This window comes from Hyaena hyaena, unplaced genomic scaffold (assembly GCF_003009895.1).
Source record: "Hyaena hyaena isolate Hyena2069 unplaced genomic scaffold, ASM300989v1 scaffold_43, whole genome shotgun sequence".
In the NCBI taxonomy this organism is placed as follows: Eukaryota; Metazoa; Chordata; class Mammalia; order Carnivora; family Hyaenidae; genus Hyaena; species Hyaena hyaena.
Window position 1 is genome coordinate 521,447 of NW_024080675.1, and position 253,371 is coordinate 774,817.

Consider the following 253,371-nt stretch of genomic DNA (forward strand, 5'->3'; position numbering starts at 1 on the left):
GCTAATTTTTAAGTTAAACTTTATCACAGGCATGTCTATATAGAAAAAACACATAGGGTGTATGGGATTTGGTACTCGCCATGGTTTCAGGCATCCACTGGGCGCCTTGGAACCTATCCCCTGAGGGTAAGGGGGAACCTCTCTATGTCCTCTTGGCTGTCAGTTGCTTGGGAAATAGAAATCATTACGGCCAACCATCCCTTCATTGTAGGAAGTTAACCATCGTGGCTGTTTAGAATTACAGTTATAAGAAATTCTGAACCGGCAAACTGTGACTTAATAAGGTTTTAAAGCAACTTTTAGACAGCTGGGTTGTCGAGTGTTTTTGGAAAATTCTGTGCCACACTTTAATTCGTTGCCCTATCTCTGCAGTGACATATTTGTGAGATTCATTTGAATTCTAAAAGAAATAATTTTAGTTGAGAGCTGCTTGAAATTGTCTTCCAAATTTCTGTACTGTCTGTGACAAGGAGATTTTGGAAACACTGACCTGACTTATTTTTGTTTCCCCAGTTTCCTGTTCTTTCCTCCTGTCCTTCCACGTGTAAGGCAGAGCCCTTCGGCTCACTGCCCCTCAGTAATGAGGTGGGAGACATGGGCCCTGCTTGGAAGAAAGGGCTGTGGGACAACTGGACATCAAGGCAAGTCCTGAAAGTCTGATTCTCTTTATATATAGACAGAAGGATTTTCTAAATTCCATTACCCGCCATGTAACACATTAAGAGCCAGGGCTCGTAGACTAGCTCTAAGCACAGTCTGGGAGAGGAAGGAGACCTTTCCCCTCTGGCCCCAATGGACTGTAAGAAGATGAAAAGGATGAAGCTGGTCGGCTCAGAGCCCCACCTCCCATCTCTGGGGCGTGGCCTCAGACTCCGCCTTGAAGCACATTGTCCCTGTGCCCCTCACCTAACCACAGTCAGACAGGAGGGTAAAATCAATGCCTTGCGGTGTTCCGCAGCTCAGCCCCTGACCCTGCCCTAGCTCTGTTGTTTCACAGAAGGCATTTGAAGATCCCCATATGCTGGGTGGAGGGATGTGGGAGCAGCCAGTGGAGGTGGCTGGCACCCTATGAGAGGGACACTGGGGAGAGTAACTGAATCATCCTACATCGGTCTGGACACTAAAGGGGAGTCACAGCCATCCTTGCGGGTAACACAGTGCCACTGGGGGCTGAGGTGAGCCATGTCCGGGAGGGCCACAAGCCTGGACCAAATCCCCTAAATCACAATGTCAGATGCTCCCAGATACAGGTGCGCGGGAGCATCGCCATGGAACCTGGAGGGACCAAAGAAGGTACAAGGGCCTGCACAGATGGCCCTAGAAACTCTTCTCCCCTCTACGCCCCACAAGCGGTCTTCGCGACAAACAAGGAAATCTAAGATACTAAGTCATCCAAAAGAGCCAGAGTTACCACTTTAAAAGTGTCTAAATGATAGGATTGAGTTGGATTTTCTAAGCTGGACTAATGCTAGTGTTTGTTTATTTTTTTCTCCTATCATCCGACAGAGTAGTAGTTTACAGGGAAGATCTGATCTCCTCAGGTGGCTAACCACCTACCCTGACACCATTTATTTAAGAGTACCTCTTTCTGATAGTGCCTACTGATTTCAGATGCCACATTTGACATTTGATAGAATCTAATATATATTTGGAGTCTATTTGTATTCTGTTCTATTCATATGCCCATACCAAACTGCTTTAATTTTTATAGTTTTAAGTCTCTTAAGGCTATTCCTTTTCTGCTTGTTATCATTCTTTTTTTCAGAAAGTTCCTGGCTACTTTTGCTTATCCCCACAGAAACTTTAGCATCATCGGCCAAAAAAAAAAAAAAAAAAATCCTGTCAGTAAGTTTTGGGATTGCACTAATTTTATAGTGTATTTTTGTTTGTTTATAATTTATTTATTTTTTATTTAAATCCTAGTTAACATATAGTGTAATGATTTCAGGAATAGAACTTAGTGATTCATCACTTCCATGTAACACCCAGTGCTCATCCCAACAAATATTCTTCTTAATGCCCCTCTCCCCTTTTAGCCCATCCCTCCATCCAACACCCCTCCAGCAACCCTCAATTTATTCTCTGTATTTAAGAGTCTCTTATGGTTTGTCTACCTCTCTGTTTTTATCTTATTTTTGCTTCCCTTCCCCTGTGTTTGCCTGTTTTGTTTTAAATTCCACATATGAGTGAAATCATCTGATACTTGTCTTTCTCTGACTGACTTATTTTGCTTAGCATAATACACTCTAGTTCCATCCAAGTTGTTGAAAATGGCAAGATTTCATTCTTTTTGATTGCCAAGTAATATTCCAGTATGTGTGTGTGTGTGTGTGTGTGTGTGTGTGTGTGTGTGTACCACATCTTCTTTATCTATTCACCCATCAATGGACATTTGGGCTTTTTCCATACTTTGGCTATTGTCACTAATGCTGTATAGCTTATTTTTTTAAGGACAATGGATATGTCAACTCTTATCCAAGAATTTGGTATAAGCTACTTTTGGGGGTTTTTTTTAAGGCCTATTGCTACCATAATTCTACTTGATTATTAAATCAAGTAAGCATTTGTAAGCATTTGATCTAACAAACATATCTTGAGGCCACTTTGGAACATCATATATTCCCCTCCTATTTTTAGGAAAGATAGGTGTTCTTGGTTTTTGTTTTTTGTTTTGTTTGGGTTATCCATTCCTGTATAACAGATCATCCCCAAAAAGTGCTTAAACCAATAACTAAATGGTTAATTGCTCATAGTTCTGCAATCTGAGCTGGGCTCACCTGAGCAGTTCTTCTGCTCACAGTCGCTCATGAGGCTGCATCCAGCTGGCAGATTGGCTGAAGGCTGAGTTCAGCAGGGACTCAGGATGGCTGAGACTCTCTCTCTTGCCTTGTATTCTCAGGGCCTCTTCCCTGCCAAGTGGCCTGTCCCCATGATTTCTCCAGCAGAGAAGCTGGACTTCTTACATGGTAGCTCAGGGCTCCCCCAGTTCACAAAAACAGAAATTGGCAGGTCTTCTTGGGCTTAAGCCTGGACTTGGCACATTACTTCTACACTCAATTTAGAACGATTCATAGATACACTCAGATTCAAGAAGAGGTGGGCGTGGGCACTACATAAAGGCCTGGAAACTGAGAGGCATGGTTCGGTATGGGCCACCACAATAGTCTTAAATTTTTCCAGTATGCACTACTACATCTTCAGTAGCTAACACAATGCTAGGCTCACAGTAGATTCTCAGCAAACACCTGTTGAATGGCTATTACTGAAGCATCTGGCTAATAACGTTGCATATGTAAGCAGCACCACTGGAAATGTAGAAGTTCAGTTTCTGAAGACAAGGTCTGAGAAACTACCTGCAAAGTCACACCTCTAGCAGTACTTGCCTGCTGCTCTTACATGTTGAGGTCATTTATATTTTCAGTTAGACACCATTCTACTTCTTGGAAGGCATCCTACTTCTTGGAAGGCATCCTACTTCTTGGAAGTCATCACCTATGATTATGCCTCAGGAAGGCATCCTTCCTGAGAATCTATTCAAAATACACATTAAACTAATAAATAAGTTGCAGCATTTGTGTTCTGTGGAAACAAAGGGGAAGTTCTTTGGGGAGAGTGGTTAATGTGGAGGGAGGCCAGGAGGTTTCATTGTTCTAATGAGTCAGGGAAGACTTCCTGGAAGAGGTGGTTTCAGAAACCCTTTGAAATGATGGGAGAAGATAGAGGTTGATTGGGGATATTCTGGGCAAGTGTTGTGACCTAAAAAGGAATACCCAAGACACAAGAGTTATATAATATATTGCTTGGCAATCTGTATTACTCTTGTGTTGGTGAAGAGCTGCAAAGAATGGGGGGGGCCATTTGGGGAAGGTGTTTGACAAGATTGTCCAGGCACTTTCTGCAAAAGCTTTCCAGTGCTTGGAATGCTTTTGCAAAGGGGAACATTTATTGAGTCTTAGAATCCAGAAGGAGATAACTTTGGCGTTGTCACTTCACTGCTCGGGCTCCTATTCACTTCTGGAAGGGTTCATATCGAGGCACAGGATGAGCATGACTGTATCTCAGGTTCACAGGTGCCAGAGTGCAGCAATGCACAGCCTCAACAGCACCAGTTTTAAAAGCGGCTTCCCTGTGGTGCCTGGGTGGCTCAGTCATTTGAGTGTCCAACTCTTGATTTTTGGCTCAGGTCGTGATCCCAGGATCGTGGGAATCAAGCCCTGCATTGGGCTGCATGTCTAGAGTGGACCCTGCTTGGGATGCTTTCTCTCTCTCTGACCCTCCCCTGCTCACTCACTCACTCATGTGTGTGTGTGTTTGTGTGTGTGTGTGTGTGTGTGTGTGCTCACACATGCTCTTTCAAATAAGGGAAATAAAAATAAAAATGGATTCCTTGAAAAGAAATACTGATACTAGAAGGAGGCATCCTGGGTGAGCCCCAGCTACCTAGAGCTCTATTCCATATTGAGTAAAACTGCCCGTAAGAAGCCTGAGCTCCCTGAAGAACATAATACACAGGGCATGTCCCCTGCCAGGGAGCACCCTGCAAGGGTGATCTCTGCCCATTCTTTGTGACCACCTATTTCACAGTGAGTGTGGGGAGAAGTGGCTGGGAAATGGGCAGGAAAGGCACTGTTTTTCCTGCTTGATCCAACACTGCTGAGTAACCAGCGAATTCCTGGAACTGCCTTTACCATCTGTGGCTCTTATTCGGAACCATACTCTTGAGTCAGACAGCCAGGAAGGTTACTAAATATTTGCCACATGTAGAATCCTCAGCCAATCTCCATAAAGATGCATGAGGTCACAAGTGAAAGTAAGTCCCAAAAGTCATCTATCTAGTTCCCCTGTTATCGGGAAAAGAGAACGCCAGATAACCAAGATAATTAGCTCTTAGGAAAAATAAGCTTTGGTCTCAGCCCTTATAAGGTTCTGGGAATACATCAATGTGATAAAATAATTGGAAAATGAGACTCAAACACCATGGAGAAAGAGGATTGATTCACCCTGGGGAAAAGCAGGTTGAAGGGACAGTGCTTTAGTTCTATGGAAGATTCTGAGGCGGAAGAGAGAGGTCAACACTTCTCTTCCTCTGCAGGGGAGAGAGCAAGAGGAAATGGGTCTAAAGAACAGCATGTGGAACTGAAAATAAACACGAAGCACTGCCAAACATCAGCATTATTACATCCTATGACACCAAGGGTAGGTATAGACTCTTCATTAAAAAAAAAAATCTGTCAGTTATAGTCTTGTCTAAACACAGACCAAAACTGATCTAGAACAACCTCTACAAAGTCATTCTATGTTATGGTTGGTAAAAACAATTATTTATTAATTAAATACCTAATAGTTTATTAATTATCCATAGTAATTATCATTATTCTTTCTAATTCTCCATAATAAATGGGTTTCATTTTTATGGTAAGATAAGAATTTAAACATTTTTTTTTCTTCTAATCTTCTAGGACTTAAAAAATTATAGTTAGATTTTTAATAAAGACTGGAAATGCCTGGTATATGAAAATATGAGACATAAAATTTCACTACTTTTATGTAGATAAGTTGTATGAACCTTTCCTGGAATTTCTTACTTTAAAAATAACATAAGATATTCTCTAAACTTACTTCTTTTAAGTCCTGTTATATTACACAGTCTACTGAAACTATCACCTGGCTTAAAGAAACAAAAGTCCAAAACTCAGTGGGGTGTTGCACACTTCCATAAAACAAATCAGATTTTTAAAAATACATTTTTCAGTTCTTTTGCTAGTTCACATCCCACATTCAACTGACATGTATTTGGAAATCACAGCATGAGTTTATCAGTATTCTAAATTATTTATTCTTTTAATCTGTTCTCAACAAATTGGGGTTTGCCTAACATACTATTTTTGGTGAGTTTGGTCATTTGAGATAGAATTTTAATAATGTTCACCATGTGAGCTAGAATATCAATAAAAGAGAGGCACTTTACCTGCAAGCCAAGAAATAGATGTAAAATAACAACAACAACCCAGTCCTGGTCTGAATCATAGCCATGAAGCCACACAATGGCTTACCAGACATGTGCATTATGATACCAAGCTACGCACCAAAATAGGGTAGATGTTATTGAACACTGGAAAAGGGCAATCACTTCTAGCTCAAATGATCAAGATAGTCTCCATAGTGGGAGCATTTGAGCCACATTTAGAGCATAAGTAGGATTTTGATTGACCAGAAAAGGCATTCTAGGCAGAGGGAATGACAAGGGCAGAAGTGTGGAGGCAGGGGCCAACTTATTAGGGAACAGAGGCGTTGACATAGCTGGATTAGTTAAATCAGAAGTACTTCACATGGGCTTTAAATGCTATTCTAAGGTTTAGGACTGCATTTTTCAAAAAATGGGGGGTCATTGGAGGTTTTAGGCCCAAGTGTGTGTCTCATTGCTTGTGGCACTATGCCAGATGGAGATACACAAGAATTACCCAAAGACATATTCCTGACTTTTCTATTCAAATGCATCACCAGGGTTACTACATATGTAAGAATGAAAACAAGAAACATAAAAACAAAAACAAACAAAAATACAGAAATAGGAGGGGAAAAAAACAAGTTTGAAAGTTGGTAAAGAAAGTCTCAACTACATGTTTTAAAAAGTACAATTAGGGAGGAAGGAAAATATTTAATTTGACCCTCAATTTTAATAGAACTCAGGGAAATGCAAATCAAGACCACAAACTAACATTTTCCACCTATCAGACAGACAAAAATTAAGATATCTGACAATGACTGGTAGAATAATTAGACAAAAATCAACACGGATATAGAAGAACTCAACAACGCCATCAGCCAACACAATCAAGTAGACATTTGTGGAACACCACCCAACAACAGCAGAATACACATTTATTTCAAGTGTTCATGAAACATATAGCAAGATGGACTACATCCTGGACCATGAAACCAGACTCAATAAATTAAAAAGAATTGCAATCAGGCAGAGAAGGACAAATATCATATGTTTGCACATACAGGAGGATTAGGAGGAACTTGACGGAGGAACAAGGGGGAGAAGAAGGGCGGAAATGGTGGGGGAAAGGGAGAGAGGCAAACCATGAGAGACTCTTGAATGCTGACAAAAACTGAGGACTGATGGATGTGGGGGGAGGGGGGGGATGGGCATAGAGGAGGACACTTATGGGGATGAGCACTGAGTGTTATGTGGAAACTAATCTGACAATAAACTATTTGTAAAAAAAAAAAATAAAAAAAAAATTGCAATCATACAGAATGTATTTTCTGACTGCATGGAATCAACTAGAAATCAATAACAGAAAGATAACAAGAAATCTTCAAATACTTGGACTAAACACTCTTCTAAACAACCCTGTTTAGGAACCCTGTTTAGGAAACAGGAAATTTCAAGGGAAATTTTAAAAATACCTGAACTGAATGAAAATGAAAATAGAATGTATCAAAATTTTCATGACACAGCTAAAGCAGCACTAAGAGGGAAATTCATAGCATTAAGTGTATCAAGCTTTCACCTTAAGAACCTAGAAAAAGAAGAGAAAAGGCCAAAAGCAAGCAGAAAGGACATAATAAAAATCAATGAAATTAAAAACCGAAAACAACAAAGTAAATCATTGAAACAAAGAGATGATTCATTGAAAAGATAAACAAAATTGACAAACCTCTAGCAAGACTGACAAAGAATAGAGAGAAGACACAGATGACCAATATCAGGAATGAAACAGAATATACAAGAGAATCTCCAGGTATCAAAAGAATAATAAAGGAATGCCATGAGCAATTATACACACATAGACGTGGCAACTGAGATGAAATGGACCAATTTCTAGAAAAATATGACCTATAGCAACAACTCACTCAATATGAAACAGACAATTTTAATGGCCTTATAAGGCTATTTACTAAAGGAATTGACTAAAGTCCCCCACTCCCCTAATCTCCAGTTCCCAATGGTCTCACTGGAGAATTCTAAACTTTTAAAGCAGAATCAACACCAATTTTATACAATCTCTCCCAGAAAATTGAAGAGGGAGCATTTACTATTTCATTTTGTGAAACTGGTATTATCCCGATACCAAAACTAGACAAGGTCAGTACTTCATGAATATAGAAAAAAGAACTTAACAAAATATTAGCAAATTGAATTTAGCAATATATCAAAGGAATTATACATCATGACCAAATGGTGCTCATTCCAGAGATACAAGTCAGTTTCAGTATTTGAAAATCAATCAATATAATCCACAGACTAAAAATGAAAAATCACACTTATCAATTGATGAGGAAAAGCTATTTGAAAAAATTCAACAATGATTCATGATAGAAACTCCCAGAAAAACAGGAATAAAGGGGAACTTTATTTCCTTCGGTCTGATAAAGAGCATCTACAAAAACACTACAGCTAACATTATACTTAATAGTGAAAATCTGAATGCTTTTGCCTCTAAGATCTGGAACAAGGTTAGAAAGTTTGCTCATATTCAACATAGTGCTGAATATTCTAGTCAGTGCAGTGGGCAAGAAAATAAAGTAAAAAGTATCCTTTTTGATACAGATCAAAAAGGAAGAAATGAAACTGTCCATATTGGCAGATGACATGGTTGTTTACATAGAAAATCCCAAGGAGTCTACAAAAAATTCCTAAAACTAATAGGTGAGTTCAGCGAGTTCACAAGACACAAGATAAACCTACAAAAATAAAATCAACACATGGACGGGGCGCCTGGGTAGCTTAGTCGGTTAAGCATCCGACTTTCGCTTAGGTCATGATCTTAAGGATCGTGGGTTCGAGCCCCGCGTCGGGCTCTGTGCTGACTGCCAGCTCAGAGCCTGGAGCCTGTTTCAGAGTCTGTCACTCCCTCTCTCTCTGACCCTCCCCTGCTCCCGCTGTCTCTCTCTGTCTCCTAGAAATAAATAAAATTAAAAAAAAAAATCAACACATGGACACTAAAATTTAAAATTTTAAAAGAATAACTCAAAAAAGAACTATTTAGGTGTTAATCTAACAAAACACACATAAGACTTATTTGCTAAAAGCTACAAAATGTTGATGAGAGAAATAAAAAAGTAAATAAGTGGAGAGGTGTGGATTGGAAGACTCAACCTAACAAAGATGCCTATTTTCCCCAAATTTATGTATAGGCTAAATGCAATTCCTATGAAAATCCCAGAAAGGGTTTTTTTTTTTTGTAGACACACACAAGATTATTCTAAAATTTATATGGAAAGACAAAGAAACTAGAATAGCTGAAACAATCTTGAAAAAGAGGAAGAAACTTGCAGGAATCAGTCTATCAAATTTCAAGACATTATATAGCTGTGGTAATCAAGACTATCTGGTACAGGCAGAGACACAGACACATATATAAATAAAACAGAATAAAAAACCCAGAAATAGACCCACACAAACATGCTCAGTTTATTTTTGACAGTGATGCCAAAGTAATTCAATGAAGAAAAGATGGACTTTTGGAGAAATGATGCTGGAGCAATTGGATATCCAGGGACCAGGAAAAAAAAATGACCCTAATTAAAACTCACATCTTATGGAAAAATTAAGTGCAGGGACACTTAAATATAAAATTCAGGGACATCAGGATGGCTCAGTCAGTTGAGCTCAGGGCATGATCTCATGTTCTGGAGTTCCAGCTCCACATGAGGCTCCAGCTGACAGTGAACAGCCTGCTTGAGAGTCTCCCTCTCTGCCCCTCCCCCATTCACATGTGCACACACTCTTTCTCTCTCAAAATAAATAAATACACTTAAAAAATTTAAAATATGTAAAACACAATGCAAAAACTATGAAAGATTTAGGAAAAAAGTGAGAGACAATCTTTAGGCTCTAGGGCAAGTCAAAGAGTTCTTAGACTGTATCAAAAGCATGATCAGTAAAAAGAAAGCTTAGTAAATGGGACTTCATCAAAATTGAAAATTGTACTCTCCAAAAGCCCTTGTTGTTAAAAGGATGAAAAGACAAATTACAGAGTGGAGAAAATATTTGCAAGCCATACATCCAAATAGAGACTCGTATCTAGAATATATCAAGAGCTCTCACAACTTAATAGCAAAACAACAACCCAGTTATAAATAGATAACTAGAGACATATATATAAAATAGACACAAAGAGACATATTACTGAAGAGCACACACAGATGGCAAACACATGAAAAAATATTTAGCATCCTTAGCCGTTAGGGAAATGCATATTTAAGCCACAATGAGATATACTACTCACCTATCAGAAGGGCTAAAATAAAAAATAGTGACAAAACAAAATGCTGGAGAGCATGCTGAGAAACAGTATCATTCATACATTGCTGATGGGAATTTCAAATGGTTCAGTCACTCTGGAAAGCACTTTGACAGTTCTTGAAAAACTAAATACTCAACTACTCTAAGACCTTGCAATTGTACACCGGGGCATTTCCCCAGAAAAACGATAACTTATGTTCACGCACAATCCTGAACACAAATGTTTATAGCAGCTTTATTCATAATAGCTAAGAACTGGCGCCTCTCAATGGGTGAATGATTAAATGAACTGTGGTATATCCATACCATAGGATACTACTCACCAATAACAACAAAAATGAACTGTTGATAAAGGCAACGACCTGGATGAACTCCAGAGAACTATCTGAACGAGGAAAAGTCAATCTCAAAAGATCATATATTGTATGACTACATTTATACAACGTTTTTGAAATGACAAAATTATAGAAATACAGCACAGATTAGTGGCTGCCAGGGATTAACCATGGGGTGGACCAAGTATGAGACAGCGGTGGTGGTGACTACAGATAGTATTGCCAACACTCATGATCTTTGTGGTGAGGGGAACGTTCTATATCTTGACTGCATCAATGTTAGTATCTGCTGCGAAACTGTACCAAATCTTAAAAGATTTTACCACTGGAGGAGACTGGGCACACAGGATCTCACTATGAGTGAATCTCAAACATCTCCAAATAAAAAATTTAATTGAAAAAGCCAAAAATGACAAACACAAAATTTAGGATAGTGAAAGGGGAAGGAGATAGAATAGGGAGGAGCATAAAAGCTAATGAAAGATATTGCCAGTGTACTGGTTCTTGGATTTGATCGTGGATTTAGAGATGCTTGTTATATTATTAATGAGTAAAAAAGTGATAAATAATTAAAAGAACCAATGATGACAGAGTAGAAGGAATCAAGAATAAAGATTAATTCAATTTTGTGTACCTGAGCTATGGGAGGTAAATGACAAACTAGCCCAGCTCCTTTTGAGAGGCAGACTTTGGGCTGCTTTTTTTTTTTTTTTTTTAATGATTTGCCTTTTATTTATTTATTTATTTAATATTTTATTTATTTCTGAGAGAGAGAGACAGACACAGCATGAGCAGGGGAGGGTCAGAGAGAGAGGGAGGCACAGAATCTGAAACAGGCTCCAGGCTCTGAGCTGGCTGTCAGCACAGAGCCCGATGTGAGGCTCGAACCCACGAACTGTGAGATCATGACCTGAGCTGAAGTCAGACGCTTAACTGACTGAGCCACCCAGGCGCCCCTGGGCTGCTTTTTCACACAAACCTAAGGCTCTTTTAGCCCTAAAGATGCCAAGAGCATGGACGATTGTTAAGAGAGAAAAGAGATTTCTTGAAACAACCCCAGTCACCCATATTGAGTGTCTGAGGGAATATGAAAGCTATTGCTCTCTTTCTAATGAAATCTATGGCACTATCAGTGGACATCACTCACAGTTTATTCAAGTAGCAGATGTGTGACCAGTGCTCTGAGCCCAGCTCTGTGCTAGACACAACAAGCAGTTGGAGCTGTCCCCAGGGAAATTACAAATTAGTTGTAGATAGTAGTAAGTTGTATAGGAAATGAGTGAAATTATTTTAAAAAGTGAGTCACAAATGTCTCATTCATTGTTTTAAAGAGAATAATGAGTAATCTCTTCAAATACTAGGTTATTATAATTCTGATGGTATGCTATAACTTAGGGCTGCATTCGATACTAGCATTGCATAACTAGTGAAAACACTTTTACTAGATGTCGTTCTATAGGAAACAGACTTCGAGGGGGACAAAAGAAAAAGCAATCAAGTATTGTGTAACGTAGGCTACCATGGCGCTTTTGTAAGTCATTAATGTGCTTTGGTGCTAGGTGCTGGACCTTCTCTGGGGGCCGCTCTTCTCATCCAAAGGCTACTTGCCCCAATGTGGGTATTTATTATTTATTAATTATACATTGATCATTAATATTAATCACGTTAGTGAGTACATGTTCTACTTGAGTTTGAATGCCAACCCTGACACTTATTTGGGTAACCAGGGCAAATTCCTTAAGCTCTCCGTGCTTGGATGATTTCATTTCTAGTGCTAGTTATTCCTACATCCAGGCACTGGGCTGGGTAGTGGGGCTAGAGTGATGAATAAGACATTGCCTTTGTCTTTGTAGGTTTTCTAATCTAGTAGGGAAATAAAGAAGTGTAAATAAGGAATGAGGCGTTAATATATATAAGAACTGGAAAGATACACACCCAACTAACAGCTAGAATTGTGGATGGTGATCACTCTTAATTTATCCGTAATGGTTGAGTCTCCCTTTTTTTAAAAAAATCTTTTTAATGTTTATTTATTTTTGAGAGAGAGAGAGTGAGTAGGGGAGGGACCGAGACAGAGTGAGAGACACAGAATCTGAAGCAGGCTCCAGGCTCTGACCTGATGCAGGGCTTGAACCCATGAACTATCGGATCATGACCTGAGCAGAAGTTGAACGCTCAACCAATCAACCTCCCCTTTTACAATGGGAGTGTATTCATACATTTGTTATGCAAATGTAACAATTTTAACTTCATAAAGAAGTAAAAAGATATGTAGTTAATTCTGATTGTCAAGGAAAGTCTTTGTGGAGGGAGAGATGCTTAAGCTATTTTGTGAAAGAGCAGATGTTCATCAAGTCAACTGAGCGAGGTGTAGGAAGGGTATATATGTGGAAAAAAGATGAAAGCAGAAAGACAAAAGCCACATGGTCTGGAGGATCGCAAGCAGTCATCCTACATGAGCATAAGGGGTGGTGTGGCTCTTGAAGCAAGAGAAGGTCAGAGAGATGGAGGGAGCCATGGATGCCAAGAAGAGTAGTGCTTCATCTGGTGACAAAGGACATCTTGGTGACAAGGAAAGGTCTTAAATACAAGAGTCATGTGGTAAACTTGCACTTTTAGATGGTCTGGAGACAGAAGAGGGAAGGTCTATTATAGGGCTGTTCCATGGTCCAGGTGAAAGAGGATGTGGGGGAGGGGAAAATGAAAGGAGGGAGGAATTCCAGAGAAGGTTGGAATTCGGAGCAGAGATGGGGGCACCTGGGTGGTTCAGTTGGTTAAGCGTCCAACTCTATATTTTGGCTCAGGTCATGACCTCATGCTTCATGAGTTTGAGCCTTAATTGGCTGCTGGTGTGCTGACAGTGTGAAACCTGCTTGGGATTCTCTCTCTCTGTCTCTCTCTGCCCCTCCCCTGCTCACATGACAGCACACTCTCTCTCTTTCTCTCCCTCTCTCTCTCAAAGTAAATAAATAAACACTTAGAAGAAAAAAAAAGAAGCAGGGATGGATTTACTCTGAAGCCATTGAAGTGTGAGCCCATCACACTTCCAAGGACTGGGAAGGGGTCATAGCACTATGTTCACTTGGTTATATGTTTTTATAAAATTAGCAAAAGAAAGATATTTTAACTGCAATGAATTAAGGCGTTGGTTTCTTTCCACTCTGGCTTTCTCTCTCACATATTTCCCCTCCTGTCAGGTGGCACTGAGATGATGGTGTGCATTTTTTGAGAGACAGCAAAGGGGAGTTGGGTTGGTATACATTTAGTTTGGAAGTAGAGCTGTTACTGATAGGAGACTGGTATAGGAATGGTTTCCAGGATACTCTCAACACCCATTGTGCTCACTCACGTGACGTGGCCATTTGAAAGTGCAGGGCAGAGGCGATTCTGGTATGAATGTATCCGACGCACTTGGCACCAGAAGTAAGCAGGTAGTAGAGGTTTGACATACACTCAGCCAAAGCTAGTTGGTGGCTGGGTCTTCCAGTTATTAGCTATGTAATAGTGGAAGATTCGGTTCTCATGGATGCCGAGTCAAAGAGGAAGTCCTCACTGTCCTGGGTTTTGCCTGATGATGCAGCTGACACAATTATATATACACAAACTTTTTGATGAGGATCATAGGAAATAGAATTGACCAGCGCTCCTGTATTTTGAGGATGTGAGCAGCAAGTATACCACACTATAGAATCACATGATTTGTGTATCTCAGCTATCAATAACATAGTGCCCATCAAAGAAAAGATTGAATGATCTTTCTAGTCTCTTCTATAAAAGTAACTTCCGAAAGCATTGTTATGTAGTGTTATAAGAAGAGGTGGTCAAAGAGTACATGGCCAAAAAATATCTGTAGTAAAAGCATTAGGAGTGTGTTCACTATAAATGAGAGAGACTCAGAATGAGAGAAGTAGGGCCAAGGATGGAGGATAGAGCTCGGGGCAGCACTGGCTAGGAGGCAGGCAGAGCCGCAGAGACGAGAGAGAGACAGAGGGACAGAACAAGGATGATGAACCGGTCATTTAAATTTCCCAGCCTCTTTTCCAGAATCTTCTAGGGTCACTCACTATCATCCCACATAAGTACCTCCTTCTTTTCCTATCTCCCTTTTCCTCCTTTTTCCCTTTTGGCCTTTTTCTTTTTCCCTCTCTCCTTTCTCAGGGCCAATTCTACACATAGGCGTAAGAGGCTAATAACCTAACACCATGTGATTAAATCACCCTCTCCAAATCTCTTCCCGCTCCTAAAGCCAGGGAGCCTAAAATTCCACTATTTGAGACTTGTCCTTTGTGTGAATGCATTATCAACACTTCTTCCTTTTAAAATGTAAACATCTTCAGTAACATTGAACTTCATAACATGTTCGGTAACATGAACACCCAGGTTTGACTGGCTCTCTTCGTCTTTTTCCTCTCTGAGAGCTGTGGGGGAGAAAAGCCTGCAAGGGGCGGGGGGGGGGGGGGGGGGGGGGGGGGGGGGGGGGGGGGGGGGGGTGGAGTTTGGCTGGAGGAAATGTCGGGAAATGTTGTGGCATGTTTTGGACTCTACTGAGTCCAGAACTTTGCCTTGGGTTGCATGCCTCTTGGGCAGTCCCAGGCACCTGGGAGACCGCGGAGTGGATGTTTCTAGAAGGGGCTATGGAAGGAAAGTTGCTAAATATAACCCTTGAGCTGTTGTTTTGGGCATGTCTTCATCTTATATATATATCAGTTCCTGTTTTTCTTTTTCTTCTTTACCAAAAGTCCAACAAGTTCAACTGTAGTCCACCTAAAAGAGTTCCCTAATTAGCTAGTAGGATTTTCATACATAGCTGGCAGTACTATTGACTGTAAGGCCATTTTGCAATACCTGTCAAATACCTTGAAAATAGATATATTCCTTTTAATTAGCAATCCTATTCCTACAAATTAAACCTAAGGCCATAATCAGTGAGGTCCAAGAATATGTGAGTACAAGGATTGATATGGACTGTATTGTGTCCCTCTCTAAATTCATAGGTCTAAGTCCTAGCCCCAAATGTGACTGTAGCTGGAGATTGGGTCTTTAAGAGGGAGTTAAGGTTAAATGAAGTCATAATGGTGGGGCCCTCATCTAATAAGCCCATGGCCTTATAAGAAGACGAAGAAAGAGGGGTGGCCTGGGTGGCTCACTGAGTTAAGCGTCAGACTTCAGCTCAGGTCATGATCTCATGGTGGGTTCAAGCCCCACATCGGGCTTTGCACTGACAACTCAGAGACTGGAGGCTGCTTCAGATTCTGTGTCTCCCTCTCTCTCTGACCCTCCCCTGCTCACGCTGCCTCTCTTTCTCTCTCTCAAATAAACATTAAAAAAATTCAAAAATAAATAAGTGTTGAAAAAGATTAGAAAAGTAAAAAAAGAAGAGGAAGAGAGAGACATTTCTCTTTTCTCTCCCTGCCATGGGAGGACACAGTGAGAAAGCAGCCGTCTACAAGCCAGGAAGAGGGCCTTCACCAGAAACCCAACTGACCAGCACCTGTTGTTGGATTTTCTAGGCTCTAGAACTGTGGAGAAATACATTTCTGTTGTTTAAATCACCCAGTCTGTGGTATTTTGTTATGGCAGCCCAGGCTGACTAAGCAATGATTTTTATAACAATGTTGTTGCAACAAACAAAAAATTGAAGACAACAGGGTCGCCTGGGTGGCTCAATCAATTAAGTGTCTGACTTCGGCTCAGGTCATGATCTCACGGTTCATGGGTTCAGAGCCGTATCGGGCTCTGTGCTGATAGCTAGCTCAGAGCCTTGAGCCTGCTTCACATTCTGTGTCTCCCTCTCTCTCTGACACTCCCCTGCTTCGCTTCTCTCTCTCTCAGAATCTCTCAGAAATTAAAAAAAAAAAAACATAGAACATTAAAAAAAAAAAAGAAAAATTGAAGACAACAGAGTAATAGATATCTAGAGCAGCTATGTTATATCTCTACAAAGGAGTTTTATGCATGTTTAAAATGATATTAGATGCATATTTATTGTCACAGAAAGAGGTATAATAAGATAGGATTTATTATAAGGATTGGCTCAGATTTTCATAGAGGCTGAGAAGTCCAATAATCTGTTATCTTCAAGCTGGCAGGACCAGGAAAGCTGGTGGTATAAGGCCTGAGAACCGGGGTTGAGGGGTGGTGTGGGAAGTTGCTAGTGTAAGTGGTCCCAGAGTCAGAAGGACCAAAACCACAGAGCTCAGGAGCTCTGATGTCCAATGGCAGGAGAAGGTGGATGGACATCCCAGCTCAAGGAGAGGAAGGGAATTCACCTTTCTGTTCCATTTGGGCCCTCAGTGGTTTGGACAAACCCCATATTGTTGAAGGAGGATCTTCTTTTCTCAGTCCACTGACTCAAATGCCAAACTCTTCCAGAAACACCCAGAAATAATGTTTTACCAGCTATCTGGGTATACTTTTGCCCAGTAAAGTTGACACATAAAATTAACCATCACACCTTGCCAAAATACTAACGAAGTCATCTCTGTATGGGTGCTTGGATCACAGGAAGCGTGTTTCTTCTGTATGGTTTTCAATCAATTCTAGATGTTACTATCATGTATGGCCTAGAATCATAAAAATATCAAAGGTTATAAAGTCAGCTAGCTGCCTCTTGGCCAGTTGCATTACTGGGTTTTGCAAGAAATTGGCTGGCATTAGGAAATAATTTTCTCATCCTAAAAAAATGTACAACAAATTACAAACTAAAAAAAAAATCTGACAAATACCAAAAGCAGTGGGAAAATACTATCTTTTTATTAAGTACCTCCCTGACATACCTCCCTAATGCTTTCTTCTTACAATTTTAAGCTGTATAATCTTTTTTCTCCTCTTCATGAGACAATGATTCTGTAATGTCATTTTTCTATAACTAGAATAGAAACATAATCCAGTGTTTCCGGGGGGGGGGGGGGCGATGAAAATTTGACTTAAAAAACATTCAGATCACTTCTTTCACAACACATTATTACTAATGTCGTTTTGTAAAAAATTTTTCATATTTGGAAAAACCTCTACAGTTTTTAATGTGTGAGTTGTAATATTTCAGGGCAGTTCCTTTTCTCTTCTACTGATTCATCCTAAATATTCTTGGAACTGATGACACTTGTTAACCAATCATCACCCCTGAAGTGGCACCGTATCCTCATCAATGCCAGTATTTCAGATGAGAACAGCAACAATTGTAAACGTTTTTCCATTGTGTGTTTGGTCCACTCTACTCCATTATTGCATAATCAGACCATGCAAGAGTCTGTTTATTACTTCCAACTGCTACTGTTCTTCTGATGTCTTCGCTTCTAGTATAATCTGAAATTTGTTTTTACAGTTTGCTTTTTTGATGTCAGAACGTTTTCTATTGATCTTAATTGCTTACCTTTTCCCCTTTATCTTACATTTCATTAATTTTATATATTCTTTCTCTCAGTTCTTTAATACGTAAATAAATTTAGAAATGATAAAGGATGGTGCCCTTCATATATAAACAAATTAGGAGTCTGGACTTTCTAACTTTTATTGAAAATATTCCGGAACATATTTCCAAACAGCAATTAAACTTATAATCAAGCTTTATCAAATACACTACCTAGCAAAGAAACAAAACCTATTTTTAATCATACAGGCTATATTGTTGGTTTCATTCCTAACAGGAGAGGATGCTGTTTTGACTAGACATACAAGAATTCAGTCCCCTGCTTACAATTTTGCATGTGTGATGAGCTGAAGAATTTTCCTAGATTCGCTTCTGAGGCCATACGTTTCAAATATTTCTCCACTGTCCACATTGGTTTGGTGCTGGGCAGTGCGAAAATGTTCATTTCTCGGTACAAAGAAACTTCTCAGGTGAGTTAGCATGCTAGGCAGTAGGGACACTCCTGGAAGCCATCCAGCTAGCGATAGTGTGACTCTACACAGAAATGACTGCAGGCCACATACATATATCTCAATATAGAATTACAGCTCTGGTGAACCTTTCTAGGCAAAGTCCCCCAGATGCCCACAGCTAGTTCAGCATCACCAGACACAAAGGGAGTGAAGGGAAGTTGGAGTGAAAAGAGACAGTGGTCTTAACCATTTGTAGTTAAAATATCTCACTTTTGCAAATTTTACTGCAGCCTATTACCATATGAACACATTTCTAGGGCCCCTTCTGGGTCTGGAAAGAGGCCTGTCCAAATGAGGAACCTTAGAGCCTGCGCACATTGACTTCCTGGCAAATGTGCCTTGGCCTCCATTGCTCTCACCATCTTCCAAGCCCTCATCCCTTCTCTCCTGGATTATTACCATCACCTCCTGTTTCTTCCCTACCCCTTTTGGACTATTCTTTTTTTTTTTTTTCTTTTTAATTTTTTTTTTTAATGTTTTATTTATCTCCAGGAGAGAGAGACAGCGTGAGCAGGGGAGGGTCAGAGAGAGAGAGAGCCACAGACTGAAACAGGCTCCAGGCTCTGAGCTGGCAGTCAGCACAGAGCCCGACGCGGGGCTCGAACCCACGAACCGCGAGACCATGACCTAAGCGAAAGTCGGACGCTTAACCGACTAAGCCACCCAGGCGCCCCTGGACTATTCTTAAGCCATGCTCAAGGAGAGCCTTAAGTCAGATCATATCACACCTCTGTTAATAGTCCAATGTTTTCTTATCTCACTTCAAGTAAAAGCCAACAGTGCAGAGAGCCCTGCAACAGCAGGCCCTTTGCCTTTCTGACCTCCCCTCCTGGTAAGGCAGTCCTTCCCACTGCACTCCAGCTTCCTAGTTTCTGGAATGGCTAGGCATGCTCCCAAGGGGCTCTTGCATTTGCTGTTCATGCAGGCAGAACCATCCCACCCGCATATTCACATGGCCCCCTCTCTCACCTCCTTCAGGAAAACCTTGCTTGGCCTTTCTTCACAACTCTCTACTTCTCATCCCTCCCTTATATGTCTCTGTAGGACATACCACACTTGGTTTATTGTTTGTCTCCCGCCTCTAGAACGTGAGCTCCCTGAGTTTGCCTTGTCCACCGCCATATCCCAGTGCCTAGAACACAGCCTGGCACAATGACTGATTTCTGGTAAACACAGGGGGCTCTGCCTTAAACTTTCCTTTCTCTAGCCCCACCGGAAGCCCACAGGACCACCTGCTGAGAAAGAGCAGGGAAAACACAGTAACTGGAAAGCCAGTTTCCCTAAAAGAGAAGAACCGAGATGAAGCAGCGACAGGGTTTTCTAGCATTTGAGCAACTTGTTTCTGTAAAGAACTGTCATCCTGTGAAGTGAATCACCAGAGGATTTGATCAGTGAGCTATAAATCTCCTGCACCTCGTCCCTCTGTCCCTAAAGATGTAATCCAGGGTCGTTGTGGTAGTAACAGGAGAATGCGAAACCGTATCATCGCTTTTCCCAGTTCACAGGAAAAAGTACAAGGGAAAAGGAAAGGCAGAAGAAGAAAAGGAGACACTTGAAATGTCTATTCTTGTTTACCTTTCCTTCATGTTCCTTGTTCTTTCTCCTGACCTCGAATAAAATGAACCAGAAAATAGGCTGTTACTAGAGCATCCCATTTAGCCAAAGAGGTGTTGGCATTCTGATGTGACCAATGAGCTTAGTGCCAGTAGTTATCGCTTTAAATATAAAATATTTTAAGATGTTAACATAATAAAATGTTCTCCAAAAAATTAAATAAAGGAAAAAGAAAAGGAAAAGTACTTATAATCCCACCACCACAGCAGCAAAGTTAGCAGTTTGGTATATTGTCCTCCAATTGTTTTCTCATAGGTATACGCTTTGTCATTGTGGTATAAAAACCCACAGAATGAAATTTACCATCTGAACCATTTTTAAGTGTACAGCTGTATACTCACATTTTTATATAATGATATACTTGCACTTTTTGTAATCTTTTTTTCTTACTTTACCTTATATCCAATAAATCTTCCACGTGGCAAATTTGTCCTCATGCTTGTAATTTTAAAGATGCACACTGTTCTGTCCCAAGATTAAAACATCTTTTAGTCAGCCATTCTCCAATAATTGGACATTTATGTTACTTACAATTGTTTGCTTTAAAAACATTACGAGCTTTCAGGAAACCTTGCATTCTCTAAGGAAAATGAAGTCACAGGTGATTATTATTGCAAAGTTTCTTTAAAAACGACAATAAATCTGTTTTGCCAATGAAATATGAGGGCACCAATTTCAGCACACTCTCACCAATATTTGATACTTTTCATTTTGCTAACTTAATATTCTAAAATGTTTCTTTTTCTAATATATATGTTTTCCTATATCTGTTTTCCTTTAGTATTTCCTCTTTTTGGAAATGCCAGTTCGTGTCTCTTGTGTAGTTCGGTTTTGAGAGGCTGTCTCAGTATTTTTCTTATTCCTTTTCGAGGGTTGTGTATATAGTAGAGATTTTAACCCTTTATCATAACTATAGTGAATATTTTCCCCCCAACTGTAATTTCTGGTCATGCTCTCATCTACAGCAATTTAGCATTCTTGTATAATTCAGATCTTTTCAGTGTGATTTCTCCTGTCACATAGTGTCTTAGAAATTCTCTCCATGTCGTCTAATCCCAGGGCTTTAATAAAGAATTTAGTTCTGTCAAACTGATCTGTTCCTTAAATGCTCACTGATTAACCGAGACCCCTCCTCTAACTGTAGTTGAGTAAGGTCGGCTAGTAGGCCTATGCCTATATGGAAAGTTCTCTTGTGCTGGGACCCGGATCCAGGCTGCTTGCGGAGCGAGGTGGAGGGCACAACTGCAGCGCACTTACGGTGTGGTGTGGCTCCGCGGTAACAGAAAAGTGGCAATACCCAGAACTAAAGATGGGACTGCACCTAAATGTCCGCCGTGCTTTCGCCTTACCCTTTCCCTTCCTAAACAACACTGAGGACTGAAAGCACTTCTGAAAATTAACGATCACATGGCCGGTAGGTTTTCCTATCTTGTTAGAGTCCTTATGCTTCCAGGAATGAGGGCTCTCAGTCGACCTGTGCAATGAATTTCCTGCGCCTTTGTTGTGCGGAGCGCTGTCCTGGGTACATTGTGTGTATCCGTGTCGTTTGCAAAAGTAATAGCTCCGGGGCAACTATGAGTTACGTAGCACGGTGGAAACGATTAAACGGGAGATGAGAAGATAAATCTAGGCGGATAACCGAATGTGGAGACGGCTCCGTTGTCCAGCCTTGACGGTGATATTAGGGATATGGCACAGTCCCATTGCGCCCACCCTCCCTCCCCGCTGCCTTGCCCCTCAGCCCTGTGTTCAGCTGGTCGAAGCCCCTGATCCCACAGGCAAGATCGTCCACTTATATTCCCGTCCCCAGCCAGGCAGTCAGGTTCACTCAAGGTGCTTCTCAGTGCTGTTGCCAGGGTCTTAAATCCTGGCGGAGAGCCACGTGCGCTGGACTGAGAGTCAGAGGTGCCCGTCCCCCATCCCTGCTGCCGCCTGCTGAAGACAGGCGACCGCAGTGGGAAGGCACGTCTGACCTCTTGGTCCTGGTTCCCACCCGCCCACCTAGGTTCGCAATTATCTTTCTTTCTCAGTGCAGACCACAAACCCGAAACCGCTTGTGTGTGTGTGTGTGTGTGTGTGTGTGTGTGTGTGTGTGTGTGTTTTCTTTGCTGGGACCAAGTACAACACTACTTCCCTGGCAGGCAGGTGGAGGGGAACGCGCCACACCTCCACCCTGTTCCCAGTTTGGCATTAATCCACGCATCTTAACTTGTAGGCAGAGCATCTGCTACTTTACTCTTGAAAAACAAAGCATCTGAGGTTCAGATCCCTGAACCTGCCAATAGCGAGGTCCACCGCGTCAGATTCGCTCTCAGGACAGCCTCCTCCTCCTCCCCACCCCCACGCCGAGGGAATTCACCCTCGGGGCCGCCCGGCCTCGCTTACTCTCCCACAGCCCGGCGGCGCGGCTGAAAAGGGGAGCAAATGCCCCCGCAGACAGGCCTTGGGGTGCGCCGGGACCCGGCAAAGCCGGCTGTCCCTCCCCTAGGCTGCGCCTCGCAGGCGGGTGAGCCGTGGGTCGAGGAAGGAGTGAGAGTGGCGCCCGGGTGACCCGTCGCCGCGAAGAAAGTCCCGGGAGACCGTGACTCCTGCGCGAGGGGGAGGCGGGGCCGGTGCCCAGGAAGGTGCCGAGATGGGACCGGGAAATAACCCCGCGCAAAGCCACCCACTCGTGTTGCTCAGCCTGAGGTTCCCGGGAGCGGCCGGAGGACTCCAGAGGCTGCTCTGCGTCTCCCTGAGCCCTGGCCGCCGCAGCGTCGCCCCCCGCGGGTGGGCTTCGCGTTCCCTCCCGGGTTTCCAAGCCACCACGTGACTTCCACGAAGCGCCGGGGCCCAGCGGAAAGCCGCCGCCGCAGGGGTGGGATTTGGGACCCCGAGGTGCGGCGAGAGGGCGGGGAGAGGAGGAAACGGGGCGGGGGTGGGAGCAGGAGGGGCGGGCAGACTCGGGAACGCGCGGGCCGGGGGCGGGGAAACCCTGGCGGCGCGCTGGGGCCGCACGCGCCGGGAGCGCGGGAAGCCCGAGGGGGCGGGGCGGAGGGCGGCGGCCGGCAGGTGCGGGGGCGCGCGGATGCGGGCCGCGGGAGAGTGCCGGTAGGCAGCGCCCCGCGTGCAGGGCGCGGCGGGCCGCGCGGCCGCTCCTCCGCGAGGCTGCGCGGCGGGGCGGGGCGGGCCGGAGGAGCGCCCGGCATGTCGCAAGTGCTCCCGGCGGCCGGCAGCGTCCTGCAGAGGAGCGTCGCGGCGCCCGGGCACCAGCCGCAGCCGCAGGTAGTTGAAGGGGGCTCAGGGAGGTCCGCGGGAATGCGAGGACGGGGGGCGCCGAGGGGCACCAGGGGGTGGGTGGGTCTGGGGTTCCGGAGTGGTGGCCGCTGAGTGCGGGGGTGGATGGAGGGCGCTGCGGGAGCCAGCGACCAGCAGGGAGTGGGGCCGCGGGGTGGGTCCAGGGCCCCCGGCGTGCGCCTCTGTCTGGCGGTCCCCAGCTCACGCACAGTGCCCGCGGCGTCCGGAATGGTGACCCGTCTCCTGTGCCCCGGGAAGCGGAGAGACCGGAGGGCGCAGACGCCCGGCTGGGCCAGGCACGGTCCACACTTCCCCGCACGTGGGATCCGCGCTGTCCCGGTGTCGCCATCCTTGCGCTGGCGGCCGCTGCCACCCCACCGCCGGCGCTCGTGGCCCTTCCCGGGCGCCAGGGTGCGCAGAGGGGAAATTCGGCCCGAAGGGGCGGCTCGTGTCCAGGCACTCCCAACATCTACGGCCGAATGGGGAACTCGAGACCCTTCCGCCTGAGGGTGCGGGGTGGGGTCCCGCTGTGGGCGGACTCCAGCCCCCGTGCTGGTGGAATCCCCTCGGCCCCCATCCAGCCCTCTGCTCTGTCCTCGGCCACATTTACAACTTTGTGCTCAGGAAACTGAGATAAAGTTGCCCGCGGGATTGGCCATCAGAGAACTTCTCCCTCAGCTGCTTTGGACGGAGTCGTCATTGTTATGCTCCCCTTCCCAATTCGATACCTGGTGCATAGTGTCATCAGGTGACGCTGAAGAGTCACACATTTCTGAGTTTGGACCTCCGTTTTACCACACACAGGCTGAATAGCTTTGGGCATTTTGCTTAACATCTTCGAGCCTCAGTTTCCCCACCTGTAAAATGAATATAATAATAACCTCTCGTGATTTTTATGAGGACTAATTAGGATATGGTTAATAATTTATGACTATCTCAACACTTTGTTCCCCTCTTTCTGTTTTGATTAAATGTTACTGCTGAGTTGTCAGGTGTGACCTGATGGATAGGTTTAGAGTGTCCGCTCCCAGAGGGCAGCACGCAGGCTGCTTACTTGTGCCCTGTGACTTTTTGATTGCGGACAACAAGGCATGATTTGGTGACAAGCACTATGGGAGATTCAAAAAATAGCAGCAACCCCTACAGAGGTTACTGCGGGCATACCATGTGCTGGGAGCTTTAGGATAAAAATCTCATTTTGTGGTATGCTCGTCGCAGGCATTAGGCTGTTAGAGTGGGTGCTGCAGGATTACCCATCAGTTGTTCAGGGCATGTATCTCCAGTGCCCAAGACTGCCTGGCACATGGCAGGTACTCATTTAATACTTATTGAAAGGATGAATGACTCACACTTACAATAAATGAGAAAATTAAACATTCAGAGAATGTAAGCCATTTCCCCCAGGCTATACTGACAGCAAGAGACAAAACGAGGAGCCCTGTATTTCTCAAGCTAAAGGTCTGTCCTGTTCACCACATTTTGCCCATGTGGTGTTCTGGTTATATTTACCAAGACTGCTTTTCCTCTAAAAAGCTATGTTTTGACACCTTGTGCCTGTTCCCTTAAGCACTATCTCCAGACCATGTCCATTTGTTTTATTACTTATGTATGTTATTTATTTGTCTCCTTCTGTAGACTTAGAGTCTTCCAAACACTGCAAATTCTTTACCCACTGGAACGTGGGGGAAAAGATATGTCTCTCATACTTGGAATACAACACCAGATAAAATGATAACTGCAGTTATCCATGACTTTATATTATCAATATTTGCTTTCTGTTAATAATTGAGTACCTTTCCTAGGTTTGTATCCTACTAACCTCTTAGCTTTTAAACTGTTTAAACTGTACCCTACCCCCTCGGTACCTTTTCACAGGGTTCTGGAAGGCAAATAGCCTCTACTTCTCCATGTTTTTTCTATAACCGAGATGTTTTTACCTTGGTAGGTGCATTTTTTTTAGCCTGCCTGTTTCAGGACAACTCTTTTTTTAATTTTTTTAAATGTTTTTATTTATTTGTGTGTGAAAGAGAGAGAATACAGAGTGAGCAGGGGAGGGTCAGAGAGAGAGGGAAACACAGAATCCGAAGCAGGCTCCAGGCTCTGAGCTGGCTGTCAGCACAGAGCCTGATGCGGGGCTCGAACCCACAAACGGTGAGATCATGACTTGAGCCGAAGTCGGACGCCCAACCAACTGAGCCACCCAGGCACCCCTGTTTCAGGATAAGTCTTGAAGAATTTGACTAGGTTTGGTTAAATCTCATACAGAGCTACGAGCTCTCCAGACACATCATCAGTTTGCTTTCTGATTCACTCTGACCCGTGAAACAAAATGCCCCTCAAGCATTGTTCGTCTGTGGCATTTAAGATCATTTGGTGTGTAAAGTAGTTACAAGTGTGATATGATTTCCACGCAGCATCAAAAGTACCTGCTTGTGCGTGGTGGTGTCAGACCTGGCACACGGCAAGTTCCAGATAGCAGATGCCTTCTGCCTTTCCCATTCTCAGATGGACGACGTTGACACCACACCTCTCCCAGGCACACACCCTGTGGGGTAGAGGTTTATGAACGTTGGTTTGGAGTCCAACAGACCTGAGTTCCACTTCCCACTTAACCCACTTACTAGCTGTTATACCTGGAGCAAGTTCCTTAACCTCTCTGAGTTTCTTATTCCTCATCTGTTAAATGACAGTCACACCACACATTTGTCAGGGTAGTCATGGGGATGGGCAGCGGAGCTCAGCCATGGGACACGGTGGGCGCTCCTGAGTCTGGGGCGCCTGCTGTCCCCTTCCCCCCTGCCTCCCCTTGAGCAGCCCAGTCCTCTGCTGTGACTGCAGATAAAACGGTGAAGCTCCAGGAGCCATGCCGAGAAAAGAGGCAAGGCAGAGGAGGGTGAGGCAAGGAGCCTGGACAGCACACCTGACCAGACGTTTCCCCCCCAGAGCCCGGAGGATGATGACCGGAAGGTCCGAAGGAGAGAAAAAAACCGAGTTGCTGCTCAGAGAAGTCGGAAGAAGCAGACCCAGAAGGCTGACAAACTCCACGAGGTGAGCCTGTGGTTGGGGGAGAGCCACACATTAAGGCCACGGAGAGGAGCCCCCTTCTGCCCTTGCACTGTGGTGGTGGCCCCAAGGTCATTTCCTGGTGATCACCAATTTGGCCACACACGTCTAATGTCACTGTGTCCTTCAGCCCAGTGTTCTGATTCTTCACTCGCTGACATCTTTCTTTCTCCCTCGTCCACTGGTTGTTCCTCACTCTTGATCTCTTTGATTATAAATCAAAACAAAATAAAACAAAACTTCCTCCTGATCCCAATTTCTTTTCAAACTACCACCCCACTTATTTTCTTTCCTTCCTCACTTCCCTGCTCCTTAAAGAGAGACCTGCTATCTCCATGTCTTGAGTTGCATTTATTCTCCAGTACCCCGTGATGCTGTTTCTGCTGCACCCGCCGTACCCAAGGTGTATGTGCACATGCATACACACACACACACACACACACACACACACACACACACACACACACACACACACACCCTTCCTACAGAAGCTGCTCCCACTGAGGCCACTAGTGCCCTGGCACCACCTGATCTAGAGGCCTCTTTCTAGTCTCATCAACCATGACCTTGCTGGAACATTTGACAGCATTGACTGAGTCCTATTTTTAAATAGATTTTTAAATGTTTATTTTTGAGAGAGAGAGAGAGAGAGAGAAGGCATGCATGCAGGAATGGGGGAGGGGCAGACAGAGAGGGAGACACAGAATCCAAAGCCTGCTGCAGGCTTCGAGCTGACAGCAGAGAGCCCAATGCGGGGCTTGAACTCATGAACTGTGAGATCATGACCTGAGCCGAAGTCGGACATTTAACCAACTAAGCCACCCCGGTGCCTCAACCCTTTCCTCCCTGAGACATTCTCTCAAGGTCTTTAGCTTCTAAAAGACCACATTTCCCACTTGACCCTCTTAACCGCCTTTCTTCTCAGTTTCTTTGGTACCTTTTCTCCCTCTGTTTTCTTAACTGTTGGTATAGACGGAGCTTTCACACTCTTCCCTTTCTCCTTCCCATCCTGGAAGATTTGATCTCTTAATCTGTTTTCTCAGCGTCAGTTGCCCACGTTGATTATTCCAGGCAAGACCTCAGTCCCGGGCCCTTGACCCCATATCTCAAATGTCTGCTTAGATGTCTCTCAATGGGTCTGCCGCAGGCTGCGTGGATGCGACGTGGCTGTGACAGGGTGTGTTTACCCTGAGACTCTCTCCTTGCAGTCTTCAAGTTGCAGTTAACAGAACTAACCACCTTTCTCATCACCCACGTCAGGACGCTGGGGCTTATCCTAAACTCTTCCATTGCCCTCCACCCTCCATTCCACATAACCTCACAGCTGGGGCTAGGGACTGCCCCATATCAGGAACTGACCTCGAAGGCATCCGAGGTCCTGTGCAAAGAATTGGTGACAGTTCTGAACTCTCGTCTCTACACAGAGTTGGTGTGAATAATTGAAGATTTCAGTTTAGCGTTTCCCGGCCTGCTCTCTTGTCACAGCTCGTCTCCACAAGGCGAGTCTGGGGGCACTAACAGCATAGCCGATGGAGGCGAGATGAGGGGGGCAGCAGCAATCTCTGAAAACCCTTTCACAGTGAACTGAGAACAGATTGAGGATGCACATACTCCAGGGAGAGGTGACTTACTGGTATAAACTCACAGTGGGCATAAATGATGCATGGGAGACTCCTGGGAGCAGGAAGGCTGGGTCCTAAAAAGAGGGTCTTCAGATGAGGGTCAGGGAAGGTCCTTCCCAGCCTGTATTCGTCCTGGAACTTTTGCACAGAACAGCTAGAATGTCCTCTGACTGCTTTCCTCCTTCCCCTTTGCTGCCGAGCCAGTCTTGGGTCTAGCGTCAGGTTACCAGGTAACCCCAGAGGGCACTTCCGGCTCAGTTAGTGCATGGCCCTGTGTTCAGACCCCATGCGCCAGCCAAACAGTCTGGGCTCTTCTCCTCAATAATCTTCTTGTCCAAGCCAGGTGCGTTCACTTAAGAAAACACTAGGGGACACTCCATTGTAAGTCCTACGTGACTATGTGTGTGGTGGTGACTGAGTGACTTGGACAGGAGCTTCCCCAAATATTTGTGAAGCACTACTGTGACTGAGGCCTTGCTGTTAGGTCACAAAGCAAGGAGGGCAATCTCATTCCTGTTTTGGGAAGTGTAGTTTTCAGGGAAAATAGTTTCCTGTGGCCTCTGTAACAAATTATGAGAAATTTGGTGGTCTTAGCACAACACAGATTTATCATCTTACAATTTTGGAGGTCAGGTGTCTGGAATGGGTCACACGGAATGAAAATCTAGATGTCAAGAGGTGCTGCATTCCTTCCACAGCCTCCAGAGGAGAATCCATTTCCTTGCCTTGCTGGCTTCTAGAGGCTTTTGTGTTCCCTGGCTTGTGGTCCCCTTCCATCTTCAAAGCCAGCACTGGCTAGTTAAGCTTTTTTCGTGGTGTATTACTCTGACACTGTTTCCATTGTCACATCTCCTCTGACTCATGACTTCTTTCACTTATAAGGACCCTTATGATTACATTGGGTCCACCTGCATATTCCAAGATAATGTCCTCATGTTCAGATTCTTTTTTTAAATGTTTATTTATTTATTTTGAGAGAATGAGCACGAGTTGGGGAGGGGCAGAGAGCGAGGGAGACAGTGAATCCCAAGCAGGCTCCATGCTGTCCACGTAGAGCCTGACACAGGGCTTGAATTCATGAACCATGAGATCATGACCTGAGCGGAAATCAAGAGTCAGATGCTTAACCACCTGAGCCACCCAGATGCCCCTCCCCACATTCAGATTCTTAATCACATCTGCAAAGTCCTTTTTGTCACGGAAGGTAACATATTCACAGGCTCCAGAGGATGGATGTAGACCTCTTTGGGAGGCCTTTATACTGTCTAAGTCAGAAGGTAACATAAATACTCCAGTGTCAAGAAAAACAGGTTTCTCTCGGTATCTGTCAGTGCTGGATTTGATACCCAAATAAGCTGGGTGCCTGGGAAAGTTAGGGGTGGTACCACATTTACTCCTGCCTGATCCCTCTTAGAACCATGCTGGAGGGCCTTTCAGTAGGGTTCCTAGCGAATTGGTCCATGACCAATTGTGCCAGGTGCTCTTCTGGGAACGGGGACTAACTGACCTGAAGCCCAGACCTTCCTTCCATGGGGGAACACTCCCTTCTCGGTCTCTGTGGAGCCAAAAGAGTATATCTGGTGTACCCACCACTAGCGGATTACCTCATCAAGGACAGTCTTTCTGAGAAACAGCATCGAGGAGGCCAGGACGGTGGCTCCATTTGTATGTAGCCCACACCTCTACTGTCACTAGCCACACACAAGGGTTCTTGGTCACAGGAGAGTGTGGGGGCGCAGGTGTCTGGCTTAGGAAAATGGAAATACATCCCAGCCCTGCTGTAGAAGAGGAATGTCCTCTTTGGCCCACAGGGCAGCACATGAGTTCTCTCTCCACTGTTAATTCCTTGTGTCCTTCCAGGGAGGGCAGCGCAGCTGTGAGGATCTAATGCTCTGTAGGGCCAACATAGCAAAACGCAACAAAAAACAACAGTAAAGATAGTAAAAAAAACTTTGAAAAAATCTACATATTGGGGTGGGGGTGGGGTATCTGATTAAACACCACGGTAAAGCAGAGCTCTCTTGTGCTCCAGTGAGTGAGTTGAGGGCAGAGCAAGTGGCATGCTGCCCTGGGTCATGGCAGGAAAGCCCTTCAGGCCCCGTCAGGCTCTAGGCCACGTCCAGGATGGGGAAAGTGAGAGCCAGACACAGTTCTCAGAAACGTCTTCAAACCAGGGACAAGGCCCACTCTCCAGGAGGCGCTAAGGGGTGCAGAAAGCGGCACCCGGTAGCCATGGCTGCCCGCACTCCCTGGGGCGATTAGCCCGTGAAAAGGGCTTTGCTCAGTCCTTCCATCTGCCCCATCCTGTGGAGGGCATGGCTGTGTATCTCACAGTCACTCAGGATCTTTATTTGCCTTTCTTGAATACCACAAAGGGGAATATTTAGAGCTTGTTTAAAATTCCCACCTTTCTCTCCTGCCCATCTTGTTCACTCACTCTTACCTCTGACACCCTGAGAAACCTCCTCCAGTCCCAACTCCCAGAAGCCTCTGGGCCACCTCCTGCCTCTCCCAATTCTCCATCTGCAAAGCTGGAGGACAGCCCACCAAGGCCAGGCCTTCCTGGAGGGCAGGGCCGGGGGAGCCAGAGCAGGCCATGCCAGGGACAGGCTCGAGTCACTCTTGAGTCTGAATTTTCCCCTCAGCGAGGTGGTTGCTGGAAGCCCGACTGTGATGATGAGAAGCTGTTCCTAATGGGTGTCTGTGTGCCTCAGCGCTCACTGTGGCTTTTCAAATCATCTCGTCAAGGCACTTACGCCTCTCATGGGGATTTCAGCCCCTATTCATCTCTGAACATTGGGCACACGCCTGAGTCCACATTCACAAATAGGGACCCAAGTGAACAGTCCGGCTTTCTGCGACGAGCCAGAAGGTGTCTCAGAAGTGGGTCAGACTGGTTCGAGCCAGGCATCCGAAGGTGTAAGACTGAGAAAGAACGTTGAGTCAGAAAAGGAAGGCAGACGATGCCATCCTCAGGAACCCCAAATGTCACCAACTGACGGATTTCTTAGGCAATTTGGTTGTGGTCTATGTTGCCACGGTTTTTTCAGATATTGCATGTTCTAAGAGAATGCTTCATGTCAGTCCCCCCCCCCCCCCCCCGGTTTAGAAACTGATGATGACACTAATTTGTACAGCCCTCCCTGATGGGGAGGGTAGTTTTCTGCTGGGAAAGAGATCAGCTTAGGGCTTGGGAATAGGCTTATTGTAAAATCCTGAGCCCTTACAGCCCTTTACTGCCAGTAACCACCCCAGGGAAATTTGGGGCCAGGCACTGCCAAGTGAAAGCAGAATTGCTATCTTGCTCAAGGAGTGCAGTTGACCTTGAAGTCAGGTTCCAAGTTTGCATGACCTTGGGAAAGTCACTGCGCCTCTCAGAGTTTCACTTTCTTCACTTGTGAAATGGGGTCTGTGCATGGCTGTGCCCTCCTGATGGCCTTCTCATCCCCCATCGTTTACTTCCTGCTTTTGTTATCATTTCTGGTGGCTTGTTTGTCAGGGTTTTTTAGTCCTAGCCCCTGGGTCCCCCAGACATCCCCGCATTCCCCAGTCAGCCTCTCTTAGATGCCCAGACCAGGGTTTCTCAGCCTCGGAACTACCGACACTTGGGGCCAGATAAGTCTTTGTTTGGGGGGTGCTGTCCTGGACGCTGTAGGCTGTTGAGCAGCACCCCTGGCCTCTACCCACTGGATGCACTAGCGCCCTCTGCCCCACTTGTGACAACCCAGCTGTCTCCAGACACGCCACATGTCCCCTGAGGACCACCAGAATTGCTCCCGGTGAGAATTGCTGCCCCAGACAACTTAATTTCTGAGGCGGAACTGGGATTTGCAGAGACTTCACTGCCTGGAATGTTTAGGTCTCTGCTTTGCGACTGTGTCCTGCCAAACACCAGGGAAGGCAGCGCCATGGCCTCTGGCCCTCCTGCAGCGGAAGACTTGAACGTCAGCAAGATTTGAGCTAAACTGATCCTCTCTTTGGAAATAGCAAAGGGGCTGATGTTCTTGCTTATTTTTCATGTATGTCAAGTCCAAGTACTTCCTTCTCGGTGTAAAGTGGGTGTTACTCTTTCCCCTTTGTTCCCTGTGTTCTTGCACCTCCTCTCCACCTGCTCAAGCTCTGCCTTTTATTCTTCTTGAACTGGCCTCACCTGGAGATGGTGACGACTTCTCTTTTTATTCTCTCAGCTCCATGAAAGTCCCTTAGGGGGTTTGGAAGTAAAAGTCAAATCCCAGGGGCGCCTGGGTGGCTTAGTCGGTTGGGCATCCGACTTTCGCTTGGGTCATGATCTCGCAATTCGTGGGTTCGAGCCCCACATCAGGCTCTGTGCTGACTGCCGGCTCGGAGCCTGGAGCCTGTTTCAGTCTGTGACTCCCTCTCTCTCTGACCCTCCCCTGTTCACGCTGTCTCTCTCTCTTTCTCCTAGAAATAAAAAAAAAAAAAAAAAAAAAAGTCAAATCCCAGAAGAGAAAGTCCCTGCAGAGAAGGCGGAAGAGGAGGCTGCTGGGCTGGGGTTTGGGGGAGGCAGCTGTACATCAGGAAGACTTTAGGCAGCATGGCCCTTCATGGCTTCTGGAGATAAAACTCAGAAGCTCACAGAGTCCTGCCAAAATATAGAAGGGCAGTCTGGAATGTTCTGCCATGGCAAATGACTTTTTTATTTTTTGGAATCTACGTAGCTCATTAGGGGCGCCTGGGTGGCTCAGTGAAGCGTCTGACTTCGGCTCAGATGATGATCTCATGATCCGTGGGTTTGAGCCCCGCGTCGGGCTCTGTGCTGACAGCTCAGAGCCTGGAGCCTGCTTCAGATTCTGTGTGTCCCTCTCTCTCTGCCCCTCCACCTCTCACACTCTCTCTCTCTCTCTCTCTCTCTCAAAAATAAATAAACATTAAAAAATTTCCTTTTCATGTTAGCTCATGGGAACCATTCACATCTATTCTCCATTTTACTTGAAGGTGAAGATCATTTCTAGTTGCAGGGTGGAGTGTGTGCTTGTACGTGTGTGTGTGTGCGTGCACGTGCACGTGTGTACACGTGCCTCACAGAGCTGCAGCCTGTCACCCTGCTGCTGCAGGCAGGCTCCCTGCAATGACTGTCCGTGTCTTCCCTCCCCTTGCCCGTAGAGGGCTTGTTGCTGCTTTGTAGATGGAATTGGGGCCCCAGGACTAGAGTCTGTCAGAGGCCAGAAGGGAGCTGGCAGGCAGGGAGGAGGGCTGACGCAGAACGGGGCCCGTGCACTAGTGAAACCAGACTGACCCAGGACAGCCTGCAGAAGGAACGGGTGCAGCTTACTGCCTTAGAGAGGATTCCAGACTATCCTGAGGGCTTGCCTGGGGAAGGTTCAGATGGCCTGTGGGTGTGCAGCCCCTCTGGCACCTAGGGGCGGGGGGAGGAAGCAGGTGAGAGAAGGAGGCTGAGGACTGGGGCTGAGGCGTCCCTGGGCACTGTGGCCCATCAAGCAGGGCTACCATAGAGGGTATCAGAGGCTCTTAGGTACAGTACATTTCTGATCTTTGGGGAGAAACCTTATTTAGCATAAGTAAGATTGAATATGATACAAGATTGACCAGAACACATAATGAGGGATGTGGTTCCACTAGGCCCTGTGCTCAGGGAAGCCTTCCTGGAGGTGGTAGGCTTGAGCTGAGCCCACACAGAAAAGGAGGTGGGTAGTCCAGTGGAGAACAGCATTAGCAAAGGGCCAGAGTTGAGAATTTGTATGGGCTTTAGGGAACTGTAAGAAGAACAGACTTTTTTAGTGATATTTCTTAAAAATTACTAGTAAGAGAAAAGATGTGATGGGTAAAAAGGTTGGGTCCCCACTCCAGGAAATGCATGGTACACAGCACTGCAACAAGATTTCAATAATATTGTCAACCTTGAGAGAGTCTCTGTCGGCATGTCATAGGGCTCTGCTGTTGGTGGAGTATTTATTATAGAACTTACTGATGACTTGGATGAAGACAAGGAAGACCTGCTCATCAAGCTAGTGACCAGCTTATATCTGTGTAGCATCGTGATCCATGAGCTGACACGTTAAGATTCAGAAAGACTTTGCTAAGCTGGAAGATGCCCAAGAGAACAGGGTGAAAGTCAGGAGAAGTGGACGTAGAGCCCACCTCGAATCTCCAGAACACCAGTTGTCATCTGGATGTAGACAGAGAAGCAGCTGATACAGACAGAGCTTGCACCTCTCTCAAGCCCAGTGAGGTGGCTGCCGGCTTGGGTCTAGCCCCATAGCGGGCCACGTCTAACCGCCTGCCCTCTGCATGGTCAGGCCATCCCAGAATCATGCACTGTGTTTTGGGAATGGCATTCTTCTCAGAGATCCTGGCAAATTGGAGTGTATGTTGGGATGACCTCCAGGAGGGCAGAAGGACCACGAGCTCTAACACCCAAGGAGCTCAGGGGACCCGAGACAGTTGAGCTGAGAGAATACCTAAGGGGAAGTGGTATGGGGCTGTCTCCTAATATTTCAAGAACTGTGATGTTGAAAAAGTATTGAATTTACTATGTGTGGTTCCATAACGTGGAACCAAGCCCAATAGGTGGGTTTGAAGGAGAGAGAGAGATTTGGAATCAGCACAAAGATGAGCTTTCTAATAGAGCAGCAGGGAAATGGCAGGGATGCCCTCTGAAGAAGAGAGGGCCCAGCGCAAGTTGGATGTCTGGTTTCTGCATTGTGTGGGTTGGGCCGAGGGGTCACTAGGGCCCCCTCCAGGCCTAAGCCTCTGAAAACTCTGGTATAGTGGAAACTTCACAGATGAGTGTCGGGGCAAAGCCAAGGCAAGGGGTATTTTCATTCATTCACCCATGCAGCCAGCAAACATCCGTCATGTTCCGGGCACTGTTCCAGATGCTGGGACCATCGCAGTGACCCCAACAGAGATCTTCAGAAAGCAGGTCAACAGTTGGGGGAAGAGAGGCTGGCTGCAGCCGGGGGGCCTGAGGGAACTTTTAGGAGTGATGGAAACGTTCTCTCGACCAACGTTTACATTTGCCAGAACCCATTGAATTATATAGCCTTAAGACAGGTGTATGTTATTTGATGTAAATCGTATCCCAATAAAGCTGATTCAAAAAGCAAAGCCCTGCCCTCACGCACCTTGCATCCTGGCGAGAGGACAGAAACATGAAACTAACGGCCAAGAGTAGGAGCGGTGGAAGGGGCGCAGTTAGCGAGGAGGCGTTCCCAGGGAGGAGCGGAGAGAGCATCACTCGAAGGGACTGTGCTCGCAGAAACCATTTCCCCCGTTCTGTGTGTCTGTGCAGGAGTATGAGTGCCTGGAGCAGGAGAACACTGCGCTGCGGAGAGAGATCGGGAAGCTGACCGCGGAGCTGCAGCAGCTGAGTGAGGCACTGAAGGAGCACGAGAAGATGTGCCCACTGCTGCTGTGCCCCATGAACTTTGTGCCGGTGCCGCGGCCGGACCCCGTGGCCGGCTGCCTGCCCCGATGAAGCCCGAGGATCCTCCTCCTCTGCCGAGGGAGGAGCCTTGGTCGTTTTCACACCTGGGAGGAGGGTTCCCTCCGCATCTGGGTACAGGGGGCCCTGTGGCCGGGTCCCCTCCTCGGAGCTCCTGGCCGCATCCTCAGCAGACGGGTCAGCATGACGCTCCCGCTGGCACCTCTCAGAGCCGTGAGCAGATCCTGGCAGGGAGGCCACCCTCAGGAGTCACCTTCAATCCACTTTGGCAGCTAATAGATTCCATGTTGTGCAGAATCATTGCCTCTAGAATTTGGATAATAAAGATGGTTATGATGTCTTTTTTTGGCCAAGTTCTTGGAATTTAGAAATACAATAGGTTTCCTTATCCCGGAGAGGTCATCTTCAGTCTCCTCACTCTGCTTTGTGGCTCCTGGGTCTTGCTGTCCCCTCCTGGTCATCTTCCCCATGGCCATATCTGTGCTCAATGCAGGAGACACATTTGGAGGCCTGGAACTTGCTGGCCACCCCACCTGGGTCATGTAGAGGTAGTCGCGCTGGGCGTGCCTCCCGCCTGCTTTGGGTAGCTCTCCATCTTGGTCAGCACCCCCACCCGCACAGCACTGCCCTGGGAGATGTTCTCTTCCAAGCTGGTTTTCCTGACTGCTCCGGACACTCCCGGGGCCCCACCCCGTCCCAGAAGTAGGCATAGGATCAGAGGACAGTTTTACTCTGTGTTAGTCTGGATCAACAATGGGATGGGGAAATCTGTTCCCTAGTTTAAAAACACAAATATTTTGGCAGATGAGGAGAGCAATTTCCTTTCAAAAGTCCTGTCTAATTATTATCTCAGGAAAAGCAGAACCAAGACAAGTTGAAGGTGGGCCTGGCAAGGAAAGCAACTTGGGAGAGGCTCCCACTCCTCTTCTAATTCTCTCTTTCCCTGGACCCGGGGAGCTGCGGGGGGCAGAGCCATCCCATCGTAAAGGGCACAGGAAATGGGAACAGAAATGAAAGTGCTCTGTTGTAAATGCAGATGGTTGAAAAAGAAGAAAGTAAGGAAAGAGAATGCAAGCCCCTCCCAAGGGTGACGGGCTTGCTGACTTCATGCAAGTATTCATATTGGCTACTCTTTGCAAGCTTCCTCTTTCCTACCAAGGGTCCCCTGTCCTCCAGGCCTTTTGGAGGTCTGCAGGTCCCTTGTCACTCACACAGGTATAAGACCGCAAGGCCTCCCTGGTCAGGGGCATGGGAAGTCTGCTGTTAGAGACTGGGGCTGCTGCTGGCTGCCAGAACCAGGCCAAATCTTCCTGAATGCAGCTGTTTCAGGGGAATGGTAGAACTTTTTAGTACCAGAGATTCTATAAATCAACCAGCCAGATACATTCACTCTGCAGACAAGGGGCTCAGATGCAGTGAGGGAAAGGCCTTGCTCAAGGTCAGCCATGGGAGGTGAGTAGCAGAACCAGGTTGGAACCCCAGATGGCCTGACTCTTGACCCACTGTAGAGTGATGGAGTGAGGCTGAAGCCATGCCGCAGGAGGTGGCAGGAGGTGACTCGGGGCTAGGGGCTACACGCGGCATGGCCTTCTGTCAGCATCTCACAAGGCTGGCCAGGACTGCGTAGTCCAGGTGAGTGGCCTGTCCATGAGGGGCAGGCTCAGAGCCAGGGGGCCCAGGTGCCTATGTGGCTGTGAGTACAGACACAAAGTGTGTGCCTCGTACCTGCAGGCATTTTGCTGCTGCAGTCTTTCAACTCCAGCACTCTCTGTCCCTGCAGGGAGCACTTTACACTCTGGCTGGGTCTTAGCTGGATCCTGCAGAACTTCCGCGTTCTCCTGGCTTGCACATCCCTTTAGCAGTTCCGCTGATCTGCTCTGACCCCTACTGGCACTGCTGTTCAGCTGGCTGCTCCCCCCACGGAACTGCTAACCCCAGGGTATCTGTGCCTGCTGGCCTCCCTGGCCTGAGTGACCCTGGTTCCACATGATAATTCAGAGACCCATCTTCTTCCATTAAGTTGCTCTGTGACCCCAAGGCATAGCCTGGCTCCTTGACTCTGGCTGGGAGACTCAGGATGAGGGACCCAGGGAGGATGGTGGGGAGCGGGTTCTATCTCGGAGGTGGATAGCATACCACCTCCGCCCACGGTCCAGAGCCAGACCTCAGTCACACAGCCTCACTGAGCTATAAGGGACTTGGGGGATTGAAATTCAGCCAGGTGCTCAGGGGGTGGACAAACTGGATTTGGGGAACATCTGTCAGTCTCTGCCATAGATCTAGCGTTTGCTCCCGCCCTCTCACTGGAACTGCCCACTCGGAGGTCCCCAGTAGGTTCTGGCTACCAAATCAAATGGACAGATCTCAGGGCTTACCTCCCTGTAGTCCACCAAAGTGAAGACGCTAGCTTCTGCATTTCTGTCTGTCTCTCTGCCTGCTGCTTCACTGTAGAAAGGGGCTCCTCTTCTTGGGGTCTCCATCTCCATCTATCCCTAAACTGATAGCCCTCTCATACCTGTACCCAGAGCCCAGCTTTCTCTCACGAGGGCAGAGCTGCCCATCACATGTCTGCGAGAGAACATCGCACAAGCATATCCCTCTCAACGTGTTCACAGCAGGACTCACAATCTCACTGTCTTCCTTTCAAAGAGGTTTTTCAATCTGTTTTTACCTGTTCAATAAAGCGCTCTGTCACCCAGTTGGCATCATAATTGAAACCTCTGTGTCCCCAGGGTATTCACCAAGTCCTTCAGTTGTGCCTCTGAAATCCCCCCAGGTCCAATCAATCGATTTATCTGTGAACAAGGCCTTGATTCAAATTAGCTGCCAAACACGGGGGGGGGGGGGGGGGGGGGGGGGGGGGGGGGGGGGAGGCTGGAGGAGGGGCCTTCCTCCCTGAGCTGTGTAATCATAGAGGGGGAGCTGCCCAAAAGCCAGAGCAGTAAATTTGGAGTCAGTGAGCCCAAACTAGGGAAGCCCAGGGTCGTGAGTCATGGTGCCAGGGTCTAAGTCCCCTCCAAGATAACTGGCAATGTGCCAAGAGTTCTGAAACCCAAATGTTCACTGAGCTTGGCTGCTAAGAATGTCTCTATCCCTCGCCTGGAAATGCCAGGGGTTCTCGGCTCCTACTCTGAAGAAGCAAATTCTCTATAAACTTGAACAACTATAGTATTATTCCAGGAGGGACAAGGGAAGTAGAGAAGTTGCTGGAAACTGGATTTACTGGACTGCATTCACACTTCTGCTGTGTGTGCTGTCTGGCTGGCGCCCCACATCTGAATTCGGTCTCCAAGTGGCTGTTTGTTGGGCTGGGGGGAAGGGAGGCAGGCTGAGAAAGGCCCCTTCAGCATAGAAAGTGTCGAAGGGAGGAAACCCTTCCTTCACACCCACGCAGCCACACCACTTCCTGTCCGCAATCCCTCCCTGTATTGCACCAGCCCAGCCTTGAAGCTTGGGGTTTCCATCACTGAATCAGGCCCCAATTTTGGCCCCAAACCTTGGTTGAGAATAATGACTCTAACAGACAGGAAAGCGAGAGACCCAAAAGCCCCTCTCTTCTTTCCCATCAATGCTAGGGTTTCCACAGTCCGGGTGTACTCACATGGGCCGTGGCTCTGTCCCAGCAGGAGCTAGAAGCAAAGAGGCCGCCCTGAACCTCACTGACAAGGCTTCCCTCCCACGATACCCAGGAAGTCCAGGCAGGGCCATCAGTGCCACAGCAAGAGGGCTTGCTGATGAAAGCCAGGGAGCAGAAAGAAGGGAGAAATGGAGAGAGGCAGGGAGAAAAAGAGGGAAAGAAGGAAGGTGGGTGGGAAGAGGGGGGTGGGGATCCTTGAGCTCTGGACCTAAAGCATCCCTGCCCCTGGGGAAGATACGCTGAATCCCCAAGGGAGATGGCCTGCTGGACACCCCCTAATCATGACCTGTAACTCCGAGAGTGGAACTAGCCAAGGCCAGAGTGTCTGCAAACCATGCTTGGAGTCAAGGGAACTCTCCTGGATTGCCCATCTGGAAACTGACCACCTTGATGAGATTGCCCCCACTTACCTATTTGGGAACAAAGGAGATTAACGTATTCACTTCCGCTGCCTCGGGCTTCATCACCGTTAGCATGACCCACACTGAAAGTCTGTATTTAGCAGGTGCCGATGCACTTGGTGTGGCATGCTTGAAGAACTCGTGTCCTAAATCTGGAGTTGTGTGCAGGGCAGACTCTGGCCCTGGAGGCAGCTCACCTGCTCTTTTGGGTGTTCTAGCATGACCTTTTCTGGTCCCATATTCTTAAGAAGACAGAAATGTCATCGCAGATCAGACCAAAGGCCACTAACCCAGAATTCCGACCACGATGCTGAGGAACGTGTGAGGGAGAGTCCAGTGTTTACGTTCTAAGACACCATGCTAAAAGGCCAGAGGTGTACTTGGAACTTCCCTGATTTCCCTTAATAACCCACTTCGTATCCATCCATTATCAAGACTCTTCCTGAACTGGTTTAAGTTCTCAGTCACCTTGCATGGGGCATAAGCTTCTGTTCTGCTTTGAAACCACGCTCTGCTCTGTCTGAATCTAGGGTCACTGGTTCATGGATAGAACAGGTGCCTTTACCCAAGGCCTGGAATGCGGTACTGTTTCCCGAGCATCCAGGTATTCATGGAGCTTCCTTGCAGTCTTTCCTCTAGACCAGTAGCAAGGCAAAAAAAGTACCTCCCCAAATGTCACAAACCCACAGAAGAGCTCAATCTGCCAAGCTGTGCTTTCTGAAATTGAGAAAGTAAGAGAGTTGGAGAAATAACAGGGGGGGCCAGCATCCTCAGGTAAAACGATGGAAAGAACCAGTGGATGTATCTTGGAGTACTTCTCGAATGATTGCAGTAAATTTGCTAATCATTAACGATTACTGAACTTTATTAATAATTCGTTACTTACTCTAATAATTAATTTGTTGTTCTAAACCAAAACATTTATTTATAAAAGTAATAATAAAATGACTTAAAAATAAAACTATCAGTGATTACTTGTTACTGATTTATGAATTAGCTGTTGTTTAAACAATCAGTAGTTAAGTGCCCATTGTGTGTGGGGCAGGGCGTGGGGGGCCAGGACCAGCAAGGGACAGACACCCCCCAACACGTGTACATATCTTAGAGGGCCACCTTATCATATAACTTCTGAAATCTCACCTCTAGACCTGTCTCAGTTCGAGGAGGGGAGATCTAATGATGTTCTCCATCTGGTCCAAACAGGGAACACTCTTATTTAGATTGTAAACGACCACAGGACAGGGATCATGTCCCTGGTTGCTTAACTCGGCCTAGGACATGGGAAACACTAAAAATATCTGCCTGAGTGACTGATGTAATGAATGGCTACTCCTTCGTTGGTCTTCATTCCATTTAAGCCCTCACTCCCATTCCACACCCCCCATCACTTACTATTACTTCATTTGTAATGTAAATTTCTCGGTGTTGTTTCCCCATTTAAGGGCATGGACCTAACCTACTTCCTTTGTTCCTATAATTCTTTATCTGGGTCAGTTTGCCCGGTCTCAATTAGGGATTCCTGTAAGTCAGGAGTGAAGTTGCTTCACAAACATCTTGTAAGAATAATGTCGAAAGCACGATAGGTTGATGACGATGAAGGTGGATGTGTGGGACAGAAAACACCCAGGAAACAAGTCTCCAGGTTTTCTTCAATTTTATTTAAATGTTATAAGTAGTTACTATATTTTTATTTGTTCTACAACATTATTATTCAAGTGTTTAATATTTACTTAGGGGTACTTACCATGTGTACACAGAGGAGCTGGTACACAAATCGCCAGTGGCTCTGGCCTGGAGGAGAAAAAGAATGAAATTTACTCCATCGGTCTTGTCGGGAGAAAGTTCAAGGGAAAACTACGTATTGTCTACAGGACACTCCTTAGGTTATCTAATCATAGTACTGTCAGTGTCTTTGAGCGATTTTACAACTCTGTAAGTTATAGCTAATTGGTAGCAATGCAAAATAATTCTCACCTCTAGACATGCAAATTATGGTGTCCATAGAAGTCAGTTTACTTTTCTCCCTCCCTCCCTCCCTCCTCCTTGAGAAGCCAGTCTGTCTCCAGTGGCACATTCACGTCAATATTCCAAACCTGTAAATATGCCTGCTCTTTGGACTCTCTTTTGAGCTGTTTATAATTGCTCGGCTTCCCCATTGATTAATGACTTTTCATATTTATGATCTTATTTAATCTTTCTTAAGTAGAAATGTGTACACCTGTTTTTTTCATTTCTGAACAAGAGCCACGATTTTGCCTTCTTTTGAACTTTATTTGTAAGCACGGCCAATGACCCTAGTGTGGTTGGATGATGTTCATCCTACGTGGACAGAGACTCCAAGAAAAGCCAGACAGTGTGTATTGCTATTGAGTGTCATCTCCAAGGAGCCAAGTGCCTGGGATCGTTTCTCCTGTTTTGCTGTCTGGAGCTCTATTATCCTGAGTCAGGTCCTCAGATTTCCTGTTTCTCCTCCTTATGTTTTCTTCTCACTAGAGCATCCTTTCCACCACACGCTAAGTGTCACTTTCTCCAACAGTCTTCTGTGATCTGACAAAGCGCTCCCCTTGGCTGTGTCTGGAGGTCACAGCACACACCCCATTCTATTGTTATTGCTTGTTTAAATAAGTGAATACCCAAATGAATGGATCCTGATGTGAAAGATTCCACAGTATCTTGTATCTGCCTGTTCTGTTGTCTAACTTCGGCGACAAAACTTCTTGGTCCTAAACAGACTCTTTGTGGAAACATTCTCCTGTCTTCGCTTCCACTGGACACATCACCTTTTTTTCTTTATTGTGTATTTTCACATGCTTGGAAACCCTTGCTAACACCTGTTCCACCATTTCTTTTTCATATTTCCTTCTTTTTCTTTCTTTTCTTCCCCCTCCTCTGTCCTCTTTCATAAACCACAGAGCCCACAAAGCTACCACATAACTCAACGTGTATTCTCAAACGCCTAGAAGGCAGCAAGACTCCAATACATCGCACCTGGGGCTGCTCTCCAGCAGCCTGGCATATTTTGTGGTACATCAAAGGAGTGGGCGTCTCCCTGAGGCCACTCTTGGAGTGAACTGGCTCCAGGGTGCACAGATCTTCCCACCTCCAAGAGAAAATGATGAGTCATCTGCCCCCCTCTGCAGGAAGCTAGGAAAGTAAAAGCATTAGAAGCACACTGGGCCCCAGGTCAGCCTGAGCAAATCTGTGCACTTACCCAGACCACTTCTTCATAGTAATAAGGAGAAAGATGATGATGCATATCACAAATACGCAGACCTCTTTTCAAAGCCTTCCAATTTCACACACACACACCCCCTCCCGGGGCCATATAAATGTGGTTGGTGGTCACTGAACATTCTTGGCCTTCCAGCATAGTGGCTGAGAAAATATGGAATCCTGTGTCTTTAAGAACTGAAACTGTGTAGAAACAGGATTTGATACCCTGTAGGAGACGGGAGACTTCCCTTTTGCTGCTCAAGTTTCAACTTCAATTATCAGGAACTGAGCAGGGGGGGATAGGACCTGGAGCTCAGCAGCACAGGTCTGTGAGCCTGCTTCTTTCTGGAGATGAATACACTCTTCTTTCTTTTTGAATGTCACAGTGAAAAATACGTTTAAGAAAGTCCCTGGTTGACTCTGCACGTCCCAAGGGTTCACTGGAAGAGAGAACACCGTCTAGTTCCAGATGCTGGCTGGTCCCAGGATTCCCCGGCGCTGCCCTGGGTCAGGCTGGGTGCGCTGTGGGCATGAGGTGCAGCCAGACCCCGGGAGCAGGCCCCCCAGCATCCAGCCCAGTGTGCTGGCCAGAGAGCGTGCTGGCTAACAGCAGAGTCAAGGGGCCCTGCGTTGGAAGGCTTTGAAAGTCGCATGGTCCAGCCTGCTCTTTTCACAGCTAAGGCAGTCAGAGCCCAGGGTGCCAGCAGTGTGGCGCTGAGGACAGTCTGTGTGTGGCGTGGTAGGGCCTGTCAGGAATCCAAGTATCTTGACTTCTATTGTGTGGTTTTCCTGCCCTTCCATGGTTACCCGAGCCACTGCCTCACACAGGCTGCGTTGGGGGATGTGGTCGTACTGGCGTATCTCGTTGGCCCCTAAACCCATACACCTGATCCACTGCCCACCCTTCCCTGCCTCCTCTGTCTGTGGGCCGATTCCTACATCCTTCACCCCGTGCTCCCCTGATGGCCAGTTTCCAACAGGCGTTCACCCAGGAGAGGCACCAGGAAGAGGCCGGAGAGTGAAAGCAGGGAGAGATGGGCAAGCTATTTCTTCCTTGTCCTTCCTGATTTGGAGCCTTCATTCGGGCAGTGGCTGCTTCCTCAGTGACTATTCCTTCTCCTGAACCGGCAACCCCTCCTCCACAGCTCGTTTCCCCTGGGCTTTAGTAGGACCATCCTCTCCCTCTGCCCCTCCAGGCCTAGATGTGGTAACAGCCTCCCACTGATGAAATCCTTTGGCTCTCTCAAACTCCCTTATTGGTTCCCCCAAGTCCAGCCCACATCCCTGCAAATTGTCCCTTCATTCAAGTCTCTTCAGAAGAATCTTCAGAGTGGGATCCCGGAACCTGACAGACACGATGGTGAAATTCTAAACCAAGGGGCTAATGAGGTCCATGCTAAATAAATAACACTGCCACCACAGGCAGCAAAGCCAGGGAGAAAATCGCTTCGTCTTGCCCAGGGCCTAAGACTCAGTGTCCGTCCAACTAATTAATGCCCCGAGAGCACGTTTCTCACCAGGAGGGCCCACCCCCTGCAGCTGAAAGGGTGGCTGGAGTTGGCCCATCTCTGGCACTGCCTCCTGGGCACGGTCAGTGTGTCTGACTTCCTGGGCTCTCTCTGCGGGATGTGCAGAAATTACTCTCTCAACTTCTCTCACCTCCAGTCCCATGTATACACCTCATCTGCTCTTTATTTCTCAAGGCCTGGAAAATGAAGCCGTCATCCACGCAGCCTCCTCAACTACAAACTGCAGTCACTGGATTCTTGTTCCACCAAATCCAGTGGTCCTCGAATCCATCCCTGTCTTCCCTCTGCCTTCACTCTGCCCCTATAAATGCGGCTTTGTCTGGACCAGTATCAACTGGGGAGTCTTTGCAAATGCAGATGCTTTAACTCTCCTTCCCTCTGTTTCCTAAAGAGTTATAAAAATTTTTGACCAGAACAGGATGTATCTTACTACTACCCAGACCCCCATATTCACTGAGTTTCATTGATTTTGAGCTTCATTTTCTCTTACTTGGAATCCCTTCTTCCTTGGTCTTCTGCCTCTGAAAGGCTTTTCACACACCAATGGAATTATCCACCAAAAGGCCGAATCTGAGCAGTGCTCTCCCTTGTTTAAGAAGCTTCAGTGGCTGGAATGATAAAAACCAACTGCCTGGCCAAACAAAGCCTTTTGCCATCTGGTTCTAATCTATCCTTCTAGCTTCATATCTGGAGATACAGAGAGAAAACAGCAGATGACAGAGGAACCAAGAGAGGATGAAGACACACAGGAGGCTCTGGCTGCTGCGACCAGGAGAGGAGCCTTGGATCTAGGAACTACCCTTCAAGCTCAGAGTTCATGAGGTCTTTCTAAGGATTCCATGAGAGTTTATCTTCTGGATAGTTTCACAGGCAATGCCTTCATTTAACTAAATGGGATGAATTTTAGTTCCTTATGATCAGGAAAACCTAAGCAAATCAATGCCATTCATGAATGTCCCCACCTGTTAAGTATGTAGTCACCTCTCAACCCACAGTTCAAATGATATCTCCCTTTAGGAACTTCTTCTGAATTACCTAATTGGAGCAATTCTTCCCTCCTCTCTGCTGTCTCTGTTAAAGCACTGGTTTTGTTTTATTATTATTTTTTTGATGTTTACTTATTCTTGAGAGAGAGAGAGACAGAGCATGAGCAGGGGAGGGGCAGAGAGAGAGGGAGACACAGAATCCAAAGCAGGCTCCTGGCTCTGAACTGTCAGCTGTCATGACCTGAGCTGAAGTCGGATGCTTAACCGACTGAGCCACCCAGGCACCCCTCTTCTATTTGAGATTCATTGTATTACTTTTAAAATTCCATGTAAATTTACAATCACCTGGTCAATGTCTAAAAACCACAGCTGTGTGCAAACGGGATTGCACTGAATCTATGGATCTATTTGGAGAGATTAACATCTTGATAATATTGAGTCTTCCAATCCATGAATATGGTACATCTATTCATTTATTTAAGCATTCTTTAATTGCTCTCAGCTTATATATAATGTTTTTTTTATATATTCAGTGTTTTATAATATTCAATGTAGAGGTCTTACACAACTTACATTAAATTTACTCCTAAGTTGTATGCTTTCTGACGTTTTTATAAATGGGATTTATAAGATTTTAATTTCCCAATTGTTTGTTGCTAGTGTCCTGGTTTTTGTATATTGACCCTGTATCCTTTAACCTTGTTAAGTTTACTTATTAAGTCTAGTTGGATTGGGTTATTTTTAAGATTCCTTGGAGTTTTCTATGTAGACCATCATGTTGCCTATAAATAAAGTTTTGCTTTTTGCTTTCCAAATTTTGTGCCTTAATTCTTTTTCTTGTTTTATGCATTGGCTAAGGAATCCAGCACAATATTTAATAGGTGTCTTAAAAGCAGTTATACTTTCATTGTTCCCTACAATAGGGGGATAGGGGAAAGCATTCAGTCTTTCACCACTAAGTACCTTATTAGCTGTAGGGTTTTTTTTTTTGTTGTTTGTTTTTTGTTTTGTTTTGTTTTTCAGAATTACCCTTTATCAAGTTGAGAAGTTCACTTCCATTTTTAGTTTGCTGAGAGTTTGTAGTCATGAGGGAATATTGAATTTTTTCAAATGTTTTTGCTGCATCTGTGGAGATGATTGTTTGATTTTTAAAATCTTTTATTCTGTTAATATGGTCAATTGCATTGATTTATTTCTTTTTTCCTTTTTTTAAATGTAAATTCAAGTTACTTAACATACATATTGATTTATTTTTGAATGCTGAATTAAACTTTCATTCCTGGGATATACCCCATTTGGTCACGGTACATTTTTCTTTTTGTATATTGCTAGATTCAATTTGTCAACATTTTGTTAAGAATTTTTGCATCCATATTCATGAGGAATAGTGGCCTGTGGTGTTTTTACTGAGCTTTTTTGTCAGATTTTGGCAGAAAGCTTTATTTTTTTAATTAAAATTAAATTTTTAATCCAACATATGCATAATTTTTTTAAAAAAATCAACTTGTGCTAAAAGGCTTATGGAATAATTAGAATTAGTTTCAACTACAAATTTAGCAGAAAAGCCCAAATTTCTTGTTCTTAAACAAGAAACGCATTTTTTTTTTCTCATATAAAAACTGTTTAAGGGGAAAAGAGTCAAGCTGGTATGGCAGCGCCATGTGTCATCAAAAACCCAGGCTCATTTTCTTTTTCTGCTTATCCTTGGGGTCACTTCATATCCCAAGATGGCTGCTGGAGCGCCACTCATCAGGTGCAGCTTCCAGGCCAACAGCAAGACAAAGGGGAAGAAAAGAAAAAGGGTATCTGTCTCTCACTTTTACAGAGACTTTCCAAAGACCCTTTTAAATTATGTTTCTTTGACCATAATTTTATCATATGGGCACATCTATCTAGTTGCAAGGAGGGTTGGGAGGTATAATCTTTTAGCTGGGTGGGGTTGTTGAGGATATGGTCACTAAGGAGGAAGGGGGGGATGGATACAAGCCATATGCTGAGCAAAAGAAAATCCAGGACACAAAAAGAGTACATACTATATGATTCCATTTATATGAAACTGTAGAAAAGCCAAATCTAATTTATAGTGACAGAAAACACATCACTGAGCGTGGTATTGATCCCAGGATTGAAGAGAATGGGTACAAGGAAACTTTTTGGGATGATGCAAATGTTCTGTAACTCAATTGTAGTGATGTGCGCTTATAGATTATATTTATTATACTGTAAATAAATTATACCTCAACTTCATTGTTGACTTTTGTAAGTATGGAAGATCCCAGCACTGTAATAAAATTGCTCTTAAATTTTGTTCATCTCTTTATCTTTATATGACTGAAATCAGAATGCACATAATGACTTTGAATCATGCCTTTTTCACTTAACATTATGTCATAAAATTTTCCATGTTGCTATATTAATCTTCATAATCACCATTTTAAATGATTCTATAATTCTTTGGGAGTTGAAAGTCTTATATTTATATACATATATATGGCATATACATCTATAAATTACATATTCATATATATACTCAGAAAAATATATATACACACACAAAAATATTCAGAAATACCAAATAGTGCACAGTAAAAACCAGGTTTTCCCCCTCCAGCTCTGACCTTCAAGGCCCCTTACTTAGAAGCAGTGGATAATCCAGTTTCTAATATGGACATCCAGAAATATTCTATGCACATAAAGACATATATATGAACGTTTCCCCCTCTCCTTTTAGACATAAATAAGACAATACAACATACCTGCTGTTTCATATAATACATCGTGGATACCATGTCATGTTCACACATTGAGACGGACCTCATTCTTTTGAACCACTGCATAATATTCCAAGGATGGATGTTCTACAATTTACTAAAGTAATATTGATAAACACCGAGGTTGTTCACAGGGTTGCTTTTTTCCTATTACACATACCACAAGATGTAACGTTGAGGTTTTGACTCTGCTGCCGAGTTAGAGTGGAGAATATATTCCAAAGGAATTGCTAGACTGTATGTAAAATTTACCACCGAAGTAGCTTGAAGCTGGTGAGCTGGTGACGTGCTCAATGAGACCTCTTGGCCACCCCAAGGATATAAAAGGATGGAGAGAGAGGAGACTGTGAAGGGCTTTGTGAAGGCCACCTCCATGCCCTAAAGGTAGGAAAGAGAAACTTAACAGAGTAGCTCAAAGAGCTTGATATATGTCTCTGCAGCCTGGGGGACTCAGAAAGCGGGTGTCGCCTTCTGCCTGGAAAGTGCTGAGGGGAAGGAATGCTGCCTCATTAGGGGAGAGAGGGGGTGCGGCCGCCGCCTGAGCTCATCTCATGGGCTCAGGGTTTTCCCAAGAAAATGACACATGTTTTCCCGTGCAGCAGTTGGCGTGGGTTGTCTTAAGTCAGTGCCAGCCCGATCTGCCCTTGTCTTTCTCTGCTCTGTCAGCTGCAGGCTCAGAAGCCCCGTCTTTAGCTCCTTGCTCACGGAACGCAGCCTGTTCCCCTAATATTCTTAGCACGAGTCAGGAGCAGATGCCCCAGGAGCCAGGAAATGAACCTGGACACAGCCCTCAGCCTGGCTCCTAGCCTTCGACCCTTCTTTAGCCCTTAGCCTACCCACCCTGCGGGCTGGGCTGAAACAGAGACCTCGGGGACCACTGTGCTGATCCTGAAGGGGCTTTTCCCTTCCCTTCCTACCACCTGTACCGAAGACAGGCTTTTCCCGTCCACAGGGTGCATGCACCCCCACCCTCAGCCGCACGCTGTCCTCTGGGAGAATCTGCCTTCTGGGCTTCTTCCCCTCCTTGCCCTCCCTGCCTCCAGGCCAGCGGCCAGGGTCATGGTGCACACACCCCAGCACGTGATCTGTCCTTCCGGGCCTCGAGTTGTTCTCTCCCTGCTGCCCCCATCCTCCGCAGGGCCCAGAGCCGGCTGTGTCCAGAGCAGAGTACAGGTTAGAGATACCAGCCGCTGGCAGCATCGATGGAGCAAAGCAAAGCTCTGCAAGGAGCTTCACTGTCCGTGAAGATAATACCCGACTCAATGCTGCTTTTGGAACTTGAACAGACACTGGAAGGAGCCGGACGTCTTGCTAACCTGCAGCTCTTGACCCAGGAGATCTGAGGGCTGCAGAGTCTGTGTGTCTAACAAGCTCCCAGGCGACGCCATTGCTGCCGGTCTGTGGACAAGACCGAGTGGTAGGTGCTTAATACATTCCGAAGTCGCTGTGTTTTGTAAAAACATCGTTCTTTATGATCGTGTCAGTAATTCAGAATAATTGAGGTAGGGAGCATAGTCTGAGTTTTTAGAAAGTAAATTATTTAAATATTGTAAAGTACAAGGGCTTTTGCTTCTTTCAAAGAGATGAATGTTCACTGGATGGGGTGACAGAGGGTTAAAAAAAAAAAAAGAGGGTCCTGTGGATCTGCTCCAATAAAGAGGGAAACAGAGTCACAATTCTGTTTTCCTGCTGAATTCAGGGCCTTGAAACAGCTTGCAAATGCCCGATTCTCTCTCATTGGCTAGGATGCTCCAACTGATCATCTTACCCATTATTTTCTTGGCACCCAGGGCCATTTTTAGTTTCTTTCGCCCTGGTCTTTATGGAGTGTGCTTTCATATATGCATTGAATACATGAACAAATAACTGAATTTGTTTGCTTAGAAATCAGTGTCTTCATAGCTGGTAGAAAAGTAAAGTTTGGCGGCGCCTGGGTGGCTCATTTGGTTGGGCATCCAACTTTGGCTCAGCTCATGATCTCACAGCTGCTGGGTTGGAGCCCCACATCAGGCTCTGCAATGACAGCTCCGTGCCTGGGGCCTGCTTAGGACTCTCTGTCTCTTCTGTGCTCCTCCCCCGCTAGCACACTCTCTATCAAAATAAATAAATAAACATTAAAAAAAGAAAAGAGAAGTAAACATTGGTGCCATCCCTACATTGTTACAAAGCCTGTGCACGATGCAGATTAATGACGCTTTCCCAAGACCTAAGCCCAGGGCCTGGCACCCATTTCCTTCCTGTGCCCCGGCATGCCCAGGGATTACTCAGAGGTAGGTGAGTATGTTTTCCCAAATGAGGCTGAGCAATCACCTTCACAGCAGTAACAGCTGGTAACAGCCCATTTATTATCACCTCTCCCTGCCTATGCCACCCAGTTGGGTGGGGGGCGTGCTGGTGTGGGAGGGTTGACAGGCAAGTCAAGAGGCTGCTCTTAGAGGCTGTTCAGTAAGTCGTTGCAGGGTTTCTCCCTGACTCATTAGGGCAGGGAAGAACTTGGAGCAGCGGGGTTGTCCTACTAGCATCTGAGTTCTCTCTAGGTGTGAGCAGACGCAGATGGCTCTGGAGGCCACCCCACCAGCTGCCACCTCATTTGCATGATGATTTACATGGCCGGGTCTCGGACACTCACCTGTAGGTATCTGTCTGGGGTGTTTGAGTAGATACATGCCTCATGCCTATCTGCGCAAGTGAGGAGTTTTGGGAAGGGATTAAAGGATCAGGAAACCAGATTTCTGACTGTTTCCTTAATTCTTCATTTCTACCAGAGATGCCCACTGCTGATGCAGGCATAGCCATGAACTTGGGGCTTCTGACTAGAGTCTTCCTTACAAAGAACTTCATGTGGGGCCCTTGGCATTGGAGAGGGCATACATGAAGAGAGCTGGTGAACATAACCCTGGCTTTTGAGGAACCAACAATCTGAGCAGGATCAGAAACAAAAAAAGATCCCGAGAACATTCGTGGAGGAACTTCTATATAAATGGGCTCAGGGGGCATAAGGGCACCAGGGTGGTGACCACGCAGGGGTCAGAGGTACTATGGCCTAGCAGAAGGCAGGGGTGAGCTAGCTGTGCCCTCTGGAGAGTTACTCAACCTATCCAAGATTTCCATTTCCCCTGTATAGTGAGACTAATAATACTGCCCACTCAGCTGCTTTGAGGATTAAACAATATCATGGATGTGAAAGATCTAGGCCAGCAACTAGCTCTAAATGGCATTGGTCACAGTCATTATTAGTGTTAGTAAGAGAGGTCTATGGACCAGTCGTGGCGCCATCTTACGTATTCAGCCTGCCTGCTGCCATTTCCACTGTGAGGTAGGGCTGCCCTGGTTTCTTGCGGTGCCCCCAGCCTTGGGTGTTCTTTGGGATCTATAGTATCAATGCTGGACAGAGCACAAGGTGCCACCTGCAGCCACTAAACAGGACGGGCCACATTGAGGCTGACAGGCCCACTTGAGGGCCGAACTCAGGACCTCAGCCTCGGGACCACCCCCGGCCAGCGGGCTGTAACGTGTCAGCGGACCAGGAGGCTGCACAGCAAGTGGGTAAAAGCACAGAGCCAAACTGGATTCAAATCCTGCACTATCACCAGTTGTAGGACTTTGGCAAGTTATTTAACCTCTTTGTGCCTCTATCTCTTGATCCGTCCAATGGGGGTAATAACAGTACCTACCACATAGGGTTGTTGAGAGAATCAAGGAGCCAATGCACAGGAAGTGCTTGGAACAGTGCCTGGCACAGAGTAAATGTGTAGCTATTCCTATTTAGCAGAGGCCCTTGGATGTGCAAACCTGGGTTTTGTCACCATCTGATCGTTTTTGCGGGTGACTGGTGTATGTAGGGTAGTATTAGGAGGGGGTTGTGGCCAGAGGACTGAGGACAGCCAGGTGGGTGGGCAGAGCCCTCTGACAGGTCTGTGGGTCTCCAGGGAAGGAAATGATAAGGATGGTGGCCAGGAGAGAGGCGGGCACAAGCCTGTCCAAGGTCAAGCACTTCCTCTCCATCATATTCCGGGAGCATCCACAGGGAGTTCAGGGCCGTGCCCAGGATGACATCTTCTTGTTCTGCAGACAGAAAATGGCTGTCTCCATGACCCTTTGGGGAACCACATTGGCCAGTGGCAGCCTGCACTTCCTAACCCATGGGGACAGCCCGTCAGTTTCAGCACTGGGGCCTGAACCTTACCATGGTGACGTCTGAATTTTCCTGGAACAATTTTACTTCCTTCCATTTCCTTCTTTACTCAAAAAAAACCTCGCTATGTCATATCTATTTTCGTAAGTCACCTTGGGGTATTCTTGGAATAGGCAAAGAATAAACAAACTAGTTCCTGGAGTTCTTATTTATCTTTCTTGAAGTTTTTACAGTCTCTATCTCTATCTATCTACCTACCTATCTATCTATCTATCTGTCTAATATTCAGGTTAAAGCAGTGAGAAAGACCCCAAGCCCCCAGTTCTGGGCATCTTTACCAAGCTCTCGCTCTGGGGAGCCCTGTTCATAAACCACCAGTCCGCTCCATAGAAACTCTGCAATGCCCTGTATGACACTCTGAAGCAAAAATAAGGAAGTGAGATGGTTTCTTATTTAGGACAATTTGCTAACTACTGGTGGACACTAACTGCTAAAGAATGAATATGGGTTAATATCTAATAGGAAAGAACTATGAACAAAAACAAAAGTCCTACTTACCCTTCTATTCTATAAGATAATCATTTGTGAGTTTAAGTAACAATTAGGCCTTAAGTACTACTGATGGAGTTTAATAATTAAATATGAGTCCTGGATGTGAAATGTATACGAAAACATTCGAAAGTAGCTTCAGAACTGAATTTTAACTGATAATCATCACAACCTGTCTATCTGCTGCCTCAGCTTCCCCATACAAGTGAATTCCTCGTTCCTCCAAATGCTCCCATTTTCCCATTTTTTCCCTTTCATGTTTAACCCTCTTTCCTCAGAACCCAGCCCCTTCTGATCCATCCCGTGCAAACCCTGTAGCATTTTGTCAGACTTAGGCTTCTGTGTGTTTGGATATGGATGCGGCTCCCCCGGTGAGGGGATAAGGTAGTGTCTGAGTCGCTTTGTACCCAGTGATCAGCCCACACTAGGGCAGTTCACCAGTAACTGCTACTGTTCTTTCCTAACTCTGCCTGGTACCTAACTCAGTGTCTGCTTCTCAAATAATTACAACCTATATGATGATGCTGGTATAAAGACAAATATCTTAACATGATGTATAGAAACATTTTTCTGGGGCACCTGAGCAGCTCAGTCGGTTAAGCGTCCGACTTCAGCTCAGGCCATGATCTCGCGGGTTTGTGAGTTCAACCCCCCGTGTCAAGGTCTGTGCTGACAGCTCAGAGCCTGGAGCCTGCTTCCGATTCTGTGTCTCTCTGTCCTTCCCTCACTCATGCTCTGTCTCTCTCTGTCTCAAAAAGAAGTAAACACTAAAAAAAAAATTCTTTTTTAAACATTTTCTTTAGAGGTGCCTGGCTGGCTTAGTCAGTACAGTATGTGAGTCTCAATCTCAGGGTCGTGAGTTCAAGCCCCACGTTGGGCATGGAGCCTACTTAAAAAAAAAGAAAAATAAAATATAAAACGTTTTCTTTACACCCCCCCAATTCATTTTTTTCTTCGGATTTTTAAAGAAATTAAAACAGTTTTGTAAGTCCCCCCTGAAGTGTTGTGGGTCCTTGGCACCAGGCAGGTGTAGAAGGCCACCATTTCCTGGTTCGGTGGACTTGGGCAATTCATTTGACTCTTCTGGATTTAGTTTTCTTGTTTGTAGATTGGGGATGATAATAATATGACCCGGTTTGCAATATGAAATGTTAACTATTACTTATTTAGTATTGCACAGTCAAAAATAGAGAAACAGAAGACAAAAAATAATAAATTTCTTCTTATGCTCTGATCCGACCTCAAATCTAGTTTTTCATTTTATTCTTGGCAAAGACAGACTTCTTATTTCAAAGGAAAAGCACTACAAAAACAAACAAAACAAAACCAAAAGCTCTTTCTGAAACATCCAAGGACTCTCGCCAAACAGCAACTGGGTGAGTTCACAGTAATGAATCAGAAACATGGTTGAGGTTTTCCTCTCAAAGTCCAAGCAGAGAGCAGGAAGGTGAGGACTTCAGACCACAGCTGGCCCCACTCTGCCAGCTGAGAGAGAGATGGGGACGTCTGAGAACCCCCCAGACACTCCCTCCCCTGCCGGGCTCAGCTCACATTTGTCCTGTGTTCTCTCCCAGAGAGCAGGTGCCAGCCAGCAAGAGGCCCTGACCGGAAACCAGATTACTATTACCGGGGTGCCCCAAACCCAGTATTAGGTTATTGCTTAATCCTTGACCTCTGATCCATTCATTCCTAGCTGCAGGTAGGATTTCCAAGAAAGATTTGTGGGGGAAGAGGTGGTAGATCTCTGTGGGTGATGTTTTCTAGGAAACTCAGTGAGCTTCCCGAGAGATGTCATGCCCTGGAAGCTTCCCAGTGGCTGGCAGGGGAACTCTGGAATGCCTCAAGTGAGGACACGAACCAGGAAAGGATGGGGTACAGCCTAAAACCACACCTTTCTCTCATTTTGCCAAACTGCATCCGTTTCAATTACAGCTTCAACAGCACCGCCCCCTCCTCCTGCCAACCAGGAAGCTTTCCTAAATGAACCAGAAGCCCTTTCACCCCAGGTTACCCCACACACACACCACCCCACACCTCCAACACCGTCATTTGCATTTGCATATGCAGTTAGCTTTTTAGTGACAAGGAGCGATCTCTGAATAGCTTCCCCAGGGCCCTCTGATGGAATCTAATGAGCCAATGGCTTGTTTAAAGATCTTGATTGAGTCTCAGAGCCTGTTTGTCAAATAATCAGTCAACCCACGCGGAGGGCCTGTGCATGGCCAGCACAGCCTTGTTTTTTGCAGGCACTGGTTTGTGCAAGACAGAGGGATGGCAAGGGAGCACCTAGCTCTTAGAAATGGAGAAGTCAAGAAGGACAGAAATAGAAGCCCCAAAGAACTCCAGACATAAACATCTACACACTGACTCGTTCACTTGTGTGACCATGCACAGCAGAGGCAACAGTGCCACGCTCCCTTAATCGGCTGAGACTCTAGAGCAAAGGTCCTCCCCCTGCCCTAGCAGACCTTCATATGGAACACATGGGCTCTCCAGTACTGAGTGGAAGCAAAACAAGCTTTGGCGCCATTCCCTACCCAACCTAGACATTCCTCCTGGCCCGAGAAGCAGAAGGGGCTCCCTGGCCTAGCGGTGAGTAAAAAGCTATAGCTCTTATCACTCAAAACTGGGCACCCCACTTGCCCCCCAGCAGAGAAGGGGGGAGCACTCAGCACTTGCAATGGCAGGTCTCTGCAAGCACAGACCCCCTGGAGAAGACATCATGGAGGAAGAATTGTAGTCAGAGGCTGTGGTTTGTGGTGACCCACCATGACCCACTTTAATTACTGTGTATCAGGCCCGGGGCCAGTGCTGGCGCTTCTGAACACAGAGATATCGAAGACCGCCCTCTGGCCATACGATGGCCTCGGGGCGCCTGGGTGGCTCAGTCAGTTAAGCATCCGACTTCAGCTCAGGTTATGATCTTGCGGTTGGTGAGTTTGAGCCCCGCATCGGACTCTGTGCTGACAGCTCGGAGCCAGGAGCCTGCTTCAATTCTGTGTCTTCCTCACTCTGCCCCTCCCCCGGCCATGCTCTCACGCTCTCTCTCAAAAATAAATAAACATTTAAAAATTTAAGAAAATAAAATATATCCTAAATGAAGTCAGTCCAAAACACAAAGCTGCCTGTACTGAATATGAAATGACTGGTGCACGCCACCAATAAGAAGATCAATGGAACAGAAATACTAATGGTAACATTTATTGAGCACTTACTACATGTCAAGTGCTATTCTAAATGGCTCACATATATTTAATTTTTCCAGCAGTGCATGAGGTGGGTACTACAATTACTCCCATTTCATCGATGAGGAAAGTGAGGCTCCGTAGATGAGAGAGCTCCGCCTGGCGGCACACAATGCTTAATGGCAGATACAGGATTCGAACTCAGAATTCTGCCTCATCAAGTGCGCATGTGCACAAACCTACGTCTGCATGCTTAAGTGACGGGAAAAGACTTTGCGAAAGCAGGCGCCGGACTCTGACCCCTATTTGTAACTTATTTTTGACATAAAGAAAAAAAAAAAAAAACTTCGATGGCTGAAGTTTAAAGTGGAAGCGTGCCTTAGGGTGAAGAGATCATTTTAATTGAACTTAATTTTTTTTCTTACTATTGAAGTATAGTTGGTATACAACGTTGTATTCGTTTCAGGCGTACAACCTCGTGACTGGACAATTTCATACATTACGCAGTGCTCACCACGGTAAGTGGAGTCACCATCTGCCACCATGTAGCGATATTGCAATAGCATTGCGTTGCAAAGAGGTCATTTTTGAGGCTTAGTTTTGCAATATTTAAAATCCTCACCTTGGGAGCGGGCTGAATGACGTGTAACGTGGGAGGGCAGTGGGCTGGTCCCGGCCGCCGGCGGCGGGGTGGCGCTCGGGGACGGAGGGAGGGAGCGAGAAGCCGCTCGGCCTGCCTGGGGTGCTGCTTGGGAGTCCCGGCGGAGTTCCAGCCCCGAGGGGTCTAGCCTCCCGAACGCGGCCGGGAGCGGGAGGGAGCGGGGAGCCTCCTCCACGACCGTTTTTCCGCGACCTGGGGGTCCCTCCCTTGGGGCCGGCCTGATCGGGTGGGTGCTGGTCCCCGGTCCTCTGAGACGCTGTCAGGCCAGCCCCGGGGTCTCCAGAACCACAGCGCCATCTTGTGGCCTCGGACGGGGCGCGCCTGGGCTCCTCTGGCTAGGGTACCTGGCGCTCTGCATCTGCGCTGCTGGGCTCCCATTGGCTTCCTGTTGGAGCAGGGAGCCCGCGGGGCAAGTGGGCCTGGGTGCCAAGATTTGCCTGTCTCTGCGAACTACCTTATCATGATGGAAGGAAGGATCCTTAGATCCGGGCAGACCAGACCCCTGCCCCCTTGACCGTGAGCTTTTGTCCCCAAACCTCTCTAGACCTCCATTTTCTCACCTGGAGAAGGGCGTACTAACGCTGGGTGGAGATTAAATTACAAATCCTCCAGAGCAGTGCCGTCAAGCATCAGGAGCTCAATACACTATTGATGGTGTCATCATCCTCCGGCACAGCAACAGGTCTCCATGCTGCTGAAATGCATGATTGGCAGGCAGCAGGTGCTCTGGGCCATGGCGGACTAGCAGTGATGCCTTCTGAATGCCAGCTCAATAGTAGGACCGTCCTAGCACTAGACATGTGCCTGTTTTCATAGCAGATAACAGTCCGGCTGGTTTTGCACACCATGTAGAAGTATCTGGTTGTCCTCGCCATCAGCCCAGGAGAACGTTCCATCTTCACGTTACTCCTGCCTTCCACACCTGCCCATAGGAAGCCTTCTTGGAACAAAACTGTCCCCCTCCTGGGTGGCATTGAGTAGTGAGGAAAAGGGGCAATAGTGTGGACCTGGCTCAAGGCACTAACTTCGCCAAACCTTGTTTGTCATCTGTAAATCAGAGATAGTAATTCCTACCTCCTAGGGCTTTTTTTTTTTGGAATTAAATGAGATAGATACTCATGTAAAACATGTAGGACAGTGGATTTAGCACGCATTAGTATCAGCAGAGAACTTACTGAAGTACTAGTCACTGGACCCCACCCGGAGTTTCTGAATCAGGTTTTCTGGGATGAGGCTCAAGAATTTGCATTTCTAATTTGCATCTCTTGAGATGTTGGTGCGATCTGTCCAGGGAGCAAACTCTGAGAAAGACTAATCTAGCATACAGTAAGACCCTCAATTAATATTCACCATCACTCCCCAATCACCCAAGTATGAATTAAAGGGAAGAATGAGGAAATATGGGAGAGTATTAACCCAACTCCAACTAAGTAAGAACTGCAAACTCTGCATCTAGCTGGTAATAGGAAGAGCTCCATTTAACAAAGGTGAATTGAATGTCTTCTCTTCTGTCCATTTCTTTCACGTGCTTTGCTGGGCGGTGCTTCATTCACACTCACCATCTCATTTGATGCTCCTGATAGTCTTCCGAAGTGTATGATGATCAAAGGGAAGGGAGTCTCACAGAGGCGAGGTGACTTGCTCAAGGGCACAGAGCTCTGGGAGGCAAGGCACGGGTTCGGCTGGAGTTGGGCTCTGCCCGGGGCCCTTTCAAGCTGCCTCTAAGACACATGAGCACGCTTGTAGAGGCTGGGTCAGCCGGCCATTGTGCTCGCCCTGCTTTGGGGTCAAGGACCAAATGGTCTCCCCTTGCGAGGCTCTTTGACTCTGTCTCTCTTCTCACCAATGGGACGCTGGGTACTTCCAGATCATGGGTTATGTCCTGACCTCTGGCTGTTTGCTCTGGGCCCCCAGGCCCCAGCAAGAGGAAGAGGCCTTTGGGGTTTGGGGTAGAATCAGCAGGCCCACCTTGACATTCAGACCCAGAGGAGACCCCTTTCCCCATCCTGGCATCTGAGAGGCCACAGAGACCCAGCCTTCGCAACATGTCAGCGAGCCACCTTGAGGTCTAAAAGGAGCTGCTGCCCTCCCCCACTCAGCCTGGATGGGGGAGGGGGAGCACTGATTGCCTGGACTCCAGGACACCAGGGTTCCCAGATGCATTTTGTGCTCTTACGCTGGTAGAGAGAACATAGCCTTTAGAACAAAAGAGCTGATTTCAACCAACCCCAGGTCTCTGCTACCAAAATAGCTATGCAGGCTTTAAAAAGTCTCTTAATTTCTTTGCCTGGGTTTATTTCCTTATCTGCAAAAATGGACTGAGGCAGACCTGCATCCCAGAGCTGCTGTGTGGCCTGAATGCCAGCTGTGTGTTCAAGATACGTTTTTCCCCTTTGACATCTGTCCCTATGGTGAGCCTGTCCCTGGGGGTACACAGGTGGTGAGCCCAAGTCCCTGCCTTCTGGGAGCTTCCACCCCACAGTCTCGCCCAAGTAAGACTATACCAGAAGGTCTGAGACTGGATCTGGCTGGGGGCATTGGGTACCGGAGGCGAGGCCGCTGGTCCAAGGGACGGGCCCCCAGTGTGATCTCTGCAGCTGGGTGACTAAAGCTGGGCTTGAGTCAGAGCGAGGGGCTCGCTAATGGTTTTCGAGCTTTGCCTTGGAGGTGTGGAGAGCCATGTGACTCACTGCTGTGCCAGCCGGGGAGACTGGAGGCTCCTCCAACCAGCGGTCTCTGTCCTTGGCTCCGTTCATTTCATGTTTGTTCATTCATCCATCTATCCCACAAATACTTGTCAGAAACCCCAGGGGGGGCTGGGCCCTGGGAACACAGGTCTGGGTGATGAAGACAGACAGAGCAGGAAGGACTGAGGGGGTGTCAACTCCCATCACCCCACTTCTCGCCAGACCACGAATGAGGCTGAAGGCATGCAAGTAGGAGTTTTCCTTCAGGTGCCCAAGATTCACCCCTTTCCTCACGGGGTCACAGGGAAGGCCTGATGAAGAAGTTTCTGAGGCGAAATGGTCTGCTCTTGACACCTGCAGAGGTGTGGATGGGAAAGGAGAAGGCACTGAAGGCCGTGCCTGGGGGACGTGGCCATGAGATTGGCTTTGAGAGAAAGGGGGTCAGTTTGGTTCCAGTTCAAGTGTTTTCTTAAGTTTCTTTTCTTTTAGGAGATAAAAAGGAGTCCAGAAGTCCAGGGTGGGGATGTTGGGGGGTAAAAGCAAAGACTGGGAGAGGCCAATGCTCCTGTGGTCCCAGCTCCCTCAAGCCTTCCTTCCCTGTTTCTCTGTCTCTGTCTCCCCTTCTTCTCTGGCCATCATCTCTGCTCTCTTGTCTCCTTGATGGCTCCCCCTCCCAGACTATCTCTGAAGCCCCAGGGAATCACTGAAAACTACAGTGACCCCGAAACCTGCTTCCCACCTGTGTCTGCTGTCCAGATTTTGCTTCAAAGTTTTGTCCCTGACTCACAACTAGAAAAGAACTCCTGGTTAGAAAAAAACAAAACAAAACGGGCACCTGGATGGCTCAGTCCGTTGAGAGTCCGACTCGGCTCAGGTCATGATCTCATGGTTCGTGGGTTCGAGCCCTGTGTCAGGCTCTGTGCTGACAGCTAGCTCAGAGCCTGGAGGCTGATTCAGATTCTGTACCTCCCTCTCTCTCTAACCCTCCCCTGCTCACGCTGTCTCTCTCTCTCTTTCTCCCTCTCTCTCAAAAATAAATAAAAACATTTTTAAAAATTAAAAAAAATAGAAGATGGGGATTTGGGTTGGAAAGTGGCAGGAGCCTCCTTCATGCTCAGGTGACAGCGACTCTGCACTGTGGCTAGTGAGCTGTTAGTGGGAGATCACCATCGACCCCAGACCCCACCCCACTCCTGCTAAATGGGGAAATTGGCTCTCTGAGGTCTGATTAAAGGCTAACTGACGGGGGGTGATAGTTAAGTGACTTGTCTATGGGTATTCAATAAATATTAGTTCTCCTGTCCATTTCCTCCTCCAAATTTCCTGGGAGGTCCCAGATACTCCTAAGATCCCTCTTGTCATCCCTGTGGCCATGGGCCAGCTTCTGACCGCTTGCCCGAGGGCCAGAGCTTAGAGGTGGTTAGGAGCTTTGCTGTAAGAAACCTGGGCTCTTACTAGCTGTGGGAACTTGGCAAGTACTTAACTTCTCAGAGCCTTAGTTTTTTCATCTGTAAAAACTCATCCACCTTGAGGACTATTATGGGACATTTTATCTCCCAGGAATATTTCTGTCTCTGATGGTGGAATTTTAGCACTGATTTCCCAGGCAAAGGAAGCATGATTTGGGGTAGCAGCTGGGGGAGGGGGGGTCTTCCTGAGGCCTCTGGAGAAATCACAGCATGCTGGCATCTCTGCTAGCTGGCGGCTTTCTATAACCAGTATCCCCAGTAGGTCTGATTCACTATTTTGCAGCTTGGCAGAGTACAAAAGTTAATTTCTAGCCTCTCTTCAAGCTGACTTTGGCCCAAGCACAGTGGCAAGAAAAATTGTGAAGTAGAGCAAAATACAGGGCATTGACCAACCAAAACCACAAAAGGCACTCAGCCGTGAGAGGAAGAGAACCCTCGATCCTAGAGGCTCAAGAGGCTGGGAAGTGGAGCCAGGGTGAAAGTGTGTACTCGGTTGGGGGGGGGGGCGTTGCCTATGTGTGCATGTGTGTGTGAGCCCTGACAGAAAGAGCTGGAAACATCTCGCCCTGATGTCTCAGGTGCCTGTGGCCACAGACCTGTCCCAGCCCAGTGCACTCTGCCCTTCTTTTTTTGCCCCTTGGCCCACAACTGTCAGATGCCAGGATTCAGGATCCGTTGGCATTGGTGTCAGCCAGTGCCCCTGCCTTAGGTGCTCAAGGGATTGGGGAATCGCCATGGGGAAGGACTAAGGCGGCCCACGTTCTTCTTCTGGTTCTGCCTTCACATCTGCTTCAGCATCTTCTGTTAAAAAGTGACTCCAAGCTAGCTGAGTCTAGCTCTAGAAGAGTCCCAGGTCTCTTCTAGGACACATAATAATGTGTGATTAATTATTTGGGAAAACAGTGATATTCAGTGAATCAGAATATATAAATGTTTCAGCTGCAAATAATGCAATACTTGGAATAAAGAACTAAATGACAGGGGCTGATTCATTAGCAAACCCACAGGACAGAGGGAGGTGGTTCTGGGATTGGTGTGGTATCTCCAGGAGGTCATGAAGGGCTCAGGCTCTTCCCATCCTCTCTTTCCATGCCTTCTGCAGGGCTGCTGCTATGTCCCCTCATGGTGGCAAGATGGCTGCAGGGGCTCCAAGCTTTCCTTCTCATGTAACAGCTTCTCAAGAAGGAGGAGATGGGGGAGGGGCACAGTCTTTCCCAGCAGGGAAATCTTTCCCAAAAGCTTCCATCTAGCAGCTTCCTCTTGGGTCTCTTTGGCCAGAACTGGGTCATAGGTCTAGACCAATCACTGGACACGAGACTGGGATTGACCAGCCATGGTCCAACCACTTGGACCAGGTGGATGTATGAGCAAATGAAACCTTGGGTCTCTATCAGCAAGAAAGGGGTGGAGCAGCTATTGGGTGGGCTACTGATAGTGCCTGCCATCCCAGGAGAATGATTTTAGGAGCAAGAAACAGAAACAGTGTCCAGTTGTGATAACCAGAAAGGGAATTTATTGGAAAGATGTATGGGGTGACTCTGCAGGAAAGAAGCAGGAAGCACAATAAATGCTTTTTAGCCAGAATGGTCTATGATGGACCCCTCATCACTATGAAAGAATTCTAGTGCCTCTGTCCTTTGTGCCACTCATTCAACATTGAGATCTTGGGACATGAACTATACTGAATCAGGCCGATGACCTGGATGCCTGGGTGCAGAGAGAGGCATCTGGCCTTTTTAGTCTCTGACATAGCCACCTGCCAAGACCTTATACACTGGGAGATTCTCCTTCAACAGGGAAGAAGTGTGAGGTGGTGTACAGCCAACACAAAGCTAGACAGCCCAGCTAATAACTAAGAATTGGAAAAGCAGTACATGGGAAGGCAGGGTTGGGCTTATTTATGTCCACCAGTCCTAATTACCAGGAGGCAAAGTAATACCTAGATGTTTCCTATCATTTTGTGAGTCTTACTGACTGTTGGGTAAGTTTAATTTAATTGCAACACTAACACTTGTTTATGTCAGCCAACTTGGCAGTGTGGTTAGCTATTCACACCTTCAATGAAATAGAAAGATATGGTTAAAAACAAACAGCAAACATTGGAAGGAACAGTATCAGTAAAAAGCTGGAGGGGGGAGCATTGTGGTATCAGAGTCATCCCTAGAGCTGTTTCTCCACCAGGGTCTCCTCTCACAGGCCACCAAGGGAGGGGAGTGATGGAGCAGAGGCTCCAATTACATCTGGTTCAACTGGCTAGGCAGAGAGAAGCAAGTGGTCTTGGTTCTGTTATATTGAGGCACAACTTCTCGTCCTCCACATGACCTCCAATGGTACCTGGGTGGCTCAGGCAGTGAAGTGTCCTACTCTTGATTTTGGCTCAGGTCTCGATCTCAGGTTTGTGAGTTCAAGCCCCATGTTGGGCTCTGTGCTGGGCAGGAAGCCTGCTTAAAAAATGAAATAAAATGAGTCAAACACAAGCTCACACAGCATCGGTTTCACCATCCCTGAACACAAGGATCCAGGTCTGGGATGAATGGAAGTTTGGGGCAAGAGAGCTCCAAGGCAGTGATGTGCACGTGCACACACACACACACACACACACACGTGTGTGCACACATACACACAGCACAAACACATACATGTACTCAATGCCCCTAGTCAGGGATGACCTCCTTCAGTGTGCATTGCAGTGACATTGGATCCTGATGCCACACCAGTGAGCCTTGAGAGCCCTGGGCAGGCTGCTCCTGGCTCTGGAGAGGGCAAAGCTATAGGATCTGTTGAGGTGATGGCCTGGATTTTAATTGGTACTAAGTGACCTCTTTGCTGGAGGCTTCAGGGTAGGATTTATCCTTATGCTTCCTATTCTCAGCTTTGACTGTGCTGTTGAAATTGCAGTGGCTGGAATCATACTGGAACATGTAGACCATGTAATTGAGGTCTACTAAGTAGTTACTGATGGTGACAATATCCACTTTGCCGGAGTTAAAAGCAGCCCCGGTGACCAGGTGTCCAATACGGCCAAATCCATTTACTCTGACCTTCACTATTGTGTCTTGGGGACATGGCTGGCGCTGCACCAGAAGATGCAGCTGTCTGTCGAACAAGGAGGAACAGAGAGCCCAATTTTAATCATCTTTAACACAACTTATTCCCTCAATAATCAGGTCCATTAAATAGTCTCCCAAGAGACCATCACAAAGTCTCTTACCAGGAGCTCTGGGGGAGGTGTTCAGATCACCAGGCCTGAGGAAGCTCTGGACCCTGGGCACAGCCAATGGGGATTGAGAGAAGGGGGAGATGGGGAGCCCACCCTCCTGCCATCTGGATTCCTCTGTGACTCAGTCTCCTTCAGCTGAAACTCCCCCACTGCCCACAAACCTCACACTCAGCCAATTTGTCTGTGAGCACAGGCTTGTAAGCAATGAGCACTAAATCAAAGCAATTTTCCTGATTCAGGAAAATGATGAGCACATTCCAAACCTTGAGACGCTTTTCTTGCTTCATTTCTGGAGAATTTAAAAATAGATCTGGAGATGACTCTTCGCAGCTGAATTCCACAGGCGTGATATCCTCTTTCCACAGTAGAGATGTAAGGAAAACAGCTGACTGGAAAGGCCTCTTCTTGATGTCATTAATTGTCCTCTAGGTCCAAGGTCAGGATCTCAACTACTAAGAGACAGGCACCAGTGTTTGGATAGGGCCAGCCGTGGCCAACAGTACAGAAGGCCCCTTCCATCCTCTTCTCCCTTGACGTCCCCGCTCAACTTACCCTCTGGTCTTTCCCACTGCAAGGCACGGTGGAGTGTATCCCCTGTTTGGCTCATCTTAACCTGTACCTGGGGTGTGTGAAAACACAGATTGCTGAGCCCTGCCCCTGGAGAGTAATTCAGGAAGCTGTATTTTAGGACCAGAAATCTGTATTTTTAACTATTCCCTTGGTGATTCTGAAGATCAGCCCAGTTTAAGAAACACTGGCATAGTGCCATGAGCAAGGACTTCGGAATCAAAGACAAAATTGAGTTCGAACATAACTTCTGCGACTGTGGCCAGGGACCATTACGAAGATTCTCTGAGTCTCAATTTGCCCATCTGTAAAATATAAAACTTGAGTAAAGTAATATATTTAAAGTTTTTTCAGATTGAAAATTTTTGTTCTTCTTCCCAAATATAAAATCAGATTCTCCCCAAACAGCTCATGAAGCCAGGGGGAGGATCAAGAAAAAGAATCATGTTGCTAAAAAGAAAAGGACCATACCTGCCGACCACTCTATCCTCCATCTCCAACCTATTCCATCTGGAAGAGCAAAGGACAGAGGTCATGACTTGGAGGCCTGATGCTGGGGCCCTAAGTGAGTTGGGGGCAATCCTGGGTGGATGAAGCCCTGGCGGGCTGGGCAGGCAGCAGGATTCTGAGGTCTGTCAGTGCCTATTGGTGGGACATAGGTTCACGGACTCCAGGTGTGTTGGGCCATGTGAGTGCTGGTGGCTAGCCATCGCTGTGCCAGGAATGACTGGTCATAGGCAGGTACCTGCCATTCCCTGGTTCACAGCTGCAGGCACCATCCCCATGTTATAGGAGGAACTCATAATTTTTAAGATCCTGGAACCATAATGGGCATATGATAAGGACTCAGTAAATATCAGTTCTCACCAACTCCTGCATTACAAAGAGATATAATTGCCTAATAGGACAATTGTGAGTTATAATCTATCTCTAGAGAGATCATCATTTTAAGGGGGAGAGACAGAGTGTTAAGACTGAGGACAAATTCCTGAATGTAGAGAATAGAGAGAGGGAAATACTGGAGATGGGTAGCAGGGGAGGTCTTTTAGCCCCTGAAAATTATACTAGCAGGATTTCTTATCTCAATAGAAAATTTAAAAACCTTTTACTCCTTCCTTGCCAATAATCCTTCTTGTCAATAATCCTTTGTCGCCCTCTCTTTTTTTTTTTTTAAATTTTTAATGTTTATTTTTGAGAGAGAGAGAGAGAGCACGAGCAGGAAAGGGGCAAAGAGAGAGAGACACGGAATCTGAAGCAGGCTCCAGGCTCTGATCTGTCAGCACAGAACTCGACGTGGGGCTCGAACCCATGAGCCATGAGATCATGACCTGAGCTGAAGTCGGATGCTCAACTGACTGAACCACCCAAGTGCCCCAAGTCTCCCTCTCTTTTAAGAATCAGATTGTGCTGATTCTATCATGTCCAAACTACTGATCAGTCTTAACTGGCATTTGGTAGACTGACTGCCTGTGGAGGAAAGGTTGTTTGATTACATACATTTCTTCTTGCCATGATAGTGTCATCTTTGTATGATATTGACTCACCTCTCTTTGGCTTGGCATAGGGATGGCAGGATGCAGTGGTGAGCTGCAAATCATGATGGCTTTTGCATGCTTTCATGATTGCCATGGCTGTACTCAATGTCCTCCAAATTCATAGCCCCTACAGCCATGGAATGAAGCCTCAGGTGAGCTTCATGTCATCCTTCTTGGCATGAAAGATAAAAGGGTTTCTCCTTGCTCAGCAGATAGTAAACAGTCAACAAATATTGGTCAATTGCTTCCTTGATTTTGTTGTAAATCTTTACATTTCTTGTAAAATCTTTAGGATTCTAGTTTTTGGTTGTGGGAGAAGATGGATGGGGAAGAGATGAACTGTGAGATTAGCTAATATTTTATAATTCAACTTTTATATTTCTGCCCTGTTGGTGTAGCAAGATGGCTTAACAAGAGAGGATGGTCTTTGGAGTTTGAGGACTTGGTTTCAGATCTTGCCTTCACCATGTGGTTAGTCCAGATAAGCTAAAATCTCAGTGGCTTAAAATGGTGAAGATTTATTCACCCAAGTCAGAGCCCAGTGCAGGTGGCAGAGGGCAGGGTGAAGGGTGTTTTGTTCCACCGAGTCATTTAGGGACCAAGCAACTCCTATCTTAATCATGTGGCTTTGTGGTGCCCTGGGCCATCCAGAGAGTGATGGGAAAGGGGATGAAAGACCCCCTGCAAGATTTTTATGGGCCAAACCTGGAAGTGTCAAAAAAAAATCTCTGTCCCCATTTCATTGGCCAGAACTCAGTCACTGAGCCAGCCTGTAACAAGAGAACTGGGAAATGTAGGTGAACATGTGCTTAGAAAGAAAAGGAGAATATGGGTATTATTCTGCCACAGGTGTGTGAACTTGGGCAAATGACATTAACTCTCTTGGCCTTAATTTCCTCATCTGTACAGTGGGAACGTTCTGCATCTAGTGAAGCTGTTATAAGACTTGAAGGATATAATAATATACAAAACATGCTTGATACACAAGTATGCCCTTCTCTATTAAGTGTGCAGGTTAGCACTTTTTTCTTCCTCTGAGTAACCCCAAATACAGACTAGTTGGCAGTTGGCCCTCAGTAAGCTTTCTATCTAGTTAGGAGAACACGGATGAATACCCACTGCTCCTTTTCACCTGGGGATGAAGGGTTTAGTCTGAGTGATCTCCTCTCCAGGAATTGGTGAGTGGTCCCTAAATCTTGGGGAAGTTGTCTTCAGGTCTTTCCATGGTGTGTGCTAAGGGTTTGCTGGAGTATTACCTTAATAACTAGGAGCTATTGACTTGGAGGAAAAGAACCAGAAAAAAATTGCTTCCATAGTAGCATCAGACATTTATGTTAATACAGGTAAAAACTTTTGGATGAAACTGAGTAGCCTATTGGAAGTATTTTGGAAAAATCTTTTCTTCTCTTGAAATCTTTAAGAAAAGGGCAGCATCTGCCTTTTGAAGTTATTCAGAACATCTCAGTTTAGGGTCAGAAGAATGGACTGTTGCTTCTGGGGCCACCTTCCTCTCCCCTGTCATTTCTCAGAATGGTCCTTTTCTCCCTCCTAAGGGTTTGTGCCTGGGTTGACCTATCCAAGAGATGTCCTCTGAGGTCTTCTTTATGTGAACATCCAGACTCCCTAACCTGGTTAGGTTCCAGAACATTCTTTCAGTTTACCAGCCAGACCCAATGAGGAACAAGCAGAAGAAGGTCAATGTAGGAGATGCAAGGGGAGAAGAGAACAGTGTGGTGTTGTCATGGGAAGTGGGGATATAAATAAAATGCCTATTTCCAAAGATGCCATAATTCCCTGGTTCTCTGCTCTCCAAGATGTACACTGTAGGGTGGTTTTGGCAGGGCAAGGAGCTGAACGCCAAGCTCGGCGCCAAGAGAGGAGAAAGGGGAAAGGTTTGGTGGCCAGATGCTTTTCCTTCCTCTGACTTTTGCTGGGTCACTTAGAAACAACTAGGAAACCCAGACTGTGTTCCTTCCTCTAAATGCCTTCAAGCTAAGCCCCTCCCCAACCCCCAACTAGAGGCCACACTACTTTTACATTTCTCTTGGGAAGTAGATTCCAAAATTTCTGTAAGTCTTCCCGTCAGGGGAGCCTCTGATTTCCAGTAAATTCAGGGTCGCCTAGTTTTCTATAGTCATTTGCATTCAGTTTGCATAAAATCAGCATGCTTCTGAGTCCCAGACTCTGAGTCAAAGCAACTCAGGTAATTAATGCAAAATGGGCTCCAGCTTTTGTGCCCCATAGAGTGGCAGAAGGAGGCAGCCTCAGCCTCAAAGAGAGCAAGAGTGGCGGCCTTGACTTGTAGGCAAGAGGTCTTGTCATCCACTTGACCTGCAGATCCTCACTCCACTGAGTGATCCACTGAGAAGTCTGTCAGGAGGCCTCTGTTTTCCAGGCCCTGAACCTTCATCCTCGATGTGGTGGAGTCTAGGAGAGGGAATTTGAGTCGTGAAGTGGGTGTTGGGGAGTTAGTTTTGGTGGGACAGGAGCTGGGTGAGGAGGGATCCTCAGATCTGAGTAAAAGTCAGAAGGCAGCAGTAAAGTCAGGGGTGGGGAAGCTCTGTGTGGCTAGTTATATTGGAGAGTGGACACCTGCTATCTAGGAAGTTAGTGGTCAAAGGTAGCGGGGGAGTGGCCGGGCAGATTCCCTGGAGCCCATTCCTTCCCTTTCTCTTAGACGAGGGTTTCTTACTGGGCCTGTAAAATCATCCCTCGGATCTGCCCAGGGGTGGTCTGAGGTATCCCAGCCTGAAGGTGCCCATGACGGATTTTTTAGTGATTCAAGGTAAGACAGATGTCAGCAGCGTGGAACTAGAAGGAACAAACACTCTGCCCACATATGCACCTCATTCCTCCACAGGCCCAGACACTGGAGGTCTGAGTGAGAGGCACTGTCTAAAGCAAAGGAGTGGAGGGAGATGGAGGGACCCGCAGAGCCAGCAGAGATATGGTGCCCACTATTCTAAGCCATGGAGTTTATGGCTACCTGCTGGCTAAAAAGTCTGGCTCCTCACCACGGTGGAGGGCCAGATACCTTCTAAGGCCACAGAGTCAGTCCACGCTGGGGCCTGGAGGGTGAGCTCTAGTATGAGATGTCTTGGGATTTAATCCTGGCTCTACCACCAGAGGTCTTGGGTAAGTTGTTTGAAGTTGTCTGTGCCTCAGTTCCTTCATCTGTAAAATGGGAATAACAATGCTGATTTTGTAGAGCTGTGGGAAAAGAACTAAACACATAGCCCCTGTAGAGTTTTTAGAACAGTGGCCGCCAGAGAGGAAGTACTCAATAGATACTACGGAGATGATACGTGGCAGCCCCAAGTAAGATGCAAGGAACAGACTGCAGCACTTGGAAGGAAACACGGGGTGGGCTCCCAGAGTCTTGGCTTCATGCCCAGTGTGGCAGCTGCTCGTGCGCTTTCAGCCCAAGCTGATGCAGCGTCAGTAGCAGGCTGTGCGGACGAGGGCCAGGCGTGGGCTCTGGCTAACCACAGGCTGGGAAATGACACGGGTAGGGATGTGGTTTGTTTTTTTCCCTCTCTCTCCAGGAGGGGAGTATGCAGGAAAAAGAAATTGCTCCTTTACTTGTTTGGCAGGAAGGAGCACATGAGCTGGAAGGAGGGACCCCACCAGGAATCAAGGCAGGGGACCCTGTGCGACTTGTCTGGACCACTCCCAACAAAGGGCCGCTGGGGAGGGTCTTCGGCCATGGCCTCTGTGGGCAAGGAGGGACTAAGCATCATTAGTGATGGCTCTCCGTGTCCTGGGCCTCCTGTCAGTCAGGGCTACAGAGGGGCTGCCAGAAGGAGGGAAGGAAGGGATGTAGGGAAGGATAGAAGGCCCTGGACGCACTGTGCCTGGATGCAGAAGTGATTGGTGAATCCTTTCTTGTCAACAGAGGCCTCAACAGATGCCATTTCTCCCCTGTCTCTCACGCACAGACAGCCTCCAGGACTTGCTCTTGGCCCAAGGTGGCTTCCCTGACAGCGTGCCCACACCACACTCTCAGCTTGTCACTGATTTGCACAGCTGCTATCTTATGGCCCAAAGCACTGAGCTGGTGGGTCACACAAGGTTCTGAGAGGCTTCTTAGCAGAATGTTCTCTGTGCCAACATACCAACCCCACCCCCAATCCTTGCTCTTCCCTTGAGGTCCAGCCCCTGATGCTATGGGATGTCTGGTGGCCCAGCCTGGGATCCACCCTCTGGACCCTCACGTCCTTCCGAGCGGAGTTATCAGACGAAACAGGTTCTAACATAACAGAGTGTCTGTCTCTTGGGCCTGGACATAGAGTTGTGTCTCCTGACCCTGTGTCGCTTCAGATTTATCCTTAGCCTGACTTCTGTCATCATCAGCTTAAGTTAAATTCATCACCCCTGGATGCCCAGAAAAGTCCAAAACTGGTTGCTAATTGACACTCAAGTTTAGAGGATTCTTGGATTTCGGCATCAGAAAGGAGTGATTGTGTCTGGTTGCAGTCAGTGGGTTGGAGGGAGACTGGCTGAGCTAATCCCACTTTGCTCCATCCACAAAACCCCACCTGTCTCTGAGGGCCAGGACCCAGGCCAGGGCTGCCTGGGAACAGAGGCCTGCCACCACTGGTGTCGCTCCTTGACCAAGAGGCCAAAAAGACCTCGTAATATTGAGCCGATAAATGTGAAACAGAAACAAATGGTTCTAGTTCCAGGAAGTCAGAAATGGAAGGAAAAGTCGTTGGTATTCTTTGGGACCCACTGCGGGCTAGGTTTTGGGCTGTGCTCACCAGAACTCTGCTGCTTACTTGAAGTAAGACCTTGGGAAAGCCCCTGTCCTCTCTAGGCCTCAACTTCCTCATATGTAAAGTGCATCTGGGATTAGTCAAGACCCTTCCGGGCCTGACATGCTATGGTTCTAGGTGTCCCAGGATTCTATCACCTGGGGGTCAAAAGAGCTTGGGGCTATGTAGGGACGGGTGGAGAGAAGAGGACTAAGAAATGCCCAGTGGGATTCCTTGTGAGTTTAGTTCATTGAAAGGGGAGGAAAATAAGAAAGTAAAGTGAACAGAGGTGAGAACATAAGAGCCGGAGATCGGGAGAGGGAAAGTATGAAAGATGGAGGTGGCCACATTTACCTCAGAGCTCCTCAGGTACATCCTGGCCAGGCTGATTTTGTTAGAATGGGAGTGGGGGGTGGCAAATTGTATTTTCCAAAGAAGGCCACAACAGTATCGCCACCCCCATGCCCTTTTACGATGTGATCTTGCCATTTCCCTATGAAGTGGTGGACTTTAATTTCTCTCCCTTTAAATCTGGGCTGCCCTTATGACTTGCTTGTAACCAACAGAATGTGGTAGCAGTTATGCTGGGTGACTTCTGAGGCTCAACCAGAAGTCGCTTCCACTTGGTTATCTTGGGGTATTTGCTCTGAGGGAAGCCGATCTGAATACCTGTGACCATCATGCCAGAAGGCCACATAGAAGCATGCCTCTTGATAATCCCACTTTACGGCCATTTTCTTCAAGGTGCCAGACATGGGACTGGAGCTTTCTTTGACTCTCTGGACCAGACTACTGAACCACCTCACTTGATACCATGAGCAGAAGAAACCACTGGTCCCAGGTAAGCCCTGTCCAAATTCCTGGTATAGAAGAATCTACGAGATTTTTTTTTTTTTTTTTTGCATCACAAAGTTTTGGGGGGTAGTTTGTTATAAAGCAAAATGTCGCCAGAACAGGATGGTATATAAACACATAAGTTATAAACACATAAGTTTCCTTGAAGTGAGAAACCCTTGAAAATGTATGAACAAAACTTTTAAGATCTCAGAGATGTGTGAGATTTCAAAACTAATTTGGAAGCCAACCTCTAACTTTGCCTATTCAGGACATTATAATACAATTAGCATTTTCCACAGGTCATCATATATGTTTTTGAAAAGTATGTTTTTAGGGGCGCCTGCGTGGCTCAGTCAGTTAAACATCTGACTATTGGTTTCAACTCAGGTCATGATCTCATGGTTCATGAGTTCAAGCCTCACCTCAGGCTCTGCACTGTGCAGAATTCTTTCTCGCTCCTTCTCTCTCTGCCCCTCTCCCCCGCGTGTGCGTGCACTCTCTTTCTCTCAAAAATAAATAAATAAACTTATTTTTAAAAAGTGTATTTTTGCGAGAAAGGGAGAAAAGGCACTTCACCCCATCAGAATGGTTTTCAAAGGAAAGAGACGAGCAACATCAAATATTGGCAAGGATGTGATAACCAAAAGTCTCATGCGTCCCTGGCAGGAGTGCGTAATGGCGCAGTCACTTTGGAACATCATCTAAAACTGAACATATGCATAAATTCAACTCCATTTCAAAGTATATGCCTGACAGAAATTTATGTATATTTTTACCCAAAAATCTGCATACGAATGTTCATAGCAGCACTATTCTTAATAGTCCCAAACTGAAAATAACCCAAACACTCACCAGCAGCTGAAGGAATAATAGGCGGGAGTATATTTATGCCACGAAATACTGTATGGCAATGAGAATGAATGAATTGTTGCCAGAAAAACTCCTGGGCAAATCCATGAATAGGAGCTTGAGGGAAAGAAACCAGAGTCAAAGAATGCATACGATGGGATTCCATTTACAATAAAGTCGAAAAACAAGCAAAATTAATCTATGGTGTTAGAAGTTAGGATAATGGTTACCTTTGGCGGTAGTGACTGAAAGAGAACGTGAGGGGGGCTTCTAGAGTTGTGGTGATGTTCTTTTTTTTTAATGCTTATTTTTGAGAAAGAGAGAGAGAAAGCAGGGGTAGAGAGAGGGGGAGACACAGAATCTGAAGCAGGCTCCAGGCTCCGAGCTGTCAGCACAGAACCCAACACAGGGCTCAAACCCATGAACGGCAAGATCATGACCTGAGCCGAAGTCAGATGCTTAGCCGACTGAGCCACCCAGGCACCTCTCGGATGATGTTCTGATTCATCACCGGTGCTAGTCATGTGGGGATTTTCTGTACGTATGTTATACTTCAAACTAAACTGTTAAAAACAGGAGGAAGGACAGACTCTCAAAACAAAGGATGGGTCTTTAAAAAATGCATTTTGCTTTATAAAACGTTTTTTATGAAAAACTTTCCAAAACCAGTGTAAATTGCATTGTGGCAAGGTGCTGGGGCTGTGACAATGTCCGCGGGAGAAGAAAACCAGGGTGACATGGCCAGCCGCAAGTGGAACTGTGGGGAACAGTCCAGCCCTCCGAGGAAGGTGCTTCTCAATGGCTCTTTGCTGCCAACCGGATTGTGTGCACGTGACATGCATATCTAGGAGGGTCTTTCCCAGCCTTTTGAAGGCCATGCACATGTAGAAAATGGCAACACTGGAATGGTATTCTGGGGTATCAGATGGGGCTCCTGGCAGCCAAGATCGGCTGGCTAGGTTGTCCAGGTGCCCCAACGATGAGGGGTTTCACCACCTCAGCACACCTGTGGGAAGATACACACTTAGAGAGTGTGGGAAGACATGAGCCTCTATAACACATTTTTAGTTCTCTTGCTCTTCTCTGGGAAAATCCAGCTCTACATCCCCCTCACCTCTGCATTTACGGGTCCCATCTGCAGTAGTGAAGATCAGGGGGTTCAGGGGGGGTCAGGGGTTTATGTGGCATTCTGGATCTCTCCTCTATGTCGTGGCCTCCTCTCCCCTTCCAGCCTCATTTTCCACCACACTCTCGCCCCCTCCCCACACACCCCCCCCATCCCCTAAGCAAATTACATCCTGGGCACACTGCACTTGTCTGTCATCTAGAAACATCTCCGAAGACCCCAAAACGCCCAAGTCTTTCTTTTTCTCCATCATCTCTCTGCTCAGACCTTCTCTCCTCTATGATGCCACACTTTGAATAGTGTTACTGGTGTGTGTGTGTGTGTGTGTGTGTGTGTGTGTGTGAACATCTTCATGGGCCCTGATTTCCTATCTTGCCCATAGTAGGTGCTCAACAATTGTTTCTCGAATGACTTTTAGGCTGCAGAGGGACCCTGATCATAACCCCACCCTACCTCTATTCTTGAGGGTCACTCATTGTCCCTTTGAGTCAGAGTCCCCAACCTCCCAGGGCACCTGTCTTGTGGTCCCTCCACATCCAACCAGAGGCTTGGAGCCCTGCAGCCTGGATGAGGTACAGCCTTATTACTCAGACCCCTCCCTGCTCACACCTCTGGGGTTGGTGTTATGCTAATTGTGCTGTGACAAAGGGAAGGGGTGACTGCCACTCAGCCTCAGCCCTGGCTCCTCTCTTTCAAGCAGCAGCCTGCATTACCAGGGTGTGGCCACAAGGGGCTCTACCGGGCGATTCTTGGGCGCAGTGGAGGAGGGTTCTGTGGCAATACCTCCTGTCCGCATGGACAAGGAACCGCTCAGGCAGTCTCTCCTCTCCTCTCCAGTTTCCTTTGGCTGCCTTATCCTGACGTTTTACCCCTTAGCCACCTAGCAGCTGTTTTATATCTTAACACGCTCCTCCTTGCTGTCCACAGAGCGAGGGCCTTCCACTTAAGTCAGTTCCACCTCCCTTAGCGGAGCCTACACCATGAGCTCCCTGCCTTTCAGGACATGGGGTGGAAGATGGTCCTGTTCCATCTTTTCAACATCTCCTGACTCTGCCTCCCTTCTGTTCCCCCCGCTGCCACCCAGGGTCAGGGTTGCCCTCTGTGGCCAGGATTAATGCGATGGCTTCCTGGAGGATCCTGTCTCCAGACAGCCCCCTGTCCATCAGCTATCCACCTTGGAGCCAGAAAGAACTTACTCTGCTCAGGTGCTAGCCTTCAATGGGTCCCCAAGTCCCGGACATTCACACAGCGCCTCAGGTTGCCTGAAGATCCAGCTGCCTGATTCTCCAGCCTCATGTCCCTCTTCTCCCCTTGTGCTCCAACGAGCAATACTGAAATACCTGCAGTTGCCCAACACATCGTGATATTTCAAGCCTTTGTACTTTGCACACATCCCTTTCTGTGACCTGCACCTCCTCCGCCTTTGCCCTTGCTCCCCAGACGTCCCCACCTGGCAGAGACCTATTCATTCTTAAAACCGCAAATTCCTCTGTGAACCCTTCCCTGACCCAAGACTCCTTCCCCTGCCCCAGAACGCCTCGTCTGAATGGATCCTGTTCCCCGAACATCCGTCTCTCATTGTATCTGTCACTCAGAGTTGTGATAATTACTCAAGCCTGCTCTGTTTCCTCCACTGTCTCTGTACCTCCCTGTGGGACGCGGAGCTGGCACTCAGTAGGTGATACATGAAAGGAGTTGCATCATCCCCTCCCTGCACCCTCACCTGCACCTTGAGCAAGTCTTTCAAATGCTCTGAACTCCCATTTGCTTACCTGCACAGTGGAGACATGTGAGAAGCAGAAGGAGGCACGTACATTAAAGAACCTAAGTGTTACTAAACAACTAAGTTCTATGCAGAAGTCCTTATTGCATTTTCTTCTTCCAGACTAGTGTTTACCTGCACTTGCCTGGGTGCAGTCATAGGATCAGAAGAATGTGATGTGACCTTTTTGTAATTTCCCCGCCTTGAATCCAGGGAAAAGCTGGTTAAGAGTAAACCATTAATTCTGTCCCCCTCCAGCTCTCAGTCTTCTCTGAGGCTCTGGGTTAATGATTCTAGGTTGTTTTCCTCACAGGGCATGTTCTATTCTTTATGAATAACTTGACTCACTCCAATAATTCTCCATCCTGGGGTTGCGAACTTTGTTTTGCTGGAGGCAACGGTGGATGTGTGTAGGTCTCTGGCTGTCTTCCTTCCTCACCAGTGCCCCAGGCCCTACCCCATGGCCACCATTCCCTTTACCAACAAGAAGAGATCCCAGCATCCATGTTGCTTGGACCTAACAACTAATCTCCCTCACAGAGAGATTTAAGGATTTGTTTTCTGAAGCCCAGAAGGAGAGATCTGGTAAGGAGAAACCCTCTTAAGCTTTTGAAAACCGAGTTCAGAATGGTTTCTCCATACCAGCGATTAATTAGTGGCTGCCAGAGGAATGGGTCGTAGGGAGAGGCAGCCCCAGCAGGGATTGGTCCCTGGAATCCCAGGCAGAGGGTCTGTTCATGGGTGCAGTGCAGGTCACGCAGAGGCTGGGGATAGAAGCCTGGGAGCCAGATGCAGCCCAAGGGTGGTCTGGACACTGTTGAGATAAGACCAGCTGAGGACTGTGAGGTCATTGAAATTCAAAAACCTGCTCACAGTGCCTCACTACCAGGAGTCTCCCTAGATCTCATCCTTCCCTCCCCGTAATCCAGTCCATTTGGTGCAGAGTGTTTTAGAACGTAGTGTCAAGAATGCTTTGCATAATGAAGCGGGCTGGTGGTTCACTGTTCTACAAAGGTTCCAACTTTTCTGAGCTGAAGTGCTCCTATCTGTAAAATACATATATTATTCTTTTTTAACAGTGATATTCCTCTTTAATAACCAACCAGGGATTAAATTATCTCTTCAAACTAGGTTCTTGTAATAAGGTCATAACACTATAGTGCATACGTAAGAGTGAAAACATAAGGGATAAGGCGTTTAGGGATTTCCAAGGCAACAACTTCACTATTGCCATGGTGATTCTAGGACCATTCTGGCACCCATGCACCCACCACCTTGCTTAGGAGGTAGAACATTTCCAACACCACTGAAAGCCCTGCATTCACCTCGGGATCCTCTCTTGGCCTTCCACCCTGGGGGAAACCACTGTCCTGAATTTTGTGTTTGTATCTACCGTTTCAAACATTTACTTCTGATCGTAGTTTTTGATCTTGTTTTTGAACTGTTCTGTAAGTAGAATAGGCTATAGTCAGAGAATGGGTTTTTTCCTCTGCCAATGGGTGTAGCCAATGCATGTAGCTGCCCTTCATTTTCACGGCTGTATGTATATCTCTACACATTTCCTACTGTATTCTCAATTGTATTGGTGGGAATTTGGGCTGCTTACAGAGTTTTATTATTTTGCTATAAACATAGTGTCTTAGAACCAATTCCTTCCCTGGAATTGGAATAGACCCTGGAGACACACATGTTCTAAGGAAGAATTTGCGAAGTCCAAGCGAGAATCCTCCTTGAAGCCAACGAATGCTGCTGTACCCTCTTCCCTACACGACTGGCCTGAGTGTATGGCAGTCCTGTTCTTGCTGAGTCTATGGGCCCACAGAGGGAATTTCTAGAGAAATGGTGGAAGAAGAGCTTTCCAGGCCATAGTTTGATTTTAGCTGTGACCCTCAGGAGCAAGCCAGACAGGCCTTGAGGGAAGGTGAAGCCCTCCTTTGACTCTGAGCAGGAGTGTGAGGTGGGGGCTGCCCTTGACCAACCTTGGGTCTCAGGGTCTCAGGGTCTCAGGGTCTCAGGGTCTCAGGGCGGCAGCCCTGCTGACCTCACAAAATCCACCGTGAGGTCACTACTGGGCTGCAGGACCTAGAAATTCAAACAGAACACAACCGTTCTCAGATTATATGGTTTTTTATTTAAACGGCTATGAGGAAAGCCCTACTAATGGGCGTCGAAGGTCACTGTCTCCATAATGTCAGACGTCCCGCTCCCTGCGCTCTGCAGGCCCTGGCGGTTCTCCGTGCCGCTCCGGTCCACTGTCTTACTCAGCATGTCCACGTCTCTGCCGCATGGGGAGGCCGTGGTCCTGGTAAGGTTGGCTTTGACGTTCCTTAGGAACAAGCCGATCCTGCCCAGCCTCTTGGTGGCCGACCCCGAGCCGCCGGTGGAGAAGCCCCGCCCGGATTTGTGGGAGGCCCTGGACTCCTTGGGGATGGGCGAGTGGCTGATGCCTTTGCGGGGGGCGCGCTTGCCGCCCCCGGGGCTGCCGCGGGCCTTGTCCTTGTCCTCCCTCGCGGCTCTGTGGCCGGCTAAGGACCGGATGGAGGATTTCCGGTTGGTCTTGTCTTCCCCGGCCACGTGACCGGCATCAGCTGCCCTGCGGCGACGGGAGCCCGCCGGGAAGCTTCGCTCCTTGGGCCTGCGCTCCCCGCGCTCTCCGCGCTCCCCGCGCTCCCGCCCGCGCCTGCGCGGCTGCCTTCCCGCCTGCTCAGCCGCACCTTCGCTCTGCGAGTCCGAGAGCAGCGCGCCCTCCACGTTTCCTGCCACAGTCTTGCGGGAGCCCTCTGTCCCTGTGAACGTCGCGGTCCTGCCGCCCCCCCTGGGGAGGCTGGTGGACGAGTCGGAAGTAAACCTGGGGGTCTTCGCGGCCCCTGCCAAGGCCATGTTCCTGCTCTGAGGGGACAGGCTGGCGGTGCCCGCAATGGCTAGGTTGGCTCTGCTTCCTCCGGGCCCCATGGAGGCTGCACCTGCCCCGGCCATGCCTAGCTGATCAGGCGCGGCTGACCTGGTGATGGCCACGCTCAAAGCGCCTGCCGCGGTGCCAGCTGCGATGCCTGCTGCGAAGCCCGCGGCGGTCCCTCCCGTCGCCACGGCCGCCGCCGCCGCCGCCGCCAGCTCCCTGTTGAGCCCTGCAGGTTTGGGGTTGGCGGAGGCTACACCGGGTTTACGGGAGAACTGACGGGTCCCCTCCCCTCCTGCAAAAGCTGCAGAGTTGGCCTCGGACACCTCGGAGACCGCGTGGAGGCTCCTGATGCTGACCTGGTCCTGATCCCCCCTTGCTTGGAAATCTGCTCCTACCGGGCTCCTCCTGTCGTCTCCCTCAAACACAGGCATGCCGAGTATGTCCTCCGCCGGGATGGCGTAGGTACTGCTGTTGCTGTCCACGGGTGGCCGCAGGAGGTAAATGAGCTTTTCCCAGTAGGCGAAGAGGTCTTCGCGCGCATCCAGAGGGGGACACAGCTGCAGGTAGCACGAGCGGCCGGTGGCGAACTTCAGGCGCAGCTGTTGTTTCTCGCGGTTGTGAACCGAGATCCTCACAAACTTCAAGGGAAGGAGCCTGGTGAGCTCTAAGGTCTTCGGAGCCTTGCGGCCTTTCCCCTTGGTGGCCTGGCCGCGCCCGCCGGGCTCGTCGTGGCCGGCGGCCGGTCGGGCCAGCAGCATGACGTCGGGGAGCGGGAGCATGGGGCTGGTGGACGCGATGCCCACAGTCACCATCCTGACCCGGTTGTGCACATCGATTACTTCTCCCCTTTTGGTGATCTGGATAAAGTCACTCTCAAATATAGGCGCGTACTTGAAGATGTCATACTCGCCCTTGTACAGCTGTCGCTGTAGCTTCCCCATGGCGGTGTTGAACATGCCCACTCCGGCGCCGCTGTGGGCTGTGTAGTATGGTGGCAGAGCCTCGGGGCTCATGTCCGGGGGCAGTGCGGGCAAGGCCGGTGCCTGGGTCTTCCTGGGTACAGCAGCGGATGGCTGTATGTGTCACACGGATGGCTCTATGGCAGGTGTCTCAAACCCCCAGGCCCAGGGGGCCACCACCCTTTGCCTCAGAGCCTCCCAGAGACAGGAGTGAGGGTGGGAGCTCAGAGGATGACAGAGCGGGTGCTGTAGGGCTGCCTGGACCCCAGACTGAAACTCTGCAAGGGGATAGAGATGTACGCCGGACTCCTTCCTCCTCCACCTCACTTCTGCACCTGAAATTTTATCTTCCTGACGGACTGCGAGCTGCAGTGTTGGTGAGAGACCTGACTACTTTCTCAGCCTAAGCCCCTGCGCAGCCATATTTATCCTCTGCTGCCCTTTGTGACCTGTCACTGTCACATACCCCATTGTTCTCATCCCCCAGACCTCCCCCTCAGGGCAGGGCCGCCTCCTCCTCCCCAAACACCCCCACTGCCCCCACAGAGGACAGGCCCACCCTGCCAGGGACTTAGGTAGGTATCAAAATAAAAATGTCTTCAAATGGGAACATTTTGTGTGGGGACTTTTTTTTTTTTTTCTCTTCCCCCAAATGCAAAAGATTCCGCAACTGGACAAAATCTATAGGAATAGAAGGTGATAGGATGCACTGGAGTCATTTGAGCTCACGGTTTCATTTTATCCAATAACCTCCAACTGGCAGTCTTGGCCCTTAGTCTGCTCTTTCATAAAATCTCAGTAAACCACTAATAATAACATTAAAAACTGTGTCCCCAAGGTGCCCTGCTACGTTCTTCACGTATGACTGTTAAGAATCCATTGAGTTTGATGGGGCGCCTGGGTGGCTTAGTCGGTTAAGCGTCCAACTTTCGCTTGGGTCATGATCTCGCGATTCGTGGGTTTGAGCCCCGCGTTGGGCTCTGTGCTGACAGCTCAGAGCCTGGAGCCTGTTTCAGAGTCTGTGACTCCCTCTCTCTCTGACCCTCCCCTGCTCATGCTGTCTCTCTCTCTCTCTCCTAGAAATAAATAAAACATTTTTAAAAAATTAAAAAAAAAAAGAATCCATTGAGTTTGGTACTGTTGCTAGCGTCCCGTTTCACAGGTGAAGAAACTGAGGTATCATTTGGCTACTTCACAGAACTAATGGTGGTAGAGGTAGTATTTGAATGCAGATCTAGCTGATTCTGAAGCCTTTGATCTGAACCGCTCCAGTACTTCGCCTTCACAAAGAAGGCTCGCACCAGCCACACATTTGTTCAAACCAGACTGACTTAATTACCTTTAAAAAGATCTGTTTGATGCACTGGTGGAAGTTGTGTAATTCCACAGGTGTATATATGTTATGGAGAGAACCCAAGACAACTACTTCAGGCAGTGGCTGGGCTGAATCGAGATTAAATTATTCAGGCGGCCATCTTAGTTCCTTCCCTCCATTATGTTTCTGCAAACAGCCTGTGTGTGGAAACCTAGTTATTTTCTCTGAAGACCCCTGGCTTTCTTCCCTTCTTCACCAGTGAAATGAAGGGGGCGGGGGCCCGAGATGTAATCTTCAATTCTAAGAGCCTGCCGAACACACTCCTGTAGCGACCTCCCTACCACGCACAAGTAGTTTGAAAGCAGTGACACCCATGGGGATGTGTACCACCATACTTCTTGCCTTATTGCCATCCCCACAGAGCTAGCCACAGAATGTGTAATTTCTTTTTTTTTTAAGTTTATGTATTTATTTATTTTGAGACAGAGACAGTGTGAGTGAGGGTGGGGCACAGAGAGAGAGAGAGAGAGAGAATCCCAAGCAGGCTATGCACCACCAGCCCAGAGCCCGATGTGAGGCCCAAACCTATGAAACTGTGAGATCATGACCTGAGCCAAAACCAAGAGCAGGATGCTTAACCGACTGAGCCACCCAGGTGCCCCAGAATGTGTCATTTCTAAAGACTTTTTAAAAATCCATTTATTTGAGAGAGATAGTGTGAGAGGGGGAGGGGTAGAGAGAAAGGGAGACAGAGAATCCCAAGTTGGCTCTGCATTGTCAAAGTGGTACCTGATGTGGGGCTTGAACCCATGAAACCACGAGATCATGACCTGAGCCGATACCAATAGTCAGATACTTAACGGACTGAGCCACCCAGGCACCTCCATAATTTCTAAATTATTACTTGAAAGTTCTGAGAAAGAAACCTACTCCCAACTCTCATCCTCCAGTTTGATGAAATCCTTCCTGAAATCCTACCTTAGAGATTCGGTCCTTGAAAATAAATTCTACATTAGAGATTTCCATTAAAATACACACACCTGTTCACTAGGTGAATAGACAAACAAAATGTGGTCTATCCATACAGTGGAATGTTACTCAGCCATAAAATGGAATGCAATGCTGATCGTGCTACAAGGGGGAATGAATCCTGAAAACTTTATGCTAAGTGAAAGAAGCCAGACACAAAAGGCCACATGCTGTGTGAATCCATTTATATGAAATATCCAGAAGAGGCGAATCCATAAAGATGGAGATTAGATTAGCAGTTGTCTGGGGCTGGAGGGAGGGAGAATGGGGAGTGACTGCTTAATAGGCCCAGGATTTACTTTGTTGGGGATGTAAATTCTGAAACTAGATGGTAGTGATGGTTACCCAGTATCGTGAATGTACTGAGTTAGATGCTCTAAATGGGTACAATGGTAGATTTTATGTTGTGTATATTCTCTCTCTCTCTCTCCATCCCTCTTTCTCTCTCTCTCTCTCTCTCTCACACACACACACACACATACACTGAGCTACTCAGCTTTCCATTTCATCTGTAAAACGGGGACAACAGTCACTGAGGATTAAATGAGATACAGCATGTAAAGTGTTGCACATATTATCTAACTCAATACATGGTAGCTCTTGTTGGCATTCATCTTCAACTGGCCCTTTAAGCCTGGGGGGAATTCCTTCAAGAGAGCAGTGTTTGAGAAGACAAATAGAGAAGCTTCTGGAGTTCGAGCCACTATGAGAACACAGAAGGATGCTCTATGGGCAAAATTGACCTCTGAGGTTTTACCTCAGGCGGATCCATGAAAACACTGTCCACTCCATGCAGATACTAAACACAGCCAGAGAGTATGGGATGGGAAGAGAGAAAAGGCTTGATAGAGGTTTGGGTTTCAAGGGTTTATTCAAAGCCCATGGGGAGAAATTAGGATAAAGATGGAAAACAGCATTTTAGCTCTTGGCATAAAGTGAAAGTTTTAATTCCAGAATCCCCCTGGGCCAGAACCCTTAAAACTCTTTATTCTGAAAGAGGTGTCAGGCCAGATCTCCAGGAAAGGCAAGGGGACAAAGATGAGGTCAGAAGGGAGGCTGGGTCCTCCAGGCCCTGCCAATGTGACATCACCACCGCAGCAGGGGGCAGCCCCTTGGAAAGGCACCTTCGCTCAGGTGTCTGACTCTGGCAGACGTCCCATCTAAGTTTATTTTCTCAGACTCTCCCAACCTTCCCTCCCAGTCAAATGTGAAACAAGAGGAACTAAACAACTTGATGGTAAATACATATTCATCTTTTTTTTTTTATTAAAGTATCAAAACATAAACTTGGCTGCAGAAAACAAAACTGTTTTAACACATTTGGTAAAGAGCTCTCAGTTCCTGTAACCATATAACCATATCCAGTAACTGTATTTTTCAGATCAATTTTTCTGGCCATAGCCACCACCCACTTCCTTCCTCTCCAATCCATTGTTGTCCGTGGCAGCTTTAAAACTGTCTTGAGTTTCCTAACAGCTGATTGGTGGCACCTTTATCTACAACCAGAGGATAAATGCAAAGAATTACCACCCCCTTCCCCTTATCTTAAAGAAAATAGATGATCTCCTAAAAGAAGTGGTGAATGGTACTTCAAGCAGAGGGCTCCTTATAGACTGGGAACTATCCCTGATGTGCAAAAAGGCAGCAAAATCAGGACACCTGTGTCACAGGTGAGAGTTTAAAGGAACCATACATGAGTTCAAAGGCTCCCCATTCATGTGCATGAATCTTAACATTTAAGGAGGCTCATATCTCTCTGAAGAATGACATTAGTAGCAGAGTAGCCAGTTTTGATTTCTAGCCTGTGAGGGATACCAATGTGCACAGGCAAAGAGCAAGGGAACATGGTTCCAGACCTAAGGAATCATATGCCCTGCAAATTCCAGAAAGTTAGATGGAATACCTTTCCTTGAAGTATCACACCTGTGCCATCAAAAACTATTCTCTCCCTCTCTTCCTCCCTCCATTCTTTCCTTGTATTTGAAATACATATTTGCAACAATAATACATATTTGGACACAATAGCTGTAATCAAGTAAATACTTTAAGAGGTGTTCTGTGGCAGAATGTACAGTGTCCAGGGCTCAAGCTGGAAAACAGGTGTATGTTTTTGGCATCTGTACATTCAGAGAAACATAGTAGAGGTACTTAGCAATTCAGGTTGTATATCATCACATCAGACAGTTGGTCTAAAGGATATACCTGGTTGGCACTGTGTTCTAGGGTTTGCTAATGAGAAATTGAGTGTCACATGCTACGGACTGAGAAGCAGGATTGAAAGTCAACTGTCCCACCTAGTGGCATGCCAAAGAGCAAAGGATGACACTCGGAGAATTTTTAAGCTCAATGCCCTTCACCCTCAATGGAGAGAGAGGGTGCCAGGAATGAGTAGATCTTGACAACCAACCCATTTAAAAAAAAAAAAAAAAAAAACAGAAACCAGCACAACACTTAAGTTTACCACTTCTTGGTTCCAATATTTATTATATCGACAGGTTTAGGAATACTAGGATAAATAAGTAATATTTTCTCTTACAGAAAAATTGTAATGATACTGCTGAGTAGGATTAAACACTCTGAGGATTTCACAGAAACATCAGAATTTAAACAGACAGTAGCCAGAGTCCTGTGGCCAGTGTGAATGACGTCTCACAGTTCTAAACGCTCTGGGCCAGATTTCTACCAACACTTGCATGACAAACAATGCCAGTAACATCCAATAATGCTACAGCCCAGGCATCACCTGGCTTCAAACCTGTCTCCACTGAATGTGGCTTTGAACTGCAAGAAAAGGAAAGTGGAATAGTCTTTGGCTCCTCTGGCCTCGAAAGAACTCCTGACCTAAGTCACCGAGGGGAGAGTCCTAACCCTTCGGAAGTTGGACTTTCTTTCTGCTTTCTTCCTGTGACATTATAACTGAGTTTGCAACAGAGGGCCTGTAGTCATGCCCACGAATTCTGCATTAATGGCTGGGTGCCGAGGGAAAGGTGGCTTTCTCTGTTGGCACAAAACTACACTGCTCACCAGCAGCATTCTGTTCTCTCAGGGCCTCTGAGGTCTTCTGGCCACCTCAACATTTTGTAAGACACGGCGTGTGCTGATAGCCACTGCCCTTCCCCCCCACAAACTCTCAGAAGTCAGATCTGAGGAAAATCTCACCAGTATTGTGCAAAACAAACATCAGAAGAACACAATGCCTAGCTTTGAAGCAAATGCCTCGCACACAGTAATTCCTGTACATAACAGCATGTTTGCTAGAAAGCACAACCTTGGCCATTGTACAACTTCGCTAAATGCCATCCTCACGCTGTGTCCCCTATAAGTGATGGTAGCCGTGGCAGCTTAGGCGGTGGCCCCACTCCACCCACCCAAGGTACGGACACTTCTTCAGCATGAGTCATATTGGTGAGAGTCCCGTTTTGTTTTGTTTTGTTTTTGTAGAATCCAGGCAAAAGATGAGCAGGACCCTAACCTGGGGCCATTTGCGGCATCCAAGAATAGCCAGGATGGTTAAGGCCTAAATCCTGGAGTTAAGACAAAAGATGCCCTTGCCCCGGTCCATAGTCTGCTCTGGTGCAGAGAGGAAAGGCCCAGTTGAGTCAACAAGGGCTCTTCTACCTCGAAGGTTCTTCACTGCTGGGATGCGAGAGGTGCACAGGAAGTCAGATCTCCAATGGCTTCAGGGTTTGGGATGTAGAAGGTTTTGATGAGGACTCCCCAGTTGCCCCCATACCATGACTGCTTAGCTTTGCAATGTTCCTTCTTTAATCTGTTGGATAAAAAGGTTTCTTTCATCTTCTGGAGTCCGCCCATTCTGAGCCCGGACAATACATGTGGGCCGATGAAGGTTGAGCATGTATATCAAATGCTGCTTCTCGTTCTTGAGCTCCTCGATCTGGGCCTTCAGTTCGGCATTCACGCTCTCCAGCTTCTCTGACTCCTGGGGGCCAAGCAACAGGATTATTAGGAGTGCGGCCAAGGTTCCAGTGAAGAGAGGCGTGGCTCGGGGTGGCAGTGAGTTGCATGTCATCGGGGTTCATCAAGCTGGGAATGGTCTGCAGAGGGAGTGCTGTGGGCTCCCTGGGACAGCGTCCCCGCAAAGCTGGGACAACAGCATTAGGTTTGGGAGAATCCAGACCCTGGAGAAGCCTTTGAACTTGGAGGCTTCTTCAGAGATGCCCTTGAGTTTCCACTCAAGGTTGAGGGCAGGCTGTGACTCCCATGGTGATGATACTGCAGTAGAGCCAATGGCTCAGAGATTTCCTTCATATGAGCCCAACAGCCCCCGTGTAGCTCTCCTGGACCTGCATGGGCCTTGAGGGCCGGGAAGAAATGCAGACCCACCGTGCTTAGTCTTTTGTGAGTCACTGTTTTCACTGAGAAAAATGTACATGGAAACACATACAGTGTCTCGATTTTGCCTCCCGGAAGCCATCAACAGACTCCTTGGGGGCCTGTGGGACCCGGGCGAAGACTGGCCTGGCCTGTCCACACTCGGGGGATGGGACACAGCCTGGAAGGACGGCGCCGCAGCCCGCCCTGCCTGCCCCGAGATGCGTTCCCACCCATGCTTCTCCCTTCGGGAAGGGGAGCGGGCTGAACACAGCCAGGAGCTCAGACCATGGGATGAACCAAGAAGGGCCGCAGAGTTAAGAACACACAAGAATGCAAGGAAAAAAAAAAAAAAAATATATATATATATATTTAACCACTGCTTGCGGATTAAGGAAGTAAACTTGTTTGAAGAGATTAATTAAAGGCTTTTCATTCTGAGCCAATTGAGAGCAGGCAGCTTCCTTTCCTTGGTAAAACGAGTGAGTGAAGCTTCTTTAACTGGGCTCACATATCCTGCAGCCTGGAAGCTGCTGGGCGTGTATGGACGGGCCAGGGCTGCTGGGTATGTGGGCATCAGAGAACCTGCGGTTTCTAACACACGCACCTGCTGCTTATGCGTCCAGAGTCTGGGTCTTTGTGCTAATAGTTTGTTACCTCCTCATTTAGCACGTGGCCTTTCTGCTACGGCTACACGTCCTTCTCGAGAAAACACTCTGGGTAGGGGGCTTTCTGACTCCCTTTGTGATGGCAACATGAGGCTGGGGGGGGGGACAGGCATGAGCAAGAGGAGGGGGTGAGGTGGGGAGGGCTCACCTTCTGCAGGCACTCTGTCTTCTCCTTCTTCTTGTTGCGGCACTTGGCAGCTGCAATCTTATTTCTTTCCCGTCGCCTCTTTTTCCTTTCATCTTCTTCAGGGGCTACCTATATGATTCAAGACACCACACAGTTCATGGGAGGCAAGAGATCAAGAGACGCAACCCACCTTGAATTGCCAGCACAGAGTGGCAAACCAGGGCAGCCCCAGCAGGAAAAGCCTCTGCGTGAAACCTCTCCACACGCTTGCGAACAGATCATGAATACCAAAGAGCTGTTACAATTACGCTGGCAATATTAATAAATGAAGACTCAGCTTATTTAAAAAGTTTTGATTTTGAAATGAGTGGTATATTCAAACTGATAACTATTGGTAACAACTGTAATCATTGAGAGCAGGAAATGAATTCTGTTTGGTCAATATGTCCTTTCCCCTAGATACAGGCATGGCTTCGGGAATATCACCTAACCACCCTCTCCCTGCTGCTCAGGGCATTAAAGCACCTCCTTCATGAATTCAAAAGAAGCCCATCGAGCTCCTGGAAAAGAGGAGCCCAAGAGCAATGCCCGAACAAAGAGGCATTATCAGCCCATGGCTCGGTGCCACCTGTGGGTGGTAAACATGAACCAACCATTGATTCATCCAGCAAGTAAATACTGACCTCTTCCTCTGTGCCCCACTCGGAGTCTGCTGTAAGGGCCCTCAAAGAATAAAACCCTGTCCTGCTTTAGGATCTGGTCCTCTATGAAAGTTGGCTCTGAACCCAACTCTGTCTCAAAACTGATGGGGAGCCCACAAAGCCCAGCCACCGGGCTTAGCTTAGAGGCCAGAGGCCAACTGGGATGAAGTACCTATGGTGGGCTGAGCAGGTAATGGTCTAGGCTGCTAATGTCAGACCTTGTCTTGTCACTTGTCACAGCCCCAGACACCAGGAGAGAGCATGGGAGCCACACCTCAAACCAAAGAAATCCTGGGTCGCAATGATCACCACAGATCTGTCTTATTAGAAGTTGGATGGACAACACGGCCTTGGCTTTGCCCTGATAATGAAGGCCAGGCGATTTAGGGAAACAAAGCCCCAGGGGAAAGCAGGCCAAAAGGCAGTTTCGCCTTTTATATCCTGGATCCCAGAACCACACAGGCACACATTTGAGTTTGAACAAAACTGGGCTGAATCATCAGCTATTAGCTGTGAGACTTCGGGCTCATTACCATACTCTTGCGACCCTCAGTTTCCTCACTTGTAAGATGGGACCAATAATCTTAGCTATCTAATAGGGTGGTGAGGAGGGTCAAATTAGTTAAATTAGTTATATATACATAAATTAAAATCAGCAATGCCTGGGTGGCTCAGTCGGTTGAGTGTCCGACTTCAGCTCACGTCATGATCTCACGGTTCATGAGTTCGAGCTCCCCGGTCGGGCTCTGTGCTGGCAGCTCAAAGCCTGAGGCCTGCTTCAGATTCTGTGTCTCCTCTCTGCCCCTCCCCTGCTCATGCTCTCTCTCTCTCAAAAATAAATAAACAGTAAACAAGTTTTTCTTAAATTAAAATTCATTGCACAGTGTTTAGTCAGTGCTATGTAAGCTTCAGTTAGCATCATTATTAACCTCATCATCAATATCTTCACCCAGGACTCTGCAACTGTCGTTTTTCCTATGCAGCCCTACAGACATTTTTGGAGAGATGGGCGAGGATTCTGGGTTTTCTCATATGAGGAAGGAAAGTAGAGCAAATCTCAGAGCCATATACTGTCAGAGGCTTTCAAAAACCATTTAGCTCAGTCCCCTCACCGTATTGATGTGGAAACGAGGCAGAGTGGCCAGCAGCAATGTGTCCAGGGAAATCATGGTCACCAGCATAGTAGGCTACAAAGCCCGGGTGTAAACCCGGGCCTTTGGCTCCTCATGCTGTGTCCCCTCCTGGACACACTGCCTCATTCCACCTTATTGCCTCCCCAGAGGGGACTAGGGCCTGGGGAAATGGGCTCACAGTGCCGCACACACAGGATGCTTATGGGTTTCGTGGGCGTGGCATCTTATTTTAAGATGAGAATTACATAACCAAAGGGACCTGAATGTTGAACTAGCCCAGCTGGTGCATCCTCTTCCCAGGAGGAGAACCTAAGATCAGAAGGTGACTTGGTAAACACAGAATCAGTGGATGAGCTGGGTGGCTCTAAGGAATACTTCCCAGGAGCAGGAAATATTCTGTCACTGGATATCCTCTGCAATGGACATCTCCTGCTTCTTCCTCTGAAGAGCCCTCCAAGTATCTTTCCAAAATGCTTTTCTTTTGTCTATGGGGATCCTACTACTTCCCATCACATCCTGTTATCTCAAGATATTTAATTACAAAGTTAAAAAAAAATTCCTTGTGTGTCCCATGGCTCGCCTTGTACTGCCCAGTACTGAACGAGGCACTGATGACCTCCCGAGGTTCACTGAGGCACAGCCATTGCGTCTAACGATGCCTTATGTATACAGCATCATATGGTAGCCCCGCTGCCAGTCATTGAATGCGGACTCTCAGCCAGACCCTTACCACATGCCATCTCCTTCAACCCTTAGGTCAATCCTATGAAGGAGTCGTCATTAGCCCCACCTCCTTTTATAGAATCATAAAGATTCATAACCATCTTCCTTTTAAACTCAGTTCTTTTTTGGCCACTTCCACTACCCCATGACCAAAGACAGTGATCATGCCAATGAAGTAAGCTTGATACACTCCCATCTTTTATCCATGAGGAAAAGGCTTGCAAAATAGTCAAGACCTCAGGTCGTTGGGCCACCACAGCATCGCCAGCAGCCACCTGTCTGACTTCTCGCCATGTCAGTTACTCCAGGTGTCTTATAAAAGGCTGCTCAAGGGGGAATAGTGCAAGCATCAGATGCGGCCTTGGAGTGGCGGGCACAGCAGGCTGGTCCTTGCTCCACAGTCTGGCTGCCTGGTGGTGATGAACGCAGGCACCGCACCCTGTGCAGCCCCCAGCCTGGGGCATGCCTGGCCTGGTGGGGATATGATGAAGAAGCATCGAAAGCACAGGCACCTGGAGAAGAACCTACCTCGGTTTTCGTGACTGCCATCTCCAAGGGTCTGCCGCTGACAGTGACCGACTCCAGTGCAGAGGACATCCGGTGACAGAGGTGCTTGTTCTGGATGGCGAACCTCAGCTCTTCCTTGACAAAGGGTGTCAGGTTAGCAAAATCCTCAAACACCAGTGACCCAGGAGGGGACAGGCAGGGGACGATGGCAGAGGCACTGACTTCCGAGGCAGAGACCTGGCCTGGGTGTTGAAGCATCATTTTGCTGAAAGAAATATTGAAACCCAAGCTACTTCAGGGATTTAGGGGCATGGGATCAAATCTCCCCGCACCTGCAGCCTCCAACATCAGAGCCACACCCCCAAAGGAAAGTCCCATAAGCCCTCAGGCTTCTGTTTTGTTTTCATTTCATGCCATCCGCATCTTGAGTAAAACAGGTTCTTAAAATACACAGCTCAGTGATGTGCCTAATTGAAATTTATAAGGGGTGGCATTTCAGACTATTCTGAGTTCACAAAGATAGTAGTTTTGGCTGGTATGCATGTATGCAAATGTAGCCTCAAACAGTCCTGAAAGAGGAAGAGCACTGAAAGAAAAAAAAAATCAGTGAGACTCTTATGTAACCCCACTTTCAGTCTCTGTTTCGAAAAGAAACTTGGAAGGTATCTGAAATCAAGGTGAATGTGTCAACCAGTGAATGGAAGTAGAAGCAAAGACTAGGGGCTCCTTGCATTTAGCAACTAAATCTCCGAAGCCTCTCCCTCCAGAAACTGGATCCAAGCCAATGAGGATAAGGATGGTAACTGTAGCTAGCAGGTGTGTTACTTCAGCCCAGTTTGGCAGGAGCTGGGGTTGGGGCAGAGGGGGGCGGGATTCATGCCTCAAGGGACATGCAGCCCCTTCTTAAGGTTAAGGCTGCTGAAGCAAAAGACCTCAGAGAAAAAAAAAGCCAGGAACTAAGAACTCGGACCTCTCCTGGGGGTGTTGTTTAGCCCTGTGGTGGCTGGGAAAGCTGGGGTTGGGCGCCGCAGGGAACCTGGGATTGGCTCTGGCACTGAGGGACAATGTGACCTAGGGTCTAGGAGTCTCAGTCTTCATCTGGCCGATGGCTGAGAGCTCCTGCAGCATGGGGACTGAGTCTCCACCTTTCCTGTACCCATAGCCTGGCCCAGCCCTGGGCACCAGCTGCTCCCAATGGCCGCTGACCACGGCAGACGGCCCCACCGAATACATGAAATGAGGAAGGAGCCATCTAATCAAAGGGTCTCTGAGGTCTCATCTACCTCCCTCATTCTATAGCCCAGGGACCCAAAGGGACAGTGAAAGGAAAGTGAAGGGTAGAAACAGTAATAGTTTCATGGTTCCAATTTGGAAGAGTCCCCCATAAATCTCTTCCTGTCATACACTCCCTCCAGCAGCGGCCGCTCCCCCCCCATCCTTGCAGCCAGTTCTCCAGGTATAATGACTCGGTATAATGAAGACTGTCTGGGCGGACTGTCCCCTGGAGCATCCTTCTTAATCTGGGGACCTGCTGTCATAGCCAGGTCTAGAAGCCCTTTGGCAAGTCACAAACACTTAACGAGCGCCTCCTTCACACCAGAACCCTTCTGTGCATTACCTCCTTTGACCCTCATGAGAACCCAGTGAGCTGGGTCCTCGTCCCATTTCACAGATGAGGTAACTGAGGTTTAGACTAGCTAAATAACTTCCCCAAAGTCACAGAGTTAGCATGAGGCAGCATCGGGACTTGGAACTAAGTCTGACTCCAGAACTCACACCCTGAATTTACAGAATATAAAATATTATTCTACACTGCAAAAAATAAATAAATAAATAAATAAACCATAAAAAACCAGCGCAAATCCTTCTTGGGTAGTGGGGGCAGGCATGGGGTGAGTGGGGGTCCAAGAACTGAAGCAGTGGGGAGGAGACTAAGCAAAGAACCATGGGGGAAAGATGAATTCTGTGCAATGAACCGCTGATCTCTCTCTGTCAGTGTGCACACTCTGGCTGCTGCCTGCGCTTCAGGAGTAATAAGTGGGTTTTTGAGTCACAAAACTCCTAGACTGGGGTCCGACGATCGAGATTTGAGGCCACTTACTCACATATCATTACACCTCCCAGTGCCTGCTTTCTCCTCTGTAAAAGAAGGCTAATAACAATAGCCCTGTTTTTCCAGAGTTGTGCAAGGAGTTTGAGGAAATAATACACAAGCGTGTCCTGAAAAGCATAAGGCAGCTGGGAGAGATATTCTCACCGGGCCTCCCAGGGATGCCTCCAGCCCAGAGCTGGCTCTGTGACAGACACTCTGTGGGGTCCCAGGGGGAGGGTGGCTGGCTACTGTCTGATCTCAAACACTTGTGAATAGATCCCCCTGACCTATAACTAACTCCCCCTTAAGATATGAAATACACGGATGGAGGCAAGAATTCCAGGCCTACAAATGCCACCACTGATTGTTTATAAAGAAATCCAGGAAACGTATGTAATTCTCTTCCCAGAGCCCCGTGTCATAAGCCAGAACTGATGTTCCTCTATCACTGTAATCGAATAATCTCAGGAGGCTGGGAGGATACCTCTCTGGCAGGTGATAAACTCTGAAAAACTGGCCTTCTAAAGCCAGAGGCTTAAGATTCTCCCATGCATGCATGTTTTCCCTCCCTTAACCAACTTTATTAAAAACCCAGTAGTTCAGGGATGGAATTCAGAGCTACCACTGGGCTGGCCTTTGTCTGGAGGACTGGATGGCTCTCCTCTACATGGGCAGTTTGAATTCCACTGAGGTTGAGTGTAGTTCTGTCTCACCACCCGGCTAAGTTTATTAATGGGCTCTCAGGGCTTGGGGTCTGCTGTTTGGGACTCTTTTTTCCTCCTTAGTGTAAAGTCAGCAGTCCCGATGAAAGAAACTGAAGAATGTCAGTGGTATGGAGTGTTTTTATATGAAAAGCTTTGGGTGGGCTTACTTGGGGATGGAAACGGGCTATAAAAATGCTAAAAAGCCTTTCAGAAAGTAAAGCAGTTGTATCTGCAGAGGTTTGAACGTTCTCTGCATTCTGCTAAAGCTTAATTTCTGGAGGTGCTTTCTGGTGACTCCTTTACTCCTTTAAAGTCAGATTCAGCCCAGACTCAGGCTTGTGTCCCGACAAGGAAAATGAAGTTAAATCTTCAGACGGTTTTTCTCAAAGTCGAGGCCTGCCAACACTCCCCCTCACTGAAGAAAAAAAAAATGTTTGGGGATTTTCTGAGTTGACTTTCTACGTTGATCTTAAAATTGTCCAGACTTGCTACAAAGAACCTGCATTTTGCTTTTGCTTCATTATCTCCAATCAGAAACCATGTCATATCTTTGGTAGTTTCATCATTTTCAAGAAAGTGAAACTTTACTCATATATTTCTTTAACTGGAAATTTAACTCCCAGATATTTCCTAGTAGCTACAGCTACACTGAATTTCACTTTTAATTTTCATCTCTTCACACTAAATGCTGCTCATAATGCTGCTCATCTTACTTATGGTGTAGGAAGCTGATGCTGGTCTTTCACTAACTTCCTATCTTGGTCTTTCTCCCAGCTTACCTAGAAATCATTGGTGTAAGGCTGGAGCTTCAGGAATAGCCTATCACTACCACTCACAAGCTGAGCACTTGACAAGCCACTCAAGCTTTCTGGGCCTCAGTCTCCTCATGTGTAAAATGAGACCAAACCCCCCTGCCCCTATTTCCTCACACGGCAGTTGAGAAGATTATATAAACAGCACGAAGGTGGATTCATACAGGTACTGAGTAGCCATCGTTACTGTGATTCCACTTTCCCCATTTCAGGGGGAGCTCAAAATGTTGTTGGCAATTCAAGTTAGGCCCTATCAATCAGGAATTAAATAGAACCCAGGTCATTCACAGATTCTTTTCCACTTTGATTGACCCTGGGCTCCCAACACACCAGGTCAATTCTACCCCACTATTTATTTGCTGGCAAAACCTTGTCTCCCCTGCTCTTACATACTTGAGAAATAACCAGTTCTCAAGTACAAAACCACTTCTGGTTTCTGTGGTGTCCTGACTATGTACTTCCTCCTCCCCGTGCCGGGTAACACTTGGAGCCATTGACCCTATTCCATGCCCAGCCAATTTGAAATAAGAGGAAATCAAGGGCTCTAGATAATGGGATAAAACACCCAATATTAGAGTCATCTAGGTCAGATCTTCATTTTGTAATTGAGTAAAATGAGATGCAGGAAGGTAGTGACTTGCAGAAGGCCATAAAGCTGGTGAGTGGCCCACCTTGGCCAAGCTGCTGACCACTCACCCACTGCTTATTTTGCTTTATCACCAACAAAGATTCAACACCAAGAAGACCGACCAATAAGGTAAATGGAGAATAGAGTCAATGGCCAGGTAGATGAGGGGTCAGCGGTCTTAGTAACCTGGAATCCACCATAGAAGACGCTTTGACAGGGCTGAGACAAGGAGGGAGTACAAAAGAAAGAGAACAATGGAAAGAAAGGGCCAAAAGGGAGACAGGGAGGGGTGGGGTTAAGACAGAAGAATGGGAAGGCTTCCATAGTTGCCGCAGGTGCTGTGTGCTGTATCTTATTCACACCATCAGCCTGGAGTGTTACCTGCCACATCGTCTCTGGAACCAGCCACACAATACAATTACAAACCCTTCTGCCACTTCAATCTTTGTCCAGAACATCCTCAAGGCAAGAGTCTGAATGTGGTAGCATCATTCTACACTAAATACTAAATAGAAAACAAAGATAGTAATAACAATCTGTTCTTCATTTAAAGTCGGGGAGGTCCCCAACAGATGGACTGTCACTCACACTGAAATATGTGCATTGGGAGACCACCCAGATTTTCTAGCACTTATTTTCTTTTTTCTGGCTCCATCGAGAATATAGCAACACCTTTATTTGTAAGGAAGTGTATGTGATCTAAGTAACAAAATTAGGAAAAAGAAAATGGTTAGGAGGAAAGAGCTTATAAAAGTAGATGAAATGAAAGGAGAGAACCAATTCAACGGAAAGAAAGGAAGGGAAGACATGCCCCCAGAGGTAAGTCCCCTCCCCACCGAAGCTGGTCACAAGACCCCCACCCCCAACAAATCATTCAGGTCTCCTCAAAGGCCCCCTTTCTTCCAGTAATACCACTCCGGAATCTGAAGTGATTCTGCCAGAAAGAACTTTAGTGGTTATCTGGTCAACCACCACTTGGTGCTTGAAAACAAACAGAAGGAGGACCCACTTCTCACAGCTGGCGATACTGAGGCTCAAAGACACGAGGCGTAGCGTAAGCTCTCAGGGTCCTGACCACTAGGCCACAAAGGCATGCTCTCAATGATCTGAGGGGGCTCCGCACCCTCGCCTCCTCCGAGGTGGGTGTCCATGGACTTAAAGCAGAGAAATCCGCGAGCCCGCCAGAGGAAGAGTCACAGGTACGGGAAAGCGTGTAAGAGAGCTTTGGGACAGGAAGTCTCGGGCCCGGGCGCTGGCCGCTCGCGTGCGCCGGGAGCCCTCTCCGCCTTCCGCCCCGGGACAGCAACACGAGCGCTCGCCACCTCTAAACTTATCCCAAGGAACTTTCGCTCTGGCTCCGGCGCGGTCCCGCGGCCCGGCGCTCCAGGACGCGCAGGGCGACCCCCAGCGGCCGCGCCCGGGACCCAGGCTCGCTGGTCCCCTTCCCATTCATTCGCTCCGGCCCCCGGGGCAGCCCTTCCGCCCGCGACCGGCCTCGGTGCCTCTCAGCGGGCCCCGGGAAGGCGGGACTCGGGAGCGGCGGTGCCCGGCGCGGAGCGAGGGATGAGCGGGGGCCAGCGACGCGGAGAGCCTCGGCCACCCCGACGCACCCACCTCCCCACGCCCGCTCCGGGAGAGGTAAGCAAGGGCCGCGGGGCCCAGGGGAGCAGTGCTCCGAAGCCGGTGGAGGAACGGGACGTCTCCGTCACCGGGAACCTTTGGCGCCCCAAGTCAAAAGAGAAAGTTCTTTGCGAGAAACTTCCCGGAGCGCTGAGGAGCAGCCTCGGCTGGGAGAAGTTCGGCCAGAGTTCCTTCGCAGCCGGAGGCTGGGCGCGCGGCTCGGGGGGCGGGCGCAGGGGTCACGGGACTGGTTACTAGAGGGGCGCCAAGGGAATGAAAGCCAGCCACCCTCGCCGCGCTCACTCACTCGGCTCCAGCGCTCACCTCCGGTCTCCACTCGGGGCGGCCAGGGTCCAGAGGGCGGGCAGGGTCGGGCTGTCTGTCTGCGGGGCGGGCGGGCGAGCCCCGAGGACTCACGGCCGGCGCGCGGGCTGGCGGGTCGGCTCGGGCTCGGGCTCGGGGTCGGGCGGCGGCGCCAGGAGAGCGCTGTGCACTGCGCGCCTCGCTGCGTGCGACTGTGGCTTGGAGAGCGTTGCATCACCCCTTTTATAGACCTCCGGCTGGCGGCGTGCCCGTTTACTCCGGGTTACCAGTCCCAGGCTGACGTAATGCTATTAATAGCTTCCCCCGAGAACCAGCCGAACTAGGCTGGGCACGGGGGAGGGATGGAGGAGGGGCCAAAGAGGGGGAAGGAAGGGGGGGCACCGGTGATGCAAGCTCGGGGAGGAGCCTGTCCGGCCGCGCTCTCCCGGCCTCGCGCGCTCGGACACACACCCGCCCGCCCTCTCTCTCCATATCAGGACCGGAGCCGTGCGGGCTGACCGCCAGATGTGCGTACTCGCCGCTGCGTGTCCCAGGCATGAGCCAATGGTGCCCAAGCCAGCGGCATGACTCCACTGCGCTGGCATCTCTCCCTCCGCTAAGTTGGGGGATGGGTGGAAGGGGGGAGATGGAGGGGCGGGGCCTGGCCGCAGCCCAGACTAGGTGAGGCTGGGAAGCGGGCACGACCTTTCTCTAAAATGCGTGGTCATTTTCTGGAGGCTCTGGAAAATACCCCTTCCCCCGCCAAAAGCCTCCTTCTCAAATGGAGGGCAGGGTAGGGTCAGAAGTGGTAGTCCCCGCTGTGGGAGAGGTGCCCAAAGGACCCCTGCCGTGAACGCACAGTTCCCCGCCGGGGGTGACCGCCAGGGCCAGAGAAGTCCGCCCGTTAACCCAGCTGCGGAGGGCAGCGCTCAGCGGGCACCGTGCGCCCGCAGCCCGGGTGAACCCCGCACGAGCACGCACGCGGAACCGCCTCCGGGCCGGTGGAGAACCAGACTCCGAGGCCAGGGCCGGTGCTAGAACTGGGCGATTTGGGTTTTTTTAAACGACTGCAAGGAGTTTGAAATTGATAGTCTCTCAGTGAAACGAACACAACATGGAAAGATGAGAGAGCTGTAAGATCAGAGGCAATTTAGGGACTAAGAGGGGCTGAAAGCGAGCGGCCAGGGCTGGAGGAAAGAGAAGGTGCTTTGTCGACGCGAGCCGGGCGGAGGACGGCGGTGGGGGTGGGGGTCTCCTCTCTCCTGGGCTGCGTTTAGGGAAAACCCATCTTCGCCTTTCACTTGTTTTTCTGCGCCGAGAGCGGAATTGGCTGGGACAGGACCGCCGGCACTGGGGGCGCACTGACCGAAGCCGAAATGAGGTCCCGTAAAGGAAATCCCTTCTACCCTCAAGCCTAGTTGTCGGGAAAGGTTGGGTTCCGTGGTCTCAGATTAGCGCTGGGGCTTCGGCAGAACTGGATATGAACCTTAAAAACAATTTCCGCGTTCGGATTCCCCGACCCCAACTGTCTCGGCTTCGAGAGCGGCAGAACCAGAGACCTTCTCAACTGCCCAAGGACGCATATATGTGGACGCGCATATGGCCGGCGAAGTGTCGAACCTGCCTGGGAAGGGGGGACCCGCGTGTGCGCGTGGGGTGTAGGAGGCACGGTCAGGGGCAGAAACCCCTGCTTCCACCTGCCTCTTGGGAGACAGGGGATCGCAGATCATAGTTTGGCGGTAATTTGAGGTAAGAACTAGAAGGGTCTTGGAACCCGGGCCTCGTCGGCAGCCCCACTCCCGCACCTGCTCCCCTAAAGCTGCTACAGTCGGCAGGGCCCGAGGGGTCTCTCCCACCTCCCCCACTTCCGCTTACACACACGCAGTCCTGCACCCGCGGAGGATATCTGTCCGTCTCCCCAGCCCCTCTGATTGCGCAGCCGCCTGAGGCAGAGACCCTTAGAGCTGCAGGTCAAACTGCGGAACCCCCACAGCCGTGTTCCTCTCCCCCAAGCCCAAACCTCATCCAGAACACACCCTCGCCAAAATTCCGGTCGGCCAAGGCAAGCCCGAGGCCGGCCTCGGAAGTTCCCCCCGCCCCCAGCCGGTCTGGGAGCCCAGGGTTTCCACGTAGGATCCTGGAGGATGGAGCCCTGACCGGGTTTCCAGCTACGTACGTAGCGCGGGAAGCGTGCGGCGGTTGTTTTGCTTTGCTTTTCGCCCAGGTAACGGCTCTCCCGGCCCCACCCTCCCTCTCAGCCAGCCCCACGCCCCCGCACTCCACCCTCCCGCAGGTAAACCCGGGCGTGTCGGCACAGTCCCTAGAACGCTGCAAGACCGGAAGGAAGATCAATTGTAACTTTAAATGAAAATTATTTGGGATTGTCTACGTATCTATTGTATCTACTTACCTATTGCCCTGGCATAAATTGCACCATGATAAAGTGAAACAGGGAGATGGAGGAGATCAGGTGAAACCCGCCCCTTTTTTTCTTTCTTTTCGTGAAATGCCTACAGAAATCTTGAACCAGTTTACATTTTATTTTTTTAATTGTTTTTATTTATTTCTAGGAGAGAGAGAGAGACAGCGTGAGCAGGGGAGGGTCAGAGAGAGAGGGAGTCACAGACTGAAACAGGCTCCAGGCTCTGAGCTGGCAGTGAGCACAGAGCCCGACGCGGGGCTCGAACCCACGAGCCGCGAGATCATGACCTAAGCGAAAGTCGGACGCTTAACCGACTAAGCCACTCAGGCGCCCCCCAGTTTACATTTAAATACGCCCAAGCCAGATGTGTGTTTTAATCCCGTCCTTGCGGGGAAATTCAGTTTAGGGCGTAGGGTAAATAAACAGCCAGTCCATCTTCTTGGTTCCTACGAGAGAAGGGGAATTAGGACACGGAAGTCCACAGCCCCTCCTCATTTCCTCATTTTTATTATCATCGTGCCTTCCGATCCTTTTATGGGTCTCGTTTCATTCAAATAATTCTTGGTTTTGAATCTCCAAATCACACCTGGATAGAAAATGCCGTCAGCTGGACACCGAAGTGTGATCCTGGCGTCCTCTGCCTCGCTCTCCCATGGAAACTCTAAAAGTGATAAGCATCTTGACAGAGAAGTCAGTCCACCCCTTGTGAATGAAACGCTTATCCAGGGAAAACAAAAACTACTGCTGCCTGACTCCCAGCCCCCAGCCCCCAGGAGAACTGTGAAATGCCCGCCCAATTGCAGGGAGACTAGGAAAGAGCGGCGCAAGGGAAGAACCCCAAGGTGTGTGCCGCCGGAGGAGTGATCAATATCTCAGACCTGTGTGTCCTCAGGTTACCCTGACTGTAGTTAACGCCACCAACTTCTAGCATGTACACCACGTACCATCCAGAAGAGGGACCAGAAAAGCTCCCGGACCGAACCGCTTCTCTACACAAACGCAAAGAATGCCTCTCCCCTTAAGAAGGAAGCGCCGGGCGGCGGGGGGTTATTTGGGGGATGGGGGTGGGGTTAATCCTCAATGGAAGAAGGTTAAACAGAGACTTAAATACTGCTGAATTTCCCCGCCTGGAGAACCGTGGAGGGAATCCACATTCAGACCCCCCTTAGTATGTTTTGCTGAGTGAGATAAGAATTGGAAACTTCATGCTGGGGCATGTGCAAAAGGAAGGGGAAAAAGTTAAAATGGGAGGGGAGGGAACTAGGCAGCTAAAAACAGCCCACACGTGGCAACAGAATCTAAACACCCAAACATTGCAGGAAGCCAAAAGAAAAAAAAAGTAGTTCAAGGGATATTTAAAGGTTTTAGCAGTTTCTTAATCCAGGGAACAGTCCCTTCCTACGCCCCGGCCCCCACATTATTCTTCTTCAAACCCCCAGATTGTATATCTGCTTACAGAGCTCTGGACGGGTAAGTTAAAGGCACTAGCAACCAACCCTGTCCTGGCTCGTGGCACTTCTTTGCCACAGACAGGGAGTGGGGTGGATTTTCTTCTTCTCTCCTCTGCTTTCCAAATCCCACACTTTCTATAAAGGCCGTTAGGATGTGGGGATTACTAATTTAAGGTTCTCCAAAATGGGCCTCCCCAGGAGAATAGGGAAACATCCTCCTAGTGGGCTCTGAAGCGTGGAAAGTGGGACTCTGATGCTAGATTCCATACTTAGCAGCTGTGTTACCTTGGAGGAGTCCTTTCTGTCTCTGGGCTGAGCTGGAAAATGGTGGCAGTAACAGCAAACACATAAACTTGTTGGGAGGATTCACTGAGAATGGGATACACAGCCAGTCCTCAGTAAGGGTATCATTATGAATCAAGAAGGGCTTTCTGGGGGAAACCCCTGAATCTTGGCTAGAGCCCATTGTGTCCCTTGAGTCAGTAGCAACAGTGGTGGATGAGGTAGAGCTATATACAGAAATGCTCATCTTCAAGGGAGCAGGGATAAGACTCCATACAGAAAAGGAGAGCGGATCCCTGTTCTCCACCCACACAACTCTGGTACAGACCACCACTCTCCTCAGCACAGGGTGCACCAGTGCTTTAAGCTCCCAGTGAGTGGTCCAGTGCTAAGTGCCCCAGGCTGGGAGTGGGAGGTTGGGTTCTGGTCTCTTTCTGCCTTTGGTATTCTTTTTTTTTAAATTTTTATAATTTTTTGAGAGGCAGAGAGAGAGAGAGTGCAAATGGGGGAGAGGCAGAGTGAGAGGGAGACACAGAATCCAAAGCAGGCTCTAAGCTCTGAGCTTTCAGTCCAGAGCCCAGTGCAGGGCTTGAACCCATGAACCGTGAGATCATGACCTGAACTGAAGGTGAACACTTAACCAACTGAGCTACCCAGACTCCCCTGCCTTTGGTAATCTTGGGCAAGGTACCACCTCTCTCTAAGGCCCTACCTTCTCTGAAATAAAGGACCCTGGGCTGAGCTCTGAAGCTCTTGAATGGACACCTCTGAAGCCATCCAGCAAGCCCCTGACAACCCATCCTAAGAGAGCTGGAGGGAAAGAAGTGGCAAGAGGAAGGCATTGAATAGCACAATGACAGACCCATTTCGCTAATCACCGTTCTCTCTAAAAACTAGAGTTGAGAAATGTTGTCCAACTTGATTCTCAAACACAGCCTGTGGTCCCAACAACTGATCTTTCTCTCTCTCTTTCTCACCATTTCCAAGGAATTTTACTCATGGACTTGCTAGAAAGGAAGGAGTATGAGAATGCCCTGGGTGGGGATTGCATCTTCGGGGACATTCTTGTATGTAGTCTATCTTCTACTGCCATAGACACCCACCTTGGACCATGTGACCAAAGCCCAGGTAGCAGCTTATTCCCATTTAAGTGTGGGGACCCTGGAGCTCTGAGTGTCCAAACTGAAGTCCCAGCTTCCAGGTGCTTGCAGGACTCAGGAGACCTGGGACCCACGCAGAAGTTTCCTTCCAGCCAACTGAGTGACTTGTGCAGGTCATGAGCACCTCACCTGTGTTGCAGCCTATAAAATGGAACTATTTAGCACTGACTGCCCCAAAGGTTTGTTGTAAGAATCAATGAGGTAACAGATGTGAGAGTGACTTGAAAATAATGAAAAGATTTATACTTTTAAAGATTCCTTTGGGAGAGCTTTTATACATTTCGTGTGTGTGTGTGTGTGTGTGTGTGTGTGTGTAGAGAGAGAGAGACATATACAGACATATGGAAATGGGCAAGAGAAAAAAAGTACCCGTAGTTTCAAACGCTATTTTGATGTATTTGCCTCTAGTTTTGCCTCATACGTGATTTTTAAGAGCATGGTTGTGACTGAGATTGCATGCAACTTTGAAATTTGTTCCTTTGCTTATTACTGTGAATTGTATGAGGTCTTTATTACTATATTTTTTCTTCTCAAAAATAAGATGTTCGTTCTATTGTGAAATGTAGGATGCGTCAGACTATGATATAGAACATACACGCACATTTTAATAATAAAACAAACATCAAGAACCTACCACACAAGGGGCAGCTGTCTAGCTTAGTTGGTAGAGCATGCAACTCTTGATCTCGGGGTTGTAAGTTTGAGCCCCGTGTTGGGTGTAGACATTACTTAAAATGTTTAAAAAAAAAAAAAAAAGTACCACACAAGTCAGGAAGTAGACCACCACCTCAAGTACTGAGAAGCCCCCAGGTGACCAGTCCAGATCACATCTGCCTCTCTTTACCTCCCAGAAGGAAGGACTGTCCTGACTTTTGTTACCATAATTTTCCATGGCCATGGATGTAGTATGATATACTTAGTCATTTCCTACTTTTAACCTTTAGAGTGTTGCCAATATTTTTGCTAGAGTGCTATTACAGATTTAAATGTATTTTTAAAATGTTTAATATTTATTTTTTTTTTTTTTCGAGAAAGAGAGAGAGTGAATGTGAGCAAGGTAGGGGCAGAGAAAGGGAGATACAGAATCCCAAACAGGCTCCAGGCTCCGAGCTGTCAGCACAGAGCCTGATGCGGGGTTTGAACTCACGAGCCAGGAGATCATGACCTGAGCTGAAGGTGGATGCTTAATTGACTGACCCACCCCAGATTAAAATCTTTATAATGGGGAAGGGGGCATCAAATTCCTTCACTGCCCCTGTTGCTTAAATGGAGTTCAGGAAGGGGTCTTGATTTCTACCCTCAAGGGCTGCATAGGGCATTGTGGAAGCTGGAAGTAATTATGACTTCCTGCACAGTTTCCTTGCTTCCTAACATCCAAACAAACAAATCCTGCAGGTAAAGTACCCCATGGAGCACCTGCTTTAATCTTCCTGCTTTTCACCTACGCATCTCCTTTTATTTCCCATTTGTCTATCTTAGAACAGAAAATCCAGTCGGCAGCATGGATGGGTGGGTGGTACAGAGGTAGACCAGCCAGAACAATGCTTCTGCCTGTGCCTTCTGGGCAATTTGGTCACTGCAGCTTAAGTAGCACCTCAGCTCTGGTATCTCTGTGTCAGCTTAGCAGCAAGGGTGGCATGGGTAACGCCAGGCAGGTGGCCATGGAGCAGGTTCCTGGAGTCTGGGGGGTGCTGATTCCCTAAAGTATAAGACACTAGAGCCATAGAGACCCTGGGCGTCATCAGCTTCCACCAAACAGGGCATGAGACGCACATGGGTACACACCATTGTGCGCCAGAGCCGGGACGTAAACAGAAGAGATCTTGCTGAAGTGTCTGTCTTAGTAAGTGCTTTATTATTTTATATTAAACAAATATGGAAATGTTGAATTTAAATATACGTCACACAAGAATTTTTAAGGAAGGGAGAAGATATCAAATACATTTTGGGCTTGGGATGGACCATGGAAGATTATATTCCATAAGAACCTGGAGGTGGGGGGAGAGATTAGTACCCTCTCTTCAGCCTTTTAAGAGAGAGAATGTGTGAGTGAGGGGAGAGAGGTGGGGGGAGAGAGAGAGTCCCAGGAAAGGCAAGAGAAAGAGAGAGGAGCCTGATTAGATGCTTGAGCTCTCAACGATGTGGGGCTCGAAGTCACGAACCATGAGATCATGACCTGAGCTGAAGTCAGATGCTTAACCAACTGAGCCACCCACAGTAACCCGCCTGCCTTTTTTTTTTTAAGCTTATTTATTTATTTATTTATTTATTTATTGAGAGAGAGAGCACAAGTGGGGCAGGGGCAGAGAGAGGAAGGGAGAGAGAATCCCGAGCAGGCTCCACACTCTCAGCACAGAGCCTGATGTGGGCTCAAACTCACCAACCATGAGATCATGCCCTGAGCTGAAACCAAGAATCAGATGCTTAACCAACTGAACCACCCAGGCGCCCCCTCTCTTCTGCCTTGAAGTATAAAATAATATCAGCCATTGTTGTTATGTGGCACTCAATGTGTTCCATACTGCAGGCTAAGCCCTTTACATATACTTAATGCTTTTAATCCTCATAACAACCCTATGATGTAAGTACTGTGAACCTCTCCATTTTCTAGATGAGGAAACCGAGGCACAAAGAGGGTAAATAATTGCCCAAGTCTGGTTGCTCACCCACAACACCTACTACCTCTCAACAAGTTCATGGGAAATCCTGGGAAACTCTGGTGTGGTTGACTGTGCTCATTTGATGGTGGGGAAGTGGAGCTAAAAGAAAACAAGTGACTCTATGTGGTCTCAGGATCATAAATCTTAAACTGAAAGGAACCTTAGCAGCCAAATTTCTGAGTTCCCTTCATGCCCTATTTGCCAAGATTGGGGCCAAGATGAAGAGTGCTGATTCTAAGAGCAACAGACAACATTCCAGGGGCATCCTGTGCTAGTGGGGGCCACGCGTAGCATCCCTGAAGCTGAAGAGGTGAGCAGCGGAGGGGTAGGAGCCAGAGATGGCAGAAAGAACCTTGGACAGGCAGGCAGAACTGGGTTCAAATCTCTACACTGCCATCTCCTGTTTGGCTTTGGGTGGGTCCTGAAACCTCAGTTTCTCCTGCAAAATGAGGATAATATCAAATTTACAAAGTGATACAGAGGATTAAAGAACAACGTGTCCTCTAGGCTTCCATGTAGGAGGTATTCAAAAAATGTTACGTTTTTTCCTTTCTCCTGCCTTACACCTGAAGCTAACAAGTCACCAAGAACTCTGATGCATAAGAAATGTCTAGGGGCACCCGGGTGGCTCAGTCAGTTAAGCATCTGACTTCGGCTCAGGTCATGATCTCACAGTTTGTGGGTTCAAGCCCCACGTCAGGCTCTGTGCTGAAGGCTATCTCAGAGCCTGGAACCTGTTTTGGATTTTGTGTCTCCCTCTCTCTCTGACCCTCCCCTGTTCACACTGTCTCTCTCTCTCTCTCTCTCAGAAATAAATGAAACATTTAAGAAAAAAAAAAGTCTAGACTCCAAAGGAAATCTCTCTCTCTCTCAGGGTGACTTACTGACTGATTTTAAAACAGGTTTTTTTTTAAATCAGTTTGGGGTGTCTAGGTGGCTCAGGAGGTTAAGCATCTGACTTTGGCTCAGGTCATGATCTTACAGTCTGTGGGTTCAAGCCCCACATCGGGCTCTGTACTGACAGCTCAGAGCCTGGAGCCTGCTTCAGATTCTGTGGTCTCCCTCTCTCTCTGCCCCTCCCCTGCTCTCTCTATCTCTCTCTCTCTCTCAAAAATAAATAGACATTAAAAAATTTTTTTTAATTAGTCTGTGGCCAGGTCATATTTAGTAATTACTATTTACTGAGCACATACTACATGCCAGACACAATGGTAAGAACTTTTAAAAATACCTAGTATCTTATTTCACCCTTATAATAAATAACCCTGTGAGGTAGGTATTATTTCAGTTTTACAGATGAGGAAACCAAAGCTCAGAAATGTTAAGAAAATTGCTCATAGGCACTTGACTCAAACACTGACTTACTTGAAAACTTCTATTAATCTGTACCATCCCCTAAATATTAGAGAGCTTTACACATGTACTTTTTTGGGGTTTTTTTTAAGCTTTGCCTCCCTTTTTGAAAATGGGCACCCTTCCTTTTATCAAAGTCTTAGTGAATGCGTGGAAACTTCTAGAGACCTTACTCAAAGTCCCAGAAGATTCTCACTTGACAAATTCCACATCCCTGTGCCCTCTGTGATACTATCCCGCCTGCCAAATTTGCAATTATTCCATAATTTGCTTTAACCACAAACATAAGCCCTGCTATTGACTGAGTAAACTGAGTAGGGCTTTTTGGACTTTTATTCTGTTTCCCAAAATATGATGAACTGAAATCATCTGATGATGAACTTGTACTTGAAACTGGAGTGGCTGAGGGCAGAGTGAGTCACTCCGGTGAGTTTATACCTACCAGTCAATTCTTCAAATGTGTCCTATTGCCAGATCCTGTTCTCAGCAGTATGTGTAGACACGCCAGGGTTACAAGGGCAATAGAAGAGCATTCCTTGCCCTTGAGGAGTTTTAAATCTTGTTTAGGTGGCAAATGACCGTGCATGCAACAGTATCCAGCAATAGCAGGTGCCATATGTATGTTATCGTATATATACCATTCCACAAACATGTAATGTGCATCTAGTGTGTGCTAGGTGCTGCGTCGGAAGCTACAGATAGGTACACAGTGATGCTTCCTTGCCCTGCGTGTGCTCACAGCACGTGGGGAGACAGACTTTGACAACAGGTAGTTACAGGCTGATATAATAAGGGCTAAAGTGGGGCAGGACGGCTCTGCCCAGGAGAGCTGGCAAAGGCTGATGGATAAAGTGACGTTTGAGCTGGATGTTGAAGGCTGAGCATTTTCTGGGCAGAAGAGGAGGGAAGCCATTCCAGGCACAAAGAGAAGCAAATGCAGAGGCCCTGGGTGCCAGGAAGATGGGGGGTGTGCCCTGCTCATCTCTATGCTCGTCCCCAACTCCTTGCACCGGTCCAGGCACATGCTGGCCCCACCATCAGTGTGTTTGCAATGAATGAAAATATAGAATTGTGAAACCTGTAGCGTATCCAGCTAATGGTGAGGTAGCTGCCGAGCAGAAGTATGTGGGAGGAGAGGGGGAGTTGGGGACGAGGCAGGGAGGACACATTGTAATAGGTCCCAAAGGTTGTGATAGTCAGGTTGGCTTGTGTCCCAGGGACAAAGGGGAGGGGTGGGTCACAGGGTCATTCAGCAGCAGGTGGACACAAGCACATGTCGTTGAGGAAGATCGCTGGCGCAGGGTGGAAGGCAGCCTGGATGAAAGAGGAGGATGCTGGTGGAGGTGTCAGGAAGCGGCGACACTGGTCATGTGACACCATGCAAGGCCCCATGAGCTGGAAAGTTGGTGGTGTCCTCACCCTCATGTGCTATTCGTTCAAAATAAAAGTGATTCACAAAACACAATACTGTAAGTAAAATAGATCTTTTCATTGCAAAACTCAAGATTCTTTAAAGCTGAGCTTCTCACATTTTGGGGGCTGTGTGGAGCAGTAGTGCCTGAGCTGAGGTGGGGGTCAGGGAGGTGAACAGGAGAGGATGATTTGGGGAAACTTCCAGGCAGCCGCCTTTGGATTTTGGCACCAGCTTGGTGTTAGGACAGACAGAGAGGGGAGGAGTCCCGTATCTCAGTGGAGAGTTGGGAGGGCTTGGGGAGAGGTTTGATTGGTATTGTAGGGACTAGGGGTGGGGAAGAGGCTCTTGTTCATTTGGGGACAGTTTTTGCAGTAGGGTGTCTAAGAAGGGAGGGCTCTGGCATCAGCATGTTGGGGACATCAAAATGACAGAAAGACTGGATGGGGTTGGGGGAGAGAAGGAGGAAGGTAGCCAGGCTGGGCCCTAGGGCTCAATGTAGGGGTTAATGTAGCCTATTCTGGGTTATTGGCAACTTACTGATAATTACCCAGTACCCAGCAAATCTGCCCCCAGTGCATCCACAGCTCCCAGTTGTGTTTTCCCTCCAGCTTTTGCCAATGATATTGACACCAACTCAACAATAAGAAAATAAACAACTCACTTTTAAAAATAGGAGAAAGACTCTAGCAGACACCTCACGAAAGAAGCTATACAGATAGCAAATAAGTATATGAAAAGATTTTCCATGTCGTATGTCATCAGGGAGATGCAAATTAAAACAATAAGGTACAACTACATAGCCATTAGAATGGCCCAGACCCAGAACACTGCCGACACCAAATGCTGGTGAAGATGTGGGTCAACAGCAACTCTCATCCATTGCTGATGGAAATCAAAATGGTACGGCCACTTTGGAAGATAGTTTGGTGGTTTCTAATAAAACTAAACATACTCTTCCCATACAATCTGGCAATCACACTCCTTGGTATTTATCCTTATAAGTTGAAAGCATGTCCACATAAAAACCTGCCCATGGATGTTTATAGGATATTCATAGCTACCAAAACTTGGGAGCGACCGAGATGTCCTTCAGTGGGTGAATGGATAAATCAGCTGTGATACATCCAGACAACAGACTATTATTCAGCAGTAAAAAGAAGTGAGCTCTCAAGCCCTGAAAAGACATGAAGGACCTTACATACATATTGCTAAGAGAAAGAAGCCAATCTGAAATGACTACATACTGTATGATTCTAACTATATGCCATTCTGGAAATGACAAAACTATGGAGACAGTAAAAAGATCGGTAGTAGGTAGAGAGGCGAGGTGTGTGTGTGTGTGTGTGTGTGTATAGGAAGTGGAGGGAATGGATGGGCAGAGGATGTTTAGGGCAGTGAAAATACTGTATACAATACTATAATGAAGGATACATGTCATCATACATTTGTCTGAATCCATAGAAATGTATGACACCAAGAATGAACCGTGATGTACACTATAGACCTTGGGTGATTATGATGTGTCCGTGTGAATTCCTCAGTTATAACCAGTGTACCACTCTGATGGGGAATGTAGATAATGGGTGCATATTTGGGGCTGATGGGAAAATTGTGTATCTTCCTCTCCACTTTCTTCTGAACTTATAATTGCTAAAATTAAGTCTTCATACAAAAATAATAATGTTCACCCCAGCTAGGTTTCTGATGAAGTGGTTACTTAGCAATGGAGTAGCCAGTGACCAAGGAACCGGGAGAAGTCAGTGATTCTCAGCCAAGCATAACTGAGAAGTGACAAAAATAGATGCTCATTTAAGTAAGAGTCAATTTTTTTCAATGATATGCCCCTATTTACAAAGAGCTTATAACTTAAAGAATGCTATAAAGAGAATGTAAATTTTAAAACGCAAGATACATCTATTGTAAATACTGAACAATCACAACTCAATAAAAACCATAAATAAATAATAAAATACATGAATACATGTATTTTACATGAAATTGCCATAAAATATTGAAGGTGCTTTATTTGGGTTGGTGAGGCTTTCCCCTCCTTCTCTTCATATATATCTGAATTTTTAAACTTTCCTATAATGGAGCATGTTAAGTCTTAAAAGATGAAAGCATAAATGTAATATTATAATGAAGGTAAAAGCTAGTATCATACTGTGCCTTTCAGAGGGTATAGTTTCCTCCTTTTTTCTAGTGCTGCCACTGAAGAATATTAAGGACTGAGATTCCACCCAAATCAAATCCTGGCTTAATTAAGTGTAGCAAGCACTTATGGAATGCCTACCGTGTGCCAGGAACTGAGACGGGATACAGGAAAAAAATCAAATAGTTCTAAGGTGGGAAATGGAATGACTAATCAATTCTCAATAAACTCCGATAGTTTTTGTCCTGCTAACCCTAGCATTGACTGACATCAACAAAACAATTCCACAAGGTATTCATCTCGAATTGAGAACGTTGGGTAAGTGGAAATGACATAGATCTGGGGTTCAGCTTGGTTCTCTACTAACTGAATAGCCTTGGGGTCCCCTCCTGAGGGTCAGATTCCTGTGTTGATCAAGGAATCTCTGCTGGGGCGCCTGGGTGGCTCAGTCAGTTAAGCGTCTGACTCTTGGTTTCAGCTCAAGTCATGATCTCATGGTTTTGTGAGTTCGAGCCCTGTGTCTGGCTCTACACTGGTAGCGTGGAGCCTGCTTGGGATTCTCTCTCTTTCTCCTTCTCTCTCTGCCCCTCTCCTGCTCATGCTATCTCTGTCTCCCTCAAAATAAATAACTAAGCTTAAAAAAGAATCTGTACTAAGGGATGGCTCTAGGAGGTGACAAGAGTCCCAGCTTTGATACTTGTTGGCCTGGGACATTGAAAATGGAGCTAGTAATGGCTGATAAGGGGATGGTGGTGGTTTCATATATATATAAAATTATCCAGAGGTGTAACACACACATATATATATAGGGCACCTGGGTGGCTCAGTCAGTTAAACATCTGACTCAGGTCATGATCTCATGGTTTGTGGGATTAAGTCCTGCATCGGGCTCTGTGCTGACAGCATGGAGTCTGCTTGGGATTCTCTCTCTCTCTTTCTCTGCCCCTTCTAGTGCTCTAGCTCTCTCTGTCTCTCAAAATATAAAAATAAACATTAAAAAATATTTTAAAAATTATTCATAAATTGGAGTTTCTAGTATTTTAAATAAATTCTGAAATTCCTTATAGTTCTTCAATCCTATATGTTAAACTCTGTGTCTACAGTCAATAATGATGATGAAGATGATGATCAGGAAGGGAATGTTGCACTTTAAGAGCCCCTTTTCCCCTGCCATCATTCTCCATTGACCAGGGATTCTATAGAAGAGTCACACACTTGGTCACAAAGAAGCCTTATGTTGTCTCTGCCTTGTACATGCCTGCCTGGACATACCATCTCCTTCCCTCAATTTCTAGCACATAGTCTCTGTGTTCTTTTTTTTTTAAAGACACATTTTATTTTATTTTTGTATTTTTAAATGTTTATTTTTGAGAGAGAGAGAGAAAGTGAGTGGAGGAGAGGCAGAGGGAGGGGGAAACAGAATCCAAGGCAGGCTCCAGGCTCCAAGCTGTCAGCAAAGAGCTGGATGCGGGGCTCGAACTCATGAACTGTGAGATCATAACGTGAGCCAAAGTCAGACGCTTAACCAACTGAGCTGCCCAGGTGCCCTAGTCTCTGTGTTCTGATCTGAAAAGTTGTCCCAGCCACCCCACATAGGATTACTGTGAGGAATAAATTTATTCCCTTATTTATTAGCTGTTTATTGAGTGCCTGCTACAAGCCAGGTATTGTTCAAGTGCTAGGAATACAAGAATGAACAAGGCAGACGAAGGCTCTACACTCAGCAAATTACCTAGCAAATACCTGAACATCACTTTCTTCTCTTAAGTTTCATTTAACTTGGAATAAGCCTGTGGCAGAAACTCAAAAAGATTCTCAATTCAGAGGAACCAGTGTTGTCTCTTTAGCATTAAAAAAAAAAAGTTTATTTATTTATTTAGAGAGACAGAGAGACAGCATACAAGCATGAGTGGGGGAAGGGCAGAGAGAGGGAGAGACAAAATCTCAAGCAGGCTCTGAGTTGTCAGTGCTGAGCCTGATGTGGGGCTCGATCTTACAAACCATGAGATCATAATCTGAGCCAAAATCAAGAGTCAGACTCTTAATTGACTGAGCCTCCTAGGTAACTCTTTAGCATTTTTAAAAAATAATTTGGGAGCGAAATATTGGTCATTACCAGCTCACAATCATGTGCTGGAGGGAAGCCATCATCTCCCTTTCATGTTAACCTTGGGAAGGGAACGCTGTACTTTCCTTCTCACACATAGAGCCTTAGTTTTAACTTTCAGGTTCCCCACAACATACTTCTCCATGGGTTTTCTAACATGCCCTGACATGTAGAAGCAAAGGAAACACAAAATGAAAATGAAACAGTGTTCTACCTGAGTCACCGTCTGTGTTTCTTCTTTATCACCAAAGCAATGAACTCCCACACAATTGAGGCTTGTTCTATTTAGGTTTTAGAACGTCATCTTTGTAATTAAAGCACACTATTATTGTTACAAACAGCCGGAAAACACGTTCTTAGAAACATCTCACTGATTCATAAATATTTGGATGGTGAAGTCACAGAGGTGGAATGCAAACCTTGTTAACATGCTGATGATAAAGATCAGTAGACGCTAATATTACATGGTGAAGAGTTAGCCTTAGTCAGCGGTGGAAAAGCAAGGAGGAAAACCCGGCTGTTAGTTTATAATGGTCATTTGGAAAACATAGGTTTAAAAAAGAAATATTTTTTCTAGTGTAATTTACTTGACTTGGCTTTGTTAATTCATTCAAGAAATATTAATTGAGGTCCAGCCTCTTGGCTTGACACACCAGGTCCTTCCCTGTCACTGTCTTTCCAGCTCAACTGGGGCTACTCTGTACCTGCACTTTAACCCCCAACCACTTGAGACGCTAGTGGTTTCAGTTTCTCAGTGAACCTTTCACATCACTACATTGTTGTCTGTGCTAATCCCTCCTCCTAGAATTTCCTCCTGCTCCTTTCTACCTCTTAGCCCTTCCCACTTGGAAAATTGCTCTTTTATCTTTGAAAAATCAGTTCCAAAGTCACTTCTTTGTGTATGGAACGCAGTGTTGTCACATGCAGGATAAGTATGTGATTTGTAATTTAAATGAAAATGTAGATCCCCTTGCTCTCAAATTATTAAGAATTTCAAGCTGGTGAGAGCCGAGCATTAAACCAAGTGTGGGACCTTTTAAGAGTGGGACTATACCGACCAAACGCTCATGAAGCCATCCCTGGTTACACCATTTCTGCATTTCCACAATTTTTAGTCAATATTGTTGTTTCTTGGCCGTTCAGTATCTGTCCACCCCATTTTAAGTAACAGTTTACCAGTTTTCCTTTGGAAATTCCCTCACATTCCCAGTCCATGCGCATTGGGTGACCAGGTAGAGCAAACCGCGCCAGGGGCCACAGCCATTGGTTCAAGAATGGGCTCAGTCAGAGCCAATAAGCTGCTGGGAGCTTGTTTGGTTGGGGTCTCTGTAGACAAGCTCATTGGGCTTCCTGCTGGACTTGAACATAGGGTCTGAGCACCAGGGGCTGCTGAGGTGGTCACATAGGGCCAGAGATGAAGGGCGGAGCCAAGAAGTGGGAGGTATCAAGGTGACCCTACAGCCACACTTACCAGTTACGTGAGTCTTCAGTTACGTGAGCCGTACACTCCCCTTTTTTCTTTTGCCATTTGAACTAGGTATTTTGACACTTGCAAACGAGAGTCTTAGGGGACACATCAATTTGCCTCTTATATATACATGTTTGCATTATGTATACATTCTATAACCTCATCAGCACCAGGCAGCTTATTTTTCTCATCTTACCATTCCTGGTGCTTGGGAGAGTATTAAAATATCCTTTCATTGTTTTTTTTTTTAATGTTTTATTTATTTCTGAGAGAGAGAGAGACAGCATGAGCAGGGGAGGGTCAGAGAGAGAGGGAGACACAGAATCTGAAAAGGCTCCAGGCTCTGAGCTGTCAGCACAGAGCCCAACGCGAGGCTCAAACCCACGAACCGCGAGATCATGACCTGAGCCGAAGTCAGACGCTTAACCGACTGCGCCACCCAGGAGCCCCAATATCCTTTCATTTTAAACATAAACACAAAGATTGGGATAGTAGATGTCTTGTAAAACAACAACTGACAACCTTAGCTCCATCACCCTGGTGTTTGTTGTGAAAGTGAACTGTCCTGTAAAATGGAGGTGTCTGTGAGCCCCTGCCACACTTCTTTTTGGTTCAATACATGCTAAGTCCAGGTGACCAGGCAATACATCGATTGATAGGTTGATATTGGCAATACTGTCTTCTTTCTCCCGAGGTAGGGGCCTGTGAAGGGCCCAATAGCTTTAGCCTACAAAGCACATTCACACCTATGAGCTTCATGCATCTCACACAACCCTAAAAAGGGATCGGGACAGGGAGAGGTATCCCTGTTTTACAGACTGGCAGCTGAGAAAAGAGTCTGAGCAGGTCAAGAACTAGGGCAATGCTGTCCGATAAGATAGCTCCCTGCCAATGTGGCCACTGAGTGCTTGAATGTGGCTAGTCCGAGTTAAGACGTGTTGTAAGCATAACATACCCACTGGATTTCAGAGACTTAATACACAGAGAAGACTGTAAAATAGCACATTAATAATTTTTCCATTCATTGCATGTTAAAACGACATTTTGAATACTTATGATTAAATAAAATATATTATTAACATGTATGTCACTTGCTTATTTTTACATTTATTAATATGGCTACTAGAAAATTGAAAATTGTATGTGCAGCTCGCATTTGTGCCTCGTATTTTATTTCCACTGGATAGATGATCTAGCGTCCAGCATCCTGGAGCAGGCTCTGTTTCTATCTATAGACTCGAGCTCTCCTCTTCCCTCCTGCCCCCCTCACCTCAGGCCCTTCTGCCCCCCTCTCTCTGCTCTGTCTTCTCCCTCCTTCTTGCTCCATCCTTCCTCCTGAATAAGGCAGAGTGTGTAAGAGGTAGACCAACTTTTTTTTTTTTAAGTCTGGCACCTGTTGGCCTCTGTGAATTTATAAGGGCACAAACTAGGTATGTCAACTCTGAACTTTGGAAAATTGTCAGGTCTTGTTTAGTTCATATGCTCTGAATATTTGCATTTTAAAAACACCTTATCTGTATTTAATTTCAAAAGAAAAATAACAAATCCAAGCTGGGAAGTTTCAATAAAAACATATTCCAGTCTTTGGCCAATTTTTGTTAAATTCATGAGGGATGGAGGCTACCTGGGATGTGTCTTAGCCTTGTAGCATCATGTCCCCGCAGCCCATCTGCAAGGTCTGCTGGCCAGCTTCTCTTCAGTCCCACCAAGCCCCAAACTTAGAGGAAACAGAATTAATCTCCCAAATCGAACAGAAGGCAGACTTACTCTCCATGAAATGCTCAGCCATTAGAACGAGCATTCAAGGCAGGTAAGGAGAGAGTTCCTTTTACACAGATCTTCCTTTCAGGTAGAACTGTGTGGCTCTGAGTGGGTTCCCATTTGTAGGGAACTCAAGGACTAACTGGAAATAGAGAGCTGTCTTGGATGAAACCTGAGGGCTCAGGAATTCTAGATCAGCATCAGAGATTGAACAGGGACAGTGGGAAGTTTTGAGGATGTATAGAACGCATAGAAGACAGTGTAGGGCTGAGCATGGTGACTGATATAAATACATACACAGAGAGACACAGACACATACGTATGCTTGAGATCACTTGCAAACACTTACGAACACTTAAAATGCCACATTATCGACGCATGGATCAGGCTAGCAGCACTTGAACTGATCCATCTTAATACCCCTAGAAGGGGGACCACCAGACACCAGGGACTTCTCTTGCTATGATGTAATAGGATTATTGCTTCGATGATTACTTACAAAGTCCTGATCAGTCTTAAAGAAGAATGGCATTCTGATACATGTTATAGCGCGGACGAACCTTGAAGACATGATGCCAAGTGAAGTAAGCCAGACACAAAAACAAGTGTTAGACAATTCTGCTTACCTGAGGTATCTGAAATAGGTACGTTCACATGGACAAATGGTAGAATTGAAGTTACCAGGGCCTGTGGTAAAGGGAGAATGGGGATCTGGTGTTTAATGGGTACAGAGTCCCAGTTTAGGATGATGATAATGTTCTGGACATGGATGGTGGTGATGATTGCATAACAGCGTGAATGTACTTAATGCCACTGAATTAAACTCTTAAAATGGAAAAAATGGTAAATTTATGTTGGGTATACTTTACTGCAAGTTTTTAAAAGTAGATATCTGTTAGAGATCTATCCTGAGATGTGTGCTTTGCTTTAAAATACTCCTGCTTCCCTCTCCAGTAAAAAGAAGTGTGGAAGGAGAGATAAAATTAGATTAGCAAAATATCCATCATTGTTAAAACTGGGTTGTAGGTATCTGAGGATCTGTATGTGCATGTTTAAAATTTTCCGTAATTAAAAACGTTTTAACTGACTGCAGAATGTCTGAGTCTCGAGGGTAAATGAATTCAGGAGAAATCTGTTGGCAAACATAACCGAGCCCAGCCATTGGGAAGGGAACGAGCGATGGACGGGGACAAGGTGATGAAGAGAAGAGCCTCTTTTATTGCATTCCCCGTGACTAATCCCTACACCATCAGAGTGTAAAGGGTGCTTGCTTTTTCAAAGCTACATCCCTCCGTTACAACATTTTCCTGATCTCTTCCCTTGCTGCAACACCTAATGCCTTTCTCACCCAGTTTGATGAGCTTCTGGATTATATTTTCCCTGCAGGTGTAAGCTAAGATATAGATTTTTCTCACAATAGGGTCCTGGGGACAATTGTCGAGTAGAGTTAAGGAACATCTGTTCAGCAACAGGATCAACCTTTACTGAGTTCCAGGCTGCCGGTCAGGAGGGGTTCTGTCTGTCAAGGAGCTTGAGGAGGCTGCTATGGAGGAGCTCCTTTAAAGAAGTCATTGCCTTAAAACAGTAGAGAAAAACATTCCAGGCAGGGGAATCAGGATATGCAAAGGCACAGGAGTACAGAGGAATGTCTCCTGGTGTAAGGACATGGAAGGTACGAAGATGCTGGAAAAGCTAGCTGGGGTCAAATTGTGGATGCTTTTATAAGTCTTGCTATGAATTTCATTCTTTCAACAAATTGAGAGCCTACTAAGGGGCACGTTCTTTGCAAAGATGGACACTGCCCCTTTCCCCCATGACTACAAAGTTTGACCAAGAGGAGAGATGATGAAGGCAAATGCATTATCCACACACAATCTAGGACACCTAGCTATGGAGCCAGAAGGCATTTGCATCTAATCCTCCTTGAAATCCAGCTTTGCAGAAATGGGTGGGACCAAGGCAAGTAAGAGAGACCTGCTTAGGTAATACTAGAAGATTCCACATGATAAATTGGGTTTGGTACAAGGAACCAGGTGTATCATAAAGACATATTTTCCACCTCTGTGCAGTCTCTCCTCATCATTATCTAAGCGGTTGGCTCATTTACCTTGTGGCCAACATTAAGAGCAATGGAAATACATTATCTCCTCCCCTAATGTTGCCCATATCCAATGCTAACTTCATAAGTCTCTCAACAAGAGACGCATTAAGCTTATGTTACCATTTAAAGAAGTGCCTGGAAACTGCAATTTTTGAAGGAATAATAATACAGATTGCTATTGCAATCTGGACACCTGTACTATGGCTTCTGTGTTCACATTGAATTCAACTTTTTTTTTTTTTTTAAAGTAGATTTTACACCCAGCATGAGGTCCAGGGCAGGGCTTGAACTCATGACCCTGAGATCAAGACCTGAGCTGAGATCAAAAGTCAGACATTTAACTGACCAAGCCACCCAGGCGTCCCTGAATTCAACTTTTAAAAAATGTGTGCATTTCCCTCTTTTACATTTGAATAATTGAAGTAATACATACACAAAATTTTTAAAAATCCAATCGCTTGGGAGAAAACCAACACTGTTCACCCCACACTCACACAACTTTTCAGAGACCACTGCTTTTGTCCAGCACTTTAAAAAAACTTTTTAAAAAATATTCAGATTGGTTTTGGGGCACCTGGGAGGCTCCGGCAATTAAACATCTGACTTTTGATGTTGGCTCAGGTCGTGATCTCATAGTTCGTGGGATCAAGCCCCATGTCCAGCTCTGTGCTGACAGTAAGGAGCCTGCTTGGGATTCTCTCTCTCCCTCTCTCTCTGCCCCTCCCCCACTTTCTGTTAATCTCTCTCTCTCTCAATATGAAGAAATAAACCTAAAAAAAAATTCAGATTGTTTTTAAAAGCAATTTCTTTGTCGGCTTAAGATAGGGTATCTTGACTCACCTCCATTAAATATGAGGATTTAGCTTCCTAGCTCCTTGCCCCCAGCTCTCTAATTTATAGTTTAGTTCTTCTTTTGGTTTCCTCTGCACATGTATATGGCATACTTAACCCTCCTTTTCTTCTCCTATTTATGCAGCATGCTTTGACTCCCCACTATGTTAGCTGAGGATATTAACACAGTTCCCTCTGTCTACCTCTCCCCTCTACTTCCTGTAATCCACTATTTGTACCCTAACTTTGACATCAAGAATGAAACATCTACAATCAGCTTTGTCTAAGTCTTCCTTGCCTTGTGGAAGGTTTGATTTCCAGAGTGGAAAGCAAATATACAGGGTCTGCATTATTAAAACCATGTAAATTTGGATTACTGTGATGCCCAGGGGCATGCTAGGACCACATTTCCTTCTCCGCAGGGTCAAGGTCACCACCTCTTTGCCACTTAAAGGAGAACGTGCCTAGTAAAGCCAGTCACATGGATTCTCTCTTATGCTCACAGTGATGCTGTGTTTTAGTTGGCTTCCAACTGGGACAATCGTTTTCTTTTCAAAATGAAACCACGCCTATACCATCACAGGAAAAAAAAATCAGGTAGCTGTATTACCTGTATTTTTGAAAAGGAAATTATTGATGAAGTATGAAACTAAGTTGTGGCATTATTTTGAGCATTTGATGGGGGGGGGGGGTTGGATTATGAAGATGGTGAAGGAAGAGAGCTAAACCCAAAACATCCAAAGTAAAAAGTCAATCGATCATGTCCCAAACGGAAAACTCAGGAAATCAGCAAGCAGAAGCACATTATTTATAAATAAGGAGGAAAAAACAGCTAAAAGAATGGAAAACAATTGCTGTGGGAAGTGGAAATCAAGGCTGGGTTGCCTGGGCTGGGAGACAGTTGTATGTTTCATTATAGAGCCTGTAGAATACTTGGACCTTCTAACTTTATACATGTATTTTTCTGATACAAATTAAAATTAAATTTAAAAAGAGAGTAACTGTCCCTCTCTTCCCACTCCCAATGACTGCTTCCCTGAGCCCAGCCCGTGGGCTTCTAAATGTGTGGGCTGGCCACAAGAGGTCTGTGGTCTGTGCCATGTAACCTACCCCCAGAGGAACAACCCCAGCTTCTGCAAAAGTTCCATTGCAAGTCAGTGGTTTGGAACGCAAAACATATTTTCCTATGGAAACAATATAATAAGGGAATATTTTAGTTCCTATGTCAGCTTTCCCAAGAGTCTATGTAGAGCTCATAGATATGAATATTCTTTATTTTATTAATATGCTTATCACTCAAATTTATTGAATGCCAGTTATGTGTAATTTACACATATCTTATTACAGGATTCTATCAAACACAGTTTTTTTAATATATCACTTTGCTCAATTTTTAGCTTCTATTGTTTTCAACTTCCATAATGGTCATCTCTTTTCCAAACATAAACCTTCTTCTCTCCTTTCCCTAACTCACTGGCCCACCTTAGAAAAACTCATGTCAGAGTCAGTGAAAATGTTCATTTGTCAGAAAGTTCCTGATGATGCCTGAATGGAGAAGCACCCAGAGGATGCCTCTGTCCAGTGACTTAGGCCAATTATCTCTCTCTCTCTCTTTTTAAAATATTTATTCATTTTTGAGATAGAGGTAGAGCGTGAGCAGGGGAGAGGCAGAGAGAGAGAGGAAGAAGTAGAATCTGAAGTAGGTTCAAGGCTCTGAGCTGTCAGCACAGAGCCTGATGCGGGGCTCAAGCCCATAAACCACGAGATCATGACCTGAGCCAAAGTTGGATGCTTCACGGACTGAGCTACCCAGACACCCCAGGACATTAGCTCTTTATCAATATCTTTGGGATTGCTAAGTCTGCAGCACTGACACAAACAAAAAGCCACTTTTTAAGGCTTAACACCAATAACTATTGCCTATTTGTTGCCTTCCCAGAGCAGCCCTTCATGTGCTTATTTTCTTGCACACTGAGTTGCTTCTGGCTTGCAGAGAGCAATGCTCTCACTCATGAGGAGAGGAGACAACTATCTTGCAGTGGACATTTGAAACTCTTACCAAATTAAGGTCTTTGGCACTTTCTCCAAGGTTATTCTGGGCAAGAGTATCATCCAAGATGGCAAGCACATACCAATACAGTCATTTGTTCGTTCATTAAATCTTACTGAAGGCTTACTATCTGCCAGACGCCACGCTGAGGGCTGAGGACGCCTTCCTGGAGCGATCTGCACACCATCAACGTGGAGGAAGAAAGTACCACAGCTCAGGAGGAGCGTTCCCTCTTCCTAGCCTTTCCCTTCCTCCAAATAAAGTTCTACCAGCTTGGAAGAGGAGAGAGAAGCCGGAGAAGGGGAAATGGGGGAGCTGGCTGTGTGGGTCTCCTTTTATTTGCCGCCATTGAAGCTCTGGGGTCAGAAGATAAAAGAAACTTCGTGGAAAATTGGAGAAGCTCAGAGCAGAGGAGACTTGTACCTCGCTTCCTACAGGTCACTTCCCAGGAACCCTGTGTGAAGAAGCGTGGGTGAGGGGGGCATGCAGGGTCACGGGCTGGGGCAGCCTCAGCCTCGCAGTGCGGTGCAGAAAGAGTAGCCGCCACCTTCTCTGCCCACAAACAGGACCTAGAAGTGGTGAGAGAGGCCAGAGGCCCCAACACATTTGGGAAAAGGAGGATGAGGAGGGCTTTCAAGGCCACAGGAGGACCTTGTCATTTAGGAAGAAGCCAGGTGGGTGAGTGTCAATGGCCAAAGCCTAAGAGGACTTGAGAAAGAGACTATGGACGGAATGCCGAATCTGACTAAGCTGATAACCTGAAGTGACTCCCTACTCCTTAACCTGGCTGACTTTATCTGAAAAAGATGAAATTATGTTTCCTGTGACAAAGAAATGAAAAATTACAAAATATAATTTCTTACATTTGACATGTTTGTGACTTATAACATTTGTTCCTGCTTCACAAACAAGTACATTTAAAAAATTACACATCTTCGTAAGTTCTTTAGGGGAACACACAGGTGATGAAATAGAGGCTGAGAGGAAGGACTTATATTGGATGGGGTTTGGGGAGCGCCCTTTAAACAGGTCTCTCTCTCTCTCTCTCTTTTTTAAAAAGTTTTTACATGTTTCTTTATTTTTGAGAGACAGAGACAGAGTGTGAGTGGGAGGGGCAGAAAGAGAGAGGGAGACACAGAATCCAAAGCAGGCTCCAGGCTCTGAGCCCGACATGGGGCTTGAACTCACAGACCATGAGATTATGATCTGAGCTGAAGTCAGGCACTCAATTGACTGACTGAGTCCCCTAGACGCCCCCCAAACAGGTCCCTCTTTAAGCTGAAGCCTGAAGGGTGAGAAGGAGCCAGCCACCCCAAGAGTTTTATTTTTTTTATTTTTTTTATTTTTTTTAATGTCTTATTTATTTTTAGGAGAGAGAGAGAGACAGCGTGAGCAGGAGAGGGTCAGAGAGAGAGGGAGTTACAGGCTGAAACAGGCTCCAGGCTCCGAGCTGGCAGTCAGCACAGAGTCCGATGCGGGGCTCGAACCCACGAACCGCGAGATCATGACCTAAGCGAAAGTCGGACGCTTAACCAACTAAGCCACCCAGGCGCCCCACCCCAAGAGTTTTAAGAGTGCTCTAGGCAGAGGGAATAGCATGAAGCAAGACCCTGAGGCAGGAGAGGGCTGGGCTCTCAGAGGAACTTCGGGAAGTTCAGTATGGCTGAGCACAGTGAGCAAGGGAGGGAGCCCAGGTGAGCCTGGAGAGCTTGGAGAGGTAGATGGAGAAGCAGATGGAGCAGGGCCTTTGGGTCCTTCAGTAATTAGCAGCCCCTAAGCTGCCACATGCAGAAGCCCTTCCACCCCCAGCCCCTTGCCTTCATTAACAAACCCTCTTCTTTTCACACTGTGATTGCAGCTCCGCCTCACTATCGAGGCCCATCTCCTTTGTGGCTTTGGAGGCCTCAGCGCCCCTCAGAACAGACTTCCTTTCTAGGGTTTCTCTTCACCTCCTCCTCTTGGCATCTGGCAGGTTGGAATGGTGGCATAGCAGATGATCAAGGGCTTACAAATGAGTAGATTTTAGGTCTCCCTCCCGGCACTCCCATGCAGTAGGCCTGGGTGGGACCTGCATGGCCACCAAGCTCCCACAGGAGTGTGATGCAGGTGGCCCACACCGAGAAGCTCCAGGTGAAAGAGGGAGGTCACATTTAGGCAGCACGGAGGAAGAGTGGGGCAACTCAAAGAAGGATTTTGACTCCAGGATAGTGTGACAGCTAATTTTATCTCTCAAGTTAACCGGGTCATGGGTTGACCAGATATTTGGTCAAACATTATTCTGGGTGTTTGTAGCTGAGTTTAGCTTTTAAATCAGTAGACCGAGTAAAGCAGATTATGCTCCCTAATATGGGACTTATCTAATCAGTTGAAGGCTTGAATAGAACGAAATACAATTAAAGGGCTCACCCTTTTGACCCTTAAGAGAGAATTCCTCCTGCCTGACTGTTTTTGAGCTGGGACATAATTTTCTTTTTTTAAAAAAGTTTTTGTTGATTTTGAGAGAGAGAGAGAGAGCGTGCCAGCAGGAAAGGGGCAGAGAAAGAGGGAGAGAGAGAAGCCCAGGCAGGCTCTACACCATCAGTGTGGAGCCCGATATGGGGCTTGAACTAACGAGCCGTGAGATCATGACCTGAGCTGAAACTGAGAGTCAGACGCTTAGACGAGCGAGCCAGCCAGGGCGCCCCAAGCTGGGACATCATGTTTTTTCAGACTTCAGACTTGTACTGAAGCACTGGCTCTTCCTGGGACTCAAGGCTGCCAGCCTTCTGACTGGACCTACACTGCCAGTTCCTGGGTCTCTGGCTTGTTGACTGCCGATCGTAGGACTTGCCAGCCCCCATAATCCTGTGAGCTGCTTCATATTATCTATCTATCTATCTATCTATCTATCTATCTATCTAATCTCCTTTTGGTTCTGTTTCTCTGGAGAACCTTGACTAATATAGGTAGTAATAACTGTTCCTTTCATTTTAGGATGCTCAAAACCTTACAGTATGGTGGGGCACACTGTCCTGATGGTAAAGGTTGTTCATAAACATTGGTATAAGAAATGAGGAAGTGCTATGTGACGTGGGTCTTTTTGGGAGACTTTAAAAATAATTAAAGCTACTATTTATAAATGCCCTCTGGTGATACTTCTCTCCTCTCCCTTGTAAATACTTATGTGATGTCTGGCTCTCCTGTAAGCATAAATCTCCATGAGGACAGAGACATTCTCTGTTTTGGTTACCACTGTATCTATGAGACTGAGCCTAGCACACAGTAGGTGCTTGGTAAATGCTTGGTTGAATGAGTCAGTCAATCTATATCTAATCATCCCCACAACACCACATTGTAGGTACTGTGATTCCCATTTTTTAAAAAGTGACCCAGGGGTGCCTGGGTGGCTCAGTCGATTGGGTGTCCAACTTCCACTCAGGTCCTCATCTCACAGCTTGTGAGTTCAAGCCCCACATCAGGCTCTGTGCCAACAGCTCAGAGCCTGGAGCCTCCTTTGGATTCTGTGTCTCCCTCTCTCTGCCCCTCCCCGGCTCATGCTCTGTCTCTCTCCTTCAAAAATAAACATTAAAAAAAATTTTATTTATTTATTTATTTATTTATTTAAATTTTTATTTATTTCTAGGAGAGAGAGAGACAGTGTGAGCAGGGGAGGGTCAGAGAGAAAAAGAGTCACAGACTGAAACAGGCTCCAGGCTCTGAGCTGGCAGTCAGCACAGAGCCCGACGCGGGGCTCGAACCCACGAACCGCGAGATCATGACCTAAGTGAAAGTCGGACGCTTAACTGACTAAGCCACCCGGGCGCCCCAAAAAAATTTTTTTTAAATGAACCAGAGGCACCTGGGTGGCTTAGTGGTTGAGCCGTAGGACTCTTGATTTCAGCTCAGCTCATGATCTCACAGTTTCATGGGTTTGAGCCCCACATTGGGTTCTGTGCTGTCAGCACGGAGCTTGTGTGGGATTCTCTCTCTCTCTCCCTCTCTCTCTGCCCCTTCCCCACCCACGCTGTCTCTGTCTCTCTCAAATAAATAAATAAATAAACTTTGAAAAGCAAACCAAAGCTCAGCTTGAATGCTGTTGCTCTCTGGATACGATACGCCAGTGCCCTTCCTTCCCTGCCTGCACTGCTCCGGGCCCTGTGAGGCTGACCTGTACAGATAAATAAAGTGGAGTGCTGGCCAAGGAAAGAGAGGTCCTAACCTCTGTTCCATGTGTGCTGCTGAAATGGTGGCTGTGTTTCTTCAGGGCCATGAGTCCTGTCAGGTGGCCCCCTTTTCATGGCTCTAGCTTTCAACAAGATCCAAGAAAATATTCCCTCCCCTTGCCCTTCAGGCCTGCGGTGATCATGGCTTCCTGCTCTTAGCAGCTTCCTGGGACTTCACCACCCTCGTTGCCAAACCCCTTTATGCTGCCAAAGCCTCAGTTGATAGTCCCTTTATTAAACTCCCCTCACTTGGGGCGCCTGGGTGGCTCAGTCAGTTACGCAAACGACTCTTGGTTTCAGCTCAGGTCATGATCTCGTGGTTTGTGGGTTCAAACCCTACAGCAGGCTCTGTGCTGACAGTCTAGAGCCTCCTTGGGAGTCTCTCTCTCCCTCTCTCTCTGCCCCTCCCCTGCTCTCTCTCTCAAAATAAATAAACTTAAAAATTTTTTTACTCTCTTCAGTTAAATCACTCATGTGGGCCTTAATTTTCCTGCTGGGATCCTGACAAGTAATAAGAAATTAGGTAACAAGACCATACAGCTGAAAGGTGGTAGAGGCAAAATTTGAACGCAAGTATGTCTAGCTCTGAAGTGCATTTTCATTTTGTTATACATCACAACCTCCACTCTCCACTCTCACAAATGGGCTAGGAATGAACCTACTCCACGAAGTCCTATAATTTCTTCTAGAACACTCTACAACTCTGACATGCTTTGTCACCTCCCTCCTTCCAGAGAGGAAATTTGGTAAAATGCAAATAGGGCTCGGCCTTCCATAGCCCCAGACATGCCAGTTTGAATCCAGGCTCTTCTGCTAGTTATGTGTCTCTGAGCAAATAGCTTGACCTCTCTGAGCCTCTGTCCCCTGGTTGTAAAGTAAGGCCATGCTACAGCAGGTGGGAACGAAGAGTAAATAAATCAAGGTATTTGTATCATGAGTTCAGTAAAGTTGGAGTTTCTTCTTCTAAGTTCTTAAGTCTTATGGCAATGCCTGAATGAATACCTGACTAAAATCATCTGTCTCTTGGTTAAAAAAGTGTTGCTCAGTGGGGCCTGGCTGGCTCAGTCGGTAGAGCATTCAACTCTTGATCTCAGGGTTGTGAGTTCAAGCCCCACACTAGGTGTAGAGATTATAAAAAAATAAACTTAAAAAAATTATTTTTTTCCCTTAATCTCTGCACAGAGAAGGATGTCAGAGGTTTTAACTAAAAATGTGTGGGTGTGGGCTTCCAGAGTCTTCAGCTCAGGACACAGATCTTTTCTCCCACTCTTTCCTTCGGGCATTTAGTGTTAGACGCTCTTGTGACATGGCAGAAAGTGAATCCCATGACCAGAGTGTTTTTTTCTCCGGCGCTAATGACTGTGACTAAAATAGGCATTATGAGGGGAGCCCACACAGCCCTCCCCCTGCAGAAGTTCTGGAGGCCACACAGCTTCAGAAGGGTGCACTGGGTTTGAGGGATAATTGCTGGTGAACCTAGTTTCTGTAGAAGCGTCACAATGAATAAGTGATCACACATTAAGGAAAGCTCACTAATGCAGAATTTATGGAGTTTGGAGCAGATGCTGGCCAGGTTCTTCCAAAGGAAGAATCTGAAATTTTAATCTGAAATTTGAATTTCAGATAAATAACAACTTTTTTAGCATAAGTATGTCTCATGCAGTATCTAGGATATACTTATACTAAAAATTCTTTGTTTTTGTCTCATATTCCCATGTCCTTGAGCACTGTGTATTTTTATTTGCTTAATCTGGAAGCCCCATAGGTGGGCGGGGAGGGGAGGCTGAGAGATGTTTCACTGGCCTTAGAGAAAATAACTCACACTTTTAAAAATCTCTCTTTATAATGACCCATATGCTTTTTAAAAATGGCTTTTTTTATATGCATTAAAAGAGGACTCACTCTAACATTCTATTAGTTAAGTCTAATGTCTATATTTTTGAGAATAAAACTGCATATCCTTAAGAATATGTAACTATAGTGGCTCCTGGGTGGCTCAGTAGGTTAAACAGGGCTCAGGGCTCAGATCCTGATATCGAGGTCCTTGAATTCAAGCCCCACATTGGGTTCTGTGCTGACAGCTCAGAGCCTGGAGCCTGCTTCAGGTTCTGTGTCTCCCTCCTTCTCTGCCTCTCCCTTGCTCACACTCCGTCTCTCTCTCTCTCTCAAAAATAAATAGACATTAAAAGTTTTTAAAAAGAATATGTAACTATATCCTTTATCCAGAGAGCATGTATTAAGCAACTTCAAATTTTACAACATTGCCAAGCTTTTACTGTATATGTGTGTGAGATATTTCACATGCGTATATTAAGTATTCCTCAAGATGCTGAGTAATCGTCTTGTGCTTTTCATTTGAATGGTGTGCATTTTCATACTATTGGCTATATTTTGTTTGTGCTGTTTATTTCTCTTAAACCAATAATAATATACCATACAGTGTAATATTTATAGCACGGCAAAGGTCTATGAAAACATAAATATTTCTTTGCACCTTCAATTCAATAAAGTATGCTTCCACTGGTTAAGAACAACAACACAAAACTGCACGACCCCCACAAGAGATGCCAAGGGGCTAATGCACTGACTTAGGGCACTGCTCAACTTTTTGTAGATATCTACTCAAAACCAAATGTTCTAGTTCTTATTCTTCCAGGTTCTTGGTTTTCATGTTTTCCCCCTCATGAGAGCAGTGGGGAGCAGACTAGGAAGGTGGCTGGACTTTCTCCACTAGAGGTGTGCACATTGAGGGCAGAAAGCAGCGTAGAGCAGAGGCTCCCCCAAATCCCTAGTACAGGGCATCACAGTCAGGGAGCATTTCCTGTCAGGGCCAGCAGGCTGGCAACATTACGTGGGCCCCCGTTGGCATCACTGAATTACTAAGACATATAATAATGTGGTCATCGTGCAAAAATTAAATTATGTTGAAGTTGAAACTTTTGTCTTCCCATCTCTGGAAAGGACACTGTGACACTTCTTAAAGTATTATTAGAGTTGTAAGCGTTCTAGACAATGTCATGATTTTCTCAGAAAGCTGGAATACTGCAAATACAAAATAATGATTGGCTTTTACTATGTCTCTCATTAGTAGTAAAAACGGAGAAAAGAACAATGACCATATTTACATACTATACAGGAAACTGGATGGCAGTAGTGAAGAAAAAAAAAAAAGAGATCCTTCCCCCCAAAGAGCTCAAATCTGTGGAGAGGAGGGATGCAGGTGTTTGTATCCACCAGGAGAGCCTAGGTTATACTATCGTAACAAGCAACCCTAAAAACCTCAGTGCCTTTAAAACCATGAATTTGTTTCTCAGTCACACTATGTATCCATCACCAGTCTGCTAGGGATCTGTTAGTCCCACTCCAGAGCCCAGATGCATAGAGCAGTCACTATCTGCATAGACGGGTGCCATCCAACCAAGGGACGTTAGTTTTATAGAAGAGGTTTTCTAGATTTCAGATGATTTGGTGATTTAGCTAGATAAGGGGCAGAGCCGTCCTGAAGTCACAGGACTTAAATTCTTATACCAGTGTCTCTTCTCTTCTGCAGATACACAATATCCTGCTAGGCTGGCCACCCTCCAGGAAGACTGTGAGTAAACAAAGCTCCAGGTTCAACTACAAAGGTGTAGTTTTTCTGTGTGAGCACTATTTTATGCACTGGGTATATGTGATGACCAAAACATATACAGTTTCTCTCCTTATGGAGCTTACGGTTTTATGGTGGGGGAGGCACACGGAGTTGAGTTTCCTAAACTCAGGAGGAGAGACTGAGAAACTGCTCCGGAGAGTTGCCTGGGCTCCCAGGGCTAGAGGTTGTGTAAAAAAGGCTGCAGGCACAGCCTGCTGATTGGGAATGGGTCGGTGACTGGATCTGCTGTGTCCCTGTCACCATTATGCAGCAGTGACCCTGAAGTGACCCCAGAAATGCTGGTTCGGGGTTGGGATCCAGGGGGTGGTTGAGGCCAACTGCAAGAGTGAGAGTGAAGGAGGGGTTGAACACAGAGTAAGAATGAAAGAAAGAAAACCAAACCAAAACCAACACAACTCCCATCTGAAATGAGCCTGCAAACCCAAATTCCGGAACCCATGAAGAAATCCAATGCCGAGAAAGATGGCCAACAGAGTCAATAAAGCAGGACAGGATTTCATTCCACATGGAAATGAATTGTGTAGATCAGCCTGACAAAGACTTTAGAATAAGTACCTTTGAGGTGTCAAAAAAGGATGGATAAAAGAAATAATTAGAAAACTAAGGGGTACCTGGGTGGCTCACTGGGTTGTGTCCAATTGTTGGTTTTGGCTCAGGATCTTGGTTTCACAGTTTGTGGGTTCAAGCCCCGCACTTCAGTGGGAAGCCTGCTTGGTATTCTCTCTCCTCCCCCCCCAACTCACACTGTCTCTCTTAAAATAAAACAAAATAGAAAATTAAAAACAATGCCAGGTTAGTTTTCTTTAAAATTTTTTTTTCTTAATGCTTATTTTTAAGAGACAGAGAGACAGAGCACGAGCAGGGGAGGTGCAGAGAGAGGGAAGGAGACACAGAATCCAAAGCAGGCTCCCAGCACAGAGCTGGACGTGGGGCTCAAACCCACAAGCCTGACCTGAGCTGAAGTCAGATGCCCATCCGACTGAGCCACCCAGGCACTCCATTAATTTTCTTAAGAAGAGTCACCTAAAAATCTCAGGAATGAATAATAAAATCATTGAAATTTATTTATTTATTTTTATTTTTATTTATTTCTAGGAGAGAGAGAGCGTGAGCAGGGGAGGGTCAGAGAGAGAGGGAGACACAGACTCTGAAACAGCCTCCAGGCTCTGTGCTGGCAGTCAGCACAGAGCCCGACGCGGGGCTCGAACCTACGAACCGCAAGATCATGACCTAAGCGAAAGTCGGACGCTTAACCGACTAAGCCACACAGGCGCCCCTAAAATCATTGAAATTTAAAATACCCTGGCTGAGAACATTTCTGGACTGAATGAAGTTGCAGAGCACAGTAGCAAAGGTGAAATGGGTGTGGGGAACATACCCAGCGTCTAGACAGAGAAGAGAAAGCATTAAAGCACATGGAGGACTGATTGAGAGATACCGACTGTCTGTCATCTGATAAAAATTCTGAAAGAAAAGAAAGGAGAGAATGACAGTGCATCAATGTTTAAAGAGATCATGACTCAGAATTTTGCAGAATTGAAAACTTCAATTCAAAAGTACATTCGAGTACCAAGCACAGAAATAAGAATAAATCCATACCTAAATACACGGTAGCAAAACTGTAGAATATGAAGGATAATCCAAAAGTTAGCGGAGATGAAAGAGGGACTACCTACAGGGGAATGAACATCGGTGCAATGGCAGCCTTCTCATAGACAGTAGATTCCAGAAGACAGTACGCTGATGTGCTCAAAGGGCAGAGGGAAAATCATGGTCAGTTTAGAATTCTACACCCTGACGAGTAAAGACACCTCAGCCACACAGAGCCAGACAGTTTAGCAACCACAGATGGTCACTAAAAGAACTATTAAAGGGCAATATATTTTAGTAAATGTAATCAATTATTGATTATACAAAATACTATTTTTTTTATATTTAAGAGGAGGAAACTCCAACTTTGGAACAGAAATAAGAGGGGGAGCAGAGTTCAACAGGTAACTGAAAGTGCTGGTGCTTTTGTTGTGGCCAAGAGAATCAGGAATATTTCATACCTTAAAAATATATTCTGTAAGGGCAAAGTGAAAAAACAGACAAAAACAGGACAAGTAAATAAAGTGATGGACTTAAGAAAGGAAAGGAAAGAAAGGAAAGAGCGCCAGAGAAACCTAAACTAGAAATAAGAAAATAATAAATAGAAGAGAAAAAAATTTAAAAAATAGTATTTGGGAAAGATAGAGAAAACCAAATATTCGTTTTTTGAAATAACTTACAGAAATAGACAAACGTTTAGCAAAGGGATCAAGACAAAGGAAAAAACACATAGAAAATAGAAATTAAAAGGGGCTAGAAATAGAAATAGAAAATAGGAATAAAAAGTGGGGCGGCTGGGTGGCTCAGTCAGTTAAGCCTCCGACTTTCAGCTCAGGTCATGATCTCACAGTTCAGTTCGTGTGTTCAAGTCCCACATTGGCCTCTGCTGTGAGCGCAGAGCTCACTTCAGATCCTCTGTCCCCCTCTCTCTCTGCCTCTCTCCCTCTCTTTTCTCCCCCACCCCCATTCTTACATGGCATGCTCTCTTTCTCTCTCTCTGTCTCTCTCTCCCTCTCTCAAAAATAAACATAAAGGAAAAAAAAAGAACTTGGGGCATCTGAGTGGCTCATTCGGTTGAGCAGCTGACTTCAGCTCAGGTCATGATCCCATGGTTCATGGGTTCGAGCCCCTCATTGGGCTCTCTGTTGTGAACATCCTCTGTGCCTCTCTCTCTCTCTGCACCTCCTCTGCTCACACTCTCTCTCTCTCAAAAATAAATTTTTAAAAACATTTAAAAAACAGATACAATGGAGATATAAAAATACTAAAAAGAATACTATTAACAACTTCATGTTGATAAATATGGACAGTTAGAAGAAATGGATAAATATTAAGGAAAAATAAAATTTTAGTAATATATTCAAGTGAAATCAGAATAAAGCCTTAGTAATTAAAGAATTTAAATTGGCAATCAAAATTTCTCCCACCTCCAAAGACACCAGGCCCTAATGGTTTTACCAGATTTCAAAAAATAAATAAATGTCATTTTAAAAATCTGTTTGAAAGAATGTGAGGGGGGGGGAGAAGACTACATAATTTATTTTTTAATATACTAAAGCCAGACAAGTATAAGTAAATCTCACTGTTTATGTGGATACAAAACTCTCAAGAAAATACCATGACCAGACAGGATTTAATCACAAATTGAAAGCATAATTCAAGACTAGAAAACCTAAAATGTTTTTAGTCTCATCTTGATAAATGCACAAAAGACATTTCACAGAGCAAAGTACTTACTCATGGTTTAAAAAAAAAAATCTTTGCAAACTAGGTATAGAAGGCAAATTTCTTTACCTGATTAAGGCCATATATCAAAATTCTATAGGCAAATATTACACTAACTTGTGATATTTTGGAGACAGCTCCAAAAAAGTCAGGAATCATGTAAGGATACCAGTTATCAGTCTTTATTTAGCATTGTACTGAAGGTCTTAACTGATGCAACAGAAAGGAAAGAGAAAGAAAGACAGAGGGACAGAGGGATAGAGAGTGATTGGAAAAAGAAAGAAAACTGCTCATTTGCGGGAAATGTGATTATCTACATAAAGAATTACAGAAAATACACAGAGAAATTCTTAAAGCTAAAAAATATTCAACAAGGATGCTAGGTACAAAAGTCACACAAAAATTACAAGCATTCCTACACAATAATAACTAATTAAAAAATATAACAGAAAAAGAAAGAATCCCATTCACAATAGTAGTAGAAATTATGTGGCACCTCGGGATAAGTTTGTTAAAAGGTGTGCAAGACCTTTAGGGAGAAAACTAGGAAAGTATTCCTGAACAATATAAAGACCCAAACACACCACGTTCACTCAAGAATGTAAAAATGTCCGTTTTGTCCATATTGATCAATAGACTTGATGCAATTTAATTTTTAAAATTTCCAAAATGTGTGTGTGTGTGTGTGTGTGTGTGTGTGTGTGTATGTGTGTGATTCTTAATAAGCTAGTTCTGAAATTCATGTGAAAGGGACAAGTAGGATCAAGACAAGTTTAAAGAAGAGGAGGGTGGGAAGACTGTGGTGGTAGTGGTGCAGGAGACAGACATACAGATGAGAGGTTCAGGACAAAAGCCCAGAAATAACCTTTACACACAAGGAAACTCTATACCTAAGACTAAGGTGGCATCACAACTCAACGGGGGGGAAAAGACAAAGTAGAGTCCTTCCCACAACCAGCCACAAAGATTAAAGACCCAAATGTGACAAGCAAATACAGGAAAATACATTTATTATCACCAAGTAGGGGAGATTTCTCCTATAAGATACAAACATACAAACAATAAAATAAGAGGGATATATTTGCTTACATTAAGACAAAAAAAAACCAAAACCCTATGCACCAAAAAAAACACTATAAATAAAATGAAAAGAAATTACAGAACAGGAGAAGGTATTTGCAATGCATATAACTAAAATGGGGAAATATTTTAAGGAGGAGAAATCATACAAGCTTAATTCTTTTATTTCAGGGCAATAAAACAAGCTATTAATGCTGGGAATTCAAATAACAAAGTATAAGGACACAATAAAAATTAAAACAAAAATCAAAGTATAGGAACATGGCAGATAGAAGAGAATTAAAATAACAGCACACCATATCAAAAGTTGTGAAATTCTATCAAAGCATAAGGAAAGGTGAAATTATAATCCTTATATTTTCATAATTTTCATATTTCAATCTAAAGATTTATAAAAATGACAATAATAAATCCCTAGGAAATCAAGAGAAAGAAAAAAAGGCAAGACCAAAACTAAATGAATTAGAATAGAGACTTAATTTAGGAGTTTCTTAAAATAGAGAAATCTTTAGAGAAAATAAAGAAGGAACAAAACCCTGTGGATAATAAAATTAGAAATGAAAAGAAGGATCCAACATCAGATAAGGAGATATTTTAAACATAAGGCAATATTTTGTAAAATTTTAAGTTAAATTTGAAAACTATTTCTTGTAGAAATAAATACATTATCAGAATTAGAGATTTAGAAATACAAAACCTAAATATAATGATCACAGCCATATAAACTAGGAGAGAAAAGAAGGAAATAACTGCCTCCAGAAAAAAAAAATTATCTAGGCCTAGAAACCTTTAGAAGGAATAATCTTTCAACTCTTAAGGAATAGATAATACTGTATGTCAATAATTACTTCCAAACATTGAAAAATAGAAAAAGTGTGCCTAATTTACAGAGGTAACCCTGATATCAAAACCTGAAAAAGACAGCTTAAAAAAAAAAAAGGAAAATAGGTTTAATCTAAATTATGAACGGAGAGAAGAAAATCTAAACACAGATAACAGAGTATCAAAAGAATAACCCCAGTAGAGTTTAACCTAGAATGAAAAGGTTTTTTGTTTTAATATTTGAAAAATCCAATAGTAGAATATATCACATCCACCGGTTCGAAAAGAAAATCCAACAATAGATGCAGAAAAAAGCATTAAAATCTAACAGCTAGTCCTTATTAAAAAATGATTACAAGTTTAATAACTTCTTAACATACTAAATAGTATTACAGTCACACTACCTTAAGAATGAAACACTAAGGCAATATTATTAAAATCAGGAACAAAATAGGGACATAAGCTATTGCCATTTTTATTTAATTTGGACCTGGAAGTTCTGACCAACTAAATAGGACATATATAAAAATAGGATGCATGAGTATTAGAAGGGAGAAAACAGACTTATACTTTTTTTGTAGATGATATAATTAATTCCTGGAAACTCAAAACAATAATTCATCTAAAAATTATTAGAAGTGGTTTGGGGAGAAAACTGCTAAATGTACAAAAGAGATGCAAAAACCAGTAGCTTTTCTACATAGAAATGTTCTATACAGCCTTTCTATATAGAAATCCTATCCAGTTCAAAAATACAATGAAAAACAAAACTATAATAGCAAAAATGAACAATGATGGCATTGGAAACCTTTTTTAAATGCCTTGGAATAGCTTTCACAAGAAAGTGAAAGATTCACATAATAAAAACTTCAAAATATTACTGAGAAATGTAAAAGGAAATTTAAGTATTAAGTTCCTTGACCACGATGTAGGATTTTTCAAATTCATCTGTATGCTTAATATACTTTCAATAAAAATCTCAGTAAGATTCTTTTCAGGATTTGACATTATCATTCAAATGCTACTGAAAGAATAATTAGGTATAAACAGCAAAGAAAATGTCATGCATGAAAAGAAATGATGAGAAGAGGCCCCTCCAGGTATTAAAATCATTTTAAAAAGAAATATCAGAGCGCCTGGGTAGCTTAGTCGGTTGGGCGTTCTACTTCGGCTCAGGTCATGATCTCACGGTTCGTGGGTTTGAGCCCTGCATCGGACTCTGTGCTGACAGCTAGCTCAGAGCCTGGAGGCTGCTTCAGAGTCTGTGTCTCCCTCTCTCTCTGACCCTCCCCTGTGTACGCTGTCTCTCTCTCTCTCAGAAATCAATAAAAAACATTTAAAATTTTTTTAAAAAGTAGTATCAATAAAATCATGTGCAATTGACAAAAGAACAAATGTATACATCAATTTTTCATTATATTTTCTAACAGAATAGATATTTTGAGGCCACAATATACACAATAGCTTAATCTATGATGAAGAAAGCATGATAAGTCAGGAGTAAAATTATTGTTTAAAAAACTATGATTGATAATTCAGAAAAAAATAAATTTAAAGATTTACTCCAGAGCATAATCGAAATAACTGGTTATGGATAAATGTATGTAATTAGATATAAAGAACAAAACTATTCAAATAAAACTAAAAGAAAATTAGAAGCACATAAAAAATGTTCAAATACTTTAGTCATCAAGGAGACGCAAATTAAAACTACAGCAAGCCACCACTGCACGTCCAACACAATGGCTAAAATTTAAAAAGACTGACAGTATCAGATGTTAGCAAGGATATGGAGCAGCTGGAGCTCTCATACGTTGTTGGTGGGAATGTAAAATGGTACAATCACTTTGGGAAAAAATCTGGCAGTTTCCTGTAAATCTAAACATACATCTCTTCTATGACCCAGCAATTCCACCCAAAGGTACTTCCCCAAGAGAAGTAAAAGCGTATGTCCACAAGAGGACATGTACAAGAATGTTCTTAATGGCCCCAAACTGGACACAGCCCAGGTGTCCATCAATAGAGAAATGGATAGACAAACGGTAACACAGACAAGTAATGAAATATTACTCTTAGCAATGGAAAGAGACTCCTGATACCAACAGCAGATGAATTTTTTAAACATTATGTTGAGTGAAAGAAACTACACAAAAGAGCTCATCCTGTAAGATTCCATTTATATAAAGTTCTAAAATAGGTAAAAATAAGCTGGTGAAAAAACTAAAAACCGTGGCTGCCTCTCAGGTAAAGTGGGAGTGAGGGTCTTCTGGAAAGGGATGCTATGGAAATTTCTGGGATGATGTTAATTTCTCTCTACATATATTTTAAAAGCTTTATTTAAATATAATTCCTATTCCATATAATTTGCCCATGCAATTCAGCTCAAAACAAAATCCCATACCCTTTTAAACTTATAAATTTTGATAATTAAATAGGAATTAAATATAATTCCTATTCCATAAAATTCGCCCATACAATTCAGCTCAAAACAAAATCCCATACCCTTTTAAATGTATAAATCTTTATAAGTTTATGCATTTATCATTTCTCAAAATTCAATGAATGATCCTCTTAAGGTTTGTGCATTTCACTGTAAATATAAAAAATATATAAACTTTATGGCTTATGGGGTGGGTGCTGGGGGGAGCGGCTGAGATAGGTGTAGGGCATCAGGAGTATTGATGAATTCTGAGTTAAGTACAGAACTAATGTGAAACTAATACAGGACTGTATGTTAATTATACTGAAATTGAAATTAAAAAATTTTTTAAACCTTTTTTATTAAAAGAAAATAGGAAATAATTTTCAGAGTTCTATATAGAAAAGCTGTTTCTTCAGAAAGGAAAATACTGATAGATTTGATTGCTTTAAATTTAAACACCTTTGTATGTCAAAAAAACATAGAAACATAACCAATATTAAAGTGCAAATATCAAGCCAGAGGAAGATTATTATTTAAAAATATTAGACAAGGAGGTCTTTGTATATTTGATATATGTGGAAACATTCTAAGTCATTGTGAGTATTAAGATACCAGCCAATGTGTGTAGGCAAAAGCTCTGAGTAGAAAATTCATAAACAGGAAATAAAACTTGTTAACAAACATGGGGGAAATTTCTTTATGTTTATAGAAACTTAGGTGAAAATTACTACAGGAGCAACATATATCAAAAGCCCTTAGATTTATATACTCTGATGTATTTTCCTTTGAGAAATATATTTATTCTCCTTGAGAAGACATATTTAAAGTAAAAAGGAATAGGGGCACCTGGGAGGCTCAGTCATTTAAGTGTCCTACATCGGCTCATGATCTCGTGATCTGTGAGTTTAAGCCCCCGTGTCAGGCTCTGTGCTGACACAGCTCAGAGCCTGGATCCTCCTTCAAATTCTATGTCTCCCTCTCTCTCTCTGCCTCTCCCCGCTCATGCTTTGTCTCTCTCTCTCTCAGAAATAAACATTTTTAAAAATTTTTAAGTATAAAGTTAAAAGGCATAGCTATGCACAGAGATGTGAGTGTAAGAGTATTTATTATAGTACTACTTGTAATAATGACAGGTCAGATATTACCCAAATGTTTAACATAGAGTATTAATTAAATACATTACAGTGTCAAGATAATAAATTAGCTTAGGACTCTTGTATAACCATTAAAAATGATACTGTAGAGAAATAATGATGTGAAAGACATTTACATCTTGAGTTAAAAAAAAAAGAAAAAATCCCCAAACTTCCTTAACTTCCTTGATCCTTCCCCAAACCTGTTCTCCTATAACCTCGCTGTGGACACAGACATTTAGCTTCTGTTGACTTTCTCCCTTTCCCTTTTCCCACTTCCGTTTGGAAGTTGCTTCAGTCTTTTACTTCTGGTGAGGAGGAAATAGACTGGCATTAAAATTGGGAAAGAAAATAAAACACTTAAAAACCCAAGAAGGGTATGAAATACTGCTTCATTAACTATTTTTTTGAATTGGGAAAAAGCGTCATTAAAAACTTGAATAATTTTTTAAAATGCATATAATGGAAAGTCTCTATCAGTCCTAGGTGCTTTAATCAGTTTTTCTTAACTCCTAAATATATATATATTTGGAAAGACATCTACCTTAAGCACCAAACAAACAAAACACTAGAAAACGAAGAAAGAGGAAAGAAGGAAGGGAGGGAAAGAAAGACGGAGGGAGAGAGAAAAAGAGAGGGAAGTAGGGAAAGAAATCAAGAAAGGGACAATATGGGAGAAAATTAGAATAAGCTTTTCCTCCGAGGGGTTTAAAGAGCCAAAATTTATTTTAGAATATACATTAAACATTTGGATCTCAAATATTCAGCAACCTGCTACTACGGGGGGCTCCTGGGTAGCTTAGTCAGTTATGCACCTGACTTTGGCTCAGGTCATGATCTTGCAGTTCGTGAGTTCGAGCCCCACATGGAGCTCACTGCTGTCAGTGCAGAGCCTGCTTTGGATCCTCTGTCTGTCTCTCTCTTTGCCCATCACCCCCAACCCCTGCTTGCATGTTTTCTCTTCTCTCTCTCAAAAATAAACATTAAAGAAAGAAATAAACCTTTAAAAAATAATACAATTAAACAAATATTAAACTATATATATGTATTAATAAAACCAATAAATCGGGATCAAAAGTGATTTTTTTTACTTGAGATGACTTAGGGAACAGTGAGTATGTCATTCAAACCCAAATTAGGGTTCCTGGCCTGACTCACATCAATGTACCTGAAGGAACAGTGGAGGAGGGGGTGTGAAATCAGGATTGCCCTGGGCCCTGCACACGCAGCTCTGATATAAAGAGGGTAGTGGAGGGGCGCCTGGGTGGCTTAGTCGGTTAAGCATCTGACTTTCGCTTAGGTCATAATCTTGCGGTTTGTGGGTTCGAGCCCCGCGTCGGGCTCTGTGCTGACTGCCAGCTCAGAGCCTGGAGCCTGTTCCAGTCTGTGACTCCCTCTCTCTCTGACCCTCCCCTGCTCACGCTGTCTCTCTCTCTCTCTCCTAGAAATAAATAAAACGTTAAAAAAATTAAAAAAAAAAAAAAGAGGGTAGTGGAGGTTCAGAACCTTAGAAATGCCCCCATCCTGGTCTTAGCCTGCTGGAGAATGTGTCAAGGGTGGAAACACCAAATGACAGCCACTAGGAGCATACCCATTTTCTATCCTGGCATCGTCCTCAGACATTCGGGATGGAACCACAGATTTCTGTCCTTTTCACAACCACTTTGGACTGATGAGCCATGAATGTACTGGCTTATATTTACTGCGGGAGTGAGCCTGACAATACCATATTAATGAGTGGGGAGAGGACAGATCAGTCAATCCAGGTGGTCTACTAAAAACACACGTGCGCCTCTTAGTCGAGAGCAGGCTTAGGGCTCTCAGTGTGTATCTTTCTCAGGGGATCCCCCTTTTTCTACCGTGCAAATGTAGAACATTCAAAAGGGTTATGTTCTCAAGGGATGAGATTTAATTAATTGTTACTGCTTCGTCAAAGACATTCCTAAGTGAATAGGAATATTTTTGTGTGTGATTAAGCTTGGTAGCTTAAAAATAAACAGTGTATTTATGAACAGTTTATTTATAAGTGACCTTATAATTAGCCCAGGGCTTTTTCTCTTTATATATATATATTTTTAAATGCTATTGACCACTCCCCATGTATGTAATTCTTTGCCAGAAACTTTAAGAAAGTTTATACAATGAGAAGGAATGCTGGGGAAAGAAAGCAAAACGGGGACGAGAAGGGAAGGAAGGAGTTAACTTAGGGAAGAAGAAGGAGACAAAGGCAGAGAAGCCAAAGCAGGAACGGAAAGAACTAGAGAACAGTCATCTGTTTCAGATATCATAAAAAGCCACGCTGCACTTGTGAGCCCTTATCAAAATTCAGAAATATGTCCCCACATACAAGATCAAGTGGGGAGTTTTTCCCATGGAAAAAAAATGGCTGAGTAAATTTTTCATAATTTCTCCTTTTCTTTTATACCTTTACACACAGGTATCTGAGAGCAAAACTGTTGTTTGTTTTTTTTAAGGGCTTTTCCAGTCCAACTACTTCTCTGTCACCTGCCGTCACAGAGCCCAGACACTGAGTTGATATTACTGTTATTGCAGCTCAAGTGATGATTGCAGATCAGGAATCAGAAGGTGAAATGAAGCCTGACAGTCTCCTGATTTACCTCTAACATGTAGGCAAATTAAATTACTGCCATGCTTTTAAGTGAGCCTCCTCTAAAAGAGTTTCTGAGGGCTCCACTTTCATCTGATTTTAGCTGTTAGTCCCCAAGGTTGTGAGCAGTTAATTTTCCTCATTAGCGCCGGTGCCTTCAGTAGATGCGTCAGCAAGCGCGGCCGCGTTCTGAGCTCTCTGGCTTGGGGCAGTGAGAACTAAAGACAAGAAGACCAACGAAACAGAAGAGCAGAGCTCTGGTGTTCAAAGCTCCGATCTCATGCATTAACTCGGCAAGCATTTACTGAGCACTTACTATGTGCAGGGCCCAAGTGATAAAGGGACATGCCCTTGCCTTCCCCAAAGCTCTAGACTCCTCCTCTGAGGTGGGCACAGCAAGTTCTGTTAATATTCCCATTAAGAGTCTGAGAAACAGGAACAATGGACGGACACAGCTCTGGAACATGACTGAAGCCTCGCTCTCCTGAGGTCTAAATACTTGGCTAACTGTACTCAGTAGGTCTCAAACTTTTCTCTTACTAGTTTGACAAAAGAAGGCTTTTGTTGACCCCACCCTCACGCCCCACCCCCATGGCTTGCGCTACCTATCTTTACAACTGGGGAAATGATTATATTTCTGCTCCTCCCTTAGAAGAAGCAGCACATTTCTTCACACAACTTTACTTTTCTTTCTTTCTTTCTTTCTTTCTTTCTTTCTTTCTTTCTTTCTTTCTTTCTTTCTTTTGTCTTTAAAATTTATTTCTAAGAAAGAGAGAGAGAGACAGCGTGAGCAGGGGAAGGTCAGAGAGGGAGACGCAGAACCTGAAGCAGGCTCCAGGCTCTGAGCTAGCTGTCAGCACAGATCCTGACGCAGGGTTAGAACCCACGAACCGTGAGATCATGACCTGAGCCGAAGTCAGAAGCCCAACCGACTGAGCCACCCAGGCGCCCCTCTTCATACAACTTTAGACTATTATTATAACACTGGTAACAAAATGGCTTTAGGAAATAATTTGCTGAAATCTTTAAATCGATCTTTCCCTAGAGTTGGGTACATAAAAATTAAGACTATAAGGGCTCCTGGGTAGCTCAGTTGGTTAAGCATCCAACTTCGACTCAGGTTACCATCTCACTGTGCATTCTAGCCCCATGTCGGGCTCTGTGCTGACAGCTCGGAGCCTGGAGCCAGCTTCGAATTCTGTGTCTTTCACTCTCTCTGCCCCTCCCCTGCTCATGCTCTGTCTCAAACAAGCGTTAACAAAAAAATTTTTTAAAGTAAGACTATAAAAAAGTTTTTTTCACATAAAATGATCAGACCTCTAGGTATTCAGAGAGTGATGCTACATCTGGATCTCTTCTTGGGGACCTGTGAGTTCACCTGCCTTTCATGTCTGAATCTTTCCCAAAGAAGAGGAACCCAGAGGGAAAGGTGGTTTTTCCTAAGAGCATTTTCTTATTCCTTCGCTCATTTCAGCTGTTAGCAGCAGCTGGTTTTTTTCAGCGTGCTGAAACACCCGCTGCCTTGTAAACATACTCTCTAATACCGTGCATTACTCATAGTTTGAAAAATCACTTTGACTCCTGAAACATAATTATGTTAATGTCAGATGAGTCAGCAGGAGGATGGCAGCAAGCCGCTGTGGCAGCCACGCCTCCTGGCAGCTCTCAACCCCAGTGCCTGGGGCTTCAAAAAGAAAAAAAATCAAAAGAAGAGAAACCCCTTTTGGGTGGGAGGAAAGAGAACTTCTACTTGTGGCTCAAGAAGGGGCTTCAAAGGAGCGATCAATTTCATTTTCGGGGCAGCGTGAAAGGGAAAGTCGAAGTAAAATCGCTAACCCTAGGTTAATCAGTTTACGTGAAGAATAAACAGGAATTTGGAGAGTTTCTCTAGAGGATCTGTGATTTTCAGAGGAGATAAGTTGAGACCACTCACTCTGGTCAATATACAATTGTGATTTGTTATTTCCAGGGCTCCTCTCTGAGGTGTTTTCACGCCTGTGGCAGGTGATGCTGAGCTGGGAGGGAGATACAGGACTATTACCCTCACACATCCATAGGAACTGGGAGACTGCATGGGGATTCCAGACCCTTGCTGGGCTCCCCGCGACCCTACGCTTTGGCTCTGTGCCCGTTTAGGCAGCACGACTCCTTAGACAAGAATTTGTAGCCACTTTCTTGGGTTGATTTCAGCATCACTTGCAAGCTCTCAATGGGTTCCCCTCCCCTAGGTGCCGGGAAATGAAGAGGAACTGAGCAGGACAGGGCTGGAAGTTTTCATGGCTGACCACAACCCCTACCTCCTGATGCTCCTAGCCTCGGTCCAATCTGCCAGGAGCCTCAGTTGTGCCCTTCTCAGGTGCCTTACACCCCACCCCCCTTGCCCTGCTGAATTCAGAGCATCATCCTATAAGGCTTACAGGTTCATCACTGCACCCATGTCTCATAATAACCCATATTTCATAGGTGCGAAAACTGAGGTTCAGAGAAGGGGTGTCCTTGTGCAAGGTCACACAGTGAATGGCAGTCAGACACTCAGACCCTAGGCCCTTTCCACTCTGCCAACAGCCGAACAGTGAATCCACACTTTGAGGAGGAGAGTGTGTCAGTTAGGGTTGGAAGGACCCCAAGAACGCATGTTTTTACAGGCAAGGAACCAAAAAGAGAGAGGTAATGATTTTCCCAAAGCCACATAGCTCAAAAAGTGGCAGAACAGGCTGCCAAACGGGGTCTCCTAACCCCTGGTCCAAGGGCTTTTCCTCTCAATCCTCCTTACTTCCTCATTCTGGACTTATTCCAGCTTAGACACAGGAAGAGCCTGCTCTTCCCAGTTAAGCTAAGAATCTTACATGCTGGACACAAAGCCTTCTATCCCCAGAGCACAAGACCCCACAAGAGCTAGAGATGTCAATGAGGAGAATAGCCAGGAAGGAAGGGGTTAACCATGTCCTGCAGCTTTCTGTGATGATATGACTAATCAATATCCCAGACTAATTACAGCACTGATCAGTGGTATCTTCAAACTATGGCTTTATCCAGGCTCATTTCAAACGCTGGGAGGACATCATTGTTCACTGGGGGGTGGGGGGGGGGGGGCTGAACTGGCCCCACCATTGGCATGTATCCTGTGAGAAAGAAAAGCCCCCAATTCAACCTAGAGATGCTGCAACCCCTAACTCCCGGCCTTTTCAATCCCCCTCCCAGGGATGCCTTCTTTGGGTGCTGGTAGACATCATGTACCCAGCTCATAGAACTTCTAGCTCTCCCACCCTTCCACAGGGTGGCACCGGCCCCCGCCCATGGTGGGTATTCCCCCACCTCAGGGCTTCCTGACCACACGCCTTTGTCCCATGACATTTTCCCTGATTGGCCCTAGAGACAAAGAAAAGTCAAGACTCACATTTTGGGGTGAGGTGCCAAAAATCCTGAGGAAACTGTGGAGCGTCCTATTTAGAGGAGGATTTCCCCTCTTGTCGTGTCTTCCCGCCTGGTTCCATCCAATTTATCCTGGAGGTATGGTTGATGGACAAAAGCTGACCCCGCCCCTGCCCCCCAAAGCAATCAACAGCTGTTACTATATTGAGTGGCAATATGATGTCATATCATAGGTGACTAACCAACCGAGGCTTCCTTGCGAGCCATCATCTAAATATGACAGCCTTCCATCACCCTGACCTTTTCGCAGGAGAAAGCTGAGTGAGGGGCTTGATAGTGCCTCCCAGGGCTCAAGTTCATGGCTGACCTTCTGTGGCCAGCATCTCTGACTGAGCATGTGAGAACACACCCCCACACCCCCACACATAGATTCATTCCCTTCCTAGTAGAAGGTCACTTTCTCCAAGACAGCTTTCTTCCACTGGCCTGATTTTGAAATTAGTAGCCACTGGAATGTTTAAGAATCACAGCTATTAGGGAGGAGGTGAGGGGTATATTTATCCTGGCGTATATCCCAGGTACTTGGTTAGACACTCTACATATAGTTTTTTAATGCAATACTCAGAATGCTCTGAGGACGACGTTAAACGTTCTGTGGAGTTAGAGAAACCAAGATCAGAGGGGTTAAGTAATTTTCCTGAAGTTACAGAGCTGGTCATCGTGGGGCTCAGATCCCAGCCCAAGTGTCTGACTCCACAGTAGACCAAACTCTGCATATAGAAAGAGGTAATCACCTCACCTGGATTTTTATTTTTTACATAAACTTCATTTTGTAAAGCAGCTATAGGCTCACAGAAAACTTGAGCAGAAACTACAGAGATTTCCCATAGAGCCCCTGCCCCCACACACGTACAGCCCCTCCCCACGGTCAACATCCCTCACCAGGGTTGTACATTTGTTATAATTCATAAACCTACACTGACACATCATTACCACCCGAAGTCCATAGTATACAACATGGTTCACTCTTGATTTCGAGAACCTGTGAGTGTGGATGAATGTATAATGACATGGATCCATCATTATAATATCAGGCAGAGTATTCTCACTGCTAAAAACCTCTGTCTTCTGCCTATTCATCCCACTCTCCCCCCCCCCCCCATCCCGGATAACCATGAATCTTTTACTGTCTCCATAGTTTTACCTTTTCCAGAATGTCATATAGTTGGAATCATACAGTATGGAGCCTTTTCTGATCGGTTCGTTCCTGAGGAAGCTGTGGAGCATCCTATTTAGAAGAGGTTTTCTCCTCTTGTCGTGTCCCGGCGGGTTTCATCCAATGTATCCTGGAGGTATGGTTGGGGGATGAAAGCTGACCCCGCTATGTCCTTTCGTAGCTTGAGGGCACATTTCTTTTTAGCATTGAAGAATATTCCATTGTCTCGATGTACTACAGTTTATTTGTTCCTTCACCTACTGAATCACCTGGCTTTGAAATCTTTATTCCAATGTGGTTCACTGGTCTTCCTCTTCTGCACCCCATCCCTGCCTCCTCACTCTTGCTACCTACACAGACCCTTGCAGTGGGCGGGGAGGGGTGAGCCTTTTGCATCCCTGGTCTATGAATCATTTCAGCAAACTGGGAGCCAGCTATTCCTCCAGGACATGCTCTGGGGCTGATCTGAAGAGAGCACTCACATGCATGTGAGAACATCCCGTTTTCCCTCCATACCAATTATACTCATGTTTGACCCCAGTCCCCCAAATGGTCATTGCTAGTATGTCCCACCAGTTACCACATGGGTTTCCCTTTTTTTATTCCATCTGTTCATCCATCTCCCCCAAGAAATATTTATTGAGCACCTACTATCTATGGGTCCTAGATGGCAAATCCACAGAGGACATTGAGTGTATTTACATAAGTTTGCATGCAGAGTTACATCCACCACATTAGAATTCCATTAGGAAATACTATTTGTTGGAGGGGGTTGTACATGGAGATAAAGACAAAAACATAGTGAGTGACTGAAAATAGGTCTGTGAGACCATGTGAGTTAATTATTATCATCAAATTATAAAGCAATTATATTTATTACATAAAAAATTATAACTATTAAATCATTATTACTGTTATTTTTAAAAAACCCTCTTATATAGCACTTTCTGGTTTTTAGGACCTAAGCACTTTTACATAAAGAGCAAACCTATACATTGCCTGACAAGGGTGTACAGGTTGAAATATAAATAAAGAAAGTTTCAAATAAATTCCTGGAGGGCAGATCTATAACGAGTTTTTGAAATGCAGTTAGAAATAACTAGGGTGCATTCCTAACCACTGGGAATGATGTCATGAAGGGTAAATGCCATAATCCATTCCCAGCCATTTTAGTGACTCCATTGCAGGCAGGAGATCCAGTGCGAGAAAGTTCTGGACTGACCCGGCGGGCCATTGCTAAGCAGTTACAATGGAATTGGAGTCACCCAGGACCACTGAGTTTCCAGCATGCTGGGAGAGGGCTGCATGGCATCTCCCCGACCCCTTCCACTCTGTCAAGGAAACAGCTGTGTATAATGCCCCACATCTTTCCCCCAACAAAAGGAACACTTTGCTGTGTGTCATCCAGTGAGTCACCAGCACGGGTGGGAACAGACCCAGGATTCCTGCTCCTTTCTTTCCTGGGGCTATTTGTTGGAGATGATAGTCCTTTCACATTAGTGGCCAGTTACATTTACGGTTCCTAATGACATTTTAATGGGGCTTATGGGATAGGAAAATGATGGGAAGTCAAGGCTGGGAGATAAAACATCAAAACCTGAAATGACACACAAGAACCCGTTTACTGAACGTTTAAAAATGGCAATCCCACTCATCAGGTCCTTCCATTGGGAAAAGGTGCCTAGCTCTGAGGAGGAATAACCCCCCTCACCTGTCTAGAGATTGGATGGGAGAGACAAGGAAAGGAAGGAGGGAATGGCCAAGGGTCCTCAGGAACTGCGTTCTCTGATTCTCCCCTATGATTTCATCTCTATATATACTTCATTTGTTTTCCCTTCCATCACGTATGTGACATGTCAAAGTTTATCATACACGTTTAACACCCATTGTCCCAATGGAGACTTGTAACAGAGGTGTGATCCCTAGAAAGAGCAGTGAGCACAGGTCAGCTGACTGGGACACTCTACCTGAGAGGCCATGCCAGCCCAAGTAGGTCACCTCACCTGGACCTTAGCTCCCTTAGTTATAGAACACGGGTTGAACTGGTTGGCCTGAAGGTACCCTACCGCTCTAAGCGTCCATATCTGTGTGTCCAGCCCCACAGAGGAAGACGCCACTGTCTCCATAAAGCCCTCCCCACCCCCCCCCAGCTAAGGCTGCCCATGGTTTTCTCCATCTCCTCTGGAGGCTGCGGCAGAAGCACACACAAGGTGTTTGCTCACAGGCTCCAGAAAACCTGGCAGGACAGAAAGAGAGCAGTGTGGACTGTGACTCCATCAGTATGGACAGGAGCAGGGGACACACAGAGGAGAGCTTTGTGGTGGCTGGAGACTGGGTGCAAGGGAAGAGGGGTCGGTTTTCAATGTCTGTGAGGGGCGAGCTGCAGGGAGGAAGGTGCTTCTGATAGACCGGGCACATGAACTCTGAGGATGTGGGTGTGAGTAAGGACTCACCAAGGACCAGTAATGACTGTCGGGAGATAAGGGTGACAGCAGCTCGCCCACGTGACTCCAACTCCAGAACACGGGCACCATCAATTTGCTCAAAACTTTGAGAAGCTGCTGTCTCAAATTTGTCTTTGGCACAAACGTTTTGTTCTGGTAGGAAATTTTCTGTTGCTTTATAGGGAGGGGATCATGGGAAGAGAAACAAGGTAGTTCTTCTGCACTTGGGTAGAGAGGGCCACGGGTGTGCCTGGTGAAGACGCTCTGATTGAGCAGGGTGGGCTCTCTAGCTTCAGGAGAGGAATCACAGAGTCAAGGGTAGGGTTAGTAGGGCCGGGACTAGAGTGAGGTGAGTGAGGTGCTTTGGGGGCAACCCGCAAGGGGGCATTTGCTCTCAGAGCCCTGCGAGGGCAGGATGAGCACCTGAGCGTGAGCGCCTCCTCACAGCCTTGGCCTTGGGGCTTGGCCTTCTCTGGGGATCTTCTGGTGTGCTGTGGGTTACTTTTTCAGAGGCATTGGGCTTCATTATAAGGGGAAAAGCAGTTTTAGGGGACTCAACATACAACATAAGATGTATTTCACAGCCCACCTTTATCACCAAAAACATGGAGTCCAACCCACCTGGGAATGGTTTCCAGCTTGCCATGTAGCTGTGAAACATACTTAATCTTGCTGTGCCTCCATTTCCATCCTCATCAATGTCAAATGGGGACAATAATCCCTACCTCCGAGAGGTGGTATGAGGATTGAAGGAGGGGAACAAGAAGGATTATGAAAATACCTGCCACGTGGTAAACCTCAGCACAGCAAACCTCCCCAGGAGGCTGTGATAGTATTGAGTGACCAAGTGTTGCACAAGGTTCCTGTCCTGGAAGCTTCCACGGGCAACATTAGCATCTGAGGAGGGTTTGGAAACCGGTTCACCAATTTCACACCCAGAGTTAAATAACATTTTCCGGGTCACATGACCAATAAAGGTTTGGACACTGTCAAAAACAGTGATAAATGGGCCAAGCTGGCCCAACTGACGGATTACTAAATAAACACTCAAACCACAGCTTTTCTCTACCAGCAGACATGTAAGAATATGAGGAGGGATTATAAGTGAAGGGGTAGGGAGTCGAAGGCCATGGAAAACTCCCTGATCTTTGGGTCAAGATCAGATTCTGGCTAATCAAGGAGGGCTTCCAGGAAGAGGTTCTGGGGCTTCCAGCAGCTTCAATGAGGCTCAGTTGCACTCCTTTTTTCATCACCATCTCAACAGTCAACACTTCTCAGTACAAAGGGATAGAAGATGAGCTCTGACCCCACGGTCGGGTGAGTGGAGACATCTCCCCAGATCTCTTACGATCCGACGACTGGTCCCTTTAAGGCATCGAAACTCAGTGAACGTTCTACAGGGGCCTCGCGGCCTCCGCGAGGCGCGCTGACGTCACCCTTCGGGGAAACGGCTGACGTCAGCGCGTCCTCGGCGGGTGGGGGCGGGGCCGTGACTCACCCGGACCGCGCCCCCCGCCCGCGGCAGTGCGCACGTGAGCGCGCGCCGCGCTGGTTTCTAAGTTTAGCTCGGCGGCTTCGGTGGGGTCGGGCGAGGTAAAAGCGGCTGAGGGGACTAGGTGGGCTGGGGGTCGGCTCTCTCCGTCCCTGCTCGCCCCGCCCGAGGGCCTCCTGGAAGCCAAGGACCCGGCCGGAGGGTGGAGCGCGGGCGCCCCCCGACGCAGCGCCCCGAGGGTCTCCTCCGCGTGCAAGCCTGGCCCCGCGCTCGCCCAGCCTCCGAGGTGGCTCTCAGTAAACGAGCCCCAGTTCCCGCCAGTTCGGCGACTCGGGACTTCCCGGAGAGTCCAGGGTTCTGGAAAGTTCCCTGGTGGAAGGGGTGCGGTGTGGGCTGAGGTCCAAACAGGCGCGGGGCCCGAGGCCGTCGGGGCCCAGTTTTCGGTGGCCACGTGGGGCCATCGCTCAGCGTTTTCGAACTCTGGGGACCCGGGCATGGCCATGCCTGGTGTCACCAGCAGCGCTCGTTGGGGAATCCCCTGGGACGCCCCCTTCTGAATCCGGCGTGGCAGTGGGAGGGGCTGTGCCCTACGTGGGGTGAGGGGCCATGGCCGTTCTAGGGTCAGCCCAGGCATAGGGCCCTGAAGGTCCCCGGATGAGAAGCCACAGCTGATGGCCACAAGACCCCAGGCTCTTCGTCCTGAGGCGGGGGCCGGGGGAATGAGCCCCGGGCGTACTAAGGTGACCTTCAGGAAAGGATTAAATCCTCGTTTTAAAGAAAGAAGCCCCAGACACCTTGTGAAATCGACACTCTCCCGTTCTCCTGGGGGAGGAAAAAGTTGTGGAAAGAAGCTCTGTCAGCGTAAAGTGAACTGCGATTTTGACTTTGCAGAGTGGTCGGCCACGTCACAGTGACCTGCGTTCTGTTGTTGGTGTGGCATCCTCGGGTTTCACAGGGTTTGTCTCCGTGGGCAGCTTGTAAAGCAGTGTTCATGAAGCTTTTGACCTTGTTAGATGAAGAGTGTCAGCTATGACAGAAGCGTTAATCACAAACTGAGAATGTCCTGTGATGAGGGAACATTTTCTAATGGGTGGGCCGTTAAAATTTTATTATTTCAAAGTTTTCGAAGGCCATAACCTTGAGTTTTTCGTATGTTCTTAGAAGTTGTGGAATAAAGGTAACTTTGATGGATGATGATGACCTAAATGAGTGACAGAAACCCCTAAATCCAAACGTGAGAAGTTGGAGATTTTCAGATATAAATAGGGAAAGTGCCAAGTGTTGAGGGTTTTATTCCCGCTTCGGTATCCATCTTAACACAGTCGAAAAAGCAGGGGCCGCGTGGGATCGAACATCCATCCAGAAGTATGCATACTGTTTTATATTGTTCATATAGCAACAGAAGTCTCTTTGTCTTAATCTTGTACGGTTGCTACCACGTTTTCCTCAATGTAATGCCTATTTCGGGAGGGACTTAAGTGGAGCAGGTGTGAACGATGATGAATCACGTTCTCAAACTGAGCTAATTTCCCTTTGTGTAGGCTATTGTTCTCTGTGTATATAATGTATAAGGACCTTAACATAAAAGTTCTCACATTCAGAAATTAAGCTTTTTAGTCCGGAAATTGAGTTTTTACGGGCCACCTGCATCCTGTAGGCAGCCTGTTAGCATTTCTGTAAAGTCTTCCCTGCCGCCAAGTTACACCTCCTTGCTTTGAGCTACTGCATCTGTTACTCCTTTACTGTTCCCTATAGTGTGATTGTTTGCCTAAGTGTTGGTTTCTCCCACTAGGCTAGGCTCTTGGGGGACTACTGGTTTTGTATCTTTGGCATCCAGAACATTTAACGTATTTTGGTGTTTTCATAGTGTTTTGTTTCATTGAATAAATGTGGGATTCCCAAAGTATATTGCACATTTTGGGAAGGGAGAGTTTTTGCATAGTTGAGGGGATTGAGCCACAAACATATGTTGTTGCTGTAGGGAACAGGTTCCTTCTTTTCCAGCCCACTCTAACTCCTCCCCCACTCCCACCATCCATGAGAAAGGAGCCAAAGACAATAAAATAAACCCTAAATTATTTGGGGATCTAAGTGATGGGGTATACCTTTAGATTGGGTGTGGTAGAACTTTGTCCTGCTCTCCAGGCCATCTGTAATCCACACACTAATAGTTAGGCCCTTGTCACAGGGGAGTTGACTAGTCTTTTTAAAAAAAAAAAAAAAATAGGATTTCAGAATCTCTGCTTCTTCTGTGGATAGTTAAGACTGGTTGCTAAATGGAATGTTTACATTGAAATAGATTTATTTCCACACAATGAGACTTCATGCCTACCCTGACAAGATTTAAGGATATAAAATGAACAGATTTGACTTAATTTTCTCTCTTAGAAATTACCACCGTCAAAGAGAGGGGGATTTGTACGATCATACTTTACTAGCCAGAACTCTTAAGGTGGAATTGATGCCATCCTCAATTTTACGGAAGGCTGATTGCAACAAAATAAGTTACTATCAGAGATTTAGTTTTGAAAATATATAGTATGTTACAGTGGTTACTGTAGTTTCTGATATTTTCAGTAATAACCTAGTACCTCTGCAGAATCTTGAATCAGAAGGTCTACATTTTTTTAATGTTTATTTTTGAGAGAGAAAGAGCATAGGTTCACAAGAGCAGGGAGTGGCAGAGAAAGAGGGAGAGACAGAATCTGAAACAGGCTCCAGGCTCCGGAGCTGTCAGCACATAGCCCAACCCGGGTCTCGAACTCACGAAACCACGAGATCATGACCTGGGCTGAAGTTGGCCGCTTAACCCACTGAGCTCCTCAGGCTCCCCAGAAGGTCTACATTTTAATATCCACTATGTTTAATTAAGTCAAGAACGAGTAATGTGTATGTGGAAGATTTTTAACAAGATTTTAATTAGGTTTTAGAAAGTGGTTCAGCTGAGTTTTCTCACGCAAGGAGTTACACAAGTGTGATCAAAGGCTGAAAGTAACTTTCATGAAGACAGAAAGAAGAAGAAAAGACCAAGGGACACTTTGCTATTGGCTACCTTCAGCTTTGACAATTACTACTCCCTTTCACACCACTCTTCTCACTGTTTTTAGGCACTATTTGACCTCAAAATAGAGCTTTCTATAATAATAACAACAGCAACAGAAATAAGAGCTTCCATTTGTTGAGCACTATGTGCTCTGTGCTCAATGCTTTATGGAATTATTTCAGTTAATATTACATATATATGTACATCAGATTTATTATAAAGAATTGGCTCACATGAGTAAAAAGGTTGGCTAAGTCTGAAGGTCTGCAGGGTGATGGCAAGATGGAGACCCAGCAGAGCCAGTGGTATGGTTCCATTTCAAGTCCAAAGGCAGGAAAACGCTGATGTTCCAAGGCCTTCAGGCAGGAAGAATTCCTTCTTACTGGAAAGAGGGTCAGCCTTCTTGTTTTTCTCAGGCCTTCAACTGACTACCTGAGGCCCACCAATATTGTGGAGGGCAACTACTTAGTCTACCAATGTAAATATTAATCTCATCCAAAAACACCCTTGCAGAAGCACCCACAATAATGTTTGACCAAACATCTGAGCACCCATGGTCAACTTAAGTTAAGCCCAGTCAAGTTAATAAAGTTGTTAACCGTCACACAGATCTATTTGATTTCGAAAGCTCATGCTCTTAGTGTTAGTCACAATATCTCCCTCGTCTAAAATTCACAAAGTAGCTTGAACCCTGGGTCTTCCTCTCCTTGTCTGGAAGGAATGTCTGTCGAAGTTCATTCCACTAACCCCTAATGAACACACCTAATTAGGGCAGGTGTTTAAATGCCAGTAACCAATCTCAGAATCCCCTTCCCCAATAGCACATACAACGTAGAAGAAAGCCATTCCAGCTTTCTAATTATATTCCAAGGTTTCTTTTTTTTAACGTTTTTTAAAAAAATTTATTTCTGAGAGACAGCATGAGAAGGAGAGGGTCAGAGAGAGAGGGAGACACAGAATCTGAAACAGTCTCCAGGCTCTCAGCTAGCTGTCAGCACAGAGCCCGAAGCTGGGCTTGAACCCACGAACCGTGAGATCATGACCCGAGCCAAAGTGTGCCGCCCAACTTACTCAGCCACCCAGGCACCCCTATTCTAAGCTTTCTGATTTCCTATTCACATAACTCTTTGAACTGGTTCCTTTCACACAAGCACACGCTGCCTGATTCCTTGTTCAGTCCCCTTCATGTCCTCTTTGAAGGGCACCAAGCCAGTGAGCCCATGACCTGCCCTTCTCTCAACTGCCTCCTTAGGACCAAACTTGCTGTTGCTTACTCTTGACTCACTCCTGCCATCATTGTCATTGTCATTTTAGAGATTTAACTTCTCCCCTCCTCCCCCCAACAGAAACAGCTATCTCTGCAGGGACTTCGCTTGATGGAGTTTCAGTCTTGTGAACCCACATCCCCGAGATTACTTATTGAAAAATACTTCCATCATCTATGTACTTTCAATAAATATTGATTATTCAACTTATTTATTTGATTACAACTTTGGAAAGAATAAGAATTCTTAGAATAATTATTTTTTTACCTGGTTGGCGCTATTCTGTTACATCCTAGGACACCTTATATAGATATCATGCATGTCCTAACACTGCTCCTTCCACGTTTTTTAAATATTTATCTATTTTTGAGAGAGACAGAATACGAGTAGGGGAGAAGCAGAGAGGGAGACACAGAATCTGAAGCAGGCTGCAGGCTCTGAGCTAGCTGTCAGCACAGAGCCCAACGTGGGGCTCGAACCCACAAACCAAGAGATCATGACCTGAGCCGAAGTTGATGCTCAACCAACTGAGCCACGCAGGCGCCCCATAAAATTCCATTCCTTCTGCATTTTTCATGAACAGCCTCAGAGCATCTGTTCTTAGCAAGTTAGTTGTCCGTTAATATCCAGAATGTGGTCACTCCCAGTGAAGTAATGCTTTGAATACTTGAATTTTTACGCGGTTTTTCTTCGTTACATATTATTAGAGAAAAATTAAAGACCTGAACAAAATCTGATTTTGTTGATATTTAAAAGATACGGTTGAGGCTGTCTAGCTTTTAAAACCAAAAATGTTAAGACAGATATTGGGAGAGGACAGTTGTTACAGATACTAAGTTCCCACTGAAGATATTTTTCATTCTTCTAATGAAAGTTAATTTACCAAGCACAACTCACATAAAGGGCATTTTTATTACAGCTACAAATAAAAAGACCCTTGCATTCCATATTAGAAAAAAAAATCAAGTGTGTATTTGGTTGATCAATGACATCTGCCACAATTATATGCATTGAGTCAAAATGCAAAACTTCTTTCTGTTACACATCACCTTTATTCCAGGGTTTCGAGGGCTTGGAATTACATTAGCTCTCTTAATTTAAACTGACGTAGATTGTCTGATAGAATAAAAACAGAGTATTAAAGTAGGGATCCTAAAAATCTAATAAGGTGAGAAGTTTGATGTGTAATTTGGTACTGTTTTTACAAGCTAGATTCCAAAGACAGGCAAATAGACTTTGGTCTCTAAAACAATTATGAGGCTGGGTCTTCTGTAAATGGTTTCTTGGGTGCATTTTCATCTATTGAAACCATAATAAAGAGGAGACATCACTTAATTACCCCATCCTGTGTTCTTAATAGTGTTGTTGTTGTCTTTTTAAACCCAGGTTTATTGAAAACAGTCATGTCTTTGCCTTTTTTTACAAGCTGAGCTACAATTAGTTTTAGGACACAATAGAATCTGTCAAGTAAGAAAGCTAGCTGGTGATTCTTTGTGCTTAACTATTAAATGTAGAATTTCTAGGATATTCTGTAAGCAGCATTAATGGTGATATTCTGGAAGTTTAAATCATTGAAAATTTTAACAGACTTAGATTATTTTGAGATTTTAAAAATATATATTGTCTTAGTGACATTACAGTTATAATAAAGGTTTTGCAATCCAAATCCTTTTAAAAAAAATCCCTTAACCCCTTTTTCTTATATCCTATTTTTAAATGTTGATATTATTATATTGAATTAATATCAAATTGGATTATTAGGGTTATAAATAAGTATAAAAAAATTACTAAATTGGCTTCATGCCTGTAAATAAGATTTGTTTTACACCTAAATTGTAAACTGTATTTTAAATTTTATTTTATTTTTTGCTGGGTAGTTAAGGTTTCATGCTTGTATTTTTTTTTTAAGTTTGCTGAGGTAATTTACATGCAGTAAAATTCATTCTTTAGGTAATAAGTTCTATGAATTCTGACAAACAGCCAGCCATATAAGCATTACCACAATCAAGAGAGAACATTTCTACCATTCCAGAAAGTTCACCTGTGCCCCTTTTAGTTAATCTCTTATCCTGAAAATGAAATTTTAAATAAAATAAATGAAATAAGACTTTTAAAAACATGCCTGATACACTGGCCTTGGGCCATTGTTGTTGTAAACTAGATTATAACTTTAGTGGGAAAACAAATCTAACTTTTTAAATATAGTACTCTAAAATTATTGGATAGAAGTATTAAAATGAAAGATTTATTTAAAAAAATTTTTTAATGTTTATTTATTTTTGAGAGAGAGACAGAGACGAGTGTGAGTGGGGGAAGGACAGGGAGAGAGAGGGAGGCCCAGAATTGAAAGCAGGCTCCAGGCTCTGAGCTGTCAGCACAGAGCGGGATGCAGGGCTTGAACTCCCAAGCTGTGAGTTCATGACCTGACCCAAGGTCAGAGATGCTTAACTGACTGAGCTGCCCAAGCACCCCTAATTTTATTGTTTTATTCCATCTCCATGATGTATGTTTACCTTTATTTGCCCTATGTTCATCTCAAATATTTGGATATAACGAAGTCTTAAAGCATGTTCTTTTGCTAGCTTATATTTCAGTGAATATTAAAAATGGAATACTCTTTCTGTCCTTCTGAAATAAGCAGGTTAAGGGGAAGGACTATGTCACCTTCATTGTTTATTACTGTCTCTTGCATACAGAAGAAGCCTAGTATTGTTAAATGAAAGAAAATTTATGTTGTTTCAAGCTGAGCAGAGAGGGATTGGAGAATGATTTGGATTCTCTCAAGTAAACATTGCAAGTATTGGTAATGCTAGGTTAAAACTTAAAACTTGGTTAAAAACCTAGATTTTAGAGTTGGATCTAAATTTCTTTCATCCTTTATTTAATTGAAGTATAGCTGATATCCAATGTTACATTAGTTTCAGCTCTGCAACTCACTAGTGAGCTAACAATTCCATACACTGTGGTATGCTCACCACCGTAAGTGTGGTTACCATCTGTCACCACATAACATTATTATGATGTTACTGACTATGTTCCCTATGCTGTACTTTTCATCCCCTTGACTTACTTATTTTATAATGAAATGTTTATCTCTTAATCTCCTTCACCTATTTTACCTACTCCCTCCCCAACACCCTCCGCTCTGGCAACCACCAGGTTTTTTCTCTGTATTTAGGAGCCTGTTTCTCAGTTTTGTTTCTTTGTTCACTTTCTTGCTTGTTCATTTGGTTTTTTTTTTAGATTCCATATATAAGTGCAATCATGTGGTATTTGTCTTTCTCTGTCTTATTTCACTTAGCGTAATACCCTCTAGTTCTGTGTTGTTGCAAATGTCAAGATCTCCTTCTTTTTTATACCTGAGTAATATTCCTGTGTGTGTGTGTGTGTGTACACATACGACATCTTCCTTATTCATTCATTTATCAGTAGACATTTAGGTTGCTTCCATAACTTGGCTATTGTAAATAATGCTATAATAAACATAGGGGTGGATATCTTTTCAAATTATTAGTTTCATTTTCTTTGGGTAAATATCAAGTTACTTAATTGTATGGTATTTCTATTTTTAAGTTTTTGAGGAAACTTCATACTGTTTTTCATAGGGGTTGAAACAATTTAAATTCTCACCACTAATGCATGAGGATTCCCTTTTCTCCATATCCTTGCTAACACTTGTTTTTTCTTGTCCTTTTGATATTAGCTGTTCCGACAGGCATAAGGTGATAGCTCATTGTGGTTTTAATTTGCATTTCCCTGATGCTTAGTGATGCAGAGCATCTTTTCATGTGGACCTACATTTGAATACCGACCTTATCATTTATTTTGCTGTAAAACTTCAGGCAAATAAATTTCTATGAGCATCTGTTTTCCTGTCTATAAGATTACAATAAAAATAAATAAATAAAATGCATGTCCTAGCAGAGCAGTTATCAGGAGGATTTCAGATTAAAGCACTTGGCAGTGTGTTGCTCATAGCCCAATTAATTTGAGATGGAATCTTAAAGAAGGTATTTTAAATCACAGAGCACTGCTATCTATGGTGGAGGAGAGAATTAGCTTTTAGAACAAAGATGTAGATGGCTGGATCTGACCTGTGGGCTCAAGGAGAATAATTACTCTCCCAACTTGTGTTTCTGTTAAGTACACATTTTCATTTATTGGATTTTCTCAGAGGAAGGAAAGAGTGGCAACGGTGAGAAGAAAGGAAACAAGATGAGGAAATTGAGAAAGGGAGAGATATTGACCGAGATAATGATGAATGAATGAACAAACCGAGCGTGGCACCAAAAACAGAGTTAGTAATATTATCCCATATAAGCTAGCTTATATGGCATCTGTACTAAAAAAGAGAAAGGAGTAAGGAAGTTATATAAACCACATGGAAAAAGTAACTATCCCCATATTTTGAACAAAAATACAGTGAGAACCCCAAAATTCCCTTTTATAGAGTGTTAATTTGTATGTATTATATGTTAATGTTCAGAAAACAGTGGTTCAGTTGTCTGCTCTGATTTCCTAAAGTTGTTAAATAATTTGATCAATACAATGGTATTAGAGCAGCTACATTATGAACATTATGAAATAGAATACTACTTCTTTTTATCCCCAAAGAGAACAAAAAAAGGCTTTTCTATGCCTAGACAAAGTATCAAGGCTGAGGGTAGAATAAAGACAATTTCAAATAAGATCTCAAAAAAAAACCAAAAACCTTCTCATTTGCCTTTGTCTCAGGAAGCTGAGGGATGCTCTGTTAAAATGAGGGAAGAAACCAAGAGGAAGGCATGAGATGCAGAAACCAACGACTCCAACTGTTGTTGCAAAGGAATACAGGTAACTTTCCGAAATATTCCTAATATGGAAGATCGAAATAATTGAAGGAGTACAGGTGAAAGAAAAATTAGTTAAGAGTTTAGAAGCTAAGAAGTAAGAGGAAGAGAAACATATGCTCTGAACCTGTACAGTTTCAAAAACGGGATGGTCTGTCTGGCCCTTAAGTTTCCTAGCATCCGAAGCAAAATGGAAAACATACTCACTTGCAAGTTGCATAATTCCTTAAGATGAAAACAAAGTGGTTGTTTCCTGAGAGACCTGTTGCAGATCTTATAAAAACGATCCTTTCCTCTTAATTGTATCCACACAAGAGAATATTATGTTTCATGTGACTGTTTCTTAGAGTGTACGTTATGGCCCCGAAGCATTATTAAGTAAAGGCAATTCTGTAAGGACTAGATAGTACTCTCCAAGGTGAACCAAAGGCATATGAATGGTCAGGATATTATTATTTTTAATTATGTTTTATTATTTAAAATTTTTTTTAACGTTTATTTTTGACAGAGAGAGAGAGTGCAAGTACAGGGAAGAGGCAGAGAGAGAGGGAGACACAGAATCCAAAGCAGGCTCCGGGCTCTGAGCTGTCACCACAGAACCTGACATGGGGCTCAAACTCATGAACTGTGAGATCATGCTTGAGCCAAAGTTGGACGCCCAACTGACTGAGCCACCCAGGCACCCCTTTTTATTTTAGAGAGAGAGGGAGGGGCAGAGTGAGGGAGAGAGAGAATCTCAACCAGGCTCCATGCTCAGTATGGAGCCTGATGTGGGACTCTGTCCAATGACCCTGGGATCATGACAACCGAAATCAAGAGTCCGACGCTCAACCAACCGAGCCACCCAGGCACCTCATTGAATATTATTAATTGACACCCCATTAAACTTAATGGGAGGCTAGAAGGAGGTTGACAGTTTAGTCTGTTATCCTAAACAACTTAGCTCTTTCCCTACACTAGCCCTCTTGAAGCAAAACAAGTTCTCTTTCTCTCTTTTTAAAAAATTTTTATTTATTTTTTTAAATTTGCATCCAAGTTAGCATATAGTGCAACAATAATTTCAGGAGTAGATTCCTTAATGCCTCTTACCCATGTAGCCCATCCCGCCTCCCACAACTCCTCCAGTAACCCTCTGTTTGTTTTCCATATTTAAGAGTCTCTTATGTTTTATCTCCCTCCCTATTTTTATATTATTTTTGCTTCCATTCCCTTATGTTTATATGCTTTGTATCTTAAAGTCCACATATGAGTGAAGTCATATGATATTTGTCTTTCTCTGACAATTTCACTTAGCATGATACCCTCTAGTTCCATCCACATAGTTGCAAATGGCAAGATTTCATTCTTTTTGATTGCCGAGTAATACTCCATTGTGTATGTATACCACATCTTCTCCATCCGTTCATCCATGAATGGACATTTGGGCTCTTTCCATACTTTGGCTATTGTTGATAGTGCTGCTGTAAACATTGGGGTGCATGTGTCCCTTCGAAACAGCACACCTGTATCCCTTGGATAAATACCTAGTAGTGCAATTGCTGGGTCATAGGGTAGTTCTATTTTTAATTTTTTTTAAGGAACCTACATACTGTTTTCCAGAGTGTCTGCACCAGTTTGCATTCCCACCAGCAGTACAAAAGAGATTCTCTTTCTCTGCATCCTCTCCAGCATCTGTTGTTGCCTGATTTGATTTTAGCCATTCTGACAGGTGTGAGGTGGTATCTCGTTGTGATTTTGATTTGTATTTCCCTAATGATGAGTGATGTTGAGCATTGTTCCATATATCTGTTGGCCATCTGGATGTCTTCTTTGGAGAAGTGTCTGTTCCTGTCTTTAGCCCATTTCTTCACTGGATTATTTGTGTTTTGGGTCTTGAGTTTGATAAGTTCTTTATAGATTTTAGATACTAACCCTTTATCTGATATGTTGTTTGCAAATATCTTCAACCATTCCATCGGTTGCCTTTTAGTTTTGCTGATTGTTTCCTTCACTGTGCAGAAACTTTTTATTTTGATGAGGTCCCAATAGTTCATTTTTGCTTTTGTTTCCCTTGCCTCTGGAGACATGTTGAGTAAGAAGTTGCTGTGATCTAGGTCAAAGAGGTTCTTCCCTGCTTTCTCCTCCTGGATTTTGATGGCTTCCTGTCTTACATTTAGGTCTTTCATCCATTTTGAGTTTATTTTTGTGGATGGTGTAAGAAAGTGGTCCAGGTTCATTTTTCTGCATGTCGCTGTCCAGTTTTCCCAGCACCACTTGCTGAAGAGACTGTCTTTGTTCCATTGAATATTCTTTCCTACTTTGTCAAAGATGAGTTGGCCATACGTTTGTGGGTCCATTTCTGGGTTCTCTATTCTGTTCCATTGATCTGAGTGTCTGTTCTTGTGCCAGTACCATACAGTCTTGATGATTACAGCTTTGTAATACAGCTTGAAGTCTGAGATTGTCATGCCTTCTGCTCTGTTTTTCTTTCTCAAGATTCTTTTGGATCTTCCGGGTCTTTTCTGATTCCATACAAATTTTAGGATTGTTTGTTCTAGCTCTGTGAAGAATGCTGGTGTTATTTTAATATGGATTGCATTGAATATGTAGATTGCTTTGAGTAGTATTGACATTTTAACAATATTTGTTCTTCCTATACAGGAGCATGGAATATTTTTCCGTTTTTGTGTCTTCTTTAATTTCTTTCATAAGCTTGCTATAGTTTTCATTGTATATATTTTTTTACCTCTTTGGTTAGGTTTATTCCTAGGTATTTTATGGTTTTGGTGCAATTGTAAATGGGATAGATTCCTTGATTTCTCTTTCTGTTGCTTCATTGTTGGTGTATAGGAATGCAACCAATTTCTGTGCATTGATTTTATATCCTGCTACTTTGCTGACTTCCTAGATCAGTTCTAGAAGTTTTTTGGTGGAATCTTTTGGGTTTTCCATATAGAGTATCATGTTGTCTGCTAAGAGTGAAAGTTTGACTTCCTCCTTGCTGATTTGAATGCCTTTTATTTCTTTGTGTACTCTGATTGCTGAGGCTAAGACTTCCAATACCATCTTAAATAACAGTGGTGAGAGTAGACAGCCCTGTCTTATTCCTGACCTTAGGGGGAAAGCTCTCAGTTTTTCCCTTCTTTTTTTTTTTTGTTAATGTTTAAGAGAGAGACAGAGTGTAAGGACAGGAAGAACAGAAGAAGGAGACACAGAATCTGAAGCAGGCTCCAGGCTCTGAGCTGTTAGCACAGAGACCAGCATGGGGCTCAAACCTACAAACTGTGAGATTGTGCCCTGAGCCAAAGTCAGTAACCAACTCAGTAACTGACTGAGCCACCCAGACACTTCGAAACCAAGTTCTCTTAACTGTACTTGTCCTCATTAAAAGGCAGTTTGGTGACTGTGTGGATGCTGGAGAATGTTCCTTTGGGGTCTCGTGCCCTACCCCAAATGGCTCATCAAAGTATGCTTTCCTGTCTTAATTTCTTTTTTTAAGTTTATTTTTATTTATTTTGTAAGAGAGATAATCCCAAAAATGCTCCACACTGTCATCACAGAGCCCGATGCAGGACTAGAACCCACGAACCCTGAGATAATGACCCGAACCAAAATCAAGGGTCAGATGCTTAACCAGCTGAGCCACTCAGAAGCCCCTGTCTTAATTTCTGAGAGAATTTTGATACATGCAGTTTTTCTCTAATGCATTACATTTCCAATAATGTTTAGTACCTTTAGGCTGGATTTTCTGGCTCTTCCATTAATCTAGCTCTGAGTACAGTCTAGAGAGGAAACTTTCTGATTGCCCTGTTCCTTCAACAGGTAACATTCAGGATACTGTCTCCCTCAAGCAGTCTTTCATAAGCACTTATTTCCTATAACCAAGCTTACGTTAATAATTAAGATGGTATTTAGTTAGAAACTATAAGGTTTGGACAACTAACTAGAATTTTTGTTATCTGTCACATATTCCCCTAACCATTAATGAGAATTTACTGTGCCACCTGTACAGTTATCAGTTTTAAAAAATTCAACCCCTTATGCTTTCATCTGATATATTTTCCATGAACAATAATTCTTAATGGAAAGTCAAGTATAATTTTTATAACTCACTGAGTGCCATTTTTTAACCTATAGTTCACTGGTTATTGAATAAGCATAAGAAGTATATTTTTAAAATAGCTTTTAAACTATCCTTTAGAAAAATAAAAATTTTTTTTATTAATCTCTTTTGTGTCCAGCAGGATATGTTTATTACACAAAAATAACTAAATGTCTCTGACATCCTAAAATTTGAAACCTTAAAAGTTGACATCTGTTTGTGAAGTATTATTACCTGCTTTTTTTCCAGGAAGTTTAATAGGATTATATTTCAAAATAATAAACTATGCCCCTGCCACTTGCAGATCAGTTATCACTATGGTAGAATTTCTGTTGTCTCTAAGAGAGTCTAAGGTGCTTGAAATTGAAGACTAGAAAATGCTGTAATAGCTCAGTAGAGTCCATGGTGATATTTTTATTCTGACCTGAAGTAAATTACTATATATTAAATAAAGGTTCAGTGAAATAACATTTTTTCTCCAATTAATATTTATCATTGCTACAAAAACATATGATACCATTTCTTTTATTTTTTTATGACTGTTGTTAATTTTAGGCTCTTTTAAAATTAGAAAAATATTTTCTCAAACTTGATAAACAATGATCTCTGAAATACTGAATGATGTATTTTATAAAGAAAACTATCATAAATTTAGAAATCAGTTTTCTAAGTGAGAAAATATCACAGATGTCGAAGAGGGTTTTTTTTTTTTTTTAAATATTTTTATTTATTTCTAGGAGAGAGAGAGAGACAGCGTGAGCAGGGGAGGGTCAGAGAGAGAGGGAGTCACAGACTCTGAAACAGGATCCAGGCTCTGAGCTAGCTATCAGCATAGAGCCCGACGCGGGGCTCAAACCCGTGAACTGAGAGATCATGACCTGAGTGAAAGTCAGACGCTTAACCGACTAAGCCACCCAAGCGCCCCAAGAGGGTTTTATTTGTTAAAATTTTTTTTCCAAATTTAGGCAAATTGTTTTGAGTTTAGAAAAATCTGTACAACAAGAATTTTCAGGAGTGATGTTAGCAAGATGGCAAAATAGGAAGCCCTGAATCCTGCTTCTCTCACACACACACCACATAGGCAACAATTCCTGAACAAATTCACTTTATGTAAAATCAAGAAACGAATTGAAAGTCTCTTGCACCCTACCTAAGTGAATATAAAACCAGACTTATCAGAGCCAGTTGGGACATTTAGGATCCCTTTTCACCAGAGTCCCTGTTCCCAGCACAGTGCTATATAATCAAAAAGAGAACCCCTAAATCCCCACTTCTCTTAGGGAGGGAGAGGTTGGCTAGTGCATTTAGCACCCCAGTATTTCTCAGGGGGCTCCCAGAGGACTGGTTTCTGTCATTTAAGTCTTAGAACTCTGATGGGCTAGCAGAATCTAGCCACCTGAGGGAGACTGGAAGCTGCAGCTTGGACTGATAGATGTTATGGATCTTCTCTCCTGCTAAGCATGGAGTGAACAGATGTCAGTCTTGGAGCCTTGATGGGTCTGGTGCATCTAGCCACCTCAGGGAGAAAGGAGACTGTGGTTTGGACTGATAGACCCAATTGCTTTCCCCACCCCTGGCTTAGCACAAGGTGAGCAGACAAAACCCACAGCTTCCTACTTCTCCCTATGGAGGGAAAGAGTTGATAGAGACCCCCCAAACCTTGGCAGGGCTGTCAGGTGGGTTCTTCTCAGGTACAAGTTCAGTCCATGCAGACAGGTACAGGTGCCTGCTTTGTCCAATGTACAGACACCAACACAGAGAGATGACAAAGATGAAGAATCAGGTAAAGGTGTTCCAAACAAGGAAGCAACATTAATTTCTAGAAACTGACTCTAATGAAATGGAGTTACTAGGATTTACCTGACAGAGATTTCAAAATAACTGTCAAAGATGCTTACTGAGGTCAAGAGAAACGTGCATGAACAAAGCAAGAATTTCAACAAAAACAAAGAAAATAGTAAAAAGCACCAAACAGAAATCATGGAGCTGAGGAACCCAAGAGCTAAACTGGAAAGTTCACTAGAAGGGTTTAACAGCAGACTATATCAAGCAGAAGAAAGAGTCTGTGAACTCAAGAACAAATCATTGGAAATGATTCAGTCAGAGGAGCAAAATGAAAAAGAATGAAAGAGAGTGAAGAAAAGTTAAGGGATTTATGGAACATGATCAGACAGAGTAATATATGCATAATGAAAGTCCCGGAGGGGAAGAGACAGAGAGAGAAAGGACCAGAAAGCATATTCAAAGAAAAAATATTTGAACAAACCTGGGGGCAGAAATGGACATCCAGATCCAAGAAGCTCCCCAACACACTAACTATGGTGGCCACAAAGAAATCCACACTGAGACACAATCAAATTGTCAGAGGTCAAAGACAAAGAGAGAATTTTGAAAGCAACAAAAAGCAGCTTGGTGTGTACAAGAGAACCCACGTAAGATTATTTGTGGAGTTTTCAACAGCAGCCTTGCAGGCCTGAAGGAGGTGGAATGACATATTCAAAGTGCTGCAGGAAAAAAAAATTCCAACCAAGAATACTGTACTCAGCAAAATTGTCCATCATAAAGGACAGAGAAATAGATTTTTCCCAGACAAATGAAAGCTCAGGGAGTTCATCACCACTAGACCTGTCTTACAAGACATGCCAGAGAGAATTCTTCAGGTTGAAATGAAAGGGTGCTAAATAGCAACATAATAACATAAGAAAATGTGAAACTGTGGTAAAGGTAAATACACAGACAAATACAGAATACTGTATTACAGTGGGTAAATCTATTTTAATTCTAGATAAAAGCTAAAAGAAGTATTAAAAATATAAGTAAAAAATATGTTAAAAGATATATGGTATGAATGCATGTGAATTGTGACAACAATAATATAAAGTGTTGTGGGAGAAGTTGAAGTATAGAGTTTTTATATATAATTGAACTTAAGTTTATCAGCTTAAAATAGACTGTTACAGGGTGACCTGACTGACTCAGTTCAAGAGTATGAAATTCTTGATCTTGAGGTCACAAGTTCGAGCCTCACATTAGGTATTATTATTTATTATTATTATTATTACTTAAAAATAAAATCTTAAAAAGATAGACTGATAACTATAAAATATTTTATGTAAGCTCGAAGGTTACCACACACACACACACACACACACACACACACACACACACACAATTCCTATAGCAGTTAAAAGAAAAAAAAGAATTAAGGCATACTGTTGCAATATGTATAGCCATATACAAAGGTAAACAAGAGAGGAAAAAACAGATAAAAGAAGTACAAGAGTAAAAGGAAACAACTAACAAAATGGCCATAATAAAATCTTCTCTATCAATAATTAAATGCAAATGGATTGAATTCCCCATCAAAAGTCATAGAGTGGCTGAATGGATTAAAAAAAAAAAAGAACCAACTTTATAGTGTCTACAAGAAACTCACTTCAGATTTAAGGACACTCGTAGGCTGAAAGTATAGAGAAGGAAAAGCTATTCTATGTAAATGGTAAACAAGAGTGAAGGGGTGGGTATACATATATTAGAAAAAAACAGACTTTAAATTTTAAAAAATGTCATGAGACGAAGGACATTATGTAATGATTGAAGGGTCAAGTCACCAGGAAGATATAACAATTATATATGCACCCAATATCAGAGCACTCGATATATAAAACAAACATTGACAGAAATAAAGGGAGAAATAAATTGCAACACAATAATAATAGGATTCTTTGATATCCTACTTTCAATAATGGATAGGCCATCCAAATAGAAAGAGAGGACTTGAACAGCACTACTGACCAAATGGACCTGACAGACATAAACAATATTCCACTCAAAGCAGCATACACCTGCTCATGTGTGCACAGATCCTTCTTCAGTGTAGATCACACATTAGGTCACAAAACAAGTCTTAGCAAATTTAAGAAGATTACAATCATATCAAGTATCTTTTCTGGCCACAATGGAATGAAACTAGAAGTCAGTAGAAGGAAAACTGGAAGAAAATCCAAGAATATGTGCAAATTAAATAACATAGTCTTGAACAATTGTTGGGCCAAGGAAGAAATCAAAAAGGAAATTAGAAATACCTTAGGACAAACAAAATGAAAACACAGCATACCAAAATGTATGGGGTCCAGCAAAAGCAGTACTAAAAGGGGAGTTCATAGTGACAAACATTAAAAAAGAAGAAAGATATCGTCTAACCTCACACTTTAGGGAACTAGAAAAAGAAGAACAGACTAATACCAAAGTTAGCATAGAGAAGGAAATATCAAAGATTTGAGCAGAAGTACACACCATAGAAAATAGAAGAACATAAGAACAAAATCCATGAAACTTAGAGTTGTTTTTTTTGAAAAGATAAGCAAAATTGATGAATCAGACGAAGGAAAAAAGGGAAGGCTCACACAAAATCAGAAATGAAGGAAAAGACATTACAACTGATGCCATCGAAATAATAAGGATCATAAGAGACTACTGTGAACAATTATATACCAACAAACTGGATAACCTAGAACCCATGGATAAATTCATGGAAACATACAGCCTATCAAACTACATCATGAAGAATGCAGTTTGGGGGCACCTGGGTGGCTCAGTCAGTTAAGTGTCCAACTCTTGGTTTTGGCTCAGGTCGTGATCTTACAGATTGTAGGTTTGAGCCCCACATCTGGCTCTGTGCTGGCATTGCAGAGCCTGCTTTGGATTCTCTCTGCCTCCCTCCCTCTCTCTCTGCCCCTCCTGTGTGCATGCTCTCTCTCTTTCTTTCAAAATAAATAAATAAATAAATAAATAAATAAATAAATAAATAAATAAAATAAAAATAAAGAATGTAGTTTGAAAAAGTGGACGGTCTGAACAGACTTATAACTAGTTATGGGGATTGGATCGGTAATCCAAAACCTCCTAACAAAAGCTCAGGATGAGATGGCTTCACTGATGAATTCTACAATGTTCAAAGAATTAATTGAGAAGGATTTCTCAAACTCTTCCAAAAAACTGCAGATTAAGGAACACTTCCAACTCACTTTATGAAGTCAGCATTACCCTGATACCAAAGCCAGAAGAAGATACCACAAGAAAAGAAGACTATACACCAAGACTCCTAATGAATATAGATGCAAAAGTCATCAACAAAATACTAGCAAGCCGAATCCAGCAGCATGGAAATAAACCCATGTATATACAGTGAATTGGTCTCTGACAAGGGTGCCAAGAATACACAGTGGGGAAAGGATAGTGTCTTTAACAACTGGTTCTGGAAGAACTGGATATCCACATGCAAAAGAATGAAACTGGACCCCTTTCTTACACCATACACAAAAATCCATTCAAAATGGATTAAATACTTAAAAATAAAGCCCCAAACTGTAAAACAGCTAGAAGAAGAAAGATGGGAACAGTTTCATAGCATTGGCCTTGGCAGTGATTTCATGAAGTTGACACTAAAAGCACTGACATCAAAACCAAAAATAAGTAAATGGGACTACATCAAATTAAAAGTTTCTGTACAGCAAAGGAAACAGCAGAATGAAAAGGCAATCTAAGGAATAGGAGAAAATATTTGCAAACCATGTATCTGATAAGAGGCTAATCTTCAGAATATATGACATGGTTGATCTATATGTCAGCTTGATGCCCAGATATCTGGTAAAATATTTCTGGGTATGTCTGTGAAGGTGTTTCTGGAAGAGCTTAGTATTTGAGTCAGTAGACTGAGTAAAGAAGATCCAACTTCACCAAAGTGGACAGGCATCATCCAATCCATGGAGGGCCTGAACAAAGTAAAAATGTGGAGGGATGGTGAATTCTCTCTCTTCTTAAGCTGTGACATGTGTTTTGTCCTGCTGTTGTACATCAGAGCTCATGGTTCTTGGGTCTTGAGCCTCTAGGACTTACACCATTGGCTGCCCTGGTTCTCAGGCCTTTGGACTCATACCAAATTATACCACCAGCTTCAGTGGTTCTCAGATTCCAGATGGCAGGGTGTAGGACTTCTTAGCATCTATAACCATGTAAGCCAATTTCTATAAAAAGTTTCTTCTTGTATAAATATACATATAAATATAACTATTGGTGCTGTTTCTCCAGAGAATCCTAACACAATATATGAGGAACTCATACAACTCAATACTAAAAAAAAAAAAGCGGGGCGCCTGGGTGGCTTAGTTGGTTAAGCGTCCGACTTTCACTTAGGTCATGATCTCGCGGTTCGTGGGTTCGAGCCCCGCGTCGGGCTCTGTGCTGACTGCCAGCTCAGAGCCTGGAGCCTGTTTCAGAGTCTGTGTCTCCCTCTCTCTCTGGCCCTCCCCTGCTCACGCTCTCTCTCTCTCTCTCTCCCAAAAATAAATAAATGTTTAAAAAATTAAAAAAAAAGCAAAAAACAACAGCAACCTAGTAATCTGATAAGAAAATATGTTAAAGACTAACAGACATTCTTCCAAAGACATAAAAATAGCCAATAGGTATATGAAAAAATGTTCAATGTCACTAATCATTAGGGAACAACAAATGAAAATCACAATGAGGTATCCCCGCACACCTTTCAGAATGGCTATTATCACAAAACAAAAGGCAAGTGTTGATGTGAATATGGAACTGGAACCTTTGCATACTTTTGGTGGGAATGTGGGATGGTGCAGTAGCTTTGGAAAACTATGGAGGTTCCTCAAAAAGTTCCCAGTGAAAATACCATATGATCCAGCAGTCCCACTTCTGAGTATCCAAAAGAATTGAAATCAGGATCTCAGAGATATATTAGCACTCCTATGTTCATTGCAACAGTATACACAACAGCCCAGATACAGAAAGAGCATACCTTGTACATCAACAGATGAATGGATAAAGAAAATGTATATACATGCAAGGAAATACTGTTCAGCCTTAAAGAAGGAAATTCTGCAATATGTGATAACATGGATGAATCTTGAGAACATTATGTTAAGAGAAATAAGTCAGTTACAGAAATACAGATACTCCACTAATATGTGTATAAAATAGTCAGGTTCATAGAATCCAAGAGCTTGGTGGTTGTCAGGGTTTAGGGAGAAGGGGAAATGGGGATTTACTAACCCACAAGCATAAAGTTTGTTAAGCAAGATGAATAAGCTGTATATAATATTGTACCTATAGTCAACAATAATGTACATTTAATTTTTTGTTGACAGCATAGATAGTACTAGTATTTTGGAATGAGTCAAATAAGACTCTCTCATTCCTTCTTCTGCAGTCTCTGTTTCTTACCCTTGAATGGGCATGGTCTGCTTTTGTCTATATGTTTGTGGGCTTGGTGTCCTTGGGTGTGTGTGTGTGTGTGTGTGTGTGTGTGTGTGTGTGTGAGTGATATTTCAGTGAGGTACCTGCCTTTCCACACCCACCTTCTCTTCCGTTTTTACACCCTAGGATCAGAGCAATTTGAGGGACAATCATAACTTTCCCACACTTTTCATAAAGAAAGCGTCTTAAACATAGTTCAGGTGTCCACTAAACATTTTCCTCAAGTAGAGACATATGGTCCCCTTGTATTAGATTTAAAATTTCATACAATTAGCAGAGGGAAAAGAGAGACATAGAATCATTTTTAGAAGAGTTTGGTATAGGATGGGCAAACATCAGACCCCTGGAAATAAACATTCTATGGGAGGAGGGGCCGGTAGTCCAACCCAATCACTGATTTAGGAGACCTGGATTTTACTACTGGTGCCTCTCTGAGTATCTGGGAGACCTGGACTGGTCCCGGGGACCCTGTTTGTTTCTTCGTCTGGAAAATGAGGGGGTTCAGTGACCTTTAAGATTCCTTCCACTTCTATCTATGATTCTATGATTCTGTGCTTTAATGACTTTTACATAATAGAGTACTTGAATCGCCAAAACTTAAGCTTTAACCTATTTTGCATTACTGTATTGTGCCTTCACCACATCACTGTGATGTAAACATGAGTCTGAGAATTTCCACTTTTCAGATGAGAGTCTGAGCTGGGTGACTTTGGGTCATGTGATAGATTGCCTAACCTCATTCTAGGCGGCTTCCTTGGATCATCGCATGTTTAGGAGAAAAACAAGCAAGTCTCTTCTGGACAAAAGAGCTTATTCTACATCACGGTTATGCTGGCTGAAAGCAAAGACTTGGTTTGGGTACAGGCTCTACCACGTAAATCAAGTAATCTGTAAGAGCTATTGCTCTAAATTCTGTGATTCTGTGACTTTCCACACCTACATCTATCTTTACATGATAGAATCCTCCATGATCAAATCACAAATTCATGAGATTCTTTTCTAAATGAAAGGGAGGAAGGAAACTAACATTTTTTGAGAGCCTAATATACCCCAGATCTGGTGTTAATGATAATTACCTCATTTAGTTTTTAAAGAGCTTTAGGATATAAGCTTTCTATGTGTGATAAAATGGAAATATCTTCAGGATAAATTGTAATATTGAAAAAAAAAAGGTAAAATACAGATGATCATTTATGGCATAATCCCATTAATGTTTTGTTGTTGCTGTGTTGTTTTTGTTTCAATGTTTATTTACCTAAAAAATATTTTTAATGTTTTATTTATTTTTGAGACAGAGAGTGACAGAGCATGAGTGGGGAAGGGACAGGGAGAGAGGGAGGCACAGAATCCGTAGCAGCTCCAGACTCTGAGCTGTTAGCACAGAGTCCGACACGGCTTGAACCCACAAACTGTGAGATCATGACCTGAGCGAAAGTCGGATGCTTAACTAACTGAGCTACCCAGCTGCCCCTATTTATTAATTTTTGAGAGAGAGAGCACACATGTGCAAGCAAGGGAGGGGGGGAGAGAGAGAGAGAGAATCCTAAACTGGCTCAGCCTCACCAGCACAGAGCCCTACACAGGGCTCAAACCCACAAACTCAGCCAAAACCAGGGGTCGGATGCCCAACCAAATAAGCTACCCATGCACACCCTCCCCCATTAAATTTTTTTTAATTAGGTTCTGTACATGCCTAGAAAAATTCTGGAAAATTCCACAAGAAAATGTTAACAGTGATTAATTCTGGTAAATGTTACTAAAGATTAAAAATAGAGTAAAGAAGGGGCACCTGGGTGGCTTAGTCGGTTGAGCGTCCGACTTTCGCTTAGGTCATGATCTCACGGTTCGTGGGTTCAAGCCCCACGTCGGGCTCTGTGCTGACTGCCAGCTCAGAGCCTGGAGCCTATTTCAGTCTGTGACTCCCTCTCTTTCTGACCCTCCCCTGCTCACGCTGTCTCTCTCTCTCTCCTAGAAATAAATAAAACATTAAAAAAAATTTTTTTTTAAATAAAGAAAAATGTTTTTACTTTCATTTTATATCCTTTTACCCTTTTTTTCTGCAAAAAGCTTTATTTTTCCTTTTGAACTTTTTTTCCTTAATGAAGAGCAAGTATTAACCTAGTTCTTATATCCATCCCCTTTAGGAGAAAGGAAATAAGAGGATACTTTGAACAGGAGAATCAGTATTTGTTGTACAACTTATTTTTATTGTTTTCTTCATGTGAAGAAAATGGTATTAAAGTAGAAGAAAAATGTAGTTGGCCCAAGTACAGATAAACCTGTAGGTTTGTTTTTTGTTTTTGTTTTTGTTTTGTTTTGGTTTGGTTTTCTGGAGGGTTAGAGGGGAGATCCTAATTGTCTGTCTACTGCTGTTAGAATCTAACTTCTAGCTATTTGGCAAATGCAACTCAGAGATAGATGATATGTGGTGAGATAAAGACTTATGTGTGCAGTTTGATACAATCACAGGATTTAGTTCTGGTTGCACAGTGTAAGATTTATTCATTTCTTTATTTTTCCTTGCTTTGGTGTAGAAAGTGTATTTTGAATTTGAACAAAATGCAAAGTATAAGAAAAATGTCTGGAACTCTACATGGTCCTCAAAATTCAAAGATACTCGTCCAAATATAGAGTTGGCTGAAAGATGTGATTTGTGATGTTTACAGGTTTGGATTTAAAGAAAATGGCATCCCACTCTTAGTCCCAGGCAAGAGAGGCTTCTGCCCTGGATATCGGGCTTCAGAGGGCCCTGCAAACACACACACACACACACACACACACACACACACAGTACTGATGAGCCCATGAGTACCTCTATCTTAGGACCTGGTGCTCAGCACTGACATGGAACCGCCTATAACCCTAAACATCTGCTTCAGTGACTAACAATTCAGCTCCAATAGAATATAGATTATGTGAAAATCTTGATTATAACAACATGCCAAGTGATTTTACTAAAATGAAAGCAATTATATAGCAGTTATGAATTATGTATGTCTTTATTTTATTACTCATCCAATACAGCTCATCAACAGAACATCCAGACATATCAAATAATAAAGAATTTCTGTTGTCTTTCCTGTTTTGCTCACGTGAAAACCACAACTTTCACCTACTTTTCAGCTTGGGTGTCACGTTAGTCAGCTTGGACTACCATAGCAAGATGTCATGGCCTGGGTGGCTTAAACAGCAGACATTTATCTTCTCACAGTTCTGGAAGCTGGAAGTCCAAGATCCACGTGCCACAAGGTTGTTTGCTTTCTGGTGAGTCTTCTCTCCCTGACTTGCATGCATCTAGCTTCTCCCTGTGTCCTCACGTGACCTTTCCTCTATGTACCTGTGGGGGGAGAGAGATCTTTGGTGTCTCTTCCTCTTACAAGGACACCAGTCCTTTCAGGTTAGGGCCCCACCCTTTTGACCTCATTTAACTTTAATTACTTCCCTAAAGGCCCTGTCTCCAAATATACTCACATTGGGGGTTAGGGCTTCAACACATGAATTTGAGGGAAGATGACACCATTCAGATCATAATAGGTGTTGTGAAGGTATTTTTATCAAAGTAGGTGTGTAGACTATGCTTTACTCAACTTTTTGCTCTCACAACTCAAGGTTTCCTAGCTTGATTTATAACTTTTACATATTTAGACATTTGGCACGTGGTCCCCCACTTGTACTCTTCCCCAGACCCCACAAGTATGAGGGGCAGGCCTACAGCAAAGAATAAGTGTGTGCTACAATTGTAGCTGAGAGTGGCTTCCATCAAACCTAGCTCAAGTGTTGTTTACAGAAGAACTGGTCAATGAGTAAGGCTGCCTTTCAGTGGAATGATCTGTAGTAAGCTCTCTGTCACAGGATATGTTAAAGCAGAGGATGGTTGACCAAATGGCAGGAATGTTGAGAGGCATGCCTATGCTGGCTGGAAGGTAAAGAGATGATCATTGAGAACCTTCCCAATTTAAAAATCTCTCAGGTCTTCTTCCTTAGTTATATCTTCTAGAAAACAATACTAGCTTTCTTATTTTTATTATTATTATTTTTTAATTTTTTTAAATGTTTTTATTTATTTCTAGGAGAGAGAGAGAGAGAGACAGCATGAGCAGGGGAGGGTCAGAGAGAGAGGGAATCACAGACTCTGAAACAGGCTCCAGACTCCGAGCTGGCAGTCAGCACAGAGCCCGACGCGGGGCTCGAACCCACGAACCGCGAGATCATGACCTAAGCAAAAGTCGGACGCTTAACTGACTAAGCCACCCAGGCACCCCAAAACAATACTAGCTTTCTAAATGCAGGAGTCAGAGACATTTTCCTAGGCCCTTAGTTTCTTCTGAATGTTTTGCTTAATATCTATATAACCTTTTAGGCCAAAAAAGCTGTTTTTGAGTTGTATGTGCTTCCAAAGGCAGGCAGACTTTTGGCATATTTTGGTTAAGCAGTAAAATTGCTATTTAGTGAGAAAAACCAAAAAGAATCCCAAACCAAAAATGCATTGCTTTCTAGTTCAGATAATTTCTAAACAAGGTATTTGTTTCACATATAATCACAATCATAAGGGGATATTACAACAGATTTTATGCTCTTTAGTATTATGTAGGGGCATCATATATGTAGAGAGTTCAAAAGTATTATTTAGGGGCATCTGGGTGGCTCAGTGGGTTAAGTGTCTGACTCTTGATTTCAACTCAGGTCATGATCTCAGTTTGTGAGTGCAAGCCCCATGCTGGACTCTGTGCTGACAGCGCAGAGCCTGCTAGGGATTCTCTCTCTTTTCCCCCTCTTTCTGCCCTTCCCCCCATCTCAAAGTAAGTAAACTTAAAAAAAAAAGAAGAAGGAGAGAAAACATTATTTACCAAGATCTAACTGTGGAAAAGCTGGAGTTATTGATGGTCTTCCTTACCCCACTGAGCTTTTCTTCAGTAATGAGAATTGTCTGTCTTTTTACAGGAAAGGGAATAAAGGTCTTGTACTGAGAATAGTAAAGTAGGAAAGACTTTAGTGGTAGGCCACCTAATCCTTTCAACTCATTATGCTAGTAAAGAAATAGACTCAGAGGAGATAGACAGCTTGCCTAACGTTACACATCTAGTTACTGGTAAAACCAAGATGAGACCAAGGTCTCTCCTGCTTCCAATTTGTTCCCATATACAGTGCCACCATGGTCAAGTCACCACACCATTCAGAACCTGGTCTCCCAACAGTAAAAGGATCAAAAGCACACCAGACAGAATAATGCCCTCGTTCACAAACAAAACAAAACAAAATTTACCTAACAAAATAGTTAATGTTGTGATGAGAATTTCTGTTTCTGAGTTCTATTATTCTAGGTATAGAATCATACAAATAATCCAGAATTTCCAAACCAGAAGGCCATCAGTGAAGGCCATCAAGTTCTCTCTCTCTGTCTGTCTCTCTGCACCTTAGTGAATGACATTCAAATCTTGCCATCCTTCTTCTTTCTGGCCCTGTTTATCCTTTTTTTTTTTTTTTAATAAAAACAAAAACAGGCACAAAACCTGTAGACATTTATAGTCCTTCTCAATAAAATATTTGAAAACATTGCAACATATAAATCAGAAAATTCTTTTTAAAGTGTAGAGGGCTCCCAAGAAAACCCCCATAAGACATGGGTAGGCACAGCCAAAGAATATAGGAAAACTAGAAAACCTTCAAGTGAAGAAAAAGAAGATGGAAACCATAAAAGGTAACTTCACTTGCTAAACACAGACTGTGAGGAACTGAAACATGAAGGAAAAGGCACCCAAACTGGAACTTAGGTCAAGTCCACCAAGAAGAGTGAGGCCGGGCAGCACTGAAGGCTCATGGTGTTAGAAGCAGAAAAGCCAAAACAGGAAATGAAAGTCAAATGACAAAAGACAAAGGGAAATTAAGAATTCATTATATAAGGAACTAGAGAAATAAAAAGGAAAATATGACCTTATTAGGTGCTGGGGAGGGAAGAACATAGCCACTAGCATATGGAACCCAGTCAGCATACTCAGAAACTCTAAGGGAGTCCGTACTCTCCCTGTCTCCCAAGAGGCCTTCGTGGCCTGGTATTTGTTACTCATGGGGAATTATCTCCAAAAGCCCCAATTTCCTGAACTGTATGTAAGTTGGTAGTAACAATGCCTTCCTAAAAAGGTAAATCAGACAATGTGGATAAAGCATTTAGCATAAATGCCTGGTACCTAATTCATGCTGGCTATATAGTAGCTGTTACTAATGTCATTACAGACTTATTAAACCAAATTTGTATTCTTTCCTTATGCTAGTAATTATTTATTACAGATATAGTGTATAGACCTTCAAATTCACAGGTAGATAAGGCCGCTGCTTGTAATAATCTATTTCATCAACATCCTTGATTTTTATTTAAAAAAAAAAAATATATATATATATATATATATATATATATATGGAATAGAGTCTGCTTAAGCAATTTTCCCAACATGATATAGTAGGTCAGTGACTTAGCTGAACACAAGACCTGCATCTCAGACACCCATACTCGAGATGTTCTGCTAGGATAAAAATAGCCAATTAGTTATTTGTGTATAAATATAAATATAAGAATGTATTCTTATTTATAAGCTGCATCATGAAGCATAATCTAAGCAGTGATTTAGGCTGATTTTATTGTAGAAAATCTACATTTTCCGTGTGATACTAAATATTTCTTGAAAGGAATGTCTAAAGCACCATTTATATTTGCAAACTACGAACAGGAAACTCTGAAGGTACAGAAGCATTTAATAATTAAAATGTATTCATATTGAGGCACCAGGGTGGCTCAGTCGGTTAAGTGTCTGACTGGCTCAGGTCATGATCTCACGGTTCGTGAGTTCAAGCCCCATGTCAGACTCTGTGTTGACACCTCAGAGCCTGGAGCCTCCTTCAGATACCCTCTCTGTATGTCCCTCCCCTGCTTGTGTTTGCTCTCTCTCTCTCAAAAACGAATAAACATTTAAAAAAAAAAAAGAATATTTAAAATGTGTTCATACTGCAAAACAAATCATTCACAGGTTGATATGCTGATTGGGAAACCTCCTGATCTTACATTCTTATCACACTAAAAATTTGTGTTTTATTTATTTGACATTATTTTCTGTCCCTCTGCAATATTAATATAAATATTAGTGATATTAATATGAATAACCAATATTTTTCCTGAATTTTTACCATACCCTTCCCTACCTCTCAGCTCCACCTTTTAGTTATAAGACATTATATAGAGGAAGGATATAAATTGATAAAGAGGCTACAGAGTGAGCATTTACTCACCCCAGATTCTATAGTGGGAGCCAGAGAGGCTATAAACATCTAGAATCCCATATTTAGATTTAGAGATCAGTGAATTTTTTAAAAAATTGGAGAATTGGCATTTTAATTTTGCCAAGTAAGGACATTTAAAACAACAGCCATTACCATATACTAACAACATCCTTTACTGAAAGAAAGGCCATGTGAACTTTAAGAAAAACCTACTAGGAAGAACAAAAGTATCAGTGTAAAGGCAATTAACAGCAAGTGGTAAATGACAAACTGTCTCATATGCAGGTGTGTATGTATATGTTTTCTAAATTTTGAAGTTTTCTCATTTTGCTGGAGACCAGTGATCAAAGATACGAACAATCCTTGCACTGATATTTGAGAGCTGCTTCAGAGATTTCCAAAGAATCCTTTTGGGGGCCAGATAAGTATAAAGTACAGAAATAACCAGGTGACTCTTACTGAGGGGTTACTCCAGACCCCATGCTGAGCATGTGATTTGCCTGAGGAGTGATGACCTCCTGGCAATGTTTGAGCAGAGGAATCTGCCCCTGCTTCCTTCTGGTTGTCATGACCATGAAAGCCATCCCAAAGATCTCACTGGTGAGCTGTTTTTTCCAAAAACAGGATCACCATATGAAGATTTAAAACTGCAGTGTAACAATGGCTTGATTGGCCCTTCCTAGACCGTTGCAGCAGGGTCTGGCCACAACTGGGGTACAGTGTTCTTTCACAAAGGGGCAGAAAGTTGCCAGGTTTTTTTGCCACAAGCTTCTGTGCTGTGACAAAGCACTGCTTTGACCAGTGTCCTGGGCCTGGTCTGAGAACACAACAGCCAGCCACTATGACAAATTAAAAATAGCCCCAGAGTCTAAATCAAGACACATGGGAGAGTGACCACCCTGAGTCACGCAGACCCACTTGTTACATACTTTATTTTTGGCTGATTTTAGTAGAGATCGAAAGTGTTTCATTTGCTGGTTCTCTTCTCCAAATAAGAGGACAAAGAAAGGAACTAAGTCATGTGGTTCAATTTAACTTACCATGAAGGCTGCAGCTAGTCCAGATGAGGTGATGTCTCAGCTTTGTAAAGGCCATGGCTAACTGGTCGGGATGATAATGTCTCTCTGAATTGCCTAAACCGCCAACAAGATAGTGGCTCACAATCTATTGTGTAAGAAAATTTTGCTCCCAGGAATGCATGCTGTCATCCTAAGATCTTTGTTGCCATTCAGGGTGATAAAACACAAGTAAACGAGGGTGTTGATGTGGGACAGAATGTAGAGGACGTAGGAGAAAGCTTGTTTGCCTTATTTAGGCCTATTCCCTGTTTAAGATTTGAGTGGATTCTACAATACTTAGAATTTGCACTTTAAATCCTCTAAGTATAAATATTTCATCTTAGCAAGTTATTAGTGTCCTCATCCTTAAAAGTGGTTTCCAGGAGTACATGTGGTCCAGGGTCTTCACCATCTTCTGGTCCTCCCGCCAGTCCGACCCCATATCCTACTGTTCTCCTTCCTCTGCTCTTTGTTCTTGCAAAATGCCAGGACCATTGTCACCCTAGGGCTTTGCATTTGCTATTTTTTCTGCCTGCAGTGGTTTCCCCATCATCTGCCACCTAACTGACTGCTTCTTGTCATTTAGGTCTCTGTTCAAATATCATTTCTTGTAGAAGCCTTCTCTGACCACCTTGGCTGGAGTAACCCACCCTATCAGTCTCTCAGTCTCTAATATACTTATTTTATTATCTATATAGCACTTAGGACTATCTAAAAATACCTTGCTCCCTTATTTGTTAATTTACTATTTGCCTTCTCTAGGATGAAAGCCCCATGAATGTAGGGACTGTGTCTGGTTTGCTCCCACAGCCCAGCGCTAGAATAATGTCTGGCACACAGCAGCACTTAAAAAATGTTTCTTGCATGAATGAACAAAAGGATGAAAGCATTCACCTGCATTTTCGTGTTTTTTCAACTTTATCCCAGAAAGTTCATGTCTAAAGGGTACAAAGGCTAATCAGTATTCACTAATTCCCGTGATCATTTTATCAATAACAGTAGGCCAAATGACTCAGATTTAAGTTATCTGGCTTCACTGTCTATAATTGATCAGATCACTCAACAGTTGCCAGAACTCCTCTTCACTTAAGTTATACAGCTCCATCTAAAAGAGAGTCAGATAAGAGCACAAATAAGATTTTAATATATAAAGGAAAGCTTAGACACAGTGATTTAGGATATACAAATACTTCTTAAAACAAATCTCTAATTTAAATCAAATGAATCCTTTTTCATAGGGAAAGAAAACACTAAAAACAAGAGGCCTGTTCTTTCCATTTTAAGAATATTGATCTGTAAATTCTAACTAGTACAGTAAGATAAGAAAAAGAGGAAAATGATATAACTATTTTAGAGTCAAAATTATCTTTACAAATAATAATTATCTAGCAAGAAAACTTAAGATGATTTTTTTTTAAAGGACTAATAGTGAAGTTCAGAGAAGTCAAGTTACAAACTAAGCACATAAGTAGTGATTTCTTACAGAGAAGAGATACTTCTTTAGGAAACATAAAGAAAAAATAGCTAAAGAATTTTATGGATGTTAATATACCAGCTACAGTTTTGTTTTTCTTTTCCTAGTATCTGAACATGGCATTAATCTTAGAATGTAGAACAGGACTACAGATTTTAACATAATACTGTGTTTTTCTGTGGGAAGGCATAACTTATCACTTGTGCATTCTGCTAACATTTATACATGTCATCTGTGTATAGTTCTGTACAAGAAACATGTAGAAAACAAAGGGAAGGGAGGAAACATGGCCCTTGTTCTTGAAGGCTTTATGATCATGATGGAAAGAAATAATTGTGAAACCATTGGAAAATCATTTCTGGTACCATTTATTTAGTAAATACTTATGAAGCATCTGTAATGAGAAGCCCTCTGTGAATTGTATGTGGGGCGATGGGTAGACTTGTCATAAATGTGATTAGAACTTAGCCTTCAACATCTTTACAAGCTTTTAGGGAGAATAAGGCATACAGCATTGTAATGGTGAAGCAAGTGAGCTGAAACTTGAAAAAGAATTTGAGCAAATAGAGATGGACCAGATGGCATTCCACTTGGAGAGGCACAGCTTTGGGTAAGACAAGAAAGTATGGGATATGTTTGTGAACACTGAGTAATCCTGTCTGGATGGAAAACAGGTATCCAGGAAAGGGAACTGGTAAGACCAGAAGGAAAGATGAAAGCAAGCTCGGGTCACAGGATGGGGGGTCTTGAATTCCTGAATGCAGAGTTTATATTTGCTGAGCCCTCAAACATTTCAAAACAAGGAAGCAAACTTGAGAGTTCTGTTGCAGGATTATTTGTCTGATGGTGGCCTCTGGGCTGAGTTGAAGCACAGAGGAGACCAAGGATGGAGGGTCTGTTAGTAACCTTTGGAAGATAAGAAAACAATTTTAATATAAAAGAGAAAAGTTAGACATAACAATTTAGGATAAACAAATACTTCTTTAAAGTATCTATTTTAGGCCAACAGCTGACATGATAATTACTAGTAGAAAAAATAAAATACTAAAGGCAACAAGCCCATTCTTCCCATTTAAAAACATATTGATCTGGAAATTCTATTTTTTTACACAGAGGTGTTAACTGAAAGAGAGAAGATAAGGAAGAGATATTTGGTTGAGGACATGTATTTTGTAATTTTTTTAAATGGTTATTTATTTTTGAGAGGTGGGGGGAGGGGCAGAGAGAGAGGGAGACACAGAATCCTAAGCAGGCTCCAGGCTCCGAGCTGTCATCCCAGAGCCAGACGCAGAGCTCAAACTCACGAGCCATGAGATCATGAACTGAGCTGAAGTTGGACACTTAATAGACTGACCCACCCTGGCACCCCAGTTGAGGACACATCTTTGGACACACTGTTTTAAAAAGTAAGGCATAAGAGAAGCCAACGAAGGAGACAAATAAGTTAGAGATGGGAGGCAAACTATATTCCAGTCACTCCAAAGAAAGAAGGAGATTTTTCAAGAAGATAGTTAGCAGCCACATTAAATTCATTAGGAAGATTAGTGAGGACAGAATTCATGAAAAGCTGTAACATCTGGATGTTAGTTGAGGACTTCAGAGTGTGTGCATCTGTGCGGAGGGAGTGTGGGAAATCAGATTTAAATGGACAAAGTATGAGATGAAGAGATTAGATACAGACTCCTTTCTCAAGAAATTTGCTGGGAACAGGAGGGAGGATAGAGAAAAGATATAGGTGTTTGGCTAGTTTCTTTGTAGATGCTCCACCATTAACTGGATAACTTGCCCCAAATTTTCAAACTACACGCCAGTCCGATTTAAGATCTGTCTGTTACATAGCATCCCATTTTATATTTCATTGCCAATGGCCATCAACAGATAGTTGCTGATAACCTCCTAGAGCAGCAGCATTGACTGTTTTCTGTGGAAGAAGGTAAAGATGTGTAAATAAAAGGGAAGGCAAGAGACAGCAGTCAGGAGACACTACATATGAACCAGCAAGGAACCACACAATGAGCAGAGTCAGGAGTAATTAACTTGGCTAAATGACATCATGGATTCCTGTTCTGTGCTAAGCACTTGGGACTGGTTAAAGGATGAATCTGGGCATTGAGCATGGTCTCCACTTAATGGTTGGATGAATCTACTGATGGCTTTAAAGCTGGAATCATGAGGGGCTAGAACAGAAGGCAGGGTGTTCATAAGTTGAATTTGAAGGTTGGCTTTAATTAGAGTGGGGAAGAGAAGGCAGATTCCAGCCTCTGGGACACAGCTGAAGACCCCACACTCATGAGGACTGCCTTCCTGCAGGCCAGTGAAATCCTCTCTGACCATAGTGGATGTGGAGGTCTTAGAGGTGAATGAGATTACAGAGGTGATCCTGAAAGCTATCCTGTGACATGGAAGTAGTGACCCCTCACAGCTTGAATGAAAAGATTTTCTTCTGTTTTTTTTTTTGTTTTTTTCTCTCCCACCATTTCTCTGAGCTGGAAGCAGAAACATAACTTCTGTGTCATGATCACCACATTAGTTAGGAAAAACAGTTTCCACCCAAATAGAAAACAAATCAATGCTCACAATCTATGATATTCACGTGAAGATCCATGTCAGGACCAGGGAATGCTTTACCACCCACCTTTTTGGAAGAGGAGGAAGGAAGAGCTCACTCTAGTCATCAGAATCAACCCACTCTTCCACCCATAAACTGCAAGGCAGATGCAAGCATCCTCCCCAGATGCCCTGTCATCTTGTGTCATCGTTGTCATGAGACCAGAACTCTGCCCCTTGAAGGACTCATGTGACTCCAAGATCCTCTCCTGCCATTTAGCCTCCATCATCACGACTGTAGTCTCAAAGAATCTGGTTGAACTTTATCCTTCTTAATACCACTTGGTTTAACTGGAGAACAATCTTGGGGAAGGGGGCTACCATTAGGTCTTTAGTCCACTAAAAAATAGTCTAAAATACAGGGAAATGAGAATTTCCAAAGCTTTAGGAGAGCATGGTTGTAAGGAAGTGACTTTATGGTGTTCTGCCAAGGACTGTATTTCCTCAGGATAAAACAATGGGAAGCAGAGAAGATGTCTACTGGGAGAGGACTGTGGATCTCGGAGTAAATCAGAGGGCAAATGGGAGTTCCTTTCACCAATGATATTCCAAGATGGCTGTCCTAGAGTTAAATGCAATACTTTGCACATCTTCTTTGATTAACAGTTTACCAAGAACTACAAATTTCAGGTAGGTCCTGAGGGCTTGGAAACTGTGGAATTGGCATGAGACATTCACTGAAGAGTGGCAATCCTGGCATCCAGATCTTTAATATCCACGAAATAGATGTGCCAACAGCGGCTGTCTAGAAAATCATGATCATCCCAACAAAGGTTCCAGTTCAGTGAGTTTTGAAGAATCAACAACATGACTTTTCTATTCAATCTGCCCTCAGTAACTGACTTTTGGAATTTCTCGGGGGTCATTTGGGACTTTTAGTGTTTAAAATCAAGGGTTAGCTATAGGAAAAAGGGCCTAATGTCCAGGAGCAAAAACAACATAGTCTTAGGCATCTTAGTATATTCATCTCAGTTGGCCTCTGAAGAAGGGACCCATGAGGTGTGTGTTTGTGTCGATTCTGAATCTTACCTCATAATTTGTGTTAAAGAATCAAGAATGTATTGTGCAGTTGTGCTGTGGTAATAAGCACAGGAAGATGGGTACAAAGAGATTTCTTTTGGCATCATTGTTTTAGCAGTTACAGGCTCATGGCTCAGGTGTGAAAGCTGCTGTGAACGAGATGGAAGATCCACTTTGCTAAGATTAGTTGCCATTCCTGAATACAGTCAAGATTCCCTTACACACACTGAACCCAGCAGGAACCCTGGCTTTCATTTACAACGTGGCACTTCCTGATTCCTTTACCTTTTTCTTTCCCCCTTTTTGTGTACAACAAAATATTTGGCAATAGTCAACCTTAGTATAGGAATTCAGAGTTCTCACTCACTGTACGTTAATGGTTTCTCCAAGGGTCTCCATGTTTTACCAAGAAAGCAGGGCCAAGGAGAAGTCCACACATGAGAGAGAAGGCTCATCAACGCTCACAGTTAATCCTTCAACCCTCTCCCCTACTCCAACCACTGCTGACCCTACTGACCTTGTGTTACTTATTTTCTCCCCCAAATTGGTGCTTGAAGTTTACTTTCACTCAATTTCATCTGGATACAGATGCTAATAGGAACAAAGCTCTATTTCTAGACATGAAAACTTGAATTTTTCATGCAGTCCCGATCTAGATATAAGAACCTGTGGGGATGTAGCAGGGGGCAGGTTTACTCTGAGTGAGGTTTTCCCTGTTCTCTCCAAAGAAGGTGACTTTTGGGTTAGCTGTGGCCATCTGATTGAGTCTGGAGGCTTGGGGCTTACCCTACCAGCTCCTATAGTGTGAGCTTAATAAATTACAACACAGATTCTGAGAGACCACTGAATTTCTCAGACACTCACTTTCCACCAGTGTAAAAGGGAGAATAATGTCCCTCCTCCCTCGGGTTTGTTAGGAGAATCATGAGCTAAGGTATTTTTGAAAGTACCTGACACAGTGCTTCTCAGGAGTTTGCCTCTTTGTCAGCTTTTACTTGAGCTGATGGAACACTCTTTGTCCGGAAGAACACTCGGGAATGCAAGTGCAAAGTGACCCGTTGTCTTAGTATGATGGGGAATGGAAACACAGTTAATGGGAAATGACTTCAGTTTACTGCATCTGCTAGTAATCCTGTGATGCCATCGCAAAACAAAAAGCACATGACTACTCGTAAGCCCGCCGTACCTGAAAAGAAATTGGATTCGACTCAGAAAATCAGACTGTAAAGCTAATCACTCTGATCCAATAACGTGGCCCCGCAGAATGGCATCATCAGCCCTGAGGCACAGGAGGAGGAGGGAGGGCAAGGAGGGAGGGTGAGCGCACGGGGCTGCCCAGCTCTCCAGACGCTCAAGCCAATGAAAAATTCATAAGGAGATGCTTTATAGCCAATGTCTAATGTCACCGCTGGGTCACAAGCTGATCTGAGCCAATCAATAGGATTCATCATCCTAAAAGGAGCTAGTAGTGATTGCAAGTTTATGAGAACTGGGAGGTGTTCCAAGCCAAGGCCAGTTTCTAGTTACTTGGTATGTGTCACCCTTAAAAATATAGAACTTAGTTTGAAAATGGAACCCAAGACCTTTAAAAATATTGTGCAGGGGTCAGGAGGAAAGTTTCTTTTCAAATCTAGGTGTGGGGAGGAGGGGATTTTTGAATTCTTTTTTAAGTGAATTTAAGGACTAGTTTTCAGATTGAAGCTGCTTTTTGGTTTCAATCTTTGGTGGCCATTAATTGTATCTGATTCTTTTTACTTAGCTCCAGAATTTGTTTTTTTTTTTTTAATAACACTTTAGCATCTGTGTCAAAAGTGGACAAATGGAAATTTATGAGACTGGAGGCAGAAAAATAAAGAAAAAAAGAGCCCGTTTTATCATTATTTATAACTAAGTTCCAGGTTGGTTTGGTTTTCTAAGCTTTTTTTTAATGTTTATTCATTTTTTGAGAGAGAAAGGGTAAGTAGGGGAGGCACAGCGGATCTGAAGTGGGCTCTGTGCTGACAGCAGAGAGCCTGATGCAGGGCTCGAACTTGTGACTTGTGAGATCATGACCTAAGCCAAAGCTGGATGCTCAACAAACTGAGCCACCTGGGTGCCCCTAGGTTGGTTTGATTTTAAAAGCTTAAAAGCTTTTAAGGATCATAGAAACTTCAACTTGAGTTTGAGGACTTGCTTTCTACACAGGCAACTTTCTAAGGGCAGAAGGAGGTAGAACAAAATGAAGGTTATGTGCTCAGAAGTGTGCTGAGGATTTCAAGGGAAAGCCCACATCAGCCTGGCCAGGTGAGGAAACTCTGAGCAGACCAGCAGGGCCTCCGTGTGTGTGTACCAGGCGTGGCTAATCTATGAGCCTCCCTGAGGTCTCAAAACAGATCCCATTGGATGCCATCTCTCACACTCTCCCAGGCATTACTTTTGAACAAGTAACTTAAACACCAAGAACTCACAAATCAAAAGTCGTAGAAAATCAGCTTGTGACGCAGGAAGGAAGGAGAGGAAGAGTGTCAGGACGGGATAAGGGATTTCATCTTCTCCCTGATGATGGCACCAGGACGGAGGCTATGCTCTTGCGTCTTTGTAAACAAACAGGATTTCTTTTCGTGGCTATAAAAGTGACACAGGATTATTGTGTTTGGGAAATACAGAAAGAAGAGTAAAAAAGAAAATAAAAATAACTCATATGCCTACTGTCCTGGAAAGTCCACTTAACTAGATGGTGTATTTTCTTCCAGGCTGTTACATATATATATATATATATATATGTCTACATATATATATGTCTACATATCTATATTATATCTACATACATACACATACACTAAATTGGAATCTTAAGTAGGAATAGTAAATGGTTTTATATCCTGAGTTTTTCATGTGTACTAATTTTGCAGTCAGTTTGCATGTCAAAATATTCAGATGGGTATTTGTTATTGTCTGGTTAGAATTCTGTTAAAAGAATATGCCATTCTGTGCCATTCCTTTATCAACAGACAGGCTATGCACTCTCAAGCCCCACGTGTTTGTCCCTGCAGGCCCATAGCCCTCCCATCTCTGTCATCAAACAAAGCATACCTGACTGCTGCCACCTATGCCGAAGCCTGCCCTTTCCCCAGTTGCAGTGAATCACTCCTGGGAGGTGGAATGGTAGACGTGGGGGGAGATGGGCTCTGGGGGCTGAGAAGCCTGGGCTCCATGACGGGGTCAGCACTCACCAGCCACGGACCTTGGGGAGTTTCTTTACGAAGTCTCATTTTCCTTACCTAGAAAATTGGGATAATACTCCCCTCCTCAGAGTGTTAATGTGATGATTGAATAAAAGAATGTATGTGTTCATTCCCTCCCCTCTGCCCTTTTTCAGTTTTCTGACTTCTCCCCAGGGCAGTATAGACTGGTGGTCAAGAGCGTGAGTGAGCTTGGGGTGCCTGGGGACTCTGTTGGCGTCCGACTTCAGCACAGTGCGTGTCTCATGCATGGTTCATGAGTTCGAGCCCTGCGTTGGGCTCTGTGCTGACAGCTCAGAGCCTGGAGCCTGCTTTGGATTCTGTGTCTCCTCCTTTCTCTGCCCCTACTCTGCTTGTGCTCACAAACACTCTCTCCCCCCACCAATAATAATTGAGAAAATAATAATTAAAAAAAAAAAAAAAGAGCTTGAGTGAGCTTAAACAAGCCACCTAGCCTTTGTGCCTTAGTTCTTCATCTGTACCATGGGGATAATAATACATATCATCCCATGTCTGCATTTATAGGTTTATAGGGAAGATCCAGTCAGACAATCAATATAAGGCACTTGGCTCCTGGTACAAGTAGGAGAGCAGTAAATGTCATTCGTTCTTTAATGGTCTTACAGGACCTCTCACGATGTCATGTTGCTGCCTTCACCCGGCTCCCCCGTAACTTCACAGTGGGTGATAAGTTACCCACCCTTGGCTGCCTCTTGGAGTCATTGATGAGGCTTCAAGCAACCAAGACCCAGGGAAGGGCTCTTCCTTTCTGGTGGCCATATCCTGTGAGGGGTCACCCAGACTTCCCCCAGCAAGCCCTGCTGGATGGGTACCCCTCCCGGAGGAGCCCTGTGGATCTAAGTGATCTAAGACAGGGAGACGCTCCTTAACCACTGCTCCACATCCAGCTGTCAGGCAGGAGGAAAGGGAGTTAGGCCGTGAGAGAGCTGCCTGGGCACTGACTGAGTCATTTCTCAGAAAAAAAAGGCCTTAGCGACCTCATCCCCCTGTTGGGCCTAATCCTCTTGGCAGGGAGGGTCTTCTGACAGGAGGTGGTAACATCCTCACTTTGGTGCCACCAGGCGGGGTCACAGTGAGAGGGCAGGATACACTGAGACACCAAGTTGTGGTAGCACCTTTGGAGGGTGTCTGCCCTGCCGCCATCCATCATGCTGTATTCCAGCATTGGCTCTCAAAGCCTGGTCCTTGGACCAGCCGCGACAGCTTCACCTGGGGATGTATTAGAATGCAGATTCTCAGTCCTGCCCAGACATGCTCAGTCAGAACCTTGGGGATGAGCTTCCCAGCGCTTGGTGCTTTAATAAGACTGGAGGTGATTCTGGTGCTCTCCCAAGTTGGAGACCCAGTAGCCCATGGGAAACGATGGGGGTGGGGGGGAAGGAGAAGGGAGAGGTGGGGAAGGCTGCATGGTAGTCCTCCTTCCCAGGGCCTCTCTGAGGACTGGCTGGGTTCCTGCCGGACATTCTTGTCTCCATTTCTATTGTCTCCTTTTCTATTGTCTGCTTGAGCTGGTTTCAGCAGATTCTGCGCTAAAGAGTTCTGAGTAGTAAAGCAGGGGTCCTTCAAAGAAAACTTGTAGGAGAAGTGAAGTTTTGGGGTGCTCTCTGCTTCAACATCTCCCCCTTTGGGTATCCCCACAGTTCCTGCTCAGAAAGCCTAGTGGTGACTGGTGCCACCCTTATCCTTTTTGGGAGGAGAGACAGACCATGCCACCACGGTTTGTCACACCATGTCCCTCAGAATTCAGCCCAAGGAAGAAGTCAGATGTGTGCACAAATATTTAGGTACAAAGATGTTCATCTCAGCATTGCTTATATAGGACAAAAGGGGGTGCAGAGGTAACAACCCACATAAATATGGCACAGCCATATAATGGAATATACACAGCCACTGAAAATGACATTTTCATTGGTCAAGAGGGATATCAATATAATGTTATGTGATAAAAGATCAATACAAATTAGTATATACAGAATAAATCCACTTATGTGAATAGGCAAAAATCTAGAAGTAAACAAAATGTTAAGAGTGGTTATCATTTCTGGGTAATGATATCACAGAGTGTTTTATTTTTTTCTTTATATGTTTGATAGTTTACCATTTTTTTAACCTTTTTTTCTTTATACTTTTTGAAATGATGTTTATTTTAAAAGAGAGTGCATGCACATATATGCAAATGGGGCATGGGAAGAAAGAGAAAGAGAAAGCCAAGCAGGGCTTCATCCTACCACCATGAGATCATGACCTGAGCTGAAATCAAGAGTTGGATGCCCAGCCCACTGAGCCACCCAGGTGCCCCTCTTTATACTTTTTAGTACTTTCCAATTTTCCACGATGACCATGTATTACTTTTACAAATAGAAAAAATACAATAACATTGAGTAAACTAGGGTTTTACTTCCAAGTCTCAGTTTCTTGTGCCTCCATGGTACCCCTCTAGGACCCTCCATCCAATGGGGAAAGAGTGATTCTTCGCAGCTCATCCTCCCAAAAATATGTTCCCTTGTAGTCTCCACTTTCACCATATTGTTTATCGAGAATCAGATGGAGCTGGTGGCTGTTTCCACTCTTGCCCATCTTCTGAACACCTGACTCTGAGGACAGCCATAATCAGCTAGTTGTCATTACTGGAGCAGCCTCAGAGGTAACCGCCAAGGCCCAGACTGCAGACAGGTCTGCCAGGACACACAAGAAGCAAAGCCAGAGTGGGCCCTCAGTGCACAGGGCAGATGGGAGAGGGGTCCAGCTGGGCCACCAGGACTGGTCGGAGCTGGCCATGGGCAGCTCTGCCTGGTGCCCCGAGGACAGAGCAAGCTCTGGCAGCCGATGATCCTCAGAGGGCAGTGGGCCCAGCTGTGGGAACATTCAGGCAGCCAGAAAATAACAGCAGCCCAGCACAGTGCCTGGCAAATAGGGGATACTCCAGAAGTATTTGTTTGAGTGGAGTAATAAATGAAGCTTCCTCACAAGTTCTGGTGACCAAGACCCTCCATGAGAGGACATCATCAGGGCCAGGGGTCTGGGCAAAAAGAAGCTTGCAGACAAGGGGACTGGGGAGGGAGAGCTTAGCTGTATGTTGAGAAATGGGTGCAGAACAACAATAAAAGCAGAGGCCATAGAATCCAACCCAGCTTTTGAATCCCACCTACTCCACTAGCCAGCTGGGTAATCTAGCGCAGTTCACCTAACTTCCCCAGGCCTCATTTCCTCATGGGCTACCTGGGGATAACTCTCCCCACATTGTGGGGTTTCCTGCTGCTTCCATGAAATAAGGTAGGGCTTGCAAAGGACAGTTACAGGTCTGCTCCAGTGGCTTAGCAGCAGCCTGAGAGCAGACAAGGCAGGAGCCATGCTGTGGTCAGGCAAGCAACCCTACCCAGGCGAGGTCGGACATGCTGCCACTGGGCTAGAAACCCAGACAGGTCGCAGGCATCAGCCCTGGTTGGCAACAGGGGCCCCTGCCTCTACACTGCCTGGGTCAGACAGAGGCTGGCCAGGCCGGCCTGGGGATGGATTGAACAACTGAGCTGGGGAAGCAGAGGAGGCTGGGAAGTGAGGAGGGGGCTAGCTTCAGAGGCCAAAAGGATAGGAAGAAAGGGTAAGGTGAGGGCTTGGGTACCCAACGGGGTCCGCAGACAGAGGGTGTATAGGTTTGGCTTTCTCTTCCTCAAGGGTGGGTTTGGAATCTCATTTACTTGAGGCAACTTGTCCCGATGAGAAGTTCTTACAGCTCTTTGGTGGATTGTGTTCCAAGGTCACTCTGAACTCCTGTGCACTCATGGTTTTCAAAACAGCTCCTTAAAGCCATCGCAATAACCAAAGGCCCCCAAAGCCACATCATTTTCAGAGATAAGAGGCACTTACCCTACACACACATTCCTTCTTCTCACACCCACTGGTTCTTCATTTTGGAGGTTTCTTGCTGCCAGGTCCTGCCCTCACACCTTGGGATTTTATCCTCACTTGGAAAATACATCATGTTCATTGTTGCCTGGCTAATCTAGCCCTGTCATTCCCACCTGCGTCTTGGGTCAGACTTGCCAGCACACTTCCCACTCTGTCAGGGCTGCCTTCTGACATAATCACCTCTGCCTTATGTCAGGCTGTGCCAGACCGTGAGCTGACTTGGCATGAGGGCTGTGCATTATTCATCTTTCTGCCCTTTCCAGATCTGAACACAATGCCTGTCACATAGCAGGTGGCCGGCACTGGCTGGCTGTCGTAAAGGGGGGCTGTAGCAGACACTGTGGATTGCCCACCCAGAGGGTTTTATGCCTTCTTCTCCTTGCCTTCTCTTTTCGGGGGAGGTTGGAAACTTAATACAGTTGACCCTTGAACAACACAGGTTTGAACCTCACGAGTCCACTGACACATGGATTCTTACAGTACCATACTGTGTTTTTCCTTTTATGATTTTCATCATAACATTTTCTTTTCTCTCGCTCACTTTACTGTATTAATAGAGTATGTAATAATATAACCTATACAAATGCATATTGATTGGAGCACCTGGGTTGGCTCAGTCAGTTAAGCATCTGATTTCTGATTTCAGCTCAGGTCATGATCTCTCAGTTTCATGAGTTCGAGCCCCGCATCAGGCTCTGCACTGGTAGTAAGGAGCCTACTTGGGATTCTCTCTCCCTGTCTGCCCCTCCTGCACTCACACTATCTCTTTCTCTTTCTCAAAATAAATTGTTTATGTTAATGGTAAGCCTTCTAGTCAATAATAGGCTATTAGTAGTTAAGTTTTTAGGGTGTCAAAAGTTATACATGGATTTTCCACTGCACAGGGAGTTAGTGCCCCTGATCCCCACAGTGTTCAAAGGTCAACTGTACTCAGTTTTCCCAGCTACTCTTACAGCTGGAGGTGGCCTTGTGAAACAGTTCTCGCCGATGAACTATAAGTGCAAGTTCAAGGAAAGCTTTCTTTCCAGAATAAGAGGCAGACCTCTCTAAGAGGAAGCCTTTGATCCTTTTGCCAATTCCCTTACTTCTTACCTGGAATGCAGACATGATGACTAGAAGTGCAATAGCCATCTTGCAACCATGAGGCAATAAGCAACAGTCAGAATGACGAAGTTTAAAAAAAAAAAAAAAAGAATGTAACTTGGGTTGTTTTTTTTTTTAATTTTTACAGTTTATTTATTTTTGAGAGAGGGACAGAGTGTGAGAAAGAGAAGGGCAGAGACAGAGGGAAACACAGAACTCTAAAGCAGCCCCCAGGCTCTGTGAGGCTCAAACTCCTGAACTGTGAGATTGTGACCTGAGCTGAAGTCAGACGCTTAACTGACTGAGCCACCCAGGTGCCCCTGTAACTTGGTTCTTGGTGGTTTCATTGATGATCATGATTGCTAGGTTGGCCAACCTCTTGGTTTGCTCAGGATGGGGGGATTTTCTGAGATGCAGGATTTTGTTACTAAAACAGGAATAGTCATGGGCAAACCTGAACCCTCGCCTAGGATTGATCGCCCCATCCTAGCCCTACACTGCTTATTTCCAGAAACAACTTACTATGTAATAAAAAATAATCTGGAAAGTTGTTATTTCTAAGATCCAATGAACAGACGTGGATAGAGTTGCAGGTCATTTGTTCCAGGTGCCTTCACAGAAGTTATCCAAGTTGGGTCATATAATGATTCTTCACGGTAGGTTTTGTTACACCCATTCTACAGGTGAATAAACTGAGGCTCCAAGAAGGTTAGCCCAACTGGAATTTAAGTCCTATACATTAATGCTATGCTCTTTCCCCCTAAAGTTATTGTGGCTTATTTTCTCTTAACTCAATATGTGATTATTTAATGTTATTCTAGGAAGGAGCATTATGCTTTTCAAATGAATAAAGCCACTGTGAGCTCCAGCCATTATCTTTTTTTATATGACTTCTTTTTGGACAAGTCAAAAACTCATGGTGACCTGACTTGTTTCTCTATCACTACTGTTAATAAACAAGAGAGAATTGGTTTGCATAGATATAATTTTTTAAATTACTGTTGAATGAGTCAAAAGATACAAAGGGAAGTATAGCAAAAAAGTCTCCTTTGTACCCTTTTGCTCTATTGATGAATATTAGGAAAGCTTCTATCTGGTTTGAATTCATGGTTTTGAATGTGGGTAATAATGATAGCCCCCTAAATTTGTATTCAGCTTCTGTGATTACAAAATGCCCTCAAAGACACAGTCTCATTTTCTCTTCTGAGCTTGCTGAAGATGTTTTCCTCAGACCCTCATAGTCCCGGATTTTCCCAGCCCACCTCACCCCCATCCGCTGAGCTCAAGACTGCTCTCTGGGTCCCTTGTACCTTTTGCAGGCGAAGGTGCCTGTGACAGAGACCTGGCTGTGGCTGGTGTAGAGTCTCCCAGGGTCCTCTTTGTGTTCTTTTTATCACTCACCATAGGGAGAACATTCTGGAAGATCTGTTGATTGGGTCGACTGGCAGGTTCTTCCATCTGTATAGCAGGGGAAACCCTCTTCAATGATTCACTTTCTCTGACAGTTTGCTTATTTATTCACAGTTTGCTCCTTATTAAAAATAATGTTTATGAAGCATCTGTAATAATGTAGGAAAGTATTATGTTAATTGAGAAAGCATAATATATCCATATCTATATATGGCTAAATCTCTATATCATACAATGCAGACTCAGAGCAAAGCCTCTGTCTGGACAAATTCTGGAAATAACTCATTCTTTCCTCCCTCCCACCCCAACTGTACCTCTTCCTCCAGAGTCCCCCATCTCAGCTGGGCCTGAGACAGATTCCTTAGCCTTCTCATCCTCAGCTCCTCTTCCTGGACCTGCATCACCAGCACCCCTTGCCCCACTCACAAACCCGTCTGCTCTTCTCCATCCCCACAGCCACGTCCCCCCCCCCCCCCCCCCCCCCCCCGTGCCCCCAGTGCAGCCTCCCCAGCTCACACTCAAGTCTCTGTAGCATCCTGAACACCAGTCTTCTGCATCCTAAGTCTTGCTCTGCCTTGACGCAGTCTCTCCATTTTCGTCAGGGTTCTCTTTCTTTAAAAGAAAAAATAGGGGCGGGGCGCCTGGGTGGCTTAGTCGGTTAAGTGGTTAAGCATCTGACTTTCGCTTAGGTCATGATCTCGCGGTTCGTGGGTTCAAGCCCCGCGTCGGGCTCTGTGCTGACTGCCAGTTCAGAGCCTGGAGCCTGTTTCAGTCTGTGACTCCCTCTCTTTCTGACCCTCCCCTGCTCACGCTGTCTCTCTCTCTCCTAGAAATAACTAAAACATTTAAAAAAAAAAAAAAAAAGAAAAAATAGGGGGTACCTGGGTGTCTCAGTTGTTTGAGTGTCTGACTTCGGCTTCATCATGGCCTTGCATTTCATGGGTTCAGGCCCCACATCAGTCTCTGTGCTGAGAGCTCAGAGCCTGGAGCCTGCTTCGGATTCTGAGTCTCCTTCTCTCTCTGCCCCTCCCCTGCTTGTTCGTTCATTCTCTCTCTCAAAAATAAACTTTAAAATAAAAAGAAAAGAATAGTCCTTTAACACACCCTGCTTAAAGGTCTAATTGCATCCTGTTGTCCTCAGGAATGAGTTAAATTCCCTTCACAGTCTGCCTCCTGCTCACTTCTACAGCCCCTCTCTCACCGTTCCAGACTCTGCCCATCACCCACTGGCTGTTGCTAAGCCCTCAGCTTGGCCCTCAGTCTCCCTTCCCTCTGGCCATTGCTTGGTCTGCCTGCTTTGACCCTTCCCTGCATTTAAGCCTACAAATCCTTCAGTCTTAGACTCATCAACTTTAAGGAAATAAGGTCAAAACAAAAACATCAACCAGGTTAGCTGGTGGATTTTCATCATGATATATCTATAACTCAGTCAATCTAGCAACCATTCATTTATCAAGGAATCATTAATTCAGATTTATTAGACATCATACATGCAATAGTCCAGGGCCCCACTGGTTCTAGGTGTCAGCCCCTACGGTTCCGTAGCAGGATTCTTCTTGCAGATTCATTCATTCGATCTGCATTCCCATCTTTCATTTGTATTTATTCAACAAATGGCCATGCAAAAATTAACAGAAGGGAATCCCTGTTCTCAAGCATCACGGACCTATGAACACATCATCATGCCACATGGTCAGTGTCACGAAAAGGAAGGCAAAGCATTGCAGGGGGCCGGAGGTGGTCTCATGACAGAAGGGAGATTCCATTGACCAGTGTTAGCAGGTAGATGGGGTGTGAGAGACAGGGGAACCAGAAAGCAAGGGAGAGAGGTTCTTTTCAGAAGAGGAAATGGCGGGTACAAAGGCTCAGAGACTTAAAACCTGGCTCTGCCGGGACTTAGGTAACATGAGCACAGGGGCCGGAGCGCTGGAGCCACGCAGCCTCATGCCCCACCTGCTGTTGGCACTGTATCCTCCACTGGCATGGAAAACCTTCCTCCTCTTCCCCCTCCACATCCTACCACTTCTTCAGACCCACCCAAGACCTGCCTCCTCCATGAAGCCTCGGACTTTGTAGCGAACAGATGCACACTTAATTCCACTCTGGCCTGTACGTCGCCATTCAATATTTCATAACAAATTTCACCTTCTACCAACTTGTAAACTCCTCAAAGACAAAGCCTGTGGTACACACTTATTCTCAGTTTTGTGGGCATCCAGGCTGCTCTGTGAATGCTTGTTGAAGCGACAACAATATTCTAGCCAGGCTGGAATCTCTAAAGGCAGAGTCCCAGTCAGCACCCATGCACGGAACCTCAAGCAATGACTGATGAGTCTCTCTCTCTCTCTCTCTTTTTTAAAAATGTTTGTTTATTTTTGAGAGGCAGAGAGATATAGAGCACAAGCAGGGGAGGGGCAGAGAGAGAGGGAGACACAAAATCAGAAGCAGACTCCAGGCTCCGAGCTGTCAGCATAGAGCCCAATACAGGGCTTGAACCCACAGACCATGAGATCATGACCTGAGCCAAAGTCGGACGCTCAACCAGCTGAACAACCCAGGAGCCCCTGATGAGTCTCATAATACATGCCTTCTGTCCTCATACAACACCTGCTAAGAAGTTGGGCCATGGGTCTGTGACGAGCATTGATTAGATACCACATAGCCCCTGATTTTATGATTCTTGGAGAAGAGATAAGTAATAATATTACAAGGAATTTGAAAGGATCCCCATTAGAAGTGCCTAGCTCTAATCAACCTTTGAATTTACTGTTAATGAACTTCTCACTTATGGAAAGTAAAAAAATGTTGCCATCCATGTAAAGCCCTGAACTTGTGGATAGAAGAACCGGGTCTTTGGTCTGTCTCTACCATGTATCAGTCTTGTGACTTTGGACAAGTAATCGATGCCCTTTCAAGCCTCAGTGTCCTCAGTCTTTAAAATGGGAATTCTAATACCTCAAAGGGTTATAACGATTCTCACAAGGCTGTTGTAAGGATTACATGTGGTAACAATGTGAGCATGGTTAGTAATATGTGAAATGTCATTTGAAAAGCAGACAGCGCTTTAGTTTTTATCACAAACTAGAGTTTCTTCCATCTGTTTTGTTCTCAGTGTTCAAAATCCAGACATGAGCTCTCCACAGGGGAGTAGATGCTCTGTAGTAACCTTAAGGAGAAAGAGCTTCCATCATGCCGCGCCTGAGATCTCCTATGACCGCCTTCTCAGCGACCGTAGGTATTGGAAGAGCCGTGTCTGCAGTCCTCAGGGCAGTGCGGTGCGTGTGAGGTAAGGTGCCCTGGCGCGCTCAATACCCCGGGCAATAGCACCTGCTGAGAAAGTTGCCCAGGCTCAGCTTTTCCCAGGAAGAATTCTGTGTTACAGGCCGTCCCCTTCAGAAAGAGTGTTCTGCTTCGATTTGTCAGGGAAAGTGGTTAAGCACTGCTAACGACAAAAGTGGGCCCCAAATGACAGATCCTAAAAAAAAAAAAAAAAAAAGAAGAGGATCCTCTGGAAGGAAAGACAGTTGTGTCTGTACAGCAGGCACCAGTCTAACGTGCAGTCAGAAACCCGGACTCAAAGCCTGTCTCTGATACAAACTGGCTATGTGGACTTAGGAAATTCACCCAACCTCTCTGATCCTTTAAAATTATGCTTTGTAAAATAAGCCTAATACTGCCAATCTTTTGGCATTAGTTTAAGATTAAATTTGTATGAGCTTTACAAAATGGAAAATACCATGTGATCATGAGCTGATTATAAATTTACCTGCCTAAAGTAATCATTCAGAATAACCCAAACTGTGAGCCTGTGGGCCACCACAAGGTTGTCCATCAAGGAGACTTAAATGCCATTCTGAGAACCACCCCAGAATCTGAAAGGCATCTCCTGCAGATGAAGGGCATGCCACAAAAGCCAGTTGGTTTCCGTGGGTAACTAAAGGCCACCCTCACACGGTTGGCTGTTGTCTCCTAGGCACATTCCCGTCCCTGGGGCAGGAGGGGAACATGGCTGCATCCCCGCACGCCTTTCCACACTCTGGGCTTTACAGTTCCCTAGGCCTTTCCTTTGGCCCCATGTTTTTAATTTTCCCCGACCATCCTGTTAGGTTAGCAGAGCAGATAAACCCTCTCTTCATGCATAGACACTTATTATGCATGACTTACCTGGGGCTCCAGAGGTCAAAACAGCAGCGCCAGGCCCCTGGCCCCTGCAGCCTGGAGCCCCAGCATGGAGAGTTAGCTGGGATCTGAGCCAGGTTTCTAAAGTCTTTGCCCATAGATGTGGCCACGAGCCGGAGCTTAACCAAAGCCCCGTGGGCTGCAGCCTGGGAGGTAAGCAGCCTCCCAGGGGCACAGAACTCCCCGGCAACCCTGGCTAGACTCGGACGTCTCCTTCCACCCATGGCTTTTTATTTTCTTGCATTTGTTTCCAAAGGGACCAGTAGGCACTTGCCCCACCCCCCCGCTTTGGCCCTTGCTCCCTGTGTGTAACTGGGGTGCACCCTGTTGGCCCCAGACTGTGATGTATGGGCTTCTTCAGGCTAGGCAGCAGGGACTGGAGCCTTGCTGGCCCGAGGCCACTCCTGCACCCTGTGCTTCAGATGTGGTTAGCCTGTGTCACAATGCTTGGCAACGGTTCCAGGAGGCAGTGAGGCCTTTGTTCATGCCACTGTCTTGTCAACTGGCTCTAACTTCATTTGGCTGCCAGCTTGCTTGGCCTTTTGCATCATCCTGGCCTGCTCTGTCCTCCCTCAGCTGGATGTTAGTTCATCATTCCAGATTTTTCAGGGAATATCTAGGGTGTGCATGTGAAGCTCCTGTGCCTTCCTCCAAAACAGTTTTGGAATTAACATCGTAGACAATGAGCAGATTCTTCACAGTGTAGGAAGTAGGCTTCCTGGGGCTTCCCCATTCCTGCTGGTACAGAAGAAGAGGAATCACGTGTGGGAGACTGGCATCAGCACTCAGGCACTCTGGGCTGTATAGCTGCGGGGGGGGTGGGCATTCAGACATTCATTGCTTCCACACATTTTAATTGAGCACATACTATGTGCCAGGCACTGTTGTAGATACCCGGAATAAAGCAGTGAACAATAAAGACAAAACGCCCTGTTTTATGGAGCCAGCATTCTGAGGTGGGGAAGGGAGTGAGGAGAAGAGACAAGAAAATAAACTGATAGACAGGCCAAAAGGTGCTAGGGAAAAGAGTAAAACAGGGAAGGAGAAGCCGGCCATAGGGGTGCTCATCCGAGCGCCCCCCCTAGTGCCCAGCATGGAGTGCATCCCTGACTCTGATCTGGCCAGCTCCTCAGGGCTGTGCCTCATCCCCAGACCCCCAGCAGCAGTCAGTTAGAGCTGAATCACCCACCTAGAATCACCCACCAATCCTGCCACCAAGGGTGCCCCCCATGAGCCCAGCTCCACCCAGAGCAACCCTCTCCACCCAACCCTAAAACATCCTCTTCTCCCTGATGTTTCCCTCCTCCCTCCCCCAAATACCTATGCTATGTAGCCATTCAGACCTGTACAGCGCTGTGGGGAGAGAGCTAGCCACCAGGCAGCGCAGAGATGGTGGCCCGGCGGGGCCTGCGTGTGGGCTGTGGAAGCTCTGGGGTAGGGGGTGGGGGGAGCAGAGGTTTTTGTAGGGGGCTGTCCCATGCACTGAAGGATGATGAGTGGCATCCCCGGCTTCTACCCACACGATGCCAGTCATGCCCCCACCCTGAATTAAGACAACCAAAACCATCTGTACCCATTGCCAAATGGCCCCTTTTGCAAATGGCCCTTCAGTTGAAAGCCAGTGGTTTAATTCAGCATCGTTCAACTTATTTGACCAAGAAGCACCTTTTATTTAGGGTGGGGGGATGTCCATCAATACAGCACATACCCGGTGCCATTCTGAACACTCTGGGTAGTGCTGCGTCTGGATAAAGCCACGTTCCCACAGGGTTCAGGGCCTTGGGATGTGGGCCCTGCCTGACGCTCTGGCCACAGATCAGACCATTATCAGTCTCTCCTTTTTGCTTCGGTAAAGCCCAACCGTTTTGTCATTGCCTGTTTACACATTTTATGTCCTGGGCCTTTGCCCACCTGCTGCCCACAGTGCCCTTCCCCCCTTGCCTCACCTGGTTGGCAGATCCATTCTTCAAGATTCTACTTGGGCATCTTCTCCTGCAGGAAGCCATCCCTGAAGCCAGGACAGGGCTGAGTGGCCCGCTTTGCCCCTGAGCTCCCATAGCACCTGCCCTTGGTCCTTCCTACCTCTGGGCCTTAGGCAGGCCCCACAGCCATGTAGTCCCCCCCGTCCTGGAGTATGGGTGGTTGGGGTCCCATAGCATGGGTACTCTGGATCCATTTCTCCCACCCGACCTGCAAAGCACAGATGTCTTTGCATCTCCAGATCCCGACAAGCTGTCTGGCACAGAGTTGGGGCACAGTAAAGGTCAAAGTGAGTTGACAAGTAAATAGAGCTCAAAGATGGATGTGATAAAGGAAGTGAGGACCAGAGAACACAGGCTGGAGGAGGGAAAGAACCAAGGGAGAAGATTCTTTCTACAACCCAGGGAGGGGTGGTTAAACTGCCTTCCTCTCATTTCTTTCCCCTTTGGGCTAAATCCTTCAATTGTCTTAACCTCTAATCTCACATCCAGCCTCGTTTTCCAACCCTCTAATGGATCATCTTTGTCATTCATATCCGTCCATGCCTTCTTCACATTTTCCAGAGGCTGCTTTTGTGTTTAATGTGATACGTTCAGAGCCGCAGGAGCCCAGAGCCTGCTTCCCTAGAGAGAGAGCAATGCTTCCACTTAATTAGCTTGAGACTCCACAATTCCCTGAGCCTCATCGGCTCCCTGGCCCGGTGGCTGTTAGAGGAGCAAATTATTTTCACAGAGAAGAGAGTGGAGAGAATTGAATTAGTGATTATGCTAATTATTTCCTTTTCTGTGTCAGGGACTGCTCGGGCAGGGAAGCCCACTGCTGGGCCAGAGGTTAGGCAGGGAGGAGGTGAGGAATTTGGAGGGAGAAGCCCTAGGCTCTGAGCTGGGCAAGTGGAAAGTCCTTGCTGGAGGAGACGCCTGAGGGATGTGGCTTCTCCGCAGAGTTTGGGTCTTCGGGCTACAATGAGGGTGGATGGGGAAAGGACTACTCAAGTTCTGGGCTCTTCCATCCACAGTGTGTTCTGTGAGGTAGACACACCTCCATTTGCTAGATGATGAGGTGTGAAGGAAAAAGCCACAGATGGAGAGACAGTCCCAGGGTCACCTGCCTAGGGGGGTTAGGATGCGGTGGGGGGGGGGGTGGACAGTGAGCAGAGAGGGGTCGTTCCAACTGAGATCTAATAACTGCCAGTCCAGATGATTTCCGTGGCCGCCCAGCCCCTACTCCTGGAGGACTCTGTGTGTCAGTGATGGCAGGGCCGGCAGTGCTGAGAGCAGACACCTGGAGCAGCCCTGATAGCGTACGTCACAGGCCCAGGACACTGCTGGCCAGCCTGGTGCTCTGTGTGGTTGGTGGCAGCCTTCAACCCTCTGGAACCAGTGCCCTGGGAGTCTGTGGTTCCTTCTGTGCAGCCTGCCTGAGCCGCCCGCCTTGGCTGTCCACACCACAGCTATCTGGGGAGCCGTCTGAACCCAGCAAATTCCTGCCACGCTGGTTCTGTTTATCACTGGGGCTGCCAGTGATTTTTGTCAGCCAGCGATTCATCCACCAGCCAGTCAACAAATGCCTGCGGGAGGCCAGGCCCGGTGATGAGTGATGGAGGTGCAGGGCAGGGTGGGATGGAGCCCCGGCCCTCGGGGAGGTGGGCTGGGACAAGGTTAGTCAGGAGACAGGCCAAGGACCCTGTGTTCCCTGGGACCTGCCCTCCTGCTTAATGCAGTCTGTTTCCCTGCAGACTTGCAGAGGTAGCTTTGAGGTGGAGGGTCCTGTGGAGGCTGCTGTGTGAGCTGATACCCCCCCCCATGTGTGGAAGCAGCGGGATGCCCCTCACTGGTCACCCTTCTCCCCCAGCACACAGAAACTTGAGGATGCCTAGTGAGAGGTCGGCCTGCCCCTTCTTGCCCATGGTTGTGGATGGTGGTCCTTCCCCCTGGACATGGTTTCTAAAACTGAGGACCATTGGCCGAACTTTATGCCACCCTGATGGGAGGCAGCAGGTGAAGAGATTACCAACACAGGTGGATGCCCAGTCCAGGTTGGGGCAAGTGACCTGACCACTCTGTGCCTCAGTTTCCCCCATACAGGAGGAACTGCACTAGGCCTGCTTCACGGGAGTGTATGTAAATTGACGGACACGTACAGCTGACAGCATGGAGGGCACATAGAAGGGCTCAGTAAATGACAGCCCTGTTGCCTCACTGCACCCTCCAAAGGGCGTCCTCTTTCTGCCTTCTCGTTCACACCTCCTTGGCAACTGCCCAGAGTCCAGAGAGTGAACTTCCTGGGAAGAGTGCGGGGACGAAAATACTTCGGCCATGTTGGGAACTTCCCATGTGCAGCTGGTCCTTGAGTGCCACCCCCCCACCCCCCCAGCTACTCTGCTGGAAGAGTGAACTCAAATCCTGGCTCTGTCACGCCCCTAGTGGTGGCCTTGGAGAAGTCACCCAAACTCACCCAGCCTCAGTTTCTACCCCTGTCGATGTGGATAATCCCACCTGCCTCAAATACTAGTAGAGTATTAAGTAATATAACGTAGGAGTGGCCACCTGTCTTTACTCACAAGAAAGCACGAGAGGGCGGAGAGCCAAAGGAGAGGACAGCCCAAGTCATGAGCCAGAGGGAGGCATGTGGCACTTGACTGGGGTCCGTAATACCAACAGCTGCACTTAAGAACACTCACTGCATGCTGGCACTACGCTGAATATTCTCTACCTTACGTGCCTCACTGCATCTTTACAGAAGCCTCACGAATTCTGTATTGTCCCCATATCACAGATGAGCAAAGGGGAGGCTGGAGAGATTCAGGAACCGGTGGCAGAGGCAGGATTCAAACCCAAGTGTCTACCATCACGGCCCCTCCGCAGTGCTGCCCACTGAGGGTGAGGGGGAAGTCTGTCCCTCTGGGCCTGAGGGGCTGAGTCACTATGTCCCTTGCCTATACAGTGGACATACTCATTCCAGCTCTACAGGGAATGTGTGACATAGGCTTGGTGGTCCTCGCGCCTGTCCAGCCCTCGGCGGGGAACACTGTATAAACAGAAGATGACTTACCCGCCCTGCTGCCTGGAGCCAGATCTCTTGCCATGCCAAATTGTTGGAATGGTTCAGTGACAAGTGTGTTATTAGGAGGAAATTTATGATGCCTTATTCAGAGTGAGTCACCGAATCCCTGTGGTGAGAGGCAGGGGGAAGGGGCCCTCTGCAGAGGCCGGCTAACTGGAGGACCCTGGCCCCAGCTACCCTGGGCCTGACTACCTCCCCAGGCCCTCACTAGATGGTCAGCACTGACCCGTGATGAGGGTGGGTGAAGTGAGGGGTGGGGGACAGCCTGCCACTTAGGGAAAGGTGGTGCCCTGTGGAGGGTTTACAAAGACCTCACGGGGGCCGTGACAGGCTCCAGAAATCTCTGCCCGCCACCGATTGTCCCAGGATGTTTTTGTGTCAAGCTCCAGGTCACCCTCTGACCCCTCTCCAAGGGTGCTGTACAACCTTCCCTGGGAATGGGTCTACAGCAAATATTTCAGAATTTGGGCAAACTCTGTTCTGCCTTTGAATCACAGAGGAGGAAGATGGTCTAGAATTAAACTTCAGAGAGAGGAGGAACTAGCTCAGATGTTCCTGTTTTGCTGGGATTTATTTTTTTCCCTTAAAACCCATACAACACCATGTGCAGAGAAGCTCTAGCTTGAGAAGTTGACTCTAGTGGGCATCAGTGTGACTGTAGAAGACCTGGAACAAGAAAGCACCTGTCCAGGAACAGCAGGTGACCTCCGTGAGCAGATGTCACTGCAGGTTGCTAGATAAGGCTGCCCCTTCTCTGTCTGCTCCTGGGTATGCCATGAGGGATTTCCTTGATGCACTGGAACCCAGGGGGTGGGCTGGAACATTCACACAGGGCTCAGGACACGAGGACCACCTGCCAACCCTGGCAATGTCCGTAACGCAGACGGGGTGCAGAGCAGCTCACTTCACTGGCGGCTGCTTACCTAGTCACCTGCATTCTGCAAACAGCTGAAGGGCAGCCAGGAGGTGGGACCAGACCACTGGGCAGCAAAAATGAGGTCTACGGTGTCATTCATGATGAAGCTCACCCCACCTCCAGCAGAGAAGCCCGGCTGGCTTTTTCAGGCCCTGCTGCCTCTTGATGTAACCACAATCCTAACATGACAAATAACTTTATTTCTCAAACCAGACCACATTAGAAGGACGGGAGCGCCTCTAGAGCTAAGATGTTCAGTATGTGGGGGCTAGTGACCTCTTTGAGAATCTAAGCAAAACTGTGGACTTCCACTCCAGAATAATGCATGCACACCCAGTGTGGTCCATGCAGTATCAGGTGGTTCTTGGCCCTTTGAGGATCGCACATATAACCCAGGATGAGAATTCTAGCTGTAGAGATAGGCACACCTGTGAGCTGGCTGCCCAGATCCTAGACAGCAGACATGGTGACTTTTAGCCCTGTCCCTACTGTATGGAGCCAACTCCCCCATACCTGACAGTGATGACATTCATCACAATGACCCTGTCAGAGCCTGGCTGTGCTTGGTGCCTTCACCTGAAAGTAGGGACACACACAAAACACTAGTGAGCATGTGTGATGTGTCAGGCATCTTCTAGATACTTTATCTGTTTGAATTTACCGTACCTTCACAGCAGCCCTCTAAGATATTTCTGTAAGGAGCGTGGGCTCAGATTGTTCAGTTCCCATTTCCAGTGGTGAAGTTATTGGAAATGTGATATTTTCCCAGAAAAATATCTATTGAACACTTTTGAACTTTCTATTGAACACTTGCTTTGTGCCAAACATTGTGCTAAGTATGGACTTTACACATCTTCATTTCTTACACACAAAGCCACATTTTACAGATAAAGAAATGAAGGCCTTTAGCCTTTGGGGACATTGCCCTGAGATCACCCCTCAAGGAAGCTAGTCGAGCCTATTGGAGGGTGAGGGAACAGTGGAGAGAACTGAGGCACCCCAGCTGAAAGCCAACACCAACCACCATACATAGGAATAAGGCCAACTTGTGTTTTCCAGCCCAACCAACTTACTGAATGCAGCTTCACGAGCGAACCCGGGTGAGACCAGCAGAGGAGCCACCCAATCAATCCACAGAATCATAAAAAATAGTACAACTATTGTCATTTAAATTTTTTTTTAATGTTTATTTTTGAGAGGGAGAGATACAGAGTGTGAGCAGGGGAGGGGCAGAAAGAGAAGGAAACACAGAATCCAAAGCAGGCTCGAGGCTCTGAGCTGACAGCACAGAGCCTGACATGGGGCCCAAACTCATGAACTGTGAGATCATGACCTGACCCGAAATCAAGAATCGGATGCTTAACTGACTGAGCCACCCAGGTGCCCCAAAACTATTGTCACTTTAAGCCACTAAGTTTTGGGTTTGGGGGTGATTTGTTATTCAACAATGGATCACTGATACAGCCTCCTAAATCCTACTCCACTCACACTTTCCCCCCAAACAACCACTAGCAGCAGCATTTCAAAGGCATTTAGCCAGATGAGAAGCCCCCCCGGGAGGGAATACCTACAAACATTTGCTAGATGGGCAGGTGGGTAGAGGAACCGTCTCTGATGGAGTAGAGCTGAGAAAGTGACAATCCACACGGAAGCAGGAGGGGCACATGACTGACACGTGGACCGAGGAGCCCCAGAGAACCTCTCAGGTCTGGGTGCTTTTAAAGGTACTGGGTACCACAGAAGACAGGAGCAAGGCGTGGAGCTAGGACACAGGAAGCCACAGCCGACTCTCTTTTCTCCCCGGGAGAGACCAGAAATTGTTATCTGGAGAAGCTGTGCTTAAGGTGCTTGGGACTCCAGGACACTAGTCCCCACAGAGGGTAACAGGTAGGAGCTTGGAAACTGGGAGATTAATTAAAAACCATAAATAAATGATGGGCCCTCAGATTCCCCTGACTGCTCCCAGAACCCCAGCAGCTAAGTGTCACTTCCCTTCCAAGCAGGCAGCTGGAATATTCTTCTCTGGGTAGATTGAGTTTCTTCCTCACCCAGGTCCCCCACCCCCACCCCTAGGAAAAGACCTTCATAAAGTGTTGTACAAGCAGTCCCAGTAAAACAGCCTTCCAGCCATCTGGTCACCCTACTATGAAGTCAGCTGAACTGTAACCCTGTCTTTCTCTTAAATATGAAGGCTCACCAGACATTTAAAATGAAAGAGCTCAAAACAAGAGGAAAAGGGGTGAACTCAGAGGAAATTGCATACAGCAAGCAGAAGAACCTGAAAAAAATTTTTTTAAGAACTTATAAATTAGTAACCTTGGGGAATAGACAAAAATAGAAGTCCATGAAAAAGGAACAGAGAGGCAAGAGCTCTTGGAAATTTAAAATATAATAAGGTTAAAAACTCAGGAGAAAGTGCCCAGCACGATGCACAAAGAACTGTCCACACTAGAGTCCCTCAGTGTCAAACTTTAGAACATGGAGAATAAAGGGAATGTCTGGGAAGCCCCAGAAAGAGAACACTTAAGAGACAAAGGAATGGGGGATGAGAAGGGCATCAGACTTCTCTTCAGAAACACTGGATAGAAAATAATGGAGGGATGCCTCCCAAATTCGGAAGGAAAATGATTTTCAACCCAGAATCTTATGCTCAGCCAAATCAGTCAAACGTGAAGGGGAAATAAAGAAAAACCTTTTCAGACATGCAGGACTCAGAAGCAGTTCTCATCATGGGAGAAGAATCCACGGCACACAAGAACAGGGGCTTCAGCAAAGGAAAATCAGAGGGGTTCTCGAGGCCGAGTGCAAGGAGCCAGCCTGGAGAGGAGGGGCCCCCCAGGGCCACAGAGAGAAGGGAAGGGCCGACTCGTTATCTAGGTGAGTGGCAGAAAAGGATCTCCAGGCCTCTGAGGAAGCTGCTTTAAATAGAAGAAACTAAGAAATGGCAAAGAGGTGGGGGATTACTTGTTCTCTGTAATAATGTATGAGAAGCGCCTGGCTGGCTTAGTCGGTCTTAATCTCAGAGAAATGAGTTCAAGCCCTACATTGGGTATGGAGCCTACTTTAAAATAATAATAATAATATGTAAGAAATAGAATTTAGGTGAATATTTTGAAACCTGGTAGTAAGAGCAGAAGAAAAGCTGCTGCTGAGTTGGAAGTGGCTGCTTCAGGGGAGAAGAGAAGATTGGGGCTGGTTTCTGCTGTGTCTTTTAGCCCTGTTTGAGATTTATTTGTTTGTCTATTTATTTATCTATTTATTTATTTATGGGGGGAGAAGGGGCAGAGAGAGAGGGAGAGAGAGACCCCCAAGCAGGCTCCATGCTGTCAGCACAGAGCCTGATAGCTCACAAACTGTGAGATCATGAGTTGAGCCGAAATCAAGCTGCTTAACTGACTGAGCCAACCAGACACCTCTGTAGCCCTGTTTGGTTTTTAACTATGGGTATAGGTCACTTGAATAAAATAAACATTATAGTTGTTGTTTTTTTCTTTTTTGATAGAATGCGAAGAGGGAAGAGGGGCAGAGGGAGAGAAAAAGAGAGTGCATGGATCGTGACCTGAGCTGAAATTAAGAATTAGACACTCAACCAACTGAGCCACCCAGATGCCCCCAAACATTAAAATTTATATGGAAATCAAGAGCATGGGCTTGAGAGTTCAATGACAGAGTTTAAATCTCTCTCTACACTCTTATGGGCAGCAGTGTGTGGCCACTGGCCACTGGCCTTCCTCAGCCTCATGTTTCTTATCTACCTTGCTTCTCTACCTCTCCCCTGCTCATACTCTGTCTCTGTCTGTCGCTCAAAAGTAAACATTAAAAAAATTTTTTTTTAATTTATCTACCTTGCAAAACTGAGGTGAGGATTCAACATAATTTCTGTGAAGGGCCCAGCACAGAATATATGCTCAACAAATGATAGCCGTTATAGTTTTTTTTTTTTTTGTAGTTTATTTATTTTGAGAGAGAGAGACTGAAAGAATGAGCAGGAGAGGGCAGAGAGGGGGGAAAGAGAGAATCCCGAGCAGGCTCCATGCTGGCAGCACAGAGCCCGACGCATGGCTTAAACCCACAAACTTTGAGCTCATGACCTGAGCCAAAACCAACTAGGCCACCCAGGCACCCCATGGCCATTATAGTTTTTAAGATTTCTGAGAAATTCCATGGCAGAGAGTGAAAGCAAACTCTACTCCCGAGGTTTGAGTCTATAGGAAGCCTGGAGAAGTGTCACCTCACATCTGCCCGTAAGCTGTCCAGCTATTTGTTAAGCTGCAGACCTTTTCAGGACCCTACCCCATCCACTCAGTATCTGGATTATTAGCGAGGGCGTGGTCAGCTTTCGGAGAGGGTTAGGAGGAGCTGAGGGTGCCCAAGGAGCAGCTTTTCACCTAACAGCCAATTCGTTCCCAGGGGCCTGCTGGCTGTGGGTCTTCCTTCTGACATAACTGTCCCACACAGAACTCTGTCTCCATGGACGATGAGGCATTCTGCACAGACAGAGCAGACAGCTCAAGCTCATCTGGGGGGCGGGGGGCATGCTGGCATCAGGCAGACAGGTCCTGCCCCTGACATGCCTGAGTCCTGAGCTAAAGCCACCAACAGGGCCCTGGTGCCCTACCCCACTATGGGGACCTCAAAGGGGGGCCTGAGGCTGGGTATGCTGACCCCCTAGCCTCACTGTATACACGTATTTAAACAAATTTATTGAGTGGGGAAAAGTCTGGAGAGAGAGACCCTAGAATGTTAACCACATTCTCTCTAAATGGTGGGATTTGAAGTGCTTTTCATTTCTTCCTGCTTATCTGTATATTTCAATTTTTGTACAACAATCATCCATTCTCTTTGTTCTTTTAATTAATAACAATCATAAAGAACAAGGTGATAAGTCCCTGAAAGCGGAGTGAGTGCCATGGGAGAAAGTTCCATGGCCCCTAAAACAGATGACCTTCAGCCTGAGAGATTCAGTAACAGCAGGGAGCATGTCAATACTCTGCCCACCAGGATTTCTAGAATTCAGAGAATCCATTTTGGAGGAACGAGCACAGGAGGGTTGGCAAGAAAGAATGATTAAAAAAAAAAAAAAGAAAGAAAAGAAAAACAAAACAACCCCAAACCAGTCAGTACTTCAACAACATTCACTCATGCAATGTGCTGCTCTTCACTCTTAATCCTTATAAGGACCTCATGAGATCAGGTCAGTTATCCCCACCGGACAGATGAGAAACTGTGACCTGGGGAACTTAAGCACCTGCCCAAGGTGCCAGCTGGAACTTGAACCCAAGCATGCAGTTCTGGGGACCGGGCTGGTAACTACCACACTGTACAAGGCAGGAGATGTAACTGCAGTCAGGGAGTGTGGAGGAAACGCTGAAATTCCAGGAATGCACATTCTTTTCCTGAAGAAAAGTTCCTTTTTTATTTCTTGGAAGTCTTCCCAGTGGGAGACCAAGGTCACAGTCATGGACTCAGAAACCCACCACTTTCAGCCTGAACTGAGGTTCCGCTAATATCTACTGAGCATTTCCTCCACCAGACAGACGCTTTTCAAATGTGCTCACGGTCAGGGGTGCATTCCCCTTCTCACTGTGTTGTTTCCCTTCTCCATCATACCGAGGCTTCCCTGTGGCCAGGGACCCCATGCCATGCGCCTGGCTGGCTTACTTGGCACCATCAGTGTCTAGGCCTGTGTCCCATGCGTCACTGATTGTTGGGTACTGATGATGTGGCCCCATTTTACCAATAAGGAAACCTAGACTGAGAGTAAGTTAAGGAAAGCACTCAACATCCCACAGCAAGTAAATATTGGAGCTGGGTTTGGAGATCGCATTCTTATCCCAGGAACTGTGGCTCCCACTCACCCTCTTGGAGAGTCCTAGGCATAGTGTGTCACAAGAGACACACCCTTGGCTGCCTGGGAGCAGCTGTGGCCAATCATCCCAGTGGGCAGCAGTCTAGGGGCAGGGGAGGGGGCAGCTGGGCCACAGGAGGACTGAGTACATGGTGAGGTGGAAAAACAGAACCACTGTCAGGAGACAGCATGGAGTGGTAGTCAAGCACATGGACTCGGGGCCAGGTGTCCAAAATGTGGCCCTACTTAGTAACCATGACCCTGGGCAAGCTAATCACTCTGAGCCTCAGTTGTTCTTTTGTAAACTGGAGGCAATATCTCATGGAGTTTTTATAAAAATTAACTAAAATAATACGTACAGAATACTTAGTACAGCAACTGGCCCACGACAGAGGTGTGTGTGTGTGTGTGTGTGTGTGTGTGTGTGTGTGTGTAATAAACAGCACCAAACTGGGCAAATATCCACAGGATCCATGCATGAGGATCCAGCCACCTCTGTGTTCCATGTCCAAATCCACAGCAAGGCACCGCCATTAACCGAGTGTCCTCTATCAACCTTTGCCACTGCCTAAAAATACACCCAGAAACTTAATGACTTAAACCAACCACTGCCTTTTTGCTCACAGTTCTATGGGTTGGTGATTTAGGCTGCGATCAGCGGGCCGTTCTTATGTTGGTCTCGCTAACAGGGCTGCAGACAGCCGGGACATCAGCTGAGGGCTGGCCGCTTGACAGCCGGCTTTCTTAACCGTGGCACTATTGACATTTGGGACCAGATAATTCTTTGTTGTGGGCACTGTCCTGTACATTTTAAGATGTTTAACAGCATCCTTGGCCTCTACCCACTAGATTCCAGTAGCACCCTCCACACATACAATTCGGACAACTAAAAATATCTCCACATGTTGGCAAATGTTCTCTGGGGGGACAAAATTGCCCTCTGGCTGAAGACCCCTGGTCCAGAGGAACGCAGCAGGAAGACTTGTCTTTGCTACCTGTGGTCTCGTCTTCCAGTAGCCCAGACTTCCTAATAGCAGGAGTGGGGGGGAGGGGGACAGGAGGTGGTCCCAGCAGCAAGAGAGAGCAAGCCCCCATGGACAGATGCTGTGCAAGCCTTTCCTCCATCACATTTGCTGATGTTCCATTGACCAAAATGGATCATATGGTCAGGCCCAGAGCCACTGTGAGCAAGGATGACACAATGGTGTGGGAACAGAGGCCTCCTGATCTGGAGCCATCACTATACCAATAACCACAGTAATTTGTCCACCATGTGGACGATGAGTGTTGCCGGTGTGCACACAGCACCAGGGGAAGGGGAGGTGACCTTGGGCATGTCTCTTTCTCACTGTGACCTCATCTGCACAATGAGGGAGGGGCTTGTTCTGAGTGGTCCCCAGGCTCAGGGGCTCAGATGTGCTAAGAGAGAGAGATGGTTGATTCCGTGCAGACAGCGTGCATCACATCAGGGGGGAGCTGGGCCCTGCTGTGAAGGGGACCTTCCTTGGTCCTGGCACACCCCAGACTGGCATCTGCTTGGCCCCGCTGGCCCTTCTAAATGGCCTTTCCCAGGCTAGAAAATCTTGGATTTTAAAATAAAAACAGGACAAAGTACTTTACAATCCTACAACATCTTGTGGTTCTCAGAAAGCTTCTCCATGCTTATTAGGTAAGCTAACGTGCAGACTCCCACACTGCAGCGTCTTAGCATAATAAAATCTTGGTTGACTGTCCAGAGCAGGTGATCCTGACTGGGGGAAGGGACCCTGCCATCCAGGAGCCCAGGCTGTGGCTTCCACGTTACCCTAGGCAATGACATCCTACTGGCAGATGGAAGGAAAAGCAAAGAATCACATGGGAAGCAGTCATTAGCCAGACCGGAGTGGCCACTTCCCTCTTCCCACGATCCACAGACCAGAACTCAGTGGACATGGGGAGGGGCAAGAGCTGGAAATGAAGGTAGTAGCTATGAGCTCAGGAGGAAAGGCAAACAGACTTAGTGAACTCAGAGTAGTTTCTGCCACAAAAACACACTTCCTCATGATCTCTCCACAAGGGCCCTGGTAGGATGGGATGTTCCTGTGTGCTCCCAGCTGGGCCTCTGTGTGCGTGCAGTAGGGACATGGCTCACCTTTGAGTCCAAAACTCAGAGTCAGAGCTTTCTTTTCCCATTTCACCTGACATATCATGTTGAATGATAGGATAGGATAGGATAGGATAGGATAGGATAGGATAGGATACGATACGATACGATACGATACGATACGATACGATACGATACGATACGATACGATACGATACGATATGTATCGGCAGGCCCAGTGGGATATCTTCAGTTTCTGTGACCTGGTTTCTGGTATGCTCAACCCAACTTCTTCCATACTCTGAGTCAGGGCTTGGGTTGACTTGGGGAGTGCAGTATGGCTGAAAAAGGGAACCCAGCCCTCCCTTTCTCCCCTACTCAGGCTTCCAGGTGCCATCCCTGTCTTTTCCCCCTCCTTCTCTCCCTCGTCCTTTGAAATTGGGGTTAAGTTCTACCGAGTTCATCCCTTCAGTATGCCCCACCTCCATTGCCATCACTGTGCCTTCCAGTCATACCACCATTACCAATTCAATCCACCTTCTCCCAGCCTTGGACTCAAGCCCAGCCCTGGTGCTTATTATTAGTATTGTGAGTTTGAACAAGTGACTTCAAGCCAGTTTCTCCATGAGGATGATAATATTATCCAGAAGAAATACAATAAGAATTGTGTGTGCCAAACATTCAGGTAAAATGCGTTTTGGAAACTGCAGAGCACCATAAAATGCTCCCCCCACCCCTGCTCCCACTGCTCCCCATCTGGGGAAGGGACCCCTGTCCACGTCCTCAGGCCACTTGTTGCCCACAGGGAACGACCATCCTTACCCTGGACATCCCCATCTTCCACAGTCTGGATTCAACTTTTTCCCTTTATGGGTCCAGCCAGACAGAAGACTTGCTGTCTCCCATGCATGACCCATGATTCCCCCTTCTTTATAATTTGTCTCCATACCTTTATTTGAGTTCGTCCCTTCTCCTAAATGCCTCTCCTCTTTTCACGTGCATAATCTCTCCCTGTGTTGTAAGCAGGATACCAACTCTTCCATCGAGGAACCTCTACTCCTTCTGAATTCTTGTCATTCCCACTTGGAAACACTGTTCTGCTCATACTTAATGCCACAGGTTAAATGGTAGCACATGAGCCTGGGTGCCCAGGACGGACGTGCAGAATAAGACACGGCAAGACATGTACGTGGCAAGACGGGATCCTCGTCCTTGAGGGGCTTTCTGACTGCCTAGGGGGAGAGACACAAATATAGTCAAGTGCCCGCAACAGAGAAAGGCCTTTAGACTAAGTGCTAAGGAGAAGAAGCAGGTCTGCATTCTGCAGAGAGGCTTTTCATCCTCTCTGGAAGTCAAGTGAACCAACCTGGGCCTTGAAAGGTGCCTGGCTTACCAGCAGGTAGAGAGGGAGAGCGAGGGCCCCCAGCAGGGGACGCAGGATCTGCAGTGTGGCACAGTGGCTCAGGGATGTGTCTTCATACCCCTTCATCCTTTCTAGATTTTTGGTTCTTTGTAAAATGCCCCCTCAAGGGTGGGATTCCTGCTGGCTCATCTTCGCCTCCCCAGAGCAGTTCCCAGCCATGGGACACTGTCTCCACTAGCTCGTGGTGAGTGTCACAGGGCCACGGGGTATCAGGGGCACCAGGTGGGGCCCTCTGTCTGGGAAAGAGCCTCCCCACTGTCTCTCCGGAATGCCCATGGTGCATACTCGGGGTGTCTATAAAGTGAGTGGTGGCAGGCTAAGAAAGAACGCTGGGCCCGCTCTCAACTCTGTCGGAGCCCTCTGCGACCTGAAGCAAGGCACTTCTCCCCTCCAGGCTTCAGTTTCCCTAACTGTGAAGTGAGTTGATCACAAAGGCAGAAGGGACCCCTATAGCAAGGAGATGAAGCCCATTAGCTGCAGAGTCAGGATACTGGATACAAATCTCCAGCTTTCAGAGTGACTTCAGGTCACAAATGAATTTGTCTGCCTCAGTTTTCTCTTTCATAAAAGGGAGCAATAATACTGCAAAACCTAATCAGAACACCAGAAGTGGCATCCCAAGGATTCAGCTGCACAAAACTTGGAGCCTCATTATGGTGAGGATAAAGAGAAGATGCGGAAATTGGAGCTTGTTGTGTTGTGTCTGAATTCAATTATGATCGGGTGTTCCAGGAAGATTCTTGTGGATTAAATGTGTTTATATATATTTACACATATACACAATATACTATATATATATGTATGTTAGGGGCACCTGGGTGGCTCAGTCAGTTAAGTGTTTGACTTTGGCTCAGGTCATGATCTTGAGATTCGTGAGTTCAAGCCCGGCGTCAGGCTCTGTGCTGACAGCTCAGAGCCTGGAACCTGCTTTGGGTTCTGTGTCTCCCTCGCTCTCTGCCCCTCCCCCACTCATGCTCTCTCTTTCTCTCAAGTAAAAAATAAACATTAAAAAATGTAAAACAAGATAAATATGTTAATATATATGTAATGCTAACATAGTAAGTGTGCAATGAAAGTGACTAATTGGTAGTATAAAACAAGAGCTCCCTAGCAGGGCTCAGGTGTGGGCTCGGGCTCACTGGAGACCTATTTGTGGGCTGGCTGGGAGCATGTCAGGGAGAGACCCTGGCAGGGTTGAGGTCCCACTGTCTGAGGCCTGGAATCCTGCTAGCCTGACACACAGCTCCTTCTGGGGCTGGTTCTGCTCTGCCCAAGGTTGGATCTAGAATCCCTGGGCAGCGGTGGGGTTGGGGTGGGGGGGAACCTGACTCGGGCATTACCTCTGAGTAAGCAAAAAAAAAAAAAGAACAATTCTTCAAGTTCCCAAGAGGTTAGCAAGAAAACATGTCAGAGACCACTCTCCTCCTTTTCTTTAAAAATGCTCCAAATCGTGTGCGTGATTAATATCCCAAACACTTATTCCCCTGTTGGCCTGCGTCACAAGAGAACAGTTAAGCTTCTTTTTGCCCACAAGGGAAAAGAATGTCTAAATAAAGCCAGCTCCTACCACCCCAGCCCAGGTGAGAACTCCTTGGCAATGGCCCTCTTCTCTCCCCAGGCGAGGCTTGCTGGGGCAAGACTGCCTGGCTCCCTACTCCTCACCCCTCCCTGTGACCAGCAGCATTAGAGCATCTGCAGATGCTTCTAAACCAGGGAGATCAGTCAGGAGCCTGAGTTCCACGTGCATCCCATACTAGACCTGGAAAGGGCTTTCTCACTGTGATCTGGGCACACCTCCATTCCGCACCTTCTAAGCACAGGTATCCGAGTGGGCGGGGATGTTGGTGAGACCCCCTTTTACAGATGAAGAACTGAAGCCAGGAGAGGAGTCAGTCATGCCTCCCTGGCTGATTATCCTCTGTTCTCTTTCGGCTTCCTTCTCACTTCCTTCCTGATCTCTAAATGTCGGCGTGCCCCAGAGGCTGGCACATGGACCCTCCCACACTATCGCGGGGACCTCACCCAGCCTGTGGCTTTTATGCACTGCTCACATGCACCGGCGGACTGCTCTCAACTGTGGATCCGCAGCCCAGACTCTCTGCCAGACTCCAGACTCCTACATCCAACTGCCCACTCAGGGTCCCCTCTGGGATGCCTCGTGGGCGTGTCTCTTTGCGTGAGTCCAAACTGAGTTGCTGATCTTTCGTTCTCCCCGTGCATGTGAGTTCATGGCAATTCCATCATTGCTCAAGCCAATAACCTTGGAGTCACTCTTGGCTTCTGTTTCTCACAGACTCATGCCCAAAACACCCGCAGACCCACTCCTTCCCATCTCCGCCCCCTCCACCCTGCTCTGAGCCACCATCAGCCCTAGTTTGGTTTGTAGTAGTCTCCTCTTTGGTCTGCCTGCTTCCACCATTGGGCCCTGCGGTCTATTATAAACTAACTCAGCAGCCAGGCTATCCTGGGAGGATAAAAGTCAGCTGAGGTCCCCGCTCATCAAACACCCCTCCAGTGGCACCCCATCCCATCCATAGTACTGGCCCATGTTACCTTTCCACCTGAGGTCCTGGCCCTCATCCCCTCCCTGCTCCCTCCACGCCAGCCACAGCGGCCCCCCGTACACCAGGTGCTGGTGCACTTATACCTTGAGACCTTGATATTTGCATGTCCTCTGCCTGGCACACTTCCCCTCCCACACACCAGGTGTCTGCATGCCCGCTCTCCCTCCTCCTGGGCACACCTTCACTCCTCCTTATGCAAACCCCATCTTTCCAGTGAGGTCTTCCCTAACCTCCTTAATTTAAATTACACCCCCCCTCCATTTCCTGTCACCCCTTTTTACTTTATTTTTCTCCATGACACTTACCACCAAACATGCTATATATTTTGTTTTCTTATTTTTCTCCTCTAACTGGACTATAGTAAGTTCCCCGAGGGTAGAGATTTTTGTCAGATGCACATTTAGCGCTCTGTAACTATTCTGTAAATGTAGAAAGAATGGGAATCGGTGGTTCTGCTATGTCTGTGTCAGCTTTTTCCGTGAGTACCGTTGCACTTAGCCAGTGAAGGGAAGAGCAAGAAAACACCTTAGACCAAGTTCACTTCCTCCTTGATCAGGGACACTGATCAAGTTGAGGGATACTGAGGCCTGGTGAGGGGGAGGATATCCCAGATAATCACAGCACACGACTGTAGAGCTGGGACTGGAACCTCCCCCACCCCCTTCTCCCAGAGTGTGTGCTCTGGCTTCCCTGCCACCCACGGCTAGAGAGGCCACTCCATCCTGGCAGCAATTTCCAGTCTCAAGAGCCATAAATAAGAACAAGGAACAAAGAAAACAAAGAAATGAGGTATGGGGAGGGGGGTATTTTTAGCTTTGTTGGTTTCTAAGTGCATACATATATAGCAAGATCTGTAAGTATGGCTATATATAGTTATTAAATCAGGAAGCAAGTTGAGTGGGGGGTCAGCTTTTGCGGGGGTGGCCGTGAGCCTGTTGCAACACAAACAGTTTTGAATCAGAGTGGCTGATTCCGAGGAAACTGGCCTGCTGAGTCAACTGGAAGCCGCCTACCTCTCATCAGAAGTCCAGAAAGAGTCTGAGGAGCTATATCCTCCTTTTTCTTCTCCTCGATCAGCCAGAAACACTGGAGAAATTCCAAGGCCCACCCCAAAACCCCAGTTACTGGCCCAGGCTTTTATGGTCAAAATCTCCCTTGTGTAGATGGGGATTCTGAAGATGGACGCTGAACGGAAACCTGGAGCCCCTGTACCCAGCTGACCAGAGACACCTCCCTTTGGCCACCAGGAATTTTCCAGGACCGCAGACCAGGCCTGAAAGATGAGGCCTGGGTCGGCACAGAGCACCTCCTATTAGCCAGACACTGTTCACCACATTTGATCTCATCTCATACAACACCTTACTAGGGAGGTACTTTTATAATTCTCTACATTTCACAGCTGGAGAAACTGAGGCAAAGAGTGGGTAAGTAATGTACCCAGGTCTCATCTTAAGGGCAGACCCAAGCGACAGTCTAGCCCTGCAGGCCAGACCCTTAACCACCAGCCGCACTGGCTGGAGGGCAGGAAACCTGGGTCAGCGCCCAAACTGTGTGGCCTTCATTCATTCAGCAAGTGTTTACTGAGTCTTTCCTCCTTGCATTATACCTCTGGGCTCTGAGATGTGTGACTGGCTCCAGGGCTGAGGCCACAAATCTGGCTGGACAGTGAGCTAAGTGATGAATGTAAGGCAAGCACTTTGGTTGCTGTGGAAAGTGAGTGAGGGCGGGTCTTTCCTCTTACCTGGGGCAGCCTGAGGGGGGTATCCGGATTCGAGCTGTAGGAACGGGAGCTAGTGTCCAACCCGCCCCCCCCCCCCGCCCCCGTGTGGCAGGAGAAGAACCAAGCCCCAGAGTTGGGGCAGAGCCCTACGCTGGTGTAGATTATGTTATAGTTGGGGAGACACAGACAATACCACACATAAATGAGATCATTGGGATGGTTACAAAGGCCCTAAATAAAACAGGGTGATAGGGCTGTTCGTTATAGGTTGAACTGTGTTCCCCAGAAAGGTATATGTTGAGGTGCTGTCCCCTAGAATGTGGCCTTATTTACTAAGGTAATCGAGTTAGAATGAGAGTAAGGTGAGCTCCAACCCATTATGATTGGTGTCCGCATAAGAAAGGGAAATCTGGAGACACACAGGCAGAAGGCCATGTGAAGATGAAGAAAGACACCTGAGTGATGTGTCCACAAGCCAAAGAACACCAGATTGCCCCAAACCGCCGGAGGCTAGGAGAGAGGCCTGGAACAGAGTCTCCTCCCGGCTCTCAGATGGATCCAACCTCTCTGACATCTTTATCTTGGGCTCCTAGCTCAGGGACTATGAGAACATAAATCTTTGTTGCTTAAGCACCCAGTCTGTGGTGCTCTGTTATGCAAGCCCTAACAAACTGATCGGGGACCCAGCATGTCTGGGGAAGAATGGGATTACTTGAGCTAACACACTGGACGAGGTCTATCCAAGGAGGGGACATTCGGGCAGAGCCTGAACGTTGAGAAGGAGACAGTCCAGTGAAGAGCTGTGGAAGATCCACACCCAGAGATAGAAACAGCCTTGGCATACCAGCGGGAGGGGTGGATGGCAGGCCGGGTGGCTGGAGCGGGGGGAGTGAGGGCCGAGAGGGACAAGGTAAAGTCAGAAGGCAGAGGCCACAGGAGATAGGGCCACATGGGACGTGCTGGGCATTTGGATTTCACCCTAACAGCAATGGGAAGGCAGTGGAGGAGTGACGTGAGATGCGATTTTCCCTTCTGAGGATCTCCTTGACTGCTTCGTGGAAAAAGAGGGTCAGGTAGGTGGAGATCAGTTAGCAAATGAGGCTCACGTTCTGCCGAGAAATGAGTGCCCTCCGCTGAGGGTGCTGGAGAGGAGGGGGAGGAATGGTCTAGGTGGTGATAAACTCTGGAGAACCCGTTACTGGGGAACTCCCAGGGATGAGAGAAAAAGGCATCGAGGATGACCCCTGGTCTGAGCCATTGAAAGAACAGCAGTGGGAGCTGGAAGGGGGCAGGGAAGGAAGTTATTGAAGAGGAAGACCGACAGCCAACTTCCATCCAAATGAGATTTATGAGATGAGACCAAAAGACAGATCAGAGAGACCTGGTCCCTGAGCTAAGACTCACAGCCCGAGGGAGACAGACATGTTAGCACATAATAGAAACACCATGTGCGAAGTGACTGGCTACACACAGCTAAGGAAATTACTCTGGGGAAGTTGGACCCAAGAGGAAAGGTTTTCATTTATTTTCAAAATAATTTCAGACTTAACATAAAATGTTGCAAAAATAGTACAAAGAATTCCCGAATATCTCTTACCTAGTTTCCCAAGTGTTGACATCCCACAGATTTACAGTGCAGTCCTGAAAACAGAAGTCAACGTCAGCCACAAACCTCCTTCAGATTTCATCAGCTGCCTCCGTCACATCTTTCATCAGGTCCGGGAGCCAATGCAGGAACCCCACATAATATTTAGTTGTAATATTTCCTTAGACTCCAGGGACAGTTCCTTCATCTTACTCATTCGTGACCTTCATACTTTTGAAGAGTACCAGCCAGTTATTCTGTAGAAGGTCCCTCAACTTGGGTTTGGCTGGTGTTTCCTCGGCGTGTGTTTTGACAGGAATACCACAGAAGTGGTGCTGTGCCCTTCTCAGCGAATTGTACTGGGCAGTACGTACATGAAGGCCAATCTGTTGTATTTCTTGTTGTGTTGACTTTGATCACTTGTGTAAGGCAGCGTCTGCTAGGTTTTCCCGCTGTAAACATACCATTTTCCCTTTGCAGTTAACAAGCATCTCATGGGGAAATGCTTTGAGATTATGTAAACATCCTGTTTCTTACCATATTTTCACCCTACGAATGTTTGTTTCCACTGATGATCCCTGCTTAAAACAATCATTCGCGTGCGTGTTTGCAAAATGGTGGCTTTCTATTTCCATTGTGTCTGCTGTGAGAAAGAGCTGTCCCTCTCATTTATTTATTCAAATACTTGTCTATATCAGTATAGACCCATTATTTCTTATTTTGTCTTTATGTTATAATCTATTTTGATATTATTTACTTTGTTGCTGAAATTACCTCACATTTGGAAAATTTTGAGCCCGTTCAAGTTCAACACCCCTGTGTTCAAAAATAAAGTTTTGAGCTGGGTCATCAATGAGGCATAGGGACTTACAGGGAGGAGAGAGAACAGAGGCCTCCAGGCTTGAGGGACCCTGAGGGCAGCCATGGGCATAACCCCCAGTGCCCTCTGAGGATGCTGGCCAGCCTCTGGGCTCACTTTTCCTGACCATGAGGGCCAGGAGGATGTAGCCACATGCCTTGCTCAGGGAGAGAGACCTCCACTGACAGTGCTCCCCACCCCCACCCCCACAGGACCTCCCTAGGGACAAATTCCCTGGGGATGTGGTTGCCAAAGCTATTTCCAGCATTTGAGCTATTAATGCACCTGCCTGGATTTGCTCAAGAGGGGCCCTCCCCTCCCCCCACCCTACCCCACCCCACCCTCCGTCCCCTCCAGCCACTTCCTGCCTGCCACTGCTCAGCCAGATTGGCCATCACTCAGGGCTGTGATGTCCCCACTGCTTGGCCAGTGACTGAAGGGTGTTCCCTTCAGCCTGAAGGGCTTGTATCAGGGGAGGTAGTGAGGCTCTTGGAGCTATGGAGTGACAGAACTACATGTCCTAGAGTCGCATCTGGGTGAGACTGGCTGTTGTTTGGTTTGTTGTCATATTTTCTTTTAATTTTAATCTTTATTATTTTGAGACAGAGACAGAGCACGAGTGGGGGAGGGGGCAGAGAGAAAGGAAGACACAGAATCTGAAGCAGGCTTCAGGCTCTGAGCTGTCAGCACAGAACCTGACACGGGGCTCGAACTCACAGACCGTGAGATCGTGACCTGAACCGAAGCCAGTTGCTTAACTGAATGAGCCATCCAGGTGCACCTGTTGTCATATTTTCAATCCCAGCAGGTACTCAGCACCTGAGCAGCATAGACCCCTCCCCCACAGGGAAGGAGAGCTGTCCTGGGTCTTTCAGCAAGTGCGAGGCTGAGGTCAAGCCCAGGCCCACCTTGAGACCTCTCCTGGCTGGGCACCTGTGGCCTCTCCCAGACCCAGCACTGAAGGGCTGGCATCCGTGGCCCTTTCTGCCCTCGCTCATTTCTCTTCCTTCAGTTCAGGATGAGAAACAGGGTCCACTCTTTGTCTCGTCTCCATTTCAAATTAAGCTTAAAGATAAATAGTCACATGATTCAAAATTCAAAATGTGTAAACGTTGCACTGTAGGAAGTCTCCTTTCCGACTCTGTCCTTTGGACATCCATCCCCAGAGGCAGTTGCCGTCGTTCGTTTCTCACGAAGCTTTCCAAATGTAGACTACCTCATCTCAGCAAGCCTGCTCTGTGCGGGGCCAGGTCATAAACGTTTTGGCTTTGCAGGTTCTGTGTCCTCTTCCACGTTGCTCGACTGCCTTCATAATGGGGAAGCAGGCACAGATGGCACATATATGAAGAAACATGGCTGTGTCCCAGCAAAATTTTATGTGATAGACACTGAAATTTGGATTTCATGTAATTTTCACATATTACAAAATAATATTTTTCATGCTTTTCCAAACATTAAAAAATGTGAAAACCATGCTTACCTCACAGGCTGTACAAAAACATAGCATTTCGCTGTATGGATAAACAGTCTCCCATTGATGGACTTTGATCCTAGCTCTGGTCCTTTGTGATCACATAAAATAGCTCAGAGATTACACTTGCTCGTGCATCATGTCATGTACAGATGATGTATTTGCAGGATATATTTGGGGACAAGTCTGATCAAATCTAAACAGCCTTTCTCCTCCCAGATCCCTCCGTCTCCCTCGTCATCTCTTTAACATCTTCATCTTGTTCCCTCAGCCTCAGTCAGTCAGTATTAGATGCACTGAGAGCTTCACAAGCACCATCCCTGGCTTATCTCTGCAGGGATGCTCCAACCCCGCCTGTCTGTCCCCTCGGCCTTGCCCCAGGCCAGCCCCTCAAGTGTTTCTTGGACTCCAGCCTCCTAATGGGGCCTCTGCTTTGACTCTCCCCCTGCACCAGCCCTTCCTCACAGAGCCCCCAGAGGGATGCATCAAAGTCACAAGTGTCATTCTAAAGGCCCCCGTACACTTCACAGATCCGTGCAGGCAGAACCACACCCTTTAGGGTGGTGTTTAAGGCCCCCACCCCACCATGGTCTGACCCCTTCCAACTATAGCCTCGTCACTAAGAGTAGGACCCTGGGGCCAAACTGGGCTGAATCCTTTGCTCTTCTGAAAGGTCTGACATTGGGCAAACAAACCTTTCCTTGATGAGAGCTTAGTTTCCTGAACTGTAAAATGGGGAGAACAGTAGTCCTCACCTTGTAGGGTTATTGAGAGTTAATTCACAATTAACTTAGTGCTTAGAAGGGTGTCTGGCACATATTACATGCCCAGTGCATGCTGGCCACCATTATTTTTATTTCCAAACTCAGTCATCGCCTTATCTCCCACACGCGGCACCCAAGGGTCACTGCCATTGGCTCCCAACACTGTAGCCTCACTAGACTGTGACCATTTTGGAATCACTCCATGCTGGTGACATTGCTATGTCCTGTTTCCTCTGCTTCATCAGGCTGGGCAAGCCCCCCCCCCCCCCCAACATGACCCCCTGTCAAAATGGCGCTTGTTTTCCTAAGCCCAGCTCAGATGCAGCTCTCCTTCTGGGCCTCAGACTCCACCTCTTTGTACTTCCCTCTGACCCCCTCCCCCCCTACTTCCATGGTGGCCCTTCCAGACCTCCCTAACTCAGAGAATTGTATATGCTTATGCCTTCCCCCAGCTAGGTTGTCAGCTCCCTGCCCTCAGGCAGGGAGTCTTTTCCGTCTCTGAGCTCCCCTCTAGCACTTAGCACAGAGACTTGCATGTGGGAAGTGCACAGCAAATGCCTTTAGATTCAGCTGCGAACTTGAGCCCTTAGGGGATACAGAATGTGGACATGTGAAGAAGTAATCAACACCGCCCAAAGTAGGGCTCAGTATTTCTCCATGGATGGTCTAGAACCCATGCACATATAAACAAAATGGACTAAGTTTTCCCACACCTCAGAGGCAGGCTGGAGGTCTTCCGGCCTCTGTGAGTCCATTCCCCATCACGCTGCCGATGAGGTAACAAATCCTGCAGAACTGCAAAGAGCGTTTGCTTTGCCATCCACATTCACCTACCTTGTGTTCCTTGCCTGAGTATCAGGTGATGGAGAACTTTAGTGCACAGCCTCGTCAGCCATGGGTCCAGACACCCTTTGGGAATCTCAAACTTGCTCTTCCTCATACATGAGGTTCCCAAAAGTCTGGATTGTTAGGCTACTTTGCCTTTGACTCAAATCTCCCTGAATACATTTCTTTCTGGAGCTCAGAAAAGAGGGTAAGGCCATCAGCCCACGTGTCCATAGGTACCCCACTGGCTACATGTAATAGAAATCTTAACTAACTGCTTTTTTCTTCCCTTATGTGACAATCCTAAGGTCTGGCAGACCATGCCTTCAAGTGTCCCAGGCTTCTTCCACTCTTCTGCTCTGCCATACTTAGGGAATGACTACCATCCTCAGTGCTGCTGTGTGGTCATGTGACAAAGCCATATCACATGATATCACATTCACATTCTAGGCAAGGAAAAGGGGAAACAATAAGGGACAGAAAAACACAGTTGAGTCAGCCTATTCTATTTATTTTTTAATGTTTATTTACTTTTTAGAGAAAAAGCATAAGCAGGGGAGGGAAAGAGAGAGAGGGAGACAGAGGATCCAAAGCAGGCTCCACGCTGACAGCAGAGAGCCTGATGTGGGTCTTGAACTCAGGAACCATGAGATGGTGACCTGAGCTGAAGTCGGATGCATAACCATCGGAGCCACCCAGGGGCCCCAAATCAGTCTATTTTAAAGTACTTTCTCAGAAGCCCCTCCCAACGACTGTCCTTTACACCTCATTAATCCTACCTGAGATCCATGCATATCCTAACTGCAAAGCAGTCTGGGAAGTATAATTTTTTAGCTTGGCACATTGCTACCCATACATGGAAATTGGGATTCTGTTAGTACAGAAAAGGGGGGAGTAGGATTGGAGTGGGTAATTCGCAGTCTCTGCCCTACTTGGGGGCAGGACTTCCATGAAGGAAGATTCATGGAAGAAATGGACCACAGGGGGATCGGATAAGAACCTGCCATGCACCAGGCACTTCACTAAGTTCAAGCGAGGGAGGGGAGGCTTCTTCTGTGACCTCACACATGATGGAGAAGTTCCAGCACCCGCTTTAGAGATAAGGCAAACGAAATCTAAAGCCGTTCAATACTTCACTCAGGGTCACACAGCTAGTAGATGGCGTCTAGATTCAAACTCCAGAATCCACCACGTTCCCTTGGCCCCTCCAGGCCCCAGTGTCAGGAGCTTCTGTAGAGAAGGAAAGAAGAAAGATCCAGGCAGTGTGTATCCAGACCAGGACCTTGACAGGGCTCAGAAGGAAGAGGGAATAAAGATTCCGCAATTGCTCCAAGTGGCAATTTTTGAACATAAAGATCTCTTATTATGGCTAATTCCCAGAAGGATTTAAACTGTTTTGCACTTTAAAAAAAAAAAAAAGGCATCAACATGAAATCAAAGTCAAAACTCAAATGGAAAACCGAGATGAGAGCACCTTTTGAGGGGGACCCCAGAGGCAAGGCAAGGGACAGAGCAGGAGGCCCACTCCAGGTGGGGAGGACCAGCAGGGCAGAGGAGCAGGTGGGTGTCCCTGCTCACGACCAAGTCCCTCCTGCTCTGGACAACAGCCAGCAGAGTCTGTCACCTGTCAAGAGCTGGGTGGAGGCAGGACATGTGAGGAGCAAAACCAGGCAGCTCAGTGTCCTGGGAACATTCTCACCTTGGGTGAGGTGACCAGCAGTGAAGCTCTAGGTACCCTGTGCTTGGGGCCACATTCCTACTCCCTGGGTCTTCTGTGTGCCTCAAGTGGCAAAGAACTCGATTCCCCACTCCCACAGGAGTGTCACGGAACCAGGGAAACCCTAGGGCCTCAGGTTTCACCCCAGATTTGGAAGCTCAAGGATTAGAGCGCACATGGAATGTCCATGTAGCGTCTGTGGATTAGCGCCCCCTTTAGGCAGGATCTGGGGCTGCAATCACCTGCTAAGTGCATTAACGAAGTTCTTACTGCTGTTGTCTGGCAGGTGACTGTGTGGTTAGCTAAAATCTGGAATATAGAAGGAGGGACAGGTTGGTGGGGGTGTCAGGAGAGGCTGGAGATGGTTATTGTCTTATTCAAAGAGAAGATGGAGCCTGTTCCTGACCTCAATCAGTTAATGCATCAAGTGGTTGAAAATAGGTACACCAGCACTGCCTGGATGTATCAGTCTACAGGAGTCTGTTAAGCCCCCAGAATGTGCTCAGCATTATTCTAGAAACCTCTGAAATATGATATATGAAAAGTAGGGTGAAAACCCAGTTAATCCAACCATTGGGAAATTGTGTCTTTTCTGAGCACCTGAGAATCTACCAGCCCCACACACCTGTCAAGCACTTTTTAAAAATGTTAAATATTTTGAATGAAAATATTTTTAAAACGCATTATGTTCACAGTGTCGGTTGTGAACATCATTGACTCTGCTGTCCTATCATACAATAGCCCTGGAGGCTGTGCCTGGGGGTGACTCTTTGCTTCCACACTATATGGTCACCAGGCACTATTTTGTTTAATCATCTGCTTTTACACTTTTTCTAGATAGTCCCTCATTGTCAGGCCATTAAGTGTTGGTTTCCCTGTTTTTTTAAGCCTCCTTTCACTTCAGCGCTGCTCTAACTTTGGAAACCAGATATAAATGATTCATCTTTTATAACCCATCTTGGCCCAAAATGGAATTAAGGGGACTGTTAAAAGTTATCAAGCACCTACTGTGTGCCGGGCATTTTACCAACTGTTTTGCAACCATTGTTTTGTTTTTCACAACAGCGCTTTGAGTTGGGAATTTTGATCTCCACTTTATAGATGTGTAGTCTGGAGTTCAGAGAGTTTAAGCAACTTGCCAAAGGTCACACAGCTGCTAGTTAGTGGCAGGGCTAGAATTCAGATGCCGTGTGTCCAGCACAGGGACCATCTATGCTTTTCAGTGGTCTGAGTTTGTGGGAAATTCCATGCTCTTCCCTATTGCTTCTTACTGTGCTGGCCTGTGATAGTTTTATCTTCCTAAATAGAATGTAAGCCTTTTGAGGGCAGTGACCTAGCTGCCAGCTTATGTATTGCCTGCCCATACCATCGCCCAGTGCCAAGATTCCAGGTGATGAACAGGTGCTTTGCAAAGAGTGAGGGCCTAGAAGAATAGGGGCAAGAGAATGGAAGTGGACCATTGCCCCCTCCTTCCCAACACCTCATACCTTCCTGCTGCCTAAAACTCTCAACTTACCACCAGGCATTTGCTCAGCATTTGCTGAGCAGAATGCTTTGTCTGCTTAAAGCTCAAGGCTTCCCTTAGCTTAACTCTGGTGGATTGGAAGGAAGGAGTGTGGGCTCCAGCAGCCTGCCTTTCCCTGGGGAGACATGGAGGCCAAGCCCAGATGAGACACCACAGAGATACAGTAGCCCAGTAGGGACAGGCTGGTGCTGGGGTCCAGGATTTTCGCTAAAGAAATTCTAGAGCAGCTCCCTTTGAGGAACCTTTTATACAGAGCTTCTTTCCTAAAAGTAGAATAACTGGAATTCCAACTTTCCGGCCAAAGCAAAAGCAGGCCAGCATCCCAGCAGGGCCTGGTTCTGCTGAGTAATGCCTGCTCCGAATCTTTGCTCTGTGACTAAAAGTCTGGGGAGAAAAACTCACGTGACTTACGGACTTCATCGTGGCAGCAGTTTCTGTTTGTGTTTTGGTTCTCCATCAGAAACACTGAGCTCGGTGGGGAATCCCCGCCCCCCATGTGACCGGAGCACACAGACGGCATCACGTGACCCACACACGGAGCCAGACATTTCTCGGTGATATCACACCCTTGCTGATTGCCCAGGTGTTGCATGGCCTCCTGGGGCTGACACGGTATTTGCATCATTTCGGATACTTGGCTCTCAGTTTGTTTGCCTTTGGTTAATAGTAAACCTGGATTGGGGTTGAGGGAAGTTGTTGAGACAACCAGACAGTGGACACGTCCCACAGAGAGCTTGCTGGGACTTGGACCTGGGGCTCCCAGCCCATCCCTGCCCCAGGAACCTTGTCAGGTCTTCCCGACTGGGACCTGAAGCTGGAGACTGCTGGTCCAATCCCTCCTGCATCAGTCCCAGGACTTACTGCAGATTTGGGGCTGCCTCAAAGGGCCAGGGCCAGGGTCAGGGCCAGGAGCTACTGAGCCTTAGTCTTCTTTCCTCATTTCTCTCTCTTCAAAAGAGCCAGTGCTGGAGGACCCTGAATTCCTCCTCCTCCCCTCTGCTCTGGCCATCAGAGCCCAGCCTTCCCATCCTGGGGTCCAGGGCACATTGCTTCACGGACCTGTGGAGGGCCAGGGCTAAGGCACTCTGCCAAGGTCCCCTCCCACCCCCTGACCATTACCTTATAGGAGAAAAGACAAAGGCCAGCAGAGTGATGTCTTGACCCACTTCACTCACCCACCACTTTCTAGCACACCTTCCTCTCTCTGGCCTCAGTTTGCCCATCTGCCAAGGAGTAGGAAATGAGCCCCATTCTTCTGACCGCAGGATAAAGACTTGGACTAGCTGGGGGGTGCCTGGGTGACTCAGGTGGTTAAGCATCTGACTTTGTCTCAGGTCATGATCGGTGTTCGTGAGTTTGAGTCCCACATCGGACTCTGTGCTGACAGCTCAGAGCCTGGAGCCTGCTTTGGGTTCTGTGGTTCCCTTTCTCTCTGCCCCTCCTCTGCTTGCACTCTGTTTCTTTCTCTCTCTGTCTGTCTGTCTGTCTCTCTCTCTCAAAAATAAATAAAAACATTTTTTAAAATATTAAAAAAAAAAAAGACTTGGACAAGCTGGGTTTGCAAAAGGGCACAGTGCCCCAGGGCTCCAGCAGTCCACAGAACTGAGTGAGCGTGCATCAGAAGCCCCGGGAAGGGCTGAGAAGGCAGAGTGTCTTTGAGTCCCCTTGCTTCCAACCCCCAGGGCTTCCCATTCATTCAGTCCAGGTGGGATCAGAAAATTTGCATTTCAAGTTTTCAGGTATTGCAAATGGACCATCCAGGGACCACACATTGAGAACACAGCTCTGAATCACATAGCTCCGGGACATTGCCAGGACAGTCACCCAAAACAAGGGAGAGTCCATACGTACAGAAACCGGCTCAAACTGGCCCTGGGAGGTTGGTAGCTTGAAATCAGCCTTGGTGGGAGTATTTATACCTTGGAAATCAGCAAATTCTACAAATTGGAACTTTTTCCCAGATCGCTGGCTGTTCAACATTTACACAACACCCCTGGATACGAAGGCAGCCTTTCTCCTGTCTGCACTCCACTCTGAGACAAGTGTTGTGCTTCACAAACTGAACAGGAAAGCTCAGCCAGAGTCCTCCGTACCTCCATTTTCTTACCTATAGATTGGAAACAATAATAGCATCTACTTCACTGGGCCACAAGAATTAAGAGACTACATGTGATCATTTAGCAAAGTAACCAGCATAGAGTAAAGTGCTCAAAGATATTAGCTATTGTCATTAAAATCCTTTGGATTATACAGATCTGTGTATTTTCTTCCTAAAAGATTATAGAACAGTTCTATAGAACTGTATACCTGGGGCGGGGGGGCGGGGGGAGGAAGGCATGCCGTACTAAACTTGACAGTTTTAGGGTGGCTGCCGGCACACAGTCTTCTGGGGGCTCCCCTCCCCACCACACCCATCATGAGCCCCAGCCCCTAGATTTTACATGTGACACCACCGGCCACAGGCAGCTTAAACTAGATACTCCTGGGCTCACAGAGCCTCTCTCCTGAGAACGTGGACTTAAAACCCAGGGCCAGCCTATCAGTTACCACCCGAAGGCCGGTGGGGCAAGCAGGCCCTGTCAGCAGCCAGAGGGACCAAGGAAGGGCTGCAAAGAGAAGACATAGACAGGCAGGCACGGGAGGGAAGGTCTCGAAAATACCCCACCTCTGAATCAGGACTCCTCTCTCTTGCTGTCCTACCCTGGACCTACATCCTCACAACCAGTGTCTCCTTCGGCTTAAGTCAGATCAAGTTGGTTACTTCTGTGGGTTAGAACCTAAGATCTCAACTTCTCCGCTTACGGCCCTCTCGCCAGTGCCCTGTTTCTCCCAGCACAGATACAAATTCCAGGGCCAGCTCGGCCCTGCTCCCTGTGGATTTGGCGCAGTTCCCTAGGCACCCCCTCTTTAGTCCACTCATTGAATGTGAACTTGGGCAGGAGCAAGCCTCCTTCTGAATTTTCCCCCTTATGCGAATAGAAGTGAGTGTCTTGACATCCAGCTACTCAGCATCACCACTCCCTTTCAGCGACTCCCCGTTGCTCTTGGACAGAGTCCAGTCTCCTTTTGTGGACTGGGGTCGCTGCCTGAGTCTCCTGTTTGCCTCTCTCCTTCACTCATTCCCGTCTCATTCACTCATTTCTGAGCTGTACCAATCTGTCTGCAGTTCCCCCAAGATCCTCCCTTCCATCTGGCTTCTCTCTGTGTAGAATAGGATTTCCCGAAGCCTAGAGCCAACCACCAACCTTTCTGCAGGCTTTCCTTGGACATTGTTTCCCCTGGGCCACCTTCCCCAACATGGGCCTGGCTGCCCCTCTGTGCCTGGCAGCCGGTGTGGCTCCACACCACAGCACATATCACAGTGGTCTACCTGTTTGCAATGCCCTCTGCCAACCCACCAGATCCCGAGGCCCCACCCCCCTCGTTTCCCTGGAGCCCACCCACATCGTAAGGGCTCGGTGAGTGGTTTGATACGTGTTGTAGCCTGAGGAAAGTGGAATCCAGAAGCCCCTCCATGCTTGCCAACTCCAGGGGCCACAACCACCACCCACAGTGCCCTCTGTGAAGTCAAGTTTTCTAGAGGGAGGAAAGGGAGAGGAAGGGGGAAGGGAGTCCCCAGGTGGGTCAAGTAGAGATCATTGAGAGTTGTACCTGAGCGACTGGATAGGGAGCTCTGTGGAAGTGAAGGTGTGGAAGAATAGAATGGTGAGCTTGGCAGGAAAGAGGAAAAGAGGTGAAGGCAGAGAATCTGGAGGGGAAGTAAGAAAGAAAAGGAGAAAAATGAGCCCTGGACATTTACCTCTGAGCCCTTCCTGGAACCCAGGTTCATGCCATGCATGTTCCCAAGAGGCATGGGGGCCCTGGGTGCTCATGGACTTGCCTGTGGGACGTCACAAGGGCCTCAGATTCACACACCCCTTGCCTCTCCCCCCCCTCCCCCCACGCCAGCTCCAGACAGGCTGCTCTGCAGGGCCAAGGGGAGGAACAAGTGGTTCCCCACCCTTGGGCACAGGAGTCAAGGTCATGAAAGCATCACAGCATTGCTCCAGTGACGTCATGGATGTCATTCCTCAGTTACCACTTAGTAAGGCTCCAGTTTTTCCCATGGTATGGAGATCCTGACCTTCAGAGAACCCTACCAACAAGCTAGACAGAAGGAGGAAGTTGGGCTTCTGGTCCGTATATTGTCAGTCCAGGAAGCCCATGGTGTGAGGCCTCCTTGTAACCTGTGATATGTTTTCAGAGCTGCCCAAGAAAGGGTTTTTCAGACATCTAATAGATGACTTTAATAGACGAACCTATGAAAATTGTGTGGACAAACAAGAAGTTAAGTGAGTTTGGAGAAACCCTACATTCTCCTGCCTTCCCCAGCAAGATGAAACAGAGCTTCACCCCTAAGAAGCTTATAATCGAGGTGGGGAAAGAAAATGTGCATTTTTTTAAGTGCAGAGAATAATTAAATATTAAATGGTATGATGCTTGCTGGTTGCAACAGGACTGTAATGTGGCTCAGGGAGTCAGTTCTGCGTCAGAGAAGTCACGAGAAGGGGGAGACCAGAACCACAGATGTGGATCAGTGGAGAAAAGAAGGGAGGGGTTCCAGGGAAGGGGAATTGCAAGAGTAATTGCCTGTAGAGTGTGCTGGACAGGAGGGGCTGGATGAACCAGATTATATGTTAAATGCAGGAAGATAGGATTGGAGAGAGGGAGGAGGGTGTCAGGATGGGGAGGGGAGCACAGTTAAGTCTCTGCCCACCCAACTTTAAGAATTGGGAATGATGGAGATGATGGAAGAAAGGGATGGTGAGAGGGGAAGAAGCATCCCAGGGCTGGTGAGGAAGGAGCTGAGGAAGCTTCCAGCAATTGCAGGTTCCTAGCAAGCACAGGAGGCTGGGAGGTTTCCTTGTGGGTGACTGATTTGAGAGCTGAGGGCACCACCCTTCCCCAGCCCCCGGGGTTCTGCGCCCACTGCAGCAGCAGCGGCTCCATGAACCCCGTGACCAGAGAATGAGCCCACAGGCCAGTGCTCCCCTGTGTGCCTGAGGCCCCAGCCTGTCTCAGGCTCCAGGGAGCCACTGCAGGGTTTGCACAGGGAATGGCAGGATCCAACACTTTGACAGACATTTGGGGAGTAGCTGCCAGGTGCAAAGTGCCATGAGGAAGTGGAAATAAGTGGCATCAGACCCACGGTCAAGGGAAGAAAGCACATAGTTAAGAGCCCTGATGGAAGTTTGGAACAGCCCTGGCCAGCTGTGGGGGAGGGGTGTGGGCTGTTAATCCTGACTGAGAGGGTTGGAGAAGGCAGTTCCAAGCAGGGTGTGGGGTTTGCACCCCCCCTGGAAAATGAGTAAGGATGCGCCAGGCAGAAGAGCTGAGCAAGAGAGTGGGTGGAGGGAAAGAAGAGGTCCCGTGAGAGCACCAGGAGCTCAGGAGCACAGGCTGCAGAGCCGGCGTCCTGCCCGCGGAAGGGTCAGGCGACCTTCGTGAGGGATACAGGGCCGTGCTGGTCCCGGGAGGCTGCGGGTAGAGGTGGGGAGGTTGAGGCAGATGCCGAGAGCCAGGCAGGAAGGGGTCAGGAGGAAGAAGGCCTGAGAGGGTGGGTCCTGGGTTTGGGCGGCATTCCCGGAGCACCTGGCTTGAGCTACAAGGAACAGAGCAGCCAAGGAGAATAAGACAGCACCAGCACCCTGGTCACCGGCCAGGGGAGGAGGCTGGAAACAGGAACTTCTGCTCCGTATGGAAAATGCTCGAGTCCTGTGGGCGCACAGAGGAGGGAGTGATGAACTCTGTGGACCTGGGGTGTGGGGTGGGGCTGAGAAGACATTTGAGCCAGACTTGGGGCTTTAGTGAGGGGGGGTCCCCGCGTGGGGGGAGAGGGGGTTTCAGGCAGAAGAGTCACTGCAAAGAAGAGGGCAACACTACTACAGGGCAAGGAACAGAGACTGGCAGGTTGGTGTGACCAGTGTGTGTGTGTGTGTGTGTGTGTGTGTGTGTGTGTGTGTGTGTATGAGAGAGAGACAGAGAGAATCTGAGTGCACACTGGGAGGCGAGGCTGGACGGGAAGATTGGGGGCTAGACTGGGAAGCTTTCCCCTGCCCTCCCGAAGGCCTGGGTGTCATGCTCATGCCGTGAGGAGGCGAAGGGTTTCTGAGCAGGAGTATCATAACCATAGCCGTGTGTCAGAAAGTGGATTCTGGCCCCTGCATGGAGGAGGATGGAGGGGACAGAGCCATGAGGCAGGGCACAGCACCAGGGGAGTGGACAGGCAAGAGCGGTGATGCCAGCAGGAGCCATTCCTGGGCCACAGTCAACAGGCCTTGCCCCCGGGCGGGGTGGGAGCCATGAAGAGGGGGGCATGGAGACGGCAGCAGGTCTCCCCGGTGCTAAGGCCAGGCTGGACCGTGAACCAAGAGAGGAAATAGAAGATGAAAACTCGGTCTGTGGGGGCAGGATGTGAGCCCTGTCCCAGACGTTTTGAATCTGAACTGCTTGAGGTGATGCCCAACGAAAGGTTGAAAATGCTGGAAATTAGGGCAGAGGCCAGGACCCCCAGGAGTATGGATACTCGGAGAATAGGTTTAAAAACTGGGGAAGGAAGCATGAATGGAACTAAGAGAACATCTTGGAGGTGGCTACGGTGGCCACATGCACGGTGGCCCAGTGTAGCAGCCGTGGGGGAGGAAAGGGAGGGCCCCATGTGAGAGATTCATGTGGAAGGAGGTTCATCAGACGTTGGCAACTGTCTAGATCAGGAAAATGGCTGCACTAATGGAATAATGTTGGTGCTTTAGGGGAGGGGCAGCATCGGGCAGGAAACGGGGGGAGATGAGTTTGGATGTGAACCTGTTTCATCTTAAGGGAGGTGGGGCGTCGTGGTCAAGCCATCTGAGCTGGGCGCTGTGAACCCCGAATGAGTGATGGGGAGGACAGGAGGACTTAAAAGGGGCAGGGGGAGAAGGCACAGGTGGCTGGGCCTGTACGGGAATCCAGTCCCTCGGCCCCAGCCGTCCTCCCTGGCCCATCATGCGTGAGAGACTGAGTGTGCCCCACACTCAACCAGGGTTTGTTGGAAATGGAAAGCTCTGGTCCATTCCACTGAACCCCATCCCAAACCAGAAACCCACTCCCAGCCCCCTTCCTCAGTGCTCCCTGGTGATTCCTGATGTGCCCCGGGACCTAAACTCCTACCCAGGTATGTGTCCCGTGCCCAGCAGACCAGGAGCTCTGAGCATGGGGGCCGGCGTCTCCCTTCTTCATGTTCCCCACAGCACAGGACGGGGCCCGTGTGACCCCCACAACATGTGACCCTCAGTCTCCATAGAAGACAGGGGTGCTTGAGTGCTCATTTCTTCCCAGCAGGACTTTGGGCCGGATCCCACGGGCACACAGACTTGTAACCCCATCCCCCCCACCTCCACCCCCAGACTTCCTGGTTCGGGTAAGGTCATTCAATTCAGATGGTGCTGTCACTGCCCCTGACTGTTTACCTGGTCTGCTCCAAGTGGGCGAGATGCTTGGGATTGGGGGTGAAGGGGCAGGAAAGGGTTGCTTGTATCTGGACCTACTCAGCCCACCTGTCCCAGAGGCCCCACATTATCAAATGTTTTCCAGTTCCTATGGTGACCAGATCACAGAGTCAGGGTTTGTTATTGTTCTGGGGAGAAAAGGGAAGGGCCACAGAGTGAGGACTGACGTCCATCCACTGTCCATCAGCCAGGCAGCTGAGTCACTGGCCACGGTCTGGTGTGTTCATGGAGTCACTTCCCTGTGGTCTGAGGCTCCCACGGGCCTTCCCTCTAACAAGAAGCTGGTCCTCGGACTGTGTCTGTCAGCAAGCGTGGATAGCAGGGCACCCCTCCCTCGGCATCGCAGGTGGCTAGCAGGGTGGGGAGGGACATTACTGAAAGGGGCGCAGTGCTGCCTTCAGAGAGTGAGAGCTTATGGGAGGGATGGGGAGCATTCTCTGTCCCTTCAGACTACACGAGTGTATTCATGGACAGCGTCTAGGGCCACGCGGCACCTGGCTCATGCTATGACTTCCACCAAGTCACCTGGCCTATCTGAGCCTCGGTCTCCTTTCGTACAAAGTGGGGAAACCGGTGCTATCTCATCAGCTTGCTGTAGGACGGGAATAAGACTGTGCCAACAGAGTGCTCAGCACCGCACCTGGCTTTCTAAAAGCACTTGGTAACTATGCACTTACAGTCATTGCTGATTGGCTAGACCCCAACCATGCATCTCTGGACCACCTGGCAGGCAGAGCGCTCCTGCTGCCCCCCAAACACATCCTGGCTCCTAGTTGAGCAGCCATGGGTTGCCACGAGGGACACAGCCACCCCCACCCATTGCCACCAAGAATTAAAGTCAGATGCTTCAGGGGTGCCTGGGTGGCTCAGCTGGTTGAGAGTCTGACTTTGGCTCGGGTCATGGTCTCATGAGTTCGAGCCCCGCGTCAGGCTCTGTGCTAACATCTCAGAGCCTGGAGCCTGCTTCGGATTCTGCATCTCCCTCTCTCTCTCTCTCCCCCTCCCCTGCTTGCACTCTGTCTGTCTCCTTCTCTCCCTCTCAAAATAAATATTTAAAAAATGTTTTTAAGAAGCTTCAATTCTCAGACATAGAAGGGAACAGAACAAGCAAGTCAGTGGGTCAGCCTGAGGGGGTGGGTCAGCAAAGGTGTGGGGACAAAGGAGAGGCCGTGAGGCAGATATCCTAGAAGGAAGGCGCTCAGGCCCCCAGGTGTGCTCCAGGCTCCTGAAACGAGCCTTGCTCTAGAGCCGAGCTGGCCAAGCCCCTTGTGATAACAGCCGGGCTTTCTGGATAGAACTTGCACCAGAGAAAGGGTGCCGATGGGAGAACGTGGCTCATCAGCCCACGCGACGGCTGTATCCTCGCTGTGAGTGGCTGAGTCAGCACCGGTATTTACACTCGTGTTGTAGTGAGTCACCCCTGAAACATGGCCATCCCACAGGCTTCTGACCCACTCGCTGTCTCGCCTGCAAAGTAGAACCCCACTGCCTGGACTGTGGTGACCACAGAAAGGAACTATCCCCCAAAGAGGAGGCTAGCCCATGCCAAGGGGAGTCCCGCGTGACACCCATGCCGCAGTCACCTGATGGCCCCCCATAGCATGTTCCCTGCCGGCCTCTGATAGGTACTACACCTAGGCCAGCTAAGAGCTGTCCCCACTGGGCTGGTCCTAAGCAATGCTTTTCAAACTGGGGATGGAAACCCGTAAGTGGGTCATGGGATTAGTTTAGTGAGTAGAATGAGCATTTTTAACAGTGAGCATAGGGGCGCCTGGGTGGCTCAGTAGGTTAAGCGTCCGACTTCGGCTCAGGTCATGATCTTATAGTCCGTGGGTTCAAGCCCCGCGTCAGGCCTGTGCTGACAGCTCAGAGCCTGGAGCCTGCTTCGGATTCTGTGTCTCCCCTCTCTCTCTGCTCCTCCCCCACTCATGCTCTGTCTCTCTCTGTCTCTCAAAAATAAATAAAAGTTAAAAAAAAAAAAAGAAACAATGAGCATAGAATCACAGTAAGGGTGAATGTTCACAAGTCTTTTGCATTCGTGTGTGTGTTTTATATGTATGTACACATACATACTATATGAATACAGCAGTAGAAAGCACATTCTGATTGGGTGATTAAAGGGCATTAATAAGAAGGATTATTTACAAAGATATGCGCAGGCTGTATGGAAATCATAAGGGGTAGTGCAGACCCAGGTCTAGGCACCGTGGGGCTTCATTATCACTCTTAGGCTCGAGGCTTAAAGGAAGAAGGCATTTCTAGAACTTGGAGACAGAGAGAGATAGAGAGGGAGCAGACAGAAGCTGTGACCATCAGCCAAGGGGGTTGCCAGCCAGCCTGTGCTGACCTCCATGGGTAATAAATACTTACCTTCACTCCCTTCCCTCCCTGCATCTCCGAGGCTTCCCACTGACTAAACCCTGGGGAAGTCTGGAAGCAGGAAGAAGGGACAGGCCTAGGGCTGTGCAGGGAGATCATCTGGTACCTAAGGCGCACGTGGGATGCAATGTAAGAGGCGCAGTGTTTCTTACTGTGGGTCTCAGGTGATGAAGTTTCTTTTTTTTTACAAATAGTTTATTGTCAAATTAGTTTCCACATAACACTCAGTGCTCAGGTGATGAAGTTTCTAAAACCCTAGACCGTGTGTCTGACACTGAGGTGGCTGCCAGGAAGAAGCCGCACGTTCCTGAACGGCTCCAGCTCAGGGTCAGCGCGCCTGGGGAAGGCTTGCGGTGGCAACGCTGATGCAGGCGAGGACGCAGTTGTGCACTTTTATTCACAGCCAGGAGCACAGCACATCCTCCACAGGCCCGTCCTCATCTGTGCCAGGGAGGAGAAACCACCTTTGCCCGGATGCCAGACAGCAGGGCTGGGCACAGCCCGCAGTGTCCACGGGCTGTGGGCTGAGGTCAGGGAGGAAGGGATGGAGAGGGAGAATGTGGGAGAGAGGAACAAAGGGGCCTGTGGTCGGTGACACCCACGCCAGGCAGTTGCCTCAGCTGCTCAGGGACAAAGGGCAGAGTTCTATTTCTAGAAAACCACGTTCTTTCCACAGGCCTGCGGTTGGCCCACGAATCCTTGGGCCACGCGTGGTTGTTCTGGTCTCACACCACACGATCTCTGGGCCTCGTCTCCGCAGCCCACACTGCTGCTGAGCCCATGCCGGCTCGGTCACATGCTGGAGAACTCATGCCTTCCCAGCAGCTGTGTCCAGGCCCCAAGGCCGGGTCTCCCCATCGGCCATGAGCCCCTGTGACACCCACCTTCACGTGCCCAGGGCAGAGCTGCCTGTGGAAGGGCTGCCACACTCACTGAAAACCAGACCCAGTTCCCAGAAAACAGATTCTTCCAGAAAGGAAATAATTATCTCTAATGGTTAAAAAAAAAAAAAAAAAAAANTCGGCCATGAGCCCCTGTGACACCCACCTTCACGTGCCCAGGGCAGAGCTGCCTGTGGAAGGGCTGCCACACTCACTGAAAACCAGACCCAGTTCCAGAAAAACAGATTCTTCAAAAAAGAAAAAAATAATCTCAAATGTTAAAAAAAAAAAAAAAAAAAAAGACCACAATCAACGTTCATAATAACACAACTCTCATTTTACCCTTGCTGTTTCCTTGAGTGATAGAGAATAGCTCCGCCCTTCACAGAGCTGGGTTCCTGCTGGCTTACTCACCTACACTCAGGCTGACGTGTTTACTTACGAGTTAATAAAGTGAAGAGCATTTTTGCCCTTTGAACGTTTCTCTTCCTTCAGAAACTCTTAATTTCTCTCGGCCACACCATTGTTACTGGTAAGGGCTGGGACAGAGTCTCGAGGACACGGTTAAAGGTGGCTTCTGCAGAGGTGCCCGACTTTGGCTCAGGTCATGATCTCACGGTTTGTAGGTTCAAGCCCCGTATCAGGTTCTGGGCTGACAGCTCAGAGCCTGGAGCCTGCTTCAGATTCTCTGTCTGTCTGTCTCTCTCTCTGCCCCTCCCCACCCTGTGGTCTGTTTCTCTCTCTCTTTCTTTCTCTCTCTCTCTCTTTCTCCCTCAAAAAAATAAGCATAAAAAAAAAAAAAAGGGTGGCTTCTAGACAATGTCCTCTGTAGCCCAAACCAGAGGACCTTGGGCAGGACCCCAGTGTTCGTCCTAAAGATGCCCCTAGGAAATGTCATTTCCAGTGTCATATTTTTTTATAAGTCAGCCAAACACGAAGTGGTCACTTTCCTATTTTTTTAAGTGTATTTTTAATTTATTTCTGAGAGAGAGAGAGAGGTACAGTGTGAGCAGGGGAGGGTCAGAGAGAGAAGGACACACAGAATCTGAAGCAGGCTCCAGGCTCTGAGCTGTCAGCACAGAGCCCGAAGCAGAGCTCGAACCAATGAACCGTGAGATCATGACCTGAGCTGAAGTCGGACGCTTAACCGACTAGGCCACCCAGGCGCCCCATTCGCTTTCCTATTTAATCAGTCTCAACCAAGTCATTATTAAACTACAAGGTAGAGGAAAAGGAAAGTCCAAGAGAATCAGTGTCTTCCCCAGTTCTGTGCTCATCAACCTCACCCCAGGGCCTGTGGAAGCCTGAGGACTGGCTCGCATCTCCTTACTGCTCTGCTCGGTGCTTCCCTATTCTGCGGAGACCTGCCTGTTGTTAGCCACCTTTCTGCACCTTGCACTCCCGGCCACATGAGATGCGTGGTTGGCTATCTGTCTCCCTCGGTGACTCAGGGCAGTGTTCCGCCTTATTTGCCTCATTTTAGCCCCCTCGCCTGCAGCAGTCCCTGGGCTGTCAGAGGGGCCCTGTGAAGTGTGCATGGGGTGAAAGAATGAATGAAACATTCACTATAGCTAGGTTTTTCAATGTGGGGAAAAAAAAAAGCCACGAAGACTTAGCCATGACTTTCAAAACTTTTGTGTGTTTGGCAGCAAAAACCTTGATTAAAAAAAAAAAAAAACTAACCTAAGCCCCAAAGCAAATACAAGAAAAGCAGCACACCCAGTTAAGGTTGTCAGGTTTAGCAAGTAAACATACAGGACATCTAGTTAAGTTTGAATTTCAGAAAAGTAAAAAATGTTTGGAGTGTAAGTATATCCCAAAGTGCGTGGGACATACTTACACTAAAAAAAAAGTTTATCTGATATTCAAATTTAACGGAGTGTCCTATATTTTAACTGGTGGCTCCCTACCCAGGCCTGTATAAATATGGGACCCCAGGGGTCCTGTTTATAAATCACTGTTTTAGGAAAAGCCGTGACACCCATATTGCTCTCCTTCTCCCATTGCTGGAGCTGTTCTAAGCAGGGCCGAGGCTTCCTCACCCAGCAACTGTGCCTGGGTCATGGGTGTCCGTGTGGGCCCCAGGCTGTGAGGAAAGGCTGTTGCTAAAAATGAGTCAAAATTACTTGATTAGCAGCCAACATTTATGACAAACAGCGATGCCTCTTTACTCAATCATTTAAAGTCCCACGAAGGTTACTTCACACCTTGTTTTCACTGAAACCTTGACCCCCTGCTGACAGACTGTTCTGTCTGTTCTGTGAAGGTGAATGATGGAGCCTCCATCCTGCTCCTCAGCCGCATCTTTCTGGGAAGAACAGAGGAGCAACCACATCGAAGCCAGTCAGCTTGGTTCTGCTGGGGGGGTTGGGGGGGGGGACTCGCAGAGATGATACGCAAACGCACACTTCTCTCTCTTTACTCCCCCCTGAAAAAAGCAGCAAAGGGGCTCCTTAGAGAATCAAGTGAACTTCTTTCTGAATGCCTTCCAGATGAGTTCATTTTGAAGAGGGAGTTGGCAAATCTCAGTAGGAAACGTCTGTTGGTTTTTGCCTGCCCACATTAGAGCTCCCTTACCAGGTGGGGTGTCCACCAGTGTGTGGTCTTAGCTGGGGGGTGGGGGGGAGGACGGGAGCCAGACAGCCCTCTAGGTTGTGTATGACTCAACCCATGGAATGTTCATGCTCTGGGCTTTGACCCTCAAAGGACAGACAGGTGGGCAGAGGTGAGGTGTAGCCATGATGGTAGGGTCAAGAGTCAGCATTCAAGGGCACTGGTAGCGCCTACACTGGTGTCCTCACTCGACTGAGTGTCTGTGACTGGGCTGTTCAGCTGTCAGACCTCCCTTGGGTGTGCCCCACTTATTTCCCCGAACTTGGTTTCCTAGGCTTCTAGTCGGCTCTCTGAATCATCCAGTATCCTTTCCCATCAGCCCATCAACCAGGCTGTATGCACAAGGGCACTCACAAGTAAAACCCGCAGGTCATCAGGCCTCACCCTCACACTCCCCGCCTCCTTTCCTTGATGCCCTGGTGAGTTGTGGAGACCCAAGCAGAGATGTGGTGACTCCGTGCTAACGGATGTCACCAGGATCTTCCTCTGGAGCTATCTGATGCCATGCTTCCCCAAACTGTAGCGCTTTCTAAAAATATAGACACCAGCACCCAGGTACCTGAAACAGGACTGTGCTCCCCACCATGGTTGACGCAATGGCCAGAGAAATGTAAGGATGAGTGTCGCTTCCGGGTGGAACTGGCGCCAAGCCAGCTCCTAATTCACCATATCCCCCTCCACTACCCCCATCACGGAGGTCAGACACACTCCGGATGGTGCTCACTCTGTCAGCCTGGAACCTGGAATGAGGACAAGTTACAGGAGAGTTCCAAACCAACCCAAGGCGGTCCTTTGGAATGAACCATCAAACAAGAAACTCTCCTTATGTCACTGAGAGGTGAGGCCTGTTTGTTACTGTAGCAGAACCTATCCAGTCCTGATGGACACACAGATCCGGCCCCGGACCTCCTGGATCTGAATCACCAGGGGAGCCCGAACTGAGGCATGTCCCAGGTCTCACTGACACACTTGTGCTTCTGGTGACCAGCCAGCTTCATCCCACATGAATTCTGAGGGCTGGACAGCCTAGCCCTGAGACCTAAGTTCTTTCATACTGACGTATCGATTCATATTATAAAGACAAATGGTCTTTTCAAAGACAATTTGAAAAATTGTCTAGGGTTCCAAAACAGGCCAAAACTGTTAAATTTAAGATCGTCTCGATGCTTTGAGCACAACCACAAATACACATACATGTGTGCATGTGCGTGCATGCTTGCACACATACACGTACACAGAAAAAGAAAGTAAAATGTAAGAAAATCATGGAATGGACTTATGAATTATTTGTCTTTCATTTTTCATTGTTATTGAAGTTGCAACACTTTAATAAATAAAAGAAACCCCAAAATGAGATGTTTGGGGTTAATGTGGAAACAACAAGGAACTACTGGACATTCTTAAGGAAGGGTGGTATGTGGTGGAGAAGAGGGAAAGGTGATCAAAATACCAGTTAAGGGAGGAAGTCGGGGCAGTCCTGTGCATAAAGGAGCGAAGGTGGAGTGGCAGAGGCCAGGAGGCCCGAGAAGGGGGGCTGTGCAACATCCCAGGACGTGTGGCAAGGCCCAAACGTTGATGTTAATGACATAGGGAGGGCAGAGTCGGCCTCCAGTGAGCCCAATGCTCAGCAGCCTCCCGCAGCTGCCAGGCCTGACGCTCAGCTACACTGCACTGCCCTCTAGTGGCCGGAGCTGGAAGCCAGCAAAGCCTCCGGGGCGGCTTGGCAGAACAGTCCAGGTAAGACAACTGTGGGAGCTGGAAGAATTTGCTCCTGGGACTGAAGAGTGAGAAAGGTTCCCGGGGAACACGGCGCTTGGCACGGAGCATGGCAATTCTCTCCAATGGGGCTAGCCTGCTGGCACAGCCATGACAGGCAAGGGACAGGGAACGGCAGGGACAAAAGCATGAAAGCCTGAGGCTGTATTGCAGGATCAGGAGGTGCGAGGTGTTTGGTAAGACCGTAGGGTTCCTAGGGGCGGGGAAGGGTGAGGCTGCAGAAGTGAGCTGAGGCTCTGCAGTGAAGGTGCTCCGAAATGCATTATAGGCAGTGGGATGCCTGCCAAGGGTTTAAGCAGAGGGCGTAATATTGGGAGGGAGAAAAGAAAGTGACACGACCAAATTTGCTCTTGAAAAAGATCATTCTAGCAAAAGTGTCAAATATGGAATATGGATAGAACTGGTGGGAGGGAGACCAGTTCGTGCAGGCAACAGAAGCCAATGCCCTGACTGAGCAATGGGGGATGGAGAGAAGAAAACTCCTCCGTCCTTTCCTTTCCTGGTGCATTCCAGACATGTGCCAGGGACAGTGTATGATTTTGGAGTTACTTAGCTGCACCTGAGTCCCCAGGCGCTTATGCAGAGTGGAAGGAAGCCACTGACCTGCCCACACATTTTGAGCCTGAGAACCCAGACAGCAAAAGAAATATACAACACTCAAGGGATCTTTAGCTCTGGGCAGTGCCAAGATTATGTGGGAAGACAGGATGCACGCCGGTTGAGAACTCTGCACCCAGAGGCCTTTGCTGAGGGCTAACTCCACCCCTGTGCTTGTTCCAGCTCAATCCCAGAACTGGGTGATGTGGCTCAATGGTCCTCTCCCTCGAAGAGCAGTGGCAAGGTCTGGAAGGTGGTTAACTTGCCTGGTGCAGATAGGCACAGGAAACAGGTGACGGGAAAGAAGTATGATTTACACAATGATGGGTCTTAATATTAATGTATTGAGTGCTACTGAGCCTGAGGACCAACCTCCCTGCCTCCAACTTTGGGCAGGTGTGTTTTGAATCTCACCTTTGACCTCCCATGAAGCAACTCTGGGATTTGAACACTTGCTATCCCTTATACACCACTTCACATGAGTTGTTTTGGTTTTTCTTTTTAGGTTTATTTATTTATTTTGAGAGAGCACGTGCACAAGGATACATGCATGCTCGAGCAGGGGAGGGGCAGAGAGAGAGTCCCAAGCAGGATCCACGCTGTCAGCACAACCCCGACTTGAGGCTCAATCCCACGAACCATGAGATCATGACCTGAGCCAAAATCAAGAGTCAGATGCTTAAGGGCGCCTGGGCAGTGTAGTCAGTTAAGCGAGACTCTTGATCTTGGCTCAGGTCATGATCTCACAGTTCGTGAGTTTGAGCCCCACATCAGACTCTGTGCTGATGGCACAGAGCCTGCTTGGGATTCTGTCTCTCCTTCTCTCTGCCCCTCCCCCCCTTGAGCACACGCTGTCTCTCAAAATAAATAAATAAACTTAAAAAAAATTGTTTTAAAGAGTCAGATGCTCAAACGACTGAGCCACCCAAGTGCCTCATAACATGAGCTATTTTATGCTTTTTATAAAGTGACCTTTGCTGGCAAGAGTTGGAGCCTTAATTGTGTGGGCAGGTTAGCCGACTTCTTGTTTAGCATCAGCTGGATCTTGACACATTACAGCCTTGAGGACTAAATATTATTATGTCCTCATTTTATAGATGAGGAAACTGAGGCATAGAGGCACTAGCCCCACCCACAGTGGCACAGCTGAGGTGATGCAGTGAGGATTTGAAGGCTGACTCCCTAGTCTCTATTTTTAACCACTTGCTATCCCCCTACTTTGTGCAGAACACAGAGAAATCCCCAAAACTACTATGGGGAGCATTTTGCCTTTAACCGCCCTCTATCCTGTTCACTACCCTCCTTCAGCCTATTTCTCCCTCCCTGAAGATTATTTTATGGCTAAGTGAATCCCAATTAAATATTGACTCTAGAGGGCCCCCCCCACCTTCTCCCCTGAAACCTTGTCCCTGTCTGCTCAGAGTCCCAGTGTTTGCCATGCAGTGTCTGTGTTTTCCAGAGATCCATCATGCAGAGTCCAGGCTAGGACTAGTGAGAAGACACAGCCGCAGGGCTGGGGAAATTTATATCCAAAGGGGGATCAAGAGAGACAAAGTAACCAGTCTGTTCCTTTCTCTTCCTATCAGTATGGTCAGCTAGTTTTTTTAAACTGTGAGTTACTACACACTATGGGTCATGAAAAAAACTTAGGGCATCTCAACTCACATTTTACTTAAATGAAATGCGATAAAATAAAAAATATCAGATCCATATCCTGTAATATTGTTAACAATTGTTTTAGGGATATTTGTTTTAGCTGAGTGCACCTGTGTGTGTGTGTGTGCACGCACGTGTGCGTGCGCACTTGGCTGTGATATAAAATATGTTTCTTATCATGGTCAGAAAAATTAAAGAGCCACGTGTCTTGAATGTTTCTCCTTCTGCTTTTGCAACACTTATATGGAACGGTTTTACAACCTCTGTTTTGCACATGAAAGTGACTTTCAATCATCTTGTCTAATCTTCCCCTAATGGAGCAGAGAAGCCACACAGATGATGACCTGACTCACATTCCACTGGCCTGTAAACCCTGAGGACTGTCAGTTTGAATTGTTTGAACTGACATACCTTGTTTGAAGCCATACTAAGCCATATTTTTCTAGTGGATGCTTACCATTAAAATCCTACTATAAATTACATACTTTAGGGGCACCTGGGTGCTTCAGTCGGGTAAGCATCCGACTTCGTCTCAGGTCAGATCTCACTGTTTGTGTGTTCTAGCCCTGCGCTGGGCTGTGTGCTGACAGCTCGGAGCCTGGAGCCTGCTTCAGATTCCGTATCTCTCTTTTTGCCCCTCCCCCACTTGTGTTCTCTCTCTCTCTCTCTCTCTCTCTCAAAATGGATAAATAAACTTTAAAAAATAACATACTATAGAAATCCATTATATGAATTTGCCATTTATTCTTCCCTGCTTCTCAGCAGCCTGTCCGGGTGTAATTTACTGTACTTCCTCCTCTTATCCTAGGTACAAATGCACGGATGTTTGGATGGGAGGGTGGCCCGGCCGTGGCTCGCCAGCCCCGGATCAGCAGGCCTGGGTTGCGTCCCGGAGGCCCCACCCGCCACCCCCACTCCACCAACAAGACCCTGCAGGCCTCCCAGATCCCGGGCTGACGGGGGACTCCTGGTGCGGAAGCCAGATGAAGGCTCACACATCGGTAACACATTTGTGTTTCCCCAACAGCCCCGTTGTCCTGACCCACCTTCTGGGCAGGCTAGATTATCTCATTGTTTGTGTTTTTTAAGAAGCAGATTTTACAGAAGCCTGAGAGAGTGGAGCACGCTATCAGAGAGCCTGCATCCTCATCTCAGGTCTTCCGCTTGTGAGATAATGCCTCACAAGATAATGCCTCCAAGTCGTGGATCCAGGGCAACCTTCAGCCACCTCATCTGAAAAGTGGAGGAGGATAACGGCAGCTACGTCAGCAGGTGACTAGGAGGGGAAAATGAAGTAATACATATGGCATTTTAGCCCCACACTTAGCATACAGTAAGTGCTCACTGTGAGTTACCTGCCACTGTCCTAGCAATTATGATTATTCCAACGTATTTCTTTTTTTTCCTTACAAATAGTTTATTGTCCAGTTGGTTTCCACATAACACCCAGTGCTCATCCCCACAAGTGCCCTCCTCCATGCCCATCTCCCCCCTCCCCCCCCCCTCCATCAGTCCCCTCAGTTTTTGTCAGCATTCAAGAGTCTCTCATGGTTTGCCTCTCTCCCTTTCCCCCACCATTTCCCCCCTTCTTCTCCCCCTTGTTCCTCCGTCAAGTTCCTCCTAATCCTCCTATACATGCAAACATGATATTTGTCCTTCTCTGCCTGACTTATTTCGCTCAGCATAACACCCTCAAGGTCCATCCATGTTGCTACACGTGGCCAGATTTCATTGTTTCTCATTGCCATGTAGTATTCCATGGTATAGATAAACCACATCTTCTTGATCCATTCGTCTGTCCAACGTATTTCGTTATCATCGCAACACTCTGGGCAGCCCCAGCATGGCTGTAGGTCTGAGAGCCGCACAGGCCCCTCCTGCTTAATCCTCCATCACTCTGCAGCCTCGCCTCCTCATGGCCACCCCCAGCCTCCCAGCCTCACCTCCTGCATCCCAAGGCTGGCTTTGAGGACGTTGGGCTCTCTCAGTCCTTGCCACAGTCTGGACAAGGTAGCATGTGGTACAACATGAGGGGACCCGGGTTCGCTTCCTCGCCCTACTGCTTCCTGTCAGGAGTCGTGGCTGTTTGCTTCGAGTAAATGAGGATGGGCTGGAGGGAGGGTCCTGCCAGCAAGGCCAGGCCCAGGGCCCATGGTGTGTGACCGTGGCTTCTCACTGCAGACGGAAGGCACTTGGACGGGGCTTGGGATGCGGGTGGAACTGGAGGCAGTCAACCGCTGCCTGTCTCCTGGCTGGGGCTCAGGGAGCCCCAGGGGGCCAGGGCACATACATGGGAGCAGGGCCTCAGATCAGGGGACCTGAGGTCAACACCCAGACACAGGAACTGGGCAGGTCTTGTCTTTGTGGGAAAAGGTTGGCCACACCCCCAGGTGACTGAAGGGCTGCTCCCTGGAATCCACGGTCTGTGAGCACAGAGCCCATAGACCGGGTCAGGGAATGGCTGCCCGCGGTGGTCAGCCTGGCCTCGCTCTCCCCCCAACCCCCACCCGGGAGCGGTGTGGGGAGGGGCTGCCCTGTCCACCTGGGGCCTCCTGCTTCCACACTGCGGACCCAGAAGGACAAAGTCAGAGCTGGCTCTGCTGGAGGGAAGCCGGGGAGGCAGACGCACAGGAAATGGGGTCTGGGGTCATGAGGAAATATGGTGCTACTTAGAGACATGTCCCCTGAGCCTTCTTTTTTTTAATTAAGATTATTTATTTGGGGTGGGAAGAGAGAGAAAGAGAGCGCACACGAGCGGAGGAGGGACAGAGAGAGAGGGAGAGAGAGAAGACCCCAAGCAAGCTCTGCATCAGCAGCACAGAGTCCGATGGGGGGCCTGAACTCACAAACCATGAGATCATGACCTGAGCCAAGATCTAGAGTCAGACGCTTAATGAACTGAGCCACTCAGGTACCCCTGAGCCTTCTTTAACTCTGCCATAACATGGCAAAGGTGAAGGTCCCCCATATGCAGGTTCTTAGGTACGTTAGTGAGATGAATATGAGAGGTAGTTTGGGGCTCCTGAGTGGCTCAGTCAGGTAGGCATCTGACTTGATTTAGGCTCAGGTCACGATCTCACTGTTCATGGGATTGAGCCCAGTCAGGCTCTGTGCTGACGGGATTGGGATTCTCTCTCTCCCTCTCCCTCTCTCTGCCCCTCTCCCACTTGAGCACGCTCTCTCTCTCTCTCTCTCTCTCTCTCAAAATAAATAACCATTAAAAAAAAAAAAAGAGGTAGTTTGGAATAGCTAAACTAATGTTCTTATATTGTCATTACTGTCCTTGATGTAAGTACACAACCTCTTTTCAAACTAAGGGCTTTACTAAAACTCATTTACAACATAAAAATGATACAACAAATTGGGGGATTCACAAAGATTCCTGAAATCAGAGCACGCTTCTGAGCAGGAAAACTGGTGACCAAACAGGGCTTTGAATTTTTCTGAACTGGGTGCCTGGCCGCTCCAGTGCCAGGCTGATGTTCAGGCGTGGTGCTGCTGTGACCAGGGTCCCCAGCCTGGGGACCCCCCCCTCCCCCGCCACTGCTCTGAGCCAGTCCTGAGGGTGTCTGGAGAAGTCCTCATGGAGCAGGTGGCTGGTTCCGTATTCCCCTGGAGTACACACTACCCATGGCGGGGGTACTGGCATCAAGCCAGCACATCTCTTATATTTGAAGAGATTATTGGGTTTGCAGCCTTCCTACCCACTCAGGCCGTTCATCCACCCCACATCCAATTATTATCCCATTTTTCACTGAATAGAAAAGCGGGACTCAGAGTGATTTGCCTAAGGGCACACGGCAAGCTAATGGCCAAGTGGGGCCTAGAACCCAGGTGCTGGGGTCCAGATCTGGCAAACCTCCCCATGGCGCTTGGAGACACAGGGTCCCAGGACAAGGGCAGAAGCCAGGATCAGACAGCCAGTAGCTCAGGGGACAAGAAGCTGGCGCAGTTCGGAGCCTGGGGACACACACAGACAGTGTCTCAGTAGATGAAAACAGTGTCTGGTCATAGCACACAGGGGATACGTCCTTTCCTTTTTATAGTTTTCTGTATTGATGAGAATTTTTGCGCAAAGAAGTTTCACATTCATAATCAGACAAAATAATCATGTTACTTTTCTGGGAGGCAGTGGGGGGTGGGGAGCAAGGGGAAATCTATACGCGACCGCATTAGAGCCCTTTGCACGCCAACAGCTGCTCTCGCAGGCAGGTCTCTGGTCTCACGATACCAGAGTGAGCGCCCCACCCCCACCCCGGATGATGGTTTCATGAATTCCAACTTGCAGTTTTCTTGGCTTGGTCCACTCTCTGGCAAACGCAGCGGCCCTCCCCCGTCCTTCAAGGGTTTTCCAGCAAACCTTTGCACTCAGTTCCCTGGCAGAAGATTAGGGGATCACATGGCTGGGTGAGTGGCATTTTCTGAATCATGGAATGGAAAGAAACCCTACACACAAAAGCTGCACACAGGGCCTCTGTTTCAAGCCCGGATGACAACACAGCGTGGGAAGTGATTCATCCCAGACTGCCCGACACGTGTGCTGGCCAGCAGAGGGGGTGCAACTCAGTGCTCAGTGTTCAGCGCTCAGTGCAGCTCGTTCTGCGGTGACTAATAGAGTTTCTAAGACAGAGGGCAGGCCCAGGCGCCTCTCCTGCAGACCAGGGAGCCCAGTGGCCCTGCTCCCCGGGGTCTGGGGCCACCGGGGGCTGCTCGAAAGGTGTCTGGGGAAGTCACAGACAACAGGGCGGAGGTGAAGATGGTGGAGGATCCAGGTTAGGGAAATCAGAGGAAAGAACTAGGCGGACAGATGTGGGGAGAATATGGTCAGCCTTCCCTGAAAACCAGGGAGCAGACTCTGGCTTCTCCATTCCACATCCCAGAAACACAGCCCAGGATCTAGCAGACACAGAAGACATGTGCTCACCAATGCCAGGATGGACCTAATAAATAATTAACACACTCGTGGAGTCTTTGTGGAGTCCAGGCCTGGTCTGGGTCCTTGACAGATGGTAATCACTCCATCCTCCCAACAGCCCCCTCTAGAACATCAGTGAACCCACTTTGCAGATGAGGAAATTCTGCACAGAAACATGAAATAGCTTGCTCAAGGTCATGAAGAAACCACTAATGAGAATTCCAACCCAAGGCATCCTTGTCCAGAATGCAGAGCTCCTCTTATAGGCCCGATACTGCCTTTCCTGTGCATTATCTGATTTAATCTGCACAACAGCAATACAGTAGAAGTATTGTTCCCATTTTAAAAGTGGGAAAACTGATGGGGCACCTGGGTGGCTCAGTCAGTTGTTGCACGTCCAACTTCGGCTCAGGTCATGATCTCACAGTTCGTGAATTCAAGCCCTGCATCAGGCTCACTGCTGTCAGCACGGAACCCGCTTTGCATTCTCTGTCCCCCTCTCTCTGCCCTTCTCCACACTCGCTTTCTCTCAAAAATAAACATTAAAATCAAAAAAAGTATTTAAAAAATGGTAAAAATGAGGCTCAGAGAGGTTAAGTATGTTACCCGAAGTCACACAGCTGGTAAGTGATGAAGTGGGACTCACCCATGTGTGCCTGATTCCAATTCCCACGACCTGTTCCATGACATTTGTGCTGTCCTCATCTTTTGGGACAATGTCCCTCTTTTCTGAGTCCTCAGCATGCCCACCCATGGTTTGCCTTGGTTAAATCTTGACTCATCAATGGTAACCTCTTGGTTGTTCAACACAAGGGCCTCCCTTGCTGGAGAGGAAGGAGAGAGGTTATGCCCCAGAGCTGAAGGGACAGTGTCCCCAGGGTGGACTTTGAGGGATTTGTGCAAGTTGGGAAAGATGAGGGAAGTGAGGCAGAGCTAGCCGGCTGGCCAACAGATCCGATGGGTCTCCCCTGGCTTCATATTGAAACCCCCTTTTAGAAAACATAGGCTAGGAGTGGTAGAGATCTTGGTTGGGGTATGGGGGGGGGTCACTCCAAGTGGTAGCTAGAGCTGAGAGGCACTCATCACATCCACATCCACGGGCTATTCTTTACCCCATGGACCACCTCTCTTTGGTGTCAGCCAGGAACTGACAGGTTAATACAGGATCTGAAACTCCCAGTTGACAAGCCACAAAGGTATATTATATACAGATTTTATTTGGCTGGATTTATTGCTTTTGTTGTTATTTACAGCTGATGTCTTTAAGCAAGGTGTGTTTTCTCCAGTTTGCCACAGGCCCCCTATTTCCCATTGCCTTATACTCTCCCACTCTCTCGGGCAAGTTACCATGTTACTGCAGCTGCTGCTGGAGTTTGAGACCCTTAAGATATAAAGTAATTTAGTACCAGAATTTCACCTGGAAAAAAAAAACTACTTGTGCCTCCTAGAGCAAAATAAGGACACTGAAGCCCTGTGATGTTATGGTCAGATCTCCAGTGAGCAGCTGCTTCTGGAATGGACCAGAGACCAGAATTTACTATAATCTCCCCTTCTCTGGGCCTGGACCAGACCTTGTGTATTAGTTTCCTGTTGCTGCTGTAACAAAACTATCACAGGATGGCTCAGTTGGTTGAGCATCGGGCTTCAGCTCAGGTGGTGATCTTGAGGTTTGTGAGCTCGAGCCTCACATCAGGTTTGCGGCTGTCAGCATGGGGCTTGCTTGCTTCAGATCCTCTGTCCCCGTCTCTCTGCCCCTCTGCCGCTTGCACTCTCCCCAAAAATAAGTAAATATATTTTTAAAAAACCATCACTTGGTGGCTTAAAACAATGACAGTTTATTATCTTATAGTTCTGGAGGCCAGATCTCCAAAATCAGTTTTACGGGGCTAAACTCAAGGTGGCTGCAGGTCTGAGTTCCTTCTGGAGGTTCACATTATCACTCCTACCTCGGCTTCTGTCACTAGTACTACTGTCTGATCCTCCTGCATCTCTTGTACAAGGACCCTGGGATTACAGGCAGAGCCCATGCAGAAAATCCAGAATACTCTCCCCATCCCAAGGTCCTTCACTTAATCACATCTGCGAAGTCCCTTTTGCCATAGTCACAGATTCCAGGGATCAGGGTAGGGACATCTCTGTGGGGTTATTATACTGTTTCCTCCCCATCCCCACCCAGTATAGGAAGGCTTGGGATCAAGTTCAGAGGGTGGCAAGAGCAGGGCTCTTGGAGGGTGGGCATTCTGAGCCCTCCCAGCCTGGCTGGGCCACAGCACGATCCTGCCCGTTCTGATCCCAGGACACAAGCAGCTGCCCTGCTGGTCACCTGAGCAGAGGCCTAGGCGGCACACCTATGAGCTTTGTACTCCATGAGCAATCTCTGTCCCTGCCTGCAAAACATTGGCCGGACCCCTCGTGCCCGTCTCCCCTCTTACACTCGGCTGTACACCTTCCCAGCTCCTCCCAAAGGGAAGCAGGTCCTGAAAAAACAAAACAGCTCCAAGAAAAACAATTCCTGCCCTTGGAGAGTTCCCAGGCTGATGAGGAGAGTGTGGAGGTGCAAACATGTGCACACAAACACATGCACGCACAGGCATGCAAGCCAGCCCCAAAGAGAGCCCCATATGGGAGCCCAGAGCCCTGCAGCTGCGGAGAGTAACACACCTGAGGAAGTGGGCTGTGAGCGAAGGCAGGGACGGAGCCCAGGAGGCTCAGACTGAAGTCCTCCCAGAAGAGGCCCCCTGCTACCTGGGCGGGTCACAAACCTCAGCCAGGGCCAGCAGGGGCCGAAAGGAACACCAGATGCCTGCCAGGCTGTGCATGGCACCTGGGTGGAGTGGGGCCCGCCGGGCTGTCCCGTGAGGTGGTGGTTTCGGTTGAGGTGGGTTAAGGGCGCGGTGGAGGCTGGGCAGCCAGATCCCCCACCACCACCACCACTACCGCCTGCAAGCAGAGGCATCCGTTTAGGGGAGGAGCCAGCTTGTCCCCAACCCCTGGTCTGTAGCAAATGTTAAATAAATGATGTTTGAAGGAAAGAAGGAGGAGAGCGGGAGAGAATGGATCCATTTAGCGAGGAAAAGAAATAAGAGTCATCAATTGGGATTTTTTTTAAATTTATTTGTTTATTTTGAAAGAGAGAGAGAACGTGCAAGTTGGGGAGGGGCAGAGAGACAGGGAGAGAGAATCCCAAGCAATGTCAGTGCAGAGCCCGATGTAGAGCTCGAACCCACAAATATGATCATGACCTGAGCCAAAACCAAGAATCAGATGATTAACTGACTGAGCCACCCAGGTGCCCCAGGATTTTTTTATTTAATTGAATAAACTCTTTCAACCTTGTAAACATTAAACCCTTTAAAAAGAGATGGTGAGGGGAACCTGTGTGGCTTAGTCGGGTAAGCCTCAACTTTGGTTCCGGTCATGATCTCACGGTTCGGGAGTTCAAGCCCCACGTCAGGCTCTACACTGATAATGCAGAGCCTGGAGCCTGTTTCAGATTCTGTCCCTCTCTCTCTCTCTCTCTCTCTCTCTCTGCCCTCCCTCCCTTGCTCACACTCTCCCTCTCTCTCAAAAATAAATAACATTTTTAAAATTTTTTTAAAAAAGAGAGGCAGAAAAATTCTGGAGATACAGGTTCAAGGAGCTTGTTGTCCTGTGTCAGGGTCTGGGCAAGAACCTCATCCCCTCGACCCCCGTCAGGGGCTTCCCAGAAGAGCCACCTCCCCTCCCCCCCACACACAGCTGGGAGCCCAGTGAACTAGAGGGTGGGCAGGATCCTGAGCTCCTAGGCCCGGCTCAGGTAAGACAGACGCTGACTCTAAGGCCTGGCCCCCAAAGCTCTGTCTCAGAACCCCACTCAGCCCTGGGGCCTTCTTACCCTCACACCTCCTTCCTCCCCAATGCCAGGAAACCTTTCATTCCTCTAAGAGCAAGCAGGCATTGGCTGTTAGTCAGCTGAGCCTTGGGCTCAGAGCTTCCTGAAGAAGGTTGAACTGTGAACTCTGTTTACCTGCTTTTGGAACAGACTAGATGGGGCCTCCACCCTTTTCTGTCTGCGGCAAGCAAGGGGTCAGGTCCAAATAGAGGTATTCCTGAGCCTAAGAGAGGTGTGACGGTGCCTTAGAGAAGAAATATGCCTGGGGCCACCTGTCCCTGGTGCCTGCTGCTGCTTCCGCCCACCCCCACCCCCACTTCAGCTGGACCTGGGAGGGGGTGAGGGAAAGGGCAAACAAGAGCATCTGAGGCAGGGGTGGGTGTTCAGTCAGATGTCAGCTCTAGGTGGGAGGAGGGTGTCTCAACTCATTCGGGCTCCTGTGCCGGTGGTGCGAGCTAACAAGGTGGCATAAAGTTTGCCTCGGCCTCAGGTCTAACACAGGCCAGGCTGGACACCCCCGCCCCCCTCGCCCCCCCCCCCCCCCCCCCCCCCCCCCCCGCCCCCCGGCCCCCCCCCCCCCCCCCCCCCCCCCCCCCCCCCCCGCCACCTGGGAATATCTGCAGAGGTGCTGGAGGCCCTTCGGGCCCACGCCCATGACCTTAGAGGATGTCCGTGATGCAGTGGGCAGCAAGTGCAGGGAGCCTTGAGGCTGCAAAATGCCCCTTCCCTGGCATGTCCTCAGAGACGTCCTCTCCATTTCCCCTCCAGTCCCCACCCCCCACATGCCTGTGCCCCTTCCCTACTGAAAACGTAGACCCTGGCTGTCAACGGACCTAACAAAAGCAGGCCTCCCCCTCCCCCACTCCCTGCCCAGCACATCTGTCCTCAGTCCCCACCTGAGACCACCCTTGAGGACCCCCCAGCACTGCCAGAAGCCCTGAGCCCTGCGGGGAGGGGGGGAAGGGGGAGGGGGGAGGCACCTTGCTGGGGTGGGAGTGGGAGCTGCAGCGAGGGCTTGGGCCTGCACCCCCTGATGCCACCGCTTTGTCTAGCTAGGCGTGGAGTGGAGCTCTGTGACCCAGGCTGAGGACCAGCCTACCAAGCATGATTTCCGTGCAGAAGCCGCATTCTGAATCCCGAGCCACCAGCTTGCAGAGGTATGGAAACCCAGGATTTGGAGTGATTTGGGTGCAGAGGGGAGGGCAGAGTCGTAGCCCAGAAGCCACCGCAGCTGCTCTCCTCTGCGGACCCTTCCTAGTGGCCCGCTCACCCCTCAGCCTGTCCTCTGTACCTTCCACCGCCTCCTTCCAGCTCCCGCTGCCAGTTGCCGTAACTGCCATCACTGGGCAAACAGAGCCTTGAGAACGCAGCGGGTCCTCAGCATTCGTGGCTTTCACTTGCCAGTTTACCTACCTGCTAAAATGTGTTACCCCAAAATCAACACTCAAGGCTCTTTTGTGGTCCTTCGGGAACAGCATGCAGAGTGGTGAAAATCTGAGTTGCCGGCCTGGACATTCCCGGCTGAGGCCAGCAGACGCCGCTCCGCCTCCTCACGTCAGCTCCCACACTGGAACAAGGGTCCTGGTCTCAGACTGAGTAGTGCCGTGCTTTTTGGCTTTTTGTGGTCTGGTTGGTGATTTCGCCAGGGCAGCGCTGCCGGGCCGCCTGGAAGTTCCCCAGCACGAGAAGGCTGTGATGGGCCCTGCAGAGAAAAGATAGTGTTAGGCAAGCTTCATTCAGGCAGGAGTTGCAGCGTTGATGGCCAAGTTCAATGTTAAGGGATGAGCAGTATGTATCAAATAGAGTCTTTAAAGAGAAGGTTATCGATTGATTCAGTTGATGAAAAGTTTGTGTTCAGAGGGTCACAAGAATTTAACCCTATATTTTCCCCAGGGGCAGAGGTTCAGAATTTGCTAACTCACTGTTGCCAGAGACTCCATAGAATGTAACTACCTCAAATAATGAGAATCCACCATGTAGTTGCCTGGGCTCACCCGGATTTAGCATATCAGGATCTCCTGGAATCTGTGTTTTTCTTTTTTTTTTCTTTTTCTTTTTTAATGTATATTTTTGAGAGAGAGAGGCAGAGAGAGGGGGAGACACACAACCTAAAGCAAGCTCCAGGCTCTGAGCTGTCAGAACAGAGTCTGACACGGGGCTTGAACTCATGAACTGTGAGATCATGAACTGAGTGAAATGAGGTCAGATGCTTAACAGACTGAGCAACCCAGGTGCCCCGCATCTGTGTTTTTCAAAGTACCATAGGTGATTCCGATGCAGGGTCTGGGTGGGAACCACTGCAGTGATACCTCCAAGTACCCATGTTAGACCTGTTGGGTTCAGACAGTCGTGGTGGCCATCTTGAAGCAAACTTCTGTCCAACTGGGAGGGGATGTATAGCGTGCTGTAGGGAAAAGAACAAAGGACTGATGAGGCATCAGGGCTCTGGAGACTCTGTGTGAACTCGGCAAGTCATCTGATGTTTAGGGCCCCAGTTTCCCCACTCAGAAGATGAAGATAATAAAACCTACACATGGTGGGATTTGCTCTGAGATTCAGACATGTCTTGTGAGCTAGGACTCCAGGAGTCCACTGGTGTCTCTTGAGAAAGAATTCATTCTAAGAGAAAAGGCAGATGGTCTTGGCCAAGAGTGAAGGGCACTTTCCTGGGGAGGGAAAGGAGGAAGGACAACTCAGGGAACCACTCAGTGTTTGTCACTCAGTTCTGCTTCTGGCCTGGCCCCTAAGGGTTTGCCCCTGAGGAGACTATAGGCAAGGCTGCTTGCCAAAGAACCTTGGTGAAACCCAGGGACCCAAGTCCACTACTATTGGAACAGCTCATATGACCCCAGGCAGAGGCAGGATGTCTCCCCTCAAGGAAGGGTGACATGCACTATGGCTGTCTGGCTCACCCTGTGGGCGCTGGTACCTACATGGGCAGCGTGCCTCCCGTCCCACCCTTCCCCCAACCCCTTGATGTTGCACCTTCTTGAGCTTTGGAGGCAAGGCTGCAGATGTCACCTCAGAAAGTTAGAACTGAGGTAGGAAGGACCCAGCTCCCGAGCTCGGCTATGACACTTCCTAGGGATCACCCCAAAGGTGAAACCTGGAGGCCCCACATGGGCTGAGGGAGGCACAAAGCCCAAGAAAGACTGTTAGTGCACGTTCACGTGACCATTTTTTCACCCCAAACTTGCTTGGCTGGAGAGATGGGGGTCCCAGATGCTTGAATATCAACAGAGCCGGTAGCTATGAAAGATTTTGAAGAGGTGGGAAAAGGAGCTGCATGAGCCTGAGGGCTTTTGATGTCAGTCCTTTCAGAAACACCCCGGCAGGGGGGCGCCCTTCATGAACTGGAGCTGGCCGGAGGCTTCTGGTGCATCTGCACGTCTGCACATCTCTCAAAAGCCTGAGACACGCGCCAGCCGGTGTTTACCCGCACAGCCAGCGGGCCTGGTCTCTCTGTCAGCAGGGGTGTATTTTGCACAGTGTTTCTTTGTTTGCTTTCGGTTGAGGAACTGTATCTTTCCCCCGCTCCCCGCCCTTACCGCCAAAACCCAGAAGAGCTGGACAGCAGGAAAGTATGTCAGGGTAGAGAGCTGGTCCTGCCGGGTGGCTTCCTGCCACCCGTCGCACCTGCTTTGTGCAGGTTCTGTCCTCTAGCTCTCCACTACCCACCCTTTCTTCTAGACAGTTCTCCCACCCCTCCCACCCTGCTCCCCGCCCATCCCCCATCAACCTGGAGCTGCTTCCCAAACAGTGCCTGTCACATAGCAGGTCCTCAGCAAATGCTGGGTTCCTTTTCTTCCCCTCCCCCTCCCGTTCCCCTCCCCTTCCTCTTCCTCTCCTTCTTTCCCCTCCCCCTCCCCTTCCTTCCCCTCCCCCTTCATTTCCCCTCCCCTTCCCTTCCCCTCCTCTTTCCCTCCCCTTCCCCTCCCCTTCCCTGTCCCTTCCCTTCTCCTTTCTTCTCCCCTTCCCTTCCCCTCCTCTCCCCTTCCCCTTCCCTCCCCTTCCCTTCCCCTTCTCTTTCCCTCCTCTTCCCCTCCCCTTCCCTGTCCCTTCCCTTCTCCTTTCTTCTCCCCTTCCCTTCCCCTCCTCTCCCCTTCCCCTTCCCTCCCCTTCCCTTCCCCTTCCCTCTCCCCCCCCCTCCCCTTCCCCTCCCCCTTCCCCCCCCCTCCCCCCCCCCCCCCCGTCCCCTCC

At 46.3% G+C, this 253,371-nt stretch overlaps 3 protein-coding genes and 1 long non-coding RNA gene across 7 annotated transcripts; 2 read left to right on the forward strand and 2 right to left on the reverse strand.

Moving 5' to 3' along the window:
- Positions 1–23,265: 23,265 nt before the first annotated feature.
- Positions 23,266–35,822, forward strand: BATF3 (basic leucine zipper ATF-like transcription factor 3). The gene is made up of 3 exons (XM_039230046.1): positions 23,266–23,355; positions 26,311–26,415; positions 35,326–35,822. Exons 1-3 carry the CDS (start codon positions 23,278–23,280, stop codon positions 35,509–35,511), a joined length of 369 nt encoding a protein of 122 aa, XP_039085977.1. The 5' UTR covers positions 23,266–23,277; the 3' UTR covers positions 35,512–35,822.
- A 41,640-nt stretch (positions 35,823–77,462) lies between these two features.
- Positions 77,463–79,267, reverse strand: FAM71A (family with sequence similarity 71 member A). The gene has a single exon (XM_039230088.1). The coding sequence runs from the start codon at positions 79,261–79,263 to the stop codon at positions 77,509–77,511; it is 1,755 nt and encodes a 584-aa protein (XP_039086019.1). The 5' UTR covers positions 79,264–79,267; the 3' UTR covers positions 77,463–77,508.
- Positions 79,268–84,004: 4,737 nt separating this feature from the next.
- On the reverse strand, positions 84,005–143,154 carry ATF3 (activating transcription factor 3). 4 transcript variants are annotated; one of them, XM_039230089.1, is made up of 4 exons: positions 142,926–143,154; positions 89,766–90,009; positions 86,702–86,809; positions 84,005–85,493 (listed from the first exon to the last, which is right to left on the reverse strand). In XM_039230089.1, exons 1-4 carry the CDS (start codon positions 143,006–143,008, stop codon positions 85,296–85,298), a joined length of 633 nt encoding a protein of 210 aa, XP_039086020.1. In that variant the 5' UTR covers positions 143,009–143,154; the 3' UTR covers positions 84,005–85,295. The 4 variants fall into 4 exon arrangements, with proteins under 4 accessions (XP_039086020.1, XP_039086023.1, XP_039086021.1 ...); XM_039230092.1 differs by lacking the exon at positions 142,926–143,154 and adding an exon at positions 141,747–141,824; XM_039230090.1 differs by lacking the exon at positions 142,926–143,154 and adding an exon at positions 95,925–96,169.
- Positions 143,155–146,910: 3,756 nt separating this feature from the next.
- Positions 146,911–204,097, forward strand: LOC120230496. The gene is made up of 5 exons (XR_005528044.1): positions 146,911–146,974; positions 155,916–156,014; positions 193,548–193,721; positions 203,274–203,450; positions 204,076–204,097. It is a non-coding gene; the product is annotated as an uncharacterized LOC120230496 (long non-coding RNA).
- Positions 204,098–253,371: the final 49,274 nt, after the last annotated feature.

Bases quoted from the DNA above. Each gene is read 5' to 3' on its own strand.
- ATF3 (XM_039230089.1), bottom strand. From the start codon at position 143,008: ATGCTCCACAGCTTCCTCAGGAACGAACCGATCAGAAAAGGCTCCATA. The intron at 90,010-142,925 runs GTAAAACTATGG...TATTTCTTTCAG, and splicing joins TATATGACATTCTGGAAAAG to CAAAATGATGCTTCAACACC. The intron at 86,810-89,765 runs GTAGGTTCTTCT...TGAATCATATAG, and splicing joins TGGCAGTCACGAAAACCGAG to GTAGCCCCTGAAGAAGATGA.
- FAM71A (XM_039230088.1), bottom strand. From the start codon at position 79,263: ATGAGCCCCGAGGCTCTGCCACCATACTACACAGCCCACAGCGGCGCC.
- BATF3 (XM_039230046.1), top strand. From the start codon at position 23,278: ATGTCGCAAGTGCTCCCGGCGGCCGGCAGCGTCCTGCAGAGGAGCGTC. The intron at 23,356-26,310 runs GTAGTTGAAGGG...TTTCCCCCCCAG, and splicing joins GGCACCAGCCGCAGCCGCAG to AGCCCGGAGGATGATGACCG. The intron at 26,416-35,325 runs GTGAGCCTGTGG...GTGTCTGTGCAG, and splicing joins AGGCTGACAAACTCCACGAG to GAGTATGAGTGCCTGGAGCA.